Raw genomic sequence first — 226,670 nt, 5'->3', positions numbered from 1 at the left:
TACTCGATAAGTTGACCCTAATTGATATTTAACAGCTACTAAAGCACTGAATATTCCTTCATGATTTTACAGCTTTCATATTTCTCATTTTTCTACTTGTGCGATTTGTGAAAATACGTTTTATTAAACTTTTTTTATTGCTGTCACAAATTCGCATAATCACTGATTACCCTAGCAGGTGCAGAAATCTTATTCTGTTTACATATGCTAGAGTAAGCACCAGATAATAGCTAGCCCTATTGAGGATCTCTGTCAAGGTTTACAGCTATGACACCAATAGGGTGTCTTAGACCACCATAATGAGGTCTGGTATTTAAGAAAAATCAGGCTGTAGGTGTCTGCTGAGTAAAGTCTTGGGCAAGAAATAACAGCTGGGTTTTTTTTAAATTGTCAGACAGATAATGCAATATTGTTGTAGAATCTGTCTCCGTTTCATACTTTATGTTTGCTATGAATGACAATTGTTCTGTATGTAAAAAATAGGAAATCTTTTGCAATGTTTTTATTGGATTTCCATTTATATAATTATTACATATGAATATAGACTTATTTATAGAAAACAATGGTGCATATTTTACATAAATATAGTGGTTACAGTTAATAAGAAAATCTGATCAAAAGCGAGCTGTTAATTGTAAAGTGAGAAAGAAACCATGATTGCATTTCAAGTTGTGTAAGTGTATTTCTGAATACAAATGGAGTTTGAATATTCTCCCTGTGTTCAAGAGGGTTTCCTCCAGGTGCTTCAGTTTCCTCCCACAGTCCAAAAACATACTGGTAGGTTAACTGGATTCTGGGAAAATTGGCCCTGGTATGAGTGTGTGAATGTTGGGGTCTGTGTGTGTCCTGCTATGCACTGGCTTTCTGTCCATTATCTTACTTGCACCATTTGCTTGCTGGGATAGGCTCCAGCTCCCCCATGACCCTGTATTTGATAAAGTGTTTTGAAAATGGATGGATGGAGCTGTAGTATTATCAGTATTATCAGTTAGCAGTAGTGAGAGCTCTGCAGTTGTTGCTGGAGGGTTGTGGGCCCAAGTACTGGGTGGGTGGCAGCCGTTATATCTGTGAGTAGGATGCTTCCTCAGATTTTTTCAGTAGAATATTGACTTGTGTAAATGGGAACTTCCAAGGTTGTTATTGGTAAAGATGTCTGGTTATTAAGGCTTATTTTTACCTTCCTAATCTTTGTACCACTGAAGTCTTTGATCTCCAAGTTCTTTTAAAGAACATTACACTTAATACCCAATTATACTAAATCCCGAGGTTTAGAAAATTGATTTTTACTTTGCAAGAAGTTTTGGTTCTCAGCAAAAATAAGTTTAAACAGGAGACATGAAAATCAGAAGGCTACCTATATTGCAGAGGTTTAAATGTTCTGCTCTCCAAGGTCCTGAATACATAATGTGTATGTTAAGAGATTTACTTATTACTTAGTACCCTATGTATTTTATAGGTATGATAGTATTATTATACTAGTAAATAATACTACTCTAACTCTTATACTAGTACATTATACTATATAATACCATATTGGTTGATATGATTAATGGTATTTTAAGTAAAAGTTTTATGCTTGAATTCTTATTAACCAGAGCTTGTCTTTATTGTAAAAAAACTGCAGTGTATTTTTGTCCAGCTAAAATTTGACAAGCTAAACTGAAGTCTTGTTTAATATTTTGCATAACACTGCACCAATATGTTGAGTGGAGGATAAATGAGGACTGCAGTAAACTGCAAGCATTCATTTCTGATACCTCCTAATAAAGACATTCAATATACTGTATACAACAGTATATTATTTTAAAAAGCAGACAACAATAAAAAAGCATGTTGAGTAATGCCACATTCTTGCTATGTAAGCAAAAGTGAGAAAAAGATAAATACAGTGCCTTATCCAAACGCATTGCAAAAGCATCTCTTAATTTCACCCCTTTCAAATGTATCTATTTGACAGGCTTAGAGTTAATTATCTTAGAGTTAACTCTGAGCCCAGCACATCTGAAGCAGAAGGCAGTAACAGTAGTGTGTGTTTGCATCTCTGCAGCTCACTGTGTGTGGATGTGATGAAATTCCTAAGGGGTTTGGAGAACTCATTTTAATAAAAAAAAACATTTTCCTCACTTTCCTCCAGGGAACGAATTACTTCAGCCATTTCAGCTTGCCATTTTGGCTCCACTGGACACACAATGGTTTCATGTACTATACTTCTGAGAAAAAAGCTTATACAGCATGTAATTGCATTTAATTTGTACATTTCAGTTGTGAAAATGTAATGAAAAACCTAACAGTCTAACGATTAAAAAGTGTTTAGTGTTTTGCTGAACATTAAAATTTTTCAATAAGAATGCATCTATGAAACCACACTCCCTTTAGACAAATTCCACTTGAAGAGACTCCTTTTTTCAGTACTTATATGGAGATTTCTGGAAATGTGGGAGCTAGTTTACTGAAAATTTTTAGTTTTTGGATTTTAGTTTTGGAAGCTTTATTTTAAAATTAAATGATTTAATGTACACACAGAATAAGTTCTATTTTGTATAAACGGTAGAGTTCCTCTGAAAGATTTCATATTCAGAAATAATATTAAATATATTCCTCAACAGAAGCATAACTAACAGGTTAAGTCCCAAACTATAAAAATAATTTTTAATTTTGTCTTAAACTTTGTTACATTTAGTTAAGCATATACAACTCTCAGAAGATACTAGTGTGTATCTCAGTCCCTGAGGCATAACAGACTGTACAGCTTTCATGATGAAGTATGTGCATGTTTTCATCGACATCTGCTGCTTAAGGATCCTGATATGGTAGCAGACTAGCATATGATTTTTTTATTGTAATATCAAACAAATTTAAGAAATAAATTAATTGATGCATTTTTTGATTGTATTACAATAGGTTATATTGTACTTAAACTCTAAGCAGCTTGATTAAATCACAGGGTTTTTATTACTTTCCAGAGCTTTACCCCAAGTTATTTTGAATCTTGGTTTTCATGGTTAAACTATTGCTTGTAATTCACTACCTGGGAGGTTACAGAGACAAGTGTACTTACTGTATTCTGAAAGTACATGAAAATTTGTTCATGTATGTGTTCATTGTTGCACACATACAGAGCCCATTCAATTATTTGTGTGACCTGACTAAATAATGTTGTGATTCTGAAGGTGTGACCCGACTTTGCATTTAGATTAGATATCATCAAATGGAGTGAATACTTTTGTAGTTAACATACTTTAATTTTTTTAATTTTTCTTTGCAGTTGCTGACATTTAACTTCTTTTACCCAATAAAGAGTTCCCTTCAAAAATCTGTATATGCATCACTTTTAATTCAACAAAATGGAAGTGAACTTTTGCAAGGCACTGCAAGAAATATTTTAGATGCATTCCAACCGACTGACAATCTCATTCATTATATTTATATACATCCACATATATCTAATGCTGCTTAAAGTGTGGGGTTTCATGTTGTTGGGAATAACTGAACCTAAGAAATCAAAAGAACATGAAGAGGCCATTCCACCCATATCACTCATTAAGTTGTTAGTAGCAACGTGTTCAAAACATGTCATCCAACCCTTCCTTGACAGCAGCCAGGATATCAGCTTAAACTACTTGGCTGAATGAGGTGCTCAGGACACGATATGTCTTTATGTAAAGAAATTGTTTCCTATTTTAAGATTTAAGTGCTCTTCCATCTACTTTCCACTTAAGTCTACTTCATATTTCACTGTTGATTCTGAAGAAGTCTATCTCATTGACTTTGTCAATGTTTTAGAGCATGAATACTTGAATCAGGTCCTGTCATTTTATTTTCTGCTGAAGATTCAAATCAAATCAAAGTTTATTTATCAAATGCACAACAATACAGCATGCAGCAGTAGTTGCTGGCAATGAAATGTCTTTTCTGCGAGCTCACAAAAATCACAAGAATCACAGAAATCATAAAAATAACAAAAACACAAAAATCACAAAATTGAGGTTATGAAAATAAGGTTACGTAATAATAGATGTAATAGAAACGGAATAAAACTCAATATGAGTATAGCTGCTATGTGTCCATGGTGTATGCAATATATACAAGTAGTGCGGTTATGCTGAATACAGTGAAAACTACTGTATATACCCATGTAACCATTACAGGTGATTTGCTAAAGGAGCTGCAGGTTGGCTATTTAGCAGTCTTATTACCTGGAGGTAGAAGCTGTTCCATAGTCTGTTGGACTTGGACCGAATGCTTTGGAGGGTCAGCAGTTCTATCTCATATGTCGTGCACTCACTTTGGATGGCTACCCAAGTGCGTGTGTGTCTATAAAGAACAAACATTACTGTGCTTTTAAATGCATTCCTCATTTTCTAGTGACTTAATCCACCTTTGGTACAAACTCAGAAGCTAATAAAGAAATGAGTCTCTCCCTATAACAATGTCTTCACTGATTTACTTCCATATTAAAACTTGGCTAAGCTAATGCCTCCACCGTCATTCCCACTTTAGAAAAATAAATTCTTCTTTTCAGCATCAGTGGGCGCTGCTGTAATATGTTCTAAACCTCTGCCCTCCTTTTCTTTTCCCAACGCATCCTGGCGTTTCTCTCTTGCTCTCTCTCTCTTCTGCTCTTGCTCTCTCACTGTAGCTCTCCTGTCTATAAATTCCCTGTTCCCAGAGAAGGGTTTCTGTGCCTGGCAATACAGACACATACTAAGGGAGACACACTTCAGCCGGCTAGCTCTCTGACTCTTTCTCCCTCTCACACGCACAAGCACATACAAGAGGATCTTTCTACCTGACTCCTCTTCTGCTGAAACCACTCAAAGCCACCCACCAAAACCGAACCACGAACCACCAGGAAGCACGAGAGGAATTACTGCACTGAGCAAAAGAACCGTTTCTAATTTTGTATCTTGACATTTTGTTTATTTAATTTTTTTTTCAAGCTTGTTGTACCATGAACCTGCCTTTCGCTTGTTGCTAAGGAAAGTAAAATAAAGAGGAGTGGACAAGGCATTATTTTGTTGCTAAGGTAATGGATGCTTCATTAAGCAGTTGGGAATCTGTCAAAAATATTGAATTACACAGCTCAGCTAAGAGGGGGAATTTTTTTGCATGGATCTTTATTGGAGAGATTAAATGTTTTTTGTGAGGTTACAATTGCTCTCATTGTAGCAGCAAAGGTATCTAGTTCATTTTGAACTATTTTCCAGTCGTTCTATAAATCCAGAAGTAGTACCTGTATTTTGAAGAGAATGTTTCAGAAATTGTATGTTCCTAGACCGTGCATACCGTATGATGGTGCATGCATTTGTGTGTCAGTGAGCCTGATTTGACAGCCTGATGGCTAGTTTTAATTAAAATCAATGTGTCTAGAAGAATTTGAAAAACAAATGCCACTGCATGAACATAGATACTTTGTTTTTATCATGATTCAGTATTTGGGAAGAACAAGATTTAATATAAAGTGCATCTCAGAAAGTACCTGTTCTTTTTGTCTGGGCTGTCAGTTTCTGAAGTGTGTTAGAATTGGATTAAAAAAATGGATTGTGTTTTGCCTGATTAGTGATTTTAGATGGTTTAACATTTGAAGTTTGAGCATTTCGTCTTATCCCTAAGAGTGCATACTTATTACATACAAGTATATTATAAATACTGCTATATATTATGCTCTGTACAGGAATTACAGTACTCCTTCTGCAGGTATTTACACACAGGCTGTTGCTTGCAGTGTAGCATGGCAATGATTGAAAAAGCTTACAGAACGGATCAACTGTGCTAGGGCACCACTTATTTATAGTGAACAATCGGTATATCCCTGAGAAATTGCCCCTTTCAAAACACTGCATTTTCACTCCACTGATACTCCACGTATCTTATGTGGTGCCAGTACATACAGAAGCAGATGTTTTGCATTTTGGTGCAGATTAATGGGAAAGATTCATTTCAGCCCAGAAAGAATATTTAAATCTTACCTAAAAGCGTTTTGTAAAATGCTAGCATGGTTATGAAATGTAGCATAATAATCATTATGTAGTGTTGTACTATGAATTTATGTTTTCAGTCACTGTTTGGTTTTCAAAAATGAGTTCCATTTTAAAGCGTTTCCGTGTGTTTTTAGTAGAATTCTGTTTCCTATCTTATTTTTGTCACATTCTTGTTTCCCCATTTCTTGGTTGTACCAAACTGGTTTGTATTAGTAACAGCCTTATGTTTAATCTTGCTTTAAGCCATTAAGATTTGCAAAAAGAACATTCACAGCAGAGGCCTGTTCAAAGTGTGGTTGCTGGTTATCTATCATTTTACGTTACTTTGTATGTTTTTGTTTTTTTCAATAGTTTGTAAAACTACATTGACCTTTGCTAAAACAGTTTTCAATAATCCTGATGTTTAAATGTTTATGAAAGAAATTTGACCTAGAAAGCAAATATACAGGTAAAAAAGAAAGTCACTTTGATCTGAGGTTGCCGAGACTGCAATTATCCTCAGGTTTTCTCATCTGTTCTACATGCACAGGTTAGACACCAGATGCAAGAGTCAAAGATACAACCAAGAATTTGTATTTACAAGGATCTCTCCTGCTTCAAACAAGTGCTTACACAGAATCTAGGGGATTCCAGCAGTGTATGGAGCTCTGACACATTAAAATAATAGTCATGACAAAACAATTTCATATATACAATACAACACAGGACAGTGAAGCTATCTAAGATGATATGTCCACCATCACTGATTTAGCAAGAATGGACAATTAAAGTGCCCAAATACCCAATTATGGTATTTCTAAGATGTGTGAATTTAGGAGTGTAAATCCCTTGTAATGGGAATAAAGTCATCTGGCAGCAAGACACATGTTTTGAGTGCGTTAGGGAAGACTTTATGAACTGGAGCTCTTCACAGAGTGGCTAGGATCTGAACTATTGAAAATATTTCACTTCAATTTTGTATACAAAAGAGGATACAGACTAACAGATTAAGATTCATGTATGGTAAGTTAATAGTACACACTGGGAATCTATGTGGAAAAGACCTACAGTAGGGCCCACAATTGCAAAGAGAACAAATCTTCTGTGTGCCGACACAATTACAGAAACAGAGAGTACGGTATGTGCTGTATTGCAGTGGTTAGCGCTAAGACTTGATCTGCATGCAGTAAAACTTTATTTAGCATACTTTGTTTTTTTCTGGTCATCTTTTTTTTCAAGGAGGGATGCTGCAGCTCAGAAAGAAGTTAAGAAAACAGCATGCAACAGTAATCCAGATTCACAAAGTGAATAGATGTGTACAGTATGTACAAACAGGGTTGTACTAGTCCCAATTTCAGTAGCACCTGTCCCATGGGTTTCATAATTATTTCTTAAAAGTCCCTTATGTCTAAAGGGAAAAATAATTTTGAAACCTTCTTTCATATGCATTTCTTATTACACCATGGTAATTTGTCTAATGGGGACTACAGGGTAAAACCTATAGGGACAGTGTAGAGCAGCCAATCTAACCTAACCTGTGAGTCTTTGGAAGGTAGTAAGGTAGTCAGACCACCTTAAGAAATAAACATCAACACAGGGAGAATATACAAACTCCAGAAAAAAGGCAACCAGTCCAGAATCAAACCCAAGAATTGTGGAGCAGCAATACCCCAGGAAGTGCCTCCCATTTTTTAATTAATATACAGCCACACATCCGTTGAGGCACACCTGCTTACAGGTGGCTAATGCCATAAGGTTTCAACCACACACTTTCACTGCTGTACAGGTCTCAGCCTGTGTTTGGAGTGTGCTTCTAGGCAGGTTGGTCCACAAAGCCACTTAAGGTTACTTGGTCAACCAGCCCTTCGTTATTATAGTGACCGCATAACAAAAGGGAAAAAAAGGAGTCCACAAGTGTACTGTATTCAGGGTATCTGTGGAAGAATTAAACCTCTTACTAATGTATCACAACAATTTTTATAACATTAAAATCGCATATATAAATGGTTGAGCCAAACCTGACATCTTGTCTCAAGTCAAATTTGTAACATTTACAGTAAGCAGCAAGAGATGCTAAGAAATATACTGTAGATCCCATACAAATCACGGACTGCTTGTGTTAGATTCCCTGTGTGCATGGTGGTTCCAGGATGGCTCTATCTTCTGTCTTCGTTCTACTACATGTAATGTGCTCTTCCATAATCCAACACAGCAGTGTTCAAGTGGACCGCTATGTAGAAATAATTCCGGCTGACATTTTTCTAACTTAATATAATGTTTTCTATTTAATTAACATTGACAATTCACCACTGATGCTGTTTTATTGATATTTTATTGATATAAGTGTAGGAGAACTACTGCACACAAATTCATATTTTTGAAATGCCTGAAACTACTAAACGTTTGAAATTGGGAAAGTGGATTAGTTATGACAGATTAAACATTTTAATTGATTTGCTGCAGAATGTAGCACATACAGTACAAGTCCTAGTATTCATCTGTCTTTCTGCTATACATTCTTATAGAACATTTGATGCATTTTGGTACTGTAGGTTGCTTAATTTGTTGTTAGGCTGTTAAAAAGGGATCCCTAGTGTAATGCATTGGTATTGTGTTAATACAATGTTCCTTGACAAGATTTGGAAAATGTATTTATGGTAGTTTATTATGATGTTTTTTTCCTTAAATGTAAAAGTCTCCACTGCTTCTTTCCAAAGGAACTTGAATCTGTATGTGACATCAAAATTATGTCTTTGTCTCCTAATAGTCTCAGGTTCAATATTTTACAAAATTACAATTGAAATTTTTATTTGATGTCATTTTTGGCTTATAAAATTGATTTAAATAACATGAAAATCCTGCTGTTTTTTTATAGCCTTAACATAATGATGTCTTATTTGTTAAGATAACCAAATAAATTAATTTGACTCTCATGTTTTCCAAAAGCTTACTTTTATGAGTGAGGCTGAACATGAATTCTAATTGTTCCACTGTGCTTGTCGTTTCAGAGACAAACCTCACAGAACATGACCTTGTGATCGCAGAAGCAGACAATGTAATAATACAGCAGTTTCAAAAAATGTTTATTCCCCACAATGAAAGCAAGTAACAGTAAGAGGGTATTGTACACATTACTAGATGAACTGTAGTAAAGGGGTTTTTGCTTTCGTTTTTTGATGTTTGCACAACTGCTGAATTCCTGGTCATTTTAAGGTTGCATTTGATGACTCAGTTTGGTTGTTTGCGGAAGAGTATGTGTGTCTAAAATGACAGGTACTGTATATGAATCTCTCACAGGCTATTTTTGTGTTTTCGTTTTGAGGCCAGGAGAGTGAAGCTATGGCCCAGGCGCCCAAAGACCAGGCAGCTGTGGGAACAGCAGATCCAGATGAAGATTCTCCAAATATGATTGTCTACAGAAAGGTAAGGTCATCTGGGTCCTTTGTTTCTTCGCCTTAGTTTGTACACCATACTGTACCTACCGGGACTGCAGAAAATATAGTATGTGCTCTGGCTCTCCCAGCTCTATCACTGAGGCCTCTATTCCCTTTAGGTGTTTATGAGTTTTCTATAGTACATTTTATCATTTGTTGTTTGGTGTAATTATGCAAGGTGTGTTCAATTTTTATTTTAATGTTTCTCCTTTGAGGTGATAGGAAACTGAAATTGTCAAGACACCCTTCAAAGAGTGTGGGACAAAATAGCCTGTAATTAGTTCCATTCAGAGGAAACTGTGTTTGAGAAGATACTCAGATTACCCTCCAGTGCTCAGCCGACACAGATGTGGGGATAAATAGCTCATTAGCTGCTGCTCAGAGGTGCTTATAGACACTTGAGATCATGGTTTGATGTTTTGCTTGCTGTTTGTGGATATCTCAATTTTCCTTAGCTGCATTAAAAAAGAAAGACATATTTAAGTGGAATTGTGGTCTGCATTGTGAGTTTTGATTGCGGAATAGATCGCAGCTTTTCAGATGTACTTAGGTTAATTTTCATTGTAATGTTCTTCAATTAGCATATTACTGACCACCTGTTACTGAACACCCACCTTTAATCATCCACAGATATGCAAATCTAAAAATGAAAGGAAGTTGAAGGTGGGGGTGGGGTATTAGGTTAGAATAGAGTCTTCTCACTTAGGGCTTTGGTTGTTTTTAATTACAGAATTTGTATTAAACATATGAGATGATCATAAAAGATAAGAGATGGAATTATCTTTCCTTTCATTCGGAAAGAGGGGGTGTCGGCTTCTTTGATTTTCATTTTAACATGTATTTAGGTTCTAGAGTGGGATAAGAAGTGAGAGTCGTGATGGAAAGAAAAGGTTGAGGCTAACAGACCTTCTGAAAATGAATTCTAAAAATAATCAAACATTCTCTAGATGGATGGCTGATGTGTGTGAACGATTTGGGCCATTTGTAACCCTAATGCAATGAAGATAAACCATGACTGACATTTCTGATTGTGAGAGTGCCTTAATCGCTTGTCACTTGATTTTATGTGGGTTACCCTTTTCCCCTTGCTAAACATGAACTGCAAGTGGTTCATTTGGTAACCTTAAGGGAAGTTATATATTTTAAAATGAAAGCTCAGTTAAAGCTCAAAATATAAAAAAGAAAATAAGTTTACAATGCTCTTAGTCTGTCATTTTCTGTTCTTCTGTTTTATTTATGTTAAACTGTCAGACTGCATTAAAAATAAATCTGTTTTTTAAACTGACAAATGGCCATTAGCACAGCAAGTGATTGCAGCTGAAACTCCAAAGGCGTGGGCCCTTGTATGGTTTCAAATCTAATAAGCTGAGTGCTTTTTAAAGCTTTCCAAACAATTGAGAAGAAATTAATCCAGTTATGACAGCACTAAAACAATGGACAGTCTTTGAATACAGTGTCAGACTCTTAACAAGAAAACTAAAAGTTTTCAGGAATGTAAATGAGCTCATCTAGAAGACAGAACTTACATACAGTACCAAATATTGAGCTTTCAGTAAGTTTTCTCATCTTAGTAAATGTTCCCTAAGAATCTTTTACTGTATATCCTGCATTTCTTTGGAAAATCATTTGATATATTTGCATGTAAATAATTTTAATATATTTAATTTAAAAGCCCAGAAAATGTACGTTCACTGTTAAAATCTAGAGCATCTGTGCACCTGGATAACAGATCTGCAAAGCAGAAAGTTGAGTTTAATATTTTTTACCTCTCCAAGGAATGTAGAAATGTTGGTCACACTAAAGGTTTGTTTTCATTACAGCTGTTTATAAACAATCTATTAACATGTCATTTGTGATAATACAATTAGTTATACAGATTATTACTTTCTCCTAATCCTTGAGTTAGGATTACAGTTATTGTTATTGGACTGGTGATGATAAAGATTAGGGCCTTATTACTCACATTCAATTAATCAAAGCACTTTATTATCACATTTATGTCACTTTATTAATAGTTTACAAGTGAGTTGAATACATCTAAAAATCATATTTGTAGCTACTAATCTAAAGTGTAACTCAGTTGTTTTTTATAGTTTTTTTCTGAATTACTTCCAGGGATCATACAGTGGATTAAACTAGTTTATTGCCTGCTGTTCTCACAAACATTGACAAACAAATCTTTGAATATTACTTTTTAATTTATGTGATGAAATGCTCTTGAATCAACATCTTGGCCAGCTTCAAATCTATATTAGACAATACTGTGATGGAAACTGTGGATTGATTATATCATACAGTATGTAAAATTGTTAAGCAGTGGAATAGTTTCTCCCTAAGAAAGTGACAATAATTTAAATACTCAGGAGTCGACACTCAACTATCTGCGAACATTTAATTAAAATTGCTGTATCAAAGGCCAAAAACAGGAACATTTGTTTCCTTGTTCAGTTATGCTGTCTATTATGAAAGATCGACAATGCAATTTCTTGTCATCTAGAGGGGTTGACCATAGCCTTTGTTTTTTAATAGTTTAATATGAAACAAACTGGGAAAATTTCCATTTCTGTCAGTGGCACATGTATTTTTAATACCATCTATGTTTCCTCAAAACCTGCTTTTTCAAAGGTTTGGCTATAAATGGTTGTGCAAACCCATGAATGAAACATATTTTTGCCCTATGAAAGCAGCCATTAGTTATCTTAATAAGCATTTTCAAATGTACCATTAATCCGTGTTTCCATAATATTGAAAGCTATTTATGAAATAGTATGCGACTGAAAATTTCATACTTAAGTTTAGTCAGAGATGCCCTTTCCCTTGTTTTTATTGTTTAGTTTGTTTCCTAATATCTACAGAGAGTGATGAAAACAATTCTCTGGGCATCAGTACTGGGTCAGTTTCACTTTGGAAAGCCTGAAATTAATTATCTACTCTTTATCCATCAGTTTATGCATAATGCATACATAACAACAACATGAATCATACTGACTCATTAATAATCTCCAATATGTTGAGCTAATTTATGACGCATGGCCTACGTGCTCAACTTTGCTTCGACCTTCATTACCTTGAGTGCTAAATTAACTTTTGACTCAGGTAGAGCAATTATATCAGTCTCTTTGCACCATGTGTAGAAATATGATACATGGTACATCTGTCTGTGATGTATTATGCCTATCAATCAACTAAATTTTCTTTGACCCATAATTGTTGGTGTTTTAGTGAAAAATACTCTATGAAATCTAATTTGTAAATTTTTTAATTGGTTTGTTCTCGGTGCTTCCAGTTGAATTGTAATGAAAAAATTACTTATTTTGTATGGTGTAGGTGACAAAATGCTGGTTACCTCCTGGACAAAATCAGTGTTTATTTTAGTCAATTTATTTTTCGTGATTAACCCAAGGTTTGTTGATAATGCATGGTTTGTGGCACAAGCTGTATTCTAATAGGAAAGCTTGTTGATGAGTTACAGAACAGCTAACAGTTATATCTGAGACATGGAAGTTCTAAAATCTTGTCCTTGGTAACTGCTTTACAATCTTATTTCACTCCAATTATAGTTATGTTATAGCATAGGCATAGTATTGCTCTGCTGTTAGTTTTGCCTACTATTTCTCAGAAACATAATGCTTTATGACTCAGTTTCATCTTTGATATGTCTCATGATCCAAAACGATGTGTCTGTGTAGAATTATCCTTTTCTTAGTGAGGCATCATGGCCAGATACAGTAGAACCAAACCTGGAAGTATGGGGCACAAGACAACACTGAGAACTCCAAGAATGAGATCACTTCTCTCTCTACATTGAGAAGCCACAGAGAAATGGATGACTCAGATTAGTCAGTCATTTCTTTGCTTGGTGGAAGGAAACTGCCGGCCCTGACTCCCTTGTAGTGCGTAGTTTAGGACCCTGTTCAGTTGGTATAATCCAGAAGTGAATGGAAAAGGGCAACGGGGAAAACACGGTCAGGAAAGGAAGGGATGGCGAACAGGTGGCGGTGTCGACAGTGATCAGGTGCAAGGGGGGAGTGCAGGCAAACAAGTCCAGGGAACAGTCCAATGTAGGAAATCTGGAGCGCAGTCCAAAATCCCAAACCAGGGAATCCATCTGTCACTGGCCAAGTGACCAGGCTTGGCTCAAAAGAAAAGAAACTCCCACAAGCAGTCTTCAAATGCAAACAAAACCGGATTTATTGCCAAAAACAATAGGGATAACAAAAAAAAAACCCTCACAGGAGTACTCTCCACACCTTTCCTCCAAGGCACCCTCCTCCATACTAAGCTTTCCCAGTCCCTTTTATAGCCCCTCCTCTCCATGGACCATCCTCTTAAAGGGACTCGCTCACATTTTCTTAACAGAGATGGGCAGTTTGCTCAAAATAAAGTATTTAACCATCCCCCAAAAACTTGTAAATTTTAACAGAGTCATGCAACCGTGATATATTCACTTAAACAAAACAACTAACCTTACATCGGTTATTTATAGATGGCTCACCAGTAACCTTTCCCTTTAAGATGATTTGTGTGATACTACAAACAGGAAAGGTCACTGGTGGCCATCTTGATCAACACAAAACAATACTCCAACGGGGAAAAACACTGGGGAAAAACACTGCAGTGATTTTAGGGAAACAACAAAAAGGGGAAGTATCATTCACACTTCATTTGTATCACATACACTCTTTCAAACATGCCAGAAGGGTAGAGGGAAGTATGGAGTATTTCACATTGTAAAAGAAAGAAAAATAACAAGCACTCTGTCACACCACCCAAGACCGAACGATTAAAAACAGGAACAGGGACATGGAACAAGGAGACTAAAAATGGAGTGACGAGGCCAGGTGCTCCGAGCCCCGGACTCAGCTGGTCAGGACGCTGATCGGAAGCCTATGCCTTCAAGCCGTGGACGTAGGGCGACTTGATGCTAGCTGGGCCTCCAGGCGTCTGTCTTCCAATGAAGAGCCCCGAGCTTCAGGAGCACTGGGTTTAAATACGATGAATCCAGGGACAGGTGTATGTGATAATGAACTTAACACAAAAGTGTCTGAGCTCCCTCTAGAGGAGGGATGAAGAGCGTGTCAGACACAGCATATACTTATTTAGCACCACTCTTATTCATTCATTTGATTTATTTCTCATGACTGATTGCTTAGGTGTGATGATACTTTAAATGGGTAAGTTACTGTAAGTGAATGTGGACATGAGCTGAAATTAACTTTGCATCAAGACTGTCATTAAATATTACACCAGATTGCCAGTTACCAGATGAGCTAAAAATCCTTTTTAAGTTTGTCAAACACAAGTGCTTTATGTATTGTATTGTAACTAAAATGTAGTCACAATTTTTTTGTGCTACTGGTAATATAAAAGGATTCTGCCCAAAGCACAGATAAAAATATGAAATCAAAAACCTATAGAGATGATGCAATCCAATTTTTAAAGTGTGAAGTAGATAAAAACATTGAAACATCTTTTTTTTTTAAAGGGGTTTATGAGTCAGACAAAACTAGCACAGGGACTTATAAATGATCTTTTTTATTTTTACAGTATTTATAGGGAAATTAACTGTGCTGCACAGAACTACTGAATCTTCCTTATTTTTTCATAAAAAGTACTTTTTCTTAATTTATCTTCTTCTTTGGCAGTCCAATGCAATGCAAGATATGAAAAGAATAGCATACTGTACCTTAGTCATAATGATTACAAAGGAGAGAAGGACATTCAGCCTATCTACAGTTGCTTGTTTGGTTGCTAGTAGTGAAGTGATCCTAGGATTCAGTTGTTTCTTGAAAGAAACCAAAGCTGAAACAATGTGGTTGGGTGGAATGTTCCAGATTCACGTTGTGTAAAAAATCCCTCTTGTGTTCAATTTTAAATGTAATTCTTTGTTTCTACTTCTGTACTTTGGTGTGGGTTTTGCTGTTGAGTCTGAACAATTATTTTGTCAATGTCTTTGATGATTTAGCTTACTTGTATTAGGACCCTTCTTAGTTCTACAAAATAAAGTTATTTTAGTTTGTCAGTAAGACACTCCTTTATTCCTGGGAAAATACAGTATCTCATCACTTGCCTATTGACTGAATCCAATTAATATTTTTCTGTTAAACTTAGGGGTTTCAGATGTTCTGTAAATCAGATATATAACATATTAATAAAGCTATAGGAGTGTGATGAGAACTAACCTCTCAGTTGGATAATGGCAACAAACCACTAATCCTTGCCTTAAATAACAGTTTATAACATATTAATAGATTGTAAATAGTACAGTATGACACCACTTGATTTCTTGATTATACTGAGCACTTTTAAATGGTATAGCCCTGCATTCTCTGCAGTTTCTTCTGGTGAAAAAAATATATATTGACAATATATCTTGAGAGTGTAACTTTCATAGTTGATATTTGTTTATCAAATTAATGTAAGATCATGCTTGAGACTTTTCATCTAATTAAGAAAATTAATTTTAATTTTAATTACATTTTGTTTTGTCCAACAAAAACACATATTAAAATATTTTTATTTGGGATGTCCACATTTAAGCTGGCCTTTGGGGGTGGCTAGTGGCTTTTGATTTTCAAATAAGTATGCTGCTTGTATAAAGATCACTGCAAAAAGTTAATTTGTTTACACTTTTATTCAGCGCATTCTAGATGGGATATTATTCTGAAATGCTCTGTAGCATTTTCAGATCAACACCTGCTTTAATTAAAACCCTATCCAAGAGCACTAATTTAGCATAAGAGTGATTTTATTGCATCTCTGTTTTAACAATCAGAAAAGCCTTTCATAAAAAAGACTTTTACTTTTCTTCCTAAATAATAAATACTAAAAAAATATCTCGTTAACCTGATGATTTATGTGATATTAAAGACAGCACTTACAACTATAATTATTGTAAATGTATCATTGAGATGACTTTGAGCTACCAATTTAAATGGTGATAAAATGTTCCCGTTATTAGTTGTTTCTACCACAGAGGAAAACAAAAAACTTCTATTTCAACACTGGATTTTAGTTCATGAATGGCTTTTAACTGTCTATCTCATTACAGTACATGCACACACTATCGGAAAACTACTCTTATTAGGGATTGTGGCTACCCAGAGACTATTCTAGAATAACAATGGATGGTAAACCTGTCCAACATACTGTAGATGCAAGCTCACAGTATCATTTCAGAGACAAACTCTGCAAATCTTTGAAAGCTGGGAGGAAACCAGAGCTCTTAATGAAATACATATTACTCCACATAAAAGTGTCCCTGCAGAGAACTTAAAACTATATCCAAGAGCTATGAGGCAGCAGGTCTTACTGTCTCACCACCCAGCCATGCGTTTTTACATACAATCAAGTTTTCATGTTACTGTTCTGTTTTTATTGTGTTCTGATGGTGAAGAGCAGAGGGAGTTTTAATAATTATCTCAAACATGGAGAGTTAATTGCAGTGAGACCTGGAGATCTTTGAAAATCCTGCCACTCAGAGATTGGCACACCTGTCAGATAGATTACCTACAAGCTGCCACGTGCATTCTCTTAAATAAGGCCAGTCCTTAATGGCTTTCTTATTAAAAGGGCACTTCACATTTACAGCAGCACCACTGGTGATCCCCTTGGCAGAAAGCTGTTCAAAAGCAATAAAAGCCCGAAATGTAATCAAAATAGAGAGTACATCTGATAGTGCGAGGGGTATGGGGAGGGATGAGTCCTACTTGCGCTGACTTGGCTCAGAAGTGATGACAGTGTTGATTGCTATAAATGGAGTTCACTATATGGAGATGGTTGAGGACTTAATGGTTATTAATGACTCCTGCCTGCAGGCTTTATTACCACAGAACTCACAGCGTGAGCAGACAGGGTGCTCCGTGGAGCCCAGATGGTGCACAATATGCCACTCTTTTGAGTAACTGAATGACTGTGCCCCAAGTGTACATAAGAGATGGAAGATACAACATGGTTGTTATTATTGTTGTTGTTAGATTTTCTTTAGAGTAATGGTACAGTATGTTGTTAGGCCAAAACTGAGTCCTTAGGTTTTCAGCCAAGAACAAAATGCTCTTGATAGTCCGAGTAGCTGGAAATGAAGTAGTGCTTCATTACACTTCTTGACTTCACCTGAATTGCAACACAAGCCAATTTCTTGTGTGTTCGACCAAAAAGTCTAAAGCGATAAATGTGCATGAGCACTAAAACAAATCTGACATTGATTTATGCTCTTTTAGTATCTCTTTGGATGTGATTTTCCATAAATGTTTTTGCCCTTGCGACTCATTTCAGCCTGTAACCACTCAGATTGCAATACAGAACATCAGTAGTTCTTAACCTTGATGGTTTTATTCTTTTGGGAGGAAGATGGGGTCCATTTCCATTCACTTCTCATCTAAGCTAAATCCCTGGTGATGTATTTTGTTCAACCACAGAATTTGCCCTGTTGTCATTGCTTCTTTTCTCAGCCGCTTAAGCTGAATTAGGCCGTCTTTGTATGCGTCTCTACTTGTTTCCCTTTTGTTCTTTCCTATTTACAGAAAACATCAAGCACTCAGTGTAAAACTGAATTTATGTCATTTTATTTCATATACAGGAAATGGAATCCACTTAGATTGTGGCGTAACAGTTTTAGTAAAGGGTTAGACGTTTCACTTATAATGTACGTATCTTCTGTCAGCATGGTCAGTGGCACAGTGGTTAACTTTCTGCCTTGCAGCACTGTGGCCCTGGGTTCAATTCTACACTTGGGGGTGCTGTCTGTTTGGAGTATGTATGTTCTCACCAAGTTTGTGTGGGTTTCCTCCAGGGGCACCAGTTTCCTTCCAAAGTCTACAGATTTACTAGTATGTTAATTGGCTTCTGTAAAAATCGGCCCTGGTGTGAGTGTGTGTGTCTGTGTGTGTGCCCTGTGATGGACTGGCAACCTGTCCAGGGTGTATTCTGCCTTGCATCCATTGCTTGCCAGTACAGCCTCTGGCTCCCTTGTGACCCTGTATTGGATAAAGCAGTTATAAAACTGATGGATATATATTCATATCTGTAGATTAACAAAGCATTAATAGAGTGGTAATAAAGTATTATCTGAAGCTCCTGAACTTACTGATTATTGAATTTGAATTCTTATGCCACACTGCCATAAAAATCTTCTAGATCTTGCTTTTATATCTGCTTCAGATGTTCTTTGGTATTCATATAGATTCCTCTTCTTGTACAAATTGTTTTGAGATTGGGAGTTTGGCTTTTCTTGAAAGTACAGTTAGGCAGCAAAATGGTACAGAGGCAAGTGTGTGATAAAGACTATTAACTATAAAATGTGATGTCAACTGAGCAAGAGGGCAAATGCCTTGTTCCTGTACTCCCAGTCTTTGTTTTTTTTTTCTCTGCTTAAAAAATCTTCTATTGCCTTAAGGAAATATCAGATGCTTAAGGGTATACAGTATTTAGATTTACCTTGTGGCAGTATAAAACACCACTTGTTGTCACTGACTTCTTTTCCAGCTTTGCTCACCCTTCTCCTTAAAATCTGAACAAGTCAGATTGGCGAGAAAAGATCATTCCTAACAATACAGGATTAATTGTATTCATGGCAGTTGTACTGTTATAGCTGGATTTGTTTTCCAGATCAGGGTAATGGGGGCTGGTTAAATAATCATCCATTTTCTAACCACTTCATTTTATTCAGGGTGGCAGAGGGAGTCAGAGCCTTTCCTGGCAAGCAACAGACACAAGAAGGAGTACAATGCAGATGGGACTCGGGACACACACTGACAGACATGCAAACACTCACACCTGAGATCAATTTTCCCAGAAGCCTGGCAATTACCCTAACAGTATGTTTTGGGACTGAGGGACTCATGTGAACATGAGGAAAAATCTACACAGATAGCGACCCAGGTCCTGGATTGGACCCAGCACTGCAAGTCAACAATGCGCACCACTGCACCACCATTGCGCCCTCTTTAAATCCTGTAACATCTCTGGAATTTCTTTTGTTGTACGTGTCCTGGCAAGATTGTAATCTTCTATGTTAAGCATCAAGTTCACTCACTTTTAAAATGTCAGCTGGAACAAGATTCTTCCAGAGGCTGTCATCTGTCTGATTTGCTCTCAAGTGCTGGAGCAACATCATCTACAGATGCTTCCATCCCATGACAGTGTGGAAGACTCATGTAATGGAGTTCAAAATAAAGGTTTGGAAGGGACAAGGGAAGCCGAACTAATTAAACTCACCTGGTGGAACCTGCACCTAACCCTGGCATAATCACCTCAGTTGACATATATACCATACGTCAGCCTCCCTTCTTACTTTCTTACTTTTTACATTCCCTCCTCCAGCCCATCTCCACTTTTGCAGCTACTGTACCTCTTGGTCACCTTTTCACCAAGCATGGGGGTCCTGGCCTCCCTGTCCAATAGCCAGGAGGCTGGCCCTCAGCCAAGTGAGTTAAGCCAAAGTTTTCACTAAATTCAATAAACAATTCTACCGTCACCCAAACGTTGGCTGCTGTCATTCCTTGTGAACTGGGTGCAAAGTTTGCAACTCAAGAGAATATATAACATTAGAATGTATGAAAGGCTGCAAAACAGAGGAGATTGTTGGGGGGATCTAGCCTGTTTAGTAGTTAGAAGGAAATTATTAAGATATACATTTTCAAAACACTATTTTATTGTAAGTTCTGTATTCAGTCTTCAGTCTTTTCTTGTATTTATAAAATTGTTACGCAAATGTTATTTCTCACAACAAAGAAACTCACAGTTTTGGAGACCTGAAGATAACTGTTTTTTCCTCTATATGCATGTTTATATGAAGCACATTTCCTCTAGGAAATATTTTTCAGTGCTTCTTTATAATATTTATATCTCATTATAAGGAACCAGAAACATAGTTTTCTGTGTGGCAGGTCACTTTTCTTCAATCCGTCTCACAGATTTCTTTGAAATATATTTTAGAGCACTGTTTTCATATGAAATGTGCCATTTTCTGACTATGCCAGATTTCCCTGCTGGTGGTATAACAGCAGCCCAGGAGCTCCCAGAATTGGGTTGGTTTTGGCAGCTCAGGAATCTAGCTGTCTCCAATCTCCAGTTAATCTGTATGTTCTGCTTTTTCTGATATACAGTAGATGCCCACTTTTAAAAGATGTGGTTGGTCTGACCAGGTTCTTTCATCAATTAATTTATTGTAGTTATCTTTATCCAACATGACTTACATTCAAAACAAATTTGCAGTTATGCAACAGAATTACAGTATATAATACATTTCAGAAAATGAATAAAATACAATCTTTTAAACACTGAATAAAACTGCAAAAGATACAGCAGTTAACATAAATCAAGCAATAAAAAACATCTGAATGTAGTAATCGTAGTTCTCCTAGGGCTCCCCAGCTATGTGTTGGAACTTTGTCAGCATCAGCACTGTCTGATAATTGTCATTGAATTAGATCAATTTTGAAACAATATAAAGTAAACTGAGATCAGTTAAAGTTCCACAGGTCTATGTGACCAAATAACTGTACTCATATTTAACCAAAATAAGACCAATTGTGGGTAGCACTGTGGCACATTGGTTAGCATTGGGGCCCTGAGTACAATTCTGGTCTTGGGGTGCTGTCTGCTTGGTGTTTATACAATTGCTCAAGTGGGTTTTCTCCAGTCCAATTTCTGCAGTTGGATAGGTGTGTGTGCATGTCTGTGTCTGTGTATGTGTCTGTGTGTGCCCTGTGATGGACTGGTATCCCATCCAGGTGTATCCTGCCTTGCTCCCTTTGCTTGCCAGTTTAAGCTCCAGCTCCCTCTTGACCCTGTCTTAAATGACGTAGTTAGAAAACAGATGGATGGGTAGTCCAGTTGCGGTTAATTCATTAAGTCAGCCTTCAAGAGATACTGCAAGCATGGGCATAGGCAGAGTAGGCTACAAGGACAAGAGAAAAGACCATGCAGAAACAGAAAAGAAGGTAGAAAAGGGAAGAAGACAGCAAAAAAAACTCAGGAGAGAAGAAACAGCTGTGAGAGAATTTGCCAAGCTATTTTCAACATTACAAGAGGACCTCTTTGTTTAAGATCTTTTTTTCTAAGAAGTGAGTTAGTCCTGAATAGCATCCTTTTCATTTATAAGATAAAAGTTCCCTTTTTCCCCTGTACTCTGGTGCTCAGAGATCTGTAAATACAGTATCAACATACTGTATCTATCTGCGAAGTTTTGTGTGTTGTGTCATTGTCCTGTTTAAGCCTGCTGTCTGGATATTTTATATATTTATATATAACTAAGATGGAGAAACTGAGAAAACGTGTGCCATGTTATGCTCAGTTTTCCCTGACTATAAGGGGTGTATAACATCAGAACAAGCTGGTGTCAGGACCCAATATTTGGTATTTGATTGATACTTATTTTTAATTATAACACATTAAAACATTACAATATTTTCAGGGTTCAGAAATAGTCACTGCCTTATAATGTAGACTGTATGTATACAGTATCTGAACTGTATATCGCACATTCATCCATGTTCTGGAATCATTGTAAAAGTAATTGAACCAAGCTAATTTTTTAACATGAAGCACATTTTTCAAGTAGTTCAACTAGTGTTTAATTTATTCTCTTCCAGGCCAAATAGAAGACAAAAAGCAATAATAGGGATTGGATTCTTTGGATTGTATTTAAATGCCTTTGATTTAACGCCGCATTAAAAACATGAGAAACATTGGAATATTTTCAATGTCTTTGTACTACAGTACTGCATAAACCACATTGAAAGCAGGGAGAAAAAAATCTATATTACTGCCATTATTTGGCAATGAGATTCAATCAAAGACTTTACAGGGAGAGAGGGAGTTTTCTTAAACCAAAAGAAAGGATCAGGCAGTTTTTTTTTGTTTCCTTTAATAGTCTGACAACAAACTGTGATATTTTCATTGTCTCCATCACATTTCCTTCACTTTCCAATTATAGTTAATTAACTTTGCAATGTTGCTTTAAAATGTGTGACATCTCACTGCAAAGAGAAAGTTCAATTGAGCTGTGGCAAGGGAAATACTGTATAGTGAAAGGATGCTGCAGTTTCCATGCCATGGAGCCAGTGTTATGAGGTCTTTCTGCTCACCAGGCAGTCTTGGCTCTGCCTGAAACTGGGTTGGCACTGTAGAACAGTCCCATCACCCCTCACCTCATTTCTCTCCAGCTCTTGTTTCTAGTTTAATTATTAAAGCTCATTTTCAGCTCTTTGTTCTATGAAAAATCCTTTTTCTCTGGAGAATGTTGTTCCTTTCCATTCTAGTGCTCATGGTTGGTACATTTTATTTTATTGTATTTTTTGTATCCATTGGCTATCCTTACAGATGACTAGAAACGTTTTGTAGGAGAAAGGGGCTTTTGAAGTGCATATTTAAATGTGAATGCAGAGACAAAAGAAACCTTGTGATGTAAATAAAATATGCCATAACTTAAATAAGGTGCTTTATTTAATAATGTTGTTTTATCTCACTAGCACAAAATAACACTTTCAGAGTTAGCTCTGAGTCTCAAATCTAGAACTACTAGTGAGACAGGTCAAATATAATAATACAACATAACCTATTAAAATTAAAAATGCAGTATATTCAGGGCAAAAACTTCAGTGTATAAAATTAAGGGTACAGTAGAGGTAATAAAGCAATATAATCTAGAAGTCTCCATCCTCATTCCCTATCTTATAAAACTGTGAGCAGTTTTATTTCTTTTCTAAAGACATTTTTTCCTTTTCAGCGTTCACTCCTACTACAAGCAGTAATCAGCCATAAGTGCTGATTGTTCTGTAATAATAATATTCGATTCTAGCACAATTTTATCACATTGTTCTTGTAAATGCGGAATACTTTCCACTATTCAGAAAATATTTCTAAAATCTTTAGGCGTTTCATGTATTTCATCTTGGGTGACAGAAATGGACACCTGCCATCCCCTGTTGGTTGTTTGACAGTCTCTTTGATGTTGACAGTGTTCTGAAGCAGGTGACACATTAAAAAAAAAAAGATGCACTAACTCAAACTTCAAAGACATCATGATGTAAAGCTAGAGGATTTCAAACTGTTGAAAGGTGTAATGTCTTTTTTTCACTACTCTGTCATTTTTTCCATAACCTGTTGCCTCTGGCACTTTGTTTTAATCATGCACTCACTTTTGTTTTTTATTTTAGAAAAGCGAACTGCAATGTCGGTTTGTGCAGTAAAGGAAATATAATAGTGACTGCAGGTGTTACTACTGAATTGAAATTGAGTTTGGAATGAGATATTTGTCTGACAAAGAAGTTAAAGGAGCTACTTGTATGGATCTAACTTAAATCCATTTAAATCCATCAAACCAAAACTATTCCGGTGGGTCATCCAAATCTGAATTCCAAATAATTTACTTCATAATAAGACCGTCAATTTTTCATGACTGGCTTATTCATTCAGAGTGACTGTACATTAAATGGCTGGAATTACCTGGAGTTTGGAAGTTTTAGCTTTCTCTCACCATTGTTTAGAATGTGATGTTGAAGTCACCATGCAGAAATTATAGGTATTCTTCACATAGTAAAAGAGCAAAATACGGCATACACATATCTGTTTGTCAATAATAAAATGTAAAACTCGACTTAAATTCAGTGGTTTTTGCACTGTACAATGCCTTCATGAGCTACCGTATGTAACAGATTCAGGAGATTTGACCATAAACCAACAAGTATTTATAACAACACAGTACATATGTAGAAACAAATTGATGGGGCCTTCCAATTGTTGGAAGCTATATATAGCTTTCACTTCTGAATCAGATGAATTAATTCCTACAAACTTGGAACTGACAGAATTTCTGTAGGTAGCAAAATGTAGTAGACTTATGGACCCCAAATATATTCCCTATAGCTGTCTCTCTGCTGCTGAGGGAAGTGTGGAAAAATGTGATAGCCACACTGTTATTGATGTGGTGCCATGATGTGCTGCAGATGCATGAACATTAATTTCTCATCACTCTAGATCTGCACTATCAAGTTCCATGAGAGGGTTTAGGCTACACCTGTAGAATACGCATAGATCAACAGATTTGAGACAAGTGTTAGGATACAAAAATCTGTCTATTGTTTCATACTAAGTTCAAATAAGTTCTAGAAAAACTCATTGCACTGCGAATATCAGGACTGTTTTTCCTTGCATGTAGCAGAAAGCGTCATATACTGTACATGCAATGGAGGAGAAAAACTGTTGTGCTTCGATGACTTGGAGTGCTTTCACATTTCCTCTCCCATGTTTTATTATGAAAGAACATAATTTACATTTCAATGGAGCACATCTACGAAACAATAAAATGTAAACACTGTCGGATGCCGGGTGCATTCAGTATAATATGGCAATAATGAGACATTATATTTCAGTTTTTCAAGCCATGCCATTGTGATTCACTAAGATGCATTTTCACTTCATAAAAGACCTACAAATTCATAACATATGCACTAATAGAATAAGAATAGATAGCATCTTCAGTTTATCATTTGTAAGTGAACACACTTTGTATTAACATGTTTCTTGTGGCTGGTAATGCATCATGTACTGTAATACTGTGATTGCCATCAGTTTCTGTGCAGACATCAGGAAAACAAAGCAGAGTTCTGTTAGCTGGACAAAAGCTCGTAGGAATAAATAATGACCAAATCGCAATTTATCAGATCTTTTAACCCGAGTTAGCAGCTGAAAATAATACTCCTGTTTCAAGTCTTTATCAGTTTTTCATGATGAGAGATGAGATTCACACTGTGGAGCTCAGAAGATAAACCATTTGTGAGACTGGATTTGAAGATGAATACACAGATAAAAATACTGCTATTCCATCAGAATAAAAGGCTTCGGATGATGCATTGTTATACATGTTTATGCTCCTAAATCTTCTGCTGGTATGTGGACAAGTTCACCCTCTTTCTCAGCTGTATTTATGTAAAATAATGTTAACATTTACAAATCATTAACCTTCATTATTCTTTGTATGTGAGTTCCAAGAGCATCTTCATAAATCCATTCTAAGTTTATTTTAAATGGGGCTTGACAATAAGCAATCTTTTTTCTGTGAAAACATTTTTTAATATAAAGCATGAAATTTGAAATTAAATTGTTACCTGGAGAGCTACTGGGGGGAAAGCTTTGAAGATGTGTTATAAGCTATAGAGCGTCACATCTCTACAGATTTTTCTGTGTCATTTGATGAGAAAACATAACAGGAACATGTCCAAATTCTATGCAGCACACACAGCCCCCTTTGCATACCACATTAACAGTCTAATTTTTTCCTAGTCCCCCTCCTCATTAGCTACCCTTCTAAAAAGTTTAACGAGACTGAATATTTTTTTTAAGTTTCATACAGTACTTTCCAGCTCCTGCTGTTTGCTCTGTCCAACCCTGAAGGTGAGAATTTCCTATTCAGAAAATTGACAAAGCTGTTCCTTGTAACCAGTCTTTGATAAAGCATGGCAACGTTAATGCATAATCACAGGGTCAAAAGGAAGCCAGGGTAGATGAAAGAGTTTTTTAAATTTCTTTATGTCCCATTTAATTTTGCCTCCTGCTTTGCTTGCCAAAATTGTAATGTGAAATTCACGATTACCTTCTTTGTTACCGACTCTGAGGTGAGAATGAACGAATTATAGTTCACTATAGCCTCTTGACTCGCAGTGTAGCCTGGTCTCTTCATGTAACATTAGTTTACTGTGGCTACAGGAGTGGAGTTAACACTGCCTGTTGTAGATAAAAAGCCCTGTTGGCTTTTCCCATCCTCCCCAATTCCAACAGTCCTGTGAGTCTGGGAATCGAGTCAGCAAACCCAACAATGACTCACTTTGGTCCTTACAAAATGTGCTTATGTGGAATAAAAAACGCATCAGCACACAGAAATATTCATCCTCCTTCTGTGTGGGCATCTGCAGGCTTTCTGTTGTGCTCCATATGTGATTTAGACAACAACATGATAAATAACAACACTGTTCATCACACTGTCATGATGTTTAAGAAGTCAAAACTGCTGACTAGTGCTCTGTATGATTATTTGATTAAACTTTTTTTAAGACAGCACAACAACAACAAATTAGCTAATTTGCCTATTAGTAAATTAAATTATTTCTGTTCACACTGTATATGTTTTGATTATCATTAGCCATGAAAAGGGACAGAGGAATTTCTATTTCTTTCTACTTGGTTTTGCATAACATTAATAGAAATGCATAAGAGTGATAAACATTTTGATTATGTGTCTATTATAGTGTAATCTATTCCAATTTTGCTGATTATACTGTATGTACAAGTGAACTTTCCTAATACTATGGTTGAAAATACCTGAAAAGCTTATACTGCTTTCTCAAAAGTTTAAAAAGATCATGTTTGTCATCCCAGCAGTAATATTCTTGTATTACTCTTGACATTTTGCACAAAGGTACTTCAGAGAAATATTATCTGTTATTACCTTTACACTGCACTACAGTAGGTCAATCACAGAAAGACATAGCACAATTGGATTTCCTCCATATGTTCAAAGAACACATCTCTCAATATGAAGACCTTAGCTTATTCATTCTCCTTATAGTCCTCTTAAAATTTGACAGCCAAAAGCTTGTAAAAAGTAAAAATGGTAAAGAAACAAGACTGAAGTTCTGTCATTGTTTTCTTCTGGATGAACAGATTCAAATGTATAGTCTCAAATGTGGTTTAAAACAGATAAAAAGCTTCAGATTTACAAATTTCTCAAGGAGACAGGTAAGAAAAAATACTGCTCTTTAGTGCTCTAATTAGGTTATTGTTGGAGGACTGTGTAGTGAAAAGTCCTATGGAATTGTGCACCTTAGAAAAATAAAATTAAAACATTCCGGCTACCCACTAAATCTTTCAGTTCTGATTTTTCAGTGCTGTTCGTTATTAATGAGAAAATTTGTGTGGAGATGCGCTAAATAATGCATTCACTTTGTATGTTCCCATATGCTGTGGTATGTGGGATGCAAAGCTGTGCATATGGCAACATACAGCTCCTAGCAGTGTCCTGCTGTGCTTAGCTGGTAGGGAGAGAGATTTCAAGCTGAATTGCCCTGGTTTAGGCCATCACACTCTGTAGGATTGAAAAGAGAACAAAAAGGACAGGTTCTCATTTTGGTCATGTTAAATTGGGGGGTTATTATTACTTATATCAAGTGAAGTAATAAATAAATAAATATTATTTCACTATTGTCTATTTTGTGGTTTCAAGCATTGTTATAAATCTCAGGCACAAGAACTGTTTATGTACAGTATTTGATTTGTTTTAGTATTCAGTTGAAAACTTTAGCTCTGTTCTTTTAAATTTTCTCCATTCATTGGAAGTTTCATTTCACACCTCTCTGCACCCATTCTGACTTCACACCTCTTGATTGGCCTCTCTTTCTGTCCCCTGCTCCCGCCTCTCACTCCTCCTCCCTCCCAACCTTTGTTCTCCCGCTACTTTACCTTTGCCTACTGCCCTGTCTCTCTCACACCTGAAGAAGGCTCCACGGCCGAAACGTTGTGTTCTCTTTCTTCTTTTTTTCAGCATGGAATAAACCTATTACTTGTTCCTTTGCATCCTAAGGGGACATCCAATTAATCAATTCCTTAACTATTTGCTTACTTGACTACTTACAAATCCAATTGTCTCATCTTCTCACATGAACGGACACACAAGATTATTCTAATGCACATAAAAAAGAAGACATACAGTACATTATTCTCTATTATAAATAATGACCTGGATGAACAGAATTTACCTTCCTTTTTTGGAACATTATATAGTATATTTTAAGGCAGATTCTGAGATGTTTTATTTTTGTTTATAATTTCTTTTAGGTCTTTATTAATATACATTGCTTAATGAAGCCTGGAAATACAGTTTGTTTACAAACTTTTGAAATTAAAAATAAAAACATCACATACTGCACCGTGATGATAATGTTTTTGCACTGTGAAGTGCAAAAACATCAATTTTAAGTTTTGTTTCACAGTAATTTAAATAATAAAGACTAAATTAAAGTGTTTAAAAAGGTGCATTTTTGAACATCCATTTCAAATGATTGATGGAGCTGTGTCAGTAGTCTGTTCTGTAATGTCAGCCTGTAATCCTTCAGTCTGTAGTGCATGACGGTTTGATAATAATGTCCTCTCAAGTGTTTTACACAGGATGTGCTCCATGAATGAATACTGTAATGTCAGATGAACTCTGGTAAAATGTTTGACGGCCGTCAGTCACCACCACTCATTTCTCTAATTCTTGCTTTTCTAAGGCCATTATAGAACAAGTTAAACCGTTTTGAAAAAATAAAACTGTTTGGTGTATGGTTTTTAGTGTGGTTTTCCGTTAAAATGTTATAATACAACAGAACTTTCCTCCATTTAACAACCAAAAACCGTTTAGATCCATATTGGATCACAAACAAATAATGGCCACAGCTTCATCCTTTGTAGAGATTATGCCACAACATCCAACAGAATGTTTGTAGTTCGTATCCTGTGCCATGGTCAGCCTCACACTGCTGATTAAAAATAAAAATCATCCTTTATTACAGCAGTGTTAGAGGACAGCCAGTATATCTGGAGGAACAGCTCAGTTTCATGTGTTCTCCTTGCATTGCAGTTAGGCTCATCTCTTATTCAGGTTACAGACTTTTGATCATTTTATGCTGCACAATGGCCAAATATAAATTGATTTTTACACCCCCTTTCCATGTACTGTATGAAACTTACCTAAAATAAGGAATGTAACAGAAATATTGCATATCCGGCACCCTGTAAATTGTATGTGCATTACAATATATTTAATTAAAACTATTGTGGATTTCTACCAGGTGCTCTGGTTTCCTCCCACAGTCCAGAGACATACTGTACAGGTAGGTTAACTGTCTTCTGAGAAATACAGAGAATATTGGTTTGGGTGTGAGTGTGTCTTGAAAAGGTGTTTCGTCCAGCTGCCCTGAAAGTGCTTAAAAGATAGATGGATGCTGTATATAGCAGCCTAATCCTAAAAGTATTAGTAACCTACTAAATACAGTATGTACATATTGTTTATATGGATATAATATAGAATCTATATGAAATTCTTTTTAAAATTGTATCTTATATTAATTTAGAACAAGACGTTAACATACCCACACTCATCTGGACTGAAGGCTTTCGTTGTCTAAGTCAGCTGGATATACTTACTGTAGGTTATAACTTTTTCATTTTGGATAATCCAAGTTAGTGTTTTGTTTACTATACTTTTCTGCAAAAGAAAATCACAAAACCTAGTGGAGTACAGAGCACGAACAATGCAGACAATCCCTGATAGCAGGACCAATCACTGGATGGCTATACCGTACCAAGCAGTCAGGCACTGTTCTGAATCAGCTCTTTAGGACAACACTGATAGTGCAAAAACCAACCTAGTTAAAGCAGTTAACTCAATTGCTTTTAAATATTAGACTTTCCTTTTATTTCTAAAAGCTTAAAGCAAAATATTTTAAAGAAAAGGTTACTCAATAGTTAAAAAACTGGATTTGAACACTATATGAATTAATATACAGCCAATGGTACTCAATTTTCAGCCTCGCAAGAACACAGTAGTGGAACTATTTAAGATGGTTTGACCGCTCATAATGGCCGATTTAGTTTCAAAACAGTCCATTGTTTTATTTAACCTTTTTATCCTTTATTCATGTTTAAATATCTATGCATGTTTTAATGTACTTTACTATTTACAGTATACATATGGTCCTTTTTTATCCACCACCTGTAGGTTATAAAAGTGCGATAATAACTGCTACTCCAAGGTCACTGATTAATGTGTTAGAATGGAAGGTCTCAATCAACTATTCAGCATTACAGCAATAGAAAGCATTTCACTGTGGCCCCAGAGGTGTCCTTTACTGATTTCCCTTGAGCAGCTATTACTATCTATTTTCATTTAAGCTGATTAGACCAACAGACACTTGATTCTCTTTGCATATTATCTTAAGAATACAGAAGGACAAATGATGTTGATATACAGTATACAGTACTGTATGTGGTTTACATTTCAAAACAAAACACAATCAATACCTTGCGTAGGTTAAACCTCTTTTATTTTCTTGCAGTAGACATATGTTCGCATTACATAACCTCACCCCTCCCTACCAATAAAAATACTTGAACAGTAAGTTCTTTTAGTTTTATTTTCCTGACATTATCTGCATGATTTACTACTAATATTTAGACGCTACCCTATAGATCCCATTCCAATATTCTCCAAATAAAGTGCTTGTTAGTAAATTTCTTTCAAAGCTAGATGTATTATTGTTGTGATGACAGTTGTTAACAAACGGTATTTTTTAATTAATGATTTTTCTATGTGTTTATTAGGGTTTGTGTGCTCTCATGCCAAATTACTCTTTGCTGGGTGTTATGAGCAGTTTTTGTATATGTGATAAGAAAACACTTTAAGAATGATTATTCTAAAGAAAAAGTAGATTCATTTCCATTCCATTTTAATTTATGTGGTAACGAAAGGGATTAAGCCTAACCTGAAGCCCAGCACTATCCTTTACCTCCCCCTGCTTACTAGGATAAATGTTCAATAAATATGACATACTCTTTATACTGTATGTACTGTATAAAATATATATATATAATTATTTCTCCAATCTGAGTCTTAATGTTTAGCAAGCCCCAAAAGGCACAAGGCTGAAGCATTTTTATAAAATTTGAAACCACAGAACTTTACAGATCTTTCTTGCTATGGTGTGTGACCTGGAATTAATCCACTGATAACAGTGCCAGCACACCTACAGTATCAGAGCCAACAGGTGCAAGAGACGTGTCTCGCCCCAAGTTCCGATACTGATGTAAAACTGGTGCAAACTTCAGTGCCCCTCATATAGCAATTGAGCCCCCCCCGTAACTCCCTACAAGGAAAACCTCATTGCTTAATCTTCAGACGGTGTTAAGCAATGCATGTGTGTGTGACTGCTTCGTGCTTCAAAGCAGGAGGGAGAGCCAGGAGCGAGGTAAAATATTCATGACGTGCTGCTTCAGCGGCGGGGGATTTTTCATGACGAAAACTGTTAGAAACGTGGGTGGAGGTTTGAGGGTGTGAAATGCTATCGACATCTCTCTCGTACTGTAAATTGACACAATTGTTTATTATATTGTTTCCAGTTTCCTCTCACGTAATAGACTTTAATCTTATGCGTAGTTGCCAGTTTAAGCAGCGACAAAGATACAACGGAAGGAGCTGTGTAATGTGTGCAACAAAGTCTTTTCTATCTTACATAACACAGATATGCTTAAATGTAATAGACAGAGACGCATCTTAACACATCAGATAGCTAGCAATCATATTTATCTGGGATAAGTGATTCTGGATTTTTTCTTTGGAAATATAAAGGATACTATGTGATGTTTTTGAAAGAGGGTGAAAAACTGAAAAGAGTACTGAAAAAAATCTGGGGAACAGTTTGTAAGATGAAATAACACTTGTTTTTATTAAGTGATAAACTTAATTCAGAATAAAAGGTTGTAGGATAATTTTTAAAATTTATGAACAAGTATGTACTTTATTCTGAAATAATATACAGTGGTCTGCAGTAACTCATAAACTGTTAAATACAGTATCAGTAGCCAACCCTGCTTTCTAGATTTTTAAATGTGTTATACTCCTGTCTCCTGTTTATTATGAGGGGGTAAGGAATTGTTTCATTGCCAAATACTTATGAGACTTACTGACAACTCTTGTTTTAAATGATAAACAACAGTATTTAAAACCATGTTTTTAGTGAAATTAGTTCTGAGCCAGCTTGGCGGTAAAGTTAATTGTGTCGGTAGCAGGAAATGTGTTACTCTGTCTGCGTCACTCTAATAGAAGCAGTCAGTCTTTGGCCACTGGTTGTGGTCTAACTCCTTGGAAATGTGCCATAAATTTTAATATGACTACATTAGTACTTCATTTTTCATATGGCAAATTCTTGATTGTTTCTGCTGGTAAGCTAATGCCTTTTTTAAAATCCCGTGAGTGTCTCAATAGAGTTAACGTTCCACTCCACTTCTATTGAGCATATTTGGAGAAATTTGTGCAAAAGTGTTTTTTATATACTGTATGTGCATTGGTACATTGGTAAGAATCTGATTAAAATGATTATTTACAGCATAGAATAGTTACTCAATAACTACGTATAAAACCAAAAAGGGGGTTGGCATTCTTCACCCTGATTGAATAATGGTATATTACTTACAATTACACTTGACTCTTCTGTACTAAATGGGTTCTTGAGATGAAAAAGCATTTCAAACTGCTTCATTGCCAACAGCTTATTTTATTTCTGTAGGTTGTCTGGTTTATTGTTGTCTTGTTATCTTGATCCTTGAATTTTAGGAGCAGGAAACTGTTTATTACACTGACCTTTTACAAGAAAGCATTAGACTACTAGGAATGTTCCTTAGGGTCATTAGAGCTTGCATCATGTGATTTCTCTTGTTATTGTGCAGCTGCAAATTATCATAATAAGAATTAAACAGTCCAGTTGATCAATAGTTGAGTGGACAATGGTTGTTTATGATGATTAAGACTGTTGATTTTCTGTATAGGTGAAAGTCGGACAATACCTCTAAAACCAAAAAGGTACGTTGACATTATTTTCTTATTTTAAACTTTTCTCAGCTTTTAGTTTTCATTAGCCTTATTTGAACTTGTTTGTGCTGCCAGAAAGAAATGGGAAAATGAGCTACAGTATGTTTCCCCTGGTTCACCAAGGCCACCAATTCCCTGGACTTTAATTCTTACCATCTAGAGTGCGTGGCATAAGTCCAATTCAGCTGCCTGATTGCATATCATTCCTAGAATGACACAGACTTTGCTTTTGGGTTCAAATTATTTTGATGGAAAATTGATTGATGAAGTATATTTCTGCCTGACAGAATGAACAGGAAAGCCTCCATCCGATTTCAATGCAGAGCCACCTTGCTGTCTTAATATTACAGTATATACTGTAACTATCATATTGCTGTTCATTTTGTCTTCTCCTTGCATTCTTTCTCTTGTCTGGAATTATTTAAAGTCGGTTTTAATTAATTTGATGTTACACTTTATTTACAATATAAGTGGACTGAATTCGTTATTTTTTCTTACAAAGGGAAATGAATGTTAACTGTATAATTGGAGTCTAAGATTTGGAAGCTGAAAGTGTGAACATTGGTAAAGCAGAATGAATTAAATAGGTTTCTGAGTGTGATACTGTACATAATCAGATCAAAACAATTGAAAGGCATTTATTAGGGTTCTTATCATACTGTAATTTGATTTCCATCTTGTTTGAACCACATTCCCCAGAATGCTGTGGGGAATGAACCGCCATCCTCAGTCACCTGATCAGTTGGAAGAAGTTAATTGGTCAGTTGGCAACTTAAAAAAACACAGGAATCTGAAGACGTCCACATTGTTCTACACCTGCTGTCTCTAGGATGTCAGATCCACTATTCTACATGGCAGCAGTGGGAAAAGGAAATGACAGAATAACTAGTGGACAGACTGACATGAGTTTTTGGAAAAGACACGAAGATAGATGGATTTTGAGATGGAAGTTCATTTTGATGCAAGGTTTGGGACTTGTCTTGAAGTCTTGGAGAGAATCTTCAGTTTGGAAGCAAGTAAGCAGCTTAACTGTGTGACCATTTATAGAGAGGAACACTGAAAATATCTGGTATTTAGCTTAGTTTATGATTTTGCTTTGTGTTTTGGGTCTTTTGTTATTTTTCTCACTATAAATAAACAAGCACTGGTTTGGTATCATATACACCATTAATGTGCGTTTTTACCTAGACTAGCCTATTTAAAATATCCCATTACAGCACTGCACCTCCGGCTGTGTCACAACTGCGTTTTAAGTTATGTGAATATTTTAGTTTAATCATTATTAAGTAAAGAAATCAATAAAATGTAAATATACATATGTTTCCCATTACCTCAGCATAAACCCTAATCCTCAGTATAGAACAGCATAGATGCTGGACAATAAACACCAGGGAGAAGGAGACACCCCATGCAGCATCACATAGTTTAAAATTGAATGTACAGTACATATATAGAATATATAGGCACCTCAAGTTTGAAAAGCAGATATGGAAGTTACATCACCAGTATCTATTTTTTCTTGACTGAGATGCTTCCTGATGAAGGTACAGTATGGTTTCTGACATTATTTCCCATTTGGGATTTCTTCCCTAAATTCTGACAGCTGTTTGAAATAGATATAAAACAAATCAAAGCACCTGGGACTGAATATGGCACCGGATCAAAGGTGCATCCACTTTGTGGAAGGGAACATGAGGTTTCTGGTCCCAGGGGAATTGTGACAGCAGTCATTTAATAGCTGGCAACTGACCTAAAGCATACTGATGATTTGCTGAAAATGTGTTACCATAATTTCAATCCTTCAAATACAGGCAAAAAGAAAATGTAAAAGATCAATAAAAAGAAATAAAAGAACAATATGCCAAATTGGTAGAACATAAACAAGACTTTATTAAGACTTTAAATCTTTAATCTCAGCTTTAGTTCAGGCTTGCTTCTCATTTTTTAAAGGTATCAATATCCTGTTATAATGAGAAGGAGATCAGTGTCCCTAACACATGAGCAGGAGGAAAACTAGCGGAAATCAGAGTTGGAAAACCAGATGAGGCTGATCTCCACAGAACAATCAATTATATAAAGGAGAGATTTAATGAAACTTGCAGGCTTTGAGGCTCTGTACAGATAACATTGATGCTTGTAACATTTTCATAAATGAACATAAAAAAGGGACGAGCCCATTAAGGGAAACCCTTCAGTGCACCCAGCATTTTATGAGGCAGTTGAAACCTACAGTGAACTAATGGGCCTTTTAAATAAGTTAGCAAAGCCAGCAAATAAGTTATAATTGAGTATATTGTGCATAACCCTATTGTATTAATCTCTCTTAGTTGTTAATTACTGAGACTTTAGAAATTGTTCTTCTTTCCTGGTCCACTAAACACAGGGCTTTATGCAGGTACTGTATTTGAAAACCTACTTAATTAGATGAAGAGATCTGTCTCTTTCCCATATGCATGAAGTTTGAAGAAAAAATATTTTGCTATGTTTCTGGTTGGACAACTTACAGAGGTCCTTATACTGTATATTGTGCAGTACCTCACATATTCATACTTATCTGGAATCTAAACACAGCCTGGATTACTGTAAAGGTCAAATGATAACCTTTTGAATGCAACAGAGACACTGCCAAGCACACACTTGTACATATGCAGTGATTCCAATTTTAGAACATGCTTAAACCTTACAGTAGACTAGCAATGATAACATAAACATGTTTAATTTTTGAAGTACTGTACAAATGTTAATACTATAAATATATTAAAATCAACCCTTATTTTCTGAGTCTTCCATTTCTGTCTGTTGAAAACAGTAATTATTATAGTTAAGCAAATTATATGTATGGATGAAATTATGATTTATAACATAGAAATACTGTATTTTTAGAAGATCATGCCACTGTCTTCCTGCAGTGCTCTGCCAAAATCAGATAATGAAACCTCTAAATCAGGAATGATGTATTTTACACATTAAAGTGAAATACGGTTACTTCCTCCTTGAGTCATATGTAGTGCAATTAGATATGGAATTCACATGCAGTTTTTGCTGAAGCTGTCTTTTATTAAAGGTAGTGACTATAACAGCATGTGGATGTGTCAATCACTGTTGCCCCTCAAGATGCTCCCTTGTACACTTTTTTGGCCCTAAGGCTAAAACACCTAAGAATGATGTTTTGTAGCTTAAAGATACAAATCGTTTGGGTGCAATGACAAATTGTGTTCATTACTCACAAGTAATGAGTAAAGAGACTCACAAGTGATATAACTAAGTACAAATTGTAATCTTCTTTCCTTCAGAATAATCTCCATTTTTTCAGTATCTCATGCTTTGTCAGTTTACAAAGTTCACAGCTTTTGCATAACGAATCTCTGCCTATTCTCAATTCTTAATTAACTTTTACATCAACAAATCTCTGTTCTTAATTTCATTTGAGACGTTTTTTGGGGGTAAACCCTTCAGAGGACCTCAGTTAAATCTGTATTCTTGTTTGTTTGCTAAAAGGAACTGCTAAAACAAACTTGACTTTTTTTGCAGTTTCCTAAATAGAGATATTACTGTGTGGTACTGTACAGTATATTAATAATGTTGGCTTTTCTCTTGACCTTAACATTTCACAATATTCATTTTTACATTACATTTACGTTTCAGTACTACCTTACCTTCTTTGAATATGTCTTACAATACTGTGTTTCTTGTAGTCCATCCAAATGAGAGATCCACTATTAAGATCTGCTTTGCATTCAATGAATATCCTTTTAAATAGAAATTGAAAATGGAGAAAGAGCTGAGGACTTAAGATGTTAGTGTTCATGGAAAGCCAGAGGAATTGCAAAATTCCATGGTTATTCCATTCACGTTCTTTGCATTTTTGGACTGTCACTGCAGTACAGCACCCCAACACTGAGTTTTTAAAACATACAAATATACTTTCAGAAATACCTCCACTGCCCCACTGTACCTTTCCATACAGATATAATTTGGGAGCATAAATCAAGTCCAGACATGATTTTCATGTGACTTTTCCCCAGAGAAACTAAATATTTATGAGTTCCAACAGCTTGTCTGTGGAAGAGGCACTCAAAGCATTCCCTAGAGGTGGGCTGCAAATATCAACAGCATGAGACAGCATAGCAATTATCCTTTTCAAGGCAAAAGCAATAATAACACCTTTGGTTTTTTTTCAGGGTATTTTTTTGGGAGCTATTGATTGACATTGAAATGCACCCAAGAAAAGTCTGTGTAACACAGAACAGTGAGCTTAACATGCATTTTTTGTTTACATTTTTAGAGTCTGAAATTTCTGTCCTCAACTCCTGTGTTGTGTTCCGTGACCAGTGGTAATTTATGTAGATTGTACTACTCGGGGAAAACAACTCGACTAACAATCCTTACCAGTAGGAGGCAGATAAAAGTTATCCATCTGATTGCAGCCATCAGTTCAGAGCAGGTTAAGCACAGTCTTGATTACTCACAGTCCTGGTACCGTACCTAGGCATTTCAACAGCACTTGTACCTATCATTTCTGTTTTGCTGATCAGTTGGTCATGGGGTCTAATCATTGAATGGAAAGGTAATAAAGGCAGAATTTACAAATTAACATCTTTAAGTTTAAAGGCATTTTTAAAATCTTTTCATATCTAAAGGTGTTTTGTTGGATGCTCAAAAAGTCACCCTAATGATAGCCAAAGCACTGATATACTCATCTGGTCTTTAAGGTCTCTATTCATCTCTTAGCTTGCAATATCTACAGTATACTACTGTATATCTGGACATATTTGCTCTCGTCTCTGTATGTTTGTACCTGCAACTCAAAAGATGAAATTCAGTCACGTATATGTGGCTTAGCAGAACCATCAGTTTCACTTCATAAGTGGTGAACAATGCTCATCGGTTATCAATAACCGATAATGGCATATCATATACAGTGCCATTCAAATTTATTCATTCCTCTGATCAGAAAGGAACAATAAACAGAAATAAATAACAGAATGGTTTACAGATTTGATTAAGTCCTACAAATGGTAATGATAATTAATACAAGACAATTAATTCCAGAAAACATGAGGGTTACATTTATTCACTCTCATGTAGTTAATTCTTTGTAAATCTTACTCTGACAGGGATTACACTGACTAGACTCCTCCTGCCGTGTGCTATGAGGTTATGGCACTTCAGCACTTCAGAGGGGAAATCTATGAATATTTATCCCTGTAGAACTGCTTCTACATTTATGATAGTCCTTCTGACTCTTTAGTTTATTTACAGTGAGGTCCTTTAGTTAGTGTGCTGCCTCTTGAATTAGAATCACTAATGTTTGAATTGCCTTCAGAAGCAATCAGTGGAAAAGAACCCCAAAACATAATACCTCCCACAATATTCTACAGTGAGCAGGTTTTCTCAACGTGAGCTCCACCTTTTTTATAACAAACATAACAAAGATAAGCATGTCTTCAAAAATCAATTTTCTCCATAATGGAATGATTAATTTGTGATTTGGTACAGAAAGTTGGAGTCAACACTTTTTGAGGAAACCTCAGAAGAAGCTTATTCCTTGCTGCCCACCTATGAATGCCACATTCATGCAGGCAATTGGGAATGGTAGTTTTCTGTATACCAGTCTCTATGCCAGTAGATGTAAATTCCTTGAAACTGACACTACAGAAGAAAGTGGTCAATTCAGGTTTTAGTTCCAGAGTCTTCCATTGCGCTTCCAAAGAACAGAATGTTACTGTAGATTTGTTTTTGGTGAATTCTATTTAATGGAATACTTAGAGTAAATTACTTTGATCCTTTTGTTTTCTGGAATTCAGTTATCTATGACAGATATGACTGTGCTCTGCCCAATGCTATTCCATTTATAGTAAAGCATTATTATAATATTTCAAGTAAGAAACAATCCATAACTCATCCTGCAGTATGACGCTTGATGCTTGATGGTGTTTATAACAGATGTATGGGAGGAAGGTAGGTCCTTGTATGCACCCATGACCCAGGAACCCCCCCTCCACCATCTGCATACCTGAAGCAAACTCCCTCCTTGCAATGGGGGAGGTGGTTGAGCTGCCATGTCCTCTGCTAGGCAAGTCACACTGTACATATTTCATCACTCTAACACATTTATTAGGATGTAACCAAAATACTGAATTAGCTCTTATTTCATCTGGGGTATGAATAAATCTAGAGGGCATTGTATACACACAGTACAACATAAAAAACTGAACTTGTTTTTAATTGGTTAAGCCAAAACCTTCAATTCAATGTTTCTGCTTTAAAATGTTTAGTGGATCATTTGTTTTCTGCACTATTTTATGCAATCTGAATCTACAATTGCATGATTTTAAATTATGCCTGGCACAAATTGTCATTAACAGCCTGTTGAATTACTAATTCCACTTGGGAACCACCACAAGGATGTACATATACTGTACAGGAACTGAGTGGGACGATCATTAAAAACTGGGAGTTACACAATTTGGGTATTACCTGGGGCCTACTGTCCTTTTATTTCCAAAATATAAATATGGACATGGGCACATCTTGTAAGACAAAATATAACTAAACTTTGTCAATATGACCTCAGCCCGACTTGCGTTTGAACTGACTTCACAGACTTGGGAAGACATCACATTTCTTAAAAATGAAAGATCTTAGGGATTGTCTGGAAGTTGTAATAAACAACTACAAACAATATTTTTTATGCTGTATAACATTTCTAGAACATTCTTTTAAAATAGTTTGAATGCTCTTATTTCACATTTTAAAGTAAGTCAGAATATTTATGTTAATAGCACATACAGTATTCTTTATAATCTATTAAATGGATAACTGAAATTATCAGTATTCTTTACTTATGTAAGTGTTATTGATTGTTCAGTATTTACTTATAGGATGTTAATAGAAATACTAGTAGTATGACAAAATACAAAATGTAACATTTTTGTTACAGTTTTAGGAAAAATCTATTGTCTATAATCTTTTGCATAAGCCTTGCTTAAAAACATAATAAAAATAAATGCAGAGAACCACCCAAAATTGTTAATGGCTTGTGCCCTCCACAAACACAGTGTGCAACTATAGCACATGCCATTACGAAGAAATTTAAGATGGAGCACTTTACAACAAGGAAGTCTTAAAATCTTCATGTTAAGTGGTTTTCAACGATTCTTTTTTATGTTACATGGTAGACATTGTATAGACAAGCTATGGGTTGTGCAAGTTCGTGTATTAACTGTACATGTATTACATTCTCAGGTTTAAATCACATATCTGTATCAACTCAGTTTCAGTCAAGCAAGGTGGAGATGGAAGATCTCTTACAATATTCACATTATCTGGGGAAAAATGGTAAAACTTATGAAATTTGAAACATTCAAAGTTTACAAGTTAACTACCTCTGTGAATCTTATACAGCACACTGCTGTTTTTTATCTATAACATGTCCTTGAAAGTTTGTGACGTAACGTCTTCCTTGTTTTTGAAACACTGAGAAGATACGTGCAAAAGTTAATTTGCATGACATAGTATAGCACAGTTCTATGTTGACAGGAGTGATGCAGTGATACAGTCTTTCCTTGGCCTTCTGATGTAATTAAAATCATTGATAGCACAATGGTGATGCAGTCAAGCAAGTAATTAAAAATTGAAGAAGAATGTATGCAGTAAGGACATGGAGCAGGTAGAAAAAGAGGCTGTAAGTTGGTTAATCAAATTTTGAGAAACAGTGGAACATTCTTGCCACTTTACTTGAAAATATAATTAAAATGGCTGAAGGCTCAATTATGATTGCAAACCACAATAGTCAGAAATACTGTTTCATGCCAGTGTTGGCATCATTCAAGGTTAAAATGTTTTTTTTATATATATAATGTATTTGAATATTCCTTAAGGATTTTTATTTTCTTAAAGATAGATTGAACAAGTATTTGCCATTTTTTGCTAGGATTAGCGAGTACATTTTTCAACACATCCCACAGTAGTAACCTTGTTTAACACCCAGTGCTATATGTAGAATGTGTTTATTGGTTTAATTAAGCTTTCAGGGAAAAGCAATTAAAAGCTGCATCCTTCAGCCTTTGACAATGAAATTGGTGGGGAACTAAATTATACTTATTTTTTTATAAACATCCAAGAAATTATAGATCTAAAGAGATTTTTTTGTATTTTCCAACATCTGAATGGTACTGTAGCTGCAGAGGTACAGTTTTTAAAATAAATCTACTATCCAATTTGAAATCAATCCATTCAGATTATAAGACAAAATAAAAACTGTTAGAAAGTATACTGTAATATTATTTAGCTTCAAATTTCTTTAAAAAATGTTTAAAGTTCAAGAAAGCAAATGTAAAATCTAACTCAATGCATTTATTTAATTATATCTCACAGTATCTACAGAGAATATTGTATACTTTCTAGTTATCCTAGGCAAACAAGATACAAACAAGATCAAATTATATACTGTAGATTTGCTTATGTCTACAATGTGTATGTTGTTGCAGAAAGTTTCTACATTAGTTGCCATACTTTTGAATTAAAAAAGAATTAATATTCATTTAGGTAGCACTGTAGCAAAGCAGTAGCAAAATCAGTGTGTTTCTCATTCAGCGATTGGCAGAACAGTGTTTTATTTCAAAGTGCTCTTTTTACTGCATTGAAACCAAGGAAGACAGTCTTTGAGGTATTAAAGTATTGGAAGACAGCTCACTGAGCTCACTGTGATCCCTCTAGAAACTGCTTGGGTCAGCTCCTCATGACCACACGCTAATGACAAAGTGACAAGATGACTTTTTCAACTTTTTCGACTTTGCTGTGTAGCTGGCTGACCTTCAAATTAACAAACTCTCTTCATACAGTGAGCATTTTATGGAGTGCCTTCTGCTTTCCTACCTCAAAGAGGTACACTTTCTGTACATTAGAATCCAAAGAGTCAACAGATTATGATGAGCAGTGACAGCCTTACAGCCACAATCTATTTGTGCTGTAAAAGTGTCCAGACACACCAAGGAGTCCAAAAAGGAGGCTCACTTCAGTACATGCAGTATCCAAAATACCTCTGATGGCATAGAAAATCAGATCTTGCTGAAAATATAGCAATTATCTATAATTCAAACTATTAAGCCCTACTTTTCTTTTGAAGTTGTATATTAATTTTAGATTATCACGGTCCCCTGAGATAGCATCTCCCCTGGCCAGAACTAAAGGCACAATTTACTGAATGCTTTTTTGCTGAAGTGCAATTTTGCTGAAGCTGCTCTTAGAATGTTCTTGTAAATGGGAATTATTTTTCCGTTTTCACATAGAAATCTACATTTTTTAAATTGTACTTTCCCCTAGATTGTAGTGCTGTGCGAAATGTATTTTTTCCTGTACCTCACAGATGTTTTGTAAAAATTGTATTTTTTCACCACATTAGACTTTACAAAGTGGTATGGTGGTGAGGCAGTTAGTACTGCTGCCTCACAGCTCTTGGGTTTGCTGGCTTAGGTCTGATCTGAGGTGTCTCCTGTTTGGAGTTTGCCTGCTCTACCCATGGGAACATGGCCACCGTCCCAGTCCGAAGATTGTGCTATCTAGGTTAATTGGTGTATGCATGTTTGTGTATGCCTTGCAATGGAATGGGGCAGTATCCATTTCCCTACGTGTTCAATTCTGGCTTACTCTGGGCTCATCACAACCCCATAAATATATTACGCTTATTGAAAAAGAATAAACCGTGTTATTACGTTAATGTCTGGAAATATTTAGCTTCTAACTAAAATGTCTTAATAATCGAAGTTTAAATCATAAGAAAAAAAATAACCTCTTGCCTTTTTTCTTAATCAACAACTTTTGAATAAATATCAGTGTTATCTGATTTGCAAAATAGAACCTAAGGGAAGATCCATAACAGAAAAATAACTTTACGGTGTAACTTTAACATTCAGATGCCATTAATTTAAGAATCATAACTGTATTGTTTATAATTCATAGCCCTGGATTTACAGTGTGTAGCAGGCTGTTATTGTGTCAGGCGGACAGATTAGAAATAGTGTAAAAGCAATTAAGAATCCTATTAATTATGACCTCTGTGATGAACACTGCATTTGCTATATTTCTGTATCTTTTATTCTTTTTTCTAAGTGTATTGTTTTGTGTTTTGCACTTCTTTTGCAATTAAACCACTAGTGGCCTTTGGATAAAGGCATCAGATTAATATTACTTTCAGATTAATAAAAAATAAATAAATAAATAATAATTAAATTAATTAAACATACAGAACATTTTATAATAATAAAGGTGATTCCACCCTTCATAGACAGTTTAATTTTTTAATCAGCTAGAGCATATGTCTATGGACTGTATATTCTGGCCAGGAATGTATCTCATGTTTTCACCTCTTCTGTTTGCAGGAATCATCTGCCTACAGAAAGCTAGTTCATATTTATGAAGAAATGTGAGTGCCTCAAAAAGAGATTGACAGGGCTGTTTAAAATGCTTACATTGTGTCTGGCTTCAATAAAATACCCCCCATTTAGCTGCTTCTCTGGATGTTCCTGCTTGTGAAGACTGTGATGTCAAAAGTGTCTGTCTTTAAAATGTATTAGCTTATAGCTTGTCAAGAGAAGCTCAGCAAGTGAGCAAATAAAAGGAAGAAATAAAAAGAAGTAAAGGAGATCTTAGTGAAGCAATATTTAAAATAGCTACATACTGTTATCCAATAATGTCTTGCATCTAGTGAACATTCAACATCCTAATACTTTGATATAAAGTGTTATTCCAATTTAATGCATTGCTTTCAAAGTCTATAATCATAGAACATAAATGAAGGAACAAGTAATAGGTTTATCCTGTGCCGAAAAGAGAAGGGAGAAAACACAACGTTTTGGCTGTGAAGCCTTCTTCAGGTGTGAGAAAGACAGGGCAGGCACCAAAGATTAAATAGCACAGAACATAAATGAATACTGTTCTAAATTGAGACATATGAATTGATTCCAGGTTAACTTGTTTTTCAGCTAGGAGTCCAAATATTTATTGCAAGGAGTCAGGTGAAATAGGAGGAGGATTGTTTGGTTTTTCTAGAAAAAAGGATATAATTCTAAGCCTTTTAGGAACACCGTGGTATTATCGTGAATCTTTTTAAACATGGCTTTATCTACTTTGAAAACACATTTTGCATATTCTTTAAGCTATATTCACTGTATCCTAAGGTAATAATGGATTCATTTTTATATGTGTGAGTATATCACCTTGACTTACTCTGTGAAGTATTTGAACATGCCAAATCAAACATCCAGTTTGATTATAGCTGTAATCATTTCATCCATTTTTTTACCTTTTCCAGCATATATCTAGTGTACTCTTCTGCAGCAAAATTCTAATTCAAAGCAGAACGTTGATTAATGAAAAGACAGTTCCTGAGAAGTTAAAATGGATGGTTTAATGTTAATAATTAAGGTAAGAATGATGGGTTTTGCTCTCATTATTAAGGAGAGAGTCCAGAGAGATGGCTTAAGGGGCTTTTAGAACTCATTTAAAGTATGGTAAGATGTGAGTATAGAAATATTTCTCTGGTGTTTAATGATAAACATAATGTGGTGCATTTTATGTACACAGCAAAGCATACTGTACATTATTGTTTTACTGCACCCTAAATGAAGCACGTTGTTGAGGTTGTATGGGGATAGCCCATGTCTCAGAACTCTTAATGTGCCATGAGATCTCTTTTTGCCTGGGTGCATCCTTATCTGATGTGAAAGGCTATGACAGCAGGCTTTAATATCAAACTGAAAAGGAGAGCAAGGGAGCAAATTTCTACATGAAGTCTCTGAGCCATAATTCAAGTTCTGTTTGTAAAACTGCATGAATTCATATCTACAAATTTGGGACAGAGGTACTCCAAACATAGAAGCGAGCTAAGGTTGTATACATTTCATTCAGAGCTAATGCCAATGAAAGGTGCATTTTTTTTCTGCAAGCATTTTTTGAATGTCTTAAAATAGCAACTTACATGTATAATCAAATGGGCATTATCTCAAAGTACAGGGATTACAAGACAGGACAAAGGGAACTTTTTTCATTACATCTAGCCAGATGATTTACAGACACTGTATCTACATTGTAGGGTGGGAGGAAACAAGGAATTAATGCTGTCTTCAAAGTCTTAATCTGGCTTTCTAAAATGTCAGAATGCAGAATTCCTTTCTAAATGTTTTGCCAAAAATACTATACATTACTATATGTAAAACAATCTGGAAGCTCATCCCTTTACACTCCTATAACGCTTCCCCCCATCCCTCGCGTTATAGGACCATAAAGGCACAAACATCCAGATTCAGAGACACTTTCTTCCCACAGGCTGTCACATTACTGAAATCTACCCCTACCACTGCCTCACACCGATGTTCTTTTTTCCTCTCACCTCTGACTTTTTATATTGTATGTTATTTAACTTGTTGTTGTTGCTGTGGCTGTTCTGTATTTATATTTTATGTCGGTGATTCTTTTAATGTCTTTGTATTGGAGCATACAGTACATGAAAATAAGCATTTCATTGCACTTGTGCATTTGACAATAAGCTAAACTGAACAATAACAGAGTACAATTCATGATGGTACTCAGGCAAAAACAGCAAATACTCATTAGCATGGTCCTTTCTAGTTATAAATCATTAAACTTCTATCCTACTGCATAAGGTTAGTTCAAGATCATCCTCAGGACGGTAGCAACAGGCACATTTTTATCCTAGTTATGTTTTGCGTTCCAGGTTCAAAGTTAGTAGAATGACAGCTTTTGTGGTATCTTGCAATTCAGAACTGGCTTATCACACATCTGAATACCAATGGTAAATTTAGAGAATTAAGTTTTTATCTGAGGGGTGTATTTGACATGGAGTAGAAATTTTAGATCTTATTCTATCTCCAGATATGTGCTGTTCACACACACGGGTTGCAAAATCCTGTTTTAACCCATGATTTAAAAGCAAAAGTATCAAAATAATTATATCACTGACCCCTATTTTTTGCTTGCTTTTTATTCCTGGGAAAGCTAAACACTTAAAGAACAGTGTTTTTTTTTTCTGGTGAGGGTCACAGTAACCAAAAGCCTGTCCCAAAAGCATATGAAGCACGTTGGGCTATACCTTGGACAGGATGCCAGTCCATATCTACAGTATACAGGGTATACACAGACACAAGCAAGGATAGTTACTGTAGGCACCAGTTAGCTTTACTTGCATGTCTATGCTTGGTGAGAGAAACTTGTAAATGTAAATTCCACACAGAATGTCTTTTTGTGGAATCAAACCCAGAACCTAAGAATTGTGGGAGCAGCGGGACTATTCACACTGCTACTGTGCTGCCCACTAGTATTGTGTGTTTTGGTTGGCTGGTCTCACCACAAAATAAAAACGTCACAGCTGTGTTGGGAATCTCCTCATTCCCTTCTGTATCATCACCAAATATCATCCCCATCTTGATATAATTTAAATCTTTAGCTCCAATCATTAGTGTCAGGTGGAGTTTTGGAGTGCTGCAGATGAAGAAATCAAACTCTTACTTTCCACTGCTTCTTTTATAGCCATCTTTTGCTCCTTGGGGATCCTTTTGGTTGAATCTTGGCAAAGGGTACCATTTATTATTATTATTCTGTTTGTGAGAAATTTCAAAATAATAGTAAAGAAAAACTAAACTTTTGAGTAAGTGAAGCCAGAGTGATTAGTAGCTCTTTCACAGGATTTCCAGTAAATCAGTCAGTGTCATCTCTCTCTGGACGTTTGTTATTGTCTCTGTAAATAAATAAGAATGAAAGAAAGAATCACAGTGGGATAATTGCAACTTATTGATTTGCTGGATTGTTGTTGCTGGTCAACACCTCAGAGAGAGGAAACACAATGGGGAAGGGAGCTAGTGAGTCATCAGAGTGTGTGATATATCCCGTTGAGCAGACACACCTGTTATAGCTGTGGTAACATTATGCAGTGCTTAGGGAATTAAGCATGTTGGTTCTATTCAGCCAACAACCTAAAGAAGTCTGCCTGCTCAAGACAATCAAGGGACTATTTTGGCAGCACTTGTGACCTCTCAGCTACATCATTAAGTTACTCTTAACATTGCCCTAATGTTTTTTTTCTTAAAATGGTAACGGTATTTGTTTGTCAAAATGGGACCCTGTAGTAACCATACTATACGAACAGGGTGTCTACAATTCTTTGTGTCTGTATATGCTTGCCATTGTTTTGGCTTCTGCTATTACAATTCTTAATTTTTGTGAGTTATTTGCATTCCATTCCAACACTATTTTGCTTGCCTAATTTTGAGTAAATTAATGTTTCATTTAGGCTACTGTATTGCATGAACACAAATTTCATTTGCACCCCAGTTAACATTATACGCTATATACAGTACATTGTAAGTCACCATAGCTAAGTGATTGAGAAACAGAAACGTTTTGGATCAATGAAAAGAAAAGGAAACAGTTACTGGTCAGTGCTGCGAAGAATATGATAACTATTCATTATTCTGTTGAGCTGTTATTTTCTGTCCGTACTGGCTATTCCACTGAAACAGAAAGCCCTCTTACCACACTTCTCAAAGATCTCAGACCATATTATCAGCAGGCAGAATTTATTCAGGAGCAAGGCAGTTATCCATAACCTGTGAAACTGAACAAGCTGGCTACTTAACCATTACTGGTATGCCTGTCATGTTCACAGTACGTCACTGAGACTGATGTAGTTTCAGATCTTGGTATTTCTCTTCCTGATGTAAATGTCTTACTGAATGTTCAGCTCTACTGCTTATCTGACAGACCACTCAGCTAAAACCTGCAAAGGGGAATGAAGAGTTTATTTCTCATTATTTACATACTCAAGGAATTAATGCATCTTTTTGTGTAACGTATGTGATAGTCCTGAGGAACTGGATTTCTGTAAAAAGGTGACAGTGCAGTAAAGATGATAATAGAGTGTTTTCAGTTCTCATTATTAAAGTTAGGATTATGAATAACAAGACCTTTTCACAGAAGTTAAATTGTTCATGTTTGGACTATGGGACAGTGATTGCCTTCATCATGCTCAGGAAACCCTAAGATATAAATTACACAGCAAAAATAGTCCTACAAAGTAGTTGAATGCTTTATGGTGTACTGTCCCCTTATTTTTCACAATGCAGATCCGTGTAAAACAAAAATGTTATACAGTACATTAGTTAGGAATACTTTTACTTCACCGGTGCTGAATAATGTTCTAATTAGTGAATATGTAAAACAGAATTAACAGTGACAAATAATGACCTGTAAATTGTACTTTAATTTATGCTATATGATTTAACAACCATTTTTTAAATGTTTTTTTCTTAACCATCGCCATTTTAAATAGTATTATTTCTGATTTTGTTATTTTAAACTTTAAAACTGACTAGTTCATTGTTCAGCTACAGAAGAAAATATAATTTACACAAGTTACTTGCAAAGGTATTTTTCTTGGCAGTTATTAAGAAGTAACTAGTCTATTTTTGTTCCTGTTTTTGCTTTCCAGTTTGAAATGGGAAGATTCCAGGGTTAATTCATTGAGGCAAACACTTCTGCTGTGCCTTTTATTTTATCTAGTCAAGTCTATCAGTGGATATACAGTAGCTGAGCACTTGAGCCGCAATAGACTGTGCTTAGCCAAAGTGATCATAATGGACCCTATTTAAAGGGTTTTGGTGCCATAATGGCTTTTAACTTTTTTCATGCAACAAGACTAACGATTGATAGCAGCCTACACATGATCTGCTAATGTCTAGGACACATACTATTATTTTTCCTTTACATACAGTATGCTCTCCCTATGACTCAAATCCATTGCCAATTGAATTCTTCTTAGGTATGGATGTGGGCTCAGGTTCATTTATATGAGATTTCTAACTAAGCTATGTGATGCCCATAAGAAAATGCGTGGCATTTTGCCTTTTTCGGGGAAATTGTTCTTTCTGAATTGTATCAATCACAAGTCTTCAGTTTAACCAGAGCTTTGCTGCAGCATCAGCTTCCCAGGATTATTAAATGTGATCAAAGCCTTTAATTTATTGTCTTAATTGGGATTTCAGACAACAGCATGGCACCCCAGCAGGCATGTTACAAATTTTGAAAGCAATTAATGGAAGCATTATCCTTATAATTATAATGTTTGCTAAACTCTTTCTTCATTTACCATCCAATTTCTGACATGTTAGTAAAGAACATATACTGCATAACCATATATTTAATTTACAGATATTTGTCAATGATGAGCTTTGTTTGTGTGGATCTCTAAATGTATCAGTAGTGCACAACATTCTAATTATTGAAGGAACATGGCTGTCATTAAAAGTATATTTATCATCACTGTCAGGGAGTATTCAAGATTCTGCAACTCATAAATTCTGGGATATATGTAGTCATTCTTGCTCTGATAATGTTTGGATAACCCAGATTTCTTTCTTATCCACAATGAAAATATTTTAGTTTCTGAGTTCCTTTGATTATCTCTTATACTCTGAGTAAGAATTTGTGACCTCTTTTTTTCTGTACTGTTATCTAAATTGAATTTGTTCTCATATCAAACCATTTTTCTTTTCTGTCAGGATCTCTACCCACTCGATGTGGAAGTACCAAACATGATCGCGTCAGAGGAAAAATTAACACCTTTTCAATGCCTTTAGTTATGTACTGAAACTTTTTTGTTATGCTTGTTCATCTGACAAATAAAAGCTGCTTTTATTGACATCACGTTATTCTCAAGTGAAGGCCTGGTTGCACTTGATAGGACACGTCAGATCATTGTACTTATTATACTTACAAAAAGAGAAAAAAGGCGCACACCCAGAAGTCGCAGAGGAGCTGTCCAGAAAAAAAAGCGATAATAATACTATTACAGACACCCCATTTCACTCTTATCACTGTGATCTCTACTCTTTGATTTATTTGACCTCTTTACACACTAGACAAATACTGCATTGGTTAATTGAGTTAAGATATAGTTTTTTGATTGGGACAACAACACCACCACTTCCTATCATTATTGCATTTTAATATGCCATCACACAATTTAAGAGGTACTGTAGTACCTTTATCAGTTTTAAATGAACTTCCCAAGGGCAGCTACCTTTGAGTGTAAGTCATTTCAATTTGCTGCAGCCAGTGACAAGCAATCTGCAGAATAAGCTGCAACTATCCACCTTCATATTTGAAGGTGTTTTCACTTACATTAATATAAATATTTTCTGCACTTCTTAACTGACCCTGCTGTGTTCTGTCCTTTTGCTAATTACATTCTATCAGTTGTTCTTCTGTTTCTTTCACTGCTTTGTCTTCTGCGCAACAGAAGTGTAAATCTTATTGGCTGGGTCATAATTGCAAATGAAAATGTTGTGCTCAACAGATCTATTAGGTGTAACAGAGCAGCAGCTCATCACCTGTCTGGTTAAAATGACAATGCTGTTTTCACCATGCCTGGCCTGTGATTCAATTTATATGCTACCCAATTTATTTTTGTGGCATTTTGCTGACCTGCAGCCGGATGTCTTTCAATTGTTCTGATGTTATATATTTTTGATAACCCACATGAATATGTTTGCCTCAATCTCTTTAATAAACTTATCAGTCTTAATTAACCCTTTAATAGTGCACTCTAGACACCTCCAACCATTTGAGCTCCACGCTACACAGTGAAATTAAGGATTATTAACATATTTCTTAACAGATGCATGATGAATCCCCAGTGTTTCATTGCATTTTAAGGCTTGCAATCCTTTTTTTTTAGATTCCACCATTAATTACTAAAGTTTAAATGTTAAATCTTAAAATGTTAAAACGATTAAGACCTTTGAACTTTAACCTGATTCTGGTTTATTCATCTCATTATGTTCTCTTTCTACCATATCGACACTCTTTATGTAATGTGGTAGCAGTAGTATAATTATTTAAACGCTTTTTACTTGCATTTTGATCTTTGCACTCAACTGGAAAAAAAGCATGTACTTTGTCCGTCTACCCGTCCTTTTTCTAAATGCTTTATCTGATACAGAATCACAGGGGAATTGGAGCCTATTTCGGCAAGCAACAGGCACAAGTTGGGATACACTCTGGATGAGATGCCAGTCCATCTCAGGGCACACACAAACACAAGCACAGACACACAGATGCACACACTCACACCACAGAAATTCTTCAGAAAGCAAATTAACCTTCCAATATATATTTTGGAATGTGGGAGGAAACTGGAGTACCTAGCAAAAACCCACCCAAACGCGTGGAGAACATACAGATTGCATGCAAGTAGCACCCAAGGTTCTGAACTGAACCCATGGCCCCAGTGCAGTGAGGGTGCAATACTAAACATATATATAATAATGTATATTGTTATAATTTACATCATATATACAAGCAAGAGCAACAGTCCTAATACTGTGGCTCAACTGGGTGTAAGATAAGTGTGTACAGTAGAACAGAAAATAGCAAATAAGAAGCTACTGAAATGATCATTTCTAACTCTACTGGATATTACAACTCCACCAAAATACATTCTCTCTTAATTTTTAATGGCTAGACATTTCCTACCTGTTGTTATCTGAAATGTGATTACTGACACTGAAATACGCACTACTGTATGTCTGAGCCTCTCAAATGTAGAGATTAGGATTTGTAGTCTCAAGGAAATCTAAAGACAGGAAGGAGCTCAACAGCTTTTAAAAGGTAAATGGGCGTCTGATCAATACCCTTCTATGATGAAAAGTGAAAATATGATTGCATAAGAGCGATCTTAGCAGCAGTCAATGTTATTAGGATTAGTTTTAGGCACGTTGTTAAATTTGAGGGGAGATTTTATGTGGTGAGAGGCGATACTGTGGCAATTTAAATAACTTCATTTTTTTATTACACCATAATTGTAACAGTGAAGAAAAAAACAAAGACATACTGTTTGACAATTAATGGTTGTGAGGTTACAGATGAAGAGCATAACTCATTCTTGTAACACACCTGGTTGTAAACACAATTGATGATTTCCTGTGAAGTTTGAATGGTTGGAACAGACTCAGTATTTTGCAACTACTCTTTAAAGATCAGAGGAAAGTAGAAAAAATATTCTAAAGTCTGAGTACTTGGTGTTCTTCCTTAATGATTCCATTGTGACTTCCTAATTTGTATAACTTTTTTGTTATTTGCAGTTATTCAGAGCTCTTGATCGACCTTCTGTTCATATTCTCTCCGTGTCTCTTATGACAGAATCTGCATTATCGTATGTGGTGACTTTACCCTTCACACTGAAGAAGAGTCCAAATGTCACCATCTGTATTACTGTGCATGATTGCATGAGCAGAAGTTCACTCATGCGAATTCTTAGAGGTCTGTTAACTGTGTTGTAGCATGCTGCTGGAAGGTACAGAGAAAAAGAGTAGATCTGATGCAAATAGCAAGTTTTATTTAAAACAAAGGTTGGGTGGGTAACCCAAAAGCAGTAAGAGTTCTCTTGGATACAATCAAGAGCAACAGAAACTAACTGGAAAGATGTAGCCTTCAGGATGGCTACTTTTATAAAAATGAATGTGCCAAACAATTAACCTGTCATTATGCTTTTTGAATTGATCAATCCATTATTCATTCAGTACTGCAATGCAATAGTCATGACATGTCATTTGCCAAACTGCTTTATACCATACGGTGTCGCGGGAAGCTGGAGCCTACCCGGCAAGCAATGAGCGCAAGGCAGGGTACACCCTGGATGGGGCGCCAGTCCATCGCAGGGCAAGAGCATGCCAATCATATATGGTGACAATTTGGAGGCTAAGGTATAGGCCGAGGGGGGAAATTTGGCCCGGACACCGGGATAACTCCCTACACTGAGTGAGAAATGCTCGGGGATCTTTAATGACCACTAAAAGTCAGGACCTCAGTTTAACGTCTCATTCGAAAAACGGCAATGCAATAGTAGTAAGACTAATAATACTAATACTATGAATAATACCTGCAATAATATTTAGTCCTTTCCTTTGGTGTCCCAATTTGTGTGAAAATAGAAAATGATGCATATACTGTATATAATTTTATAATTCATATTTTATTCTTATCCTGAATGTTAAAAATGAAGGCTTCTTAATAAGTTCGTTGCATAACTATTCACTTTGTGAATTGCATATTTGGTAGAAGCAAAATCTTCTTGTAAAGTCTCAGCTGAATTTGCTCACTGACTTTATATTATTGTTGCGTACTCTTCATGGCAGATTTGCTCAAGCTCTCTCAAGTTGTTTGGGTATTGTTTATGGACAGCAGTCTTAAAGCCTTTCCAACAGATTTTTAATAGGATTAGTTGACTGGGCCTTTTAAGGACATTCTCTTTCTTATTTGGCCTTGAATTGTTGTCCTGCTGAGTCTGGTGTCTGAAGCAGGTTTTCCTCTAAAATTTTCCAGTACTTTCCTCCATCTATATGCCCATCAATTTTGACAAGCTTCCCAGTCCCTGGTGATGAAAAAGACATGTATATTATAAAGCAGTTCCTGACTGGAGGTATTGTATTGACTGAATAATGTACTACGTTGGGTTTGCATCTGATGTAATGCTTTTCTTTTAGACCAGAGAATTTAAATTTGGTCTTTTCTGACAACAAAACATTTTGCCACATGTCTGCAGTATCATAGAGGTGCCTTGTGGCTCATGTGCACACATTTGTTCCTTTCATTTTACCAGCCCTTATTAGCCCATTAATCCCATATAGGGTTCACTAGATATACAGTACCAACCATGTGAACTGCCCTAATGATGACAGCTGCCCTGTTACAGTTCGTCACATCAAAGGGTTTGATTTATGCAATCATGATTTTGCCATTTTTCTTTCATATTAATTATCTATTTACCTCTTTTTTATTTTTGCTTCATATGTGTGAATTTGTTTATGTGACAAGAATCAATTGTCTGCTTCAAAGCTGTAAAGCAACAACATGTCAAAACTGTAGAAGGGTCTGAATAATTTTGCAAGGTACAGTATGTTTATTATGCCTTAGCTTAGTGTTCAATCAGATTGGCCACATCTCAATCATTCAGAATGCAAAGCCACCAAAGGCAATCAGGCAGGCGACCACTCTGGAATGAGACGGAGTGCCATTTTGTCATGCACAGTTTGTGATTTTCAAAGCAATTACAGTTTTCTTGTTGTCCTTATAACTGCTATTGAGTTTACTTTTTTACCTTTTGTTGACCCATTTGATAAACAGGTAACAGTATTAATCAAAGATGTTCAAAAAAGCAAATGTAGGTGAAATAGAGCATTTTGTTTTAAATTTGAGTCAATTTGTTTATTTCATATGAGAAGAACAAGAACATCCAGGAGTGAAGATTGTTCATATATGCAAATGTTCACAGGTGGGCAAATGGGCAGCATTGAAACACAAGCTCTGCAAATTGTGACTCAAGGGAGGTAATGAAAACAAGAGCTCTTCCTGTTTAATATAAATTATTTATTCATTTGGGTCCTCTGAGACATTTTCACATTGTAAACACTAAAATTAATTAACTGCATGGTAGTTAATTTGATTCCCTATAATGCACTGAGCGCTGACTCTTCCTTTGCTATGTAAATGGATTTGAAATCTCCTTGGGAGTCCCTTGTATGTACCTCCTGAAGAGGACTGTGTTGAAAGACTGATAGTTGTTGACTTCCACAGAGTTGCAGAGGAATAAGATTATATTTAGAGTTAGATTATATATTTTAGAGTTAAGAGTTACCCTTGGGTTGTGTTACAAGTAATAACACTTACATGAGAAATTAATGAATCTCAGTGGAAAATTGAGGATAGGAACCAACACAGAGAAAGTGGTATTACAGTATATGTGTTTTGAGAACAGTGTAGACGTGAGGTAATGAGGTATTATCAAAAACACAGTTCTGGTTTCACATGTGTACTGTATCTCAGTAATAAGCATAGTTCACAGGAGTGGTGGCTAATGATGATCCTGGAGAACTCCAATAAGGGGAGCCTTGTGCTGTATGTCACCGTACATTGGTGTCAGCCATCATTGGTTTATGAAGACATGGAAAACAATTTGGTAAATTAAGTCAGGAAGGGCCAGCTGTCACTATCACGATCTAGAGTGTGTCTATTTTTCAAAATGTCAACTTATCTCTGAATCACTTAATTGTACAATTCACCTCTTTGACTAAAGTCCTTCTTTTTTCAGTCTACTTGTCCTCATAATATCAGTGGCATTTAGTTTAAGGTTTAAAAACCAAAGTATGAAAAAAATGTAGCTGAAATATTTTTTTACCAAATGTAATATATACTGTATATATATAAAAGGAATTAATTACTAGAACAGAATCCATTCCATCATCAGAAAGCATTATATTCTAGGATCTACAGGTACTGTAGGATAGGACATTAAACCCTTCACAGGTTCTACAGACTGAAGCACAATTTAGGGACACAAATTCACCTCACTTGCTTGTTATTGAAGGTGGGAGTAAACCCCTGCAGCACGCCTAGAAAAGTCATGTGAAAAATGAGAGAGCATATAAATTTCATACAGAAGGTTTCCTACTCTGGAACTGAATCTAGGACTCAGCATTTATGAGACAGCAGTGCTAATGGCCCCTGCCAATAAAGCATATACTAGAAAACACCAGCAGAAGCATAGAGAGGAGAAGTCTTAAGAATTACTATCTAAAGTATAATTAAACCAATGCAGTGAATTCACACTCTTGTCAGGAATGGGATAGAGGGAGGAGAAGTTCGCTTCCTTATAGAATCACATTCCTCTTGCAATGAGTGCCAGTTTTACTGAGCACCACAATCTTTAGAATAGCCCTCATAGCCCCTTAAAACATGTTAAAAATGTTTGCAATCCTGCATTTTGCCTTATTCTTTAGAATAATTTAATGCTCTTTTTTAGGAATGCTACTCAGTCCAAATGTTCCTTAGACTTTTTGGGGTATGTTTACAAAACAACAACATAAAAGAAAACAATGCATAATCCTGGGAAATCCAAAAATCATAGTAATGATATCACGTGCAAAGGGTGCACTTTGGGATTACTAGTAAAACAATGGCCCACAGTTGTAAGTGGAAATCAAGAAGATGTGTACACAGAACTGAAAAGAAGACTCTTCTTCCCCCATTTGCAAGCTTTGTGATGTTCTTGTATCTAAAATTAATTTTTAACCACTTCTAATTGGAATCATAATCCACCAAGCAGTGATTAAATACATTTTAATGTGATTTGCAGATGAAAGTCTACATTCCATTTGCTTTACTTCAATTTTTCATTCTCAAATTGCTTTTGCGTCATCAAGGCCAAGTTAGCTTAAGCACCATGTTTGCTTCCTCTCAAACCACAGAGAAATCACAGAGAATGCTTCATAATTTTAATACCACTGGGAATTTTTCCAGAGGAACTTGAATATACTATATATATATATTATACTATATATAGTAGCTCATTCTTATTTCGGTCAACACTGACCTTACAGATATGTTTCACATAGGCTGTGCTTAGTAAAAAAATGAATAAACAAACAAAATGTATAATGTGATAAATTACCTATATAAATTACATTAGCTGTTACCTGTCCTCACTGATGCCTTGAATAAAAATTAGATGTTGTCTACTGTATTACTGTATATCTATTTGCTTTGTGATACATAGTATAAAATTAAAGTGGGAGGTTTGTTTCAAATGCTAATCAATTATTTGCAACAGTGTACTCTACAAGGCACCTTCTCCAGCTTTGTTAACTTTGTTAGATTAACGACCCCAGTTATAACTATACTTTATTGATTAGGTTTTGAAACAAATCTCCTTAACAATGGGCATTTTACTGAACTCCTGTCACTCCACCACGAAAATCCTAATTTCTAGGAAAAATTGCACTGGGATAAACACCTAGAACATATCTGGATAATTTGGAACAGTGCAATTTCCATATACCTCTACTTAGTATTAGAATTACAATACTTTTCTGAGTGATTACAAGTCTATCATAATATAAAAAACAGCTTAGGCATTCTAAGAACAACAATTCTTAGATGTATTGGTTTTAATTGACTGATCTAAATGCTGTTTTATTCTATCCCAATTATTTTCCATACACCCTGATTTTCTCCCTGGAGGATTTAAAATGCTAATCTGAGCTCCATTGTCTAGCACTAGCCCATGCTGGTGTACTATGGATGATTGGAAAAATTAAGCCATTTTTGTCAGACAAATCACTGAAGGCATAACGTTTCAGATCTGTTTTACAGACATCACAAATCAATAAAGAAAACAAAATTATGATGAATATTAAAGTTATAAAAGATACATATTACAGTCCAAAAGCTCATCAATAAGAAAATGTTTGTTTTCAATGGGAAATCCTTCTTTTCTGATCCCATTTTAAATTAATCTTTTTAAATACATCCCCATGTTTCCATTCTCATTCATTTGTCTAGTCTATCTTCAGCACTGCATTGTCCTTTTGATATGATATGAATATGAAAGCTGAAATGTCAGGATCCTGAGACAATATAAGTCATGATCTTGACAAAATGTACACTTTTTCTTCCTACAGGGTCTTAATAAGTCTTGCCGTCAGGCTTGCCTTCTTACCATCACAATTCTTTGTCCTGTGCTCTCCGTAACATTTGTACAGAAGCATGTTCCTCACCCAAATGGAGGTTTTAGTCCTGCCACAGCCATGTCCTGCAAATGAAATCTGTGGCATTATTATTAAACTTGTCTTTTCCTCTTAGCTCTGCACAATACCTGAGAAGGTTTCAGTTAATAGGCCTGTCAGTTTTACTTCAGTGAAGGTAGTTTTGTAAATGAAACTTGCAGAACAGTTATTACAGCCGCTTGTTTAATTCCGGTAATGCTTCAGATCAAACGAGACCTGGGTCATGCTTGTTAAGGCTCTTTCTTTCTTATTTCTGTCAGGGGAGTATAAGAAAATTCTAGTAAAGAAATTCTCCATGCGCACCTTAAATTAAGAAAATTATTGTTAAGCTCGAAACAATGGCAAAAGTTACCTAATGCCATGAGACAAGTCAGTGTGAATGACAATACAAAATAGAAGCATGATTTTATGGGTAAAGTGCAGGGTATAAGGTAAGATAGACATTTAATAATTTTGTTTTTAAGCCTTTTATCAGATCGTAAATTTTGTAGACTATTATACTGAAGGTCTCTTAAATGCAGCCATTACCAGAATTAAATAGATTGTGTCAATAAGTAATTCAAATTGAGGGCCTGATGATGTAATAGGTTCTGCTTCATTTACCTTGAATATTGTCCATTAATCTTAGCTGTAACCTATTTTAGATCAAAGCATAAATTGATCCACCCAAGAATTCTGACCATAACTAAACCTCTGAAAGAAACAACTGGTAGTTATTTATACAAATGAATTCAAGACTTGTAAAACCCATGCACGTACAAATTTTAAGTCTTTACCTAATGGTGTTTTATATCTCCCCAGAAAATGTCCAGCAAATAAATTAATGTTTCATAATTATTTCAACAAATCTTAAATGCAATCTCATACTGTTTAAAAGAACCCAAGCACTTATAAACTACATTGAATCCACCTTAATGTACTGTACAGTACATTAATTACAGCAGGCTTGGAAAACTGCACATGCAACCATTTCTTTTCCAAGGACACAGACATTCAATAGCTTTTTTAAGGTCCTCCTTAGAGGATTAACTTCCTGTTTAGCTAAACCCAGTCTCTGGTTAAGGTTCAAAGTTCTGTCATTCTCCAGTCCATTGCCTCTGTGCCTATTAGATGTAACAGCATGTGCACAGTTACAAGGGACATTCCTTCAAGTTAACTCATCTTGCTTTATAGTATCTTAATTAATTAATGAGCCATCTCCAGCTGTATCCTGACCTATCCTAGGGAATAAGCGATCACACTGTATTTTTGGTTTCCTCTCTTCAAATGCATCTCAAATTTATTTTTTTTGCGCTCCAATCTTTTTTGTCTGTGTAGCTCAAAATAATAATTTTGTTAATTTCTTTCAGGATTTTAAATACTTGAATAAGGTTTTCCAGAAATCATCTTCCAGTTCCAGTATAAAAAGAAACATTTACTTTATCCCATCTTTCTGCAACATACAGTAGTTTACAGTTATAATGGTAGCACTTTAGAATAAGGCTGCGATATTAAATATACTTTTCTTGATTTTCCCCATGCTCCTTCCAGAGGCAGTGTTCTTTTACTTACTGTGGCAAACTTAATTTGAAACAATATTTTAGGTACAGTTGTGCTGGCAAATGCTAAAATAATGCTAAAATAATTTCTCTTGATTAGAATCCACTTATTTATCCTGTGGGCCAATTCTTCAATGTATTAAAACAGTTTAATAGGAATCTTGAGTTGAGATCTTTTTTTTGTTGAAGCTTGTTGCCTCCCTTGTGGCATTTATAATGTATCCTTATTGCTTTGATGAAATACTTTGCATTTGATTACATTTACTTCCCCAAATGCTCTATTTGTAATGTCATTTTTGTAAATTCTGCATGTTACCAAGAGCTGAGATATTCCACTGCTAGGATGATTTCCTATTTTTCTTTAATCTAACTGAACATACGAGGCTATTCAACCCATCTAAGCCCCTTTGGTAAACAACTTACATTTGTACCTGCTTACAGTATATAGATTGACATCTTAGAGGTTCCCATTTTAATAGTTTGTACAAATGCAACTTAGAATAGTGAGCTTTATTGTGGTAACCTACAGTACCTACAGTGCCTGAGGATGATAAACTGTCTGTAAAGATGTGGCTGTCAGAATCCCCACCCTCTAATGAAGTATGAGACAAGAAGATGCTACAAGAACATAGATGGAGTGGATGTAAGAGTAAGAAGTGCTCTATTTACAGTATACTGTACATACCATAGGTACTGTAGGTGGAAGTGGGAGAGATTAAGTTTTGACCTCCTCCAAAATGTATTTTAAGCCCCATATACAGCATACCAATTACATGTTACAGTATGTACTGTAAATATTTCAAAGCTAAATTGAGATTTATGGATAGAATATAAAATCAGTGATCTATGACAGTAAAATAATGAATGGAAAATTTAAAAAATCTTCTTTTTAACCAAGTGCTTACGAAGACCGAGTTTTCGTAAGACCAATATCATAGATTACTCAGACACAGCTTTCTAGTAGGTACTACAAGAAAAATTGACTCATAAATCACTGGTCTACCTTAGCCCATAGCAGAGTTTTTCCTCCATTTTGTCTGTTTGCTGAACCAGGTGGTTAGGAAATGCTTGCTATAGGGCATTATAATTTTGTATAATTTGTCAACTTTTGTTCAGTGAACAATTCTGCATATTTACTTTCTAAATTATTATATTATGTGCAACAATTAAAAACTTAATTCTGGAGGTGTAATGTTATAATTCAAAACAATTCTACCATTTTATTATCTGTAACTTTAATATGACTAAATAGTGCATAAGAAACTACATAAGAAATTACCTGAAACCATGCAGCAAAAGCAAAATAATATAATTGAAAAGTATCTGCTATTGGGCTTAACTGGTTAAGCAATAGCTTTATCATTATAACTGTGTGTGTAAAAAAATGATTTAGTGATCTCACAGTTAATGGTTGACATTTTTGTCATAAATCATTAAAAGCAGAAGCTGAAGACCAAATTTGAAGGTGGGATAAATACAGTATATAAAATAGAAATATCAAAAACAGACCAGAAGCTGCTACTGTATACATGGGAACTGATTTTCACTTGTTTGCAAGAACAGTGACAGATCTGTCTCCAGTAGGAGAGCTGATCTAGGATGCAAGGTTTATCAGAATGGTTATAGAGTATGATTTCCGAATTCTGAAGGTGTTTGTTGTGGAGCTAAGATTATTATTTTTCTAATCTCTAATACCTTTAATCTGAGTTCTAATGGTTGTAGAAGTACAATTTATACATAAATAGGAAAAAGGTAAACATTTAAATAATTTCCAAATACTGACTACCACACATATATTATGTGGTTGGTATGGTTATGCGGAGAGAGAAAGAGAAATGCAAGTGTGATCTATATAAGTGAATAATATTTAGCCATCATTTTCAATTGTTAGTCATGTTAACAAGAAACAAAGTCTGTTTTTATTATGTTTCCTGCAAGGGAAATAGTGTCATTCTGTTATAATGATAATATGAAACATAGCTTTTAAAACATTAGCATAGTAAAGAACTGACACAATAGCTACATTAAGACTTTTATTTGGTTACAAGGTCATGATGTACAGTAGCTCAACAAAAAGTCACAATATTGTACGTCTGTACTGAAAGAAGACTGGTTCCGTACTGCCTTTTTTGGCAAAACATTCACTCTGTTATACATTAATCAACTAGGTTTAATTAACTAATGTGTAGAATGACTTGACAAAGGAGAAATTCTGCAAATAACATTTTAATTTCTTAAAATGCAGTTCTGTCTGCTTCTAGAAAGCAATATTACACCAGGTAAGTTTTCTTAGGTGGAAGTTTTAAAGACAGTAAGGATGCTTAATTAATGGACAGAAATACTATATAAACCTGCCAGCTACAGGCATCTGGGTGCTAGAGACACTGAAACATAAATGACACATTTGATTTTATTTTGCAATACAGAGGCAGGATATTAAATTTCACAATATTGCTTACATTTCTTTAGATTGCAGGTTTAATAATGTAGAAATATACTGCAGGAGAAGCGAATCCTGACACTGCAGATGTGATTGATTGTTGGTTTGTCTTCGCCCAAGATGTAAAAGAAAAGCAAACGACTACAGCGGCTTAGATAAATATTAATGTTCAGTTAAGACATGTCAGTTCAGAAAAAATAGTACAGGTAACTCAGAAGGATGTGGCTGCCAGTGTAGGAGGGAGACATGCCAGCCATTATATTCCCTATTAAATTGCAAATAGAAATATGCACCTGAAAAAAATCAGCACCTTAATAATCATAGACAGAAAACTAAAGTCTGCATCATCTTTTGTAGTGTCAACTTTATGCCTGTACATTTTCCATTTATCTCAGTATCCTCAATTAAACTCAGGGTTACTCGAAAGACTGGCCTGATTCAATTCCAGGTCAGTTGATGTCTGTGCAGCCAGCCAGTGCTTACAATTGAGTTTTTATTGTCAGTTGATTAAAAAAAAAAACTATGCCATTGAACAGATGGAACACTTTTGCTACGTCTTCTACAGGTTTTGTAGCAGTTTCTAAATTTGTTTTTCTGAGTTATTTAAGCCTTAACATCATTAACTCTTTTTCAATGAATTTGCTGTCCAAACTCTGTATTAGTCTCTTGGGCTGTACAATGTTATGTGATAGAGGTACAGTACAGTACTTGTTTCAATTTATTGGAATCGTTATCTAAAATTGCATTGCCTGCTTGCTTGGGTGAAGTAACAAAACATAAATTGTATGAGGCAAAATGTATAAGCCTATATAAAGTATACTGCATGTACTGCACACATTTATGCGTAGAGACCCATATGTACTGTATAATACACATACAGTAGCATCAGACAAGGTCTTTCTATGCATCTGGACAAAAAGGTTGATAAAATGGGAAATTCATTTCCTCCTACAATAAAACAATTTGGGGAAAAAAATGAATTACGGATTGCTGCAAGATCCTTCCAGTTATTCTGTCAATCTTTGAGGGATCTGAGAACTCTGGAATTAAACTCCCATATGATATCCTTTGCTGTCAACCTACACATTGCTATAAATTGAGAGCAAAGAGGAAAGCAATACCTTCCAGTTATAGACAGGTCACAAAATAAAATCCTCTGTTCTCGGTGTAATCTAATCAAAGTGCCCTGATAAAACACCTTAGTTGTAATTTGTCCTGATTAAAATAGCATTAGGCAGATAATGAATAATCCTGGAATATTACACAGGCAGGCAAAAGCTACAAAATGGGGTGCCAGAATGAATCCTGTCTTCCTGGCAACAACATCAATTACTGTAAGTTGCCTTCAACTAGACAGGCAGTGTTGTGCTTTTGAAGAAACTCATCAAGCCTCTGAACTGATCAACTATTGAAGAGTGCTGTACTATCAAAGCAGATGCAGATAAGATATTTTTTGAGTGTTTTGTTTTGCTAGCAACTTGCCAACGTATTTGCTGAAATGTACCAGTAACCTGTATATATGTATAATTGATAAGTGGTCATTTTATTTGCATTTTCTAAGAAACCCTGCAGGGCAAGCTTACTCTGTATAATTAGTTATTGAAGGTCAAAAAGCTAAGCTAAACTTAAAGCTAAAAGCTAAGACAAATTTTGCTTTTTTTAAGAATTAAAGACAATCTTCCTGCTGGAATTTTATTTTCTTAAGAGTCTTTGCTTGCTTACATAGATTCTAATGTTTTGTTTGTTAGTCTTCCAGTGAATTTGCACAGATTTCATCTTCTGTATAATGAAGCCAGCAGAAAAATCAAAACAGCTGATTCATTCTATTAGTGTTTTAATGAGCTGACAGTTGCTTCTAAGATGCTGTTGATATTTTAAAAAACATTTAAAAGACAATGGCTCTGATTAAAATCGAATGGTAATAGTGCAGAGAAATTGCATGGTACATTCTTCCAACATATTCCCTACATGGATCTATCACTGCTTTTATTTTTCCTTTTGTAATAATGTAAATTCAGTTACTGGTAATCTATGGTGTTTGTTTTACATTCAACTGTAATTTAACTAATTATTAGTTGAAATTAGTTGAACAAAACTCCAAGCAATATACAAAAAGCAAGGAAAAAGAGTCTCCAATTATGAATTCAAAGTCCAACACTACACCTTCTCACCAAAAAATACAATGCCTGAACTATAACATTGCAGATAAACATAAGAGTGTTGCAAAGAACTGGACATTTCATTATAGAAGAACTACAGTGCAAACATCCCCAGATTGTTAACAGTTTTCTAATGACAGTTTTTCACTTAATTTCCACATTTTGTCAGTAATGGGAAGTTGGGAAGATACAGAGTACATCTTAGCTTTCTTGACCACAACTCTGTTTTTTCTGCTGAAATAAATTTCTGTCTTTGTCAAAACAGGTCATTAACTACTGTAGCTTTAAAAAGGGTTACAGAAAATATGCAGGCATTTCCTTTACTTTTGTAATGCTTAATTAGTTTTTAAATTATGCAAATTATTTATTTTTTGTTTCTAAATGTTCAATGCATAAAATATAACATCTGAAAATACTTCTTAAAGCTACCCAAAACCATATAAAAGAAGAGTCATGTGGTTATATTCATGAGAAATAAGATTGTGTTAATCCATTGTACCATACTTGCAGGGTGATATGGCTGGCAGCCATATCACCCTGCAACTCACAACTGGTAACCCACTGAAGCTAAGCAGGTGTGAGCCTGGTCAGTACCTGGATGGGAGACCTCCTGGGAAAAACTAAGGTTGCTGCTGGAAGAGGTGTTAGGGGGGCCAGCAGGGGGCGCTCACCCTGCGGCTCATGTGGGTCCTAATGCCCCAGTGTAGTGATGGGGACACTATACTGTAAACAGGCGCTGTCCTTCGGATGAGACGTAAAACCGAGGTCCTGACTCTCTGTGGTCATTAAAAATCCCAGGGTGTTTCTCGAAAAGAGTAGGGGTGTAACCCCGGCATCCTGGCCAAATTTCCCCATCGGCTGTTATCAATCATGGCCTCCTAACAATCCCCCTCTGTGAATTGGCTTCATTACTCTGCTCTCCTCCCCACTGATAGCTGATGTGTGGTGAGCGTTCTGGCGCACTATGGCTGCCGTCGCATCATCCAGGTGGATGCTGCACATTGGTGGTGGCGGAGGGGAGTCCCCATTACCTGTAAAGCACTTTGAGTGGAGTGTCCAGAAAAAGCGCTATATAAGTGTAAGCAATTATTATTATTATTATTATACTTCACCTTCCATTGTCTTCATATTATTGTCTTCTATTGTGTGTACATTTAAGATATTTAAAATAGAATCACTTAGTGTGGTAATTCTAATTCTAATACAATAAGAAATAACTACAGTAATAGACTAATTACTAAATCTCATCCGATTCAAATAAAGACCAAAGTAAAGACAAATATAGTATTGGATCAAAGCTAGCTAGAGGCTCTGTTGATCAGCTCTATAAAGGTGTGATTTCCTACTTTGTTGCTGGTTTCCATTTGTGAAGGAAGGTCATGCAATAGTAACAATTCAATGTTGTTACTTTGATGTTTTTTGTTTCAAACCTGTTCATAGAAATCTTTGGTGGGATTGCACATTACATGTGACTTCAAAGAGAATAATGTAATAAAAGATAGATCATTTTCTATGTTGTGCAGTTAGACAAATAAGAGACAGATGGATTCAGAGGCAAGTAGAATGCAGTTGAAAACATATTTTTGCCCAGTAGATTTGATGTGTTATAACTGAAGGGAGAGCTGTATGACAAATATTTTGTGCATTAGCTTTTCTCCTGCTACCCAACGTTTTGAATTCCGAGGTGTCTACACATCTCCTGAAACCAGACTAGTCCAACACTACAGCTCAATGATTGCATTTCTCGAATTACTTGTAATTTGAACAGTGTACAGTATATGTACAGTGCAGTATACATACAGTATTAAAACAATAATGAGTTCTAACTCGGAGTACAGCTTATTTGCTGACCGTTGAGTACTCATCAATGAGTCTCTGCTGCACTGATTTAGGATCTTTACTTATTTTAAGGCTAGGAGTACAGTACATGTTCATAAGACTCTGTTTTTTCAGGCAAGAAATGCCAGAACAGGCCAGTTTCGTTACCATTGTAAATTTGAGCTATGGACAAATCATTGTCTTCTATTGTGTTCAAAATGGCTCCATGTCCTCCACTGCTGACGCAGAGATTTTCCTGTTAATCACACAAGAGGGTCAGCGAAAATGCCACCCATTACTACCATATAAATGTATGTACTTCTGATCTGCAAACCTCTTGCTTACAGCAGTTTCCACCCCACATACCTAAACTGTGCCACAAGGTTTACAATACAGTAAAAGAACAAGTAAAGGTTTATTCCATGCTGAAAGGGTGCAAGCCAGGATGTCAATCCATTGCAGGGAAAACACAGACAAATATGCAGAAACTCACACAAACGTTTTTCAAAAGCCAATTAACCTACCAATATGTCTTTAGACTGTGGGAGGAAACCGGAGCACCCAGAGGAAATCTACTTAAATCCAGTGCTATGAAGCAGCAGTGCTATCTACTGAGCCACCTACAGTAGCTGCACAAAAAGCATCTTGATACTAATTTCAGACTATAACCTAAAAAATCAGGCTTAGCAGTCTTTAATCTGTTGTTATTGGGCTGTATGGAAGTTATTGTTGAAGTTCACTGGTTCGGTGCCTTTTAAAACAACTTACAGGTTGTTACAGATTGTTTACACAAAGAAACACCTGCCATGCTTGAGATAATACAATCCGACCTACAGAATACATTTTTGTTTGTTTTTGTTTTGTCTAGTTTTCTTGATACTGTGTGTTTGCTTCACATGATTATTTTCCCTGGATATATTTCTCTTTATTATTGTTTTGAATTCATGTGACACTTGTTTCCTAACTATTAAAGAAAGTCCCACTGCAATTTTTTAGTCAGTCCATTTTTATGTGTTTGGACTGAATTTAATTTGTTGAGATGGAATACAAACACAATTGGGGAAAGATAAAAGATTAATGTTAATGGTAATATGTTTTTTCTCTCACTTCAAGTTCTGGTTCAAAAGCAATTAACCAGTGTTTATTCTTAGAGGAACTAGGGAATTCAAGTAGTATTTTTTAATAAAAGTTAATTTGCTCAGTTTTATCAGGTACTACGAGTTGGTAATATCTAAATATAGTTATAAAAATGGAATTCTGAAGGACAGAAAATGTACAAATATGAAACAAATTATTGGAACTTGATTGAGGGTGTTTTCAATACCTCAGTTTGAAACTAAAAATAAACCTTGGTACCCTCACAGAAAGTGCTAAAATTACTTTGGAACTGAATAAATTCCTAGCACAGACTGCACTAAGGGAGTTCGCTTTCCTTTAGCAGCAGAAGGCAATGTTGACATCTACTGTATTTATCAAGGGTTATGACAACTGGTAATAGCATTCTACAGCACCTGCTTATGGATATCACTGCTGCTTGTTTACACTGCAACACAGGCAAGGTAGAACATTTTTATGATAGGGTATAGTATATGTGGCCAGTCTATTTATAGAGGCCATTGAAATAGGTTGGTTTTGTTAGTGCTCTAAGTGGGCTAGGTGTTGTTTTGAGTCTCCCTTTGCCACAACACTGTAAAGAAAGCACACTATTTTTCCTTTACCACAATCACATATGTGTGCGTCTGTGATCCATGATCCATCTGCCTAGGTCCTGCTATCGGTGCGTCGGTGCTGCTACATGCTCTAATGACCAGCTAGAGCACTTCCTGCAGCAATTCACTAACTCTCATCCATCTCTCAAATATACAGTTAACATATCAGCCACTCTTCCATTTCTAGGCATAAATTTATCTGTTAGCCATCCACAACTCTCATCATCAGTCTATTACAAACCCACAGATTCACACAGTTATCTCCTGTACAGCTCTTTTCATCCCACTCACACCAAAAACTCTCTTCCTTTTTCACAGTTCCTCAGGCTACATCGATTCTGCATCGACGACATGGATTTCCAGAACCAAGCACTCAAAATGTATTCTTTTTTCATCAACAGAGGATACCCCACCCATGTTATCGATAGGGCCCTCACCCGGGCCAAAAATAGCCCTCGGATCCTCAGCTCCAGAAACTCCCAGTCTCACAACCACATTCCTTTGGTGCTTCCCTACCACTCTAACACACTTGCTATCCCCAGGACCATTATTAACAACTACTCCATTTTACAGGGCGATCCCTCCATCGGAAACCCTTTTTCTGACTACCCAATCATCTCTTACCGTGGACCACCCAATCTACGTAAACTTCTGGTTCACTGCTCCCTTGACCGCACTCGGCAATCATCCCCACCAGACACCTTCCCCTGCAACAGAACTCTCTGCATCACCTGCAAATACATATCTAACAACACGCTCAGGGCCCCTCAGGTCAATTCCGGATCACCCAGATGACATCCTGTACCTCCAGCAACCTCATTACTGTATCTCCTGCAAAAAATGCCCAGCTATCTACACTGAGGAAACTCAAGTAACATATTTGAATACTTTTTACACCTCTGACCTGACTCACAGTATTACACAAAAGATAACACTGGTATGTAGAAGAGGATCTTGGTAATTTTGTTTCCACACATACCTGTACTATACAATTAAGACATTTAGCTGGTGTTTGTTTGGCTTTACAATAGATAGGAGCAATAAAGTCAGGATTGTATTCTCTTACTGTATCTCCTTCATATCCTTGAGAGAGCTTTTAAAAGATTCACTTCTGTTTATACATGCATAGCAAAACTGTAGGGTGACTGTAATTCAGTCTGTGTCTTCTTTTTCTTTGGCATATCTGAAGATGCTGTGATTGCTGCCGTAAAAGTGAGATGCAGAGAACAAAGTTGCTCACCTCGGCAGCTCCCTGAGGCGAGAGTGTCGTTCTTTGAATGACAATAAGGTTTAATGAGTCCTGAAGCCTGGTGAAATGAGTGAAGAAGGAAGAGCATTAAGCTGCAAAATGTAAATCTTCAGAAAAGGAAAAAAAGTGAGAAGGAGATATTAGCTATTTGGATGAGATGGAAATAAGAGCATAACCAGGGGCTTGTTTTATGTGATGCAATTGTTCTTCTATCTAACGACAATAACTTTATAAATGGAAGTATGAGGCCAAGTCTCAATGATCAGTATGACATGTCAGAGCCCATAAATCTCTGTCCTTCACATTAATTGCTCTAGCCTCATTTCTCATCTCTTGTTCATTTTCTCATCTGGGGTTTTGCCTTCAGCTTAGCAACGTCTCCTTGTTCTAGGAAATCATCCACTTTCACCCTCAGGGATCTCAAGAGAACACTCCCCCCACCCACCACCACCAATCTAGCAGGGCCCCTGAATGTGTTATCTTGACTGGTTATCCTGAAGTTTGGGAAGCACTTATTGTAGAAGGCTCTTCCATGTGTTCATGAGGTGCACACTGTACTTGCATCTAATAGCCTAACAGCAGTCTCACTATCTTCCCTAAAGCAACAAAATAATTGTAGATAGTGATAGAGGAATTTATTAACCATATGTATTTGTACAATGGGATTCTTACAGTACGTGTGCCCATTCTCTCAGGACATGCACAGTAAAGCAGACAACACAGTACAACAGACAACACCACACAGTACAGACAGTACATTACAGAACAGTAAATAATAAATAATGAAAGTATGTACAGACAATAAACAAACAAAGAAATAAATACTAACAGAACAACACATGGTAGAAAGTCAAATTGCAGAGTGCAGAGGTGAGTTGAATTGTGATGCATTGCACAGTTAACTGTTAAGGGCGTGCACTGCCATAGGGTACAAGATGTTCTTAAGTCTTGTAGTCTATGCTTTAAGGGTACAGTATCACTTGCCAGAACACAGTGGGGAGAACAGCTTGTGGCCAGAATTGGCTGAGATCCTGAATGATGGATTGGGCTTTATTGCGACAGCGGATGGTGTGAATCTCATCGATTGATAGTAAGTCAATTGATGACTGATTTTTTTTGTGTATTTTAGTATTGCCGTACCATGCACTAATGCCACTAGTCAGGACACTTTCTATGGTTCTGCAATAAAAGTTAATAAATAGTTGCTTCTCCATACCACATTTCTTTAGGCACCGCAGAAAGTGGAGGCGCTGTTGTAGCTTTTTCAGACCGGTTTGTGTGTTGAGAGACCAAGCCAAGTAGTTGGAGATCTGCTGTCCGGAGGAATCTGAAGCAGCTGACAATTTCCACTTTTGAGCCCTCAGTGCTGACTGGGGAATGACTCCCCCTGGGTCTCTTGAAGTCTGCAATGAGTTTTTTTTGTCTTGTTGACAATCAAGGCCGGATAGTTGTCAAGGCACCATCCTGTAAGATGGTTCACCTCACTCCTATATGCGGACTCATCATAGTTATTGGACAGCCCATTAACTGCTGTCATCAACGAATTTCATAATGTGGTTGCTGCTGTCAGTGGCTGTACAGTCACAGGTGAACAAGGAGTACAGCCTAGGGTTGAGACAGCAGCCTTGGGATGCACCTGTGATTAGGATCACTATCCAGGAGATAATGTTGCCAATTTCCACCACCTGAGACCTGCTAGTCAGGAAATACAGTATTCAGTTGCAGACAGAGTTGCGTAAAACCAGATTCTTGAGTTTTGGGACCAGCTTGGCAGGAACAATTGTATTAAAAGCTGAGCTGTAATCTATAAACAATATCATAGCATACTGTAGGTGCCGCACCTGTCTAAATGTTCGAGGCCAATATGTAGTGCTAGATTAATGGCATCATCAATTGACCTTTTTGAGCAGTAAGCGAATTGAAGTAGGTCGAGGGAGTCTGGGTAGTGCAATTTATTTATGATGTGAATTCCACTGGGCAGTAATTGTTCAAACAAGTAATCATGGTCTTCTTAAGCAGTGGCACAACTGTGATTTTCTTGAAGCACTCTGGTACCACTGACAGAGACAGAGAGGTTAAAAATGTCCATACTGTATATACAGGATATAACTGACCAACGCAGGTTTTACAGACACGAGAGGAGATACAGTACCATCTGGGCTGGCTGCTTTGTGGGTTTTCACTCTCTTTAAGGCTCTACACACCTCATACTTATAGAGCTGAACACAAAGCCCCCTGATTTAATGGGAACCTTGATAGCAGCAAAATGTTTGGTAATATTACATTATACAGTAAAGACACAATGTATTATTACTGTGCATTATATTTAAGACGAATGCACTGGAATTTCACACCTCTATTGTGTAGCTATTCCGAGAAAACTTGACAATTATTATAAAAAACATTATACAATAACTGTATCCATGTAAATTGTGTTTGTAGCATAATTTTAGACAACGGTGATGTCAACAATGAAACGGCATTTAAATTGGCCATTAATCTTTCATAATCTTGTACACTTTGCTGTGAGGAAATGGAACAAAACGATTTTCTAGAGTTCAAGTGATAATAGTACAGTATATGGTCTGAATCTTAGAACAATTATTTTGTGAGCATCTAACCCTTTTAAAAGCACAAGGATACATACAGTTAAACCATAAACTATGCAGACAGTTTCTGCTATGCTGTAATACCAATTCCAATACTTTACATTTTGCTTTGCACCCTGATTTTTCATTTAATTGTTTACCTCTGCCTCTCATGTACAGTATGTGAGTAAAATCAGGTAATAAAAAATACATTGTTTCTGTGACAGAATGACAGACAATGACAGAGAGCAAAACAAGCTAAGCAGCATTTATACAGTATCCTCATACTTTACAGCATATTTATACTTCAGCTTTTGTTTATTTTTATATTGATATTTCTGGCACAGGTTAGCCCCTTTTGTTTAAATAATATGTCACCTTAACACATCTCCTAAGAGGCCATGCCAAGGTAATATGTTCACTGTAGTGAAAAATGCAAAAAGATAATTGACTCAAAAATAAATCAATGCTATAGTTTCTACAAATTTTCCCTTTAAGTCAGCAACATATAATTTAGACATCACTATAGCCAAATATTCTAATTCTAATAATTACAGTTTAAAAATAAAAGATATTTCAAAAACGGAAATGATAAAGGTTTCAATTAAACACTTAGGAGGCTTTTTCTAACAGCTTTTCTGCTTGCGTTTTTGTTATATTCCTACTGGAACATGTCATTATTTTGATTGTAAGATGAATTGGATACAGTGACAGGACTAGTAATTAGATGGGGCGAACACAAGCAAAAGGGTGAGAATGAGATGCAAGGAGATTTGAAGGTCTATACAAAAGAAAATGTTATATGTCACGCAGCAAAATTGTGAAGTGTTTTTACCAGTATTTCTAACTCTGAAGTTATTCTGCTTGTTCACCATGATAAATATACTGTAGGTCTCCTGGTCTTATGCAAGATAGAAGAAAAGGCTTTTCCTTAATTTCCAAATATAAGTGTGAATTAGTCAGTCTTTAATGTTTTTGAATGTGTTTTTAAAAGAATTGCCCCTTTCAGGTAACTGAGAACAAAATTGCAAAAATGACTAAGGCAACTTTTTTGTAATATCTGTTCAGAACCATATACAGTATATACTTTATATACAATGTATACAGTAGCACTGTTTTCTCTCCTGTAATGCTCACAAAACCTGTATAGCAGTGGGTAAATTCCCACTGTTTGAAAAAAAAACTGAACACGTTGCCTATGGAAAGTTACAAAACCTACAAAACAGGAAATTGTACTATTCTTTTTACTGCACAACAAAAATATGTTGATGTAGTCACACAATTTTACCAGTTTTAGAATTCACAGCAAAAAATGGAAGATGGGTTATTCCCAATAACACCCTTACTCACTAAAATATTTTTTATCTTAAAACATCACCTCCAGCATTGTATTTTTATTAGAGTGAAAATAATGCTACCTTTATTTGAGGCAAGTGACTTTGTCATTTACTGTGGCAGTGATAGAAAGTTTAATAGAGGGTAAAGGGAGATATTAAAATGATTTAAAACCAACCTTTGTGCCCTTTGTTTCCTCAATTTTTCAATCTATTGTCACTTGGCAAGCTTAGCATTTTTTTTCTTCCATACTATTTGAGATTTACTCCACCTTTTGGCAACTTTATAGTCTGCTGTGTGTTTGACTTATGCAGAAGAGGGTCTGAGGTCAGACTGTGATTGTCCTAGTTTGATGTATCACCATAGATGTAGGTATGCTATGCATCTGCTGGTGGTGGGCTCACATGGGCACAGCTGACAGTTCATCTCTACGGAGACCGAACCGAGACAGATTGCCTGTCTGAAAATGTCCCTGAAGAGACTTGTAGCTCTGAAAATTAATCCACAGAGAACAAGGAATAAAAAATATGGTTAAGTCTATATTGCTATTTTAACAGGAATGTACTAAACACCACTGCACTATCTTGTTTGTCGGCCTAAAGAAGCTAATGAGATTACCACAAACATTACCTTTAAACATATTGGATTGTTTATACTGTATATATCCATATATACATACACAAATGACAGGTATGAATTAAATATCTGTGTTAGGCAGGTGCCACATCAATCACTCCTGAGTGTCTAATTAAGAACCGTCTCTTGTTTGCTGAAACCAGACCTTGTTCTTGCTCAGTCACCTCTTGTGTCCCTCATGAGTCTATTATCAGCCTCCGTTCTTTAATATTATGTTATCTTCAACTGAACAGGACCAAAAAGAAATTACTTTTTGATAGGCTCCAAGCATCAACTGCAGAGACTGACTTCTTTGTCATTCTCTCTCAGTGACTTCTCTGATGTGATCTTGGTTTCTTTTTTGATCCCACTCTCACCTTGGAGGTGAACATTTCTCCATTTCTGAAGTCCACTTTAAACAACCGCTGATTTTTTTTCTTGCACACTCCCCTAGTTTTCCATAGCAAATATGAAGTACCAGCAAACTGGAACTCGTAACACTTGCCCTGCTAGTATATTTTATTTCCTACTTTAGTAATTAGGTACTGTTTAGGTTACCATTTTTCTGCCATTTTTCTCATTGATACTGTGCTCTACCATGGCTGTCAGGTCTTGAACTTGAACTTGAACTTTATTGCCATATGTAACCGGTACATGTACTGGTACAATGGAATTCTTACAGAAAGTCTCTCGATTGTTAAAACAAGTGTAAAAACACAAAGTGCAGACAGTGCATCAAGACAATATACAAACAAACAGTAGACAATGTACAAGTTAACAAGTAAACAGTTTGAATGTAAGTTTGAATGAATCTTAGTCATAAAGCTTAAAGCATCTATACCTCTTGTTTCTATAAGCATTCCAGATTATGTTTTTTTTTGTGCTGAGTTCTCATATTGTGGTTGAGTCGTTGTTGTTGAGTAGACTGAATGAGGATCCTGGTGAATTGCACAGAAATGTTTAGAAAATGTATGATATATTCAATGGATAAATACTTTTGCTGCTCTCGGAGACAACTGTATTGTGTATAAAAGCACTTCGAAATGCCATCATTTACAAGTTTAGATTATTCATTAAAGACTAAGACACACTGAACTCATCATTGCATTTATACATGTGTAAAAGACTAACTTTTATACTGATCATCAAAAGAAACTTAACATATATAGATTTTGGATACTGACTAAATGTTTTTGGTGTCATTTTTGTTATTTTACTTTATTGATCATTCATGAATGGCTATGATACTGTACACCCGAATGACTTTGATGCATAATCAGAAAATAATCTCATTAGTGAGATTGATTGGGCGCATGTGATGAGGTGATTTAACCTGTTGAATATCAAGCCACGTGAAAACATAAATATCAGTAGAATCAATATTCCTTTCTTAACAAGAGGACAATGTCATTATTCCATTGGTATCCAAGTCCAATTTACAGTAGTAATGAATCAAAGTTCATTGTAGGCCACTATCTATCATGGAATTTCGTGAGTGTGTCAGAGACGTGCAGAATAATACTCTAACCATTGTGTTCAACAGACAAATCATTTCGGGTCTGTCTAGTCTGTATATAGCTCTGCTTGTGGTAATTATTTTGTGGTGTCATTTTCCTAAGTAATGTAAGTAATGTTTTGATGCTCAGTATAAAACAATAGAGCCAATAACATTTGTTACATTTGTAATGCCTGATCTTATCTTTTTTTTGAGACATTGCCAATATATCTATTACAATTACAATTAGTTTAATTAAACTCTTCCACACTAAAGCCTATCGTGCTGAGAATGATTGTGGGAGGGAGGCAAGGCAATTAAAACAGCAATCTGCTGTACAACTGTTATAGCACAGTTAGATGATAACACCGAATGTGTATGTTTGATTTGTTGTGCTTGGCAGGTGAGAAGTCAAAAAGACTTCGCAAGTTGCTGTCAGCAAGGCAATAGCCCAGTATGACAAGTTGAACTGTGTCAGACTCCATTTCATAGTGTAAGAAAACAAAAATGGGAGGGTGTACCATGCCTAGAGTTAACTTCATGACATGTTTCTCTTGAATTAAAGAAGTGTTGACAGGCTACAATACACAATTGCTGCAGCTACCCAATCACTGGTGTGTATAAACCCTTATCTTCTCCAAACTAACACAATGTCTGTTGTGATAAAAAGGGTCAGCACATGAGAAGAAGTGGTGCTGCTTCTGTTCAGTGTGTTATCTTAATCAATAACTGAAATAGGATTGTTATTAACAGTTTTGGATTAGCCTTTGCATGTTGCAAAATGTGCAATCTTGTGAGCCTTGCTTTTTTATTTTATGTTACACTAAAATGGCCTACTTACATCATAATCACCCCATTTATCTTCACACCTTTTATAAACTGGGGTAAGCCTATCATGGAAGTGTGCTACTAGCTTTCTCTGGTGCCTGGAATACAGTAGTAGCTTCTAATAAATAAATAAATCTATTTCACAAGCTCTGATAGGTAAATCCTAAGAGCGCTGGTTGGATTAATAGGTTGCCCCTTTGACCTGAGGAGAAATAATTTTCAAATCAAATTAGTTCCATAGTCTCAAATGGACACTGAATTGATTGAAGTGACTCTGATGCAAAGTCAACAAATATTTCAGCCCAATAGCACCAACATTAGAAACAGAGCAAAGAATTACTATACTCCACCACTCACACCTCAAATTTAGCATTTTCCAAGAATTACTGCAAACAGTAAAACAGTGACCAAAGCCCATTACCTCACTCAATTACAACTCCAGTCTGAACCAGCCTATGTACTGTACTAGAACTTCATTTAAAGGCACAACCACTTGTTAGTTCTCGAAGAAATCTTAATATTACTACATCCTTCTACCATCCATATCCTACCAAGACACCTTTCCACTGAGACCAAACCTATTTTAGTAACAATTTACCGGTATAAAACCACTATATCTGTGTTTCCTCTAACATGTGCGCGTGTGGCTGGACAGTAACTTTGGTCCAGAGCACAAAACATTCCATGTTGCACAATAATTTAAGAAGCAGCTTTGCTTAAACTATAGATTTTACTGGCAGATGAAGTTATGCCATTCCAGAACAATTCATTGTTTTGAAATTAATCATTATAGTTAATGAAATGAATTTTTTGCTAATTCTTTTTCATAAGAATGAAGTTCCCATGTCCCTGGATGATTCGTGCAGTTTATTCACAAAGCTGGCTCAGAGAGAGGAATTGAGTCAGCTCAGAGAACGAAATGAGGAACTTTGTACATTGTACATTGCTAACTCTATAATGTCACAGAAAGCCCTCATATTAATAATGTTTTTGAGTTTCAACAATATGTGTTAAAGCATAATTTCCTCTTTATTGCAGACAACTGTATTAATTTGACTGTCCAGAAAGTTTTAGATTTCATCAGATTATCCATCCATCTTCCAACCGCTTTATCCAATACAGGGTCACAGGGGAGTTAGAGGCTAACCAGGCAAGCAGCAGGCACAAGGCAGGATACACCCTGGAGGAGATGCTAGTCTCTTTCAGGACACATGGGGAGAACTTACAAACACCATGCAGATAGCACAAAAGGAGTTGAATCCAGGACACAGCACTGGAAGGCAGCAATGCTAACCATTGCTGTTAGCACTGCCATGCTGCCCTAATAATAATAATAATAATAATAATAATAATAATAATAATAATAATACCTTCTGCAATATGAGTGCACAATTTTGATTTAAGGTTTCACTAATGTACACATTATTATGTCTTCAGCTATAAATAAAAATACACACTATAGTAAATAAATACTTACTAATTGGTGTCTTATTTGTTATTCCACTGTTAAATATTTAACCGTTAATCTTGATATGATCTTAATTTTCCAGAAATAAGACTTTTATAAATTGTCATGTTCTCCAAGAATTATTGCACATTTCCCTTGGTGAGATGTTTATAACTGAAAAATAAAATTGATGTCACTGTTGTTTTAACCAACTTATCATCATATACTGTATTACCAGGTCGTAAGAAATGGTGTTTGTTTAAACAAAAACTTGGGAGGAAGACAAATTCTTGCAATTCTGTTTCCCCGTGCATATACACTGTAAGCTCTCTGCTTGTATAACAAAAGATATGGCCCAGTGGACATCTTTTCTAGCACTCAATATTTTGTTTGATTGCAGAACGATGTGTTTCGCTCTCTGTGTTGCTTACATTTATCGTATTCATTTCCTACAAGCCAGGACCAATATCTCTTTCTTGCTTTTTTAATACCAAACCTCCACCAAAAACAGGCAGCTCTGCTCTGCCATGCCATCTGCATTTTTCTATCAGCTCTCCTGATATAATGAATAAAGCATTCCAGAAACAATTCTGAGAGGGAACCACCTGTTAACTGGAAACAATTGTAGTGTAAGGAACAGGTAATCTGACCGAGTGATTTGTATGTGAGATTCCATGTCAGGAAACTGAGCTTCTGCTGTAGGATATGTTCTGTGTGGAATTAGTCACACCTCTGGGCTATTTAATAGACTTACTGTATAAGAATAGCTAGTAGGAAAAGGGTTTCAGCTAGGAGGAATCTGTGCTTGGAAGGAGGAAGAGTGAGAACTGCAGAGGGGGGTTCTTGTTAGTAACAGAATTGTCTGGTTTACAGGCTTGTAAGTGATCACAGAGAGTGTGAGATGTGAGAGAGAAAGCAATAAATTGGCTGCTTCTGTGCCAGGGATGCAAGTGTTGTTTACAGAGATGCATTCCTGGCCAAACAGGATCTGCCGGGATCATACTGTAAGTGATCAGGAAAGTTACTGGTTCTGTTGAAAGAGTAAGAAAAAAAGACTTGAGCTGAAGCGATTTTAGTGATTATGATTGTGCGACACTGAAATAATCTCATCTAGTAATCTAGTACCTGATTGAATTAAAGTGAATTTGTGAATATTAAGAATCGGCTGTCATTATTTGGGTTGAATACTCTAGTGCATGGTTATTAATGAAGAGCTAATGAGAAGATCTCATAAATGTGATGGCCATGTGCAATTCTTAGTGACTAATTGAGGCTGAGTGAAGTGTTAGGGAGGAGACCTAGTGACTTGTATAAATAGAACAAAGTTGACTCTGGATAATGTAAACAATTTTCACCCCATCTCCAACTTACCCTTTCTTGCAAAAATTCTAGAACATGCTGTTACAATTCAGTCAAATAATCACCTCATTGCAAATAACCTTTTCAAACCCCTCCAATCGGGCTTTCTGACAACTTCACAGCACAGAAACTCCCCTGTTCAAAGTCACTAACGATATTCTAACAGCTTATGATTCTGGATATCTTCCTATCTTCATTCTTCATGATCTCATTGCTGCTTTGACACTCTTAACCAGGATGTCTTACTTTCTCATCTTGAGATGATGTTTGGAGTTTCTGACACTGCTCTCAAATGGTTCAAGTCTTACATCACTGATCGCTGCGTCTTTGTCTCTCTTGTAGGATTTAGATTTGAAATTGGTCTCGTTAAGTCTGGTGATCCTCAGGACTCGATACTGGCCCCCCTAGCATTTACATATTACCACCTGGTCAGCTTTTAAGATTACATGGCCTCAACTATCATTTCTATGCTGACAATACTCAAATCTACATCCATACCAAGCCTGACACTGATGTGGATGTCTCTATTCTATCTAATTGCATCTCCGACATAAAAACATGGATGACTCAAAATTTCCTAAATCTTAACTGTGACAAGACTGAAGTCATGCTTATTGGCACCCCTCACCAACTTTGTAAAGCCAATGCTGTAACCCTAACTGTGGATGGCATGGTACTTGAACTTCAGTCTAAATTGAAAAACTAGGGGGTGATATTTGATTCAGGCTTGACATTTGACCCACACTGCAACATATTGCCAAAACATCTTTCTTTTACCTCATCACTAGACTACGTCCTATGTTATCACTAAATGTGGCTGAAAAGGTAATCAACACATTTGTCTTCTCCCAAATTCACTACTGTAATGCTCTACCCGCTGGGGTTTCTAAATCCACATTGAACAAACTCCAGTATGTCCAAAATTTGGCAGCCAAAATCCTGACCAGGTCAAGTGCAAGTATTCACATTACTCCTATCCTGGAGTCCTTGCACTGGATTCATGTAAAGTTTCGTGTCGACTTAAAAATTCTCATGCTCACCTGTAAGGCTCTGCATGGTTTGGCACCTCAGTTCCTACTATTGTCCTACTCCCTACTTTGCAACCTTTGCTTTTCTAATTCTGGTGTCCTATTTGTCCCCCAAGCCCATCTACACTATGGGTGACAGGGCCTTCTCCTGTTATGCCCCAAAGCTCTGAAACTCTATCCCCAAAGAGTCACCTCCTCTAAATTACTTCAAATCTAGACTCAAAACTGTCTTCTTTAGAAGAGTTTTTATTTAACTGGTACTGTTCTTTACCCCTCTGCTCTTACTGTATTCAGTATCCCCATCTACTGTCTCCTCTCATTGAGTATTCTCATTGCTCATATCTTGTATATTTTATTGTTGTTGTTCCATAAAGCTCTGAGAAGCCACCTTTAAAGGTGCTATATAAAATAAAGTTTATGATTATTATTATTATTATTTCTTTCAGATTTTCACAAGTAGAAGGATGAAAACTACTGTACCTAGATTATCAATTTAACACTATATTTTACGTTCCATTTAGCTTCATAAATGATTAAGCATAGTTTCATTAATTTTTTCAGTGAATACGGTGTTCTGTGTTCATTTTGGTCATTTCGTCTGTTTTATAACAGATAAAGTATAGCAGTACAAAGTACTATGTTGTGCTACAATCCCAATCCCATAAATGTAGGAATCAGGCAAGTCTTACTCCATTAACTGAATAAGTTACTAACAGCATTGCTATTTCGCTTTATGGTTCCTCATTGAGTACAGTAAATACAATAGGAGGAACATTGTCCAACACTATAGAAAAAGAAAATAAAAAAGTAGAGAAAGAAAAAGATAGACTTACTCACACAAACTCATCTTTAGGCCCTGACTCATGTACTTCCTGCATGCCAAACTGAAATGACAAGCATCACTAACAGAATGGTTACTTAGAAAATAGTATTGTATTTGTGCCTCATCCACAATATTGTATTGTTGTATAACATGGCAGTAGCTACACTGAAAACTAATTTGACAGATAATAGTTGAAGATCCATGAAGAAAATGCTTGATTATATCTTGGTCAATAAGTTGATCTATGTTATTATTTTTACAACATGTTTAGTAAGATATATCAAATGCTATTCTTACCTTTACTCGTTATATCTTCCTTTACTTTATGTAATATTGTATCTTTGAAATGTAATGAAATATTTGACCTTCATGAGGTGGAATTATACTGCCTTAACACAAACCATGGCCAACTCCAAGTTTAATAGTCAGGATATTTTTTCCTGAACATAAGGAGTCCATTTGTCAAAGATCATTTAAGTACTCACCATTAAAATGAATGCATACTGCAGGACTGGAACATTTTGTTTTTTGATATGTTCCCTTTGTAATCAAAACATGAACTAGTAAATGTTTTCTAATATCAGCGTACAACTTCTGTCAGATTTCATTCCCTACTTTGCTGTGACATCTTGTAAACTATTTTCTAAATGCTAAAGTGGAAATGTCAGTATAAAACATCTCTTCAAAGAGACTGAGAGAGCCTGTTTGTTTGACTTTGAGGTTGTATACACTTTTTCTAGCTTTTCTCTTTGAGCTCCCTTCAGTTCCTCTCTCAGTTTCTATTTTTACTCACATTGTCATTAAGAACATTTTATCTCAGTGGAAGCTGACAAGCCCCACTTTTCAACCGAAAGATATAATAGGGCTTAAAATGATCACTGCTTAGCCATTTTTAACATTCAATTAATAATAAAAATATGCATTAAAATATTCTTGGACTATTTTTAAACATGAGCCTAATAGAAAAAAAACTGAAGTTACAACAATGAAATAAAAACAGAAACGTCAGTTGCATTGAAAACAAAAATACTGAGGTTAAACAAACTGTAACACTAAAGTTAGAAGACCAAGGCAGGATCTGCGGGATTTGTTCTCTACTATATATAAATAGATATCTTCAGCATTTAGCATAATAACACTGTTTTAACTCAAATACTGTGCATTTTGCTAGTCTTTTTTAAAACAGGAAAAAGCAAAGGCTTTGTGTATTTTTTCTGCAAATGGAAAACAGTGACTAAGCTAAGAGATCTAAAAAACTTGAATTAACAGGATACTTCATAGACAAACTTTCAAATATTCAATAGCCTTATCTAAAATAATTCAATGTTTGAATAGGCAGTGCCTCTTCAATTCACTGCTAATGTACTTTCACATATCTGTTTTTCTTTTCCATTTTCCTGGTAATGTCCACTGACACAATTATACAATTAAAAAACGAATTTACATAGCCTTGAACTTTCAATTTTTTTCAGTTATCATATTGAAGAACCATAAGGACAGTTGTATTTCTAAATCTGTCTGGTTAGTGTAATATACTGGTTAATAAATTGATGGGTTATGTGAAGGACTTGACAATTGTGCAGCTCACTGGTTAAATAGGTGAAGCATAATGTAGAAGTTGAGTGCTTTGCCACAGGAATTCTGCAATTTAATGTAACAGAGCTCTGAAGAAGGCAGGCACTCTAAATGAATCAAGAATTCTGAGCTCGAGTGTACAACATTGATTGGCTTACTGGCAGTTGAGCAGATCATAAGTTGTCAGGATAAAAGTTTAAAATGTCAGCAAACATTTTGAAACGCAGTCCCAGATTTACTGGGATGCATACCACTTCAATGCATTGTTATAACCTGTTATCCCAGAGCTTCATTCCATAACATAAAATGTGCTCTGGATATGCTGTATGTACACATCATAGAATTTGTAGTTTTCATATAAGGAATACAATATAATGAAAAATACACTAACATTTAAAGAACAAATCATAGACTGAACAATGGGAAACACTTGCACTTACGAAACAAAGTGAAATTATTTTTCTAGATTTATTTGTGTATCCCTAAATGTAATACAACATGTACAATCATTAAAATGACAAAGCATAACCATACAAATATGGAATAATTTACTTCACTTTTTGCGATAACATGTAGGACTAATATTCTGAACACTATTGATTGCTATGTATGCCATACAGAAAACATTAATGAATTTGTGGTCGGACATGTTCAATTAGAATAAAAATCATATTAGAAGAATTCCACCATTCTTAAGACAATTGTCATTCTACTCTAACTCTAACTGTAGTTGTAAGTAAATGTCAAACAGCATAACATACAGCCTTTGTTTACGAAGTATTTGAAGACATCATTCTAATATCAGGTGCTATCACAATCAGTTCTTTCCGGGCCCTATGCGGACGACACGATCCAGAATGTGAGGATACAATAGGGAAAATAGTCATGCAGGAGAAGGGTCTGGAGACGGGGGGTGTGTCCGAGGAGTGCAGGTGTCCAGGGGGAGTGAATCCAAGGCGAACAATCCAAGGGTATATCCAAAGGGGGGATCCAAAACTGGAGGTAGAGTCCAAGACCAGGGAATCCATCCAAAGGAACTAAAAACACAAACCGGGTTGGAACCGGCGGGGCAGGGAATCAAGAACGGGAAACTAAAAGCAAGACGGAGCCAGGCACGGCAGGACCCCCGGGCTCTCACGAAACGGGATTCAATGAGAAGCCTCAGGCAAACGCCTGCGTCTGGCTTTAAAGGTGGAACTAAAGAAGGGGTGGGCAAAGGAACAGGTGTAAACAATGGGGGAAAACGAGGAAGGGCTGGAGCGCCCTTAAGAGGGAGAGTAGCGACCGTGACAGGTGCCATCTGTTGTTAAATAAGACTTTTGATATAGGTCTGCTATGGTCTTACTAGACCTTCTCAATTATGTGATTTGTATGAGAACTCAAAACAGTAATCTGCATCTTTATTTTTCTGTCATGTTACATAAAGATCCAGTTTTCAACTTAAATTAATTATTTTAGCATTTCTAATTTCTAAATGCATTACAATAATGAATATCCTAGCATTCTGTTTTTTAATTAACAAAATTCCTTCTACAGCATATCAGTGGTTGTCCATGACTGATTATATATGCTGTAATGTACTGTAGGGGTTGTTGTAGTTTTGTTCTTTAGAAGAGCTACTCATGCTCAATACTGTGAAGGCTAAACTTTATGTTCAGTTCAGTTTGTTTCTCATATGCACAACTGCATTTAAATATTTATTTGCATGAATGCTCCAAAAGAAAGACATTAAAGGAATCACCATAAACATAAACACAGAAGAGCAGTAGCAACAACAGCAAGTTGAATAACATATAACTTAAAAAAACAGTAATTTGAGAGTTTGTGAGAAGAAACTGTCTCTGTTTGTATTTGACATGAACATTATTTGATATCCCTGGTTCAAAATGAGTAAGGTTCACCAAAGAAAGAAACATATATTGTACTGTATAGAAATAATGGATCTGGCATCCTTAATATTTTATTTTAAGTAAGCCTGCACTATTCTTAACAAGTTCACAATCTATTTACACTTTATATTGCATACCTGCTCAAGAAATAAGTGTTAGTCAGTTCACTTTGACTGAAAATTAATCCTCTTCAGGGGATTTGAATGCTTGCATAGTGGTAAACTATATCAAATAAGCAAAGAGACATGAAACAGAACTCAGAATCCCACTTTAGTTAAAAATAAATCCAATGCAATTCTTAACTCCTCGTCTTATAGAAAATAACAAAACATACCCCATGATCCAGAACTGAAAGCTCTCTGCTCTCTTTTGACACTTCTGACTTTAAAATAATTGAAAATGATTGTTTAAATGTTTCTGACAAATTTGGGTACATTTTTTAACACAGTTTTTTTTAAGCAAGGTTTTGGTTTACAGTATGTTCAAGAAATGCCCAAGCTAGGGTTAGGGTTACTACACATAGACAGTTGGATGTGCATTTGCTGTGGTTTAGGATCCACTTGAAATTCAGAAAAAATGTTGTTTTCTTGTTTCCACAAAAAAGAAAAAAGGCTAAATTTTGGAGCCATTTACCTGTCAAAAATGGTCACAAATCAAATGTTTTAAAACATACTTTGTACATGCTAAAATCTTTTGTCTTTTACATTTAAAAACAACTAAAATGATCAATTTAGCCAGTCGCCAGGGTTAATATTGATCCTAGTCTCTAGACCGCAGAAAACATGCTCCTTATACCTGCCATTTCAGGAGCAGCTTACAAAAAAGGAAATACTATAAATTTAAAAGAAATTCACTACAGTTACATTGAAAATCATACATTCATAATCATACAAACATACTAAGCCTCTCCACTGTCTTCAGTGTTAATATTGATCCCAGTGTCTAGACCACACAAAACATGCTCCTTATACAAAAAAGGAAATATTACAAATTTAAAAGAAATTCACTGCAGTTACATTGAAAATCCTTATAACACTTCCTAAAATGTTTCTGACTAATTTGGAGTTATTTCACTCATTTTTTTAACACTACCTTTTTAGGCAAGGTCTTTGGTATTTGTTATAGAAGTGTCTGAGCTAGGGTTAGGGCTAGGGCTAGGGCTAGGTTTAGATTTACGGTTTGAACAAACATAGAAAGTTTGTGGCGCATTTGCTGTGCTCTAGGATGCATTTGAAATGCAGGAAAAGTGTTGTTTTGTTGTTTCCTCAAGAATGAAATTTCTACCCATTTTGACGTTTTTACTAAGCCTCTCCACTGTCAAAAATGGTCACAAATCAGTAGTTTTAAAACATACTTTGAACATGCAAAAATGTCTTGTCTTTCACATTTTAAAACAAATGAAATGATACATTTAGCCAGTCTTCAGTGTTAATATTGATCCCAGTGTCTAGACCGCACAAAACATGCTCCTTATACAAAAAAGGAAATATTACAAATTTAAAAGAAATTGACTGCAGTTACATTGAAAATCCTTATAACACTTCCTAAAATGTTTCTGACTAATTTGGAGTTATTTCACTCATTTTTTTAACACTACCTTTTTAGGCAAGGTCTTTGGTATTTGTTATAGAAGTGTCTGAGCTAGGGTTAGGGCTAGGGCTAGGGTTAGGGTTTGAACAAACATATAAATTTTCTGGTGCATTTGCTGTGATCTAGGATGCATTTGAAAAACAGTAAAGGTTTTTTGTATCCTCAAGAATGAAATTTGGCCCTTTTTTGTAGTTTTTACAAAGCCTTGTCACTGTCAAAAATGGTCACTAGTCAAAGGTTTTAAGGCATACTTTGAACATGCTAAAATCTCTTGTCTTTTACATTTCAAAACAAAGGAAAGAGATTTTAGAAAATTAACTCTTGCAGCCTTTCTTTAGCTAAAGACAATGTCCTCATATGAAAGACCTTTGCAACCTAGCTGTCGTTTGAACGGGAATTTGCCGACTCTCTCAACAGTGATGAGGTTATCACCATATTCAATTCCAAGCCCCGACATCTGCGTCTGGTCTAGAAGGCCAAAACCTCACAACAGAGGTAGGCACTGATTGTTTTTTTGTGTGTGTCTGCCGTGGCATAGTAGCATTGGTAGCCCAGGTAATTGTTGCTTAACCTGTGCGTGTGTTGTAAATTAGAGGGGTGCCCCCATGCTGGCAGGACAGTCAGTTAGAGCCCGGCCCACCCAAAAATCAATTCCTGGCTACGCCCATGTGAGCTAGGGTTAGGGTTTGCACAACACCTAGACAGTTTGTGGTGCATTTGCGGTGCATTAGGATGAAAAGTGTTATTTTGTTGTTCCTTCGAGAATGAAATTTGGCACAATTTTGCAGCCTTTGTTAAGCCGTGCAACTGTAAAAAATTGGAAGCCATACTTTGTACATGCTGAAATTTCTTGTCTTTTACATTTTAAAACAAATAAAATGATAGACTTAGCCAGTGTTTAGTTTTAATACTGGTCCTGACCTCTAGGCCGCACAACAAAATGCTTCTTTTACCTGCCATTTCAGCAGTAGGTTAAAACAAAAGAAATACGACATTTTAAGAATATGTGGAATGTATATTATTTTTACATCTCTGTTTTATATTGCATGTGTCATGTATAGGATGATATGGTGGTACAGTGGTTAGCATTTTTGCCTCGCAGCTCTGTAGCTGTGGGTTTAATTTTGGTCCTGAGGTGCTATCTGTGTGGATTTTATATGTTCTCCCTGTGTCCCCGTGGGTTTCATCTATGTGTTCTGGTGTCCTCCCGAGTCCAAATTCATGCTGGTAGATTAATTGGACCTTAGTTGTGAGTGTGTACATTCTAGGATAGGCTCTGGCTCCTCCACAACCCTGAATTCGAAGAAGTGGTTACAAAATGGATGGATGTAATGTGATCTATATATCCCAGTTTTATACAAAGTAGATATGGATTTACAGTGGGTATAGAAAGTCACCACCCCCTTTCAAAAAGTTTGTTGCCCTAAAGCCAAAAAGTAGACAAATAAAATCTGACTTTTTTTCAGTTTTGTTTACAAATGGCACCTTGCAACATCCAAGTGAAAAAAGAAAGCAAATTTTCTGAAAATTAAAATTAAAAAGTAGAATAACTGGGTTGGAGAAGATAACACCTCCCTGAGTTAATACTTGGTAGAAGCACCTTTTGCTTGAATTACAGCCTTGAGTCTGTTTGGATACATCTCTACCAACTTTGCACACCTAGAGGCAGGAATATTTACCCATTCCCCCTTAAAGAATCGTTCAAGCTCAGTCATACTGCGTGGTGATTTTCGATGGGATTTAGGTCGGGGCTCTGACTAGGGCACTCAATTGCTTTGGTGGTGTGCTTTGGGTCATTGTCATGTTGATAGCTGAACCATCTCCCCATTTTCAACTTCCTGGCTGAGGGCTGCTGGTTTTCTACAAGAAATTCTGTATTCTGCACCATCCATCTATCCTTCTATCCTGACAAGTGCCCCAGTCCCAGCTGAAGAGGAATACCCCCACAACAGGATGTTGCCACCACTGTGCTTTACTGTAGGATTGGTGTCCTTTGGATGGTAAGATGTATTGGGTTTTCACCAGATGTACTATTTTTCGTTCCAGCCAAAAAGTTTGCTTTTGGTCTCATCTGACCACAGCACCTTTTGCCACTTGGCCACAGAATCTTTAATGTGCTTTTTAGCAAAGAGACTTGATGTGGCTTTTTTTCTTGCCACCTTCCCAAACAGGCCAGATTTGTAGAGCGCTTGTGATATTGTTGTCACATGTGAACAGTGACCAGTCTTTGCCATTTTTTGTCTTTCCTACAGAGGCTTGTAGCTTGTTCAAAGTTGCCATTGGCCTGTTTGTAGCCTTTCTGATCAGTCTCCTTCTTACTCGGTCATCCAGTTTAGGTCTGGGTGGTGCCATATGCCTTACACTTCTTAATGATGGTCTTGACTGTGCTCCATGGGATTCTTAAAGCCGTTGAAATCTTTTTATACCCATCTACTGACTTTTGCCTTTCCACAACTTTATCTCGAAGTTCTTTTGAAAGTACCTTTCCACTCATAGTGGATTATTTTCTTTGAAATGCACTTCCAAACAGTGGAATCCTCTAGAAACAGCTGCTTTTATTCTGAACTAATCAAAATCACCACAATTGATCACAGGTGGGAGCCAATTAGTTTGTTGTTTTATCTGTCAGGTGATTGGTTATACCTATTTTATAATAGTATTTTACTGCTATAATATTAATTAATTTTCAGAATGTTTTAGAAATGTATTTTCACTTGGCTAATGTGGGTTACTGTGTGTAAATTAAAATGGAAGAAGCCTAATTTAATGTTTTTATTTTCAGAGTGTCCTACAACAAATGATACACATTTTGAAAGGGGGTGGTGACTTTCTATACCCACTCTATATTTTACTTTATATAAACAGTATAATTCTCTCTACATGTACACAGTACTGCCTACATATCTGTGATATAGTATACAGAAACATATAATTAATGCAACAATATTATGCAAAGGTGGAATCCTTATTAATACAGAAATAAGCTATTGAACATCCATGACAAATGTGATATGTACTGTACTATTGTTGAACGTGGCTGATTTTTATACAGTTGAGATTCTATTTAACAAATATACAGTATAATTTCAGCTCTCTCTATATGTTTAGCTGAAACAATAGTCTCCATTTCCTCTCCATCTGTGTCATTAATCTAGCCTGTGTTTGGCTCTGGTATCAATTATATGGTCAGTTTTTGGAATTAATTTGAAGAGATCAGGAAATCAAGGGCAAAATACTTTTAGCAGGTCTTGTTCCTATTTAGTTACATTATGTTTTTCCTTCTGTGTACCAAATGACTGTATGCACGCCGTATAGTATGTTTCAGGATTCCTGTCAGGAATTAACTGTTATTAATTACCTTTGCAGATAATACTAAGATAAACACACATGGGGCAATTATCAGTCAGTCATTAACAAAGAAAAAAGAAAATGTAAAAGAAAATTGTAATGTTGAATATAACAAAAGGAAAACATACAGTATACAGAATTAACGTCTTCCCTTTTTACCAATGCTGTTCTCACAGAGTTGAGTCTCCTGTGATAGAGAACTAAAACTGGCAAAATAAAAAATACTCTTGAACTGTGTACATCTTCTGTCTTTCCACAGTATTAATACAATTCTTTTCCAAGTCTTTTTCAATTCTGAATGAGCCTTCTACAAACTTCAAGTGAGTATTTCTAGTTGGTGTTTAAGCCTGATCAAACAATATCTAGAATTCCTTACATACAACAGCTTTTTTTCTTGGTTGTATTTTATCATTACATATCTATGCAATATTTCCCTGTGTTTATCTGTGAATTTGGGGAATCTCTGTGGTATTTAATGTAGTAATAGAACAAAACATATCTCAAGCCACAAAGTGAATTTCATATTGCAGCCACAGCCCAGCCCACGCTGAACACCCATCTTTTTTCTACGCATACAATTTGATGAAAAAGTATCCTTTTTCAATATAATATAATATAATATAATATAATATAATATAATATAATATAATATAATATAATATAATATTTCCATCCATCCATTTTCGTATTCAAGAAATAGATTGACCATGGTTTGCCAATACAAGAAATAGTATATTTAAAAAATAACCATTTGGATTCCATATACATCCAATTAACTTCATTTATACTGTATACCCTGGTGTTTGTTTGTATGTAGAACCTGAATTAGAATATTGATTGTTTTCCTATTCTCCAGAATGCATACCTTAGGATAAAAAAGACTTTCATGGACCAGTATTACAGTATAAATGGTAGCACAATAGATTTTTTTTTAAATTATAGTATTATCTCTTATTCATCATCTATGGCATTACCTTAATGTTTTTAAAATTGCATGACATCTTCTGTGAAGGGAATTGGTTAAAAATCATTTTGACGAGTGGACTCACTAACATCAATTTCAGTGATGATTAATAAGGAAATTCAATTTTAAAAAATGCTTTTCCATAATACCTTTTTATAATACTTAGAGTGGACATGTATTTCAAAGAAAACAGAAAAAATCTGCGTGTATTCTTCTAGATTTCTAGGTTTTCTATCATACATTTTACAAGTTAATACAGAAGTATGCAATATCTGCAAATAATTGATTAAATACTTTTTGCAAACTTTAATCAAGAAAAGAACATTACACATCACAACATTTCAATTGTTCAAAGAGGTTTTTATGTCTGTTCTTCAGTGTTCAAATTCTCATAAGTTTTCTTTTTTTCAAATAGTTTGCAATTCATTGTCCTCAAGATGTTAGGGAAATCCTTGTGGACATTCAAGGATGAACCATTAAGACTCTTTGTTGTTTGATGTCCCTTTCCCCAGACCTCGATTGTATGTTTTTTCTCTGTTTATGTTTTGTATTTATTTGTTTTCTATTTTTTATCTTTTGTTTTCAAAAAGAGTGAGAACTTCTTGGTAGCGTCTTTGAAGGTGTTCTCCTGCACAATTGTAAGCTGACAAAGATGAACTTGGCAAGATGTGAAAGGGAGAAATACAAATTACCTGGTGATTTATTCAAAACCTCAGAGCATTGGGAAATGCCATTACTATATTTTTCAAATTATGCCCCTTGATAATTTTTTCATAATGTACTGTACAACCTCATCATGTCCTACCTCTTGTATACCATTTTAATCTGATTTGTTTTACCGTGTCTCCTGCTCTGAGCTGAATACTTAAGTTGCCCGTAACATTGTGAGTAAGCAGTATTTCCAGGTCCTTTTGAACTTAACCAAAGCTGCCTGTTTTCTGAGACAGCCTTTCAATGGCTACAGTATATACTCTTCTTTGCAAGTTTTGAACAAATGTCTTTGAATGGGAGATTGTAAGCCTGTAAACAAAGTGACGGATTGATTTCTTCTTTTAAACATGCCTTGATCTGTTATTCTGAAGTTGCAGCTCCTCTTTCACTGTTCCATCCATTCCCTGGCTACGTGCCCACAGAGGAAGTGTTGAACAAACTTTTAATTGCCTGATTCTCCACATCTCTGTTTGTTTCTATGGAAACAAACTAACCATACAGCTTAAAACTCCCCCCTTCTTAGCCTCAAAACCTTTAACAAGAGAGTTGTACAGTATTTAAACCTCCTGAGCCCATAAAGTAATATGGCAACTCCCAAACCATCAACATCATTAACACCTCTTGGTCAGGCCTTCTTTATCAAAGAACAAGCCCCCTCAAAGTTCGTTACACAGATACATGCTGAAGTAGCTGTCATCCAAGGATGCATGGCTCAGTGACTCCACAGGCAGTTTTAATGAAGTCATTCTCATTTTCCCCAGGGCAGAGTGAGAGCCTAGCAGTATTCCCTAGTTTCTTTTGTCCAAAATGTTCAGGAGTGAATGCCTTGAATGTTCCCTGCTGAAATCCTACAATAAAAACTGCTGATGCCCACTTTTCCAGAGTGTTGAAGGTATAGTAAATAGGAAATGCAGTGTTAGCTCACCCTGCTGTTCCTGGCATGAAGCAAAAATTTACCAGATTACATAATAAACTATACATATACAAGAATAATTCCATGCATTTTCACTGTAGTACAGCACTGTATACAGTAGTTTCTTTGATTTTAAGAAATGTTTGTTTGTTTCAGAGAGACCTTTATATAATATTTAATATTTTTTAAATTCAATACTTTCTCATTAGTTTAAAATATATATTTAACTGCAGGGTCTACCATCAGATTTAATTTATTCAAGTATAAAGTTGCAGGAGTGAGTGAGGAGTAGAATTGAGCAATTCAAATTGTGCACTCAATCTAATTGAAGTAGTAATTCACTCTTTGCTTTGCCTGCTGTCACGATTATAGTCCCCCCTCCTTAAGGGTGCTCCAGCCCTTTCACGTGAGACTGTATTCTATGCACCTGCTCCCCATTCCCAGCCCACCTTAAAAGCCAGGCGCTGACGCGCATCCGGGCTCTGCATCTGATTTCCATATCGTGCGAGTCCGGGACCAGGAAGCGCCTGGTCCCGTTAAGGTTTTAACCCCTGTTCCTTGTCCCCTGTCCGCCGGTTCCGACCCGGCCTTCTGGTTTTTATCTTGTTCTGATGGATCTTCTGGTTTTGGACTTTCTCGTGTGTTTTTGGATATTCCCTAAGGATTACTCTCGGATTGTTCGCCTCGGCCACACCTCCCCCGTGCACCAGCGCACCTTGGACACGCCCCCTTGTCTTCAGCCCCGTTTTCCTGCATGACGTTTCCCCAGTGTTTCCCCACTCCGTCGGACTGTGTCGTCCGCATAGGGTCCGGAAAGAACTGTTCGTTACACCTGCTTCAGTTTCCAAAGTTTTATTTCCAACATTTACCAAAGGGTAAAATTTTGGAAAGACCATTGCTCGTGATCTCGTATGAAAGTGTGATACGATTTTTGTACTTTTCAGAAAAAAAAAACAAGTGTTTCTTTTTCTTCAGTAGACTGTTTGGAGTTCTGTCCTTTTGCACTTGATATATGTTTGAAAGGATACAAGTGCTTTATGTCTCAACTGGAGCTCCTGCCAATAATATAATGCAGTCGGTGACCAACCATGCCTTTCTCCTGAAAACTTATAGTTGAAAGCAGAGGAAAGTCAGACCAATGATGAGACATGACATGACTAAAAGATTTAAACTTCTTAGTTCTTTTCTCAATATTGGACATTTTGTTCAGGACATCTATTCGATATCAAAATAGATGTCAAAATAGATACAGTAGCAACATCAAAAGACAAGTTTAATCTTTGTCATACTAAGCACTAAAACAATAAAAACATTGCTAAATTGGATCATAATCTGTAAATTATTGTTTTTTGAACCTACGAGTGCAGGCTTGAAGAAGAGTGCAGAGTAAAACAATTCCCTTATTATCACAGGGCAGACCTACACAGAGGGCAAACAGAAGTTAATCTTCTGAGAAAGAGGTGTAAACATACAGTACAGTATGATCTAGGAATAGATGTGTTTGGTAGAAGTTTGCAGCTAGAACAAAACGAAAGTGGGTTTTGTTTAAGTTAGGAGAAACTCCCTGTGGGAATAACTGCACTGGATGTCAAGTGACGAGATAGTACATACAGTTATATAGTTGAGTGATCAAACATTTTCTGCAGGCATTTGGTTTTCACATTTTCATTGTCATCCAGAAATACAATACGATGCACTTTTGTCTACCACATCCAAGTGTTAACAAGATAAACAACAAAAATTAAAATAAAATGGCCAGTTCCTACATTTACAAGGAAATTGATCTTAACTCCAAACATAAGGACATTTTAAACCAAGTATTGTCCATGACACTTATAGAAACCCAGACTGAAAACACATTTTCTTTCTTAGAGGTAAATCTAACTTTCATATGACTAGCATAAGTTAAATTCTCTGTATAGATCATTGCAAATAACTGAATGTATATATACTGTACAGTATAGTCTATAGTAGATAGTTCTCTTTCATCAGGCTCTAGTTCTGAGCTCTCAACGCTTTTACAACTGAATGGGCTAAGAGTGACCTGTTAGATCTGGGACCAGGGTTGACCATGAATGCATTTCTAATCTCAAACCATATTCATATGACACCATCCTCCCCTCCACTTGCCATTTTATCAAATTTGTATTTTCCCTTATGTTGTGTATATCATAAATCATTCTGAGTGTTCTCTTTATTTTAGACATCTCCAAGTTATGAGGCCATTAACTGTAGTTCGATCTAAAAATAGGGTAAATTAAAGTTAGATCATTGGGAGAAGTGAAGATTATAAAGGTAAACATTCAGTCTTGCTTGAGTAAAGCAGCAAAGTCATTTTGAAAAGGGAGGGGTGGAGCCTCATCTTCTTGATGGCACAGTAATCCAGTTGCTGCTTGTTATGGTTTAATTGAGGGCTGTCACAGTTGTTCTCTGTGGTGTAAAGAATAAAAACAGCACACAACCAAAGATTAGAGCTGCCTACTCAAGATGAGGCATGTAGCAACCCACTCGCAGATTCATCATACCCCCACAGAGACAGAATAAAAGAAATCTTTCTCCCCTTTCCTTTTTAAAACCACAATTCTCAAGGGGAACTCACTGAATTATGCAATATGCCCAACCTTGAAATAAGTTTGGGCTAAGCATGTTGTTTATCAAGGCAGTGGCAGGGGGATTAGCCTCATCTTCAGATGTTATTGTGGTTTTTCTGTAGTGTTCTTCTCATTACAATTAATCAGATAATGCTGATTGTTGTGCTGCCACATCAACTCTTCCCTGTCTATTCATTGTAAACCCCTTCTTAACAGACTTATGAGGTGTAAATAATCAAAGCCTTTGCATAACAAAATTACATCATTGACCTATTATCCTTGGAATAAAAGTCATGAGGCCAGGCTACATGCAGTAGACCTGCTCACCTTTGAAAATGATACATCACAGTAAACCAAATTCCAACCCCTAGAAGTGTTCCAAAGACATTGCCTCATGAACTATTTAAATGAATCTTGTCCGTTCTGAAACAACCTGCATATGCTTTTTTTTTAAATCAGACCCTGCTAGATAGATTCTTACTTGTGTATTTTAAGTTGTTCATTACACTTTTTGAAAAATACTGTATAAAAGAAATAAAGAGGGAATCCCTACATGACCGGCTTTGCATAACACTGCCACATATTGCATATTCATACCTATGAATTATACATGCATATTTTTTTCATTTGTCCCTTTATAACTTTTCTTCTAAAAGGCATAAAATATATACTGTACATTGTTTCATAATTACCCTAACCCTGCCCCTCTCTCTAACCACAACTTCACCTCTGAAGCCCTGACCCTAACCATAGCACTAAACCTAAAACATACTATATCAAGCACTTGTCATAAGAAGTTAGAAATGTTGTTATAATCAAATCAAAGTATAGAATTCCCTAAATAGATGTGACCTTAATTGCTCTCCAAGAGTACTTTCTGAGTACTCTATGATGTTTTAGAAAGGTTTTATAAGTGAAATCTTTGAAAAAAGAAGTACAGCACCTCTTCAAGGATATTTCATAAAGGGTAAGACATTTTAAAAACAAGGCTTTACATGAAACTGGGCTGAGATACAATATACCAATATGTTCCAGTGCAATGTAGAAGATTTTATTTTTTGAAGATTTTAAGTTGCTGTGAATTGAAAACTTCTAACATCAGTATTTGGTGGTACACTTTAGTAGTATAACACCCACACACTGAAAATAAAATACATTGGATAAGCACCAGATTGCTCTGTAATGTAGTTCAGATTGTAGGTGTGATTAAGAGACGTCATTGGCTTTATAATAAAGTAGTAAATGTTATTGTAATTCCATTGCTGTAATGGAATGTATTATTTCTTCTTGTAGTTATAATGCAAACGTGATATGTACTTATACTGCATTGTATTGAAGTTGTAATACTACCTGATAGTTCTACTTGCTGTTGTGTATTTGTAACTCAATACTGCTGTATATAATGCTGTATTGTATTATTAATTTGTGTCAGGTTAGGCTCCAGCTCACTGTGACTTGTGTACTTGGCCTCTCTTTTTGGCCTCACAGGTGGAAATTCAGTCTGTGGCAGAAGTGACTGATCTTTGAAAGCAAAAGGTACACTTTGATGAAGATTCTACTTTGATGAAGTCTCTAGAAGTCTGCTCCCCAGATTTTATCTAGCAGCTGCAAAACTCTGCAGATGTAAGAAACTCCTACTTGATTCTAAGACTTGTTCCAAATTCTGGTATTTTTCCATCTACTTTCCATCTGTTACTTTTTTGTGGACTATAAAGTATTAAAACATTTTCCAGGAAAAAACTTGTGATAACCAAAACAGAGCTATTAAACATATTTCAGTTCTTTGTATTATTTCCTGGGTAGAAGGTCCCTGATTCCTGCAATTCTTTATTTGCTTAGATGTGCAGAATGAAAAACAGTTTTGGATATGGAGTATATGCTGATCATTGACTTTATAGTTCACTTTAAACTTTAGTAATTTACTTTGTCTTAAATATGATCTACTTTACTAACCTCTGATTAAAAACAGTGTAGCTAATTCAGAGCTTTAGTCACATTTCTACCAATATGTAATGGAAATTAGAATCAATATCTAGGTGAACTTCCCATCCTATTTCAACCAATATATAAAATATACTGATAAATAAACCAATTATTTATAGCTGCAACAAACTCACAAACTTATGAGAAAAAATCTTGCAGCACATGCAAAACACATGTGCATGCACAACATGACATTTTAACAGAATTTGACATTCAGTATGCTAATTAATATTTGTCATTAATAAAGTTAATCAATAAAGGGGGAATACTGTGAAAATCACAGGCTAACAGCATGTGTGGTCCAATGTACATATGTGATACAGTACATGGTTTGTGCTACTATTTGATGTATCTCTGTCCCATTCCTCTCATAGAGCCTGACTTGGCATATTGATCTTTACTGGGCCCTGAGACCCAGATGTCACACATTATTCCAGCTAATCCCATAAATGTTCAATGGGACTCACGCCTGTTAAATAGGGCACTCATGGCCGAATTTGTCACATTTTCATTTCATAACAAAGTCACTGTTACATGTGCAAAATAAAGATGTGCCTTGTCTTTCTCGTCATCCCAGGAAGGGCAGCCAATAATGCCCCAGGCAGGCTTGTTCAATGCCAATAATTTGCAGTCAGGCCACCATTAATCACTACGTTGTATGGTGACAAGACACTCCTTCCCAGACCATTACACTTGGACCTTCCCATCAATCCTGGAAAAGTGTTGCAACTTGCTGTCTCCCAAATGATGGCTTGTCACTGACAGACTGAATTTAGCTGTAATATCTTGTTGGGTTAGAAACTGCAATCTGTGAACACCTAAATGAGTCACAGGGCGCCTAGTCCAGCCTCTAACATACTAATGGCACTAAGGTGTTGTTCCCATGATAATTGGAACATATTTATATTTCTTTCTCTGTTTTCACCAGGCTGGACATTCAACATGTTAACTCATCTTTTCACCTGTGCTAAACTGGCTTTTTCACTCATAAACAGTAAAGATACTCACGTGTGTCATGGTCAGTCATGAATATTTATTCAAAATGATGGCAAAATAAATTAATGGAATCTAAGAATACTGTATACAGAAAAAGGTTACATATAATTGTGGTAAAAAATACCGCAAAGCTAAAGACTTTGAATATTGTGATAAGAGAGATATTCCTATTGTTTATTTTATGTTTATTATGTGTAAATGATATGTTGTTATTAATATAATAACGTTATAGTAATATATTACATTATTAATAATTATTATAAGTCCTAAAGTTTTTTCTAAAGTTGTAAATCCATGTTTATTGGCTTTATATTGTAAATTATCTGCTGCAATTTTCCACAGCTAGATGTGTTTGAGAATACAATATGCAAAACTAATAATCAAACTGTGCTTCCAGCTATTAGAAACACTTAAGAATGCTTTAGAAAAATCCTTTGCCATAAAAAAATGGTTTGTAGCCTTTTCAGTTCCTTTTAAAATTATATTTTTTAATTACCACTGGGTGAGATGATCCATAAATGTAACACAGCATTGCTAATTCTCCAGTTATCCAGGGAGAAGTCAATACCATGTTCTACAGAATGTAACCTAAACATGCTGGTAATGACATGCCATGAGGTACTGTGTGTGTTTACATGCTTCCCCAGATGGGGGAATACTATATGACATTACAAAGGCATTGTTATGACATAAGCAATCTTCTGTACAGAGGTTGGCCAAACAGATGGCTTCAATAACATTCCTGAATACAGATAGTAATATTTGTGCTATGAAATACTTTTGTTTATGAAGTAAGATTTTCAGCAGCTATAGTCGTGTTCCCACTCTTGATTAAAACTGTTATTAGGAACGAGCCTGTCAGAATCTCTTTAGAAATGTCTCTCATCCCTGAAGTAATTCAGTCCATGTAGTGTTATCAATAGCATATTTCTTTCAACTATACCACAGCCTTTTATTGTTGCAATGCTGTACTAGCACCCAATTAGTGTTGATTAAACTGATAAATGTCAGGCTAACACATTTGGAGTTACAGTAGATGGGGGGTAAATTAAGGATTTATTCATCATTCTCCCCATATTGATCTTCTTGCACATAACACTAGAAGAGTACTTACTGTATATTGATTAAATTGCTGCTTATCTGCCATCACAATCTTATTAAAATTCTTCCTATCTGTTAACTTCACTTTAATTTGCAAATATAGAACAGACCAAAGTGTGTATGGTTGTTTGTCTGATAGGGTACTTGTCTCCTGAAAAGCCTAAATTACTTGTGTTTCACTTTTATACTTAGGCCCTTAGTGTTAGTCTTCCTTTATGTCATTTCAGATCAGGAAGATTTTGAATTCTTTACAAATGTGAATGTGTGGAGTGCAGAAAACATTTACAAACCATTTCCAAAACAATGGATGATCAAACCAATGGGGAAAACATTTTACCTTATCAGAAGCACAAGACTGGGAACTGTGACATTTTAATATGATTTTTGTTTTTTGTCTAATCCAGTAGGAATTTCAGGGAAATACTACAGTGTAACCCGGATAAGAAGGTCTTAATAAAGGAAGATACAGTTGAAAGGAAGTAAAGAAATTTCTTGGAATATGAGTGTAGGATTATTGTTATGTCACGTACTGTAGTAATGAGAACTAAAAATACTGTAGTTCACTGTTAGCATCCTAGGACCATCATCTCTCAGATGAAAGATCACTATATAAAGCAATTCCATCCTAAGCATTTTTAAAGACTCAGCGCTTAAGCTTTGTCCTAGAGGTAACTGAGTGTCAGTGTGTACCCTTGTTCCTACTTCAGAACTGCATGCAGATAAGGTGAAGGGTTACAAAGACCTACAGGCTGAGTGCAACTCCTTCTAATTACCATTTATAGAGCTTCAAAACTGGGGGAAGCTGTTATCAGTGCAAGACAGGAATGCTCTCCTCTCAAAGCTGTCTGTGTGTTAGAGGAAATGCAATTAGCTTATACTCTACCTTAAGTTTCCAGGAGCTCTCATATCTGTGCCAAATACCTCTTATAAATTCTTCCGAAAGGGTTATTTTTAATATTGTAAATGAGTTAAGGATACATTAACACAAACAAAATAAAAATCTGATCCAGCCAAGAATGCCAGACAGCTATTTCACTTGCAGGCAAAGATTTATAAAACGCAAAAATAAAACCATTCTGCAACCCTTCCCCCAAACACAATCTGTGGCTGTCAGAGTGCAAGTTAAAGTGTTTTCTTTTAAATATTAATTATATGCATCTTTCTGTGAATTGCTCTTTCATGTTACTTTCGTATATTTTAGAAAAGCACAGGGCTTGTATGGATTAAGATTAGCAATACATGTTGCTTGGATTTCAAATCTTTCTGTATCAATTTAATAATGTAACAGACAAGCTTATTCATGAATGGCTCAAATGCATGTGGAATTCCTCTGATTCTAACACAATGTTGCATTTTTAACTCCTCATTCAACAAATCAACAAATACAAACATTCTGGAGTCTAGTTCATTCTTATAAATAAACTATGTACCTTAACACACACTGAAGTTGTACCCTGTGGAACGATTGTCAGATGGCAAAGAAATAAAGAATTAGAAATGATTCTTAACAACTACAGAGTTCCAAAACTTAAATTCTTTAAGCTCTATATTTCTACAAAGCTAAAGTCCACACCAGGCCAGGGGGACATCCTAGTGTCTATAGCATTAAGCAGACAACAGAGCACATCACTCCCTTGCTACATGGGACACTGGTCCATTGCAGGGATTGTGGCCCAACAATGCTGCGCTCCATTTTAAAACCTGGTTAAACTGGCTAAAGCACCCTGCTCAAGGATTCAACAGCAGGAACCTGACCTCACAACCTGTCACTTAGGAGTCCAAAGACTTATCCACCATACTGCCCCACTAATTCTTCAGATCTAGCTCATTATTTCCTCATGTGTTTTATTTACCAAACCCAGGTCAAGCATATTTACACTAGTCATTTAAGGCAGTAGCCACAAAAACTGATCAAGCTACTGTAAACACATGACTGATGTAGCCACCTTCTCTCAGGAGATCTCAGCTGGCCGTGATGCCAACCACTGTAACAACATGTTGACTATATTATTTCTCATGTAAGCAAAATGTTATGTGTTGTAATATACTTTTCTTTCAAAGACCTGGTCAGTTTACAATGTTTGATATATGGAATGTTTGTTATACATTTAAAAGCAGTCATATATGGCTGTTGTGCAACTACAGTATTTCTCTCAGGCGAACTGTCTCTGCAAAACACCATGTAAACCCTATAACTCACTGCGGATATGGTTGCTCTCAATAATTAATGCCAAGAAACTCAATATGATTACAGAGGAACCTACTCCTTCCTTTGACCCTTTTTATCATATTTCACATCCTAGATTGATATTAAGTACTGTCATATATATGCACTTCTTGATTGTAAGTTTCCTTACATAAAGCAGTACCGGTAATATTTTATCTGTTTCACAGCACAAAGGTAATGTAAGCACAAAAAGCACCTTTATCTCACAATTATCTTACTCATAAGAGTTATACGGTAGTGTTTGCCATTAGAAGTTAGGCTAGGTATTTTCCTATTTTGCAATCCTGATGATGATCATTTTAAATAAATGAAATCCAGTGCATGTGGTTTTTACATTTTTTGTTAACTTCCTTACTAATAGGGAAAGAGAACTGATTTAGAAAAGACCACTTCTGATTTGAGGTTTGTTTTCTAAATTATTTTTAATGATACAGTGTTTTACCATACAAAATATAGACCTTGGATATAGTGAAGAAAAAAAATATTGGGATTAACATTCTGGAGTCCAATGTTTATGAATCAACTGGATTTCAGTGTCTGAGGTATTTCATATTTTTGTGCATCATTTCTTTTGCTACTTTAATCTTTATGTTAAAGTCTCTACTAATAATAAATCACTTTTGTGATTTTTAAAAAATACTTTTGTGCTGGTTCAAATAATCTAAAGCCATACACCTGTGTAAATATCAACACATTTTACATAAAGTGTGACTGTTTTATACTGTAATGAACTCCAAAGACACAGTTGCTGTCATAAAGGTAAGACCTGTGAGAGCCATTTTTACAATAAATTCTCTGGTACAGTTAAATTGCTCTTCACTGAGGTCTCAGCATGGTTGCTTATGCACAGAAAGCATTTTTAATTATTTTTATTGTGGAGTTAAAAATAACAACATTCTTCCAAAGTGAGGAAGACAACCCTCTGAATACAGAAAAGCGTCAACTTTATTCACTGCAGCTTTTGTAGAGGTAGCTTAACAGGCTTTCACCTCCCATGATTCATTTAGAGCAATCTCTACATAGCAAATTACCTCCTAACCTGAAATCTTTACATTGGAGCTACTGCAACATGTTTACTACATTTGTTGTTACCTGAATCCATGCTAAAGCTACGTTGCTTGAGATTCGTAAATGAAAAAGACCCATACTTGGTCATCTTCTGGCTTCTCTGACCTGATTTTTAACCTATTGGCCCTCTCTGGCCTTCTCTGGCCAATATTTTGATACCCAGGAATGCTTGTCTCTGCTGTCCGTCAGGGTCTCATAGTCCTTTTATTCTTTCTCTGACCAGTTAAAATTTTCTACCAAATAGTTGAATTTAACCCTTTACTTCCTGCTCAACCTCACTGCTTTGCTAAAAATTAACTATACTGCCTCAAGCTAGGTATCTTTTTTAAACATTATCTAAAAACAAAAATAAAAAGCTCCATATACAGCAATACACATTTCATAGGAGTTTCACTCTCTTGGTGTAAGTAATTTACACATTATGTACATACTGTGTGACATTAACACATGGCATACATGAGCAACTAAATTACATACTTTCCAAGATAAAACTGTGCCTGACAGGAGTTAATAAAATTTTCCAGTGCATAACATTTCTAAGTTTATTAAGCCTCTAGGTGAACAAATACTACTCTACCACAATATTAGAGAATGTTTCCTCAGGATTAATCTATCCAGTTCAAAGTAAATGCAATGGCTTTACAAGTTGTATGCCTGGCAAATTCTTAATAGTGAAGGGACTACTGTTAACCTTCAATATATAAACCACCACCACAATTCTGTAAGAAGGTATGTAAAAACAGAGGCAGGAGTACTCATGGTATCTTTACTAACCGATGAAATGTGAACATTTTCACTTAAGTGAGTTTAAACACTATGCTACTGATTCTGTATTTTCTAAAACCATTGTTTTTTATGCAACAGAGTTCACATCTAAAGAAAAGACTTAAACTGTCAGATGAGCTATAATAACAAATAACTAAAAATTGTTTAAACTTCAGCAGTAAGTATATGGTCTCTATTGTCCCAAGTATCCCCATTCACTTTTGTAGCCTTTTATCCTGTGTTATGTGGATTGCTAAAATTGCTACAGCTCTGAGGAAAATGTTATTTTTATAGATGGTCTGTTTTGTGATGTTCTACCAAGTACACAAATCCCATGTTAAAAATTCCCCTTCAGTTAAAGCATGATTAAATTTTAGATTTGGAACACAGAAAGGACAGAGCTGAAGTTTAATGAAATTTCTCTTCCACATCACATTTTCACTGTGTTCTCTCAGAAGAGCAGGGCAATTATGTCACAAGCTTATGGTTAGTGATTAACTAATAACAGCCACATGGAAATTAATAATTTTTTGAGTATGCATTCTAATGAAGCTAAATGAGACTATAGCTAAAGGTTTAATTTTACATGCATTTCAGTTATATTAAAAACTTTCATTTTTAAAATTATCCAAGTCAAATTAATAGAAGTATATATTTAGAATTATGCAATTTGAAAAATAACTGACTGATCAACAATAATGATAATTTCACTGATCTGTTTTTTTATTTGATCTCTTTGTGCTTATTTCAGTGAAAATGAAAAAAAACGTATGCCGGTAACCAGCCAAAGAAGAGAAGTAGATATATATTTTATTTATACAAGTATATTTTCCCATACTTTGAAGCTGAATCCTGGCATCTGATTTTTTTGAAGAATAGTGGTTACAGGTTCCGTATTCTCAACAAAAAGTGTGGACATTATACACTATAGACATTCTTCCTAGAATTTAAGCACATGACCACCTGTCCTAAATCATATAAAGGCAATGGTAATAAGTACAAAAATAGGCCAAAGCAGGTATCACATTACATAGCTTTTGCTAGCTGTTTGCTAGAGCAAAGAAGATAATTGTATCCTGTTGACTCTTCTTCACCTCTGTGTCCATAGCAACAAGAGGTATCACAAAGTTGCCAGTTCATACAACATTTTCTAAATTAGATATTTTGTCACATTCCCTTAGAAAGGAAATAAATATTTCTGGAACAATACAAATCTGCATTCATTGAGGCTTTATAAATTTGATGGAAGATTAAAAAAATATAAATGAAGCACAAACAAAAGGTTATTCCTGAAGGAAAAGTGCAATTCTACATATTGTAGGTTCCAATTTATGTTGCGCACAAATGGGTTGCTTAATAAATGTGGTTCTCAAACCATTATAACTAAGCAGGTTGGAGTGGTCAATGTGCAGGCTGAAAAGGAACAAGCAGAAATTAATTCTAAGATGAAAAGTGAATAGTAAGATAAAGCCAATATTTTGGCTTTTGAGCTTTTAAGGATCTACTGTATGTTTCAACATAGAGTTAACCTCTAATTGTTCCATCATAACTAAAATATGAGTAAACATTCAATTTGAAGTAGTTTCACTTTTAACTAACAAAGAAGTTGATATTACACAGCATTGTCTTACCTTCATTTTAAACAAGCAAAAACTCTTTCATAACTGTTGCTTCTCAGTTGCCTCATAATTCTTTAGTGTTTCAGAATTTATTCTTATGGATTCTTAAATCCTTTCTCATCTTAAAGGAAAGGAAAGTTATTCTTCCAACATTTTGCAAAACACTTAAACATTATTTAAAGGAGACTAGCATTTTTTTAAATTTTCTCAGCTTGTGAATGTCTCACCATTTACTATTTAGAACATTTTCATTGTGTGCTGTACAGTGAATGTGTGTGTTACACAAAGTTTGGGTCAGAGATCGTGGTTGTGAGATTGTCACTGACAGTTGCTTTTTTGAAGCACGGTAAGCAACATTTTTGTAGAACTGCATTGCCTATTTACAATGTAGCTCAGCACAATATACAAAATGCCGTGTACATATTAAGACAGGTTTCAGCAGAAATAACAACACCCAAGAATTATGAGTATTGATAAAAAATGTTTGTTAAATGTGTTAGTCATAGTAAATGTTTGGCTTAATCTGCTTGGCTAAGGGCTAACCTCCTGGCCATAGGATGAGGATTGACTAAGGGGTACAGTATCTGCAAAGGTGGAGGAGGGGTGCAAAAGATCAATATGAGTGAGACAAGGGGCTTAATATACGTATTTATAATTTACAAATTACTGACAGCTGAGGCTGATTGAATTTGGCTGTTGTCATCCCTCCCAAACTTTCATTATAAACTCTATTATAGTTTTCTTGTACAGTATGTCTTTACAAATAATACTACAGTACATCTGTTCAAGGGACACAAAAGAACTAAGGTGATTTCCAAATACAACAGAATTTATGGATTTATTGGTGTACACATATTTTCTTGTCGTCAATGTATACCAGTGGTATACAAATTAGACTGGTGAGAAATCATAATCTTAGGACTGTAACAAGTGCTAATCATCCAAGTATATACTGTGTAACAAGCAACTATGATGTGTGTTATACAGTATATTGTGCTACATATTTGCTTTCATAAGATACACACACTGAAGTACAAAAACAAAAGAAATACGCATACATGAAGAGATCTGATCTTCTGCTAGTGACAATTTTGCTTCTTTTTCACTATGTTGTAATTTAATTGTTTAAACTGGGGGATTCCACTGTTCTTTATTATCCATTTAAAAGCCTTCCAGCTTGTGGTTTATGGTTGAGTATTGATTTTATTTTAAAAATGGAAGGATGCTTTAGCATTGTCTTACAAACAGATCTGTATTAGTTTAACAATATATTTTTTCTTAAAATGACTCTTCATGCAGATGTAATCTCTGTACAGATCAGTATGTCACAACTACTATCGCAGAGATTCCAGGGACAGAAGAAGATGGCAGAGGTTTGTCAAGGCACATGAAAGCCTAACAATTTTGATTGCTGCCCCCTAAGTACAAAACGTTAAAAGGAGATAGAGAATCTCTTGAATAATAACATAGAAAAGTACCCCATAAGATATTCCACCTCCTCTTTCCGTGTCTTTATTGAAAAGCATCTATATTGACTATGGTTGATAGTGCAGGCAGTCAGACAACCATTGAGTGATTGTCTTTTGGGGAATGAATAGGACTGTCTGGAATAAGTGCAATGAAATTGCCCTGTCATTTTCACTTTATTCATGTGGCAAAACAAATAGCAATCACTCTTTTGAGACTGCTGAGAGAAGCGGAGCTCGATTTGTGCTAATGTATACAAGAAATCTCTGCTCCTAACTCAAGGGCTGCAAACTTTTTTATGTATGTAAATAAAATATTTAGTGTCGACATCTGTGTTTAAGAAATGTAAGATTGTTGCAGCAAAGAAGTATTTAAATTGGGTTTCTTGATTTTCAGTAGGTTCATCACTCCTTTAAATACTGTACATTAGTAATAGGTGAGAGGTCATTAGCTTGTAAAAATCAGTGGCATTTCCTCTTCTGTATTATAATCAAGTATATGAGATCAATGACCAAAAGGTTCTCTCAGGATGCTCAACCAGTGATTGATAAGAGCACAGACTGAAAACAGTAGCCTGTCATAAATTATCATTAGTTTAGTTGCCATTTTTACCCAAAGCAACATATTTGTACTCATTTTTAAGTTCAAAATCCTAGCTACTAATCCACAACACAGATTGGAATATGGCAATATACAATTTAGGAATATGATGTAATTCTCAAAGTAGTAGCACACATCTGGGCCCAGCACATCTAAGCTTCAATGGTCTTAAGCTAGCTGTGTGTCCAACTGCTTGCTGTATGTGCTGTGAACCGAGTGGATTACTACCTATAGGTGCCTGTCAGCTGGCAAGCCCATCATTAGAACACAAGAATTTCATCCAAAAGTTTCTTAAAGAAAACCAAGTTCCTGGCTACAGCCACAAAGTTGTGTAGCTTGTTCCTGCAATCCTCTGGGTAGAGAAATCTCCAGTTCTCAGTTTCAAATACAGTTACTCATAGTTTCCACTTGTGACCTCTGGTCACTGTTCGCTCTGAAGAAAATAACTGCATTGATTTTTTCAGGATTTTGAATAGTTGTGTCGGGTCCCACCATAATCTTTTCTCTTCATGACTGAAAAGGTTCAGTTCTTTCAGCCTGTTGATATAGTTTATTGCCTTAAACTCCAGAAAGCATCTGGTTGCTCTTTTCTGGACATATTCCAGCAATATATTTTAATGAGGTTACCAAAATTGTACACAATATTCTAAATAAGGTCTAAAAACTGTGTGTTGCAAAATTATAACATAACATCATTTATATTTGAATTATACTGTACATGTTTGAATATATAGGCTAACATTATGCTTGTCTTTATTATTTCTTCCCCACATTTTTTAAAAGATGTGAATAATGTGTCAAAATAAAAAACAAAGTCTTTTTTATAAGTAGTCTCTTACAGTTTAGTGTTTCCCATTCTGGATTTATACATTAGTTTAATTTGCAGTATGTTTTTACTTCCAGCATGCAAAACGCTTCAATTAATGTTCATAATCTGCCAGGTGTTTGCCCAGTTTTGAATTTAATTTGATGCTTCCTTTGATTCTTAGTCTTCTCTTGTTTGTTTGGGAACAAGCAGTGTGAAAAATGGCTGAAGTCTCAACATCACATAGTTCAGTGGACATGTACAGTGTCTTCATGTCTCCTGGGTTGGTATAGGGTTAGCAAAGTTCAACAACCATTGGTTATTCAAAAATGGGAAGTTAATAAAGGGGTTTAAAGTGATACTGTAGTCTTAATTACAAAACAGAAGGAGAACACAACACGTGTAGTGTACTAGATCTTATTTGTATATTCTGAACAATCCACCGACAAACATTTACTGACTTACAGTTAGGTTGCATTTAACATGCTCTAGTGTAAAGGATCTTGAACACATTATTTATTAAAATGTAGACTCAAACCACATAACTGAATTTGGATTTGTGCCACTAGCAATACAGGGAGTCCAAAAAGAAAAAAATGACTCAACTACAGGAGACAGTACCATTTCCTCTCAAGGAATTAAATTGATCCGCAGACAGCTCAATGAAATTTAAAATGTCTGCATATGAGTGCAACGTGCTCTAGCATTACCTTCAATTCTTTGTTCATTTTTAGTTCTATTGATTAAGAAAAACATATGATGACAAACACAAAAAGACCTATGGGGATATCTAGTTTAACCAGTAATGCATGTGTCTTGATGTTTACTCCCGCAGCTGTACAAAGTAGAGTGAGTGAAATTAAAATAAGGGAAATCTGTCCATATCAGTGTTTTCTGATCCCAATGTATTAGTACCTGGAAATACTGTACATCCTTATCAATCATTCTCGCCAATTTTCCATTTACCTCAGGTGATATCAGCTTTTTAAACTTGTATGAAGTGCTCCTAATATTAATGAAAAACCAGCATGACTGAACTGAAATTGAATGAACCATGGCAAGCTCTCACAGAATTGCAATAATATATTGTCATTGTAAATACTCATAAAAATACCTCATGGACATCTATTTTGAGTCCTTGCGTTGGATGAATGTGCATGGTAAAACCTTTGTCATGAAACACGAATATTGAAAATAAAAAAAACATCTATCACTGTTTCAGTCCGATACCATTTGTTTTATGTCAGAAAGCAGGATAATTTGTTTCTGTAAAATGAAATGTACATTGCAAGAACAGCTTGTTAATTCTGTCTGTATGTGTTTATTTTACTTGCTACTTTTTTGTTAATGTCTGTCACTACTCGTACTTTCTCTAGTAAATGCCCTGGCATTCCCACATGTACTAGATTCCACACCCGCTCATCCAGGAACTAATTATCCAACCACGTCTCGATATTCGATATTTCGATATTTGATATTCAATTAGATATATATTTGATATTTAAACACTCTTCACCGGCTTACCTACGCTAACTATTGAGAAGTCTTCCCCACCTTTTTCTTGTGCACGCTACTATTCTCGACCTGGCTCCTTTCACTACCCGACCTGGTTCTCCTAATTTCGACTTTGCTCTTGCCTAACTACTTGGATTTTGAATTTTGGAATTAGTTTTGCTCATACTACCTTCCTCACAGCTTTGCACAGGGGTCCAACACCTCACCTCTTTCAGAATCCTTGACAATGTCATTCTTGTGGATTTATTTTAATTTTGTTATTCAAATATTCAGGTGTGAAGGCTACAGAGTTTATAACATTCCTTGATGTGTGTTATATGGAATACTTATTCAGCATGAAAATGTTTAATAAATGTTGTTGTTCCTTTTAGTTAATGGTTTATAAAACTAGAGCAAGACATAATTAATCAATTTTTCATAAAATGAAGGTGGCCACCTTCAGTGTAACCTACTACAATACTGTATATAGTCAAGTTAGCTTGGTGTGAGATTAGTATCAGATTCTAAAGTCAGGCCTCGTCAGTTGTGGGGTGTGAGAGGGAAGCAGTTTAGTTTCAAGTCAGTTAGAGGCTTCATTCTCCTTTTTCTATGAGTATAGCTTACATGGTGTGTGTATTCATCACATTAAATTATTCTCTTCCCTCCCCGTGCTCTGTGAATGCTACCCTTCATCACTCATGCTGGGGCGTACCTAATTTTAGGTCCTATCTGAAGCTGCAATAATAACTGGACTGATGTATCTAAAGAAGGTGTGATTTTTATCTCAACCTTCCGGGAATCTTTGTGACAACTTGCCTTATTTGTTTTGCTATTCCAGTTGTTGCCACGTTACTGGTATTCCTGATAAGAAGTCTGGTGAAATGTGCAGTCTGGACCATGGGAAATAAATAGGTTTTCGATGCTAAAAAACTGAAAACGAATACTCTAGTCAGTTGTAGAGACATCAGCTCACAGTAAATGCAAGGTTTGTTGTTGTGGTAGGCTCTGGAATCAATCAAATCTGTCCTGGTGATTTATCAAAATATGAGGAAATCTTAATTGATAACCAGTGTTATCATCCATGAAAAAAAAAATCCACTTAAAATTTTAATTTAATTTAAGAGGCTGCAGCTTTTCATGAATTACATGACTGCCAAAATATATACACTACATTATCACTATATTTTATAATCACTAGAAATTCATAATTATAAATCATTGTATGATTTGGCAATTTTCTTCCTTTAAGTTAAAATTATACTGAAAATATGAAAAGCACTCAACATAAAAATGATATGACTGGAATTTGTGATGTTCTAATGAATTGTGATGATGTTAATAATTGAAAAATTAAAGCTAAACTTCTCTCTGTGTAAGTTAATCTTAATGAATTGCTGTAACTTTTTTTGGCCTATATTAAACCTCTGTGGATTTAATTATTTAATGATCTTTTTTAATATTATTATTATTGAATTAGTGCCATCATAATTAAATTTGTCAGGAGTGTGTAATTGCAACAAATTGGTACATGAACTTTAAGCACTCCAAAAATCACTCTTTAATTACACAGCTGGTGATAATGAAAAGATGGAATTAAATGGAGCAAAAGAGGAGACTGGTAGGTTCTGATAGTTGGGAACATCTTAAGGAACTGCCACAGGACTCCTCCCTGAAAAATGGACTCAGACAAGTACAAATCAAGCCTCATTACCTGCTTTTTCTCTGTAAAATGCTGTGATGGTCGTGACACTGTTTTCACACAAGAAAACCTGGGGTGTTTCCAAAGCATTGTTAAATCATTTAACCATCTCTGAAGTCAAGAGCAGACACTAGTATCCATTGCTTTCCAGTTCCATGGTGAAGGTTATTATTTAAAGCCTAACACATGTTAGAATTACATATAAATGAAGACAAAAACTGTTTAAAATACTTTCTTTACTCAAATTATCTGGTATAAAATGTATCTTCCTTACTTCTGTAAGTGTCAGAGCGTGTGTTTTAGTGTCACTAAAATTCAAAACTGTGGCAAAAGACTCTAGTATTCATAATAAGGTAGAGTGCAGATAATACAGCTGAGGCCTAACTCTGAAAAGGATAAGAACAACTGAACAATCATTCTTGGCAAGTTTAATCATTTGGACCTGCTCTTCAGTGAACCTACAGGATAGACTAATGAGAAAATAAAATAATATACAGTTAATCTTCGAATATGAATAGTGATTTATATGATTTTAAGTTTTAGCTTTTTCAAATGTGGTGCAACATTAGAGCCATGCTATAACTGACAATAAAATAGTGTATTTCGCCATCTTTTTAATGATCATAGTCCTTTTTCTCCCTTCTTCTACCAAAAGGAAAAAACTGACTGATGCCAAATTCTTTCTTAAAGGTTACAGGGTGCCAGTCTTTTATTTAAAAAAACTATGCCACATTGTTTTACAAAAAATATTTCATAATGGAGAATGTAAATACTTTAAATGTGATAAGAATGGCATCTTCCATTAATTGTATCCAAGCAGTTTTTCTAACTGTAGCCAAACTCGCAATGTCTGAGTGTCATTTCAGAGTACTTCCACAATTATGTGGGGCTTGAGAGAATGGCACTAGGTGATCTCACAAAGCACTAACTTGCTTACAGAGCCAGCTGGAAACAAGGCATAAGTGTCATTCACTTTGCCTCTTACTTGGATTGAATAGAACTAGCGAGGAGTGAAATAATAACACTGTTCAGAATAGTTGTATTTCTAGATTTATTTTCTTCTGCACCAACTTTAGAAGTGATGAGCATTTAATATTTGCATGTGTGGGAATAGGTGATTTAACAGCAGTAGTTGTGGTCATTCAAGAAGTCAGAATATCCTATATTAGCTTCCTGTAATGTAGAACTGCAGCACATTTTCTGCAGTAAAACAATATTTTAGAAAATTATCTTACATAGAGTAGTAGTAGACATAGCTCAATTAAGTCTTGTAATAAGGAATAACTTCAATAGAATATTTGTTGTTTAGATGTCAAACTTAGATGTCAAACTTGGAAGCACAATATGAGCTGATTTCAGCAATTTGTGATTGGCAAACTGTCACATACAGTAGCTGTGTACTGTATGTATATAAAATATGACCCACCAGTATATTGTACCATTTTCATAAACATGTCATACACTGCAAATCACTGTACACCTGAACATTACAGAATTCAGTCCCTATCTGTGGTTTATTCATTTGGAAGTGCACTGTGGACAATTAATTATTTTAATTCAGTTTTAAGACTTGTATCGTTTACCACAAGTGTCAACTAATTTAGTACATTTTATATTTCAGTACAGTGCAATCACAATTTGCCATGTCAAACTTATATTTTCTCTTCCTGTAGTTTCACCATTACTACACCACGCATTTAATTTGGTGTGCCATGGTCTCTTGCAAACCCATGTATGCTTTATCATGCTTTGCAGCATTTTAACTGGGCTTCGTTAAGGTTAAGTCTTTTTTATCAAGGTTTCCATTTTATTAGAGAAAGCATAAGGGGTACTTACACTGTACTTATCACTTACTGCGTTTTAAACTCACTTGGCTTCACCTCATGCTTCATCACCACCCAGTATATGGTAAACAGAACCATGCAATCATATTTTATTCCTTACATATAAAGCTGATCACTCAGAGTAGCTGACACCTCTATGAGATTTTCACAATTGAATGTGTTTGTGGTCTCCATAGTTACTAATACACACGTGTGGTGCTTCTCACAATCAAAATGGAAAATGAGTGATAGTAAAAGCAAAGGCAAAATAAAATGAAATTTGAATAGAATACAAATTATAAAATTATTGCTTAAATCTTTTGAAATACAACAATACACTTCATTCATCTATTAACCTTGCCCCTCTGCTGTTACTGTAGCTGGAGTAATGATTGGTCAACACCTATCTGTTAATTTACAGTATCCAAGCCATCCCAGTTATCGTACTTAAAGAGGAATATGGAATACAAGAGTGAAACTTGAGAATGTTCATTTGATTCTCTTTGTCTTTCTCTTCCTTCTGCAGATTGAGGACATTATTACCCAGATACAGGATGAAAAGGCGGGGGGCGTGCCAATTCGGACAGTGAAGAGTTTTTTGTCCAAGATTCCCAGTGTTGTTACAGGTAGCCACAAGACAAGTGTTTATTCTGCATCCTAGTTTGTGTGTTCTGAAAAGATGCATTTGTGTCTCCCCTTTTTCAATTGATCTGCAACAAATTACGGTGAGGGATGTGAAGGTGTTGGTCTAGTTCTGCGTGCATCTTATAGTGTTTTTAACAGAAGTAAATGAGGAGGTCAAATTCCTTACCTTGGTCTCCAGAGCATAAATATCTCACACCCCCTTTGCACTTTTTCTTACAGTTTGAACTTGCTCTTGACAGAGACCTTTCATTCATTGTCATTTCTGCACATCCCCCATGCTCATCACTTGGGTTCCACCCCGTCTTCTCCTTGTGCTTGCCATCTTCCATTAGGACAAATCTCGGCTGACGGACCACCATGCTCCTCTTCCAAGCAGGTTCAGAAGCCACCCTTTCCACTTCTCTTCAGACAAGTAGCTCTTCACCCTGTACTTCACCAGCCACTCACAGCAACCAGCTCACCACAGCCCCCCCTGGTAGCTGCTCTTCTATTCCACCTCTTTATGATGCTGCCACCCCTCTTTAGGGCTTGGGACCTACCACAGGTGTTTCCTCTCCTCACTCCTATCTTTCCTCCTGTCAAACTTTCTGCATTCCCCACTTGTGTGCTCTCTTCTGTCTTCCCTTTCAGCCCTCTTTCATCATTGAGTGCCCAGCCCAACATACCATCAACCCCAACCTACTGTATCTCTGGTCTTTGTGTCTCACCGTTCCCCAGTCCTGTTTTCCTGCTGTCCCCGTAGGATTTTGCTCCAGCCACTGACACTCACTCCACTGCATTGGCAAGAGCGTGCAGCACCAATCGTCACTTGATCCAGGTTCCTCATTCACAGCTATGGTGCCTTCAGGGGCCATGAGTGGAAGCAGTGGAAGGCGGAAGTAAGGGAGAGTTGGTGGTTGACATCACATCAATAGAACACCCACAGGAGCAACAGGGCAAAACTAAACTTTTTACAGTTACTAGCAGTAATTCTGCATCAGGCTACCAAGCCATCCTCATCTTTCATACTCCTTCTGGGTCAGCAAAGTATCTTCCACAGACCACTCATGTAATCCCGGTCGCCTCCCAAACAGATGTTCTGGAGGAGGTCAATTTCCTAATTTTGCCTACCTCCACTCTCCTACTCATAGACAGTTAAGCTGCTGAGCCCCTTTCTGGAGTTTCTTTGTCAAAGCCCTCCCTGCACCCCATCTTCACCCTTGCAGCAGACCCATGGCTCAAATTACTCAAATTAAATTTGTGGATTGCAGTTCCTTCTGGATGCATTTTATTTACTGTATGTACTGAAAAAAAGAGCCTATAAATATTCATTGTTCTGAGACCATCTGAGGAAACATCTGTTTACTATATCATGTAGCGGATGACCAAAGAAACATTTGGTTTTAATGCCATATTAGCTATCTAATTGCTTTTTTTTTTTGCTTGGATCTTAGCCATTGATGATGTTAAGAAATCTATTTTTCTCCTTCCAAATCCTGGATATAACATGAAAAGGCAAGATGGATATCAATCTGAACAGTGAAAAGTGTTTTGTCTAAGATTCCCAGAGCTATAATGCATTACATTGCAATGTGTTTTGCAGTAAACTACACAAATAATTATGTAGATCATAATTTTTTAAAGATAATATTTTTAGAAAGACAATATTTTGTGCAGACTGTAAGAAATGTTAAATATGCGATTGATATGTCTCTATACAAAATGAAGCGTGAGTGCTGTACACAGCTGTTTATATAGCAATAGATACTGTATGTAGACCTCCTTTACCTTCAAATTAATTGAGAATCAATCTACTTTTTGCAGCCATATTGCCCTGGCATTAAAATGTGTTTGTTTTTTGCAGTTTCCGTAGTAGCTACAGTAGGTTCTTCTACATAACCACTCAGCACAAGGCTTATCCTGTAAATCAATCATTAATCCTTACATAGTGAAAGGAATTAGAAGATCGTAGACATATTTTTGCTTGTGTGTTTGTGATGCAGTATGTCACTAATTCTGGTGCATATTTAATTCTTGTTTGCTCTCTAGGAGAGGTGTTTGTGAAATAATCATATTTCTGATAAATATTGTTATGGCCAGGCTGGGTACCAAAGTTGTGTTACTTTTCATATCATGCACGACTCAAGGTCTTTTTCAGAAAGCTTTAAATATTGTGTATCGTTTCAGGTGTTTGCCAGTAGTAGGCATTGTAAGCTAAGAGACAGGTAATCACAGATCATCAAGGCATGTTTCTGATGATTTAGTATACAGAAGTTAATTAAATAAAAAACATTCTCTTCTAGATTGGTAAAGCATTTTTAGAATAACAATATTGATTTCCATTTATGTTTGGGCATCCATAGTGTAGGAAGGGAGATTTTATTCTGTTTAGGTTCTCTGGATGCAAGATATTTTTATTTTTCAACCTGTTTAGGTTTTGCATACTGATTTTAGATTACAGTGATAGAATTATGGGTTTCTACATTAGGTCTGTATGACATATTCCTTTGGAAAACATAGACATGTACATATTGTGTAACGTTGTGTATTGTTGTGTATTGTGTAGTTCTGCTATTTTATTGTAAGTAAAAATTTCAGCGTGATTTATTAATTATTAAGAACTGTGCTGGAAAATATAAACAAAAACCACAAGCCTCTCATTTTCCTAGCAGGTTGAAATTAGCAAATTAGGATTGCCTCTTTGTATTAAAGATTGGTTCTCATTTGTAATATCTGTGTGCCTAATTCCAGATAAAAACTGTTGAAGTGTCCTACTGTATGTGAACACTAATCTTTTCTTCTTTCTGAGTGATGTTTGTTAACTTTTCAAGTAAAACACAACATTTTAGGCTTTGGTCTTAAACATTAATCAGGACATGGGACTGTCCTGATCCCATATTATTGGGATGTCTACTCACCCTTCTTCTACAAACAAAAAAAACTACCATTGTGAAAACAAGTGGAATTAGCAAAAAAATGGATATTCACATTTTGCATCCTCCATTGCATCCTATATTACAGACAACAATGAAACAAAAAAAAAGAAATAAAACTAATGTTTCCCCAGTTTTATTACAATTAGATAGTTTGATATACTCGTTTCTTACATTGTCAGATATGGAAAACAGAAAGTCTATCTTTGAGAACCTTTACAGAAGACACAGTGGAATAGTAAGAAGACAGGAACTGAATGCATCACTACCCTGTAAAGTGGCCTTTTAAACCATGATAACTTCCCAGAGTCCATTTTACAGTGCATCATTCCTAAACCAGAGAACACACATTTAACTAAATTAGTATAATGTATTTGCCCAATACAAATGATTCACCACACAATATCCCAATGGATATAATAATAAAAGCAATTACTACACGAAAATACACATAATAGCATTTCGATGCTTGAGGCGGAAACAAATGCACCTGCTTTAAGCTCAGCTCTATAGACATTATGCCAAACAGTGAGACTAAAACACCAAAGCTTTGAACAGCACACTCAAGATGCTGGTGTATTTGGAATTAACTAAAATTCCAATAATCAAAATTGGATTAAAAGATATTGGATTTGCCATAACAAAAACTCCTAAGCAGACACCAGACTCTAAAGTGTACTATGAGCTCAATAAACTCTTCCCTCTGGACTTCTGCAACTAAGATTACCTTCAAAGTGTAAGAGCTGTGTCTCCCTTAAGTTCACTGTAATGTTTCCAATCCATTTCTGAACCACTTTAATTACTGCCAATTTTAGATGCAAGTTCAGAATAATGACATATAGATGCTTGGTCAGCCAAAGGCCTAATATAATGTTATTGCTCTTACTGTGAAGCAAAGATAATTATACTGTATATCTGGTGTCATGGTTAAAAGGTAACTGCATGACTAAGACTTTTTATGAAAAATGAATGACCTGACTGAGTCAACAGGAACACCAGGGGATCTATTTGCCGATGTTCTCACCTCTCTTTCTGTGTGGTTGATCTACTGCTCTCTTCATTTCATACTGGCTCAGTTTCTTATGCTGCCCAGATATGATAACAGAGGCTATCCATGAGCAATACACATTATTGTTTTGTCTGAAAATTGTTTTGCTTTGTCAATCACAATCCTTTCTTTTGCATGCCGTACCAGCTAAGCCAGATTACATTTTTTTCCGGTTGTTCTCCTAATGTCAAAGCATTTTAGAGCACTTCACAGATATAATAACATATCCTTGATAATTGGAAAGCCCTTCTAAGCATTTTAATGCACCCTGAAAACTGACAGGGTTTTTCAGTTTAAGTGCTTCATAAACAGCATTCACTCAAGTGTTTTACCATGGTGTAAGGCTAAATATTTTTCAGTACATTTATTATATCATGTTGAAGAGATTAATTGTATAAGAATCAAAAGATAAACTGGTATTAATATCCTTTAGATATAATGTTTGATTGTGGCCCCAAAATGGCCAATTTCGTTCTAATATGTGTTTAGTTATTAAGAGATGTCACCTAAGACACAGATTTTTATTTTTCATAACTCTTGTCAGGAAATGTCTGTCATTCAAGGTCTAATTCCTTAATTTTCCTCTCACAGTAAATAAAATTTAAGGTCTAGAAACTCCAAGCACTCCAATCAATAGCTTCGGTATTTAAATGGAATGAATATTTTAATTATAAGTATAGATTACATCATTTCTAATGTCCCTTGATCAAATGTGGAAAACCATGTCTGCTCCGTTCAGCATGGTGGAAAACCAGAACTTTAAATATAATAATACAGTGAATCCAGGTTCAGAACTGGTACCCAACAGACACGCATTTACCCCTTATGAAAATAACCTATAGATGACCATTATGTTTCACAGAAATGTCCTGAATAATGAGGGCACTTTTCTAGAAACCTTGAGCTTGTTTTTGTAATGCAAGTTCTACAGTATCTTTCTTGCAAGGTATTCATGCACCACTCTTTGAGTTGTCATTTCTGTATATAGTAACAATATCGATCTTTAATAGGTGTATATAGGTATATAAGGTATATAAGTAATAGGTATAAAAGTAATTTAATTGAATAGGTATAAGTAGAATAACAGTATCTATATAATATATATATATATTACTGTATATAGATATTATAGACATATTTATATAAAGAGACATATACAGTATCTATATCATAGTATAAAATTATATCAAATAGTAGTAACTGATATAATGGAGCATAATTAATCAGTTTTTTTTAATCAGGATGGTTGTTGACATTATTTCTCATTCTTGTCATTATTAGGTGCAGACATTGTCCAGTGGCTCATGAAAAATTTAAATATTGAAGATCCAGGTAAGAGTATTGTCCAACAATTACAGGCATTAACAATAATTAAAAGAGATCTGTTTCCTTTCAAAATCTGACATAACACTTTATCTCTTTGCATTTGGCAAAGCACATTGACTCTGTTTTCCACATAAGTGAGAAGTAAATTTTCTGTCTTACATTATGAGGGATGCTGAAACAGACCAGCCAAGCTCACTGATTTAACCAAAGTTTCATTTTCATTTTTACATAGAGTTTTAGTATTTTTTTTATTTGTAGCTGCCAAATGTAAGCCAAGCATTTCATGCTTATTTATAGAAATTAACTTGTAGATTCAATTTACAATCCCCTTGACAATAAGCCCTCATTTGTTTCTGGATCGGATTTCTCCTCTACATTCAACTGATTTAAGAACTGAAGTATTGGCACCTGTTCGTTCTGAGATTATAAATGCAAATCTTAACTTGTTTTGCAGTGGAAGCCATTCATTTAGGAAGTCTCATTGCGGCTCAGGGTTACTTCTTCCCCATTTCGGACCATGTCCTCACACTAAAGGATGATGGGACATTTTATCGCTTTCAGGTGAGCCTTGCAATCAGTAGCTATACGTTCAGCCCTTGTGAAGAGAGTTCAGAGGGAAACGTTTATCATTTCACTTCCAGTTAAACATTCCTCTCACAGCAATACAACTGAAGTCTCGCCCAGGTGGAACAGAAGATGGTAGGATGTATTAGTTTTACTTCTTGATGACTTTCTTAATCATTTTTTGTCACTTTTGCTGGTATGTTGGTTAATACTCAGGTAAATGCGGGGATGTAGATAAAGGTACCAGAGGTAATAGTGGTAATACTTTTTAAAAGTCCTCCAAAAGTCCTTGGTTGAGATATTAAATTGGTACTGAATCCAGTATAAATGAAAACTACGTAAGTCTATGGTTTAGCATAGTGGGTTGTTACAGTTAGGGTTAGAAATACCATACAGCTATGACTGTTGCATTTTAGGTAACTTAATAAAGATTAAAACAGCAAACTTAATAAAAATAAAGACAAGTCCAAAACACCCTTCATATTATATTTTAACCGCATCTAAAGCATAGATGTAACATTTATTAAAGCTTAAAAGGAACCTTAAACATTGCTCCACTTCAAAACTAGAAATATGCTGCTGTTAATATAATTTATAAATATTGTACATTACCATTATATCTTGACCATTTTTTTAGATTTGTGTTCACTTTGTCATATACAGTATATTGATATTTCATTCAGGGTTACTTCTGAATTTCGCATTACTTCATAAGGATGGTGTGAGTTGAGATTGAAGCTTACTGTATCTTTAAAGTTTTTCACGAGCTGGATGTTGGCTTCTGTCTGTGTTTAATCCTAACACAAACTCTATCCTCAACTCCAGCCTGCAACAATATTTGAAGGTAAGAACAAAATATCGCTCATATTTTTGATCCCAATAAAAACATCGCTGTTACATTAATTGTGGCCTACGTTTAAGGGAAAGTCTAACCCTAAACTTACAAATACATGGTGGTAAGTATAATTGTACTGTAAATGCACCTGAAGCAAGGATTTGTGTGTACTCAGGTGGAGCTACAGATGTACAGTAAGTAAGGGCATTTAAGGTTCTGGAACTGCATTTAAAACCAAAAACAGGAGGACGTTCTTTACCCACTGTGTTGTGTGAGTATGGCCCAAGCTACCCAACTATGTTGTTGTTTCAAGAAACAGCTGGATGAGATCTTTGGATCAAGTAACCAACTACCATATAATCAAGGTTTTCCAAATGGTCCCCTCTCATTCATAACCATTCCTATGTTCTTATAAAAAAATATTAGTTCTATTTTGAGACTTTTGTGAGGGATTTTGGTCACTTATGCTTATATCTTGGATTAATAATAAAACTAAAGTAAAATGAATAATAAGCAAATAATATGGAATACTGATAAAGCATGGTTTAGGATTATAATTTTTACTGGGATTACAATAACTAAAAAGTCTTCGCAAACCCATCAACAGTATTACCTCTACTACCTTTATCCATGTCCTCTGTTCCACCTGAGTATAAGTGAGTATTTAAAAATGACTCAAACAGTTATACAGTACAGGTGTTCCTCAGTTTACAGTACATCAATGAGCAGCCATGTTTCTCCATTGCTATTAATTAAGATGCATTCAAGCAAACGTATTGTTATAACAGAGTCCACTGAGTTCGTAGGAAAAATAGCATAACCTCAGTCTCCTAGGCTGGCTGTGCTAGTTCAAGTGCAACTCTGTAACCTCTGAACAGAGGTGTTACCAGTCTGACTTGCAAATGCACAGTTTCAAACCCACAGACTCCATCCAGTTTCAAATATTACCAGATTTATTCATAGCTTTCAATATCTAATACTTTAACTAAAACCCACATTCCTTCTCTTTAAGGTGCATCATCCCACAGAAGGTTTGAAAAAACAGAACAGTCCTGAAATACTTTTCATTGACTGTTCATTTATCACTATCAGATTTTAATTCTACTTTTCTTTTTCTCTTTACAGTAAACCTTCGGTTTAACACACTTTGTTTTCACTGACATAATATACTAAACGGGAGCTTTGTCTTTAAAATCAGTAATACCTGACTTTGCACGAATAAAAAAAAGGTCAAAATAGATGTTAGATAGGTTTAAAATACAGGAATATTAGTGGTGCCCTTAAGGGTTAGGTCAGTCGCTTATGATGGCTGTTGTCTGTGTTTCAAGAATGCGCTTTAGCTAATTTTATCCAATGTACAATATTTACAACACATGCAATAAAGAGCTTATATATTTATCATACAAAAACTACAGGAACAATTTTCATTGACTGTGTCAACTGCAATCCTTATAAAAATAAGTAAAAAAAGCCAAAAGGCTATCTACAGTACATACATATTTTTCTCATATAATACCGTGTTTTGGGAGTGGAATAAAATGTCTTTTGTGATTTAATGGAAAGTTGTCAATAATATACACCCCTCCCCCATTAGTTCATTATAATCAGGGTTTCCTGTGTCTTCTGTTTCAAATTGGCTTTAGAATCTAGAATCAATTCTTTGTCAACACACCATGTGCCATTTTTATTATAGACAGGGGAGGCAGCATGCACGTCACTCATGATTTAAATGCGCCAGAAATAGACATGTTATTTCAAGATAGAAGAGGCAACAGTCAACAGTTCGCATAAAAAGGAGATCCATCAATGTACTTGACCCTGCATGAGAAAATGCCACAATAAGACTGTCCTCTCAATGTGCTAAGAATAGCAGCAGTATCTTTGTGTGATGATGACTTAACCACCCCCTCCTTAGCTCTGTGAATGGACAAAAATGGGCTGCACAAACTCTGCTAGAATCTAAATTTCTAAAATTACTCATAGAGTATCACACTAATGTTAGTTAACTTTACTATTGAAGAGTAAACGTGAAGAGAAACATCACTGGCTTGAGCAGATTCTGCACTTGCTCTTCATATCCATGATAGTGCTTTTCTTCTTCTGAAAGATAAAAGCTGAAAAAAGTACAATTAAATTAATATTCATATATTTTAAGCACAGTTCTTGAAAATACAGTATATCTATCTAAACCTCAATTGTCTGTAAATAACAAATCATAGCATGTTCATTGAATTAGAAATAAGCCTAATAGCTCACAAATGCTATACAACATTGAGAAACTTAATAAAAACTCAAATATTGAGCCAAAACATTATTTTATTTCTAGTAAAAACAGATACATGTACAGTATGTATGCACAAGAATTTGAATTGCTTAACAAAAACAGCTGTGTGCTTTCTTTTTGTGTTGGTATTTCTGAAGTGTTCCTGAGTGTTTAAAGCTATGAATTATGTACTGTACAACAAATAAATAACGGTTGCATGAAAAGTTTAATTAAAAGACCCAACTACTCCTTCTTGTCCCCTATGGGATGGAATACAGCTGTAAACAAAAACTTAATCTGAGAAGATCCTTTTTTCAATGTATTTGAATGTGAAATATGGTTAGAGTAAAGGATAATGACTCCTTTGAGTATTGCATATTAGAATTGTTATTTATGGGTCATAAAACAATCATTCCTGTGGAATTCACATTTTTCCTGGACACTTCAATGTAAAATTCTGTTTTTGACCTTGTAACCTAATCATACACGTCTTGAAACTGTTGAAAAATCTGCAACGCTTCTCAGGAGAGTAAGGAGATTTTATCCAAAATAACAGTTCTGAAATGAACGGTATGATAAATAGCATATTGTAGTCGGAGCCTGAAATAAAAGAATGTCTTCATCAGGTAAGGGCTATTGTCTATGTTGCCATCTCTGGATTTGAAATAACATTTGCTTAACATTGTCTTGGTTAATTAATGGCTTTGATTTACTTATCACATTTTGTTCTGGGTAATTAGGTGGTAAGATAGAGAAACGAGCGTATTTGTTCACAGTATCCTGTACCATTGACATCAATGTTTTAAATGCCGTTTGTGTTTACATTTTTCCCCCGGCAGGCTCCCTATTTTTGGCCTTCACACTGCTGGGAGCCAGAGAACACTGATTACGGTAAAAATCCCCTTCTAGCCTCTTCTTATACTACAGGCCAGGGGCAGAGCATAAACCCACTTACCGGGACTGTTTTTAGCAGATCAGATTGCTTTCACAGGCTGAGTTACTGAGCTCATACTGACATTAGCCTCCCATTGCACACTTGAAATCACTAAACCAGATCTTTTTTTTTTTCCTAGCGGTGTGGATTTCTCCTCCCTTCAAAAAAATATAATTCCTAATTGCCTCCTACTGAAATGACTTCTTGGTTTATTCAAAGTGTATACACTTGCAATGACATTCAGACAAAAGTGTGTGACATTAAAAAAAACTACTGTGATATAACGTGAAATAAAAGAAACTGTCTCTCCTGAACACAGTCGAGTATGAAAGCTATGTAAGCTTTGACCTATGGTAGGCAGCTGCAGTAATCCGAAAAAAGATAGATGTTTCTTACTAGACTTTAGGTGACATGTTTGACAGAGTGCTGCTTACAATTAATACATTGATAAAGGACAACCATTAAATAAGTGTCAAATGCACTTTTAATAAGATTTGTCACATTCAGAATGGGATCAGGTGCAATCTTATGTACAACGACACTTGTTATAAAAGATGTCATTAAAATGAAGCATCTAGACACATAGCTAGAGGAGGATCCTATTTCATATTCGTTATCAACCTGTGAAAAATGGTCTGAAAAGGTTTTATTTTTTGTCAGTACATGTTATAGCGCTATAATGGTTCGATATGGGCAAGAATAGGCTGTCACAAATACAATCCTATTGTAGCATTATTACTTTTCTAGTTTTTGTATTCTATTGTGTTGACACCTCACAAAAAGTGTTCTTCCCACAGAATGTTGTTATTGCTAATTGTAGATATCAGAGTTTAAGCATTGTTTTCTATATTTCCTTTTTCAGCCATTTACCTTTGTAAGCGGACAATGCAAAACAAAGCCCGTTTGGAGCTAGCAGACTATGAGGCTGTGAGTTTCTTTAATTTAAAAATGTAACAAGGAAACTAGGAGCATATGGCACCAATCGCTAGTGGGGACAGTTGGTCATGGATGCTTGCTTTGTTAAACTTTCCCTGCAAATTAAGGTGGCATAAAATATCGCCTTACTGGAAAAACTGGTGTGTGCATTGAGGTGAATGTCAGATGAATAATACATTTTGAAAAGGGTTCGCATTTATTTTTGATATTGTTACTTTGGAACTGACCAAATAAAGACATGAGTGTGTATAGATAAGAATTAACCCAGGTCTTTAAATGTTCAGTGATTTCTTTCACTTTACAGACCTGCAATACAGTTTTTCAAATTCAAATTTTGAAAGTGTTTTCAAAATTAAATAGCTTATATACACACACAATTACTAATGCCTTCTCAGGAAATAATGGCAGGTACAGAAAACTTATCTGACATTATTACATCTCACCATATTAAGCCCTTTCCTCCAATTAGTTAAAATTTCATGTAGAAACAAAAAGCATTTGAATTGAATGATCACAAATCTGCATTTCAGAAGTAAACCAATGCTATTTTTAAGTTCTGCATGTGGGATCTAGTCAGAGTGCTTTTCTTCAAATGCCAAACTGTTCTGATGATTAAGTTGCTGAAGCCCTCAAATACTACACTATATTATATTGGATAAATTGTACCCACACAGTAATAAGTCCTGATAATCAGAAGATGTGGGAATTTCCCCACAGCATAAATTACATTTTAAATGTAAGGGAGCTGAAACTGTTTGTTTCAGGTCTTGCTTTATTTAGGACTTCTAAAACTACTATGAGAGTCAATGAAGTTCCCATAATGATAAAAAAAAACAATGGGTGTGTGTGTACACGGATAGGAATATACGTTTTTAAGTTTTTAGATAGACCCTTCTGTCTATGATGCCAGTAAGGATATCGCCATCTCTTCAGAGCAATGTTAAAATGAAGTTGCACTTTGAAAGCCTTTCTCCTCTTTACTTACAGTATAATCATACTGTACTGTATGTAAACACACTTGAAGGCAGAGTTTTAGACTATTTTTTTTTGTTCCAATTTGACAGGAGAACTTGGCCAGGCTACAGAGAGCATTTGCCAGAAAATGGGAGTTTATCTTCATGCAAGCAGAGGCACAGGTTAAGTAAGTAAAGTGGCTAGAGCAATATTTGAACATAAAATGATAAATAAAATTAATAAGAAAAAGAAAAATAATTTGTTAGACTACCTTTCTTCTATTTTGGAGCAGAAGAACAATCTCTTAGTCTTCAATTCAGTTTTATGTAATTTTACCTTTTCTGTTCTCTGGTCAAGGTCTGATTTTAGGTAAAGTAATACGGAGAGACTTTAAAAGTGAAATGTCATAAAAGTCTTCTTTTATTTTATTTTAACCACCCTGCATACATCTCTTATGTTTGTCCTAATACATTGTAGATCATACTTCTTGATATTCTTTCTGAAGTGGCAATATTGCTTGTTTTTTGTAGTATTGTGGCCAAATAATTTTTGGTCATCTGTAAAGTAATTATATTATGTTTATGTGCTTCATTAAGGTTTAATTTAATGCCTGAGTCTTGAGCTCCTATTACAAATCATAGTATTGGAAGTATACTGGTAGAAACATTGACAATACTGTACTAGAAACAGATCTTGTTAAACATTTGTCTAAATTCTATGGTGCTTTTTCTCTGCCAGACCTGGCCAGTGTTTGGTTTCAAATACTATTTCATTCTCTTTACAATTCAATTACTACCTTCCTGCGGGAAGGAGCTATACTCACTAGTTCAACACCACCACCTGCTGACAGATAGATGCTTGCACAGAGCATTCACCACTGCTCTTTCCTGCCACTTTTTTCTGAGTAAGAACATGTGGGTTTAATCTCATAGTACTGTGTATTGTGGTATTATATAAAGAGCTCTAGTATTTGTACAAGATGTCCTGTTGTTAAACCACAATTTGTGGTTCTGTGTTCATTTGTTTTACTTTTCCTTTAACTATAATAATAAACTATATTATTTTATATAATAAACTGTAAATCCTTTGTACTTTTTAATTAATTATATAGGAGTAGTGAAGGTGGATTATAGAATGCAGCACAACAATAATGATAAAAAATAACACCACCAAATTACTTTCATATTGAATATTTTATTCTTTAGTTTATAGTTTTTGCCGTGTCAAATTTGTCATTAACACTATAATACCCAAAACACAGATGAATATTTCTCATTATTGTGTTTCCAATTAAAATTGAAATGACTGACAATGACACCGCAGGTCGTACCTTGTACTGATTGTAATAGCAAGTGTAATAGCAGTGCCTAGTGAAGTCATAGTTAGGGCTGTGAACTCTCAGCTGGAGGGTTGTGCTTTAAATCCCTGCTGGCGCACTGCTGTTGTACCCTTGAGGACGATGCTTTATTCAGATTGGTCCTCCTGCTGTATACGAATGGGCAATCATTATAAATGAGAATGTATTCTCAATTAATCTTTCTGGTTAAATAAAATGTTGAAAAATTAACTTACATGATCCCTATAGAATGTGCATCACAGAATGATCCTTTATCGATTGGGAGCTTTATACAACTTGATGTGCATCATTTCCAATTTGTTCTTTATACATCCTTAATTTAAAATCCACAGATTAAATCTGTTGCTTTATATATAATTTATCTTGAAACTATGGGTTAGAGTGATGACTCTAGATATATATGAACTATCTTCATTATAAGTTATTAATGTTCCTTATTGAATGCTCTCATTTCACTTTTTTGATTTAGGGTAGACAGGAAAAAAGATAAGACAGAGAGAAAGATTTTGGACAGCCAAGAGCGAGCATTCTGGGACGTTCATAGACCGGTGGTGAGTATCTTGAAGCAGGGGTGCTTCCTATTTAGGAAATCCCAAAGATGAAGAATCCCTGGATGCAGGTTCTTTTTCATTTAAATATTCAATTCAAAGGCCACTGGTTCTTAGCTTGCTTTCTGGAAATCTCCCAGCTCCCCCGCACCGATTTCTCTGTGTTTAATCTTGCACCTCGTCTGTTGCAGCCAGGCTGTGTAAACACAACAGAGATGGACATTCGCAAGTGTCGCAGGATGAAAAATCCGCAGAAAGTGAAGAAGGTATGGATGCCGCAAGCAAAGCAAAAGCATGAGTCTACATATTAAACTAAAAAAAAAAACAGTTCAATTTGCTGTAGGTTCCTTCATTTCCTTTCTTTTTAATATACGCACGTTTACTTGCAAGAACATAACAAACAGTTGACAACATATATATATATATCTCACTGTGCACGATTTCTCAAAGACCTCACTGAAAGTAAAAACCCAAATCAGAAGAAAGTCAGTCTGCGGGTCCTTCTAAAGTTAAAGGTGACAGGTGGCAGTTTAAGCGAAATGTTTCCTGTTCCTTCCTTTGCCACGTGTTCAGTCAGTATATGGAGTGACAGAAGAGTCGCAGACAAGGAGTCCAGTGCACACGCCTGCACAGCCTGTCAGGAAAACCACCAAGGAGGATGTCAGGAAGGAGGTAACCCATTGAGTCATATACAGTATAACGATATTATTATGCAACGTCTTTTTTTGCACCGCGGTGACAGTTAACTTTCAGATGGGGACTCGTGAGAATCAATATCCTCCATACTGTAACTAATCAGAAGAGTTTCAAGGAGTAATAGTTTACTCAGTTCAACAGTTCAGGAAACTGAACTAATACAGTATGCCTGAAAAGGAAAAATCCCTTGAACTCTTCGTTAGGAGTTTCAACATTTGTCCCTAAAACTTATTTTAAAACTACAGATTAACTACAGGATTGTAAGTCCTTTGAACTTTTAATGACTTTCTTTAATTGGATTCTAAACAGAGTCTTAACTACTTGATGGACACTTTTTATTTCCTATCTTCAAGCTCTAGTGTGCACATTTGCATTTTCAGTTTTAATGGAGGTTGCTGATAATGAAATTGCTATCATTCTAATGTGCATCTGTTGAGGGTGGAGGGGCACAGAAAGGCTTTTCATCTCAATCCCAATGGAAGCAGTAAATACCATTTTGGATCATGATAAAAAATGTTTTTAACCTCTTTAAAATAATTTATTATATTAATATTAAATTATTATGGCCAATAAAGTTTAAATATTGGCATGTATAGTTTATTGCCTTGTTTTTGTTTCCATTCATCTGTACTGTGATCCAAAAAAGTATCCATTAAATACCTTAATTTTCTTTTTATCAGATCACATTCCTCAATATACAACTGGACAGACATTGTATGAAGATGTCCAAAGTTGCTGAAAGGTAAGTGCCTATTTTAAAACATCTTCAACCTTCAGCTTGAATCCAAACTTTGCATATTGCTATTATCATCACTTTCAACCACCGACACACAAATAAATAATTTATGAAGAAGCCAATTAACATACATGTGTTTGAACTGTGGGAGGAAATTATTATTATTGTGATTATTATTATTCTAACCTGAAAACAAATACATGAAGCTTCCTGTTATGTCTTTTTTGTTAACAACAATATCAATGGAATGACATCTTCAGTCCACAAACACAATTCAGTTGTTGGAAAGCATTGCAACCAATAGTAAACCAATGAATTGTCGCACACTGTGACAATCACTTTCAAATGGACACTACAATTTTAAGATATGAACAGGAAGAATTATTTTATTTGAGTTATATTTGGCTTATTTTTGCTAGGCCTTACATCACTGTTTTCTACATTAACTGGGAAACACAGCCAGATCGAATGGAATTCATCTCAGGAATAGCATCTCCTTTTGCAGAATATTTTTTTTCTGGATATCTATAGGATATCAATTCTTAAGTATTTTAGTCTGTGAACTTGAATTTGTCCTTGTCCAAAGAAGGTATTTCTGTTTAGTTGGCAAATTCTAAATATTATGTTTAATCCCAAATCAATTGTCTATTATTGTGAGACACAAAATCCCCAGTAAACTGTGTACCACAATGCTCAAGAGGTGTTTAAGAGTCCAAGATTTCAAATCTTTTGTTTTTTATGTTTGATTAAGTACAAATAATTGTTTCCCTCTCAAAATGACCCGGTCCACACCAAAGAGCTGATTTTTTCTTGTGTCACTCCTTTCAGAAGAGAAAGAATACTATCCTGATATTTCCAAACATTAAATCACTACTAATTAACATCAAAAGATCAGTCATTTATCTAGAAATAACCGTTTGACAAAAACAACTTAGTCATGTCCAAGAACACTGTTTTATAAATATGTGAAAATTTGTGTTTCCTCTTTATCATAAACCATTTCCCCTTTTTATCTCATCATAAAAGCAGGCTGCCATTTATATTTTACATAAAAACTGAAGAAAGTCTGCAAGTGAGTCCATTCCGCCCATCTAATTCTTCTGTTTCCTTGTAGTGAATTGATCTGAGGATCACATCTAGTTATTTCTTTAAAAGTGATTTCAGATTGAATTGAAGTGATCAGTTTCAGTTTAGGCAATATGTAGTTTTCTAGATTCCTCCTGGAGAAGGTTCTGAATGTGAGGATGCTCCTCCCTGCATTATTGGGCTGTATGCCTTTGGATGTAAACATGGGCCCACATTAAATCAAATTAAGCACCTGGTCCTTGAAGGTGGCTTTTTGTTTCTTGGAGGTTTCTTGGATTTGCCAGAAGGAAACCTCCCATCAAGGTCTAGGTTAGTCATATGCAATTGATGTCTGTGTTAGACGTTTTGGGTTTATCCACACCTTAGCTTAAATTAATTTTAAATAAGAGGATGAAAAGGAGGTCTCAAAATCCAATCCGGACCATGTTCTCTCTTATGTAGTTCAGGTAGGTGGCTGCGTCAGCATGCGTAGGCTGCAAAGGAACAAGTAAAGGTTTATGCTGAAAAGAGAAGAAAAGAAAAACAATGTTTTTTCTCGACTGTGCACCTAAATTAAAAGCTTAAGAATTAAATGAACATTGTTTTGCGAAAGGTTATTAAAAGAAAAAAGCTCAATGAAGTGGTTGTGGGTACAGTCATTTTGATTCATACTCTTCTGTTTCCTTCAGTCTCATGACATACACAGAGCAGTTCTTGGAATATGACCCTTTTGTGTCGATGCCTGAGCCGTCAAATCCCTGGATCAGTGATGACACTACCTTCTGGGATCTGGAAGCCAGGTAACCATCCATGGTGTTTACTGCAAATGCTGTATACAGTATCTTACCAAACAATCCCTTTAGAATAAGTATAATACACAGCTCCCTTCTGCCACTTCCTTTGCTGTGCTGGTAGAAATGTTTCATTATGCCTACAGTCTCTCTTCTTATTCTGTGAAGCAAAGAACCCAGTCAGCAACGTGTGAAGAGATGGGGATTTTCAATAGATGAGGCTCTGAAGGATCCTGTGGGGCGTGACCTGTTTCTCAAGTTCTTAGAGTCAGAGTTCAGCTCAGAAAATCTCCGGTAAGATCTGGCTTCGTGAATATAGCCTGTTCTTATACTTACACATACCCAGGAATTTAGGAAAGTAGGTATGGTAGCTGCGTCAGCAGATGTGTAGGCTGCAAAGGAACAAGTAAAGGTTTATTCGTTGCTGAAAAGAGAAGAAAAGAAACACAACATGTGGAGGCTCCACAGCCAAAATGTTGTGTTTCTTTTTGACACCCGAAGAAGGCTCCACAGCCGAAACCTTTACTTTTTTGAGTAATCCCATATTCCATGTTTGTTCACTGAATGCTCAGGGTTTGAACACACTCTTATATTGGATGAAATTGCATTATCCTTTTATTATTTGCATATATTTAAATAGATCAAGTAAAAAAGTAACTGATTAATAAATTATTGTGGAAGAGATGATTAGAAACAAGAGTTAAGTTATGAATGCTTACTGCAGATCCCATTGTGTTATATTCTGTAATTAGAATTGATTATTACTTTGTTAAAATAATGGAATTTCACATTTGATGATCTGGCATTCTCAATTGCTGCACTCTTAGTAGCTTTTCAAATTCACTTAGCACAAAGTTATTAGGAATTAGGAGGAAAAACCACATTTGGGACATTAGAGACACAAGGGAACAAACAGATGGTTGAGAAAAGAGCTTTAATTTTGAAGAGTCAGCAGGAAGTGAGGGCTGAGTGATACTTTGTAGTGGTAAGCCTAATGAGAAACCATTAGACATAAGAAACCAATGTAGCTTCTTGTCTCAATGTCTTTCATGGATTTAAAAAAAATCTCAAGTGACCTTATGCTCACTGTTGAGCAACAGGATGCTCTATTCTCACAGAAGCCACCATGTGCCATGGAATATATTAAACACCCAGCAGGGAGAGCTCACTGAAATGAGTACACAACTTAAGAGGTGGAGTCACCAAATCATTATACTGAAGTTCTGCCTCTCTGTGTCCATGGCAGATTCTGGCTGGCTGTACAGGATCTAAAGCGGCACCCCCTGCAGGACGTCCCAGCTCGGGCTCAGGAAATTTGGCAGGAGTTTCTGGCAGCTGGTGCTCCCAGTGCTATCAACCTGGACTCCCACAGTTACGAGCGTACCAGCCAAAATATCAAAGACCCTGGCAGGTACAGTTTCGAAGACGCACAGGTGAGTCACTTTCTTTTACTTGATAGGAGGAAATGCTTGTACAATAAACCTGTTGTTCCAGAGCTGTAGACTTTGCTTCGCTGATTCAACATTTTTACATTAGTGTGCAGTGAGCCTCTCGGATTGGTTGACCGTGCATTCACAGTACAGTATATGCAACATTGGGTGTTTTATTAAAGACGAAAAACAGAGTGAACAGAGTATACTGTAAATCACCTTTGTGAAAAACGGTTTAATAAATTCAAATGGGCAATGACACTTCATTGTGGGTTTAATGTTTTCACACGTGTAAAGGAGCTACTATATTCCGTCCACATGTCCTACATTATAACTTAGTAATGTTGAATGATGACAATTAGTGTAATTATTAATATGATTTATTTGAGTTAAAAAATATGATGTTCTGAATAAGAAGTCTTTACTTGCTGGTATATTACTACCATGAAAGATGGTATACACTGTGTGACTTATACTTTAACTTCCTTAAATTTTGTTTGTTCCAAACTTGAAATTTGACTTCTGTCTTGTCAAAACTTTTGATTTCCATTTCTTCCTACAAGTTACAAATTGCTACATTCAGTGTACTCCTTCCTACTTACCCACTCTGAGGACGTTCTTTCAGTGCTCCTGAAAACTTCAGCAACGTATTACATTTTACCTGTATAATAGCAGTAAGTCCAAAACAAGTGAACATCATGTGCTAAAGCCAGACCTGTGGAGATCAAAAGAACCTGTGAGGTCAAAACTGATTTAGCTTTACAAAGAAGAAGTGGGGAAGGTCAGGTGTTGTAAAACCCCTTCCCTGTGCTTTAACTTGGACTGTTTCCCCTATGCTTTCTGTATACTGTGCTGCTGTATTAACAGTGAGTAAGGAGTAATTCTGCTGCAGAATCAACTGTCTTACTCTTTTTCAGGAGCACATCTACAAGCTGATGAAAAGTGACAGCTATGCACGTTTCCTTCGCTCCAACACCTATCAAGATCTCCTCCTGGCAAAAAAGAAGGTGGCACCTTTATATTACTTAAATTTCCTTCACATCCTGTAGCTGTAGAAAAACTTCTGTAGGGAGTAGCAGTTAGTGCAGGCCAGCTGAGTTGCTCTAGATGTTCCAATCTTTCACTGCGGGGGCATTTAAAAATGTGTCTGCAAGACTGGCTGTTTCCTGAAAGAGACATTTTCTTCAGTCTTCGGAGCTGCACTTTGAGATCGATTTTGCAAGACGTAATTTAAAGCAAAGAGAAAGGGAATTGGTAATATTATAGCTCCCCGTGTACAGTACACTGTACACTCTAAAATCACACAATACATGCAAAATAGAGGGAAATAAGTTAGTAAGTTTTGTTTTTCCTTGTTTTTTTCTATCTGTTCATGAAGTCATACTGGAATTTCTCAAATCTTACATTTTATCAATGCTTTGTCCAAAACAATCCAGAACTAAAGCAACACAGAAATCCAAAATGTTTCTAATAATAAGGAAATGCCATTCCTCTCATACATATCCCCCAGTCATTCCTTTATAGGAAATAAGACTGTTAAAACAACAATAATAAAGTTACAAAATCAAAAAAAAAATAAACAAATATTCAGTCTTTTCATAAGCATTATAATATGAAAGGCTGACAGCTGTACTTGCCTTACACTAAAGCTGTAAAATGTTTTTTTTTTTTATCTCCTGCAGTGTCCCACATTATTGTTGAGTTTCTGGGATCTTATCACAAGTTTTTATGTGTGATCCTAAATAATCAATCTCCAGCATATTAGGTACTGTAGTTCATCAAGGGTGGTTAAAACACATCTGGGAGTGGTGAAGGCTTAAACAGTGAGGAAATGTCCAGTGGGGTATGGAGTATTAATTATACTGGTGTTCTTAAGCTCTCAAAGCTTTGTTTGGATCCTGCTTCCAATTCACAACACTGCTAAAATCTTTCACTTTCTTTCTCCTGTACACACACTAAAAATGATCTGGCTGAATAAATGCCAAAAAGTAAGTGTTTTAAAATAATTTTCAGTGACACTCAGTTCTTCACTGATTGAGGAACATATGATTTCAGCACAGCTAAAAGCTCTACGATCAAAACTCCGATCAATGTGGTTCTGAATACCATGGTTAAATATGACAGGTACTGTATGTCTAAGATTCTTGCCAGGTACGTCTCCATATTTAAAAGAAAATATGAGTCTTCTCAATTTTGTTGTAAGTGTGGGCCGAGGGTAAAAATGTAGACAGAAAAGGAAAAACTATTAAAATATAGGTCATATACTGTAGTGTCTCCCATTTTGACAGACATTATAGTCACCAATCCACCATTATATTGGTCTGTTGCACACTGAACAACTTCATGCAAACCATCACAAATATGGTCACACATATGATATACAGTGCGTGCAAAATATTCAGGCTGTCCCTATGGTGTCTCATTTTGTGATCAAACCTGATCAAACTGAAGAGTTCTAAGGGTAGCATGTAATTAATATTAGACACAGGCAAAAACTAAAGACAGACTGAAATCTGTTTATTGCATATGTATTCAGACCCATGAAAACAATTTTTGTCCATGCACATTGAACAGAAATTATAGCCACCTGTATGTAAATCTCTACAAACTTTTTTGCCCATACTGTACTTCTAGGAAGGCACTCTCAAGTTTCTGAGGTATTTTGTATACACAACATTTAAAAGTTTTTCCACAAATTCTCAGTATGAATCAGATCAGGATATTTGGAGGGCTGGGTCACTTCCTTAATCTTAATGCAGTCCAGTGTAACTTTGGTCTTGTGCATTGGATCATTGTTCTATTGAAAGGTACGTGGCCAAAATATTGTTGACAGATGCACATTTGAACTCTGTAGCTCTTTTATAGATGTTGTTGGCTTCAAATGGGCATCTCTTATTTATTTCCTCCTTGCCCTGCTTCTCAGTTCTAAGATATGAGCAGTTTTGGGGTGGTAAAGTCTCACATTTCACTTTCCTTCACCTTCACCTTGGGTAAATAGTGCTCAAAGGCATATTCAGAGTCTTCAGTGTTATTCAGTATCATTTGTACCTGATCCTGATCTGTGTTTTCCAATGACATTATCCTTTGCTTTGAAAACCCCTTAGTCTTCATGGTTGAATCTTTTCTTAAGATGCACCACCCGACTAAGGAACTGCACAGGGACAGGTGTTTTTATTCTGAAATAGCTATTATTGTACACTGGCAGTGGCTAATCAACTAAGTGGCTTGTTAAGGTAAATATATTTATAGCACAGCAAGCAGTTTAATTACTTATGCAATCACAGATTTTTAATTTATGTTTCATATTAAGTATATATTTACTTTCTGTTTTTTGTTTCAAATAGTTGAGTAGCTTGTGTAGGTACTGTAACAAATATTTTAAAACAACAAAATTTGAAAACTGTGCAAGAGTCTGAATACATTTGCAAAGCATTGTAGTTCCCCTTGTACTGTATATCCTGTTGTTATCCATGGGAAGATCTTTAGCATGGTCCCCTTTGTACAGTATATTGCACCATGTACTGTAGCACCACGTTTGCCATATTTGCACCAACCATCTTTGTTTCTTTGCACCAAGATGTGCAGTTATCACAGGTGAAGACCAACTGACAGAGACTAAGTAGACTGTTTTAAAATGATCTTGCAACCTCTGAGCTTACATGTCCTTGAGAAAAATAACAACCAAAAAAGGAGCATAAAGAACTATTTCTATAATAGTTGTCCATGACGGAAAGATTGGAATGTGAAAAATAATCCTTTCTCGTTAATGTTGGTATTCATCACCTTTCAGGACAAGACACTTTCCCTTCCTTAAACTGACTGGAGTGCTCCATGTTCTGCTTTACGTGCTCAGCTCCACTCCCTGATTGCCATGAGCTTGCACTCTACTGCCCAGGTCTCAGCTTGTGTGCTGTATGAGTCAGACTGCTGGCTGCTGCTCTGCTCACACTGCCCTGCACCTTTCACTGCCTGTAGCTGACCTTCCCTTTGTTGTCTCTTCCCTAATCTCCTCCCCCTAAAGCCTGAGAATGAGCAGGGACGCCGAACCTCCCTAGAGAAGTTTACACGCAGTGTGGTGAGTACCTCTCCTGCCGTCTCCTTTACAGGAGACCAGAGCTCCGCTCTGCTTGTGATAGCCAGGATTGGTGGACAGACAGTAGTTTCAGTTTCTTTCCTTGTTTAATTTTACACATCAGCTTCTGATATCTTTTTAGATTTTAAGGTCAGTAAGATAAGTCAGATTTGGTTTCCAGGGGAATCATTCTCCAAGTCTTAAATACCCAGAATCAAGTTTAACGGGTGTATCCAGAGCTGCCAAGGGTTGACTATCTTTAAGAGTGAGAGTTTACAACTTTTCCAAAGTTTGGGAGGGTGCAGGTTGAAACTTTTTCTCCTTCCAAGAAGGGACTGTTAAATATGTGCATCTCATACTTGATGCATAACCATTTTGTTGCAATCTTTCCAGGTTACCTTTTATACTTTTCTCTCTTCATTTGAATTAAAGTGCTTTTTTATTTATATACATACATCCTGCTGACGTTCTCACTGCTTCTCCATGTTGTATGTTTGAGTTAACATGTCCTAGCAGCTTTTTGTAGGTTGCCAGTCAATTATTTTGCATAGATTAGCAAATAAATGTAGCAGAACAATTCCCTTACAATTTCTCTATGTTTCCCGTGCATTTGTAAGGTTTTTAATCAATACGCATTCACTACCCTCAGTTTCCACTGATGTGATTTCCAGAATTAATTTCTGTGTGGTTCTTTGTCCAAGCCTCTTTTGAAAAGATAAACATACAATATAATGTTGTACGCCAGAACTCACTTTAGATGTGCTTTCTTCAAAGTTTTGACTTGATAATAATTGAACAGAATGTAGTTGTCACTGTGAATTTCATGATTTACATTTTAGACTGACTAGACAAGATTTACTTGGCTCAGTTTTGTTCCTCTAGTTAATTAGTTCTTAACCTTTGCTACAGCCAGCACCCCTTGGGTCCTCAAAACATGTCCTCTTACCCATTATCAAAAATCATTGAAGTAGGTCAATTCTTCAGACTTAAGATATATCAAAATTATACAGTATGTTTATTTTCAATTTTACAGTAAAATTAAAAATACATGAAAAATGCACACTTTTTTAAGTTTAACTTAAAAATACTGAGGTTTGATGAAACAGGGTATTTGTACTTACTATACATGGCTATGCTTAATTTGTGTTTTCAATGATTAACCTTCTAAAATAATATGGCTTGTCTCACAGAAACCCAGAAAGGGGGTGATTAAGTTTAAGAAGTTCTAGTTCTATTTTCAAGTCAACAGGAGCAACCTCTGCCTTTTAGTTTCTTTACTTGTTTAAGTTGTGTTTGTCTTTAGTGTGAGAGAACTTATAATTTATACTTATAATATTATACTTAATGTATAATCATTAACATGCAATTGATTTCCTCATCAGTGAAGATGATACACAATATTCATGATGCTGTTTAATACACAAGCTATTGTAGAATGATTTCCTAAACAGAACTATTTGTTTTAAGATGCTTGAATCTCTTTTAACTTTTCCTTAACTTGTACAACATAGAAAACACTTTTTAAGCATGATTTTGTCTGGAATTTCTGGTCACTGATTTAATTTGTGATAATGCACTCAGTTTTTTCAATGATCTTCATTTTTTCAGTTTGTCCAGAAAACAACTTTCTCTCTCTGTAGGTGTTAATCAGTAGGTGATTTTCACAGCTGTAATTCCTTGCATTTGTACAGCACTTTTCATCTACCTAGAATGCCAAAACACTTTACATGCAAGTGGGACCCACTTCATCCACAACTGAAGTGCAGCACCCACCTGAAAGAGTCATAGCAGCCATTATTCTCCAATTTCCCCACCACACAGCAGATGGAGAAATTAGAAATTTCTTCAGTAGTTGAATAAAGGGGAAACTTTAGGGGTGGCAGATTGTGAAAGGTTAGGATATGCTTTAACTAGGACACCTGCATTAACATCCCTAGTCTTATGAACAGCATCACGGGGAACTTTAGTGCTCAAGTTGTTAGTAACTGATATTTTTAGCATCTCATCAGAAGGACAGCACATCCGACAGCACAATTTTCTGGTTACCATATTGAGGCACTGGTTTGTAAATTCTAGTCAAGAGGGAAGAGTGTCACCTACTGTCTCACCAACACCACTTACAGAGGAAATATGGTTTTCCTCAGAGGTCTCCTACACCAGACATTAGCTTGACTTCTGAGATCTGGCGAGATCAGACAACAGAGTTGTAAAATTGCTGTCTACCAACCCAATCTAGTCTCATCAATCTTTTCAGTTTTCTCTTAAAAGTAGAATTTAATTTTCTGAGTTACACTTTTATCTTATATGCCACATAGCAGTATGACATCCATTCTGCAGTGCTCTTTGTAGTTATATTTTCTGAACTAGTATCTTGAAATTTAGAAAATTTGTTTAATAGGTTCTCTACTCATGCTTGCTTTTCTCAATTTATCAAGTCGCAAAATATTGTAGCATGAGGATGTTTTTAGATAAATTCCAACACACCTGTGTGCATAGAACTTCCTTCAGTACCCTTAACTATTTACCATGGGGTTAGCCAGCATGAGCTGTGATCAGGTTTAACTTTTTAGATTCTGGAAGAATTCTGTGCTTAAAACTATAGATACCCCAGGACAGGGCTGCACCCTGAGGTTACCCAGGAAACAAGCAGTTCTGACCCCTCATCTTTCAGCCCTGGAGTCAGCCACTGTAGCCTCAGGCTGTCACCCTTCCAGATGTCTTGTGGGGGAAATGGAGATCCCTACGATATTTTTGAGTCAGACTTTAATGTTCTGTTACCCCTTCTGTTCCAAAGCATTTAGCCCCCCTAAGTTTCAGTTACTTGCAAGGTGATTGTAAAATAGAGGCAGTCTCACTACCTATCTCCCAGCTTACCAACTTTGGTGTGCTTATTACCATCTGCAGAGGTTAACCAAGGATCAGGAAATGGCAGTTACAAGCTGTAACAAGTATCATCATCTCCTTTCCTTTCTTTGGCATCCAAGTTTTTTAGTTTTCTGTCCTGATGTTGACTTTTTTTCTTGTTCTGGATACTTCTTTCCCACCCCAATTCTTCTGATTATCTCTCACTCCTCCTTTACTGATTTCAGCTGTGAAAGCCAAATGCTTTTTACCACCACGGCTTTGATTTGGTACATTTGGAATTTTAATAACTGCCATACGGAGGATACCTTAGAACTAAAACTCAGAGTAGCGTAAGTGATCAGATATGCAGTAATCATTTGCATTCCCTTATTTTAATTTCACTTTATTTTTTAGAAAACAGTCTATATCCCACAGAAACTTTCTGACGCTTTTGCTGCAATTTGAGGATAAAGGCTCCCTCTTTCTGGTTCCAGGGCAAATCACTTACAGGGAAGCGTCTGACAGGCCTCATGCAGTCTTCCTGACAGAGTGGGGAGTCCAGTTGCTGAGGAGATGCAGTCCTGCGAGGGGGGGGCATCAGCAAGCTGGGTAGGAGGGATGTGGGGGGACAGAGGGCAAACGGAGAGCTGACCACTGAGATGAACCAAATCCCTTCAACCCTCTTCACCCTCATTGCTCAGTCACCGTGCAGCTCCAAGCTCGCTCCACAGGTGGTAGGGCAGCGAGCAATAATAAGTTGCCAATAAAATGTAACAAAACGGGATAATTTTGTGTTTATGTAATTTATTTAATAATATGCTGCCTGTTTTTTATACAAATGAAACTAAGATCAACCTTTGTTTCTCAGTTATTACACAAAATAAGCTGATAAAAAGTAATCTACAGAAATATTTTTTAGTTACAGATCAATTTATTACAACTTGTCAGATTTTTATCCTGCCTTTGTGTAAAACATACAATTATTCCTCAGCATGCTGTCATGGCTGTCAACGATAGCTGATTAAGGTATTCAAGAAGAAATGTTTGCTCCCTTCGCTACATTCCAAGGACAGCATCCTGGAAGGGCTTTAGAAAAAGTGGTCTTCAAGTACATTAGTATAATTTGAATTCTCAAAAGCTTAGTATTACACAAAATCCACATTTCATTACAAAAAGTAAGATAATGTAAAGATATTAATGCTTGTATCATGTAAACGTCAAGCCAATGGTAGGATTTACTCCCTGTAAAACAAGTACTGTTGTCTTATAAAGAACAACAACTAACATGCTTAATAATGCTTCTTATAACAATAGCTGTACTACTGCTCAATAATTCAACAAATGAGTGTTTCACAGGTAACACTTTAGGAGTTGCAAATTCCACTTAATAAATGCATAACAATCAAGCTATTAACACTAAATTGTGCATTTCTTAGGGCTACTAGAAGTGACATTTGTTTATGACTATGTGATTAATCATCACTAGGGGACAGTAGTAACCTACCATGTTCTCTAAATGGATTTATAGATTCTAAAGTAGTTTCCAATTTACAAAATTACTTAATTGTACTAGATTCCGTTTTTCTTTCTATGGCTCTAAAACATGGATGCCAGCGACACAATACATTGCAGGAAATTCATTTTTGTTTTTTGCAAATACAATTTTTGGTTATGTATATTAACCAATACTAATGTTCTTGCTTACTGAACGCTTTAACAGACAGCATCATTCAAAATCTACTCAGTGATGTTATCAGTGAGGTGCTTTCTCAGTTTGCCAACAGTTCATATCTTCACAAAAAATAGTATAGGCTCTGCTATTTCAATGACTTAAGCTTATTTCGACACACCTAGAATAATAGTTACTGAGGAATTCCTAAGCTTTATTCATCAGAATCCATCCTGTTATGCAGCATGAAGTAAAAGGATTTTGTTCCTTATTACATATTGCTTTGTTTAATGTATTTTATACAAAGTGACTTCAAGGTTTTTATAGTTATAACCATCATATATGCTCTTAAATGTAATAAGTGCACAATATTTGCAGACACATAAGTTATAATACATTCAATCTGGTGTCCAATGAGATTGCTCCTAAGAAGATCATTTTTGACTGAGAAAATTTCTCCATGTGGAGAAATGTCCTCTTCAGAAATTACGGCTCAGTAACAAAATCTCAATATTTTAAAATGTCTTTGAAGTAAACCTGGAGATTTTGTATTTGTGTGATGACCAAGACTGAAGTGAATTTAGTTGCAAGTAATATTACTGTTTCAATGTGCAGTTCCATGATTTCTATTGTGCTCACATTTTTTAATTATTTCGTTCTGAGAAGTTATTTAATACCAAAGCTGGAAAGTATTTTTATCATCTAACAAGCTGATATTTGCAATGACCCATTAGATTAATTGTGAAAATGTCCGCCTCCTTATGCTGTTATGGCTGTTAGAACAAGGTTTTGCTTATGGTTATATTGAATGTCAAAACATTATTAGCTTTTAATTTATTAGTTAAAATAGGGCAAACATATTTCAATGTTGTTTTCGTAATTGTGTAAAAAGTAAATAAAGTATATCTAGTTGCACTCACAATTATTGGCACCCTATGTCTGAAATAAATGCTGTTCACTAATTGATAAAGTGTAATAAATACACTTTTAAACTATACCTCTTCTAGTAAATGGAAGCCAAATTTGTCATTAACAAACTTATGATACACAGTGCCAGTGCTTATGTCTGCAACTACAAAGTATTCAGTGAAAGCTGACTCAAGTGTGTCTCTGTCTGGGATCATAGAAAAAGAGCAGGGTTCTATAGATTAATTGACTGCACCTTTGTACTGAAGGAAGTACAGTGATGGGCTGCTTGCACTAAGTGCCTGATGCTGATCTTGTCAACCATAGTCTTCCTCTTTGTGGCACTTACAGTTAAAATCAGAACTACTCTGCCAGTTAACTGAAATTTGTCATTTTTCACTGTATTATTGAAATTTGTAATTTAGATCAAAAGATAAATATGAAGGAAATGTACAAAATGTCAGCTCTAACTCCTAGATATTTTTGTGAAAGTATGTGAAACCATGTTAGAATTTTTTTTTGGTCTTTAATTACCCCCAATTTCAGGGCATCCTAAGTACTGGGACAAATTAGCTTTAAGTAAATGAAACTAATGTAAAGTTAGTATTTGTATACATAACACTTACATTAAATAACTATTTCAAGTCTTCAACCCATCAACATAACCATGTTCCCTTGTGATGCTATTCCATTCCACTTTCAGTTGTTTGTGGGGATTTGAGTTTCTTCTTCAGCAGGTACAGTACTCAATTCAAATCAGGAGATTCACTTGACCAGTTCAAAAGTTTCTACTTCTTCCTGATGAACTCCTTAGTTAGGTGTGTAGTATGTTTTGGGTCATTGTCTTGCTTGTAGGCTTAGTTACCAACCAATTTTGAAGGCATTTTTTGAACATGGGCAGACAAGGTGTTTTCTGAACACTTCACAATACATTCTGCTCCTGCCATCATTAGTTACATCACCAATAAAGAACAGCGAGCAGTAAAGAGTAGTTGCTTGCCCTCCACCATGCTGCACAGATGAAGGGGTGTGCTTAGAAGCATTTGTAGTTCCTTTGTTTCTCCTCATTTTGCCTTTCTGTCACTTTGATAAAGGTTTATCTTTGTCTCGTCTGTCCGGAAAACTTTGTTCTAGAACCGTTGTGGTTTTTCTTTGTACTTCTTTGTAAATTCTGTTCTGGCCTTTTTTTATGTGCTGATGAAAGGTTTGCATCTTTGCAGTGTAGCCCTTGTAATTTTTCTGTCAAAGTCATCTACACACAGTGAATTGAAATACTTTCACCCCTGCACTCTGGAGACTTTTCTTTAGTTGTTGTATGAGGCTTTTACTTTACAGCCCTAATGTTTTTTCTGTCATGAACTGTCGTCTTCCTGGTATGTCCTGCTCATTGCCAAATGTTTACTCCTCCAATGGTGTCTTTTCTTTACAAGACATTCTATACTGTTGAATTTGTGATGCCCAATCTCTCTGCAGTGGTTCTAATTGGATTTTGTCCTCTCATCTTCACAATTGCTTTTTTTCTGTCCTAGACAGCTCTCTAGTCTCCATCTCATTGTATGCCTTCTAATTTAAATTTCAAATTACTCCAAAACAAAGGCTCAAACCAATGCTATACATTCACAGTTTTTTATGTTTTTACAATTAATGCAACATGGAAGGCTTGAACAATTATAAGCATCTGTCAACCATTTGTCCCAATATTTGTTGTTTTTTATAATGGGTGGATTGAACACAAACAATGTCATTATTCTAATATGGCTAAACATCCTTTAAAACAAAAGCTGAAACTCTATACTTTTGCCTTCTGTTAATTTTTTGTCTTTTATTTAAAATGTGCCAAAAATGACAAATTTCACTTCATTGTCCCAATACTTATGCTTTTCACTGTAAATATCATAAAACACACTACACAAAAACTTGTTGTGCTGAAATGTCTTTTCACAGAGTAGTTTGGCTTGCTCAGATGTTAAATCTATTCAGGAATGGGTAACCAACATACAGCATGAGGTATTTCTCATGGCAAGCACATTTTAAGAATTATTACTTGTCACAAAATCAAAAGTGCCAATCTTTCCTCTGTAAACACACAAATCAGCCAGTGATACTAGGAATCAAAGAGATTAAAGAAATCTGTGAAGTGTAGAATTGCACGTGTTGCTGGACTCTTGGAAGAATACAATTTTTTGGATTTCTTTATCGAATTAGAACTCATTGCCTTACTTCATGTTTCATTATTATTTTTCAATTCTTGAACAAGTAGATGATCGCTCATAGAAGAACATTGCTACTCAGTGGGTTTTTTAATGTTCTGTTACAGGGGAAAATCTGTCTTCAAAAGCAAGGAGTATATTCAGTTATTGTCTGTGTTATGATAGGAAATATGTCTCCATTAAGTATTTTTACTTTTTATATAATTGTACTCATTATACTGATTACACAGGTTTTTCAAAACCTTACATTTCATTTGATTATGTAAGTAACTGACTAAATAAAGCTGCTTTTCTTACAAATAATGATGTATAATCTCTTCATGTGATGTAAATCTGCATTCTAATTTTATTTAATCTGCTCTTTAAAGTCTTTGAATTATCTTTATAGTGCACTGATTAGACATAACACTGTAAAATGTACACCGTAGATTAGAAAAAAATGTTGTAAACTGTGATCCCCTGTTCTTTTTCTTCAAATAGGGTATCCTAGTTTTGTGAAACCCACATTTGGACCACTCTTACATGCACAATGAATAACCATTAAGTGACATATGAACAACCATCGCTCTCCCATAGATTAAGAGCTGGTGATCTTATTACTGTAGTTATAGCTCCTCATATGCTCTTCCTTTAGAAGTAAGCCTTAATTTATGTTGTATGTTTTATAATTGAATACAGCATGTTTGCATATCTCCTTTTAAATCTGCTTGTGATTGATGAAGATATCCTTTCCTCGACAACTATTATACAATAATAGAATAGCATTTTAACTTTTTAACGTACAAGAGTATGATGAACAAGCAAGAAATACACTGTATATCTGCAAAAATGCCAAAGAATTCTGTAAATATTCAGCATGTAAAAATACTGTACACAGTATATGATTTTGAGAGATTTCGAATGGGAAAGTGAAGTGGATGCCGTACGAACTGCAATATGGAAACAGACACCTGGTTCACTCATTGCAGGAATGACAAAATCATGCTGACTTTATACCAATCTGTTTTTTAGTTCTCTTATTATATGACAAATTAGATAACTTCTGTAACTTTTGCCCAATGCTGTATTGCGTCACTGGTTGTGCATTTCACAAGTCAGAATATTTTCACTATTTACAAATGGTGCATTAAAGAACACCTTGTCCATTGTGTCACAAACAAGTGCAGGCAGTGTTTGGCTTTCTCTGTCATGTTCTTTTCTCTTCATGAAACCACTGAGACTAAAATTCTGTGGCACATAAAATACATGGTTGCTTTTCCCAGAGCATACTCTTGTCTGTCAATGGAGATGTAAACAGTACAACATGTTCAAGATTCAGTATGATCACTATACTGGTTCACAATCACAGTTGTCTTGTGTTTGTTTGATTTTGCAACAATAAAACAGAATGTAAACAAAACTCCTTTGATTTTCAAACCAAGGTGATGTTAATACACATTGGGGTTTGAACTGACTGCCAAGAGAGGCCTGTGCACTCAGTGGGAAATGCAAATGCAGGAAGGCAGAACAATTACACTGTACAGCGGATGTTATGCTGTATTTGTAAGTAATAATAGCTGGTGACTGAATGTTAACTTAATCATTCAAGTCAATGTTAACTTCATCATGTAAATTACTGGCAGAGTTTGCCGTTGATACTGTGGGAAATGTCCCGAATAATTAAATTTGCCAAAACTGACCACTCAGTAATTTATCTGATTATCAGATCTGCTTCATAGGAAAATAAAAAAATGCTCTATCTTTTCAGGATAAAGAAAGAAAACTAAGCCACAAATCTTTCTAAAGTATAATTGGCAACATTTGCTCCTTGGATAGGCAGCTGATAAACAGATTCTTCAGAGGACAGGCTTTATAATTCCATTTAAAAAAACTTATTAAAGCTTACCAAAATCATTTGGGTCTGAAAGTCAAAGGTATATACAGCTTTGTTTTAATCTAATTGTTACATCTTTGTTATGCTGATTGACAAAGCAATGTAATGGGCATGATGGGTTCAGCAAACTGAAACACTTTTGTGCAAGATGATCTTATGGAGAAGAACATGCATAGTTTTGCCAAAGACAATGAGGAGCACTAAAACGTCTCGGCACATTAACACAGACCAATACATTGACTTCTTTTCTGTAGTTCTTTGAATAAGTGCAAATGGGTCTTGAGTGAATACAGAGCTTTCTCAAAAAGGACAATGCAAATGTTTGTCACTGAACTGAAGAGGATACATTTCTTTGTCAAAAAAAGAAACAGCAGTGTCATTTTTCAGTTTGAGACCCCTTTTACAATGACTGATCTGGGCCTCACAACGTTGTGGTTCATGGGATGTCAAGCTGCTTCATAACTGAGTGACTCAGAAGCACCATTCAGCTGCTGTTAGTGACCGAAATAAGTGGTCACAGCACCATTTCAGAGAGGAAAAAGTGGCTTTCTATGACTGCTAAATAGCTGCTTTTTTTTCAAGCGAGAAATTAAAAAAAACATTTGGGTTCCAACCTCTCTTACCCAAGACAGTTCGGGAGAAGCACTGAAAGGTATGGAACTTCCCTTTTCAATAACTAATAATGGTGAACATCTGTGGAAAGAAAGTGAGAAAAATAATTCTGAAGCGTTAACACTGCCAGAGACTGGACCTACAGTAGTGTTATTGAAAGCAGATCTAATGTGTTGTTTATTTTTTAAATTGCCTTTTTATTGTAACAATGTACAGTACATATCCAACATATTATTACCATTACAATAGTATTTGTAGTTAATTGATAATATTCTACATTTATTCATAACACTAACTGTTACAACTTATTCTGATTAATATATACTGTGTATCTTATAATAGGTGGTGAGTCTTCAAAGCACATATATTGATATGGGCACAGAACTATGCATGTAACATATGAACAGAGTTCCACTCTTGACTAAAAAGACAACTAAATATTAGTGGACTGAAAGACCCAAGAGCCTGATATATTGTAGCTACCAAATAAAGTTTTGAACTTCTGTCTCACTTGGCTATACTTGTACTTCATTCTTATACTTTATTTAGATTCGATCTTTACTAACTTTTGTTTGAAATATGTTTAAAATTAAGTACTCTTTCCTTGACCAATAAAATAATAAACACTGATATTTACAATTTTTCCACAAAAGGCACCTTGTGGAAACTGGTGTTAAGGTGTGTACATTAAAACAGAATAAGCTTCCTTTTTGCAGTTGTTTAATGCTCTGTAGTTCACAAATTTATCCCCATAGATATTAATCACAAGGAATTAGATCATATGACAGAGAGCAAAGTCCATCACTAGATATTAGAAGATGTTTAAAAGAACTGCTGTGTCAAGTGTTACATGCAGAATAATTTTATTTTGTAATTCCATCACAACTTTAAAGTCTGAATTAAAGCTTCTTTGCACAATTCCTACTACCACTTTTCACAATGAACACGTTTTATATTCAGATTGTGTAATACAGTACCTATCTAAATAATACTTCTAGGGGGTTCTTCTGAAATACCTTCTTCTGAAAATCTAGCCATTTTTGGGCTGATGGATTATAATGGTCACAAGAATAAGAAATCATACTGGAATACAGGCATAAGCATTGTGTGCCCTAACATTGTTTTTTCAGTAGTTCTTAAGGTTTATATAAATATAAAAGTACAGGAAAAATTTGTTCTTAGGAAATCTTTTCTTCATGGAAATGATCTTCCAGTTTTTGTACTGTAGTCCCTTTCAGCAAATTAAGGCTTGCAGCAGGTTTTGAAATGCCAGAGCCAGCGTCAAGCATGTGGAAACCCATGTGACATCCGATAACTTCCAGAGGGATTTTTTAATTGAAATTATAATGCTTTTTCTGCAGTGTGAAAGCTTAAAGTGGCACTGGCCTGGTTATAATGGGCAAAAGTTATCTTTGCCTGGCAACTTACTCATATGTTTGACAAGCATTTACGAAATAGTAAGACCCAAGAAAACATTTGAGTTGTGCAGCATTACTGAACCTAGGGCTCATATTAACTCACAAACACTTGGTGCTAGCTAATTAGGCATGCCAGACATGCAAAAATTGGCTTACGTTTTGTTTGATGATAATATCCATATCCTGAAGTAGCACATATTTCATAAAGAAATTAATCAGATCTCAGTTTTTTAAACAGGTACTTTAGGTGTCTTAAAAATATGTAAATATGTAAATGTTTTTTTTCTTTGTACTTTTCAGTGTAGAATTAATCTCTACGTCTTTCTTTTCCCATGTCACCTCCAGTTAATCCCTGGGTTACATTTTCAATCAGTGCTTCTGTTGTTATGTACAGGATTTCAAAATCCTTTAAAAAAGCAAGGTATTATGAACTGAGAATATTAAGAAGCCCCAGCCCTCTGTAACTGTGCTCCCTAAAGCTTGAAATACTCTCATGTAAAGATCGAGTATTTCCTAAGAGACAACTGGAAAGAGGGTGGCTAAATGGATGAAACCTTGAGTTATGAGGACATTGTTTTCCATTTAAGGCTGTGTCTCCGGGATAAAAAGGGCATGTTAGGTCACCTTACAGTAGAACAGTGCTTCTCAGCATTGGCCCTGAGGAGGGAACACCATCTCTTCTGTTTTATTAACCAGTCAGATTCTTAATTGTAGACAAATTTGTATCAAATTTCTATTTCAGTTGTGTTTTTACATTTTCTTTCAAGTCATAAAAAGTTGTTTGGGTTTTTTAATTGATTTCACCCTGTGCCTTAACTCCCCATATTCTAGTGTGTTAGCTGAAAGGTAACCAACTGGTCTAAAAGCAGAAGGAAAATCATTCATTGTGAATGTTTAAGACATTATCATTCTCACCTGTATTTATTCATCATTAAAGCTTCATAGGTGCTTTTTAGTCAGAAATAAAAATAAATTAGAGGAAGAGTTGCATAAAGTTCTTTACACTAAAGTTCATGGACGTAATGTGCTTAAACTAGATAATATACTTTGAAAATAAGGCTAATCCAACTACCACATGATTGTACTGTCATCTAGTGGAGATTTGAGTCACTACTTTTAAATTTGAAAAGCTTGTATTTTCTTCAAGTACTAAAAGGCAGACCTAGGTTTTAGGAGAATTGTATGTAAGGCCCAGCATTTTTAATATAAAACACATGTATAACATGTCTATATTACATATGTGTATTCTACCTATTAAGTATATTCAGAAACACTTGGATTTAGTAGAAAGGTTGCACAACACCAATCATGATATTGTTGGTGTCCTTCTGCTCTAGATACCCCAAAAGGCTGTTTCTTGAAGGAATAATGTTCATCAGAATTAATTCTATTCACCTACAGTGCCTTGCGAAAGTATTCGGCCCCCTTGAACTTTTCAACCTTTTGCCACATTTCAGGCTTCAAACATAAAGATATAAATTTTTTATTTTATGTGAAGAATCACCAACAAGTGGGACACAATTGTGAAGTGGAACGAAATCTATTGGATTTTTGAAACTTTTTTAACTAATAAAAAAATGAAAAGTGGGGCGTGCAAAATTATTCGGCCCCCTTGCGTTAATACTTTGTAGAGCCACCTTTTGCTGCGATTACATCTGCAAGTCGCTTGGGGTATGTCTCTATCAGTTTTGCACATCGAGAGACTGAAATTCTTGCCCATTCTTCCTTGCAAAACAGCTCGAGCTCAGTGAGGTTGGATGGAGAGCGTTTGTGAACAGCAGTTTTCAGCTCTTTCCACAGATTCTCGATTGGATTCAGGTCTGGACTTTGACTTGGCCATTCAAACACCTGGATACGTTTATTTGTGAACCATTCCTTTGTAGATTTTGCTGTATGTTTGGGATCATTGTCTTGTTGGAAGATAAATCTCCGTCCCAGTTTCAGGTCTTTTGCAGACTCCAACAGGTTTTCATCCAGAATGGTCCTGTATTTGGCTGCATCCATCTTCCCCTCAATTTTAACCATCTTCCCTGTCCCTGCTGAAGAAAAGCAGGCCCAAACCATGATGCTGCCACCACCATGTTTGACAGTGGGGATGGTGTGTTGAGGGTGATGAGCTGTGTTGCTTTTACGCCAAACATATCGTTTTGCATTGTGGCCAAAAAGTTCGATTTTGGTTTCATCTGACCAGAGCACCTTCTTCCACATGTTTGGGGTGTCTCCCAGGTGGCTTGTGGCAAACTTTAGACGAGACTTTTTATGGATATCTTTGAGAAATGGCTTTCTTCTTGCCACTCTTCCATAAAGGCCAGATTTGTGCAGTGTAAGACTGATTGTTGTCCTATGGACAGACTCTCCCACCTCAGCTGTAGTTCTCTGCAGTTCATCCAGAGTGATCATGGGCCTCTTGGCTGCATCTCTGATCAGTCTTCTCCTTGTCTGAGCTGAAAGTTTAGAGGGACGGCCAGGTCTTGGTAGATTTGCAGTGGTCTGATACTCCTTCCATTTCAAGATGATCGCTTGCACAGTGCTCCTTGGGATGTTTGAAGCTTGGGAAATCTTTTTGTATCCAAATCCGGCTTTAAACTTCTCCACAACAGTATTACGGACCTGCCTGGTGTGTTCCTTGGTCTTCATGATGCTCTCTGCGCTTTCAACAGAACCTTGAGACTATCACAGAGCAGGTGCATTTATACAGAGACTTGATTACACACAGGTGGATTCTATTTATCACCATCAGTCATTTAGGACAACATTGGATCATTCAGAGATCCTCGCTGAACTTCTGGAGTGAGTTTGCTGCACTGAAAGTAAAGGGGCCGAATAATTTTGCACGCCCCACTTTTCATTTTTTTATTAGTTAAAAAAGTTTCAAAAATCCAATAGATTTCGTTCCACTTCACAATTGTGTCCCACTTGTTGGTGATTCTTCACATTAAATAAAAAATTTATATCTTTATGTTTGAAGCCTGAAATGTGGCAAAAGGTTGAAAAGTTCAAGGGGGCCGAATACTTTCGCAAGGCACTGTAGCCTCTTGTCTCCAGTTATGAATCCTTTTTAAAGTTTCCTTTGGGTTTGGATTGTTGTTGGATGTAATACTAATGACCTCTATCCCAATTAAATACTATTTGCAGCATTGGAAATTTGTCAGAATTGTACATCTTAAATTCCAGTACTTGTACTGTGAGAGATACAAGTACACAAAAATGTGTTTCAGTTACACTTTTATTTTATATTGGAGATTTAAGCAAATGGAATAACAGAAGGCATTTATACAAAGACTACAGTTTACTAAGCATCTTCTAAGCAATAAACATTACTTTATCACACTCTAGGGGAAAAACACTGGGTGCTGTATTTACCACTTTTTCAATTTGCGCTGTTGGAAACATGCCTCTGTTTGTGTCTTGTCTGTAATGCAATAAAAATAAATACACAGTACCAAAATCAAAACTGAATCTCCATCAGTATTGTGACTGGTTAAAGTCACTGTTTTATTATGTAATGTTGGTAAATCTCAGGCAGTTTAAGAGGCACTGAAAACCACTGGCATTAAATGCTGTTGACAGAAAGTTTAAACAACATTAATGTAATTATGCATAGTAAAAAAAGTAATTTTGCTACATACAAAATAGTTCAAACATCTTGTATTAATGTTTTAAGATCTTAAAAGGGCAGAATTATGTCAATCTCAACATCTGTCTTAGCATCTATTTTTATTAAACAAATTGTGATATGAAATTGTTTGCACTTATCTCAATGATCATCTCAATGATTATGAGGGATTCTCCACCAGGATTTTGTTCTGGCAAATTCTGTTCACATAACTCTGAATAGACTCAGTGGTTTGATAGTAAAAGAGCCAGTCTACGCATGTGCATTCTGCATGGATTTTGTGAATTAAAATTACAATCACCATTTCTAACTGTAAGGGAGCAGAGAGAGGAATGCTCTTGAACATTTGTTTTCTAGTCATAGATAAAAGTTGTTCATTATGTAACATATTTGTTAAATCTGGAAAATGGTTTCTTTTTATACTCCATAATCTAGTAAAAGAATACATGCACTGTACTTGAATAAAGAAGTGCTTAAGAAAGCAGGCTAATGTTGGAAACCTTGTCGCTGCATGCAAGTGTTGTTTGTAGGCATTGCTAGACTTTCTATATGAGAGTGACACAGTGGCCAAATGTTCATAGTACACTGGGGTTGTGACATTGCTACTGCAATCAGAGGTCATGACAGGGTTACATGATAATCTGGTATCAGCAAAAGTTTCAGTTGTAACAGACCTGCAGGACAGTAGAACCTAGTCTCACAAACCATGTAGAAATGTTAAACTCTGAGTTAGTAACATTTCTTACAAACATCCAGTATGACATGAATTTACTGTTGCATTCAATCCTTCACAAAGTTTAATGACATTATGATAGAAATGAAAGAGGCTGTAAGAAATTCAACAATTCAGCCCTGCATACTTATCACATGAAAAGGTATCTGACTAGGACAAAGTTCAGCAAAATAAAGGGAGGCCTAACATTACAGATTGTTAGAAGGCAGCTTGGTACTGTATGTCTTCAGAGTAAACACAAATCTGTACTTTAGAATATTAGCTATACAACTTCATGATTGTCAGGATATGACAATACAATTCCAAAAATAAGATACATTTTCCGGAGACAATGTATATTTCTTAGAACTAATTATAGATTATTTATGTTAAAGCATACTTCTGAAATAAAAGCAGACCCACTGACACCAGCCATTTCTTTAACCAAAGCCAAGTTAATTGTATTTTGGGATGGTAGTTGTGGACATCCAGTATTAATGTGAGCAATTTTCACCAGACCTCAGATTTGATATTTAACTCAATATTTAAGTGTATAATACTGTTTTCAAATATTTTTTTAATTCATTTGACTATATTTCCACCTATATCTTTTTAACATGTCTCATGAAGTCCATTGTAAGTGTCCTAATGTTTTTAGAAGCAGGACTTTATTATTTAATGAAAGGAAATTACACAATAACTTTTCACATATTCCTGAACAGGAAAAAATCAATCTATTGAAGCTCCAGACGCCTGTATATTTTATAAATCCCTAATAATGATTGCTTTCAATGAGGACTGGGTGTAGACCAATACAAAGTTATTCCACACATTTTTCAAATATAGCTAAAGCTGGAGAGTCAACTAGCAGGATTTTATCTAATACATTATACTGTACTACAAACATGGGTAAATAATGTGATTATACATAATGGCTAATACAGTAAAATGGTACCATAACTAAATAACACTACAGTATAAAAGCCTAAAATGGTCATCGTCTGAAGTTACAAATATTCCATCTGTCATATTCATATACATACAGTATATTTGATCTATTTTTTCTATAATCTACTGTATGTCACTTAAACTGCTGTATAAAAGCCTAAGACAGTTTGCATTCTTTTAGGTTTTTCATAAGACAATTTTATAATAATCTCCCATTTACACTTTAATTTTGAGCAATCAGCTCTTTTTGAGCTAATACTTGATCTCGCTAAATGCTAAATCTGTATATTTTAATACAGAAAGCAGACTTTTACGTTTATGTGTCAAAGAATAAATAAGGATAATGGCAAGGAACACAAGGATAGATTATAGCAACACCACAAATTGATTGCTCAGGTATAGTCCATCTTGAGTTGTTGTGATTACATTTTTGAAGATTCTGCTTTGTGATTAAAGATGGTTAAATTAAAAGTTTGTTTTCTTTCATTGTGGGGAAGACAAGAGTAAATTGTTTCAAGGCTAATAACCTGCAAATTATAACTCCTAAGAAGCCTAAGACTTTTGCACAGCAGTATATTTCCATGAATGTTTAAATTTATTTCCCAAGTCAGGACATGGGAAATATGTCTGATGTACCTGTTCTCAATCATCTCAGCATCTCTTGGCTCTTTAAAGGAGAACTGCAGTCCCAATTTCTCAGACCTCAGTTTTTAAATCTTGGTAAAATTAATTCCTTGACGTTATAGTCACAAAATTACAAATTTCAAATGAAGCACAAAATCGTGAACTTTATGAAAGTACTGTAAGTCACCATGCTGTCTCAAACTCACAATCAAGTTCCCACAAATTTGCAATGTAGTTAGCATTATTTGTTGGCAAAACTGCCTTGAAATCGAGAGCAATATTTCTACTAGATTAAAATAGGTGTGTTCACAAGCCTGCTTGTTTACAATGTCATAGGGCTGCACATTTCACCGGAAGATTTCTTGTCTTGTTCTGAATTGCAGAATATGGCGCTGCACACCGTTGGAAAGTATGTCTATTTTTGTTCTGTAAATCTGAGGTTTTACAAGTTACTGTGTACATTCATGAGTACATACATGAGTACTCATCAATGCTAATTCTTTCTGTCCCTGAAATATGAAAACAGGGTTGCAGCTCCCCCTTAAAAAATAATAAATTATTGCATTGCCTGGAACTGATAGAGAAGTGGTAGGCTTTTTCAGTTGCTAAAGAAAACATACTATCATGTGTGTTTTGATACTGATTGTACAAAAAACAGTCCAGAGTGTCTAACTTTATTAAGAAGTACAGGCCTGTATATTAATTTCATGCAGTAAATAAGCCTGTGAAAGCACTGAAACACAAACATAAGGTTTAGAAACTCTAAGCAAGTATGCACAGAAAAAGCTTATTTTCCAGTCCAAACACATTGTAGTAAATAAAATAAAAAGATTTTCACTAACAAGCTTTTCTTCCATTAACAACGAGAGAATCTGTTATTGAAGTCAGAGAATTAGCACCACATTTTTACGGAGGTACTGTAAAACAGCATCCTCAAAATAAAAGACAAGACAAAGTTACATTTAAGGGTGGATATTCATCCAGAAGCTTGAACTCTAGCAAGCTGATAATTCCATTTAACTTCTACACAGCTCAAATTTTATTCTACATTCTGATTCATTTAAAATGTTATCAGCTTGAGTGGTTCCAGTGACACTTTTCTATTTTGTTTGATAGTTCAATCGGGATGAGTTTGGGGAAACCTAATCAGGTTCTTAATATATTCCTTAAACAGCTTAGAACTTTTTGACACTGCATAAAGCAGCGTTCTGATTCGGCATTCCATTCCCTCCCATCTTATTTTCACACCACTGCACAGACACGGACATATTTAGAATTTTGTACAAGACAGAGCACGCTGACATTTTTGGATGGAGAAAAAATAGATGTTAGTGGAAGGTATCAAAAACAGCCTTAGTGTAGCTATAGTAATAGTTTTGTTTTAATAGGAATAGGAATTGTATGGTCTCAACTTCTTGGAAGGCTTTAATGATGTGCTTTATAGTGTTAAATCTAGATTAAAGTACTGTATAACACTTACTGCAATAAAATGCACAGAACCTGTTAAGATGCATGTCAGAGAATCCTAACTTTCAAGTTGTGTTTGGTTTCTGTGGCCTATTATCATAACAGGCTCGCAGAAAATGCTGTTTGTAACAGTCATTGTAGTGGCAGTGGCAGTATTAGAACAGTCAGAAGGAGAGTAAGGAGCTTGTACAACTGCCTTGTGCCAAAGAAGAGTTAGGGCACAGAATATTAAAGTCTGTGTCAGATTTCATTCATTTCTCTGGAAAGATGTTTTAGATGTGCCTGAATAACTGTGAAAAAGGTGTAACTGATCTCGACCAGCAATTTAACTAACAATTTTGAAAACACTGCAAAATAATTCAGTTTTTTTTCAGCAGAGATCAACTTTTTTCTGTTTTCATATGAGTAGTGTGGTCTCTAAAGCTTTGTGATCTTTACTGATCAATGATTTTTGTACAGTGGGCTTTTGTTTTATAATTTTCCAAATAACAAGCACGTTCCTGAGAGGTTATTAATTAGAGGCCTGAAATCATACAGCCTGTAAAAAGCAGCCTATGGAGACCAAGAGCACTTACAATATAGGAGTTCAGAATAGCACTTCACTGTACAGTATGCAGCAGGGGTGTTGAATGTATGCGAGGGGTGAGAACAGAATTAATGAAATGTTTGAGGGTTTGTTTTTTTGGCACGGGAGCTGTACAGTATATCACTTCAGAACTTATTCAATTAATCAATACTTCTATAACCCACATACTCTTTTTAACTAAATGGGTTTTCTAAGGAAAAGTTAAAAAATGATAAGTAGAAAAATACTTGGTTAGAGATTTTGTAACATACTCATGACAATCAGACCCTAAAATTTGGAAGAAATATGATCCATTTTAAAATATGTATATTTTGGTGGTATTTTAAACCTTTTGTTTACCAGTAATGCATGCCTTTATTTTAACTACTGTTTTCATTTCCTGGACTCTTGTAGATATTTGATATATTGTACAAATAACTAAAAGTGTTAAACAGCACATACTATGATTCGTCAAGAAAGAGTACATCTGCGCTACATTAACAGACAAGTAGACTAAAAGCAATGTAGTTTGTTTAAGATGCACTTGTCTACATGTTGTGTTGCAGTTGTGACATTAGATAATGCTTAAGAAGTCTGATATTATTTGATTAACATACTTTTCACCCTTTTCTAATCTTTCTTTGAAAGTGTGTTAAACTCAGAAATGAGGTAGAGCATTCATCATTAACAATGTAATGAATATCATGTTCAAAAGGCATCTTGTATTTATCATTTTATAATGTTTAAATTGTTATTTTATATGGTATGTATCTCCATTTTATAACTGACTGTATCTTCTTAAAAAATTATTTATTTGAATGAATGCATCTATTGGTGCAGTAATTCTAAACCAATTCTTAGTTTATATTCTAAAAAACAAAACTTGAATACAAAGATGACAGCTTGCTATTTTGGTTATGAAAGACACTGATTAACTAAACTTATTAAAATCAAATCTAAGTTGAGTTCCTTTTTATTTTTCCCATTGTACTTTATTGTATTTGCTTTTGCTGCTGTCACATAAACAGATAAGGACTTCAGACCATGTCCATCTGTCACTAAAGTCTCTTGGCAATTTATACTAAGTGAATAGTGTCGAGGTATGGTGTATGAGACACAACTCTGTACAGACAACCTAATTTTGAAGTGCACATAACATATTCTGATGAATGAATAGTAAATACTAAACCAATAGTATCAGATTAGTCCAGAAAATGAAGGTGCAGTTCAAAATGGGATTATTTTTTAGAATCAAAAAGGAGCAGAGAATTAAAATAACAGGTACAGGAAGAAATAATGCAGTGGATTGGGGTGGGCCCTGTTAGGGTCTTTAGTAAGACAGCAGCAGTTTCAGAGAGATGTGAAGCGTCCCTGTGTTTTGTACAGAGACGAGCACCATTGCAGAATGTCTCTGCATTAGGAATGTAGTTGTGATAGGTCTCTTCCCTGGGCCCATGGCACATGAGGTCAGCTCTGTGTCTACAGCTGATCACTGTAGGCGGAGGCTTTGTCCTTAAGGAGGTCCAAACACAAAAGGCAGCTCCAGCTCCCTATAGGAAAAAAGAAGATGACACTGAGGCAATGAGTACAAATCCTAAAACAAGAAGATCTTCTTTCCCTGAGGTGATACCATGATAAATGCCATCTTTTTAAGGGCTCACTTCATATCTGCATTGGCATATTTCCAGTAAATGCTGTGTGACTAAAATCTACAGCAAATATTTGGATAGTGAGAGGGCCATACATGTAAAACTTCCATCATAAATTATGTCAGGTGTGGTTGTGTGGTTGAGCATCTCAGCTATATAGGCTAGCTGAGAAGACACATTTTTCCATCATTAAGATCTACTCCTGTAGGCACCTCACTTAGTTCCACCTCATTTAACCTAGTCTGCCATCTTGCATTCAGTTACCCACAAATTAATCAATTCATTATAACTACACTGCACATTTATTTACAATTTGTTGAACATATCTGGGTAGAATGTGTCACCTCCACCCTTGAAAAATAAGCATATTTAGTTGCGCCAGAAATACCTTCTGGAGGCTGAGTCATTGGGGGCTTCAAGCAATACATGTGGTATCCACGGTCGCAGTCATCACAGAATAAAAGCTGGTCCTAAAGCAGAAGATACATCATCCATTACATTCCTGCCACACTGAAGCCTGTGAATGAATGGGTTTGTGCTGCTAACTTTCATAAGAGTGTCTTGCCAGACCATTGCAGATGGGCAAGACTTTTTGGAAAACCCAAAATGTTGTGAAAACAGACAGAATCACTCAAACTATAGTCTGTCTCAAAAGACTGAATGTCAGAATGCCCAGTATTCTTCAGATCATGCATCATGCAGATCTGCATGTTTCTTACATCCAGAGCCCATTTTATATTATACATACTGTACCAAACATTGTGATAATACAAAGGCAGACAATACTATGTTTTCATGGATTTTTATAAATTCGATCTTAATGTACCATTATTTTACACTTTTCCCTTTCCAACTCATGAAACATATAGTTCTTTAGAAATGCAGAACTGCTGTTAAACCTGGAAACCTAAAGCTCTTATATTTATATAGAATCACATGTCACAATACAGTATTTTGCATGCACCTAAAAGCATCTGTAGAGCCTTACATCATTCTCAGACGTGCCGCAAAGGCTGCAGGACTTGCACTCAATGCACTGCCACTGGTAGGTGTGTACAGCCTGCATCATGTTGTCAGTAAATTGCAGACAGGTGGGGTGGCCTGCAGGGATATAAAATGATAAGCAAATAGAAAAGAGACACCATTTCTGCCAGAGCATCTGCTGCAGCACTATTGCTCAGAATGTGAGTAAGAAATGTTTCAGCTGGAGATATCAGTCAGCTGCAATTACTGGGTAATGCAGGGTTTTATGATGGACTGGACTGTATCACCCTTATTACAAGTGGTGGAAAATATTCCCTCAATGCAACGTGTCAGTTTTCTTTTTATTGGTCAGACACACTCACAAAATCTTAAGAGTGGCTTTTCCCCTCAATCAAGTCACTTAAAGAAACCTGGATTTAAATAGTTTACTATTTACTGTATTTGCTGTCATCATTTCATAGACCAGTCAGTGCCTACTGGATAGATTAACCACTGTGTATGTATTGAGTTTGTCTTAATCTGGGGGTGCAAGATACCATTTTAGGTTTTTTTTTAGGTGGTTTAGAAGGTAAATAATCGAAAAACACACATTTCAAGCACAGGCACATACTGTACTGTACAGTACAGTAAGTACACCTACTTCTCTCACCAAACCTTGGTATTTTAATGTAATGCAAGTGTATCATTTTTGTGTATTCTAAATTGTACTGCAAAGTAAAAAAAAATATTTAAATCTATCTCTTTCATTCTACAGTTCTGATATATCAGTCACGGGGTGCAAAGAACAGATTTTGAGAACTAAAGGGGTGCAGTAAAAGTTAAGAACCCACTGGTATAAAGCATTAATATCTGTGGGTGATTAATATCCCCTAATATATTACTAATAATACTAGCAAACGGTATTTATTGATTATTGGCCAAGGTTTTGTATACAGGTATCAATGTACTATCAAAACATGATATAGTGAACAAATGCAACATGTAACACTTTTCACTGGGACCTGAAAACTGCTTTTTTCCCCTTCATGCTGTGATAAATACAGATTTTACACAATAGTTTTTACTGTATTGTAAAAACTGACCTTTAATAATGTTACAAAGAAACAAGTAATAGGTTTATTCCATGCTGAAAAGAGAAGAAAGAAAACACAACGTTTCTGCTGTGGGGCCTTCTTCGGGTATAAAGGCTCCACAGCAGAAATGTGTTTTCTTTCTTCTCTTTTCAGCATGGAATAAACCTATTACTTGTCCCTTTCCAGCCTACGCATGCTGACACAGATACCCACCTGAACTACTTAAATGATGTTAGTCAAGAAATACTGTAGTAATGCTAGATAATCCCATTGCTGACACACCCTTAAAAGTGCAACCTCCAGATGTTGCTCTTTTTTGATGATCTGTATGTTTTGCAGCTCAGAGATTCGCGGATTAGGCCTTATCAAAAGAGTCTGACTTTTACTTGTGATTTGAGATAACGTTAAAGAAGGTGTAGAAGTCACGAACTGTCACATGGAACATCGGCGGAATATCAGGATCCACAAGTTTCTTATTTCCGTCTCTCTGAAATCAGGACACTATTCCATTCTCTGAGTTTCCTTCACTGGAAACTGAAGTGTAATGCAGGAAAAAAAGGTTTCAGGTTCAATACTGTAATAAGGAACTTAATTTGTAATTTACTAAGAGCTCCAACTCACTCACCTACTGTAGTTCTGAACATACCATATTTTCCATACTTTGGCCAAAAAAACAATTCACAGTTTGACAACATGTAGAAATGTATTAGTCTAGTGGGAATGACATTTTAAAATCAGTAGGACGATATAGAAAAATGAAGATAAAAATTTCCCAGGCATTAACATGTTTTCAGGAAAAATAATTAGTGATCAGTGGGACCTAATTTTGATCAGTAAGGCTACAGTAGATTCACTGAAAAGTCCAAGATAAATCATTATACCTACTCACGTGGCCAACTGCAACATGCTATTAATGTAAATCTCCATGACATGATACTTTCATGATAATCTATCAAAATATGTGGCATGTTGACCCAAGTGTGCTGGAAACTTCAATCAGAAAATCATTGTTGCCAGAACATTATGCAAATTTGCTACTCCTATACAAGTACCCTGGTAAAAAGAAAATGCCATTGGTTAGTCCAGGAGACCTCCCCAATGTGAAGAATCTGTTTTTTTTTAATTTAGAATCGCTAAATTAAATCACTTAATTTGTTTCTTTGCCCACACGACTTGGAAGTTGTATTTTTCGCATCAGGGCATGCTGCTGCACTCCCCCCTAACTGCCCTTGGGGAAAATGAGGAAGGGAAGGCAGACTTCTCCAACTTCACCCTGCATCTTTTAACACGCGACAGGCACCACAGCACCAAAGTGGAGGCTCAACACCACTAGCAAATCTGCAAGTGCCTGGGAGACCTTAGATGCTGTGTCCCAATGTGCCTGACAGAACTAATCACTATTCCCACCCTCCCCTTGGTAGCGCAGCCAATTGTGCTCTGAAGCGTGGAAAACCCTGGTCACCTAGTAACATAAATCAAGCGCGAGCCTGCAACCACAGAGCTCAACCTTCTTCTTGGCCTTGGCCAGCAATGGTAGTGCCTCAGAAATGAGCACCTTAGTCAACACATATTTACTAGCTCACAATTAAGTACTTTTGCACTTAACTGGGCTGTACCGAGTAACAGAGGAACTTCATTTGCCTGTGAAAAGGGTGACCTAACAGAGGAACTTAATTTGCTTGAAAAGTAACTTCTGACTCCTATCTATAGTAGTGTGTTGCCTTCCGAAGACCCAATAAAGATGGAGAGTTGTTACAGGCAGGTCTTACAATGATTTGATTGAGCATAGTGGAAAAATGTTGTTGTGCACATGTGAGCATATAAAATAATAAATTAATTATATTTCAGACATTTAGAAAATACTGTGCTGCTAAATATAAAAACCAAAAAGATCACAATAAAGTGTTTCACTTTAAGGGCCTTAATTATTTATTCTGGCTGCCAAATTTCCAGCACTAGAGGGGAAGGAAGTAACTATTGTGTGCTGAAAGTCTCTTCACACACAGGAAATAAGGACTCTTAATACAAATAGTTGAAGTGCTGTTCTTCTTGTTTACAGCACAAACAATTTGGCTGTTCCTTTGGGATGCAAATCAGAATGCTGCACTGTCTAAATAAACCTATTAATGCTGTTATCTTAGAGATCCAGACACACCATCTCTGTCTCCGATGAGTTCAGGAACCTGTAATCACATCCCAGGATACTTCATTCCAAGGTTCATTCCAAGGGATCTAGCAGGGACATTTTCCAATGACGTCTATAAAAACCTCCATCTCACTGCAGCTGAAGGCACGGCTTCACTGGAATGTCAGTCTTTGCAAATTATGTAAGTGCATAATATAAATAATGTATTTGTTTATTTAAATGTAAACTTTAAAAATAATAAAAGGCAGGTTTCTGTGGTTACTAGCCAAATGTAGTGCAACTATTTAACTTTGCAGCGAACACAAGAGACAAGACATTTAAAGAAACGTCATATTGTTAGTCTATATTTCAATTTATATTTCCAATTCAAGGATTGTGCATAGCTAGATATCAGTAAAATGTATAGATATAAGAACATTAATAATAATCATGTGAATGCACCCTTTAAAAATAAATATCTTTAATTTCCAAAAGGCTGGTAAATTCCATTCACATATAAGGTTATGGATTAAGAAGGCTTTAAAAGCTTTTTTGATGAAAACTTTGCTTTTAATTCCAACCTAAGAATGTTTAAAGAGCCGTCTTGTGCCACATGATGGAAATAGGGATGAGACACCTTACTGAAATAAAAAGGAGTCTCTCTGACACAAACTAACATGAAAACAAACTCATTCAAACCTGAATGTGAATACCCGTCCAATCACACATCACTTCAACCCTTCTTTAAATACCACTTATTGTACGAAAATTGCCATCCACGGTCAGGCTAATAACTAAAAACTTTCAACATTTCAGTGATGAAGCGGAGTAAAAAAGTGAAATATGTGTAAGGGTATTATGCATTTCTTCCTGACAAATGGGCATACGGTACAGTGTGGTAGCATAGTGAAAAAAAATCACTAAGTTACTCTCCACCAACAGCATAGTGGTAGTAACAATGTTCATCTTGTAAGCAGCAGCCTTTATATTCTGCAATTCCTCATTTTTAAGGAATTCATAGTAGACTGTGTTGTACTGTATCAGTCTAACCCTAAACAAGACATTCATTACCTTCCTCACAGGCCATGACCATTCAGCTCAGTCACACACTCTTTTCAGTCAAGCTACATCAACCACCTAGGCATGGATAGGAGACTCGTTCTTTATTTCCTTTTGTTACAATAAAAATATTTCCAATAACAAAGACTTTCCTTTGTAACTGACAATTTGAAATAAACATATGAAGAGTCTGAAACAACAGTCACTTTCATTTCAGTTCAGCTATATAAAATTGTGGCTTTAAATTAACAAGAAGGTCCTGCAAAATTCAGCAATTTTAACATGTACAGGGACCTTACACAGACCTCCTGTTATTTTTTATAAATTAAAGATTTCACTGACAAAAAGTGTCTGCTTATACATCATCTAAGCCTTCTGTTTCACAAAAAAGCCTCTCAGCACGATAAGTAAAATGTGTGAGGTGCAAAAACATCATAAGCTCACAAGAAATATACATTTCTAACATTAACCACTGAAAGTCTCATAAACACAGTTCATTCAGTCAGTAACTATAACATTCCACTGAACAAGGCCTTCAGCAGAGGGTTGACCAGGCCATATTAACCAATCCTTAAAAGAATATTGGTTTGAACTACAAAAAAAAAGACTAAAATATTTTGACTAGAACTTATCTACTGTCTGTAGTTAAGTTCTATTTTCTTCAAATTTTTTTTAATGTTTGAAGGATGCAGGGATACTAACACGCTAGGAATTCACGTCTGCACCCAAGTGGCCCCCATAGAAATTGCTTTCCCAGGAATTATTTCCTTTATTCCACTATGTCCTTTTTCAATTTGATTGTACAGAAATAAAAATCTGTTTTTAAATATAATTATTTTCAACAAACCAGTGTATTCATCCAGAAAGATCCAATATGCTTTAGGATGGTTTGGTCTCACTTATGACCCAAACAAAAATTCCACATAACAAGATGTTTTTGATTTTCTTGCAACACTGAGACAAACGGTACGCAGAGCTACAGGATATGTGAGTACAGCACTGAAGGTCAAAGCAAATGAAAATATAAGCTATGGATGAACTGCCTTTGATGACATGTTGACTTCAATCTGTAAGGATTATAGTCTTAAGGCTGTCTCCTTCCAAAGCCACCTGTAGCAGCTAGATGGTATAAGTAGTTGTTCACATGTTAGGGCAGAATTGAATACCAGTTTTCGTCATTCAGACCTAAAATACACATTCATGTACAATCAAAAGGCTGACTCCATCTGTTTCTTCTTTTTAATTATGAAATTTTCAATTATGATGTCCATTTCAGTTTCTCCCATGAGCCTTCCACCTGGTACATGCACTCCTGTTTCTACTGTATTGTCCCAAGCCCATTTTAACATCTAGCTTTTCCATGCTTTGATTTGAAAAAGACTTGAAGAGCAATATAGCAGCAATCACCTCTTTCCAAAATCATTGATCAGGTTTTGTTAATAAGATCAGTGCCCCAAAACTCTTCAGGGACCAATGTCTTTAGAATCACACACTGTCAAGTCAAGTCAATTTGCAACCAATTTATCACTACTATCAGAAATGCTATTTCTAACAATCTGAGAGATTGTTCAACATGTTAACAAAGCCAAGCAACTAATCTTCTTATTACATGCATTGAGAAAGCTAGAACAAATTGAAACATAATGGTTAATCATAAACCAATGTGCAGTTTTCTTTTGAAACATGTTGCTTGATATCGCATTTTAACCGGTAAGGCTGCATTTTTTAAAATGATTAAAATGTCAATACATGATTTTACACTATTCAATTCACGGTAAGACTCTTTTCTTTCAAGGAACCTATTTATTTCCAAATGTTACTCCTGGAGATATAGCTCTCTCTGTGTTTTTTAAGGCTATGCAAGGAAAAAGCACATGCATTAAACAGTAGGATAGGTATCATTTTATAAAAACTAGGAGATGTAATATGCACCACCCAACATTAATCAGCCTTCTCATCTAAAATTGTCATGAATATGCAATGCTATGGTTTTAACGTAAAACATGGACACACATATAGACATACACAGAAAACTTAAAACAATGATGTCACTGGGGACTAGTAACTCTGGAAACATCACAATAGAGCACCTCCCCTCAGTCCATGCACTCTCTTCTGCATGGCCTGGGAACCCTGAAATGTCATTTGTAATTGAAACATGGCTATAACACTGTTCTGATTGCTACCACCCCTCCTTAAAAAACAAGCCACATGTGTAACCTGCAAAATACTTCTGTTTCCTGTTTTGCTTGATGCAAACAGCAGCTACATTAACTCAAAGCCTGGCTGCTGATCAACTTCCTAGCATTGCAATGCCTAGCAAACTGAAAGCCAACAAATTATGACAGCCCACCACTCACTTCCAAAATGGGTCTCAGGAGTACATAAACAAATGCACAACTCTTTATGGTACTGTACTGTGCTTATTCTATGGATAAAGTTTCAAAGTTCTTTAACGGGAGCCCCACCCCTAAAATAAGCTGTGTGTCAATGCCATATTTATAACTGAAAATGACAGAGCAAAAGTTTACTCAGTTTTGTACATATTTTGCTTGTCCACCCTTACAAACAATTCAGATGAAAGAGATGAATATATCTGCTTTTGACCCACGAAGTTCCCCAAGCAGTGTAAATCAGCTAAGGGGAGCAGAAATAACGCAAAGCTTATGAGCTGATGGAGGTATCTAGAGAAAAACAATATATCAACCTCATGTACAACAAATACAGGCCATGCAGGCCATCACAGATCCCTAAGAAGTATACTCAAAGCAATCTTGTTACATAATCTATACTTAACTATTGCAAGATTCCAATGTATTTAAATAAATAAAAAATCAGAAGTCAAAATTTTTCAGTCACTAACTCTACTTGGTGTAAAATCTTTTTTTTCTTACACTACTAATAAATCTGACTTGTAATTTTAATTTAATAACAGGCAGAAATACAATACCAAGCATTGTATTGTACAATACCCTGTGAAGACAGGGGACTGTAGAAACAAAGGGTAATTTCTAGGCTTTAAAATCAATTGAAATGAAATTAAGGATTAATTCCATTTATAAAAAAATAATTCAAAGTACAGTATGTTTTCTTGTAGATTATTTATCCCATATGTTACGGCCCAGATTTGGTTTGTTAGAAAATATTGAGTACACTCTTTCTCATTCTACATTTCCCATTTGTGGTTAATTTCAAACAAACAGTCAAACACACTGAAAAGGGATATATTTGCTGCTTAACATTTTCATTTTCAGATTTGGTAATTCTGACCCCAGACCTGGTGCTTATAAAGTGTAAAGCACACTTATTTACTTAAATGACTCAACAATTCTAACTGTAAGGTATTTATATAGCTTACCAATATTAAAATTATTCACCCAGCTCTATTTAAAGTAACCATGTGACCATGTCAGAGGGTTTTCACTTTAAAAATACAGACAACTTCTCTGACTGGTTTTAATCTAGTTTGGCCACACACACTCAAAATAACTCATAACTGTACAATGAACAAAAGTAAACCATGGCCCTCTATAAGCACTCATCACAGAGTTAAAGAGGCTGAAAACAAAAGGTCTGGCAGAACTGTGTGTAGTGTTAACAGCATTCCTGAAAAATTGCTTATGTCAACAGTTTTCACTACAGAAACCTGTTAAATAAAAATACTAAAATGAACTCACACTTATCATGCCCTTTTAATTCTAGAGCAAATTATTAATAGCAAGTAACCTGAATATGTAGAATTGAAAGGCCCAAATTTAATGAATTATTTTCAAAGACTGTACAAGATAAGCATATTTATTGAATGACTCTTAAAGAAAGGGGATGCCAGAGACAAATGTAAGCTATTTATAAACATATTTTTCGCTCTCATTTTAGCCACATAAATGTTTCACACAGGAAAACAGTGATACTTTTCTACTAATGTTACTGACAGTAAAGAACAGCAAAACTTGTGCTGCAGGATATTCACACTGAATTACAATAAGTTCTGTTTTGTATGGTTTAGAACAAAGTTAGAAAGCCTGACTTGATTATGAGATTCCAGTGGCTATGAGGCATCACACCAGCCAGGGAAAGATCTGGTACAATGTATTCACATTTTGCTGGTCACTAGTTTTCAGAAAGTTCAAACCCAGGAATACGTGATCTTTACAATTTATTATCATTCTATATTTTACTCAGACATTTTTATACTGAGCTATATATAAGGTGAAGCATTATACATTTCTTTCAGTTGTCTTCTTTAATACAGTCTTTAAACCTCAGTTTAAAAATCAACAATGTAATTATCCAAAATGAATAAGAATTAATATACTTTATTCTTTTAAGTAAATATTATTGAACTAAAAATACCACAGTAGCACACACATTTGATACGTGAACACAAATATGGGATCTGTTCCCAAAAGCAATAAAAACCAACAAGATTATGAAAAATCTGAAGAAATTGGGAAATAAATCTGTTATATTTGAGACATCACTGTTTAAATTCTATAATAAATGAGTACAACACTAGCTCTTATGATCTTGCTCTACAACAAAAGACCTGGCATAATTAGCACAAGTATTCACTCAAATTAAACATTTATATTTCTTAAACTCCTTCATAAAATGTTACCCAGATCAATTGCTTCAATTGCATACACTGGTAAGTACTAAAAATACAACAAATGAGTATTAGAACCAATGACATTTGTTGTGTATTTAAAGCCTCACTGTATACTGTATATTAGAAATAACAAAGTAACTTTGTAAACTTTGTAGACTGTGAAACTTTATAGGCTTGTTTCTCCTTTTTTAGACATGCGATGAAGCTCCCTGTAAATTATTTTCAAATATTTTACCTAGGTCTGCAAGAAGTGCCATTAACTGCTGTTGATTTAAGAGTAACTCTAACACAAAAATCCTGATGTAAGCAATACCATAAATACAAAATCCATTTACTTGCACACTGAAGAAGTCAAAATAATCTGTTAAACAAGACCTGATTTTCAGAAACCCATGATGACAACCCCTAACAATATCACTGCAGCATGACAACAGACATGATTCTTACAATGGAAATTAACAAAACTGTAAAATCTTAGGACTATTTTGAGTTTCATCTATAGACAATGTATAGAAATATATAATCATATATTTATATATATATAAACATGTCTACAGAAGAATAGAATTCCAAATTAGTTGAACTAAAAAAAAAAATAGAAATGGAAAGGAATCACAAATATAGGCTAACACAGAGCAAAGGTGGATTTAGTGACAGCTGTCAAAGAGATCTGCCCACAAGCTTAACACTAAAAGACATCAGTATTAAATATAATCTACATAAGATCACAATGTTGCTCAAGTGGCTTTCAAATGTATGTAAAGGAAAGGTAGTAATATTAACAGAGAGTGTTGTAGAAAACACATTAAGAACAGCAAAAGTCTTTTACCATTTAATATACTTAATATGGGCCTTGTATGTTACATACTGTATATGCAATATGTATCTTGTGAAATCATTCAATTTCAACACAAATCTTAAAATATATGAGTACTCCTCCTCTTAAAATAGAGTATAATAAACCTTTATATGTAATAGTAATAGAATACAAAAAATAATATTTCTACAAGGCCAGTACAGTGCTACCAAGAGATTTAAAACCAAATCTGTCAGATGCATAACATGTAGGAACCAGTTTAACAGCCCCCTGGTATCCCTGGTTCTTTAAACTTGTGCCTTCAGGGACTGAGGTGTACAGATCAAATTGACAGTTTCACAGGCTCTGAGCACAGCTCTGGGATTGAAATGTGCCACTTTTAAAAATCAGAACCTGAGTGAGTCAAATCCCAAGAAATTGAAGACCCCTGAAAAATGTGGCTCACTAGCTTTTCTCTGTCATAACTATTTTAGAGGGTTATTCTCAATGGTCCCTATTTTCCCTGTGGGCAAGTTGCAACTCTATAATAAAATATAGAAATAAGGTGGAAGAATTTGACCACAAGGAACATCAGGTCCAAAGTCTTTGTCTGCTTCCATTAGTTACCATTAGGAATTTCATTTAATCAAGTATTGGAAAATAGAATTATTAGGATTAATGCAATCTATAAGTATTTTACATCTTTCTACAGATACCATAAACATTCTATATGTTCTTAATGGAATGCATATATATACTTCTGCATGTTAGCTATTGTTCAATTACTAGGTAAAATCTGTAGTACAGTATTTTAAGGGAGACATTTGACTATTTAGAGGTTAATGAACTGTCACACCATTTTAATTAGCTTTGATTAAAAGCCCTTGATTGGACCAACACCGAATTCCATTTCTTCAAGAAGAAAAAAAACATTAGAGGAAGAAAACAGTATACAAAGCGATTCACTATCGAGAACATGGAGTTTCTGGGGAAGACAGAAAATCAAAAGTCTTGATTATCTCCTAGCATGCTACGGTTGACAAGCTTGTAGCACAGAAATCTAGTTTGTTCTAAGCAGTCAACATCAAACCACACACACACTATGAGACAAGTAACCCTAAAAGTACTTAAGATCAATACTGATTTTACTTAGGTTAGGTAGGTTTATTTGGGTATTTATATAAATTATGATGTGTGTCCATTTATTGAATATTTTTTACTTAAATCTAGCAAAACACAAATAAGGTTCATAGATAATGATTCGAATAATGAATCTCACAATTTTACTAAAAATATGAAAAACAATATTTTTTAATATTTGAAATAACAAATCTTTTCCTATTCAAAGTAAGATAATTCCTCACGTCAACCACAATATGAACAAGCTCAAAATTAACTGAGGCTGTGTGATTTTCATGAAACAAAACTGACGAATTCTGAACTGAGAGATGAATTATGCTGTAAATAAAGAAATGACACTGCCCAGCATTTGGGAATTCAACAGTTCTTGAACTTCACATTTTTAGGAAATTATAATTGAGTGAAGATTTGCCTACAAAAGTGAAAGACTTGGAACAAAGCTCAAATGACAGCCGAGAACAATGAAAGCTGAACTATACAAAACAATTATATACAAAGTTATGGTAGGTGCACAATTTCAGATATTGCAATTTAAGAAGACTTTTTCTTAATTTTATAACACTGAAAGTGAATATGACTTTACAGATCTGTGACTATAAAGTTCCTTTTAAGTTACGTGAAGGTGCAACACATTATACATTGACAAATGTAGAATAATGGCTCAGTGTTTGACTACATCGCACCATGTAAAATTTCAACATTGTGTCACCTGAACTGTAAAGTGAACAAATAAGAATTCATGGTCAGAATACAAGTTGGTGTTTCTTGATAGAAAAAGCTAGTGGTTGGAAAGAAAGTGGTTGGAACTCTTGCACTACAGACCATGATTAAAACATTTATAAGAGAGCTTTAAAAAACAATTAACTAAAATTATGTTTTGAACCTGTATGCCATTATTTATTGGAAGACATTTTATCAGTTATTTTGGCCTTTCAGTAGTACTCCTGAATAAAAAAGCCCAATACCAGCTGGAACGTCACTTCCATTTTTTTCCAATGGGAGAAAAAAGGGACAACCTAATTGAGGTTTGTAAAACATAATTGATTTATAATTGTTTTAAAGATCATAAGGTAGTCTGGTGAAAACCTCAATAAGCTGTTCTTCTCCATGTTTTTATAGGGAGTTGACACATTTGAACAATACAAGCTTTGCAATGAACAAAATCGTATCACAGAGTATCACACCGTGGCTTTTTTTATTTTCCATATAGGCAATTCTCTTTTATTTTTCTGTTCTGTAAACAGACAGAAATAGGAGCTATGAATTTACAGTCCTTTTAGGAAACAAGTTAAATATTTCCAGAAGGTTTCCATATGTAAATGCCCAATGCTTATGCATTTTTTGCAAGTGTGCTAAAAGAAGAAAGAGCAGTTTCCGGCAAAGCCATAGAAATTTCTGTTTATGTGAAGTTAGAGACAAACACTGGAAGGAGATCCTTAATGATGTTGCTTAGGTCAGATTAGTGGTAAGGACTCAATAAGAATTTACCTCTAGCTAGAGGACAGAGTAAGACAGTGACATTCAGGCATGGACTTCACAGGGTTTAAAGGTTTCTGATTAGATAAAAGTACATGTTTGGAGCTAGGATCTTTTTGAAGCATCAGCACTAATTACAGCTAACAGCAACCTGTCGATTTTGTCTTTCACCTTGCCAGTGGGGTCTTCTCTTTCTTCTGTATCTGTGTGGACACATCACACTAAAGATAAAAGGTGGTGTCAACTCTTTGGGGATATAATTTTCTGTCACTCTAGGGAACCTATTGGAGAACAGTGTGTACACATTTTTTTCCACTTGTTACTGGTGGTGTATCTTTGCATACATGTTCTCCATAATCCCTTGGTGCCATTTCTGTTCGTAATACTGTATGTTTTGTTATGTTACTACAGTACAAACAGCTTCTCAAAACACAGAAGTTACAGTAAATATTCGCACAGTGATGAAAATGGTGAGAATCAAGACCTTCTACACATATATTTATTTTTTAATATGCTTCCAAACTTCACTTGTTCTTATAAACAATTTTCTGTATTGGACCATGCAATTTTGCTTTCTTAATACACGTTTTGTCGGGCTTTAAAAGTCTTTTCAGACTTTTAACCTAAGAGTTGCTCAACAAGGAGACCAAGGATATCAATCAGAATATACATCACTCTCCCAAGGTAAGTTGTCCAGAAGTCTCTTTTTTAGTTGATAAGATGATTAGGAAATTAACTCTGGGCAAGGAATTATGTTGATTTCTAACAATATGATACCACATTTTATATTTTCAAAGCATCTGCACCCAATCAATTCCTTATCATAAAACTGTTTATGATTAGATTTCTAAAAGCACAATGTCATGTTACAGTAAGGTTTTTCAAATAACACAAGTAATGGAATAGCGACTGTCATCTTATCTTGGGAGGTTAGTGACAGGATATGTACAGTAACAATGAAATAACAGAGAAGTGCAGTTATACACTGATCCTTCACACATCTATCGTGATTAACAGTCCTTCAAAATCATTACCAAGTTTTTTATTACTCTTTTACTTAAGAAAAGTACTTACAATAAAAGTTATGCCACCAAATTAGCAAACAAAAAATCAGAGGCTTAAAATCAAGCTACAGGTGCTATGGCTGTAGCACAGTACATAAAAATAAAAAGCCTAAAATTTTAAATTATTATTATTTATTATTACTATTATTTTCAAATTCTGAGTCCCAGTTCAACTGGGATTTTCTTTTCCTCCTGAAAACACGATGGTTTCTACAACTGTATTGCACATGCTTGGAACCTTCCAAAGGGCTTCTGGTCTGTCTGGCAAAGGGGGGTGTTCATAGTCTGTCTGGTAGCTCCTGAGGGTCTGGTCCACAGGTCCACAGAGAAGGTGTTGGGGAATGGCTATGCCCCTGCGTCTGGTGGCTAGGTGCCTGGAGCCCGGATCTGTTCTGTTCCTAGAGAGGGAATGGGGATGACTTTTCGTTGGATGGGTAACAGCAAGAATAAGCAATAACAAGTCATAATCAAAACACCATATCAAATCATTTGTAAGAGCTTTAACCCAGAGGCTTTGTTGTATATTTCAGCAACTTTCAAGATCCATGTTATATCACATTACAGTGCCTCTTCATAGACCAGTGTATTCAGTAATGCAATTCATGTAAATTATCATCATCTGCCTTCGGGGACAGATAAAATGACATGCTTTTAATTATGATTAATCTGAATATACCCTTCTGAAGGTCCCCAGCTACTTTTCAAAGCAATCTATATGATTTAAAAGGAAAAACAGAAACCACATAGTCATTTCTATCAGATCTTCTTTCTCTGGAGTGCAATTTGGGCGAAATGGAAGGCACAGGGATTTTAAGATATCCATACAGAAAACTTTAAAGATATTGCTATAAATAATATTATTTTCGACATGCCAACTGTCAATCATTAACTCAGGCAAAAATCAGAACCTGCCTTTAATACAGGAGCAGCATAAAACAAATCATTGCTACATCATAATATAAAGTAATAAAGTACAAGAAAGTCCCACAGCATGACCTAACAAACATAATTTTTAAGATTCACAGTACTTTGCACACTTTCCAAAAGGCTACTCATTGCTTTATGATTCTGTAAACTGAAACTAATTCAGAAACTGCCACTAATAATGTAAAATGTGATTAGAATGTCAGTTTCTCAAACAGCTCATGAAGACGTAAACATACAAAGTACTGTTAAGATAGTGAAACTAGGAACTTGATGGACACTATCAAAATGCTGCTGCCAAAATGAACGATACATTTCACACTCAGATCTTAAGAAAACAACTAAGTACTCTGCATTGTACATTCTTCTTTTAAATTTTGTGTGTTTTTTGGGGGGGATTGTAAAAACAAGAAACAAGTGAATTTAAGACCTCATGCAAAATGAACAGATGGATTATGCTTTCAATAGAGGATGAGTCTTAACTGAAAAGTGTCTTTAAGTTTTTAACTTGGAAGCACTACACACTTTAACATACCACAAAATGTCTGAGAGAATGTTTAAATTTCAAACCCTCTGTTGTTAAATTCCAAAGATTAAAAAGATATCACTGCAAAATCTCACATGATTTCTGGTCCATTCCCAATGTCCAGTGTGGTAAGGCAAAGTGAGACTGCAGAAAACTGCAGTAATTCCATGGAAATACTGTGGAAAAGTGTGAAAAAGCTGTGAATGCTATCCTTTGTTCAAATTAAATATTTAATGAAACACTACATTAGGTTGAATTGGATAGCCCAAAAATATACCGTAAGCTGTGACTAAGGGGCAGCACTTTATTCTTGTATTTTAAAAAAAATTGATTAGCTGAGATGGATTGATGTCCCATCCAGTATGCACCTTGTGCCCGGTCCTTCCAGAATAGACATCAGATGGATGTAACCCCAGCTAGGAATAAGAGGTTTTCTGATGAAGAATGACATTTTTTTTAGCTTAGTTAGCTTTCTAGTTTCCCGTAGTGGTTTGAATGGCCAAAAAACAACAGAAATGTGTAATTAGAAATATGATAAGAAAACATTACTGCAGGACCAGCAGTATGTCTAGTGATAAAGTGATAAGCACACAATGCACAAAACTCTCCTCTTTACTCAAAGTAAGAGTGTGGAACAAGTTACCCAGCCATGTTGTTGAAGCGAATAACCTGGCTTCTTTCAAGAAAAAGCTGGATGAGATCCTTGAGTCAATTAGCTGCTACCTACCAAACAGGATGACCTCCTCTTATTCATGTCAAATTGTTCACTGAAAATCCCCATACCATCCAAATTTCTATTTTTGCAACCTTATTTTCTAAATGTTGTCACTGAAGTCCCTATGGCTATAAAGAGGTAATCAGGTTGTTCTTGCTGTTTGTTAACCATTAAATATAGCACAAATATTCTAATTTTTAGGAATCAGGCAATACATTGTATGTCTTAAGATGGCTTCAGGGTGAAGAAGAGGCAAATAATGGGGAGAGGTAAGAGAATGTGTTTATTTAGCATTATTTCTTAAGGAGAATAACTACCACACACAATTGGATGGTTAAGCATACTCTCCTGAACTAAAGGAATGCATTTTATAGATTATGCTACTTCAGAGAGAGACAATGTTGTCTGTTCACAGATACAGTGAGGATTGTAATAGTGAAGATTAATCTGTGAATCAAACAGATGTGTCATGGCCTGAACTACTACAGTCAGTGTGGCAGTGAAATGAAGAGTATGCCACAGAAGTGAATCAATGTTAGTCAAACTTTCTTAAATGATTTCAGTTTTATGGGACAAAATGCTGCAATTCATTACCAAGACCTTTTAAGAAATGTCAGAACAGAGTTTTACTAATTCATTCAATTTCTATAAATATAATCGTATGCATATATTTACTGTCCTTGTAAAGTGGGTTGGAACTGTTTTTTTCTAGTTGCTTTCAGTTTTAACTGAATTTCTATGATTCAGTTCGATTCGATTTATTATAATAACAGAAAAACTGACGTCTTAAGAAATGTACAATTGATACCTCTCCTGGTTTTTCTCCTACTTACCTTTTTATTGAACAGTTCTGGGAATTTTACATGTCCCCCCAAAGAGAGCAACTAGTCAAGGAAGCAGCTGTGGACCAGCACTAATCACGAATGAATCGTGAATGTTCCTGTTCCAGACACCATGTAAAAGATCATGGTGTGTAAATATTTTAAGGGCTCTAGAGCACAGATCCTCTGCCCTATGAAATTATTTTACATTTGATCGATGGCTTTCTGATCAAGCTATCGAATGAAAGTAGAGAGGAGTAATTGAACTCCCCTTAAACATTCTATGGAATGCATCTTAAAATAAGTGAAAGTGAGAAATAAATGCCAACTGGCTCTTACCTGTCAGCTCTGTCCTCCATGCCCCAGTGTGAGTCTGTTCAATCTTGTGCCTTCCTTACTCTTACTTCCAGGCCCAGGTGTAGCCTTTGAGTCCCTTCATGGTGATGTGAAGCCACTGCTTCATCAGGCGTAAAGACGTTGGTCTTGTGCTATTCCTTCATTTTCAGACTGGTTTAATCCAGTGTCCCATTCCCTTCTTCAATGATGCTGTGCAATGCCAGTGAGGGGTTCAATTAATCTTTTTCTGCCCTTCCTATCCAGCAACAGACAGAAAGCCAAAGGATAGTTTCTTTTTTGTTTTACACATCGGGTTTTCTGATGCAGTCTTCTATTATTGTTATTAAATTCCGATTAGGCTGGCAAATCTGTACCACACCACACTGTACAATTAAATCCATATTTCAAAGTTAGATTTTTTTAAATATCTCCTCTCCAAGGAAAATTCCAGAATAAAGGTTCTTCTGCATTAGACAGACAACAAGCCATTCAGCAGAGGTTGTCAGTTGCTCATTGCTTTAAAAGTTTCTTTCAAAAAAACAATATCCCTAACTTATTAAAAAGCATAAATCGTCCTCTAAAAATAAACAAAAAATAACACTTGCTCTCTCTTCAGAAGTGATCAGTTGTGCTTTCCACTAAAAAAAAACCAAAATAATAAAGAAGCAGCAGTTTTGTTTTTCAGAGGTTTTTGTTTTTCGTTTGTTCAGTTCATTTTTATCTGCACCTGGGAGAGGCCACGCCGCCGTGCGACAGAGGCTCATCGAACTCGTCCTCGTCGAAGCCGTGAAATGTGGACGTGTCGCTTTCTGACGTGGCGCCAAACAATTCCTCTGCCCCACAGGCCATCTTCCTCTCGTCTCTCCCTCGACCACGTTCAGCTGACATGTATGATGAATATATCAGCACGGCAGTTTAGGAACACACAGCAAAAACTACAAAGCAGTGAACAAGGCCCAAGCTTTCACAGGCCTGTGCATTTAACAGTCCTGGATTGAGTTGCAACAGCAAGAAGCAGATGACAACAAGGATTAGGAGGCTAGGGGAGTGAGACTGGGGGCTGGCATACAATCGTATAGTTTTGTACTAAACTGAACGCAAATAGAGGAATTTCTTGGGATTCTGCAATACCGAAAATGAACTCTACTACCTTGCTTTAATAATGAAAGCTTGGGCTTGACTTAGTGTCTGCTAATAACAAGATCATCCGTTTTATTTATACACATTTTTTTCAAAAACGTGTACTTAACACGTTAAGTGTACTTAAAATGAAGGATTAGACTAGTTCAATAACTTTTAAGGAATGTATCACATTAAATTTGAAACAAACTGAAATACTTCAGAACTTCAAAGACGTACTGGATTCATCTGCTACAATACATACAATATAAACCAGCTATTTCATGAAAATTTAATAATTTAGCCGTAGCAGTGTTACTGCAGTCAATTAGTTTCTGATATATTGGAATGATAATGTAAAAAATACACATAACACTGAGTGACAAATAAGAGTACATTTTCTTATTGCATGACAATAAGTATTGGCACAGATCTGTTCTTACATGATTAGATTATTTCTGGCATCTCCACGGTGACATACAGTATGAGACAGTGGTGCAGAAATCTAAAAGAGATTTCTACTAATGTACAGGTCATTAGATCACTACATGGTAACAAAATGCCATAGCATAAATGCTCATAGTCTGAAGGACATTCTTCAAGCCTCAGAACCCTTCTCTTGCATTTATTAGCAACACAACAAGAGGATATTCAAGCAACGCCTATGACAAACTAAGCTGTTCAACAACATTTCAACCGTTGCTGTCACCACCCAGGGTGCAACACCCAAGCAATGTTAATATAATGAAGACTACAAACATTGGTAGCCCCATAAATAAATAAAAGAGTCAAACATTTAACAACCAAAAACTAGTGTCTTCATTCCATTGATGAAACTTTGGGGAAAAGTATTAATAATTGCTGAAGGTTTGGCTCTAGATCTATTTTATGAGTTTATCAAACTCATATAAACGTAGAAATAAAGGTGAAAAAGTGTGGGGAGGAGGAAGAAGAGAAAGAAAAGGTGTAGAAAAAGAGACGGATGGAAAAGTATCTTCAATAATATAGTGAGATTAGAATTCCTGCCATTCATTCCCAATCACCAGTAATAAGTCCTGTTCTACCACTCTCTGCATGTAAATAATACAGTATATAACAAATACAGCATATCTCAGGGTTTTAATGGAAACGTCTGCAATGGTTCTAAAAAAAACAGAACTGTACTCAGATTAACGCAACAGAGTGCATGGTAAGGTGGAATCTAACCCAGCATACAACAGGCTCAATGCATGACACACCCTGGATGAGGTGCCGTCCATCACAGGCCAAACACACACATACTGTATACAATAGAACATAAACAGATGCCATATAAATAAATAAAAAATCTGACCATGGGAGAGCATGCAAACTTCATACAGAAGGCACTCAAGGCTGGAATCTATCCCAAGCTGCTGTATTAAATGCCACACCACCATTCCATCTCTTACCAGATAATAATATTAATACCATGTAATACCTTCTGAACATCTGTACTTATGGATTTATTTTTTACAATGATTGTGCAGTTTGGAATCTCTTTTTTTCTCCACGGTACTGGAGTACAGCCATTTCAGGGATAAAGTGGCTACATTGACATCTAGAGAAAACAGGGCTGAAGTGCTGTTGAATCAAATCCACCAGTCTCACTCCTGCGTTTTGACATATCTAAAATAATTGCTTAACTCTTGCAGTGGTAATGAATGAAAGAAAAAGTCAATTAAAATCAAGTTAAATACTAATGTTAGCACATACATTCCTCCCTACGGAACCACAAAACACCTTACTCCATAATGAGTAAAGCAAAGAACAGTAAATACTAGAAAGATAGTCATGTCACCAAATCAAGAAAGTCTGCTACAGGGGTAGAAGAATAACCTCATATTACAGAATAACATATTTCTCCACAGAATCAAGAACAATTTAGGAGTATCTTCAAATAACTGATCATCAATATGTTATATTTCAATTATGTTTGCCAGCTTTGATCACAAACACAACACAAAACAAAGTGAACTACAATCACCTCTGGAAACAATTTGATCCGTTTAAAGGAATTTTTCAACCTGACCGAAACAGCAAAAAAATATTATGCTAAGCCCAGCCATATTAAAAAGGCAGCACAATAACGAGCACAAAAACCAGAAAGAAGCCAGAAACAGAACAGTTTCTGGTAGCCCGGCCCTGTGCTTCATGCAGGGCTAGATACACACACTCATGCAGAGGGCCAATACTGTTACCATGGATGCAAAGATTTCTGGGGTAAACGGGCAGCTCCACTCTGTTAGGGGGCACATGTTTTAATATGGCAGGGCTGCAAACATAGGTTCACAAAATTAAAATAAAAAATATAACTGCAGACTCTATAAATATGTTTACAGAAAATTAACATTGGTGAAATTTCATTATTTTAAAGTGCAAACAAATCAGGCATTTGATTACTCTGCATGACAGATACTAGTTTATAAATCAATACAAACATGAGTATATTAAATAAACAGCTCTTTGGATTCTAATATGAGACTAATGCTAATATGATATGCTGCAGTAACATGAAGACTAAAAACAAACATCTAATACTTCATATAAATCATAGTTCTGACTAAGTGTAGATTAAAAAGTATAAATTCATTGTTTTTGAAAATCCAGGTCCATATTCCTGCCTTATAATTTTTAAAATTTCACAATCAGGTTATGAGAATCATTTATACCCATAAGCTAATAAAAAGACATTAAGGATCAAATCTCGCAGTTAATCACTTAGACATACAGAATATGAAGACCTGACTTCAAAAACCTAGTGACTTTTCCAAACACACAGCTTAATGTCTTTGTTACATTTAGAGGTGATGTTCCATGTGTCACCTTGTACTTAGATTATCAGAAGACATTATTATCTCATTAATCTCATTAAATTCTCTCATTAAAGACTAAGACATAAATTTACATATTTAAGAATAATATTTACATATCCTTTCTCATATACACAGTAGAGTCAAATTATATCACTGAGCTTAATACACTGGGACCTTTTAAGAAATTATCAGATTTCTGACAGAAGGTGTGACGTATCAAAAGACCCATACTCACTGCAGACTATGTACAGTATACTTAAGTACTTTCAACTATTTTCAAAATACAGAAATGCGTGTCAATGTCAAAAGGGTAAGCAGTTTTGTCAATAGACAAAATATGCCTTTTCAAAAAAGCTGAAATGGTAAATTATTTCACAGCTATTTATCTGAGGTGAGTAAAGTATGTTTTTAGTAAAGTATTTTAATGTCTTTTGCAGAGCAGAAGAATGGTTTATGTGCAAGTGTACTAAGCAGTACACACAATAAAAGAAGGAATATGCTCAATATACACTTAATAGGTGTTTGAAAGCCTACAGCATGCACTCCTAACTAGTTAAATATCTTGTGAATACTTTAATAAAAGTACCAGTCAGATGTGTACTTTATTAGAATTTATTGGAAGATTCTTAGACTGCTTATCAAATATTATTTTAGTCACTTTAAAGTTGTTTTCTTTATATAAACATAGGATAAAATCAAATATTTACATTTAATCATGTAGCTGTACCTAAATAAAACAGTGAACATCTGTAGTATTAGATTATTTGGCTAAACTTTCTTTCTATTATAGTCACCTATCCTACAACTGCCATACTCTCATTTTTAATTCAAGCAATAATCACGTACAGTCCACCTGCAAAATAGATTCTACTGACACATTCTTTAACTGTTTTCTTTTGATTGATTATATTGCTTGATTTTAAAGAAAAAAATATTTTGATTCTTTTTATTGTACAATATTTCTGTCAGAACTAAGGTACTACAGAAAGTAAGCCCTCCATAAATCATTAACAAATGCATTTGCAAATAACACCAAAAAAACTAAAGGGAGTTCTTGAATGAGCAGGACAGTGGTGCACAGCTGCTTTGCTGTATTTGCATCATAGGGGAATCTGTAACTGATAAGAGGACTGGGAAATTAAAATCACATAAATCTAAGTTCCACCTAATGACTTCTCAGGTGTGCATATCTGCTCTTGAAACAAAAGAAAGCCAGCTGTAAAACCCACTCCATATCTTAAAATAGCTGACCTGAGAAACACAAAGTATTGGTGCAGTTGTGCTTTACAATGTAGAAACCCATTGTTTGTGTACAAACTGCACTAAGTTATCAGTTCATGCCATTGAACTGTGAAAGAAGAGTGGCCCAAGTGTGTGGAAATTCTGATTTTCTGAATTGTGAATTCAGTTACACACAGGAAACAACAAAGCTGGTCAAGTCCTTTAAAGCCTGGGCATTGAAGCGGATGTTTTTATGTGTGTATATACTGATTAAAGAACATTTTCACTTCTTCACATTACCTTGATAATGTAGCAAAATAAATGAAACACTACATAAATGTATGTTTTAAGAAAGACATTATTGGAGCATTTATGTTTTTAGGAAAAAAAATACTGCATAAAGATTCTGGATATTGATTAAGTTTGATCTCTGCAATTTTTGAATAATCTTTCAAGACTAACCATAATACACTTGAGTGTCTCTGACTGTTGCATCAGCTCTCAACAACCTCTTTAGTGAAAGAGTCGATTGTGCACAGGTGATGAGGTGATTTAACCTGTGAAATGTCAAGTGAAAATCCTGGTGAAAATCCAGAAAGAAAAACGCAGGAAGGAATCAATACATCCCACTTATCCAGAGAAAAGGTCTTCATGCCACCAGTATTTTGGAGGATGGACTAAGACACTTAAGGTGGGCCCACCACAGTGGAAACAAGTCCTCTTTAGCAATGAATCAAGGTTTATGTATACCACTAAATAGCAAGTGTTAGCAAGTGTAGCGCAATAATACAGAACAATACACTAAATGTAGGGTACAACACATCAGCTCATAGGGAAGTTCACGAATGATAGTCTGGGGGCAGAGTTTCTTCTTCACATGCGATTGATGGAAACCTGCCTGCATGGCATTATATTGATCTACTCCTGGGACCTCACTTGCTGCCAGCTGTACAGTATGTTCTCATTCTGACAACATTTGTCCTCACGTTGCACTCATGTCTTAATTGCTTTCTTGTTAGATGAGAATGTAACAGCGATGCTGTAGATGACCTGCTCGACAAACTTGAACCTCACTGACCATTTGTGGGATGAATTGGGACAATATGTGGCACCCAAGCTTCAGAGACCAGTGAACAGGAGAAATTAGAAGAATAGGACAGAAACGCAAATGAGTCACACATATACAGCTTGTTTTGTTTCTAATGGTAGTCACACAACCAACTTACTTGAGACTTTCATAGACCTTACAATGACCATTGTTAGCACAATAAATTAACTTATGTGTTGTCTGTTTAATAATCTGCCAGTGTACCCGTTAGAAGAACAGGCATTTACAGATCAATACCTTGTATAATTTGTTTCCGATAATAACTTTATGAATTTGTTGCAGATAAATTGATCACTTTCTTTTGAGTCACAGAACATATTGTGCATAGGACTCTGAGGGATTTAGCATTATTTTTAATTAACACACAAAATTAAAAATAAATCACTGTCTGGACATTCACAAAAAGCTCAAAAGACTTTTTGCAAGTGTTTTCCTTCTATATTCCAGAGACAGAAATTTAACAGCAATCTTCCCTCAAAATGTAGCTATTTTTAAGGTAACAGCTAATCCTGAAAGATCTATTTTTTGTAGTACAAAAAAAAATTATGGATCTGTGAAGAGTGACAAATGACTAACTCTTGAAAATGTGTAAATTAGATTAGATTGGTAAATGCAATGGATTAGGTACAACAGCATTTTTACATTTCTATACATGCTCACGTATAAAGTAACTCAAAAGTGTTAATGATGTCTATGACTTTTGCAACGTTTAAATGTATTTTAAAAAGTCAATGCAGAACAATATACAGAAGTTTCAGAACAGGGAGGAACATCAAAAACAAGAAATAAAATGTTTGCTGCGCTTAATTCATGCATACACATGCCATTTAAGTTTCTATATTTAGCTTGCAAATGTCCTGTTACTCGTCTGCAGCCTGTGGTTTCAAAGACAGAGAAACATACGAGTGCAGCTCGTTTTCCAAGCACTGTGCAATTGCACACAAACAACGTTACAGTGTGTCTATGAAAACTGAATGCAATCTTCATAAACCAGCTGTGGTTCACCTGCAGGCAAAAGTTACAGTATATCATATTATTCTCCCTCGGTAAGGGGGGTTTGTATATTTAGGTCAAACCAAACCTCAGACTGGTATTTCATCCTTCGTATTTCTTCATTTCTAACAGAGTTGACACCTCTGTTAAGTATTTCATTAAGGTTAACAGAATTCAATCAACTTCTTTTTGGGGCAGAGTTTAGCACTGATAAGCTAAAATCATAAGAAGGAAAGAAATGAATGTGAATGTCAAACATGGAGTCTCCTTTATAGGCTTGCATGCTGTTTAACTCTCTACATATGTTGACTGCTTTCTAAGAGTGAAATTGTGCTGCATTCTTCCAGTAGAAAACGACAAACCCATTTTGCATGTACCTAAATACACAATAACTACATTCCAGAAGGAGACTTAATTTGATGGGTGACAAAACTGTAACAATGGTGTCCGTTTTCTGATTCTCTTTTTTGTTTTCTGGATTCTAGGTCTTCAAGATATCAATATTTTAATGAAACTTGATCATTTCAAGTTTTCAAGAGGAACAAAAACAATGTGAACACAGTACTGCATCAGATTTTGTTTACAGAGCAAGTCTTAATTAGTTACATATTTAAAAAAAACCTGAAATTATTAGTTTAGAATTAAGAGCTTTTTGGTCAAAAACTTTAAAACCAAGATTTACCCAAGATTTAACAAATTGGTTTTTACATTTACTCCCAGAAATCTACCTGTAATTTGCTCATGGCCACTACTACAGCAGTTTTGGCTGTGAAAAACAAAGTAAGGTCTAATGGCTAACAGTAATATTTTAGTAAGGTATGCTAACACTTTCTGACTTTCATTTTTGATAAAGAAATGTTTCCTTTCAAACTGTCTTTTGTATTATGTGAAGACCATTGTGAAGTATTCACAAATGGCATTGACATTAGTTTCATTTTAAGGTAATTTTTGTTTTTACTAATATTTTTGCAAATGAGTATTTCTAGGACTCGTCTACACAACATGCACAATATTGTGAGGATCTGCATAACAGTAATTACTGAGCTTACTACCCAGTGCTTACAACAATAAAAACAGTTAATTGTGAAATCACAGAAGAGCTGCACTCTGTAAAATATCACTCTCTCCTGGCCCGTAAGCAAGAATGGGGTCTGTATTGGATTAAGAACCTGCTGAACAAGCTGAACAGTAAAAAACAATTTAGCACCAAGTGTGGCACCAGAACATACTATACTGAAACAACATAGGAAATCCTTGTAAAGTTCATTACATCCTACTTCTCTTTCTGCACTACATTCCAGGCAGTGGATTCTAAGCAGAACAAGGATTTTAAAACCCTTTATCAAGAGCACCCTTTTCTGTTACAATGAATTAATTTCCACATGTATAACTATCCACAAACTGAGAAACACATGAAAAGAAACATTGGCAACTGACAGATATTTGCATGGGTAAAAAACAAATCAAAGACGAACAGTACTTAAAATACCTGTAAAGGTATCGGTACTGGCTTGGAAAAAGAGAATTTTTTCTGTATTTACATATATTAGTCAAATGTGGTAACCACAGGATGTAAATGCTGAAATCTTTGCCACTTACAATAAAAGACAAAATATACAGAACCATTTTATCTTTTCCCGACTTCTAGTAGTTTAGTTCACTCATTCAGGAGACGGAGACATTCAAGATTCTAGTATGAGGATACAATTCAAAGATATTAGTCAATCAGTAGTAATCAACCAAGTATCAGTAAGATACCCAGACACTAACAATGGAGTGACGGTGATAAAATGAAAGAGGGTATTACTGACAATATCTGCAATTACTAGTTGAAATTTAGTAAGCTTACAAATGCTCCAGCAAAAGCAAGTGAAGCTTATTTTTTGTAATGAGCAGTTACAGGACTGTCAAGTTCTATCAGATTTGTTATGAATTAATTTAAACTCTGAGGAATTTGAGCTCATACTCAATTCTCTTGAGATCAGAGAAGGATTTGAATAAAATTTCACAGGTTAGTATACTATTCTACCATGCCAGTTAGCGCACGTAATTATTAATTTTGTAATTTCAGAAAACAATCAGGCATGCATGGTAAAACTCAACTACTCAAACTGGGAAAGCATATTCTCTGTTTAACCCTCTCCCAGACATTCACTACCCATCTACCCAATGCAAGATAGTAACCATGAGACCAAACGTCAATGGCAAGGACTGTGTAACTGAGTTCTGACAACAGCAAGTGACTTTATCAGTAGGCATAGTACCCTGGCATGTGTTACCCTTCACAAACATAACAAAAGTGACTTAATGAACTTTAACATAGGAAGAAGCAGTAAAAGATCTTGCCTGCTACAATTTCCAACTGTGACATCCATTAACAGGGACACCATATTTACATTCCAATCATTTCAATGCTGTCTGACAGTGGAAACAAGAGGGGCTGTCTTCCAGGTTGTAACTAACATGTACAGTTTCATGTTAGACAGACATCTTTTGATTACTCAAAACATGAGGAAAAGTAATGCTGGAATTTCAATTTTATTCGAGTAACAAGCATTTTTCCTCTTTCTTTGAATCACTGCAACATTTCATGATTGTGTAACTTAATTCTTGAGATGATGCAATTCATGATAAATATTTTTGTCAACTTTATTTTGGCAGCTCAGATATAACCTGATTGGTAGGACCCTTGATAAATTGCAGTAAAAATAAAATTGCACCCCAACTGAGGAAAAAGTAAAAAGAATGGGGATTCAATATTCCTAAATTTACTTAAGTAATAATAACAGTAATTTACCAGCTCCAGTCATATTGTTTTTTACCTGACTGTACTTGCATGGGATTTTTTGAAGACTATAACTCCTTTATAACTCAGTTACAACTTACTGAAATGTATGTCTGTATTTGAGAATACCTTGATAAATTCATAATAAGACATTTATTTATAGACATCTCAGTGCTACACAATTAACAGCCAACTGATATTTTCCATTTTTAACTCTTAAAAATACATCAACATCTGACTACTGCGCGAGCTATAGGAGAAAGTCAGGAAAAACAGACAGGATATGCAGCAAATCTCAGCCCTGTGATTCTATAACATGCAACAATTCCTTGCATGTAATATATAACATAGTTGCTGTACACTGATAAAAACTGCTACAAACGCCAAATAATGCAAAATCTGCTAGTTAATTGGGCCCTACTAAGTGGACAATTGTGAAAAGGAATACAATGTAACTACAGATCCACGACAAAGAGGCTAACTAGACATTCAGCTGGAAAAAAGCATTGTCCTTCTTCAGGTATAATGAGTTAAGACCTCAACAAACTATAGTGTATAATGACCTCAGGTCAAAATGAATTGAATAGTGTTCTTCCCTTGGCTGTGTTAGTTTCGGATCCACTTTGAGCAGAGTTCTCCTGTTTATATTTTCAGATCAGAAAAGCCCATTGCACCATTATTTGTCAATTTATTGTTGCCACCTATTCAGACCTGCTTATAAGGAGGAATGTTAACTGGGATAATGATTCAAATTAAAATCAGCTTCATTTCACTAAAATAATTAAGCATGTTTGGTTCACCTTAGAGTTTGCTCCCTTTTAAACATAAAAACGTCATCAAAGGTCTTAATCTGGGCAGGCACAACAATAAATTTCAGAATACAAAAAATGGAGTATCCTGCTTCCTTGATCTGTCATCCAGAGAAAGCATGAGCTGTGCTTGAGCTGTGGTGGTGAAGTACAAGCACCAGGCTCCAGTGTAGCTGCTGACACGGTAAGGCTGTATGAATGAGGTATGCAGAGACAGGATGCTGGGAGAGCAGTGAGAAAGGGTACTCACCAGAACGGCCGCAGTCTGAGCATGACACCAACTCCTCTGCCTGCCCTGTCTTTCTGTTGGAGCCAGAGTCCCCCAGGCAGAAATCACAGTAGTTATTGGGAATGATGGTCCCATCAGGACCCTTCTGAGCTGTGGTGGACACAAAACAAAGCAATCATAAATCTGGTCAAATACTAATAAAGGGGGTTAAAAACTGTTTTTTGGTTGTGAGAATTTTTCATCCTATACCTTTCAAAAGGGTCCCCACATGAAAAAATGTTTCACCTACCCCCATTCAAGATACACCCTTGGAACTTGAAACTTTGGGCAATAGTTAGGCAAGTTTTTTTGCCATGTTAAATTCAAACCAAATGTGCTTCACCATTTTATGCTACACTGCACAGGCAGGATATACTGCATGATGTATTGGCTGGAGACTTATAAGTAGAACAAGCTGCGCAGAAAAACATCATCAAGGGTTGATTTGCCTGATTATGTCCTGTGAGCCTTCCTTAAGAGGTGTCTTATGGGTCGACCAAAAGACTTTTAATTCCGCACCCAGACAAAAACCTTTTGGAATATGGTGCAATTAATTTAAAAAATACATTTATTCATTTCACTTAACAAGTATGTTTTTTGTGTCCCTGTTGTCCCTTCACATCTGCACACAGAAAAAACTGACAAAAGGTCCCAAAACAGGACTAAAGTTGAAAAATACACTGAAAATTACATTCTTTTAGATGAGGCGGGTTTTTTAACTCAAAGTGAAATTTACGGACTGCAAAAACAAACCTACTTGTAAGAACATGCAATTAGCCAAATTAAAAAATTATCTTGAGAATTTAGTTATGATTAAAACTCTGCTAAAATCTTAAACAGTTAGACTCGTTTATAATGACAGTGTGATCATCACCTTATTTCCTGCAAGAAATTGTATATGGCTAATAAAGTGATCTTATCTTATCTCATCTCTTAGTGCAATGATAGCCACTGTTACCAAAGCAACTGAAATACAGCTTGGTCCACTTTCTGATGCTGCTTATAAGGTTTTGCTGGGAGAAATATTTTCTGTAACAAATTTTGAGAGCTCTTCTGTAACATAGTCAATTTCCTTTTGGCACTCCGCAAAGTGCAAATTCCTCCTGCATTTCAGGAGATGAGGGGCCTTACGTTTGTGGTTGTCCTCGTGCTGAGCGGGTGGAGAGCGGGGGGGTTCCGAATCTCTCTCATCCTCGCCCTCCTCCTCGGCCAGGTGGGTGTGGGCGTAGTGGTAGCTGAGGCCTGGGCGGTTCTTGTACCGCTTCCCACAAACTGTGCAAGGGAAGTCATGAGAGACAACAGTCGATACACAGTTCAATTTAAAATTCTCACAGTGAAAGTATTACCTCTTTGTTGGAGTTACAAAAGGAAAGATAGTACCTACAGTAACCCAGAAATTACAGAGATTTAGGTTTTCTCTCGATCATCCAGTTTTTAAGCCAAATTATTTTTAATTATACCATACCACAAACTGGTTAGATAATTGTTCGTGTTTATGTTGCAGTGGTCTCCCCTTTGTTGGCGGCAAGGACATTCCTTTAATTTACATTCTTTCAACTTCATTCTTGAAGGAAGCAAGCTAGACCGCCAGCTCACAGGGGTTTACTGCTTGTAATCTTTAACAGGTGTGTGCTAATCACCGGGGAAGAAAGAGCACAGCACTTGGCGACACCTCATGTGGCGATGTAAAGGAAAAGAAGGTCCACCTCCCTTCTTTTGATAGGGCGAGAGAGGGGAAGAAGGTGAGCAAGTGTGGGATGTGGGAGAGGGGGAAGGTCAAAGAAATAGTCTTGGCAGTCTAACACTGGGGCACAGAGTGCTACATTCCCCCCATCCCCCTCCAAGAGTTTCCTAGCCCCCAAGGGAGACTCCAAAGACTTGGAGGTAGACTAGCAGTTTCCTCTGCCGCCTTGGGAATGTAGGGGTGTTGTCCTGATTTTCTAATACTGAGGAAGCCACACATAGCCCAGAACATGCAAGACTCAAATGGTTAGAATTAATCTCCTGCGGGATTCCAAAGCAACTGAGGAAGTGTCCCATGAGAGCACTGCACACTGTCTCTTCTTGCTTGTCTGGTAGCACATACACCTCAGACCAGTGACTGAAATAATCCATTACTACTTATACAAACTGGTCACCCCTTGGGGAAGGGGGCTTAAGACATACAGGAACCCCACCCACAGAGGTGCTCAATGGGAAGGGCAGAAGGGTTGCTTGATACCTCTCTAGAAAACCCTTGCAGGCTATACAGGTGTTGCAGTGACATCAGTGGTCTTCAACTTCTGTTTGATCTGACTCCGACAGAAGGCATGATTGAGGGAAAAGAGGGTTTTGGAGAATCCAACATGCCCCAAACCAGGTGGGTCAAGGTGAGTTTGGACTACAGACTATAGTTCTTAAAGCAGAAGAATGCACCACCTGACACAGTACCTCTCCAGAGGCAGGATGAATTCCGTGTCTCTTCAGCATGCCCTGGATTAGTTGTAGGCCTTGCCATTCATTTCAGAGTACCTTTAGATAGGGAGAGTGACTACCTGGAGTTCTGATTCTTCTAACTTTCTCTCCTCCACTAGGGGGCCAATAGTTAATTTCTTGCTCTTTTCAGTGGTCACTCTACTCTTGTTTCAAGCCTTCTGCACCCTGTCTCACACTGCCGACATCCCTAGTGACCTGGTCCTAGGATGACCAGGTAGCAGGTTTCACTCCTGCAGGTGTGGGGTAGGACCCCATTTCATAATGGGTCCAATGGCTCACATTATCTCCAAATGGTTGATGATTCTCACCCAATGATATTACTTTCCTGCCCATAATGGTTTGGCGGTGACATCTGTTCCAGCTCAGCTAACGGTTTTGCTTTCTGCCAGGAGGGGAAGGAGATGCAGAGGCCAGGAACCCAAAGCAGCTTGAACTGAAATACATCTCAGTAGGGAGAGAGCCAGGTGGTGCACATGTAGAGGGCTGGACCTCAAAAGAAGCGGATCAATCCCTGGTGGGGATTCAACTGGGCTCTGGCCACACAGAGGAAATCTGGGAAGCCCAGAATGCAGGGATCCTGGAAAACAGTGACCTAGAAAGGACCCCAGACAAATTGTCAGCCAACCTGCTCAACTGCAGGTGTCCATCCATGCATGAGGGCCTCATTTCCCATAACTGAATGCAGCTTTAAATTGTTTCAGGTTGCTAGATTCCACCCAGGCAGGTGGGAGGAAGGAAGGATGGACAATATTAACAGTCAACTCTGTGTCCAATAGCACCTAGCATGATACACATGGGCCTTTGTGCTAGGCTGTGTTAGAAGGGGGTAGAATGTGTCCACTGAAAACCTCTTTCACTTCATGTGCCTTCTGAAGGACAGCTTCAAGCCTATGTGGACTTGGTATCTTAGATTATAAAGGGAGGCCGACATTTAAGAAATGGGTGGTTAGTTGTTCCAGGGCTAACCATTTGAACCAACTGGGTTGTCAATTTAGTCAACAACACATTGTTTGTACAATTCACACTTTGCAGTTCTATAGTTTAAATGTGCCGAGATCCTTGTGACAGACTCTTCCTCCTTCAAAGAAGGTCATGATCAAGTCTTCTGGCTAAATACTTTCTACAGGCAGTGCTGAAGGTACTTTCTTCTGTATGTGATCTACATCTCAGCTTGATAGTGTCAGTTGGGGTCACAAGTGACCAATAGTCCATTAGCTCAGTTTGGGATCTTCATATACCCATTTCCTCAGGCATCCAAAGGCTGCACTTGCACATTTCAGGCGATGTTGGATCTCTGTGTACGTCAGCCATTTGTGAGAGATGTCTCCTGTTCACCAGTCTCCTGATGCTCTGAACTGCCAGAGCCTGCGAAACTGCTCATTGAGAGCTGACTGATAGAAAACCTTTGTCTTCAGCATGTTAAGTGTCAATCCCCAGATCTTCCTGTAAGCCCCGATAGAGATTTGAATCTTTCTGTTGTTTTATAATTGAGACATACAATAAGCAAAATAACCATGAACTGGAATGTCGTAGTTTAAAAATGTATTAAAACTAAAATGCAGATTCTGATACAAAACTAATTCAGGATACTAGTAAATAGCAAGACTACCCTGACTAGGGAAACTGTTTTGTTTCATTTGCTTTCTTAAACCAGTAATATGTAAAATGTTTGTATTAATCTAGTTTCATAATGAGACACTGTGTAGTATCCATCCCATTTTTGGATACATACTAAACTTTTGCAACAGTTTTTTTTCAGTTTCTTTTCTTTGGACCCATATGTAATTCACAGATTAATAGACCTTAGGTACCTTTCTTTCTCATTTCAATGTTTAAACAAATCTTTACCTCACACAGCGGAGAAGGACTGGGGTCTAAGGTTTCAACGGTTCAAAAATGATCCCACTTTCAAGTTTCTCATTTAGTCATCTGTTCTGCCAGGTGTTTCTTTTCATCCATACTGTGACACTGTGAGTGTTTTGTCTTGCAGGTCACAAACAGCTTCAGCAGAGCTCTATTGGCACTTACTGTCACACACATAGGGCTTATCCTGATCCTCTGTCATGGCTGCCTCTGTCCTCCTCCTTCCTGTACCTCGGCCCTGAAAAGCAAACCGGAATCATGAAACCACCTCTTCAGTCTATTCTGGAATAAGTCTGATCTCCTTACACATTTGTGAAAAACAAAGGGAGGAGAGTGCATTGTACTTTTGTCAACAATACCAAAATGTTACAGCCAAGTGAGAGTGAGCATACAACTCTATGCAGATCCCAGAATATGGCAGCATATAGTCTCATATTTTTCCAGAGTTTAGCCTTCCCATGTCCAGACATTTTATCCTAAACACAGGATTTTGATCTGATACCAGCCTTCTCTTCTATGAATGTATTAGCACAGAACAGAACATGATATCAGGCTGAAAAGTTAATTAAAAAAAAGCATTTGTAGCCTTCTTTAGGGTGTGAGAATAACCAGCTCTGAAAACAATCGAACACAACTGATCCATATGAATAAGGTGAAACTGATTGAAAGCATGCATTCTGATAAAATCTTACAATGTTCTTTTCAGTACAATTAATCTAGGAGTAAAATTTAATTAAATGCTTGATAAGACAAAAAAGCAGCACTATTCCATTAGAAACAGTATTGCATTTACCAAAAATTAATACCACTCATAAATGAAACTTTTTTTACATAAATAAAATCACCTCGTAGATTTTGCCTAACCACAATACCTTATGTGACAGAACTAACACATGGCTAACAAATGCCAACACTGCTCCACAGAGCAAGCAAAAAGAGTTAGGGAGTGGGCTAAGAGAGCAGAGGATGGCATTTCTGAAGCACAGCTTGCTTGTTATCGCCTCTCAGTGAAATACTCACCCGTCCTTTGGTCCTGTGCTTCCGTTTTGGAGTGTCCACTTCAAAATCTTCATCGTCATGGAAACCATCACCATTTTCTTCAGCTTCCAGAACTCTCTGAAGTGGAGGAAGAGTCAAAGAAATGGAGGGGTGGTGCACAGGGCAGATCACAGATTTAAGAATAAAAGAACCTTACAGCAACCAAAATAAAAACACCTCATTTGCTGCGGTAGGAGTCCCTTTCTATTTGTATTGTAACCTATGACTGTAATGCTTTGACAAAAGTAGACAAGTGCTCCACTTTTAGTTCAAAGCCCACAATTACTTCACTCCCACAAGAAACCCTGGTACTAATTTTACTCAAGCACTTAAAAGAAATGAATACTTCTTTAATGTGTTCTTTTGTTTCTTTCACATTTTTCAACTTGATGGGTCCAGTAACAACTTCACAGCACAGTCTACTAATAAGTGCTTTTTAATAGCTATTGTTATGTTTGTTTTTGTTATTTTCACCCCTCCTCCCCCTCCATTGTTGTCTTTCAATTTTTTGTGTTTACTAAATGCCCAGCTGGTGGCTATTTCACACACCCCCTTTATCATTCGTGCCTAATTACTGATACAAGCAAGCAATAATTATTTTCATAAGGCGTTCATCAATTCAGCCTTCACTGAGCCATGACAGTGAAAATTTCCCAGCATAAACAGATTATGTTCTCTAACCTTTAAGTTACCCTGCAACTCACAACTGGCAACCCACTGAAGCTAAGCAGGTGTGAGCCTGGTCAGTACCTGGATGGGAGACCTCCTGGGAAAAACTAAGGTTGCTGCTGGAAGAGGTGTTAGTGGGGCCAGCAGGGGGCACTCACCCTGTGGTCCATGTGGGTCATAATGCCCCAGTATAGTGATGGGGACACTATACTGTAAACAGGTGCCGTCCTTCGGATGAGACGTAAAACCGAGGTCCTGACTCTCTGTGGTCATTAAAAATCCCAGGGCGTTTCTCGAAAAGAGTAGGGGTGTAACCCCGGCGTCCTGGCCAAATTTCCCATTGGCCTTAACCAATCATGGCCTCCTAATAATCCCCATCTATGAATTGGCTTCATTACTCTCTGCTCTCCTCCCCACTAATAGCTGATGTGTGGTGAGCGTTCTGGCGCACTATGGCTGCCGTCGCATCATCCAGGTGGATGCTGCACATTGGTGGTGGTGGAGGGGAGACCCCATTACCTGTAAAGCGCTTTGAGTGGAGTGTCCAGAAAAGCGCTATATAAGTGTAAGCAATTATTATTATTATTATTATTTAAAACAGATGACACGCTGACCCACTGGAAGTTGACTTGATCATCTGATATTATATATCTGACCTATTATTCTTCCTCCATTTTGTTGGTAACCATTCACGTCTTGTGTGGGTTATGGGTGCATGCTAAGGGATTGGTGTGGGATTTTGAACCTCTCTATAAACATACAGGATTGCCTTGCAGAAGCAAGAATCATGCCTCCATTAAGGGATACTTGCAAAAACACTTGCTCAGCTTCGGCTGCTGACAGAAGATGACAAGCTACAGCTTGAACAGATGCTGTCTCGTCAAGCCCGAGGACAAGCCTGTGCTCGTTGCATGAGCAGGTAAAGTGAGGCTTCAAAGCTTCCCCCCACCACCAGCGTATGTCACTATCCCGCTGGGACTAACCTGGATCTCCAGCAGGCTCTCATCCTCCTTGGAGTTGCTCTTCTTCTCCAGCCCCTCTCCTCGCAACAGAGCCTCCAAGGTTGTCCCCTCTGCGGGCTGGCTGTCCCTCTTCTGTGGGAGCTCTCCCTCTGGAAGCAGACAAAGCAGCAGAGCCATCAACCCTCGAGGGCCGCGCCTGGGACGAAGTCAGCTCGAGAAGCCAGTTATGAACCTGTCTCATCAACACCTGGTACACTTGAAGAGGCTGTGTCTTTACTGTTGGTTTGCTTGTTTGGTATGTTCCACCCAACCACAAAAAAATGTATCAGACCCTCTCTAGTAAACGTGATTCATTTTCAAAAACTGCAGATCAACACAGATCATGATCGTGCCTTCCTTTAAATTAATTCAGTGTGCTGTATCGCCCTTATCAAGGCAAAATCAGCAACCGAGTTAATGAAACTGAAACACAGCGGAGCTCAAGATAAAATGATGAAAAACACAAGGAGGAGTGTAAACAGTGCAGGATTAACAATCTGTTTATAATTTTATTGATTTTAAATTCTTTTCCACACTATCTATTTAGAAACATAAATACCCATCAGATAATCTTAGAATAATGCTGATGATTATTATTATTTTGATGATTACTGGGACAGTAGTTACAAATGCAGTACAACTATTTTGTTGGGTTTTTTTTGGTTCTTCAATTGCATTCTAGGTGCTTAAGAGTTTAAGATGAATGCCAAATTTGATATTTTTTCTTTTAGCCAGTTATAAGGCTCAGAGTAGAAAAACAGCCATTTGCAATGTAAACATCCACATTATAGTTCATTAAAGTTCCACGTAATGTGTATAAAATAATCAGTATGAATACACAGGAATACAAAAGGGAAACATTTAGAAAAGAGTCATAAAACATTGACTTCTGACCTGATATTGACCTGGAAACATGAAAGGCATTCCTGTTTCTATACCAATCCTTATCAGATGGTTTCACTCCAAAATGAAAGGTTGCCTTTCTATGATTTCTAATAATAAAAAATGAAACCATTAAATTAAAGGATATAAGCAAGGTGGAGGATGAGGGTGGAATAAGCCAGCTTTATTGAATGCTGAGCCACACTGAAGCCCTTTCCATTGTGTCTGCTCAGGTTGACTTTCAGCTGTCAGTGACTAGACAGCTCCCCCCTGGGAGATAGATCTTAAAATAGAGCAGGCTGCTTCTGCAGAGCTCATTCCACATGCACTCCAGGTTACTGCCATGGCCAGATGAACTGTGCCTACAGATTCCCATATCAAAAGGAACACAGCGCCAGCAATTCACCAGATGTTCTGGGTAACAGAACAAGGAAAACAAAGGTTTTTAACTGAACTAAAAAAGAGACCTAAAAAGCCACCCTTATTTTTTTGCTGATGTAAGCAAAAAGGTTTTAAAAATCTGAGATCTTGTTAGCATTTTCATGTAAGTGCACACCCATTTTTTTTTAGATTCACATATGTTGGTTGTGTGGTATAAGATAGTGAATTACTTCCTTGAGATAACAGTTTCAATGGGTTTCTTCTCATCCCATTCTGTGAAAGCTGTAGTTGTAAAAAAGCACACAGACTGCTATGTAGATGAATTAAAAACCAATTTTACTAAGAGCTATGAAATGCAACCAATCAGTATTTAGTTCCTCTTGTCTGAGGTGACGTGGTGATGCTGGACACCCTGCTTGGGGTTTGACAAAGCTGAATGTGATGAAAATAGCAATGGAAACTAAATCAGCTAACATGTCAGGTCCCCATTCTCACATGATACGTGCTTCACGATGCCTTTTCTCAGGTCGAGTGGTTTTGTGCATCAGGAGCTACTTAATGTACCATGAGAAGTGTGTTCTCAATAAAAATTATTTAAGTTCTCAGTGTCTTGGTACTGACACAAAAATGTACTAATTCCTTGCAAACAAAACTGTAATATTAAAAATGCTCATATTTCCCATGTTATAGCAATAAGGTTTAAAAAGATTTGGAATCGCTGATTATAATGAATTAATTGTTTAATTCATTCCATTAAGTTTGGTTTTGCTCTAATTACTCAAGGCTAAGCACTGGGGACTGCTTCCTGAACAGTTTCATTCTAATTGTACAACCCAGTGACTGGCAACAGTTTTTGCTGCTGGTTGGAGCTGTGGGAGAAGACTATAGTAAGAAGCCTGAAAAGGAAAATCAGACCCATTCTTTATTCTTGACAGGTCTGCAACACATTCCTTCTAAAACTACTACAAATGAAGAGTTATATCCTTTACTGGAGTGAAAATTAATTCAGAAAGTAAATACACCCAGCCTTAAGATGCTTTCTTTTATCTGGTTAATGCAACAAATCACCTGATCTGTAGAAAAAACATTTTGTTTCTGTAATGTGGAGCCGTTTTAACAAGAAAGAGAGATTTCTTCTATTTATTTCTTTTAAGCACGAGAAGAAATTCACCATAAGTGAATTTCAGTGCAACAGCCTTAATGAAACAGGAAAAAAAGGTTTCTGTAGTAGTATTAGAGCTACAACACAGAGCCTTTTCATTCCAGGGCTCTTTCTAAGAAGATAGGTAATTGATGCTTTTGTGTTTTTAAATGTTTATTTCATTATTGTTTAGAACAGCAGACATCCTTGTTTCTCTTGATTCTAATGCCTTGCTATCGGTGAACTGAAGGTTATGTGGCCTTTAGTTTGAAGACCAATAATTCAAACATTATATCCCTTTTCTGACAGAAAAATCTGTACCCTAATACCCTTTTCGTGAAAGTGAAAATGTACTCATCTGTGTTCTCATCTCATCATTTGTGTTCTCATCTGATAGAACACAAATTGCCACAGTCATACAGTCCTGACTGAATACATTAGATTGCGAATCTAATCCTTGAATGATGTGACTGAATCCTTGAATGACGAACGGAGAGGTGGCAGTGTGGCTAAGGATCTGCGCCTGTGGCTGGAAGATTGCTGGTTGAAATCCCGCAGCCTACAGAGGAATCCTACTCCGTTGGGCCCCTGAGCAAGGCCCTTAACCTCAACTTCTCCGTATAAATGGCTGACCCTGCACTCTGACCCCAAGCTTCTCTCTCCCCATCTGTGTGCCTTTGTGTCTCATGGAGAGCAAGCTGGGGTATGCGAAAAGACAAATTTCTAATGCAAGAAATTGTATATGGCTAACAAAGTGATCTCATCTTATGTGTGTGTAGTGTTAGGGGGGAAACTAAGCTGTTCTACAGTAGAAGAGAGGCCCAAACTGATCTTGAAGACACCAAATGTTGCATTTTCTCCTACCGAGTTTGAGCTCGCAAAGGCGTAGCTGGGGGTCTGTGGGGGGATGCAGCCGTCTCTTCTTCCTCCAGCAGCGAGCAGGGTAGGTATACATCTGTCCTGCAGCCACACCTAAACAAACACAGTCACGGTCACACCAACATGGCTGTCTTTTCCACTGGCCAGCAGAAGGAAGCTGAGTCATACATTGTTCTTTGATGTCTGTACCATATAATTCATTTTTAGGCTTGCTCTGTAAGATTATTAGGAATTTAGATTACTATAAATGTGATATTATTTTCTCAGTCACTGTGGGATCATTATTTTTCATGCCTTATATGATTTGCTTTGAAGTATAGTAGATTTCAATTTGGTGGTCAGAGTATGGGATTCCAAATGCATTATAGAGTTTCTCCAATTTTTGTGCCATTCCCAAGTCAAGTTCAGAAAACACAAAGCGCTATTGTCGCACGACAAACAGGAAACACTGAAACTCGAAAGACATCGGCTACCACAAAGTATATGTTGTAACCTGAGGCAAAGATATATATTGGTCTAGCCCCTCAGTGAGCGTTCTGTTCATTTGAACATTTTGCTCGGGATTCTGTTTGCCTTCTTAAAAGGGGTATCATTAACATCCCCTAAAAGCACAAAGCCTGTCTCTGAAAGGCAAAGGCCTGACTAAACAGAAACCTTCCCAGGAGGACTACAGTCCTAAGGGATAGCCTCTTAATGAAATAGGATGTGGAAACACTTGGAATTTTTTTATTTCCTGCATATTTGTTTGAAGCAGCAGCTGGACTGAAGTAGCTGTGAAGTAGAACTCAAGAGTCTGCGATGAATATTAGAATTGTATTAACAGGGATAAGCTTTTTCTGAGTCGGCCCTCCTTTACCCTTCCTCTATTGGCATCAGCGCTCACCTGGCCCACGGTGGCGCCGTTCCATCCAGATGTAACAGTTGTTCTGTGCCACCCCGGTCTGGGAATCCAGGAACGGCAGGCGCACACTGCGCTCAGCACACAGACGGGCATTGTAGCTGCGACAGTGCTCAATGGCCTCCTTGTAGAACTGGTCTCCGAGCCTGAGGGACACAATGCAGACAGAAATAGATCGGCCACCGCACTGAGTTTGCACAGTTTTTTTACAAACAGAAGTGCGTGATGAGATTTTTTTTTTTACAAGAGCGAAAGTTAGCCGGTGTGAATGTCTTAAGCCTGTTAAGTCAAGCAAATCTATGCACACAAATTCCAGAGGTCAAAACAATAGCTAAAAATACTGTCTTTCTGCATCCCTTAGTACAGAAAAGAACAATACAGTTTGTGCAATCAGAAATGTGCGCAGCGGTTTCTCTACTTCACCAGAGGCTCAGGTTCAGTCACTATATCTCATCTCCCAGTACCTCATATTCAGCCTCATTCCATCCCACGCTTCAAACAAAAAAATTGGATTTTGTATTCCGTAAGTTCCTTTTCTAGATGGTACACAGCCATTTTTTATCAGGCACAGAACAGCTGGCACCCCTGTCCATCCCTTCCAGATTGTCTGCAGGAGACAGAGAAGTTTGTTTTCTACAGCTGAATGCTCCCCAAATGAGCTCAGAGGCAGAGCAGCTTTCCCCTTTTAGGAATGCGGGAGACAGGCACCCCAAGAGATCAGGAAGCTGTGGCACTCAGCTTGACTTTGAGGCAGGTTTATTTCAGGCATGGCTGCTGAATTTATATTAGGAATGTGATCTTCTAACCAGGGACTTTGGACCAGATATTCAAAAGAGCTGCAGATTTCAAAAGGATATTTTCTCCCGTGTGCCAGCTGTAATCAGACTGACAAGCCATTAGGGCTTGCCAATCATTTTAATTCAATTTAAATGTGCAACATTTTCCGTTTTCTAAAATAATTCTTAAATTTCGTCTTCTATTTTTTTCTCTCCTGCAGTGGTTTGCCTGCAGATGCTTTGACATTTTTTAAGAGATTGAAAACTATACCAGATGCAAGCAATTTGAATCACCTATTTACATTTAAATGCCTGCATGTTTTCACTTCTTGAAAATGTACGCAAGTTTATCACAGCTCGTTTGTACTTTCACACATTCACTAATAAAACACAGCTGTAAATCTGGTATCTAATAATATATAGAAATATGTAAATGTACCATATGCCTATAATTGTTAAGTGTCTACTTTGTTTTTTGAGAAGATTCACTAAATCCAGTTTCTAAGGATAATCCATAACTATTACTGTGGATACATTTTTGTTCAATTGTTGCAGACTGTTTAGTCATTGCAGATATGATATGTTGTGCAACCCCTAGTCTCGTATTATACAGTGTTAGGCTTCTTGATTGTCTAATTAAAGGTAAAGAACAGTCCAGAGACTGTCCTTAAAAAAATGTCTAAGGACAAAGAAGTCTTAGAAAGTGCAAGAGAATGAACACAGTAAATTGTTATGACAGACAATAGTTTTAACTTTAACAGATGATAGTCGAGAGTATTCTCGTAAGAGCCTTCATAATCCTGAACAAAGTGAACCTTTGTTCAACTATGAAAAATTGGGGACATGAAAGAAAGCTTAGTAATGGCAGCTTCATAAGTGAAGGAAAGATACACCTTCATGTCAAGTACAAATGCTTAGAATTCAAGGCTACTAAATAAAAATATTCACTCAGTAATCAACTAGATGCTAGACACTATGTTATGGTCGCTTGAATTATGGGAATTAAGTGTGCTCTCATGAGCCAAAGGGTCCTCTCTCACTCGAGGCAGTTTTTTATGTGCTTGTCTCTTTCATGTGACAGCCCCCACACACACTATCAAGACTAAAATGTATTTTGTTTGTTTAATTTATGGCTTTTAATTACTTTACGATTGTGAAACCGAATATAGTGTAATAATTTCTCCTGGCTGGCAGGCAATGGATGAGTAGGTAATAAAAGCACTAGGAAACAGGATTAGAGCAGAGGGCTCCTGGAGGGTTCCCAGAGGAACTTGGTTTGGGTTTGTGCCAGCAGCCACTGGATTGCAGAGCACACTGTGCAAAGCTGTCCGATACAACACAGCAGCCCTACATCTGTAACTACATTTACACTAGGACCCGAAATTGCACCGTTCTGCTTGTAAACCACCTGCTTATCCATGTCCAAATCAGGACTGTTAAAACAATCTGCTTGTGCGTTCTGTGTCTCAGAGTATTTGTATAATGTCTGGCTATAACACAAGCAGAGCCTTTAAGGTACAAAGACAGAGTGATTGGCAACCGAAAGGAAACCCTTACTGTTGCAGCAATACAGCTACCAAGGTCAATTAACTCAAATTACCTTTCACTATCAGGATTTACTGTCTTTGAAAACCAATGGCAAGGCTATGAAACGTCTGGCATTTTCAGAGACTGGCGTTCCTAAATCAGTGATTATAAAGCAAACCAGGTTACACCAATGCAGCCGACTGTATAAATCACTGTATGACATCAAGGGCTCAGGGAATGGGAGCACAAAGACACAGCTGCAGCAACAGCCAAGAACGTGGCACCAGAAGCCCTCCTACAGCCCTGGGCAGCTCTCTGAAAGGACATGTCTGCTTAACTGCGAGGCTACAGTAATTTTCCACATGCGATGATTTGCTGCTTATTGTCCAATCCACCTTTTACAATGTCGCATAACAGTTTACGCACAAAGGGGCTCATTCATCAACAGTCACTACAAGCTGCAACGTGAACTGCAATAGCAAAGTGTAACACAAACATGCAAACAGATATGTTATGTTTTTAATTATGCGGAGCTACGGACACATGCAGAGCTTGGTACTCAACCTAATGAACCTCATCAAAAGTGTAATAACCTGTAGTACTAAATGAGTAATGTGTATGATTCAATAGCAAAATGTCAAAGTTTATGTTCGCAAAGCTAAACATGCTCTTAAATCCAGAATAGCTGAACACTACAGTGTTCAGATGAGTATAATGAGTATAATACTATAATACTACAGTGTTCAGCCACATTGAGATATGTTACCTACTTCACTGAAGTTTAGCATCCATTTTCATATCTAAGGTATTTTGGGACTGAAAATGTTATATCACTGAAGAGGGAGGGTGACTGCCTTTTGGATTCGTTGCCTTGAAACCGTTATTCCTAATTAGATTATATTGAATTCTATCCGAGACCACTTCTTTATATAAAGGATAATTAAATGCCTTATTTTATTGATGCTAATTGAATGATGTGCATTTATTCAGAAACTTGATTTATTACTAATTGTAAACTAATTATTTAATTGCATTTTAAAAACCCTTATCTGGTGTAACAAAGGTTATTACAATGTGCAACAGTTTACAAATCAGACTGATTCTGACAATATCATCCAGCTTTCTCAAATTTATGCTTAACTATATGTCAGATGTAGGCAACTCCATTAGTGACAATGGCATCATTAAACTTAGTAATTACATAATACTTAATTGGAAACAGCAGAAAACAACACAGCAATTGACCAAGTTTGATAACACTAATTAATTAATTTATGCCCATTTGCAATTCTATTATACTCATCTAATTACGTATACATTCTACTAAGGTATAGTTCTTCATTGATAGGACTTGTCTGATCTTGCATAATTTGACCTTTAATATGAACAGTTGTAAATATATAGGTTTCTCAGTAGTTCTTTCAAGCCATTTACCCTGACGTTGGCATTTCTTGTCAAAATATTTAAAGTTCATTTACATAACCAAAAGTATTTTTGAAAAGTAATCAGGTCTCTTCCCTTTCTGCATTGCGGTCTTTCTTCACGAAAAACAAAATCAAGAAATCACACAATTATACCCAAACACTGGCAAAATAAGACACTCCATTGCCTAATATTGATCAACATTGCAATTACTCAAAACTTTCTATATTAAACTCAACTTGAAATGTATTTCACCTTCTTAAATACAATAGAAACACTCTGCAATGAAAGCAGGACCTTCAGACATCTGTCATTCTCCATGTCTTATAATTTAGAAGATGAATCTACCAGGCTGATTCTCAAACAATTTCTACGTGGCAGATCAACAACATGGCTTATGACACCAATCCAAGTATTACAAACTGAAAGCAAAAAAAAATGTCACCTTGAATCAATTCTCAGCTTGTTTCCCTGAGTATCATAATGTTGTGTTAGATGAAATCGACTTTATTTAATCCGTTCAGTGTTCTGAAGACACCGGTCATGTTGTTAGCAAAGAATGAAACTATTTTTCTCTTTGAGCTTTGCATCACAGCTCATGAGATTCAGATGAGGAACCAGTCTAGCAGCTGGCCATTTTAGAATCTTTCCTAAACAACGTTTAGCGTCCCCTGATCTTACAGAATTGATCTTTGTATAGCTTCTTGCCAAAACTTCACTGCAAAATTGATTAGAATGAGCAAAGCACCACTTTTTTGATGGATTGATAAGGTCAGCACCCTTCTAACAAAGTCATGGAGGTGTACATTTTATTAAATCAAAAGGCCGTAGTATCAATAAGACATACACATCTGTCAGTATCCATAGAGTTTTATACACATTATTATTGATTTTGTTCTTTATACAAAGCCATTTATTTTATTTTTTATACAATATCATAACTAATCATAAACAGCAGCACAAATGAGAAACAATAAAAAACAAGTTCCTGACACATGCATCATATTTTGAATGCAGATCATTCGATGGCAGCACAGCCGATGATAGTGCAACTGACTCCACTCCAAGCTTTGCTTCTGGCTGCTTCTTTGCCGACTTTGAAAACAATGGCATTGCTGTTGAGCTTATCAATTTGAACTGCGTGTTTCCAGTTGCAACTCGCATTCCTTCAAAGAAACATGTTGCCATTCTGTAAAGGTACAATAGGAAAGGCGAACGGGTCATCATTCCCTACAACCTGACCCAGACTATATGTACAGCCCCCTCCCCCAATATAGGTGCTGAATAAGTGGGTTGAAGTCTCTTTCCAGCTGGCTGGCCCTGCTCGCTGGAGCAGGAATGAACAGAGGCATCCTATTTCCCCTCCCTGATTAGATCTCGGCTCTCTCGTCCAGCAGATGCACAGAAATGTTCGGAATGTCGCTTCTCACAAAGAGAAAAGCGAGGGCCAGCGCCGACACAAAGAGCCCCAGTGTTCTGAGTGCAGGGAGGGTGAGGTTCTGTGCTAGGGAGGGAAGGAGGGAAACTGCAGGTCCAGGTACTCTGAAGGCCAGGACTAGAGGAGAATTAAAGACCACAAAGGGTTTGTGTTAGGCTTTGTGCTATAAAAGACCTGTGCTGACCTAAAATATCAAAATTTGGACTAATCTGTGAATTACACTTTTTCAGACCCAGAACTTGATCATTCCTTTAAATAGCAGGAGGGATGCTTTAATTTCACCAATCATAATTAAGCAAAATACAATTGTTCACACAACCTTCATCTTGTTCGTCTGTGCTGTCAACCACAATTCATATTTTGTTTCGTGATTTGCTTTGCCTCACGCCATGCCCCTGTGTTCATTGAGGTTGGGGGAGACAAATTAAAATACACTCAGGTACAAATTAATATGCCTCCCCAACTTTTAAACAACTAACAGCTTTGTTTCCATGAAAAGACAAAACAATCCATTACATTGCATTACAATCATTTAAACACACCATACTTGTTAATACTGCCTTAAGATTTAGTAATATAATTTCAGGATAGTGTTTTTAAACCCTCTTTAAAAAGCACAAGTACCAATACAATTACCGAAGTAAAATATTTTTTTTTTTCTATTTTGACTCAGTTTTTAGTTTTGGTGTTCACCTGTTTCGGAGGTCTGCATGAGCATTTCACATATTAACTTGAAAATGTGAAATATGTAGTGCACTTACTTGCAAAGGTTATTCAGTTATTCAAAAGTTATTTAGACTTGTTTGTTACTGTAATGAAAATACAAATGCAGATGAATTTCAAAATTAAGCATCTTGGAGCTAAAATAAAAGAAGACTCGGAATGAAGCTGGAGGCATTTTCTCTACCTACATTACATGCCAGCTGACAGAGAACTGGAGGCTCAGACAATAGCCCTCTGTGTGCACAAAAAAGTCCAGTTCTAATGGAATGGAAGTGATGGACACTGTCCGCTTTTCTTGCACCATGCACAATCATTCAGATTTATATAACAAGACATTATTAATTCTACAGACTGAAATCGGTTATGTCCAATATATTTAAATTAACAAAAATACATTGACTTTGGGTCATCCCTGTTCTCTTTATGCCAAATAAAATAGTTGGTAGATATGGGTAAGATAGCTAGGTTCACAGCTAAATTCAGAATTATCTGAAACCCGTGAAAGATTTTGTTTCAATTTTCATACTTGTGGGGTGAAGGGAAAAACACCCTTATTTCATCTGAAATATTTCTGTCTGCATGCACCCTGCAGCAACTGCTCTACCCACCATCTGTGCCCTGATTTTCTTTTTTTTGTATGCTTATAAACACAGATGATATCGTCACATTTCAGACAGAAAGTGGGTCTTTTTGTCCTGTTTTTAACCCAGAGGGCAAAATCTATACTGAGACTAGTTATTCAGGTTGTTGTGGGAGCCCTCAGACTTTATTTATTATAACTATCTTATGAGAGACAGTAACTGCCAGTTGTGTTTTCTACATGTAAGTCTTCCTTCCACAATTAAAATATTTGTCTTTTTTACATGATTCATACATTTTCAGTGAGAGCAAATAAAAATTACCCAATCTAAGAGTCTTGGAGAAAGATAGGGATTCACAGAAGCTTAGAAATTCTAAGATTTGGCCTGCTGACAGGACAAGTTCATGCTTTAAGGGGCATGTGGTCTCATTACATTTTACAGGTTGATGAAAGCGCACCAAGACGAGGTTTGTAACCTCAGGACATGGCACTCTGTAGTGTGTCTCTAGTACTCAGTGCTAGTGGCAGTCAGGAACACAAAGTCATCACTTCTTTTCGAGTCAAAGAAAAAGATTGTGTCTAAAAAATTCAGTGTTGTACAGTGCCCTTGTGTTGCGCAGTTATAAGAATGCAAGAAAGCTTACGAATAAGAAGAGACTATTCACCTCACTTTAATCATAAGGTGGCTAGCAGTTTATGGATCCAAGCATCACATCCAGCTGTTTTTCAAGGGTCCCCTGGAGTTGGCCTCAACAACACGTCTGGCAGTTTGTTTCAAACACCTACAACCTTTTAAGGAAAGAATGGCTTCTGAATTGGAATTCCCACTTGGCTTCCCAGGTGGAAATTGGTTTTCACCTGTGTCAATAGGCTCTAGTTTCACTAATGAATGTGAAGAAAGTCAGACCGTCATGGGCTGACTTGAAGAATTTTAAAGGCTTGGTTCTCAGTTCACGGTTTTCACCAATAAAGTTTAAGGTAACATCTTTTTTTACAGTACAATTGGAACAAAGGTAATAAAACAAGACTGAATGAATTTCTATTCCCAAAGGAAGTTTCCATTTTTCCACATATCTCATATTGGATACTCTTGATGCCGGGAAAACATGTACAGTCCATTTCCATTCTCAGAAATGAAGCATTTATTTCTCAGAAATAAAATAACAAGGTATTCCACCCTTTCATCTTGAACAAGATGAAATTCTTTCACAGACTGTGCTTCCAGTCACAGATAACAATCTGTAGCAGTGACTAAAGCAGTGCTACAAACGTGGAGCAGAAAGATTAAATCTCATAAATATCTGACTTATAATATTTCAGAAGTTTAGGGTAATCTAACATGAAGGTAACTAACATTGTTCTTGTTGTGTATTAATCCTCTTCGTATACGTATATTAATGTAAAGCTGTATAACAACCAAATTACTATAGTACATTAGTTATTTTATATCTATGTTTGTTTTCTTCCCATAAATAAAGTGATTTAAAACTTTACTCCTGTCTGGTTAGCATGGATCTGTGGCCAGAAAGCAAGAGAAGGGTACAGCCAGGACACTGGATTTCACATAAGACGTTAAAATGCTAGGGACCAGAAAGATGGTAAGAAACTGTTAAGCTATGTTAAGCTAACTAAAAGGAAGAGACCAATTTCTGCCTTTCTCAAGACTTCCAGTTTTGTATCAGATGAGAGATGAGAGAGAATGCTTAAGTAAATCCTTTCATGACTTTAGAAAACTCCTTAAATATGAATGAAAAATCTGCGACATCTGATCAATAAAGAACCGTCAAGACTTTTAAAGATGAACTTGTTACTATGGAAAAAAAAACATACATGCACCAATGAAAATCATGTATCTGCAGTTACTTTATTTACAGTCTAGTTTAACAACAAATCTCACACAAGAGTAATAAAGACTGGGCTGCATGACACACTGCCACTAAGATCTACCACTCAGGTTTCTATCAAACTCAAGTCTTTTCTTCAGTCTTCTGTTCGGCTTGTGGTTACAGTTGTGACAATACTACAATTTCAGTTGCCACACATAAAAATCATGGAAATTTGTGGTGAATAATTACAAAGAGTAAGAGCTATTCATTGACACTTTAGTAAGGGAAGCAATAATTAATATTGAGAACAGTGAATTAAAATCACAGTTGTTCTGCTTTTCTGTTAGAGGCTTGTATCACAAGACTTTTAAATGTTTCACAATAATCTCTCATTTTTACAATGATATGGTACCAATGATAAAATGCCTTTTTGTAAATGTTTACATCTTATTCACTAGGTACTACTAAAACTGCAAACTAGTAATCCCTTTACAAAACATGCATGCGAAACTGCTTGAAGGTGCAAATAAAAAAACAAGATATCTGCATCCATTTTCCCCACTGTGTTAAGGTGATAATTGGTTTTATAGCTGTGTGTGAGCTTTACATTGTTCATAAATTCATGCCCCTTCCTCCTTAAGGCCTCTACAGTTAAAAATGCCATTGGTGCTTCGATCTTTGATGTTAGATTTTATTTCATTCCTCTAACAAGACACAATAAAATACAATAGATTATGTAAAGTTAAAAGCCACTATCTTTCAAAAATCATGATTCACACTCCATGAACACGCAAAAGAAAACCTTAATTTCCTTTCATTCCTCAACTGTGAATAGCCTGTTCATTTTCTCTTCTAAATACCTTCAAATTTGTTAACTTAGTCAAGGGTAACTAACAGCCACCATTCATTAATGCATTTTCCACAATCCATGTCTAAATGCCTGTGGCAGTTCCCTCTTCTCTTGGTAGCATTGTGTGAGAACTTTTACAGGATACCTGCTCCCTATTTGCTGTAATCTCAATAAAGCCATCACTATGAGCTATGGTGAAAGGTGAATGAAGGGGGAGAGATTGGACCAACCTTGGTGTAAAAAAGTTCCACCCTGACTTGGTCTGTAACCTGCTTTTGCCTCACCAGATTTCCAGGTAATCCTAATTTTTAAATGTCACGAGAGCAGTGTTGTGCTGCTCCCCTCTAACTTTAACCTTCTGAGAAAGCAAACCCGTCTTTACCCTTTTAACCTACAAGATAGCCAGCCTGCTCCTCCCTTTTAAAATAAGGGAATATTATCCTTTTCGGTGGTCTAACTGTAATCCTTAAATAGTCTGTCTTACAACTTGTTGATTAGACATTAATGCCTGTGTGTGTTTGACCTTTATATAGAGAGAATGGTTGAACACAGCCACAGCAGGTCTTACTATTGCTGTCTCATGCAGATGCCTGTACCTTTTCCTCTCTCCTATTGGTATCTAAGTCACACACCCACTGTGCACACTGTCACAGATGACTGAGATAGGGCTGCTCTGTGACAATGCTTTTGTTGCATTTCATTTTCAAATGAGAACGGTGCCACATTATTTCAAATTAATAGGGTAATTAGTGTTTTAAATCGCATTTTGATTTTTGTCATTTTAACTTGTGTTGCAGTATGTATCCACTTAAACTAAATTAACAACTTAAGTTATTGAGTAGATAATCAAGGCTTTATGTACACTGCTAAATAAAGAGCACTAAAATATTATAAAGTACATTATAAATTCTAAAGTACACTGCTAAATAAAGAGCACTAAAAATTAAAGAATAAATATCCATTCATCCTCTAATTTACTTATCCAGTACAGGGTCACAGGGAAAGCCGCAGGCTAACCAAGAAAGCAACAGGTGCAAGGAGAGATACACCCTGGAAGGGGCACCAGTCCATCGCAAGGCACACACAGACACAAACACGCACACATTCTGACCATGACCAATTACACAAAAGCCAATTAACCTACCAGTATTTCTTTGGAATGGTAACAGAAACTGAAGGACCCGGGAACACAGATAAAAACATACAAACTCCCACGCAGTACTTCAGTAATTAGACCTAGGACCCCAGAACTGCAAGGCAGCAATGCTGACTGCCACGCCTATGTGCCACCCCAGTAAAATACAATTCTGTAAAATAATATTAATTATAGAAGAAGGAAATTATTTGTCATAATTTTTATCGAACATTTAACAGACCTATATTTCAAGGATTTCTGCTTTTAAATCAAACATTAATTTGAGGGATGGTGTAATTAATGGAGTACCACAGGGATCTGTATTAGGTCAACAGACCTTGTTAATTTAGAAAACATTTGTCTAGTTTCTGACATACTTAGTTAGCTAGTCAATTTGGGGATGAAACTAAATTATGAGAATGAGGAAACACTGCAGGAGAAGCAAATAATTTTCAAAAAGATTTCTATAAAATTTAAGAGTGGACAAACCCCTGGCAAATGACTTTTAATGTAAAGTTTAGGGTTTTACAGGCAGGTAGCCAAAACAGCTATAAATATAAAATGGAAAATACTGAGACAGAAGAGGCTACTTATGAGAGAGATCTATGTGTTTATATATCATTAACATCTTCCAGAAAAGGTGGGGGGAGAAAATACAAAAGCAAACAACATTTTCGGTTATACAGTTAAAAATGTCAAATTTAAATCAGGGGTATAGCATACTAGTAAGGGCTCATTTAGGACTTATTGTGGACAATGTTGGTCGCTACATAAGAGAAAAGATATTGCTGGTCTGGAATCAGTCCAGGGAAGAACAACCATCTACATTCAGGGGCTTAAGTGAATATCCTACAATGACAGACTGAAGGAACTGAACCTTTCATGTGCAGAACAGACAAAATTACAAAGGGACCTGTTAAAGTATTAAAAATACTCAAAGGCATTGACTTCGTCAATGCAGAAGACTTCATGAAAGAACAGTGAAACATGAACCAGAGGGCAAACGACAAGGAAGGCCAGCTAAAACAGAAAAAAGGAAGATTTCCTTTACCCAAAAAAGGTGGGAGTGTGGAACAGGCTACCCAGCCTTGTTGATGAAGCCAATACCCTATATTCTTTCAAGAAACGTTTGGATCGGATCCCTGGTAATACTTTTCTAAATCCATATTATTACTTGGTAGACAAAATATTCTGTTTCGAACTATGATGCCACGCAATTAAACACAATATTGTTCATGTGGTTTGTTTCAGTCACTGCTTAATAAACAGTGATTATAAACACTGATATCATTTTTACAAGTTCCTTGGCAATTTCTGAATAACCTCCTTCTGTTGACCTTTCATGCTTAGTAACAACAATGCAAAAACTAGATTTTCACACCACTTATCAAGAAAACATGAACAAGGATAAAATACAGGCCCTGGGACTTTAATTTTTCCATTTGTCTGGCTTTTTATCAAGGTCAAACAAATAAACAAAGTCCCTGTTTTGTGCAAGTTGTTGCAAATGTTAAAAAAAAAAGATGTAACTTGATAAAGAGTGTCTGATAATTGCAGGTGTGCTAGGGAATAAACTGTTTTTTTAGTAACTCACGCTCTGTTATATTCAAAGAGAGATTCCTAATAAAACAGATTAAACTATTCTTTTACTTCAGCAGAAAGGAGATTGTTGATGATGTGTTCAACATGCATTCTCTATGGTCCGCTGCCTGTTTAGCTTGCAAAAGCAGAAGCATGATCCCGCTTACAGGAGAACTTTCTTTTTTCGCTGCATCTCATTAGATGCAATTTGCACAATTCTCAGTCCTGTTGTTCTTGTTTAAATCATCATTTTCTACTTCACTTAGTTCCTGGCAAGATCTGAATTGATATATAAAAGGGATAACATGTCAAGTAATTGTTAAAAAGAACAGCAAACTAAATCAAAACACATATTGTAAAAAATACAACAAGCTGTCCTCTGGGATACAGGACAGCATGAATAATATATAGTACTGTTTCAAGCCCCCACTAGGGATAGGTACAATAATCAAGCAATAGGCTATTAGAAAAGGCATCTTTCAGTTGAAAAATTTTAGTTGGAAAAAAGTTAAACATTTCTGCAGTATTGCCAATCCAGAATATGCTGCAACACAAAACTATATAACAGTCTTTCACAGTCCAATAATAAATATCAAACCTGCTATATACAAAAATGTTTATAAAAAAGTAACAGAACTGTGCTACTCTAAAACTGTTGTGGATAGATTTGTGAAGGTCACTACATTACCCTTAGAGATGAAAAAAGTTCCTGGCATACTCAAACAGCTGAAGTTAGCATTTCACACTTAGCCTTATCAGCCTCTATAAACACCACACATAGCACATCGGATAATGTGTTGATTTAGATGGTTCACTACAACATATTTGTAAATAATATTATAAATCTCAGAAAGATTATCATGAGTAATCAAAAACATTTTTCTCTAACAATTTCTCTTAGTGGCACACTGACACAATTAAACACAAGGCCCCTGGGAAACTTATTGTAATATCTGAAACACTTGAATCTGTTCACTAAAAACATAGCTTGCTCTGCACAACATTGTCTGTTTATTTTCTGTCAATTGAAAGGTCAGAGACGATCTTTATACGTTTTATATCAAGCTCAAGAGACCAACTATCCAATTGGCATGAAGGATGAAATTTATGAACTTTGTTTCATATAAAATTGGGAATAAGACCATTTTCTTTCAAAACCAGCCAAAAGCCATTAAGGGAGAAACATGCTGCATTCAGTCCACTATTGAAATGCTGTTTGTTATGTTCCCTGAAATATCTACTTAACTACGGTACAGTTGGAGGGTTACGTACATTAAGGTCTTTCTGAGTAACTTCTTTTCAGTCCCAGAACATTTTAAATCCCAAACACACCAAGACCTGAATCACCAAGACCTGAGTCGATGGGCCACTGCAGACCAATGGTACAGTATATGGATTCGGAGATGTGGCAACTGGTAAGACTACCTCGCAGAGCAAACTCTCAGCTGGAAGAAATGTTTTGACAAACAATGGTGGCCGAAAAAAACATTTGAGCGGTCCAAACTATTTTATTTTTGGATTGCACAGAAACAATCATCCCACCCTACGTTGAGAGAGAAGATCAGGCGACTTATTCCATATTTAAAATTGCAACATAAAAGCAGCATGGGGTATTGAGGCAATACATACTGGTCATTAAAAAGGGAAAATACGTCATTACAAAAACAGACCTGGTTGGATGACTTAGGAAGGACACATGCCTAATAAGGTCGCATCCTGCAAAGAAATGATTATACAAACAGGGAGTTTGGCTGTAGCTCTCTTGTGTCTTTCACCCCACTTCCATTGCTGGCCAAGCAAACCAGTATATCTATATGGCTAGCAGCTCACATTAACTGATCCTTTTTTCTGTCTGTGACTCACTGGCCTGGCCTAACAATTAACTTAGCAGAGGTAGAGTGTGCTAAGTAACCTGATAGAGACACAGAGTTGGAACACATTTAATTCTGGACATTCTGGCTTTTGAGTACACAAACTAAAAGCTAAATAAATAAACACTGCAACCATGAATGAAATTACCATCATTTGTTTTCAAAGCAGAGATGATTCACTTTCAGTTTGGTTTGTTTTTGGTCTGGGACATTGGCTTTAGAAAATGACATTTCTATCCGTGTTCAGCTGTTTTTAAATCTAAATTGCAATGGCCAATATATTTTAGAGATTTTGTTTCAACTTTATCATTAAAATGTAAATATAGATGCCTTCTTTGAAGAAATTCATTCAATTAATTCGTTATTTTGGACATTATTGTGTGTGAAATAGGACAATTATAAGAGGACAATGGTGGAATGTTAAGAGAAATAATATCCTACAAAGACTTTTCTAAAATCTGTCCAACGTAGGACAGATTCGGTATGTGAATTATTATTAACAGTCAAGTTTAATTACTTTGATGTAAGTTATTTAGCTTGAATGAGATGATGATGCTCAGAAAAAGCATGTCTAATTCAGTTGCCAATGCACTGGATTGCATTACCCCTGCTCCCAAGGGCCTGCTGAGCCTAGCCAGTACTGATCTCTAAAATAACAAGTTGTTGCTGGTGGACTAGTCTGAATCACAAGATTTTTTTTTATTTGGACATAATGTATAACTGACATTCAAGGATGCACATCCTGGGCAGCACCTTGAAAACATGCATTATCTCAGTGTTGGCAATGAAGACAAAATGATGGCTTTATAGAAGTTCTCCATTCTGGCACTAAGGATCACACAGCACAGGGGAAGAGACCGGGCTCACATTGTGAGACAGTTTGATCAGTTTCAGGTTTTATGCATCTGCAGGTTCTTCACAAATTATATTCATGACACAGTAAAGATTTCATATTAGTCGAACCTCACACACTTGATCACAAAAAAGCACTGAAAGTAAGAAAGGAAATTTGAAATACCCAAATGTTTGTGCTGTCTAATATACTTACAGTTCGGCGAGCCTGAAATGAATCAAAATGCCGCACACCACAAGTCTCATCTGATTCCCTGCAATAAGAACTCAATGCTAAGAATGCAGGGCACACATTGGAACCTCAGGAACTATCCTCTCCATCACAGACAACAGCAAAGTGATGTAATCATGACACCCATTACTTGTACTGCAGCTAAGAAGAAGGCACAGGTTATTGTAAGCACCGGAGAAGTATAGCTGAAATGTTTCCTGATGACTCATATTAGGCTCAGTCAATCTCTTTCCAGTTCAGACACCTATGATCTCTCTCTCTCTTTGACTCAGTAGCGTGAAATGCCAGCGGTGAGCACTTCAATGCGAGTGAGCTGAACGATCTGTGAACACTCAATACAGCACTGCCGTTCTGCAGCCAGACATCAGTCTCCACAGGGGTTGTGCAACAAACCACCTCCCCAGTTCGCTTGCTGGGTTTCAAAGACATCCTTCATCTTCAGCCCCACCCCCCCCCCCCCCCAAACATCAACCTCCCTAAGGCCTCTTCTCTTTTTAAAAAGAGAGCCTTCTATAATCCTCAATCTTACAAAATGCTGTTAAATATCAGACATTCTCAAAATGGTTGATAAATAGCTTACCTGAATGTCTTGTTGTGCCATTTTAGCAAAACTACCATGGTTAGACATGACATTATTCTTAGTTTTTAACTCTTATCACTTTAGAACTGGGTATAACCACTGAAGAGCAAGAGAAGCCCTGATGCAATGTTAGCCATACCTGAATGTTTTGCTTGACCTTTCAGGATCCATGAACATTTCATTTGGTTTACAAAATGGACATTTATTTGCACACTGTTCAAAAGATGGATATTGAAAGCGGGGTTGCTGCTATGCTGAGAAGCAGTCGGCAGACAGTCGTGGAAGTGTGGGGGGAATAAAGAGACAGCAGTAATCCATCACAGTCAGGCTCCGTTATTTGTGTTTGTATAAAAAGGAGGGGAGGAAAGGAGCTTTAGCCCCTCTCAGCACATTCAGGAGAAGTGTATTACTGCACAAACTCATTACACGCTCATTAATCCAATTGACAATTAATTATTTAGTGCTGTCACAGGGAGAAGGCAGCAAAACAGATTGGCCTCTAAAACAGACAGCTTTGCTTCCCAACCAGCCATTTGCCTTATCAATAAAATTATTAAAAGGAAAGACAAATGGAAAGTCCAACTCAGGACAGTAACTGCATTCTGTACTTTGGAGTGACGTCAGTGACGCTTATTTAATGACCTAGAAATTAGCGGTTTCTAGTTTTATCCTTGAAATACTCTAGCAAACAAGGGCAAAGGTCCGTGTTTACGGAAGGAGAAACAATTGGTTGATTGTTTTTCAAGTGTTGAGTTTGTTTTGCATCACACCACTATTCAACTAATTTTCCTGCATTTCTGATTGTTTTATGCATGTTCAGGGTGAATGGCTGTTGTTTGTTTTGTGTTGTTGTCTAATAAATAAATCCAGTACAAACAGCCTCTGTGCAGTCCTTTCAGAGATTACTACAGTGGTCCATTAGACTTGCACGTTTACTTTTGCCCATTCAGAAACAATTCTTGTACAATATGGATATACTATTAAAACACTATCTCATCTCTCAGTTTCCACAGATCTCTAAAACTTACATCTGCTGTCAGCATGAACTAGCATAGCAGATAATCTATGTAGTAAATATAACAGAATAATGTAAGTAGAAACTATAAGAAAAACAAATAGTAGGATACAGTGTAAGGTAAAAAAAAATAAAAGGTGCAGATAACACAAAGCCCTCATCCACTAGGTTTTACTTTATTATGAGATAACAAGACTCTCTTCAATAAGTGCTCTTCCATTATGAATCCTAACAACATTGATTCTCTCCCTAAATCGAATGGGTTGTACCATAATGACTAGTACTTTCATCATAAATCTACTTCATAAGCAGATTTATATTGAGTCAATTCAAGTCCCTTTCTTAAAGGCTAGCCAGGAAACTGCAGGTTGATATAACTGCACCCTAGATAGAATACACATAGTTTGAATTTCCAGTGCCAATCAATGATTCTCAATCCCCAAACAAACAAGGGGCTACATTTTACTTAATTAAATGACCCACAACGCCATCAATATGTATCTGAATGTGTAATTAATTGTTTAGCTATGCTGTTAAATTAATTTTACTACATTATGGCTGTAACTAAATGCTAAAACATAACAATTACTTTATTGTTGCTGGGTTATGCTAATATTAATTAATATTAATAACTAACATTCTACTTTGTGGACAAAAAACGTATGTCCCAGTATGGTGACATGCGGACAAACAATTTCCTGGCTATCTTTCACCCTGGAGCTGTTCTTGTGGTCTTACTGCTGTGTGCTGTGTGAAATGGCTGCTGCGATCCAGTCCAGAGCTTGGAGCAAGTATTAAATATGCAATATGTGCAATATGGGCATCATATTGATCCTTTTTTGAGGTCAAAGGCTCTGTACTGATAAACACCATCAGAAAACTCAAACCGCGTCAAAAACAGTCTTCAGGAAAAAGGGTGCTGATGAGCTTCCAGATTACAGTTCTTTTCCACTTTTTGTCCTGCATGTCTTAAGATGCTGCTTATCATAAAATCTCTGCCATGCTGACCACGTAAAGTCTTACACACTGATCTTACAGTTCTGCCTAGCTGCTGCAAGCCAAAACAAAGATTATCAATAAGATTACAGCCTCCGTTGTGAAATCAAGAGCATTCTTCTGGAGACGCCCCACTGTTAAGGATAAAGGCTACCAGGCAAGACAGCTTTGTGATCTTTTATTTTTACACGCTGGCATGAAGAGGCAACTGCAACGCACATATAACCTTTTTTGTCTGAGCTTTTTCCTCAGGCACCTGCACACTTCTCCTGTATGTCTAATTAAACCAAACAAAAAAAAAGGAGGAAGTCACACTCGAGCTTTAACAAAAGAAAATCAAAAGAAACTGTCCTCTTTAGTATTTGCCATCGTTTTCTGAGACATTTTTTCAGATAAGTTATTTTGCAAGTTTCTCAGACAGCTTGTCTCCCATCACAGAAGGTTTGGGTGATAGTGTGGTATTATTCTGGTACAGATCAGCTTGTGTTGCTACCGGTGCCAGCATATGGCAAGGGAAATGAAGCCGAGACACTCAATTACAGCACCAGGCTGCATCACAGGAAGCCACAATAGCAGCACAACAACACAAGTGTCTAAACAGACACAAAGCGAAGCAGCCGACTTTATCCTGACAACACCCTTTTAAAAAACAGACCTAGACATTTTAGATAAAAGCTCACTTAAAGTGAAAACATAATTGCTAATTCACACTTGTTTTCTTAAAATTCCCACTTTTCTACAGTCTAGCACTTAATTTATACTGCTTTGTTTTGTAACATACCCACTGTAACTTAAGACAAGATCATCACCCTACCTAGGGAGACAGATTAGATTCAAGTTAATGTCAGGTAGGGAGTACTGTAAACATAGCCTTCATCAAAACCGACTCATGCAAAGATTTCAATACCAGTATCTCCTCCGACCTTAATTTCACATGCCCAGCGGCTTGGAAAAGGCAGTCCCTATGAAAGTGAACAACATGGTTTTCTTTTGTTTACACACTTCTTGTGAAACTTCTGCAAAGCTCCAATTACAAGTATGTTTGAGTTTAAATCTGAACACATTTTTATGTCTTGTGTTTTTGCTCTTTTTTAAGATACTCAAAAAGATACACAAATTGTAACTGTCTTACACGGTAGTTAAATCACATCTGAGGACAAAAGGGGATTTTATTATTTGAATTTTATTATACTGCACCAGGCTGACAGGATTCTCCATGACAAAGTTAAATATTCTTCTTTTATAAATTATACATTTGCCTTTAAAACTGTAATTTAACTTTCAGTGTAGTGTAATCAAATAACTTTTAACAGATGTTGACATTGGAGGAAATTTGGTCATTTTTGGACGGTTTTGACATTGGACATTTACCTTATTTATATATTACCCTTTTAAACACTTTGCAAAAAAACCCTGCAATAAACACAATATTAACCCAAGCAAACAAGATATAAAGCTCACATCTCAGACTGTTTAGTATAGTCCACATACTAATTATACCAAACACAGATTTTCAGATCAAGCCATTTATGAGTTTTCTACATGGTATGAAAAAGAAACTTAAAGCTGTGTGTGCGTAAATACAAAACACGAACCCGAACTAAATTAAAACTTGAGAATAAAAATAACTGCTACCATAAATTAAGAAATGACATTTTTTAAAAGAAAAATAAATAAAAACACAGGCCAGCAATGGTAAATAACTAGCTGAAATTCCACTTATTTTGATCTTTTTTCCAATTCATTGTTTATTATTTAAGCTTGTACAAACTGCCATAACAAATCGCTCACTTTAGAGAGTAAAGTACACGTATCACCACTTTCAATTTTCCATTTTTTCTTGGCCAGCTGAAAGATGCCTTTAATTAGCTAAGAGGCCTAGAGACAAATCAATGCATATTCTGCAAACATATAAGGAAATACTCTTGTTTCCCTTAAACAATTTCTAAATGTATCAATTAAAAGTAAATATTTAGTTTAGTAATTAAATTAGAAAAAGTTACTCCAATCTTTTTACTTCAGTATTTCAATACAATCAGTATTATAATTACTGATTGTAATAAAGCAATTAAGAGGCTTTAACATACAGTTCAACTACAAATTGATAGCACGAATTCTCAGCAAACTCTCGCTAATAGTCTAAAAGCTGGCATGAATGAATAGTGTAGTCTAATAGGCCACAGCAACAAGCAGTACATGCAATTATCACATTTTATGATGCGCTGATGCAGAGTCAAATCATAGGAGAAAAATTTACTGTAACCTTAAACCCATAACTTAGAAATTTCATTAGTCGGGTGATAGAAAAAAAAGCAAAGTAGGCAAGCCTACCAGGGCTTGAAATGAAGTGAATTCTCACTTCAGGGCTAACATCACACCCACTCTCAGGGTGCCTCAGTGATTTGAGTTCAGCTCCACCAGCAGCCCATCCAGACAGCCAGTCCCCCCCATCACTCACACTGACACACAGGCACCGAATGGGGGAGGGGAACGGACTACTGCAGGAAGTGCAGAACGTGGCCATTTCCATTCCAACTGTGTGTCACAGATTACCATGCCTGTGTTCCACCCCAAATGCTTCCTGAAAAGACTATAAAATGTAGCTAAAATTTAAATACAATGTAATTGAAACACTGACACTGTGCAAGTTAACATCTCTCCCATCTTTCATGCATAATATTTATCCCAAGTACCATTAATCATGACAAACTAAAGGTATGATATAAAGACAAATACAAGAACATTGCTGCCTTTGCATTGCCCAGTGTTAATATTCTATGCTTTTTTCAGCTTTTAGGAAGAGAAATCTGTACAGGCGTAAAATGTACCTTTTGTTAGCCAAATGGACAAGAGGCTATTTACACTGATAAGAATTTTTCAAACGTGAAAAGCCTTCTGTTATCCCTGCATTTTTTATGATAGCTTGCACAGCCCCGTGCTCTTGGAACAGAAACAAAGCAGCCTGTGAGGTTCCATCAGGAGTTGCGTCTTTACCTGGGTATAACAGCACCTAGTCTTCAGTGTACTGCAGCTAACATAAGGAAGCTCAACAGGCAGGTACTGTTATTCTGATTTTGTTCGGTCTGATTCATTTGCTGTAATAAAGACAACAGATTGATCTCCCCTTTCCCCTTATATTTCTTTACATAATACAGTTCACGATTATTTACAAGTATGAGAACCATTTTCATAACAATAGCATTGGTATTAGTAGTAGGTTGGGCTAATAATGCCTTGTTGAATGGGAAGGTGCTAAATAACCTCCCATCATGTCACCAATGCACAGACACTGAGCAGATGGGAGAAACGCTGAAGCCCAGCACCTCTCTTGAGTTGCAGCATCCCATGACAGATGGGCCTGAGATCCTGGGACAGTGCTAATCCGCATTTCTCTTTTACTTAAAGGGGCAGAGTCTTCCCATCTACTTCCTTGTAAAATGCTACAATCTGAAGATCAGTTTAACACATAATCGGAATCACAAAGCTCTCTGCACTTTACAGTGAATTAAAGATTTTCGTAATTTTGTTTTTCAGCAAGCAGCAGGAAACATGGCTGCCAGGCTGCAGATGAGACCATTAAATATCAAGATATACAGATAATATCTAAATGATCGAGAGCTGAACAGGTTTAAGCACTTAATCTTGACAAAGGAAAAAATTAAAACTGGAGGGCTGCAGGGTAAATGCAGTGTAAAAAAAGGTTTTTAAAAACTCTGGAAGATTTTTAGAGCAGATACGCATTCATGGATAATTTAGTAGGGATATAAGAAAGAAAACAAACAGGCATGTAGTTGGAGGGAATATTGAGGAGACTCGTGTTTTTCATTGCTGCATGAGTGGGAGGGACTGTCAAAACTGATGGTAATATGAAGGAGAAGTGTCAGAATGTCCTATTTGGTTATGCTGCCCAGCTGTCGATGTGTAATAGGGTCTGGCTTTTAAATTTCAACAGAACAATGAATGAAAACATCAAACCATCATGAATACCAATTTTTTTCAAGAACGAGAAAAGAACTGGGCATGAAACGCTTCATTGCGCTTTCCTTACAATAGCTGACAAATGCAGTGCATATTTTTAAAAAGAAAACCACACAAGCCACAGAAACCTACCCCTATATGACATTTTCACACTTTTCAATCCACTACCTTGAAATGGCCTTATTACTCTGCTTATAAATAAAGTTTGACTGACGAGTCTAAGGATTACTTACAATAAAACTTAAAACCATGTTTAATAATCTCCGCATTTAGGGGTTCATGTAGAAATATGTTAAAAAGGGTCACTGATTATGGATCCGTATTTCAGCATTTTCAAAGATGTTGAATATTTGATGTTCTTAATCTGTTTATGTCCAAATAATCAAGAAGCACTGAAAAGAAACCCATTGTTCAGTAATAAATGATATTATTTTATAGGTGCTTTGTAAATGTGGGTCTATACTAAGCACAATTTCATTGCATACTTATACCAGATACAATAAAACAGATACCAAATAAATTAACCTGCCCTCTAATGTACATTTTTTTATATAAAAAAGGACAGAGTAAGGACAGAGATAAATGTTTGGCAAAGTGTCTTAATATTCTATTCATTCAAAAGTCTTTCTTTTTTTAATGTGATTTTTTTTATTTTTAAGCCAGGTTTGAAATTTTTAATACCTCAAGATCATACAGTAAGAATGCTGGATGGGAAGCAGGGTATCAGCTTCAACGATAGCTTGTTCCATACTCCCACAACCCTTCGGAATTCAAAGTAATTCTTCTGGAGGAGATGAATGATATACCAAGCTTGGTCTACGCTAGCCATAAAAGAAAGAGGATCACAAAACGGGTTCAATAAAATATGATAAACTTTAAGACACACAGAAATATAAAACACTGAGAAAACTAGCATGCCTGGAATAATGACATAGTACACTTCAGGCTTAATGTAAAAAAATGCTAACATGTAACTGGCAGACAAAACAATTGTACTGGAAGATAATGCAATTGCTAAAAACCAAATAAAACCTTTTAATTCATTATGAATGTTCTACCTGCCAACAATACATTTAAGTTGTCCTAAAACTGTAAGGGAAAAGGAAACAAACCCACTAACACATACAGTATACCCAAAGACAACTGTTTATCTTCTTAAAACTTTTAGTGACATTTCAGCAGCTTTGCGTTTGGGACATCACTCTAAAATGTGTGTCCTGTTTATTCTAATCCAAATCCAATTTTAAACGAGGGCTGAGCAAATTTACTCTTAGCAACCACAGAAATTGTATTATCACCTTATCAGATTGATTTCCACCATGAAAAGCAATCATTGAAGAAAATGTATTAGGCAAAACTATGCTGGTGTGGTTAATTAAGCAAATTCAACTATGCCAGGAAGAGAAAAGGTGAATGTTCACAACAGACAATTGTGTACAGCAGTTCAGCTATAAATCTCTTCATGCTTGTTTGCTGTTCAAAGGAACGGATATGTGTAGATTCCACAAAAGCCCTTGAGATGCCAGATCCCATTTTCAAGGGCAAGGAGCACTCAACAATCAGGCTCCAGCCTCTGATAAGGAACAGAGCCTGGCTTCTCTTACACTTCTTCAGTATGCAACACACTCAACCACTGGAATTCTGTAACAGAAGCGCAAAGAATTCCCTCTTTTGTCAACTACCTAGAAATACCTCCTATCAATAGGATGACAAGGAACACTTTGAGGAATGTTTGCCAAAATGCATATAAATCCCACTGCAGGGAGAAATCTTAGGAAATATAATAATGTTGACAAAATAAAACCTCATGGATAGTTAATAAAAAAACTGTTATATATATTCATGTTTAATTACTATAGCAGTATTATCAGTTTTTTGCTTGTAAACTACCTGCAACACACACACAACCATTTGACATATATAATCCTTCAGAATGAGTTTCAGTGTATCTTTTAAATACCAATGTTAATAATTCAGTTAGACAGGTTTAGAAAAAAACAAGATAAATCATCCGGGCAAAAACATTTGCACTGGGATCTAGCTAATCAGGCAATTTCATAAAGATGTATCAGACAGGGAGAAATCCCATGAGGCATTTTTCTGGAACAGAACAATACTGGGAAAACCAGACTATCTAACCCTTTCCATAGCCTTCATCTCCTTGAAATAATCCTTAGTAATTTGGGAAATATACTTAAACAGAACATGTTTTCCAAGATGGTTTGTAACTGCATGCATAACCTAGATTGTGAGAGTTCAGCACCCAAATTGGTATTGAACACCAATATGTGATTGAGTCAACATACTGATAATAAGAATGCAAGCAGTGCACAAGCCTGAAAATAACACACATTAAATACCCATGCTGCAGCTTATAAAGTCAAGACAGGAAATAAATGATGCATGAATTGGTGTGGAGCAAGCAGCCCCGGTCAGTTTAAATTACAAACATTTGTTAGCACAGGAAGCTGGGTCACTTAGACAAAGGAGAAGCAGCCCGTCTGTGGGAGTCCACAACAAAGGGTGTAATTTTCACATAAGGAGAGATATCCTTAAAACTGCTTCACTAACTCAAGGAAAGCACTAGCTGCAGGAACTATGAACTACAAATAAACATGTAGGTAATAAAGATATATATTCCATGGAGACAGCTGTATTTGTAGTACAAATAACTACTGTAAATGTATCTTTTTTTCCAAACCATTAAACATATTTGCATATATGTGAAGTACAAACCCCTCATTCATGAAGGCACAGCGTGAACACCAAAAGTGTTCTCTGTAACACGAACAGGCAGGTAGATGTACTGGTACAGAAGCAGACAGACACAGAAAGAAGTGGCAGACCCATCAAAATCCAACCAACTCTACCTGAACATGAATCTTGCCATTTTGTGATGGCAGAAGGTGAAAGACCAGTAGCGGGAGCCTAGGTCCCAGGCACAAAAACCACTGACAAAACCAATGTGTGTCACTGGGAGAGGTAGCAGAGAACCCAGGGCCAGCATATTGACACACAGATGCAACCAGCAAGCCTGGTACAGGGACGAAAAGATCTATGGTGCCTGTGGCAGACTGCTACCTAACACTGGGGCCTCAGAACCCAGAGTTCCAGAGCCAGAAGAAATGTAATTCAATCTATGTAAGAATCTGTCTATAAATAGATGTATATATTCTATCTAACTCACTGTATGTAATATACAATCTATCCCCTGCCCACCCAAGACAGATGAAGACTCTAAAGCACCTCTCAACACAGTTGCATCCAACACCTCATTTCCTGGATATGGATTTCTTTTTGACAGCAGGGCTCCTCCTAAAGCAGACACAGTCAATGTGAAAAGCAGTGGCCCTAATCAAAGATGTGCTGACTTTTAGTCACGCTCAATGTTTTCATTGAGCCAGTTGCTTGCATATACAATAAAAAAAAGATCACTTTTAAAAGTGTATTATACTCTGGTGTAATCTCATCTGTGTGAGTCTAGTTGTGATCACTGATAATGAGTAGAAGTGCTGCTGCCCTGCCAAGTCTTGAGAAAATAAATCACACAACCGAGAGACATGACCTACACTGACAGGTTAAAAGAACTATACCTTTCTTCGGGGAGTCTTCGGGGAGACAGGAGCTTGCGAAGTCCAGAGGACTGACAGTCAACACAAATTATTACTGAAAACCCTTAACAGAGAACAGGACCAGAGGATATAAATTATTAGGTTCAAGCAGAATTTAGGACTGGAAATTGGTGGCATTCAGGAGGAGGGAAGTGTAGTAAGGAAAATCTGAAAAACCACACTGTTGATGATGATTCACTATGCTCATAAAAGCAGCATGGTGAGGATAATACGTTTATACAGTTATACTTAACTGTACAATCACAGTATACCCAGTGGCTTCTCTCTCGTTATTGATGTTGTGATGCTCTAAAACACGTATATAATACTTCACACAATTAAGTGCATGCCCTGTACATACTGTATACGAAATACCAATCCTAACTGACAACGATTAAGAAAAGGAATGGCTACAGATAAGATAATACCACTTTCCTTGTAATGCATAATCAAATTCAAATGTCATCTTTACCATTTTTGTACACAGCTATATCTCAAAAGGCATACAGAGTGAGGTTCTTCTAGTTATTAAGTCATTTGAGACTGATTAGTGTAGGAGTGCCTAACGACTGTTGTGTGCTGAAGGTTATTTCTCAGTTGCGTGATGTTTTCAAAAGGTCACCAGCATGGCTCCAATAAAAAATGGGAATTTTCCAGTTGGGATATGACACTGCAGTGTCCCTGCTATGGGTATTCCTGATATCGTCAATGCTCTGAAATCATCTCCACAGGTGGTAAACAGTTCAAGAAGAATTTTGTAAACAGAAGACAGTACCGGGTCGCAATATTTGTAAGTATCCTGATGCCTACTCATGACCATCATACTTCTTCACTTCAAAACAGTGTACTTTAAGACAATTAATCTAATTTCTCTTCAGAATATGCAAAATGCAGGACAGGTTATACCACAAAATACGTAAATGAGGTGTGCTGATAACTGAAAGCCTTACCTCTGCACCAGTATAATTCAGGCAAGGCTTAAAATGCTCAAATGCCAATTATACATTATCTTAAAAAGATTAATCCTTTGCTTTAGAGGAGAACAAAGCCTCTTTTTACCCTGTCCAGTCATAGTTGTTATGCTTGAAATTTGTCCTGTCTTTCTGTGCTGTGTATTGCTTTAACACCACTAAACCTTACCCTCCCACAGAACCCACACAGACAGTACGTGATTTAACATAACAAAAATAACTGGGCTGGTGTAACTCAAGCAAGGCAACTCAAGTAATGGATAAATTATATACATTATGGACCTAATACCGGAAATCTAAGTTGCAGTATTTAAAGGTTAAAGAACAGCTTAATGTTATCAAGAGACACACAGTGGTACCTCTCTGTGGTCATGTAGTGATTGTTGTATTATACAAAAATGGAAACAGATATGGAAAGGGGGCTGAATGACTTCATCCTCACGTTTTAACTCAGTGATTCCAAACCCTGGACTTGGAGGAATAGTGTGACTGCTAGTTTTCATTCTAGCTTATCTCTCCATTGATGACTTGCTATTGTATTTAACTTGATTCTGCGGTCTATCCTAAGTATCAAGAATACCCTGCTTCAGTGGTACAGTTTCCAGCAATTCCAGCACACTGAACCTTATCCTGCCTCTCCTCATCTTGTGTGTTGTTATTTCTGACTTCATGGCTCTTACTAGTTGAGCAATTGATGATAAACAGACACAGGTATGAGTGACACTGTACAAGGCATGTTCAAATGAGCATTGTTTTCCCTTCTGCAGAGATCCAATTGTTTACATATCTGACATCATGCCTGAGCAAGGGGACTTTCTGAAACTCAGAAACTGGTAAATGGATTATACCAAATACAAATCCCAGTTCCCAGTTTTAGAAGCTGAAGGCACATTTACAAATATGCCATAAAGTTAAAAATATTTCACTGAACACATAAAAACAGCATGGTGAGGATAATACGTTTATACAGTTATACTTAACAGCACAATCACAGTATACCCAGTGGCTTCTCTCTCGTTATATGTTGTGATGCTCTAAAACACATATATAATAATTATATATAAAACTAAAGTTAAAAATATTTCACTGAACACATGAATATGATTCTTGGCTGGAGCAAAAACTAGAAGACATTGTGTTCACCACTAACGCACAAATACACTCATTGAGCTTCAAAATAACAAAGAATTTTGTACAGCTAATTCTAGGGGACATGTTTTATTTTGAGTGTAGAGCACCCAACCCTGTGTGTGAAAATAATAATAGGTATGTACTGTGATGTGAATGCTGCAGTCATAGCCTAACTTTAATTTATTGTATTTGTCGCTGCTAATGTCACAAAACAAAGCTCAGATTTCAGTGGATGGCATTTTGCTGACATCTTCCAGAATAGTGCTTCTGTCTCTTGGCCTTATGTCCAGTCCATAATTACTGATTACTTCTCTACCTTATTTAAAAAGACTGCTTGCCTTTATCCCCCGTTTACATACTTAAATGTCAAATTGTGTATGTGCACTTTTGAGCTAATCTTATTTTTTTCAAATATCACAAGGAAAACCTGGTAAATGAATATTTGGGGATTCGTGTATATATAAAGAATGAGAATAAATCAAAGGGCTAAAGCACAGACAGTTCACTGTTTGGGCACACCAGGTTACAGAGCCTTAAGAGCAGCCCAATTCATGATTTTCTTGAAACATTGCCTTAAAAAGAGTACTGCCAGAGGAGACTTTAAACAATGCAAAGAAATGAAATGATAAACTGATTGATTTAGTAGATTTTTCAAAAAAGCAGTTGCCACCCTTAAGTTATTAAACCTCATTCAAACTTAGTTTTCTCCTTACAGCTAAAAAAATCATTAACTTCCTAAAAGGATACTTAACCCCCTACTCAAGCACTCAAGCACTAGAAGGAAGACATTATTGATTTGAAAATAGTGGCATTTATAAATGAAATGAATTAGCAAAAAGAAGAAAAACTATTTTTACGTTACACACTTTGGATTACATTGGATTAATCTTTCCATAAGAATTCAAACACTTTTCCTTATTATTCTAAGTTATAATCATAGGTGGAAACGCTAAATTCAATGCCATCTCCTGATACAATACACTATTGTATATATATGGAGGAAATGAATTCCAAAGAAGAATGACCAGTTATATTCCGGAGCTCATAGGAATGTCCTACCCTGACAGGCTGACAGAAAATAATATTTCTTGACAAAAAAACTACAAGGAAACCTGATTCAAGTACAGTATTTAAAAGTCAATCCAACGGACTCCTCCAGAATCAGTACTAAACAAGACGACACAAGTAGAAACCATGGGGAAGTAAATTTAAAACTGAAATCATGCTGCACTTTATAACAATAAAGGGCTGTGGGAATATGGAATAAACTACCCAGCCATGTTGTTGAAGTCGATACCCTGGCTTCTTTCAAGAAATTGTTGGATAAAATCCTTGGATCAATCAGCTACTAAAAACCAATGACCTGGGCTGAATGACCTCCTGTCTTTTTATAACAACCATATTCCTTCCTGTATTGAACGTGGGGTTGCCTTCTGTCTGGGTTCTATCTAGCTACTGTGGTTTAGGCATTTCCACCTAAGAAAGTCAACCAAACAAGCTCTCGTGTCCATTTTTCTTAAATTGTTGATTATTGATTTGGGTCTAGATGTGGGCATAATCCCAGCATGTAAATGACAACATTACGAACAAATGTGCATCATCACCGTTATGCAAATATCATTTTTTCAGGCCCCAGTAAATTATTATACTAGCAAATTCACAAAGTTAGAAAAAACTAAGTATAATAATGTTTTTCCTCGTTTCCTACTTACCTCCACACTCTAACTGGAAATGTAACAGATACATGCATGTTACAATACGCTGAAGACTGCTTACTTTCATCCTAACTTAAAATGTCACACCTGGATAATAAGCAGCTATCAGCTTCTGCAAAATGATACTTATATCGTATATATTTTTTTACCATTTGAATTAAACTTTAACAAAAATTAAAATGAGGAAATGTTGCATTTAAACTCACAGATAACTAACCTTTACACTTAAAAGAAAACAGTAAACAGTCGGAAGCTTGAACTATGCGAGGCGCGACGGTAATGAACATTTTGTTTTCCGATTGACAATATTTGTAGTTTGGCATTTTAAATGTAAGAATCTTTTTTAGTAGAAGCCATTCGCGTTCGAAAAACATATCAGAACCACCACTAGTCATGACTCAAGGCGGTATCTTGCTACAAGTCTCTGAGTTTAGTAAAACTTTCTGAAAAGCACTCTTTAATTTATATGTTCCACAAAAGGGGTAATACTAATAGCAGGCTAACAGCATCTACAAAGTCGTGTCTGGGACAAAGGGTAGCATTTAATTCTTAGGTAATCCCGTTTACCCTTGAAACTAACAATCTGCTCATTTGCTTGATGTCATCTTCATACAGTAAATGCCAACAGTCGATTCAGCAATCTAATCTTTCAACTATCCTCCACCCCCAACAATAACAGCAGTTCACACCTCCAGAGAAAGCGACCTCCTGTTTTCATGCTCTGTGGGGAATAGATACGAGCAACGCACGCACAGACCAAAAGATAAATTTTAAACCCGAATCTCGTTGTAATGCTATGGTCATACCGAATGGCTTAAGCTTTTCCTGTGACAGAAAAACATTTACTGCTTTGATGTTTAGAATCCGTGAACCATCGTGAAATAATTATTGTAAAATCTGTGAGTTTGCAAGAAACCGGATTATCAAACGGCGTTTAAAAGGAAAGTCTATTGCATAGAGCGTATCAGACTGTTCCGTGAAAACCTAGTTAACAAACTTTTTAAAAAGTACAATCATGCAGCAAAGGACCTGCGGAAATAATCAGCGGTTCTGCACAAAGGTTATATATATTTTAAAAAGAGTTCTGATGAGTCAATATGCTTAATCCTGCAAAAAGACTTTCCTACATGAACAATACGATTTTCGCACGGAAAACAGCTGTCGCGCTTTGCAAGTACAACGAAGAGTGAAAATATTAACTTTTTTATTTTTTGTGTGTACAGTCTGATAAAAACGAAATCGCGATCCGTTGGTATAAATGTCTTATTTCGGCATTTTTTAGAATTCGTTCAACGGCTTTGCAACACGTTCTGCTTAACCCAGCGTGATCATGCTGCACTCTACGTATCGCACCAAAAATAATAATAAAAAAACTATTTAAATTATTATTTGTCAAGATGTATGGGGAAAAATAACACAAGACAAAACGTACGCGTGCCCTAACAACTGCATTCTGTTGTGAGTTTCTATTTGTGTTGCCTTTCTTTGCACGGTGCTCAAAAACAGAAACAGAAAAGTTCGCAAATTATAACTGTATTAAATTTTGAGAATTACTTACGCTTTGAGTGGATTCTGAATGACAGTCGCCATTTTGCTACACTGTAACCCAATATTCTGTGTCTCAGAGTTCTGAGGGAACCCTACGAAAAAAACGTCCAATCAGCGCCAACGTGTCCGGCTCACTGGCCAATCCGAAATTAGAAATTCCAGATAAGGCGTGGCCTACGAGAATAACTGTCAAGTCCATTCGAAGGGGCTGCGCTCTTTTGTACATTAGACCAACTGGATACCTCATCTCTTAAAGAGACAAAGCAAAAACTATCCTCGTATTGTTAACTTGAGTCCCTACTAACTCAAATAAAAGTACTAATTATCTTATCACCCATACTCAGTTTGAGGGGACGAGGGGTTGTTGCTTTGTTTCGTACCCGTAATTCCTTTTATCTTCATTAAAATACATTTAATGGCTAAAACACACTAATTGTTTCCAATTCCATCACTGGATGATAAAGCTCTTTTCGTGTGCTTCTTTCCTAGCAGCTATTAGAAGCAGCGAATAAATCTATTATTCGTATTTGACGTCTCTGGATATTTATGCAACACAAATGTTCAGCATTTTCAAGTCAACAATACAAAATTCATTTAACTCACAGCATTGGTCATTTCTGTTTTTATGTAAAAGCTGAGTGTCTACATTTCTATGAGAAAGAGGCATATTGTAGTTCGTAAAAGATTTGCAACTCGGGTCAGCAGATCAATAACACTGGGGACAAAAGTTACAATTACAAAGCAATAACGACGTACCAGCCGCAAAG

The 226,670-nt window shown here is 36.1% G+C and overlaps 2 protein-coding genes and 1 long non-coding RNA gene across 7 annotated transcripts; 1 reads left to right on the top strand and 2 right to left on the bottom strand.

Moving 5' to 3' along the window:
• The first annotated feature begins 4,666 nt into the window (after positions 1 to 4,666).
• On the top strand, positions 4,667 to 145,044 carry rgs6 (regulator of G protein signaling 6). 2 transcript variants are annotated; one of them, XM_088648376.1, is made up of 18 exons: positions 4,667 to 5,026; positions 9,283 to 9,383; positions 111,835 to 111,934; positions 117,195 to 117,245; positions 117,694 to 117,800; positions 121,741 to 121,792; positions 122,698 to 122,762; positions 123,836 to 123,912; positions 125,552 to 125,633; positions 125,822 to 125,896; positions 126,204 to 126,302; positions 127,007 to 127,068; positions 128,817 to 128,927; positions 129,087 to 129,212; positions 130,165 to 130,351; positions 131,266 to 131,355; positions 134,370 to 134,423; positions 137,759 to 145,044. In XM_088648376.1, the coding sequence occupies exons 2-18, from the start codon at positions 9,300 to 9,302 to the stop codon at positions 137,807 to 137,809; spliced, it is 1,473 nt and encodes a 490-aa protein (XP_088504502.1). In that variant the 5' UTR covers positions 4,667 to 5,026; positions 9,283 to 9,299; the 3' UTR covers positions 137,810 to 145,044. The 2 variants fall into 2 exon arrangements, with proteins under 2 accessions (XP_088504502.1, XP_088504503.1); XM_088648377.1 differs by lacking the exon at positions 134,370 to 134,423.
• Positions 145,045 to 149,417: 4,373 nt separating this feature from the next.
• dpf3 (double PHD fingers 3) lies at positions 149,418 to 226,025 on the bottom strand. Of its 4 annotated transcripts, none has more exons than XM_088648378.1 (11): positions 225,914 to 226,025; positions 195,531 to 195,691; positions 194,633 to 194,740; positions 191,347 to 191,474; positions 189,677 to 189,772; positions 188,822 to 188,894; positions 185,450 to 185,590; positions 184,301 to 184,429; positions 156,522 to 156,634; positions 155,922 to 156,003; positions 149,418 to 155,434 (listed from the first exon to the last, which is right to left on the bottom strand). In XM_088648378.1, the coding sequence occupies exons 1-11, from the start codon at positions 225,943 to 225,945 to the stop codon at positions 155,364 to 155,366; spliced, it is 1,134 nt and encodes a 377-aa protein (XP_088504504.1). In that variant the 5' UTR covers positions 225,946 to 226,025; the 3' UTR covers positions 149,418 to 155,363. The 4 variants fall into 4 exon arrangements, 1 of the variants encoding a protein (XP_088504504.1); XR_015941657.1 differs by lacking the exons at positions 149,418 to 155,434; positions 155,922 to 156,003; positions 156,522 to 156,634 and adding exons at positions 167,473 to 170,257; positions 171,405 to 171,485; positions 173,185 to 174,062; XR_015941658.1 differs by lacking the exons at positions 149,418 to 155,434; positions 155,922 to 156,003; positions 156,522 to 156,634 and adding exons at positions 167,473 to 170,278; positions 173,185 to 174,062.
• Positions 160,864 to 165,904, bottom strand: LOC148653407 (uncharacterized). Its single transcript, XR_015941659.1, has 2 exons — positions 165,759 to 165,904; positions 160,864 to 165,725 (listed from the first exon to the last, which is right to left on the bottom strand). It is a non-coding gene; the product is annotated as an uncharacterized LOC148653407 (long non-coding RNA).
• Positions 226,026 to 226,670: the final 645 nt, after the last annotated feature.

This window comes from Lepisosteus platostomus, chromosome 10 (assembly GCF_059453375.1).
Source record: "Lepisosteus platostomus isolate fLepPlt1 chromosome 10, fLepPlt1.hap1, whole genome shotgun sequence".
NCBI classification, from domain to species: domain Eukaryota; kingdom Metazoa; phylum Chordata; class Actinopteri; order Semionotiformes; family Lepisosteidae; genus Lepisosteus; species Lepisosteus platostomus.
Note: the sequence above shows the minus strand (reverse complement) of the source record. Positions and strands in the feature narration are given on the sequence as shown.

Bases quoted from the DNA above. Each gene is read 5' to 3' on its own strand.
- rgs6 (XM_088648376.1), top strand. From the start codon at position 9,300: ATGGCCCAGGCGCCCAAAGACCAGGCAGCTGTGGGAACAGCAGATCCA. The intron at 117,246-117,693 runs GTAAGAGTATTG...CTTGTTTTGCAG, and splicing joins TTTAAATATTGAAGATCCAG to TGGAAGCCATTCATTTAGGA. The intron at 123,913-125,551 runs GTAAGTAAAGTG...TTTTTGATTTAG, and splicing joins CAAGCAGAGGCACAGGTTAA to GGTAGACAGGAAAAAAGATA.
- dpf3 (XM_088648378.1), bottom strand. From the start codon at position 225,945: ATGGCGACTGTCATTCAGAATCCACTCAAAGC. The intron at 195,692-225,913 runs GTAAGTAATTCT...TGTGTCCCTCAG, and splicing joins ATTCAGAATCCACTCAAAGC to GCTCGGAGACCAGTTCTACA. The intron at 188,895-189,676 runs GTGAGTATTTCA...TTTGCTTTTCAG, and splicing joins AGCACAGGACCAAAGGACGG to GGCCGAGGTACAGGAAGGAG.